Here is a 243,793-nt window from a genome sequence, read left to right as displayed (position 1 = left end):
ATCCTTGTTTTATAACAGTTTAATTTGCACGCTGTTTGTAACATCCCTGGGGTCAACACCAGGGATGAATTTGATCCACTGTCTTTCAAAGAAATATTTAATGGATTATAGAGGTTGAAACTGTACCTGCCTTATTGGCCTGATCCTATGTCCACTGACTTTAAATAGCGCAAGATATTGTCCTGGGTATCTTTCTTTCTGGGTCACTCAAGATCTCAGTTAGATTGTTATTCTGAATTAGTGAGGTGGTATGTGAAGTCTTTTTTAGAACCTGACTTGCATAAAAACAAATTCCCATTGCCTTCTTTCTTTCTTTGCCCCAGTGTGGTTAAAAGTACCATTCGTTCTGAGTCTCTTAGAAGGAAGTATTTATATTGCAGTGAAGTTACAACAGCTTCTAGCTTGGCTGTCGATCACAATCTAGAGCCAATATGTAGAGCCCACTGCCCTACCTCCTCTGAAGAGCAGCCAATCAGAGAGAGTTCCCCCCAGGCAGGGCTGATATTAGCTGGAGGTTCTCCTAGCACTAGAGTGGCCTCTGCCCTGGCTGCACTGGTGTGACCTCCAGCTCTCTGCCCTGCCCTCTCTGCACCTCTGGCATCCAGGGTGGACTTCTCCTCCCCTCCCCTGCCAGGCCAAGCACTGCTGCATTGCCCCCTGCATCTTTGCCAGCTCACCCCACATGCAGCCCAAGTGTACTTCCTGGCCACCCCTTTGCATCCCTCTCCCCGTCACCTAGACTCTTCCTTCTATGCCTCCACACCACCCCCTGCCTGAAACAGTCTCTCTCTCTCTCTCTCTCTCTCTCTTTTCCCAGGTGTCATGTGACTACCTGCTCTTCCTTCTCATCCCTCCCCAGAGCTCACTCCACCCAGCAGAGACCACTGTGAGGTCCTTGCACAGCCCCCGGTGTGCTTGTGAGTCTGAACTGCTCCCACTTGGTCTAGACTGTGGAGTATCAGCTCCTTGGGGCAGGGACAACAGCTTCCTTAGTGCAGTTCTGCACTGTTCATGCAAACCTCTCAGACTCTGAAACTGAAATCACATTGCTTCCGTAGGCCAAGCTGTACAGCCAGCCACTGAGAGAGAGCAGAGTATTAAGCTGCTGCCCGTCATGTGTGGCCAGCACAGGGGATATTAAAGAGATTCCTCTGCCTACAGCACCAAATGAGCACTCTGAAAATAATGCATATCACAGTAGTGCTGAGGGCCGCAATCTTAGAGCAGGGCAGCATTGTGCTAAGCACTGTACAAACATCTATCCAAAGAGACAATCCTTGCCCAGAGGAGCTTGCAATCTACACAGAAAGCACAATATAAACAAATTTCACACTAGGTTAAGAATATGTGCAAATATATTCCATCAAAAGGCATTGCTCTCATTACCTATTGCAGCCAAGTGGGGCATGTTTTTCACCTGTGACAATAAACGCAAGGATTCTATATTCATCTCAGGCAATATGAACACGTCAATGCTAATGCATTCAGACTCTTGTAAATGTCAACCTATGATGAATAAATCAGATCATATACTTTGCACCTGAATGTAAAGAAAGAAATAACTGGAGATATACCTTTCTCCTAGAACTGGAAGGGACCTTGAAAGGTCATTGAGTCCAGTCCCCTGCTTTTACTAGCAGGACCAAGTACTAATTTTTGCTCCAGATCCCTAAGTGGCCCCCTCAAGGATTGAGCTCACAACCCTGGGTTTAGCAGGCCAATGCTCAAACCACTGAGCTGTCCTTTTCCCCTCATACAGCTATGTGGGAATAAAAGATCTGACTATTCTAACAACAGACATACATCTGCCTCATTAAGTATGCTTTGGGGATACCTAGGTACAGACTTTTGGTTATTGGTAGACACTGAGTGGGGATAAACAAACAAGTTAAAATGATGTATTTTTAAATAATGAATACACTTCAGCTTTCTTTTTCAAGTGTTTGAATGGGGTTAAGCACATAAACATCAGCAAAACTGATAACTCAGGGACAAGAGACAAGAGACAGTAAGAAGTTATTCAACAATTTTGTAATGCAAAGATAACTAGTGTCTTAGTTGGGGGTCTGCAGGGCTTTCCAGATGGACATTGCCTATTGTTTTCAATCAGTAATGGAGTGGTCTTTACTGGCGATTGCTCTAGGCACAGCTTGGCAGTTCAGTTTTTCCCACCCACATTCAGATATCATCGGAGTCCACGTGCCTGTGATAAATTATACTATTCAACAACTGTCTGAAGAGAGAGAGAAAACTCCTCAGCTTCTGAGTGTGAGCTTATTACCTTGTGATAACAGCCTCATTCTCACAGTATTTGATTAAACACTAATAAAACAGAGACTCTCCTTTCATGGGTATATTTACCATGAGGGCAGTGCACTCTGCTGCTCAATGGTACTGAATGGCTGGGTATTTCTGGAGCCCTAGGTAAGCCAATCTTGCTTGGCTTAAGTGACCATCTTAATTCCCAAGCACAGTTGGCTGAGCGTTCTCCACCCCCTTGTAACTCCCTTATGTTCCAGGAAGGAGAGCGCAAGCCCTTGCCACACTTTTCACATAGCTTTCAACAGCTCCAATGTCATCACCTAGGCGACCAGGACGCTACTTGCTTGTAGTGCAGCAAATAACGTAGATTCACAATACCAGGCCGCCCCTGTCTGCTGAAGACCTCCGGGGGAACTCAAAACTTTCAGGGCTACAGAGCAGGTAGGGGGCCTTTTTGTGTGTGTGTGTGTGTGTGTGATTTATTTAGCACAGTCTCTCTCTGGATTTCTCAGTATGGCATCTGGAGGATGATTTGTGGCTGCTTTGCTCCCTAGAGTAGTTATATGACATTAAACATCTTGGATACTTTGATCCAATGTGTCTTTGATCCAAAGTTAAGGCTCTGGTGGAGAAAAATAACAATAAAGACTCAGATAAAAATCCTGTGCTGTGGGTAGATAGATGCCTGGTGCCATGTCACCTACATGGTGACAGAGGGAAGTTGTGTCATGCCTGAGCAACAACAGTAGACTTCAGTGGAGTCACATTTATGCTCAGAGGTGGAATTTAGCTGCCAGACCTAAGGAAGGAGAGTTACTTTAATTTAGTTTGCTCTCCCATCACAAAACTCCTGGAGATTCATTCTCTTTCTGCTTCTCTATATACTAGTCTATCTTCCCATTTCACCTATCTAATCTCATTTGTGGATTCAACTGTGGTGGCTGTTTTCTGAATAATTTGGGCTACTTTAATTTCTTCTGTTCTCCCATCACAAGAGGAATAATTCTTCCTCTGTAGGAGGCATCATGGGTTAGCCAGTGCTCAGTGCCTGAAAGAGGAACATCATCTACTCCCTTATGATACTGCATGGCTGGCCTGTTTGACAATTGTTATAAATTGGACACAGCACAGGATCCATAAAGTACAGTATGTATCGTGCCTGTCTTAGGAGGTGGCCGTGGATGAGTAAAATCTGAGAACAGCACGCCAAGGAACAGCATTACCTCCGGCTGAGGAGACATCTAGAAAAAACATGAAAAAGGCCCTATGGTTCATGGTAGCTAGGCACACTGACAGGCAAATTGCTTCTGTCCTCCTGGGCACTAACAGAGAATTTGAGACCCAAGTGTGCTTTGGCGAAGCTTAGTATCTCTTGTCAATTCATACAAGCTCCATGTTCCAGATATGAATTGAATAGCATATGATTAGTTATAATAGTCATGAATTATCACCTGAGGATCTCAAAGCACTTTGCCAATGTTAATTCATTCTCTCAGCCACCCCTGGTTCAGGTGAGCATCATTGTTCCCATTTACAGATGGGGAGAGAGAGGTACAAAGAGATTCACATGACATCAAGGCCACACAGCGGGTCGGTGGGAGAGCTGGAAATAGAACCCAGGCGTCCGGACCGCAATCCTCTGTTCTAACCACTAGACAGACAGCACTCCCTTTTCAGAAACATGGCTGCCCAATGATCTCTTACTGGTTGCCCCAGTGGTGCTGATATACCTAGAGCATACAGCCTGTTTGTGCATCGGCATTTCCTCTCAGGGCATGCCTGAAGGCTGTTGGGCAATGGGAATTGAATGTACCCCCCTGTGGCTTCCACCTTGCACAGTCGTTTCCACCAGTGCACAACGGGTGTAGAATGTCACCGGATCAGAATGGTAGCATTTCGTATTCATTGTGCACTCACCTGGCACTGTTACAAATGACAGAGCAGGGTGGTGGAGAGCCAAGTCTCCGTGAGGTCTCAGCAGCATGCTGTTTTAGAATGCTGATAGCAGTGGAGTTTTCTCATTACACATAAAAAGCAAGTCTGTGTGGAACAAGGATATATGTGGTGGTAAAATGGAAGGTTCCCTTTGCACAGAAGGTTAATGGAGGAGTTAGAACACTACGTCAAATATCTCTGAGAGACACCTACTATGGCCTGGCCCTTGGGTAGCGTTGTAGTATGAACAGATGCCAGAATAACTCCATTGCTTTGGTATTAGATCTGAACCAGACCTAGATCCAAAATCATACCAACAGGAGAGAACATTATCCTTTACGTACTGTACATGGTTAAACAAAGGAATTGAACATTTTTAACAATAGCAACTACAAAAAGATGCTCAGCGATTATGCTGTTGGGTACAACACACAGGTTCTGCTAACAATAAGGTGCTGAAAATTAAGACTGCCTCTCCATCATGCTGGCAGAGGGAAGTGTGCACAGAGTATCAGCCCTAGTTCAGAACTGCATGGTTTCATTGGTTGAAGTCATCCTCTAAGTAAAATCTGTTTTTAAATTTGAATTAATCATGGCTGGGGCTTTGCAGTTTTTGCTGTTGTATTTTCCTGGGGTATCACTTCTTTCCCCTCCAAAGACATCAGTGACTCCGGTGGCATGTTGTTGATTCACATTCTTCAGGCTACACTGGCACATGAGAGGTCATTTCGGTGGAAAATATTAATCAGATTTACTTGGAATGTACAATACAACCAAAGTTACACCAGAGCAGGTTCTTCAAGGAGACTGTTTCTAAACATGGCTAAAGGACTTCTTTAGAAACCATTTGTGCACGCAATTCACATGGATGATAAATCCACAGAACAAATCAAGCCAATTGGAAAAAACCAAAGTCTTTCCACAAACGTTAAAGTCCAAAAGGCCAGTGCCTCCGCGTGAGAAGGGCAGCCCTGGGTATTTACCTGTCAGGGGACCATGTTGAAGTGAGAAACCCTAAAGCAAGATTTGCTTTTGCTCCATCTATTTCTAATCTTCTTGACTCTGGGAATTTCCTATAAGGCATTGACTAGCGTCAGAGGAAAGCAGCAGCAGCTGCAGGGGTGGGGTTAGTTTGAGAAGAGGAGTTCTGGTGTGGAAGCCTCCATTTTGAATGAAAACACAAGCACAAATGTGCCAGTAACCTTGGGTTAAAGCAGCCAAAGAACCCAAACATGCATGTTAAATTCTGTGCCCTTTTAAATGCCTGAGACAAATTTGCCATGTGCCCTGCTCTGCAGAATATCTCCCATCCCCCACAGTGTGCAGAGGGGACTCTGCAGCCAGCAATGTCCGTTCATCAGCCACAGTTAGCTGGTAGATAGTTAAGGACGTTCAAATCAGTTATATGTCTAGTAAAACTCTTCACTTTCCCTGCAATTTGCATGGTGCACAGACATGCAGAAGGCAAAGGATCCCCTGCTGCAGCATTCCCCGGGCAAAGATATGTTCGTTATTGGGCTTTCAAAGGCACAGTTTAGCTCTGGCTTTAAATTCCACCTAAATTCAGGGGTCTTCAGTTTGGTTTTTTTTTTGCCAGAGGGCTCTCCCTTGCAGAAAGCTTCCCGGTACTGGCCATCCAAACACCAGCCCTACCTAGAGACTTTATCCTTAGCTGACAAAGTAACTTCAGTGCTGCTAACAAGTGCTGGGCTGATGGCTTTGGTGATTTGGTCTATGGTGTTTAGTCATAGATCATGCACAGCAGGGGGCAGAGGTAATCTGAGGGTTCTTCTGCCGTGAAACCTCAGTCCTAATCAAGAGGGACAATGTTAAGGAACAAGAGAGGAGTTTAATCTCCAGGGCTTATTTGGTGTCTTTTGAGATTGTCAGCAAAGGGCCAGTTGCATGGTACTTTCCTGATGTGGACATTAACTGGACAGGGATGGACAAGGTAGCCCACCAGCCAGCCATCAAATGGTAACAATGTTTGGCCATTACTGCCCAGTGGACTCAACCCAGTGAATTAGGCATGAAAATCTCTACAGCCCATAATCAGTCCTCTGGCTTCATCTGACACCGAAAACTCCAGAGAGGATCAACCAGTGAATCTAGAGACCTGGTTTCAGTGAAATCCTAAATAAAACATGTAAATAGCGAGATGTCTATTGTCAATGAACACTAACCCGCCCCCCACCACTATATTACTACCCAGCCTCAGACTTAGCTGTGTTAACAGAGCCACTGATATCTGCTCCCTTCCCTATCATTGAGTATCAAGTGCATTATCATACTGCAGCAGTGTTTATACAGTGTCAGGAGAAAAAACACATCAACTTCATTATGTAATCCCAGGTATCGTGTGAACTAATGACTAGGGCACAGGACTGGGAGTCAGGATAATTGTGTTCTGTTTCTTGCTCTGACAATGACTGTGTGTGTAGCCTTGGTTTAGTCACTTCTTGCCTCACAGCTTCATCTGGGAAATGGGGATACTACTCCTTATTCCCCACCTCACAGTGCTGTAACCATAGCGGTCCAGAACAAAGGGAGGAAAATGACCTGTTAGATTATCTAGCCCATTCCTCTCTAGCAATACAGGATTATTCTCTAGGGCTCTTCTCAGTTCACTTTTAATTAACTTAAGTGATAGAGCATCCACAATTTGCATTGGGACACTTTCCTCTTCCAATGGATCTCACTGCAAGGCCATGTTTATATCTTGCTGTTACAGACATTCCCCCAAGCCTAAATAATTTTGTCATTAATTAGAAATAATGATGTAAAATCATATCTCATTTTACAGCAGCGTTTCTCATACTGGAGAGTCCTCACCCAAAAGGGGGTCACAACCCTATTGTAGGGGGGGTCATGGTATTGCCACCCTTACTTCTGCGCTCTTTTAGAGCTGGGAGGCTGGAGAGCAGCGAATGGACACCCAGCTCTGAAGGCAGCGCTGCCGCCAACAGCAGTGCAGAAGTAAGGGTGGCATGGTATGGGGAGTGGGGTCATCACTTTTTTGCGGGGAATCATCACATATTTTCAAAGGGGTCCCAACAAAAAAAGTTTGAGACCCCCTGTTTTAGAGGATGCTGTACTGCCATTAATATTGCTGAAGACTTCTGGAGTTACTAGCAGTTTGACAGCACTTTGCAGTTCTCTGCCTTTCATTCCAGGCTGTCAAAGTAGTATTATTACTACTCAGCCACACTCTCTCCTGGTTTCTACCACTTCCTTTACTGCAAATGAACTGGCAAATGCACCGACTAGTGTAGTAACAATATTAGTAGCCCAAGCCTCTATTTGTACCACAGAGTTTATACCACAGAGTTTTAGTGGGAGCTCTTAGCTGTAAAGAGACACTAGCCTGGCTTTGCAAACACAGATCAGGCTTCTGAACTCCAAAAACGCCCTTAAAATATTCAGATTTTTTTTCATCTGAAAATGACTCGAATCACGTGGTTAGAAACCGTGTCACCCATCATGACCACATTGTAGTGGGTGCTGGTGCTGTGCTCTCTCTGCTGAAAGAGAACGTGCAGCTCATACCTGAGATTGCTCATTCCTGGGACGGAGAAAGGCAGCATGGAGCCAGGGTAAGGTTGCTAACAAAAGCCTCACAGCAGCTCAGAATGGTTCTAAGCTTCCTCTTAAAGTTGCAGCCCATGTTCTTTTCTTGCACAACGTTTCTTTCTCTTATGAAAATGGAGCTGGGGGATATGGGACTTCAACAAATAGAATCCTACTGTGGCTAAATTCGTAGCAAAAGACTCCACTGTTGCTTTGGAAAAGCCCTCCGGATAATAATTTATGGACATTATATTCCACAGACAAGACACAAAGGTAATAGAACCCCGGGGTCTAGGATCAGCTGAAAGAGAATACTCGGGCTGCTTTCATTTTTAACTTACAATGTGATATTTTCAGTCATTTTTTTAATCCTTTAAATTTCAAGTTGACTCAGGGCACTCACAGAGAGAAAGGGGATGACCAGAGGAATCCCTGAGCCAGAAGGGGTACCTCTGTACTAAGAACAATAGCTCACTTGGTTAGAAAGCTGCTGCTTCCACATTCTGCAGTTTGAGATCGAAAAGCAGGGAGTTTTTAGGTTCTTAGTCCTAGATGGCAATACGAAGGTGCTGTAAGGTGGTAATACTGGCCTTCTGCCTGAAAGAGGTTACCCAAAGTTCCTGGAATGGGGATACAAATGGGGTCCAGTGTCCGTGGAGGAGAAAGGCAAGGAAGTGAAACTGAGTGATTCTGCAGCATGGCTCCATGCAGTGTAAGGCAGCAGAGAGTCCAAGATGGCTGCAGCCTGGTGGCTCCAGGAAATGCTGGCGTCTTTTTCATGGATTTAAGGGAAATTAATCCATGGGGCACAGTGATCAGTTCTGTGCTCCCTGAACATTTATGTCTGGATTTGGAAATGGCCATGAAAATATAGATTTACAGGGTGTGACATTGGATCACTACCCCCTGCTCACAGAATGAGAGAGACTTATCTTTGCCCACCGCGGGAAATCCTTCCAACTCCGCCAGCCGTTGGCAGCACGAGTGCTCTGCTCCAGGCTCTGCGAGCCCCACTCATTCCCACTGCAGGGTAGCAATTCGCATACACACCACCTTGTTACACTCAAGTGCCCAGTCCTTCATTTTCTGGACACCTGCAAGGCACTAGGGCGACCAGATAGCAAGTGTGAAAAATCGGGACAGGAGGTGGGAGGTAATAGGAGTCTATATAAGAAAAAGACCCAAAAATCAGGACTATCCCTATAAAATTGGGACATCTGGTCACCCTACAAGACACACAGATTCATCACCTCTTTGGAAGCAGTGCACCGCTGTCCACCAGCCTCCCCTCAGTTTAGTGCTCTCTTCAGCGCAAGGCACTGGGTTGTGTCCACAGTAAAACCAGACAGAAGTTTATTTAGCACAGCTTAAGATAAAGATCCAAAATGGATGCAAGTAAAAGGACTGGAACCACCAGGTTACAGTGTTACATAAAATATAAAATGCAGTCGAGAGCCTGTACTTATTAACCAAGTTCCTGTTCATTCTAATGAAGTATTTCTCATCCAATGGACAATCCTTACAGCACTAGTCCAGTCCAGAGAGGTGGGATCCACTTTTCATGGGATGCTCACGCTGGCAGAGCATCACCTCCATGACGAATAATGTCTTGTGCCCTTTCTTCTTCTTTCTTTTTCTTCTTCTATGCAGCCCCAGACTTTTTGTCTCTTTTCATAATCAGGGCCTTTCATTAACTTCAGCTCAGCTCTGAGGGCCCCTAGTCAGTGTCTTTTCTTGGGTTTTCTTTGTCTTCGTCAATGCTCAGGCTTGCATCTGGTCCAGGCTGTAAACTCAGGGCTGGGCTGAGTTGAAAGATATTGATTGTTCTCACTCATTGAGTCAGCTGAGACCCACCTTGCCTTTGGTGACAGGCATCATCTCCAACAATTTTGAAATATAATATTCTACACAGCTCTTAATATATTACCCATACAAACCTCTCACAGTAACCATGATGATTAGCTATTCTTAGCTTTTGCCAGAGAGCACACACCACTCTCACTTTGGTGAAGTCTCGAGGACCTGGTCAGACATCGGTGTAATAAGCCTGCCTGGACATGTCTGGGCAGGTTTAGGCATGCCTACCTCACATAGCGGCTCGTGGTGACTTGCAGCAAATCCAAGCCTGCTGTCAAAGGCTACCGTTGGAATCATGCCAGGCCCCACCAGAGCTGAGTCTTTCTACTCTCCAATCAGGATTGCCAGAGTTCTGGCAGCTGATGCCCTGGCTGACAATCAGGATTGCCAGAGTTCTGGCAGCTGATGCCCAACATGTAGTCAAAAGTGATCCAATGTTGAAACTAATAAGGAAGATCTCTTTGATGGATTGCCTACTTTCTAATAGCATCCCTTTGTCTGAAACCGTTGAGATTTGCCTCTATGCTCACAGATCTCTAGTTTGCACAGCAGGGCCTAATTTTTCACTGTAAGGTCTGTGAAAGCACATGGGAAAATCTAACTGTATGTGCACAATGAGAACTGCACACTCTGATACTTGTGCAGGTGTGTATTTATTTTGCATTCACAAATGTGCATTTTTATGTGCACATTTACCAGTCACTGCATGTGTGCACAGAATCTCCAGGTGAAGATTGAGCCCCTTGTTTGAAAATTTGGTACAAATTATCTAAGTATTTAATCAAGATCAGTTTAGATGTTTTTAATCTGCAGGCATTTTGGTGGGTGCTGGGTATTATGGACATGGGGAGTGAGGGAGTTACTTCAGACTGATCACCATATTTTGTTAAACTACAAAGAAAACCACAGTGTAAAATAAATCTTTACACTTAATTTCAGCTCCATTTTTTGGCCATACAATGAGACTGTTAGTGGTGTTAGGATAGTTTTTTCTCAACCCAGTAAACCCTGCTGTGTTTTGTCTGTTTTACCTCTGGGCATGTCTACATGGTGCTTTAATCCACACCAGAGGGGTGTAAATTTTTGTCCACACTAGCATGTCTCACACTAACTGGTCCACGTGAACCCTACGTGATTACATTAAAAGCACTAGGGACTTTTAGTGCATGCCAGTAGACTACACGTGGGCCTGTTAGTGTGTGACATGCTAGTGCAGACTAAAATTTACACTGGTGAGGACTAAAGCACTGTATCGACACGTCCTCTTTCTCTTCCTGAGCCATTACTTTATGCTTCCTTTCAGCCCTATAAACTGGTTGTCTTTCCTTTGCAGAAGGCTTTCGAATCCTCTGCTTTGGTAGAGAACTCTAGGGGCATATTGAGTCCATCACTTCCATGAGGGCAGCTGAAGGAAAATACCAGTGTGCCTCCTGGTTTCATTTTGTTCCCTTTTAAGATTGCTGACCTTGCAATGTTGCCTAGGAGTCTCCTACTTGGCACTAGTTTCCATGTAAGCCTCTAGGCTTTACACAAACTGATTCTGGGTCATGGTCCTTTCCTAAGCGGACACTAGTCCCACAGTAAGAACATGACTTCGACGATCCTTGCAGAGGATAGTGTGAGGCCGCTGGTAGTCACCTTCTGCTTTCTGGACACGCTGGAAAACATAGGGTTGATAAATACACCTGCCCGACACATCCCACAAATGGGCGGCTTAGAAGATGAGGTCCGTCAACAACAACCTGCAAGAAAATGTTCTTTGGAGAAGTGAGCAAGGTGCTCAGCCTGAGAATGGTTTTTGTTGTTATGGCACTGGGCTGGGATTCCAATGACAAGTCCTGGATCTTCCACAAACTTCCTGCGTGTGGCCCTGGGCAGGTCATGTGATCTCTCTGTGCATTAGCTCCCCATCTGTAAAGTAGAGATAAGAATACTCACACGGAGGTTATAACGTGATACATTTATTCATATTTGTGAGGTTCATAGGTGTTGGGTGGGAGAAGCATAGAAATACCTTGACAAATAAAACTCCAGACATCTGCATTCTGTCTTTACCACTCGCATATATTGTGAGTGTACTAGAGTTATTTTTTCTCTGTGCCTCAGTTTTCCCATCTGTATATTGGGCACAATAAACTTTACCTTCTTGACAGGAGAGTTATGAGGCTAAATTAATACTGGCAGAACACTTTGTAATCCCGAGTGAGTGGTGCTATAGAAGGATTAATATTAATGGAGAAAAGGTTTATAAAAGTGCTTTCTAAGAATGTTTTTATTATAGCTTATTGCTGTTGAACAGTGTCTAATAAAGAACAATACGTTCTGCTCCTGCTAGTTAAGGTTAATAACAATCTGATACAAGTTTGGAGATGTTCCTTTGAATGAGCACCTTAGTATTAGAATTGCAAGAGCATTTGGAGATCAAATTGCTTTTGATAATATTTTTGGCTTAACACGTGTTAACTTTTTTAGAGGGCTGCATGAGGACAGGACTGGCTTTCAAAGTGATATTAATATTCTCTTGTTACATTTGCTATGACTCATGGGTAGTAACTCCCATAGTCATATATACAAAATATTGTCTAATCTAAGGAGAGCTTTGTAAACTCTGGACTCCTGTGGTTACCCCCAAACCCAGATATGTGACGGTGGGGTCAGAGCCTATGTTCAAACCAGGGAGCCCAGATTCAAAGAGCTGTGATGTGAGATTGTGTCTGATTCCATTGTGTTTTATTGCACTTGCTGATCAGTGCAAAATTTCTTAATTAATGTTTGTTTGAATTTGAAAGGAAAATTTGAAGGCAATGACATTTGTGACTCAGACTGGATAAATAATAATTATGAGAAAAATGCAACAAATATTCAGTGAATATGTTTGCAAATGATATTCCCAACTGTAAGTGGTCTTTAATGGAAATGAGTAGTCAAATGGTTAGGGCTGAGGTGAATATTAGGAATCATTGTCTACAGAGCACACCATTGGCTAAAGAGGGCTGCCTGCAGCAACAGTTGACACTTTAATAAAGTTTATTGTAACCTTCTCAAATGGGAGTCACGGAGCCAGTATTTATTAGAGATGGGTTGGCTCCAAGCACCCACTGTACATCAGGCCCTTCCAAGTTTTCGGTATATTTAGAAGCACACTGAATGGGAATGACATCTCTGGAAATACAGACCAGCTGGGAAAGCCCCAGCAGCCAGAGGGCTGCCGAAGGAACATTTCCGCTGTTTCACTGCTTGCTCACTCTCTCTCTAAAACCGGAAGTTGATTTTGTGCTCATGAAAGGAGACAAACTGACAACCCGGGAGACTGGCGATCTCTTTCTCTAGAGATCAGGTATGGCATGGGCAGAGGTAGAGCAACCTCCCCGTCATATCTTCACCACAGAGCCTCAACCCTGCTCTGGACCAGCCATGGGTAAGGCAGTCAGGGTCTGACCCAGAGCCCATTGAGATCAGTGGGAGTTTTTCCATTGATTTCAGTTGACTTTGGATCAGGCCCTCAGTCTTGCTGGCTCATTCAGTCCTTGGCTTCTCTGTTGAGACTGTCAGTGAGGGAGCCAATTAGTGTCAATGATGATGACTTCACCGGGAACGCTACTATGGCCTCGGTTTATTTCCTACTGTAGGCCGCTGAAGGGCTAGCTGATGGTAACTAATTATATTAATTTCTAGTCGCAGCATAGGGCCCCCATGCATGGAATCTCTCATATAAACACTTTGGAGAGTCCCTGTCTGTAAATTACTGGCTGGGTTTTGTTATCATTTTCAAAACCAAAACCAGCAAAACACATTTGATTCATCAGTTAAGCTGAGCTTTTCAGAGTTGTTTGTTTGTTTCTTAAAGTGACAGTAAAATTGGTTTATATGGAATCATTGACACAGTTCATCCTTTCCTTTCTATTGCTGGTAATGGTCGATTCTGTTCTTCTCTGGTTCTTATGCTGTGCCTATCACTGGTATCTATGGGCTTTGGTATTCTACTGAGAGAAAGCAGGGCATTGCTGATTGCAACTCATTGTCCTAGTAGAGTGGAACCTGCCTAAAAATATACAATTATGGTACAACTCTTTGAGATCTGGCACATCTATATGACTGACCATGTGCGGCATTAGTTTAAAAACATGAAGATAGTTTCAAGCAGAGGTTTGAGAATAGCATATCATCAGCATGGTTTCACATTTCATGCCCTAATGCTATTTATTTTAGCTTTATCAGAAAGCCCCATTGAAGGGCATAGCTCCATGAATCAGCTTAGCTCCACTGAGTTCAGTGAAGCTATCTCGATTTACACTAGCTGAGGATCTAGCTCCAAGAAGAGAAAGAATTTCCTTTCCTTTAGAATTTCCAGCCCCTCGCTCCTGGGGGGGTTGAATGTCTTGGCTCTTTGAAATGACATCTAGATGAATGAAAGGTTCACAGACACAGAGCCAGATTTTGCTCTCAGACTTTACTAGCAGTCATTTAGGAGAGGGGATACCATCTTTCTCAGGTTGAGATGGAACACTGCATGCTGGGACCTGTAGTCTTTGCTCGCCATACTTCACTATTCCGCAGGAAGGTGGATGCAATCTCCTCTTTCCTGTGCAAACTGCCTCTGGATTATAGCAAGACAGCCCTCAGATGGGTAAAGTTTGGGTACCCCCATTGCAAGCAATTCATTATCTCCGGCCAGTGCTGTAGCCAAGTCCTGCTGCCTTGTACTCAAGTGCTAAATCATAACAAAGCAGCATTTCCTGTGACAGAGCCGCCTCAGGTCGGTACCACTGTGGAGTGCGTAGTGAAACCTTCCATTCACAAACCTCCTGGGAGTCTCACATGATCCTGCTGAATAAGGACCCAAAGGCTGGATGAAGTGACAGATTGCTTCTCCCTCCTCCCCCTGTCTCTTGGTGACCCATACTGAACAGGCCTGGGCTTGCAGGGCTTGGCGGTGCCAAACAAATGAGAAAGGCAGCTACTAATTCTTTCTTTCACACGCTGACGACCTCTAGAGGCCTGAGCTCTGCCAGATTTGGGACTAGATTACAATGCTGACAGGAGAGGAAGTGGCAACATTTCAGTGTAATGAGTCCTATGGAGCTCTGGTTTCAAGTGCGACGTCACTGGGGAGCTACATGCGAGCTCCCCGGGCGCGTCTGAGAGTGCTGTACTCCACCAGGGGCTGGGGCAGAGCAAAACTGGGAGCCAGTGAGAAAACCGAGGGGAGGAGATTTTTAGCAATGGGTTATATCCAGGGGGATCCTCCATTTCCCCCCCTAAAATTAGTGCCCACTGTTATCCACATGCTGTGATGCAATGGCTCAATATGGGACTTTCAATCTACTTTATCTTAAACTGAGTTTACTGAATCTTGATTTTATTATACATGAGATTCACTTTGCAGGCCCTGGAAATAAAGAAATGGAAAAGAACCATTTGATCGTCTATTCCACCCCCCTGCATACTCAGAGCACCTCCCTGTATATGCACTTTGTAAAGCACTTGGAGAACCTGTGTCTGAAAGGTGCTGTGTAAGTACAGGCTGTTATGATTATATGCATTGTGGAAACACTAATGATGCTGTTTTTCTTTGGGCTCAGAGTGATTTATCCTCTGTCAGACTCCTCCTCTGTGAAGATGTCCCAGTCTTCTCCAGCTGATGAAGGAACGACGTTTGAACATCTCTGGAGCACACTGTAAGTGCTACTTGACCGTTGTGCGAAAACTCATTCTGGGAAATAATTGGTCCATCATTGTTTAATCCTTAGTAACTCATATTGTTGAGGAGGACTTAAAAGGGAAACGTTTCTATAGGTACCTCTACCCAGTCTTTAAGCTGCAAGCCCAGTTTTGCATATCCATGTTTTCATGCATGAATTTTTCATGTTCAGATTTTTGCTTGCAAAATAGCTCAGATTTGTCTGCTCAGACTACTTTTTACAAACCCAATCTCCTTGCATCAGTGGAGGTCCTGATGTAAGACAACTCAGTGAGAGCAGAGATCGTGGAATGATCTTGAACAAGAAACCACGCATCACCTCACAGGATCTGGTCCATAACTTGCACATGCAAAAACCTGGGCACCCAAAATTTGGCTTCCTGTTTTAGAGGCTGCTTTTGAACCTACCTCCACCTTCCCCCCCAGTGCTAATGCTCTATATCTGCACCACAAATGCAAGGATGCATTTCAAAATGCTGCAAAAAAACTACAGCAAAGCTTGAATTTGATGTCCTCCTTGCTGATTGAAGGTCAGCACCCAGGCATTTCCTCTTGCTGTAGCAAACATTACTGTTTGGAGGGGACTATTTGGAAGTGCTCATTGAAAGTCAAAAGAAAGTAGGAAGATGTGACAGCCAAAGGGACTTAAGTTCTGCTGAGATGGAAGCAGCCAAGCTTGTGCCCAGCTTTGTTCTCCTGCCTGCCTCAATTCATCAAGTCTTACCAGCCTGTTTCAGCACTTTGTAGGTTTCACACACACTCCATTGACCCACGTACTGGACTGCAGAGAATTAAAGCAAGGCTGGTTCATACCGTGGTGCCATGGGAAGCTGGCATAGGCTAGTTTGGGTTGTTCAAGCTGACGTGGCTGCTTGGAGAGTTTGCCAGTCTTCACAAGGGATTGTGCTCTCTACACATGGCTCCCCCCGGCTCCGGTGGGGCAGGTAGCTCAGCTCTCTCTGTGGCATTGTCCCTCCACTCAAGACCCTGGGGTCCCCCCTGTGTGGTGCACACTCCACATTGGGGCAAGTGGGTAGAGACTGGCAGGGCAAGAGGGATACACATTGTCTGCCTCTAGCCCCACACAGGTTAGTCAGACAAGAGTGTCCAGTCCTGGGCTGCATTATCTTCCCTTCATAGCCCCACGTGGGGGCCCTAGGTGCAGCTGCTGCCGTGAGGCGTCCCCGTTCATGTGGCTCCAATGGAGTCGTGTTGCCACAGCGCCCTGGACGGTACTGCACAGGGATCCAATGGCAATGGGAGGGTTTTCCATTGGCGTTAATGGGCGTTGGATCTGGCCCCTGCTTAGTGGGAGAGGTGGATGTGACGGACAGGCCTGTGTGGATGTGCCCTCTGCTGGATGGATCAGGTAAGACCCACTCCTAATGTGGTTCTCTTTCTGGCCTGACCTCCTTACACCACTCAGGGTCTGCCCGATTAAGAAACAAGCATTCCAAAGTTAAATACACAGCATTTTCTTATGGCACCATGGCTTTTGCATCCTCTCTGGCTGCTGTACTTAGCATCCTGATCAAATAGGGAAGGAGGACTGTGTTCCATTTCATTTTCTCCTCCAAGCTATTCTATAACTTAAAGCCATTTCTGGAAGGAAGAAATGCTCTGCCTGGCTAATCGATGGCTGTTGAGTGATAACTTCTAAGTCCTCTGAGTCTTATGCTTTGTTTGTCCACCAGTTTGTCTAAGTGAAATGTGCTCAATCGGGCTTCCCTGTCTTGGGAAAACAAAAGGCTGACGTTCAAGGGAAAGCCAACCTATTGGGTGGGATTAATGAAAGCTGCATGGGGAAACTGAAGACATGTCATCTCCTTTTCTCAGGGAACCAGACAGCACCTATTTTGATCTCCCTCCATCCAGTCATTCAGGAAGCAGTGAGGTGTCTAACCAAACTGAGGTGGCAATGGATGTCTTCCAGATGAGGAGTATGAATGAATCAGTCATGGTGAGTGCATTCAGGTTACAAGGAAGATAGTAATTTTAAATAAGAGGTTGTTTCCCTCCTGGGGGACTGGATGGGTCAAGGGGCTGCTAGCAGGATATGGCGTTTATTTCTGTGTTACTGGCTCATAAACCAAACAGAGTCAGTGCTGGCCAAAAGCCATGTATGGGTGAATGGAATAAGCAGGGCTCCTCCATATTAATTGTACTACATTATGCAGCCACCTCATACAAAGGCCAGGAAAATAGCAGTCCCTTATTAATAAGTTTCACTGTATTGTCCAACAAGGTGCCTGTTCCAGAACAGCACATGGGTTAGTGTCCTGGTAAGACATGGAGTAGGGATCACCTCAGTACAGCTTCTGTTGCTTGACCATGGGGTGGCTCTCTTTTGTGTCACCTGGCAGAGGTGCTTTCCACAGACCATAGTGGTCCCTGTTTGATTCTTGTCTGTAGAAACGTCCGGCTAAAACACAGAGCAACTCTGGCCACTTGATGAAGGACTCCCCACATCCATATACTCAGCAGGAGCAGCTATTGTTATTGACCCATGTCCCAAAGCATCCCACATGGGAGCAGCATGCTAAAATCAAACCCCTGAGATAAGAAGGCAGTGGAGTACAGCGGGAGGTGCTATTGGAGTTGGAATAGTTTAAAGCGCTCCAGTTGTAGTAGCTGCATTGAGACACTTGCTTCATGCCTCCGCTTGCTTGAACTCGCAAGACACAGGCTTCCGGATATAATGAAGGTGGAGAACTGTGCAAGTACCATTTAACAACATAAATAACCTATAATTGTTCAAGTATAAACACGCTGCATGGTAAAAGTCATTTCTAAGATATTCTAAAGGCGTAACTCAGTGAGGGCCCGCTCCTGCTCCCACTGCAGTCAAGAGGAGCTTTGCCATGGCTCTGAGTGGAAGTAAGATTGGATTCTTAGTATTTCTGGGGTCTCCCTGCATAGTCTCTTGGTTAGAACTAGGAACAGAGATGCCGCATCCATCAAGGAGAAAGGGTTTTAAACACTTATTGGACGTGATTGATTCTAAATGGGGAGAGAGCAAAATAAAACAGAAACTCCCTAGACTGAGGTGGGCTTTGCTCTCTGATTTTCTTGCTGTTTCTGACAATGGCAGTTTGCAGGGAATTTTTCCATGCTCACCAAAATTAAGGCCCAAGACGACGTATCTTTACTCATGTGAGCTCAGCCTAACTCATGCGAGTAGGTGGTGAAGTTATTCAGGTGAGTAAGGTTTTTGTAAGATCAGACCCTTCATTTTGTTATTAGGAACCTTCACAACAATGGCTAAAATAAAGTAAATTCATTTGTTGAGCAGAGGTTCAAAAAGCACCAACTCTGTATTCTCGGCAAGTTCCTCTCATAAAGTTGCCAGCATTACTGATCCATAATATGCTATTTTTTTTATGTTCCTCTTTTACAAAATGCACCAGAGCCAGCTGTCCTAGTACATGCAGTGAATGCCTGCCCTGGGCCTCAGACTCTCTCCAGATCATACTTCTTGGACTAATGCAGACACAGAGGCTTGTGCACTCCAGTTTATCTTGTGATTGAAAACTTGTCTGGGCAATGTGTTCTTTTTAGCATTTGGATCCACTGCCTTGATATTGATCGCTCCATAGGTCTGTTTTCCTCCACACTGTCCATTGATCCACGTACTGATCTGCAGCGAATGAAAGCAGGGCTGGTTCGGGCAAACCTGCACTCACAAGCCCCCCAGTAATGTTAATGAGATGGTCACATGTTCCGCTGCTGCAGGAAGTTAACATGAGCTACTTCCCGCTGCCTGAGCACTCCAGAGGGATCAGAATGTTTCCCTCTTTATTGTCATGGCCCTCGCTGGGACACATCGCAGGCTCTCCTGCCCTCCTCTGGAACAGGAGCCTCCTCCCACTATTCCCATAACTCTTTGCACAGACAGTGAGACACACACACAGTTCTGGATACTTTACTTATGCTCTTTGCACCTCAGCCCTGCTTTAGGAGGAGAGGAGATCTGGGTCCTGTGCATGTCCTTGACCAAGTCACTTCCCCTCTCTGTGCCTGAGTCCCTGCGTCTGTCAGCCTGAATGGCAGGCTCCCCCATGTCCTCACAGAAGTGTTGAGAAGTGCAAAGCATTATTGTGCATAAGAAAACACACAGAGAATAGCTCTGACCTGTCTAGATTAGAACTGTTTGCTCCATATGTCTTTGCCGCTCTGATGTGCGGTTTGCAGAGATTAGGGTGTCAAAACTTTCCTGTCAAACAGGTTTGGTCTCCTGGGAACGTCCCTTCTTTAACGTTACGCACACAGACAAGTGCTCAGAACTCCTGCCCATTTATTAAATTTCCCTCCTCAAACCTCCTGCTTCCCTCCTAAAAGTCCTGAGAGTCTCCTTCCGTCTGCACTTTTCCCTCCTCTGTGGGCCTCTTTCCCTCTTCTCTGCAGCCTGTGTCTGCCTGGCAGACGGATCAGGTGGACAGTGAAATGCTAATTGTGGTGCTGCCCCAGCCTTTTGGTCACGGCCTCCCTTCTCGTTATTCCTGCTGTAACATAAGCCGGGCAAGTGTGAATTCCAGAAAGCTGTTATTGCTGCTGGGGGGGAGCATCCTACCGCCCACATCGTACTGCAGGACATATGCCATGGGCTGATGAGCATGCAGGATTCCTAACATCCTGGCTTAGAACAGGGGAGCATGTGCAGAGGTTGTAGCTAACTGCCAGTGCATATTAGCACTAGTTTGATATAATGAGCTGTTAGTAAACATTTATACTGGCCCAGCTTTGGTACTGTACATTATATTGCTTAGCTCAGGATGAGATGAGTCCAGCTGGTACTATCAGTCACCACTAAAATGTGTAGCAGGCTCACAAGTATAAAAATAAATGCACAGACACATGATCCTGTTGGCCTGAAATAAAGGTGGCATATGTGTGGAGAAAAGGAGGTGACCGTTAGTTCTTTCTTTTTTTTTTTTTTTTTTTGAGGCAAAGTGCTCGTGAGGTTTAGAGACATTTCTAAGGGAAGCGGTATAGTTTTGTGGTTACAGGATTCCAGGGTTGTACGCCCAGCTCTGCCACTGATTTGCTTAAACTCTCTGTGCCCTGGCCTAAGCATCTGCAAAAGAGGGATAATGGTGCTTCTTTACTCCATGACCTGGGGGCTGTGCTGCTCAGTTTACCAGTCTTCGTAAAGCATTGCAAGCTCCTCCGGTGGAAGGCGCTGTTGTTAGAGATGTGACATGAATTCTAGCCCAGTGGTTCTCAAACTTGGGCAGCCGCTTGTTCAGGGAAAGCCCATGGTGAGCCGGGCCAGTTTATTTACCTGCTGTGTCCACAGGTTCAGCCGATCGAGGCTCCCACTGGCCGCGGTTCGCTGCTCCAGGCCAATGGGGGCTGCGGGAAGGGCGGCCAGCACATTCATAGATTCATAGATTCTAGGACTGGAAGGGACCTCGAGAGGTCATCAAGTCCAGTCCCCTGCCCTCATGGCAGGACCAAATACTGTCTAGACCATCCCTGATAGACATTTATCTAACCTACTCTTAAATATCTCCAGAGATGGAGATTCCACAACCTCCCTAGGCAATTTATTCCAGTGTTTAACTACTCTGACAGTTAGGAACTTTTTCCTAATGTTCAGTCTAAATCTCCCTTGCTGCAGTTTAAGCCCATTGCTTCTTGTTCTGTCCTTAGAGGCTAAGGTGAACAAGTTTTCTCCCTCCTCCTGATGACACCCTTTTAGATACCTGAAAACTGCTATCATGTCCCCTCTTAGTCTTCTCTTTTCCAAACTAAATAAACCCAATTCTTTCCGCCTTCCTTCATAGGTCATGTTCTCAAGACCTTTAATCATTCTTGTTGCTCTTCTCTGGACCCTCTCCAATTTCTCCACATCTTTCTTGAAATGCAGTGCCTAGAACTGGACACAATACTCCAGCTGAGGCCTAACCAGCGCAGAGTAGAGCAGAAGAATGACTTCTCGTGTCTTGTTTACGGCATACCTGTTAATGCATCCCAGAATCACGTTTGCTTTTTTTGCAGAAGTATCACACTGTTGACTCATATTTAGCTTGTGATCCACTATGACCCCTAGATCTCTTTCTGCCATAGTCCTTCCTAGACATTCTCTTCCCATTCTGTATGTGTGAAACTGATTGTTCCTTCCTAAGTGGAGCACTTTGCATTTGTCTTTATTGAACTTCATCCTGTTTACCTCAGACCATTTCTCCAATTTGTCCAGATCATTTTGAATTTTGACCCTGTCCTCCAAAGCAGTTGCAATTCCTTGGCCTGCATCGCTTCCTGCAGCCCCCATTGGCCTGGAGCAGGCAAGCCCCCTTGGTGCCCACAGAAACTGGCAGATGCAAACCCAGGGGCTTATTTCAAATATAAAATATTGAGCCATGTTTTCGATTGAGCCTGTGGTCAAGGCATAGCAAAATACTTGTACTGTGCACTATTTTTCTGCAATAGTCCATAATGGTGTATGGAAACAGCAGCTTTCATATTGAGATCAGGTCATTGCACATGCAAGGGCAGTTACAACAGGAGAACCGTTCTCCGATCGGTGCAGACACATACACACCCACTAGGGTTTTGGAGATGCACTCATTGTGCCAGCTTTTGAAAATATGACCCACTGTGTATTAAAAATTCCTATCCATTCAGAAAACCGCACAAAACAATCTGTCTCAAACCAAGGGACAACTCCACTGATGCTGGGCTTATGGGCTGTGGCTTTCTTTCTAACCCGTGTTCCTGATGGAATTGAGAAGCCTCCAAGGATATTGAGATATAGCTCCATTATGAAGTCTAGTCAGGCGTAAAGTGCATCTCATGAAGTTGTCTCCTGGGCAGCTGGCTCAGAGTGCCAGGCACTTCCGTCTCTCAGGAGGACAGCAGGCTAATTCTGGAGCTACTATATATCTAAAAATGATCCTGTAAGCGGGTATTTGTGGCAGACCTGCCAGTGACTAGCTTTCCAGTGTTTAATTGTATGCACAGCAATGATTTCTTGCAATTTATGACATTGTTAGACTTTTGGTTTGTGCACAGGTTTGCAAAAGGATAGACAGAGCTACTTAATACACCAAAGATTTTTGAATATGAAATTAAGAAATACTAAACAAATTAGGAAATGTTCTGTATTTTCCTGATTTGTACAACTACTGCAATGCATGGCTCATATACAGTAAAACTCTAAAGGCTTGAAAGTTGAGTCTGCATAAGCCTCAAAGCATTTGGATATTTCTCTGCTTTTCTGTGGTCTAGAAATGTCCTAGGAACAGGCATGTCAGGAAATTTCTCACATCCTGGGTGCAGGCAAATCAGAAGTGCCTTTCCCATACGGATGTGCTGTTTCTGATTCCAGTCCTGACTGAAGTGAGGACCTGCGGCAGGGTTGTGTTGTTGAGGGAGGGGAGTTATCCGCCATTCTTCAACTCTGCACACAGATTTGGTTCAGGTTTGTTTCTAGTATTGGATGAAGTTTCTGGTCAAGTTCTCACTTTATCCAAACCAATTTGTCTCACCCTGGGCTGTCACTGACACTCCTGGAACCTGCACAGTTCCCCTGACTTTGATGATGTTCCACCCAGAAGCAGTTTTTAGCATCCAGGATTCCTGCAGAACCTCTCTCGAATTCTGCCAGTGCTCAGCGTTGTACTGCTTAGCACTGTGCACTTGGATCTCTAGCGTAGACGTTATTCAGGTGCCAGCAGGTGGGAAAAAGCAGGTTTTCTTCGCGATCACAGCAATATTATTGTGTGTTTAAATCACTCAAAGCTGATGTCACAGTTATCGTTAGCTAGCAGTAAAAGAAATGAATTACTGGATGAAAACAGAAAAGAAATGGGGCCTCTTTGGCCACAGCATTGATTTCCTGCAATTATTCAGAGCTGTTGGGTGAATTTTGCTCTGCCACAATACCTGGGTGTGTGTGAGGCTGATAGTACACCTGGGATTGCTGGTTAATAATAGCACTTGTTTTTAAAGGTGGAGATTCATGTTTAAAAAGTCCTTGAGAGACCACGCAAAAGATACAAATCTTCTTAGTGTGAAGAGATGCCTGATTAGGCCACGTGAGTGGTGTGGCATAGAGTTAAATGCTAGAGCTGGATTATGAGTTGGACAATATTATGACCTATGTACATCTGTGGCTGTACATGCTAAGAGACAGGTCATCGGATCTCACGCTTCAGGCTGTAAGCTGATCACCTGGGCCCCACGGGCAGAATTGCCAAATATACTGTGAGTATTTCACCTCTTTCTGAAGTATCAGGTAGAGGTCACTGCTGCAGGCAGGATGCCAGAGCTGATGGACCAGTGATCCAATGTGGTACATCAAATCCTATTCACCTGACAAGTGGCTTTCACAGTGGAGAACGGACCTTCACCTTCCTTCAAGGGAGGTACATTCAGGGAACATTAAAGAAGCTTATCTCTGTCTCCCAAATGTAATGTTTGCCGAGATAGTGGAGCAGGAACCACTACTATTCAAGGAACCAGCACCATCATTCTGCACTCTGCTGGGGTCACTAATCAGACTCTGACATCCTTGCTGTGGACACTTATACTATCCGTCTGCTTGTGTCTACTTCCACTTTCCTCCTATCCAGCCAATAATCCCCCACACTCCTGCCATTTGCTTCTGTGTTACTGGCCTGGCTCTGATGAGCTGTTCGCGGACCATCCTGGCAATTGAATTCTCTTGATCCAGACCTAACAGCACCTCTGAAGCCCCTCACCACCAACAGGGATTTTCATCAGTCCCCAGAAATTGGAAACTCCAGAGTCACAACCCCAAGGTAGGTAGAGATCTGTCAGATCCAAAACATGGCTCAGATAGTGAATGTCACTGAATTTGCCTTCAGCCAAATAGCTGTTTGTGCCTAAGATTATTTTTTAAATGTTATTTTTTTGAGAGGTTGTTAGGTGAGACTGTTGTCATCATGATCATTCACAAGCTGCATTTGATGTGAAGGAATCTTATAGTCTGATTTCATGTTGGAAGAGGATTGATTAACAGTGTTGCAATATAGCTGAGTAAAGGGAAGTCTTAGTGTTTTTCAGGCTTGTTAAGAATAGGTAGATCATCTCTTCTTGAAAAGAGGCAACCCAATGACATGAGAACATTGAATGAGATAAGAATGACATTAGTTATTGGTGGGGAAAAAAACCAGGAAATCAGCCACCCATCAACTAGCTCTTCTGTAGCTCTGAACTGTCAGGAACTTCCCAACTAGTGAATCATGTGTTCACTTTTCCTCTCAATATTTTCTTGTAGTTTACTGTTTGGTTAGTGGATCATGAGTTGCTAGTTAGCTTGGATTGTGTGACTACACTCTGGGAACTTCTCTACTCATTCACTAAAGGCAATCTGCTCTTTTATCTGCAAGAGATAATGATGTCATCCCACTTTATTCCTTCAGCGAGAGACATGGTGAACAGTAACCCTGTGAGCTGAGCGTGCGTCTTTCTGCATTGTACTTGTTATCAACTCCAGTTCTTCAGGAGCAAAAGAAGGAGACCTTGTTGATGTCATATGGATAACAGACCTTAGGAGGAAACTAAAAACAACCCTGCCATATATCTGAATCATGGGCTGGATAGATAGATAGATAGAATGAATGAATAAAGGCCAGTGTCTACATTTGCCCAGCTCCAGAAACACGGTGTTTGAGTTATCCCAAAGTCACTTCATGCTCTCATCAGTGCAAATCTAGTTGCCTTATTCTACTGATAAAAGGTGCAGTTCAAATGGCTTTTAGCTCCATTGATCCTCTCTACAAGCAGCTTTTTGGAATTAAATCCAGCTGAATTTAATTATGGAGAAGGACCCTCAGACTCTCCCTTGGTAGGGACATTTGGTACAGTCCAATACATCATTGGGCAAGCCTCAGCCTGCCCTGTGTTTTAATGAATAGTCATGAGGGAGAGAAAGGGGTGGGCCTGAGTTTTGTTGTTAGATGCAGATGACAGAACTAAGGGAGATGGAAAAAGCGAGAAAGCCAACAAACTGCAGACAGGTAGCCAGCCCAGCATCCCCGGCGCTGCCTCTCCCTAGTCGTTTGCCCTTGTCTTTATGTTCCATTATCGGATGTCGATTAATACCCTCTTTATTTTTTCCATCCTCCCCTGACCCCATGACTTCTGTGGCGGGAAAGTTCCTAGTTGTTTTTAAATACCAAGAAGACTAAAATGCTGTATATTAGCGACCCAATGCAGCATTACACCACGGTAGGTGCTACCTTTTCTGAACAGTATTTGATTTATTTTTTTTCCTCCAAAGGGAATGTTCAAATGGAAAGTCCCCAAGGCAAAAGGCTCTGCAGAATATTGCGCTCTCATTCTGTTTTCTTGACTTTTGCACCTATTGCTATATGAGAAATGCCACGCGTGAGATTCAGTCCTCATTCAGGCAGGGTGCCCCAGTGCAAGAAGGGGCTGATGTAGAACGGAAGTTGGATGGATGCTTGCTTATGTGCTGTTTTGCACATGCAACAGATCATGTTGTTTTAGCACCAGGAGGCACTCATCTGTTCTGAGCATCAGGCAGGTTGCAACTTTATGTGCAACTCCAGAATGTTGCAAAAGGAAATCTCGCCAGATTCTACTTCAGGATGAGGTGGTTAAAATATTGTCTACTTAGTTGGCATGTCTCTGGTGCACTCTCTGTATATCTAAGATGTGTATTGTGCTTTGCAGTCTTCAATGTGATTTAAATTTCTGGCTGAGGTAGCTGTTTGAAGCTCCTGAGTCCCACATGAATACATCTGTACAAGCCTCTATACCTTGTATTGTGGTTTCTCCCGTATCTTTAACTAACTGCAGCTCTGAGCTACAGTTTAAAGAAACAGTCGGTCTTCAAACTTCTTAGCTGCTCAGCAGCACCAAGGCGCTGGTGCATCCTTCATTTGGGACTTGCTCATTTGCAGAAACCACGGGAACACTTGCATCTCTGTAATGCTGTGTGTGTGTGTGCGCGCGCGCGTGTGTTTGTGTCCCCAAATAGGTTTCCTCCTGCAGATTAAAGGCGCTGGGAGATTATGACAATTAGCATTGGACATAGATTCTCATATATACATTTTCAGCATGGTCTATAAACAATGTGATGCTGTTTTAGTCTACAGATTTTATTTTTGCTGTTCTGGTATTCAGGATATATGAGGCAAGAGTGTCCTTAATGAATATACAAGGTGAAAGAAAGACATCTATCCCCAAATGCATTTCCTTTTTAAATAACAAAGAATTTTTTTCTCAGGGCAGTTTTCTTTTTGTATTTATTGATGAATAATTATACATATAGAGTGAAACAGTGTTGCAATTCTTGGTTGAAATTATTGAATTGCTTGTTTCTATTTCCCCATGTGGTGGCTTGGTTTTGCATTGTAATTCTGTTACTCTGTGTGCCATTATTACAGTGATATTTGTATGTAATGTTTACTTGTGAATTTTTCTTTTAAAGGGACAGCACCAACTTGCGATCTAATCATTCTCAAAAAAGGATTTAAAGTCATTTTGGGTACGACAGCTGCCCCTGAAGCCCACTGCTGACATTTGGGGATTTACAACCACAGTTTCCTATTTTTAAAAATAATCTTGTTTTTTTCTCCTGTTGCTTTGTGACAAGTTCACACACTCGCCAGGGGAAACCAACTATATTGGTAAACAGGGAAACTGACCATACCCAAAGTGCCTTTAAACGCACAGAGAAAACATAGTGGGAGGAAAAGGGGATCAGAGAAATACTTTTGACTAATCTCTATGGACTATGTTTTGGCACCTTTGCTCACTCTGTGTGTATTTTGACTTTGTATTGATTTAATTTATTTAATTTACTTATGTCAGCTTATAGGAGTGTTAAAGAGAACCCATCTCTATGCTTTATTCACCCTGGACAGAAATTAAAAATATAGCCTAAATGCATCAATTTCAAATAGTTTACCACGATCCTCATCTCTCAAACAATTCCCCGCCCAAACAATTACAACTGTATATAGTTTCACAAATTAGAGGCAGAATCCAGCCCTTTGTTCTATAATCTGTGATGTTTCTGTAACAATTATAGGGAACACATTTTTGGGTAGAAATGTGAATTTTAAATGGATGGTGTGTCCTGTTCAATGTACCGATGATCATTTAGGTTGCTAGACACAAAGTTCTTGTTTTCACAAATAGAATGATTTACTTTTATCAGAGGTTGTCATCTTTTGAAAAGAAGAGTGTCTCTCACACTCTGAGCATCCGTGCTTGTGGCAGTGGCTCACTTCTGATTTATCTGCACGTTGTACATTCTTCTTGCACACAGGCACTGCACATGCTGGGACAGCTGGCTGGAGTGGATGTTGTACTGTAAATAGTTGCATGTTATTGTTAACAGTTGCATATAATGAACCTAAAGGGGCAGCAAACATCCTTCTGAAAGCACTTATAGAGCATACAGAGCAGGTGCTTTTGAAGTTCAATATCTTACCCCTCGTTGTGGGGTATTTTGAAACACCAACAGTAATTTTGTTGCGTATCTATCTCCTGCAAAATGTCATGGCCTGAGAAAAGCTCATTGTAGGCCAGGAAGCCTCTGTTTCATTGTGCTCTTATTTAGAACCGATCACACCTACTACACTAAAATTGTGTGGGAACATTCACACTGGTAGGTGCTGGGTCCTTTCTCCTGGCAACGATTTGTGCAAGGGACTTGTGTTTAGCTCTAAGTGCTACCGGTCAATGGTTTGCACACTGATGGGAGTGTAGCTTGCCTGCAGTTAGTGACTGACTCAGAGAGTACTTACGCTGACATTGTGAACTCCATGGTGAAGGGACTTTTTGCCATGTGTTTGTGACCAATGAGGCATATGACTGGTCTTAGAACTATGGAAAGGCAAAGAATAAATAATAATAATAAGAACACAAATAAAATATTGCCCAATGGAAAAATGATTCCCGAGAGCATGGTGTATGGCCCAAAGCTGAAAGCCTTTATTCAGATACTACTGTGATGGGGATGGATGGCTAGAAAGGATTCCTTCTCCTATGCATTTCATTCCAATAGCTCGTAAATCCTCTGGGGAGTAGGGAACCTGGTGCTGGAGTGGCAGCCTTCGTAGAAGCAAGATGGGCAGTATCTTTGAGAGAGAGGGAGCAGAATGTGAGGCCCCTCCTTACAGGAGCAGTCCTGAGAGTAGAGAGGGGAGGTATAAGGTTGTCTTTTCTCTTCCTCCACCCTCACTCCCTCACCTGCTGGAAGTGTTTCAGGAGGGATGCTCAGGAAGTTGGTCCAAAGTCACCCCCTGCACAGGACAGGTCAGGTCAGCTGGCTATGTCCAGGGTGGGTGAAAGGTGTACTTGGCTTTCCCCGTGGAGAACATATGGGTTGGGGGAGCTATAGGCTGTGGTAGCTTGCTGCTGCTCCTCCATTCCCATTACTGGACCTTTTACTTACGGGTAAAGTGAGGATCAGTAAGGCCATGTCACACAATCACATGGCGAATCAGTGGTAGGGCTGGATATCCTCAGCCCAGGGGTCCTGACTCTAACCAAGGTAAACTTGCAACATTGTTTAAAAACTCTTCCTAGTTTTGTAGAATTTTGCAGCAGACATTTCCAACAGACCTCTGGTTTCTGGATTTCTGCAGTCTGCAGAGCTCTTGACTCCACGGAAATAGAAATTGCCGAGACGGGAAATGTTTCATGTTTATTTCCCATTATTCAGGATATAACTACTGAACCAACACACACTTTATTCTTTAACCCTGACGATCAGAACACACATTGCTATTATTTTTGAAGGCTGAATATTTATGTACAGAATGAGAACCCGAAAAATCAGTATGTTGGTTCATCAGTGTAAACCAGTTACTTTCCATTTGTTCCTGAGAATATAGATTTGATTTTCTTATTTGATGATAAATGTTTTTGGCAGGATGTTATCCTGGAGTTCATTTTATTACTCCAAGAGTAGTAAGAAAACAGCAGCTCTGTGCTTATCTGGCTGAACATGCCATCATGGGCTCTGTGGACTGTTTTCCAGATATATTTTGATATCAGTTTAGATGAAGTTTTTGTGGTTATTTCTGGAATTACGGATAGTTCATGAGGTTCTTATTTATCTTAGGCAAACTATACAGCAGGAGAAACAGACAGAGGGTTTAATACACATATTTAAGGGGAGAAGAGAGATGTATTTGCAAACACAAGTTAGATCTTGTTTGACATTCCACCAGTTAGTCACAGAATCCTGACGATCTTGTGGGAGATGTGGAGAACTGGAGGTCTTACTTGGAAAAGCTTGTTGAGTTTTTTTTTTTTAAGCGATTATGCTGTAAACCAGTAACTTTCCTTTGGGTGAGGTTAGGCTCCCAAGTTAAAACATGTCTCTTGAGTCTGAAATCTGGTTAGTTGCAAGCATTTCAGACTGACTTCGTTTGGGGGGAGGAGGAGTGTGAAGAGCTGTGCCTGTTTGTCATGAGAAATCATGCTTTTAAAAACAATACATTTAACAACTTGTCATTTAACATATGCACATTTCCAAGTGCATATGTTAAATGAGCCATGATGTGTGACAGCAGCAGGGCCAGCTCCAGGCCCCAGCGCGCCAAGCACATGCTTGGGGCAGCGTGCTGCGGGGGGCTCTCTGCCGATTGCCGGGAGGGAGGCAGGCGGCTCCGGTGGACATCCCGCAGGCATCCCTGCGGAGGGTCCGCTGGTCCTGCGGCTCCGGTGGAACATCCGCAGGCACGCCTACGGGAGGTCCACCGGAGCCACGGGACCGGCGAGTGGCAGAGCGCCCCCAGCGGCGTGCCGCCATGCTTGGGGCAGCTAAATGACTAGAGCCGGCCCTGGACAGCAGGGACAGTCCTTCCGCCCAGAGCAAAGGGGTTGGTTTGAGAACAGCTCACAATGGCCTCAGCAAAGGAAGACTGGGTGGGTCAGGGTAAAGACAAATGATGATTTTCACATCTTGATCACTGGGTCAGGTCCAGATGCGGCTGGGCGTGAGTGACAATAGTTATTTGCCTGAGGGCAGTTTGGTGGCCTCTGTGTTCTGAGTTCAGATATCAGCAGCCTGCCTGAGCAGAAATACCGAGGGATGGATGGTCGAGGAAACGGACTTGGCCGGGACTGGGTGAAAGGAGTGAATGTATGGAGACTGAAATAGTAGTCTGTTCCCTGGACGTGGTTTCCTCAGAGGTGTCTTGGAACACCTGTGCAGGATGTTATCTGGCGGAGGTTTGCCAGGGCCGGCTCTAGGCACCAGCAAAGCAAGCACATGCTTGAGGTGGCACATTTGCGGGGGCGGCATTTCGGGCACCTTTCTTTTTTTTTGGAAAAATCCATCCACCAATGTATGGAAAAAAATTAATACATGAAGATCAAAAAACCTCCAGTAACGGTTATTGATTAATTAAATCAGGAATCACGATTACTTGTGTGCACTGTGCCGCCCTATAGGTGCCATTCGTGCCAATCTCCATGTCGCGTCAGTGCCGTGGTTACTGAATTATTAAAAGACTACGCAAGTATAAAAACCAGAAAAATTCAGTTCAGATAAATTATTTTAATTTATGAAAAACTGGGCACACTGGAAGACACTAAGGTTTTTCATTACAGTGTATAGTTGAACCCAAATTGTTTGTAATTGTGATTTTGTTAAAATTAAAAGAGTACACTAGTAGGAAATTGTTTTATTTCACTAACTACAAATTCTCTGTTTTCACTTTTTAAAAATTTTAAACCGTCAAAAAAACCCACCCACCCCCAAAAAATTTGCAAAGTGCAAGCATGTAAAAGACAAAAAAAAGGGAGGAGGCAGCCAAAATTTTTAGCTCAGGCTTTGCAGTCCCACAGTAGACACATTTTGGATCATTATATTCACCTAAAAGAGACCCTGTGAAAGTGAACAAGGCCCCAAGGCTGGTAGGAGTTATTACAAATATGCTCTTGTCTGTTCATGGTCTTAGTACAGTTGACAAGAATATGTGAGATATTGCCATAAGAGAACACATGAAAAAGCCTATAGAATAATGGGTAAAAAATCTATAACTCTTTCTATTAAACATCACAGAGGGGAAATGGAGGGAAAATTCCGTAAAGATTCTTCATGAGCAAATCTCAGAGGAATTGAGTGCTTTAATTCAATGAATGTGTCTCATGGCCACTTTGCTAGAGTGTTCAGCCATAGAGTGCGAAAGTCCTCAGCTTCTCCAAATGTAATAAATCTTCTACATGTAGTAGATCAAGCTTCTCTCAGATCAAAATGATAATCTCATGAGAGCAGGCTTTTTCATTTGTGAGATTTCCAGCATGTTCTGACTGCATCTGAATAGAAAATACCAGAGGAGCAATGCTTGAGGTAGAGAATTGAGGTATTTCTGCTCTGATCCCAGAAAATATGCTAAATGTTTAAAAAAAAAGTTCACATTTTTGGAGTTAGTTTTTTTCAACCTCAGAAAAAGGCTGGATTTTGGTCTGAGTTTTGGATGTAGGATTAGGTCAGTTATTGTTTTCCCCGGAGTGGTTCTGCTACACTTACATGATATTTAAGGCCATAGGATTTACCAGATAGAGGAGAACAAATTCCATCTTGTGCCATTGTAACACAGGCATGCCCAAACATGTCCTAACATGCCCAGGCAGGCATTACACCTATGTCTGACCAGCTTCATGATACTTCACCAAAGTGGGGGAAAACTAAGAACTAGCTGATCGCCATGGTTGTTGTGAGAGGTTTGCACAGCTATGGTTTTAAGAGCTATGTAAAATGTAGAATACTGTGGTCTCAAACTGTTGGAGATGAAATGTCACCTGAGATGGGGAGGGTTTCAGGTAACTCAGTCAAGAGTGAGAATAATCAACATCTCTGGACCCAGCCCAGCCTGGGAGATGACATTCTGCCAGTGTGAGCATCCCAAGAAAAATGGATCCCACCTCTCTGGACTGGCCTAGTGCTGTTAGGTGAAAAATACTTTATTTGATTGGAAGGGAACTGGTTAATAAGTACAGGCTCTCGACTGCATTTTATATTTAATGTAACACTGTAACCTGGTGGTTCCAGTCCTTTTACTTGCATCCATTTTGGATCTTAAGCTGTGCTAAATAAACTTCTGTCTGGTTTTACAGTGGACGCGACCCAGCGCCTTGTGCTGAAGAGAGCACTGAACTGAGAGGAGGCTGGTGGATGGGAGTGCACTGCTTCCATGGAGGCAGCAGATCAGTGTACATTGAGGGTGTCCAGAAGATGAGGGACTAGGCACTGGAGTGTAACAAGGTGGCACATGCTAATTGCTAGCCTGCAGTGGGAGCGAGTGGGGCTTGCAGAGCTGGGAGCAGAGCACGAGAGGATTTTCCCCTTTGGGCACAGATAAGGCTCTCTCATGCTGTGAAGAGGTGATAGTGATTCACACTGGACCCCTTGGTAATCGCAGAAGTGTCACAGACATCAGCTGTTAATGGAAATATTTGACAAGGGAAATTCAGAACAGATGCCAAAAACCAGCTTTATAAGAAGGCAGGACCTGGCCCAGTACATACAAAACAAGCCGGGGTAAATCTGGCCAATTATCTTATTTTCACTCTGCATCAAAGCTGTGCATTTGAGTGTCTCCCAAACCATGGACTGTATTATTGCAAACTGCTAAAAAACAACATCACTTGTGTAAAATGAATTGTACAGCCTGCCTCTGAAAGATGATTGCAATGTTAATCCACCCTCACAAACCTAAATGGGGAAACTGGGTAGGTGTGTGCATGAGTGGGTGTGAAGGGGTGAACGGATGGATATGGGTGTGCATGTGTAAAGTGAGAAATAGACCCTATTTGCAACAATGCTATCATCTTATCGGCGGGTATGTTAGTGACTTCGGGAGCCGGGGGGGGATGGAGTTGCTCTGTGGGCTGTATGTACCAAGTTCACCACCAAGTAATTCAGGTGCTGATTGTAGTATTCAAGACATCCCATGCAGGAGAATATTTGCTTGCTCCAGATTGGAGATCTCAAGCATTCATTTACAGAGTCTGGCAGTACCACTTTGTATGGACAGAGGGCACTCTAATTACTCTTATGAGTATCTCGAACAAACTTTGCCACTGTGTCCCTAAGTAAATTGCAACTTTTACCAGATAAAATTCCAAACCTTCCCAGGGTGTCAGTCTCATAACTTCCTACAACATTTGCCTTGGAGGAAATGCCACTATAGCCCCAAAGCAAACAGCACTTTGTAACTGAAAAGCAGCCTTAAGTCCATGAAAAATCAGACAGAGGAACAAAAAATGGCTGTGAGACGGGGATTGCTCCATGGTTTAACCAGTGGGCTGGTGGGGCAGGCGTGGGGTGTTTTCCCCAGCCACCCTCCCCCTTGATATTTTTATATTTAGGAGTATTACTTTCTTTTTCAGTGTGATCCCACAAATAGAGCCAGTGCATCCACCTTCTCCCTGATTCTGAGGGTTTCCTGTCCCATGGAGGCATGCATGCATCTCCTAACAGACACAGAGAAAGAGGAGATCTCATTTAAGAGAAGGCTACTTTGTCCTGTTCCGGTGTGAAATATTGTGCAACTCTCCTCTTTCTCATCCCTGTGAAATCAACAGGAGTTTGCCACTGACTTCAGGAGCAGGGTCTATTGATATATCTACTGACACAGCCCCTTCTGCATAGTTTCTGAGCACCTGAGGGCTGTGATGAGGTTTGGTTGGTGACATCTGAGCCATAAAGCCCATTTGGAGGTCTGGATTGGCAGAAGTAACAGTTGTATTCTGCCCTGATTTCCTGGTCCTTGTTCTTTGGACAGTCAGACCTAGATTTCTCCAGTTTGCAGCTCTAACCCATTCAGAATCATTTAGGCTTTAGTGTATGTTTCTGGGAGATAGCAGAGGGAGCTGCTTTTCAGACAATCAGTGGGAAAGGATCTCTCCTGCTAAACTCGATTACATGACCCGAAAGCTTTGTATGAGCGCAGGGTAGATAAAGAATTTCTGTTTGTCATTAAGTCCAAAATTTTCAACAGGGACCAGTGATTTTGAGTCCTCACGTTGAGACATCTTAAAGGGCCTGATTTCCAGAAAGTGCTAAGCAAGCATCCCCCTCTGAAAATCAGGTCCCTTTAACTCAGGCATCCACAATCAGTAGTCGCTTTGAAAATAATATGTGAGGTGAAAGTTAAATCAGGAGGCAAACTGGTGTCTGTGGTGTCCCTTCAATGGGAGTTAGTCCAAAAACTGAGAAGTGAAATGTCACTCTGGGGCCTGGGAGTGAGCATCACTGACATAATGGGGTCATGACAGGCCAAGAGTGAGGTTAATTACCAAAGAGGGAGAATGTGTGTGTGCATGTGTCCATCTCTGTGTGTCCATCTGGTTTAACAAGCAGCATCAGACCCACATTTTCACAAGCTCAAAAGTGCCCCTAAGCAAGACACTTAGTAATTTCTGTTAGCAAATGATTATTAAATGTCATGTTTAACAAAGGGACCTCATCTAGCAGCTGGTCCATTGAGAGAATGACTGAACTACAGCTTTCAGCTAGAGTCCTTTAGAACAAGTGGTAGATATGGTGCTGGAGGTCCCCAGTTCAGTCCCCAAAGATGATTCACAACAGTGCCCGCTGCGAATGAACCTCCAGCAAACCCCACCTTTGTTTCACTGCTATGCTGAGGCCTTGCCACTGGCCAGAAAATGCATCTTTGTGCAGAAAGTCCCACCTACCAGTCTGGGTTGTTTTGTCCAATATATTTGATTTGGTTGGCCTTATGGAACTGAATGCAGCAGCCAATTGCATCCTTCCCCCCCTCCGCCCCAGTGTCATGGAGGGCAGACAGGACATGGTGCAAGATGCCTAGGAAAGGTGCGCCAGTAGGCGCAGCACTTTGAAAGGTCAGACAATAGGTGCCCAAAGGCCAAGTGGCTGGGAAACTGGTGCTTAGAAGTCCGCCTCCCCCTGGTGCTTAGAAGTCCCAGAGCTGTCCATGCAATATATCACTACTCGGTGCGTTCTCCACCAGGGAAATGCATTCTGTCCCGCTTTGGAACAGTGGTGAACTTTGCTCCAGCCTACCCTTGACTTTGTTATTGGGCTGGCTGCCAAGGTTTCCCTGGGCTGAGCCCAGAAGCTGTGTTTTGCAGCATGTGTGTACATGTACACACGTCGCTGTCTGGTTCTGGGCACGCCGCAGTTACCAGGAGATAGAGACTTTTCAAAGTTATTTTCTCCTAAATTTCTTACAGCTCCCGAGTGGTCTTTGTTTCTTTGGGGCAGCAGAATCATGGTTGTGGGTTTCACCCACAGGTTGTTCCAAAGGGACTACAGTCAGAGTTTGATGATTCTTTATGAGCTGCTGCGACCCCTCAGTATCGTCTGTGTGGGCTACGGCTGGGCTCTTGGCATTAAATGCTGTCAGTGGTGTCAGACTAACTGAGGAAGCACAATCAGCCTGCGATGTGATGGCAAGTGGAGGAAAGAGACACATGAGGAGAGTTGGTCTAATCGGTGTCACTTTCCTGATGGGAAGAATTTGGAACAGCTAGAAAAAAATGAGGAAAATTAAATAAATCTGGGAGTGGAAATGAAGAAGGAAAAGTGCCCGAAGGAGGAGTAAAACTGGAAGAGAAAGGAGGGAATGAAAGAAGAAATAAGGTGCATTCCAGTAGTTTGGATAATGATATAAACTGAACATAGCCACAATTGCTAACCAAGTAGATGTGACAGGTGAGATACGTGTAACTAACAGGCTGGCCCCACGGCAGCTTATTTGTTGATGTGTCTATGTTCAGCATAGCCCAGCACAGCTAGTTTATGGACAGGAATCAAGCCCCGGAGTCCTGACTCCAACCCTGTACCCTGGTCACCAGACCATCCTACTTCCCTCTGTTATCACTTCGATATGTCTCCACAGTGCATCTGCATAGATAGCAGATTGCCACAGCCCAGCCTTGCTTCCCAGAGCTGATAACAATGAAACCACTTTTTGGGTCATAGCTTGAAGGCCGCTCTTTGCAGCAGAGTGGATCCTTTTAAAACCCTGTGCTGGCTGCGTGTAGTACCATTGCTAACGGAGTGCATGGAGACTGGAGCCATGGGCTCCGTACTCACATTCCAGCCACCAGAGTAATTCATTCAAGCTGACTCTTCTGAAGTGAAGTGGGGAGCAGGGAGTGTTTTACTCCACACACGTGAGTGTTTTGTTCCTGAGTACTGGGCATGCATGTGTTTTAAGGACTCTTCTCACTCTTCCAGCCTGGCTCCGTCTCCTGATGGAGTCTGCAGTGAAGGCACAATCCTGCACTTGTGGCATCTCACTGCTTTGCTATGGGAATAAAGTCACCTATGCACAGGCATCACAGTGGGATCCGATGGGAGGGTAGATGGGTAGTGACTGGGGGATGCCTGTTTTTACACATAGGCATCTCAGGCAATGAACAAACGCTGGGAAGAAAGATAATCAGAAAGGCTGGAAGGTAAATTCAAAGCTTCAGCATCAGTCTCTCTTCAGAACTGATTATTTTGTTTTCAGTTTACTAACAGATCTTTCTTTCTTCTATGAAATAGTGTAAAGTCTGGCTACTGCTGAGCTTCTGGGATGGGGCTTCTCTACAGCTAAGGTGGGCTCAACCTACAAAAGAGATCTAGAGTTCAAACCCCACAAAACTTAGGGTGGCTGGAATCTGGGGGTTTGGTTCAGCCCTTTAGAAAGATAGGAGCCATTTGCAACGTTCCTGGCCTGGGTTCCTGTGTGAAGTTTGGGAGTGTTTGGTTCGGGCTTGGGGGTTGGTTTAGTCCCACATGAACTGAAAGTTCTGAGATTTGAAATGGAAGTGAATGAGCCCTTACAGAAAGTTCCCTGATGGAATTAACGGGGATCTATAGAAATCCCTCTGAACATCTCCAGAACTTAACAGAGGATGAGAGCCTTTCCATCACATGTGTTCAGGAATCCTATGGAGTTCTGTAGTATTGGTGGATTCTGTAGAGTGAGCTCTAAGATTATTATAATTTTCTAGTCCATAGGCCAGCCCCATAAGGGGAGTAGCAGAAAACAACAAATGTATGTCTCTTCCTAGCTAAGCGATGATTTCCCTGCTAGCGAAAGAGGTGGTTTTACACTGTTAAATGTACTGGGAATCCAGGAATCTTGGCACCTGGCTGCCTCCATTATGGATGAAGCTGACAAAAGGGGGTGATGTCAATGTATCAGGTTTTATTCCTTTCACAAGTGGTGACCTGTTTTAAAAACAAACTAACCCAGAGGAGGTATTTCAGCTAACGTTCCAGTGTGCTGGCCCTTTAAGGAGGCTGTAACAGGACACCTGAAGTCCTGGAGAAGTATAGCTGAGATTTCATTGTCTCTAAACTGGCTGGTGTTTTCTTTCCCCCCCCCCTCCCCTTTTCCCTTCCTCCAGTCCCAGTTTAATTTGCTGAACAGCAGCATGGATCAGAGCATCGGCAGCAGAGCAGCTTCCACCAGCCCTTACAACTCTGAGCACCCCTCCAATGTCCCAACGCATTCTCCCTACTCGCAGCCCAGCTCTACCTTTGATGCCATGTCCCCAGCTCCTGTCATCCCCTCCAACGCTGACTACCCTGGGCCCCACCACTTTGAGGTGACTTTCCAGCAATCCAGCACAGCCAAGTCTGCCACTTGGACAGTAAGTTGCATGAGTTCTTCTTGACTTCAGTAGAGAGATGCGCGTGTGTCTGTAGAAATGTTTGCAATGAATCTGCATCAAACCTTTTACTGTCTCTATATCATTTCACAGAAGGATACACAGTGCATGTTTATATACCGCGGACATTGCAATGTCAGCTGCAAAATGTATGGTTGTTCGATAGTCAACAGAGGGTATTTTGGCTGCCACCTTTAGAGGCAGCAAATACAACTCAAGCTTGACAAGCAAAACTTTGGGAAATAGTTGGGTTTATTTTCAGGATTTATTTCCAGACACAGTAGAACCCTAAATTTTTCATATTTTTTTATTTCTGTTGATTTGTAATAGCAAATGAATTATTCACGCTCTAGGAGCCCTGATGAGAAATAAACTTGCAGCCACAAAAATATCATTCAGCAACATCACACAATAAGAAAAATGAACAGGGCAGACAGTAGATAACACAGTTGCATAGATTCATCCCTACAAGTACCCCAAAAGCCAGCCGCTCAGCTCTGTCAAAGAGATGGCTTTCACAGCACTGAGGTCTATGAAAAGCGTCATCTCAGCAGAACAAGAGACATGGAAATTACTGAGAGAAGAAGGGTGCTGTTTTTCTCATCAGCGGTTAGGTCCTAAATTCATGTCATAGGGGCTTTTGCATAAACATGGCCCATAAAGAAAAAAAAATTTACACTTATTTATTTTTAAAACATTTCTGTCCTAGACCTTTCTCTGGAAACAATGTATTCACAGAAAAACTCCCAGTGCAACTAAAGCACCCACTCAGATCCCACCCACCAAGAAACGCCTGGGAAAATAGAGGCATCTTATAGACAGAATTCCTTTCCCTGGGGGAATGCCTGCCAGGGTATAAAGACTGAGGTGAGACAGATGACATAGAAAGGGAGCAAAGTGGTTTCCTGAAGGGTTATGGTTTGACCGTGCTACCAAACCAGCAGAGCAGATCATGAGCAACATGTATCAGCCCTACGTGTGATAATGACGTTTTTTTGGAAGCCAATGTGATTAATTACTGTGAAAGGCCTTTTAATGATGGACAAAAAGTAATCTTCTGGCTGCTAAATGTATAGGCTAAGAGCGTTGAAACCCCAAATAGCTGCAGCTCCTATTCTGTTCCTGTCAGTCCAGTACGTGCCACCCCTCTAGCTGTTGCGTGTGGGAATGGAAAGTGCATACAGAATATTGCCTAGCAGGAGCGTGGCGGAGAAGGGGTTAAAAAGGTGATTTATAACAGCTGTCTCCCAGCAGTTTGTTTTGTAATTCTAGACAGCCAAGCTGCTCCATGAAAATGAATAGGGAGAGCAGTGAGGGGTCACCTCTGCGGGGCTCCCAGGTGAGCAGGCAAGAGAGATGAAGGGGACTGCTGAATTCTAAGCATGCCCAGCACAGCACTGATGTAGGGAACTCCCAACCCAGTGCCCGTAGCACTGGCAGCCCTCAGCACACAACGAGCTCTCTCCTGAATGATCTCCTGGCAATTCTACGCCAAAATATGTGGGTCCTGGTATCGGCAAAGAATAAGGAGCCATTGTGGTGTAAAATAAAGCAAACGCAAAGTAAATCCGTACAGCGTTGCACTGACCACTCAGTCTTCAGCAGCTGCTCTAAGACAGCAACAGAGCTTCTAAAGCAAACCAAAAATAAAGCTGGTTTTCAAGGGATCATCGCTTACTTCATGGCTTGGCGTAAAGGGCCAGATGCTCTGGTGTAAATAGCATAGCTCCACTGAGCCGAGGAGCCCGCCAAAACAATTTATGGGGAATCTGTTCTTGGCCAGCATTCTAGTTAAGAGGACAGGGTGTCTGGATGGCAGGGTATCCCCTGCCCCTCTCTGGGTCTGTGAAGTATAGATTAACAACAGGATATCTCTCTGGGTTAGGTCTGGGATTAACACTAGGCCTTGAGGGTAAGAAACAACCCTAGCTTGTTCCTCTTCCCTTGGGGGGAAAGCTTCCTCAGTGAAGTGTGAAGGTTAGTAGGAATTGCGCAGGTAGCAGAGGGACTCAGGACTGTGATAGGAGCCAGATAAGAACCTAGGTAAATCGGTAGGGCCAGATTTGGATGAAAGATGGAATTTCTGCCCAAACCCTGGTTCTTTGATGGGGATGTTCAAAAGGAAGGGATGCCAAATGGAAAACAAATATAGGCTACTGTGATGGGGCTCATCTCTGAGATTCCTCCCTCCTTGGTCACTCCCGTGAGCTGGGAGCCACCCCATGGATCGGGGGTAGCATGGTGGTCATCGAGCATGGTTTGGTCAGATACAAAAGGCAGGGCTGCTTCAATTGTGAGCCCTGCAGTTTGACATCCCATCCCCTGACAGTGCGGGTGAGATACTAATAATCAGCCTGGCGGCAAACAGCAAAGAAAATGAACTCAGCATTTCCCAGGTGGATTCAGTAGCCTACTTGGTCTGGTATTTCCCATCAGTGTTGCAAGCGGAGTGTATCAGCTACAAACTCTTGAAAGACAATGAAAATCAGAGATGGTGCAGCCTGTGCTAGCCAGCTGGATTCACTGGGACAGGGACGGATCCCGGATATCAGAGAATGCCCTCCTGGATTCTTACAATACTCCTGACATTAATACACACAGGAGCTGTTCAGTACATGTGAATCAAGGGAAAACACCTGCTGAAGGAGCACCCACTTATCACAGTTGAATGAACCATTAGGAAAATGCCCTTTTCCTGCTCTCAAATGCTCACTTATCATAGGATTTGTGCCTGGAATACACACACTGTATATATACTCAATGCCACATCATTCCCACAATAGCAGCAGCTACGGTGACCAGATGGCTCGATTTTATAGGGAGTGTCCTGATTTTGGGTCTTTTTCTTATATAGGCTCCTGTTACCCCACCCCCATCCCGATTTTTCAAACTTGCTGTCTGGTCACACTAGCAGCAGGAACAGTTAAGGATAGAGCAGCACAGAAACAAGTGCTTTGGGCTCGTCCCATACGGCGCGCAGCCACTGACTGCATCACATCCCTCGTTCTGTTTCCGTGCCATTTTTCTATTGATATCAACTTTGTTGCTGACTATTGTGTCCCAGGTTAGTGGAAACTCTGTTTCTGGGACTGGTGATCGTGTTCTCTATCACTAGAGATCTGGGCACGTTCAGCTTCATTGATGATGTCTCCGCTGTTTGGGCATCCACACAGCACTGTTTATACTACCAGAGTTCTCTGCCGTCATGCACTGGGCTCCACATAAAAGCTAGGGTGGATTCTTTTGCGAGATATTCAGTTCTACAGTTATTACAGAGCCCTGCTCAAGAAGCTGGGATCTTCCCAGGACCTTGCACTAACGCAGGACAAATGATGTAAATCAGAATATTCTTATTGCACGGGAAGCACCATGGAAACTGCTTGCATTTCATTCAGATTCAGTAGAATTGCGCTTAGAATGAAAGTCCCAGACCTTCAGCATAGCACACTGTGTTGGCTGCAACCCTGGTTTATTGTATCCTTACACTTGGAATGAAGCTGATCTGTGCTGGGTGGAGGAAATGACTAACACGAGAGGCTAGTTTTCATGTTTGGAACCCCAAATTATCATCCCCAGCCATGCATTCAAGTGCCCAAATCAGCTTTAACACCTGAACGAAGCATGTAAGTCCACATGGCTCAAATACACATTTGAAAATTAGCCTCCAGGAAGTTGTAGGTACTTTGATACCACAGTGAAAGAATGAATATGTGGAATGAATGTGCGAGATAAATAAAATCTTATTCTGCTCTCATATACTCCACTGTAAGTCAATTTGGAGTAACTCCACTAAAGTTTGTTTAGTTACATGTAAAACCTGTGAGAGATCAGAATCAGGCCTATCATTTCCCTGTATTTTGGACAGTCAAAATTGTGGCAGGGGCTTGGTTCTAAACATCAGCTGTGTTGCTGGAGGGAGCATAAGTTCCCATGTGACTCTGCAGTGACCATTATAAAGTCTTCTCTTTAAACAAATACTGGTCATGCTGGATTGGAAGCGAAATTCATCCCAGACTGCACCATTGTCTGATTGACAAAGTGTCTGAATTTTGTAATTTTGTATTTTCTGTTAAAAGAAAGAGATTATTTTCCAGGTCTGTTTTATCTCCACTAGACTGCATGCTTTATTTCCCCACTGGATACAAGACTGGAGAATGAGTATTTGTGCAAAGAAAATGATTACAATTGAATCAAATGATCACAGTCTTATTTCACTTGCTATATGCAAACAGCAGATAGTCTTGACCAAAGAAGTACTAGTCAACAGTTAGGAAATGCAGACAATTGATAAGGAAAGTGAAAGGTATCAATGAAAACTCTATGGCCAGTGGGGTTGAGGACAGCATGAAAGATTTCTTTAAATATATCAGGAACAAATGAAATCCTAGGTCTGCTATAATTCTGATACTAAACAAAGATGGCAAAATTATTAATCATGATGCAGAAAGTAGTAGTCAACAAATATTTCTGTTCTCTATTCAGAAAGAAGCAAGATGTTTTCATATCTTATAGAGATAATAAATGTTTTCTATTCCATCAGTACTAGGAAGGATTGTAAACAACAACTATTAAAGTTAAACATTTTAAAATCAACAGGACCATATAAATTGTTCCCAGAGCCTTAAAAGAATTGGCCAAAGAGCTCTCTGAACCACTAGTGTTAATTTTTAATAAATCTTGGAGCACTGGACTGGAGAGAAAAAAGAAAAAGCCAATGAATGATCAGAGACCCTGTTGGCCAGTTAGCCTGACAATGATCCAGGGCATAATCATGGGTAGGCTGATATGGGGATACAATCGGTTAAGAATTAAAAGGGATGAGCGTAATGAATACCAGTCAATATGGATTTATGGAAAATAGGTCTTGTCAATAGGTCTTCGATGTAGTGTTTTGATGAGAACGCAGGTTTGGTTGATAAAGGTAACTGTGTTGACATAATATACTTAAACTTCTGTAAGGCATTTGACTGAGAGCATCTCTACACAGAGGAATAGTGCCCAGCAAGTCTGCGTTTAAATCTGCAGTGACCAGCTTGCCATGCACTCAGTGGCCATGTGGATCCTGGTACCACACACTAAAAGTTGCATAGTGTGCTTTGACATACTGCTATTTCAAGTACTTCCGTGGGAGAAGTTTTCTGGTAGTATGGGGTTCTTTAGTCTAGAATTAAAAGGCATAATGCGATCCAGTGCTTGGAAGCTGAAGCTAGACAATTCAGACTAGAAATAAGGTGCAAATCTTTAACAGTGAGAATAACTAACCGTAAGAACAACTTACCAAAGGTTGGGTTTCCCCAACACTTGAAGCATCCCAGCTGAGGCTGGATATCTTTCTAAAGATAAGCTCTAGCTCAAGCATAAATGATGGGCTCAGCGCAAGAATTACTGGCAAGGTTCCCTGCCTGTGCTATGAGGGAGGTCAGACAAAATCGTAATTCAGCCCTTAAAATCTGTGAATTTATGAATCTCTGAAAGGGAATAACGGAGAAGGGGACCAAGGCTTCAGTTACAAATTGAAGGCTTATGTGGGTCAGAAAATGTTTCTTTAGGGCTTCTCCATGGGAATCTCCTGCAGAAGATACATGTGACCTGAGAGTGCCTGTCCTGTGTGCTGATTGTCAGACCAAACCTGCCTCTTAGCAAAGCATCAGTGGTTTCTGTCTCTTAGCACAATCCTTTTGAAATAAAGCCATTGTTGTATTTTATGCAAAACCTTGGAGCCAGGTTGTTTTTTATAACAATCTCTTTGTCAGCAGAGGACCATGAGGTGGGCCAGACCCTGAAAATGAGATTTTTTTCTGTGCCTTGGAAGGCCCCTCTGGTAGCTTGTTTCCTGGGGTGGGAGGAAGGGAGTGGATCTGTAGTAGTACAAGACAGGGCATGCAGGGCACCTACCTGCTTGTTGGAAGCTGTCAGGACTCTCCGTTGCCTGGAGCTGCCTGTACATGCTAGAGCTGGGAGTCCATCTCGGCTGTTTTCTCACATTCAGCCCCCTTGCTACGCCAGCCAGCTGGTAACTGATAGATAATTAGTATTTTTCTCAAGTACAATTTCAGACTGACTGCTGCTTCCTTCCCCTCTAAAAACATTATCGCCCTCACCAAAGCCAGCAGAACCGTTAATAGGGTCTTTGGCCTCCCACAGCCTCACTAAAAGAGAGTCCTAGGAATCAAGCTACCCTCCTCCTTCAGATCAGAACTTGTCCCTGCATTCCCTGATGACCCAGAACAGATGAAGGGTCCATCCAGTCCAGCATTGTGGGCCTGCTTCTCCATTGCCTGGCCTTGCTAATGGTTTACACCAGCACTTTGCACTCTCTTCGCGCAGGTGTATGTGACTGCACATGGTGCAGGCAATAGAGAATCAGACCCCAGCTCTGGCACAGGAGGTGTAACTCTCCATCATGGTCCTGGGGAGGATGTTGTTATTGGAGGAAGGAGACAATGTTCACCCCAGACCTCAGCTGCTGACCAAGCTGGCACTCTGAAGCTAGAAACTGGATAGCCCTCAAACTGAAGTGGAGCAGTGCTGGACTGAAATCTTGACATAGGCCTGGGGTGGATTTACTGCCCAGTTCACTTACATTGGTGCAACCACAATCCAGGGAATGGAACCAAGCTACTAAGGGAGACTGTGACCGTCTCCATGACTGGAGAGATTCAAGGCTGGGACTAGCTATCAGACTGTCAGGGATATGAATATTTCTGGCCCAGGTGACCCAATCCAAACCAGGTCCAACCCCAGAGCTAAGTCAGTTAGATACTACAGTGATGGGCATGTTATAGGAGCCTAATTAGATTGATTCTCCAATTTCACAGCTTGATTACTTACTGCATAAATGTTATGGCCAGGGCTGGGATGGGGAGAGCAGGGAAGGGAGAGGATGACAGAAAAGTTTTGGTGTCCCAAAAGTTGGTTGCGCCTGCTATAGTCATCATCTAAAATACCCTGTAAACAAAGGCAAAAATCTGTCTCCCTCTAGCAGCAGCAGTAGGAAATAACTAACTCCTGGCACCGCTCCTTAATGATGTGGAACTCTCAACAGTCTGCTGAATGTCCCCTAACGAAGGCCATGGCCGTGAGACAGATCACACCCTGCCTCTGAGCTCTGAACACTTCAGCTTGTCTCCAAGCAGCTGAAAAGAAATCCGAACGGTGAAAGAGCTGGAATGGCAGAAACAGGAAAGCATCCGCAGCGGGGGTCTGATCCAGAGTCCACTGACGTCAATGGGAGTCTTTCCATTGGCTCCAGCTGGGCACGGCTCCCGCTCCGTAAGTCCCAGATACGGTGGGTTTGCGGAGAAAGGCAATGTCTGTGAGAGCTGCTTTCGGCAGGCCCTGGGAAGACGCTGGAGCAGTCGGCTCTTCCAACGTGACTGTGGTATCGGTCGCATTATCTCAGACGTTTATGGAACACACTGATTGAGGTGAGGCCTTTTGCTCTTTAGCATGAGGAGAGACCTCTCCCTCCTTGGTGCTGCCAGCAGAGCCCAGTTAGACAGTTAGGGCTGCTGTAAATTAGCAGCACTGCATCAAAATATTCCTGGGCCTCTGCAAGCGCCATTCCCCCTGCGTTACACCTCTGAGGTCCTCAGAAGTCACTGAGGCCCAGCTGATTGACGTCAGCGGAGGGACTGGACCTTGTTACGTGTGTGGTAACAACAGAAAGTCCCATGTGGTGAGAATCAATCTCCTTCAGGAGCCATGGGCAGTGTCACGGAAAGCATTCTTTCAAGCCTAATTTCCCTGGCTCTGAGTATGCACTTACATGCACCGAAATGCAAGAGCAATTTGCATGCTTAGTAGGTGCACGTTTTCCATGCACATTTTGGTGCTCGTGAAAATCTCTCCCTGTGTTTCTGTCTCTGAATCAATGGAAAATAGACCCGAGCCTGGGGACTGGGTGAAGAGGGAGCCTGATGCCAGACCTGGTAGCTACTGGCATCCAGTCTGAGTTTGGTGAGCTGTGTGAGGAGTGCGTGGCTCTGATGCCTACGTGTGCCCAGGCGTGAACCTCACACAATATTTTGAGGGGGGCGGAGGGTTCTTGCCATTTTAAACACGTTTATAATTACAAATTTTAAAAAGGCACGTTTTGTGTTCACCATGGGAAGCCAGTGCTGCCCTGCACTAAGGACAGATGCTCCCCACCCCCCCACCCCCTGTATGGTCAGAGGCCACTCAAGGCAACCTGCTGCCCAAGGCAACACTTGAGTATGCTGCCCCCGACCTCTCAGATTTTGCTTACCCACCTGTCGTGTCATGACAGAAGGGCAGTTGGGCCAAGTTTAAGCAGGTGGCGTTGAAACCTGGCTCCTGTGGGAGTCGCAGGTTTGGCCCTATCCATGGTCATGACGGAGGGCTGGCGAGGCCAAATCTGCTGCCTTAGGCAGCTCCCAGAAATCTGCCACCCTGAGAAGGTACCTAGCTTGCTGATGGCTATAACAGCTGCTGTATATGGTACTGATCCTGGCCCAAGAGTGACTCTACCGATTTCGCCAGTGTGAGTCATGGGCACCGTATTGCTCTTTTCACCTCTCTAGCCCCGTCTGCTCCTCTTTTCACACTGTCCTCTGCGTGGACCAGGAGCCCAATAATGGCCAAACCTCAGCCACACTTTCACACTCCCAGTGTTTGAGTGGGGCTGAAGACTGACTGGCTTTGTTACACAGATCACAAGAGCTGCAGCACCGTTGGGGCTAACTGCCCCCGGCTGGCTATCTTTCCCAAGAGCCCTTGGACTGCATGGGCTGTGAAAGGTGAATTTCCTTCTCCTCCCATCCTCTGGGCTCTCCCGGATGAAGTGCCCAGCTGCAGAGCTTGCACCAATGCAGCCTACACGGCATCTATTCTGTGCATAAAGAAAGGCCTTGCTTCTCCCAGGTTGTCAGTCGGGCACCTCTCACAACTAGCTGATTCACTTGAAAAGAGGAAAACGGAATGCTGAGCCCTTTACAGAATCGCTACCAGGCACTGCTGAGCTTGGGGGAGGGAAGTCAGACAGCCCACCCAATTGTAACAGTCCTCGTTCAGCAAGGTTTGTTCTCTAAAGAGGGGCATGTTGATCTCATCTGGAAGGCTGTTTGCCTGCTGTATTTTCTCTTGCTACGTGGGGAGGATCAGGTTTTTTCCTCTTCTGTATTAGAGCATTATTCTGTATTAGTGACATTTTCATACCCTCCAGTGGATTCTAGTGACAGATTCAGGGGTGGGAGCAATGTACCTGTGCGTTGCCATTCTCAGCAGCTTGGAGAGAAGATGGTCTTGTGGTTAAGAGACTGAGATCTGAGCCAGTTCCCAGCTCTGCCACAGACTCCCTGTGTGCCCTTGGGCATGCCACTTGTCTTTCTGGGTCTCAGTTCCCCATCTGTAGAATGGGGATAAAAATCACTTATTTTTCTGCCATTTGTCTGTCTTGTCTATTTAAATTGTAAGCTCTTTGAGGGCAGGGACTGTATCTTACTATGTGTTGACCCACATACTTAGGGGGCCTGTGGCAGGAAGCTGACATCTGCTATGTAAATGGTTGAATGCCTGCTCCCAATGTTTTACTTGCCAAAGCAAAATCATATTAAATCTTGTTTATTAACTAGGCTGCTTGGATTTACACCTTCTTCCAGTGATTGAAATGCAGGAATTTTCTGGGCCATTCGCTCACCTCTGTCTCTTTTCTATATCAGCCAATTCATTTAGGGCCTGACCCTGACTTCAAACACAAACTTCAGATAGATTCCAGTGGTGTCAGACTGAGCCCTCTTTATTTACATGGCAGCCTGCAGCTCATCAGCCTCTCTCCCACACTCCAAATTCTGCAGCATTATCAAGCAGCAGAGAAGTTCAGGGACACCTGTTTCCTGCTGAGGTTTGAAACCACCTGGAGAGTCAGGCAGGAAGATACAATAGGAAGCTGTCAGATGTCAGAAGCTGCAGAGGGGATGTCTCTGGCTCCAACAATGGTGAGCAGGGACACAGAGGAGGCCAACGTTGTATATGCAGCGGGAGAAGGAGGCTGGTATGTGTATGCTCCAGTTATCATTGTCTTGGTGTTAGGGATTTGGGGTTCTTGTTGCTGATAGGAAGCCTGTACCTATAAATTGAGAGTTTGGTGCAATTACAAAAAGAACAAAAAGTACCTTGGACATAGTATCCAAATTTACAAAGTACAACTCAGAGGAAAAGCCACCTAACTTCTCAAATCAGCAGCACAACGCTGGTGTGCCTGAGCCTTTCCCTAATCCCAGCTGTGCTACAGAGCAGAGCAAAACAGCACTCACAAGAGTCATCTCCCCGACTGGCCAATGTTTGCTCCATGCACACAGTCTGCTGTGCCCTGTAAGCTTGAGATGTATTGTGACTCCTTTATGGTTCCTGAATAGCCTGAGCAAGTAAAGATAAATACACAGCCTGGAATTCAGTAATAACACCTATGTGTCCAGTATAGGATAATGCAAGAGCACGTGATCTCATGTTTAGAAACGTAGGATGCACCGTCCTGGATCAGAACGTCGATCCATTAGCTCCAGTGGGGACCCATATCTGAGTCTATGCTGGGGGGCAAACAAAATGGACCATAGTGCACCTGCCCCTTTGTGCAATACTGTTAGGGGAATACTCCTTCCTGACCCCTGGAGTGGTCAGCGGATATCCCGAACCATGAGCTTGGATGCCTTTTTTTAAGCCAGCATAGGTGCAAATCCAGCCTTGTATAAAGTCAACTACAGCATCTCCAGCAGCAAGTTCCACAGTTTGAATACATGCTGTGTGAAGAAATGTTTCCTTCCATTGGTCCTGAATGTACCGGCCATTACTATCACTTAGTGTGTCACTGCCAGGCAGATCTTGGGGGAGAGGTGTACCAGAGGGCTGGAGAATTGGTCTTGCTCAGCAAATAGCTCCAATCTCAATGTTTTGCAAGCCAGAATTTCATTTCAGAACGGTTGCTCTGTACTCAGCCTGTAGACTTCTCTTGTGCATGAGGAACAAGGAAACTCCTTGTGAATGATTCTAGATGGGGGGGGGACATTACTTGAACCCAGAAGTTTCGTTCTTAACTAAAAGGACATGTCACAATAACTCTCTCTATGGCTTTCAAGTGCCTTTCTGAATCCGAACTGGAAAATACCAAGTGCTCATGGAAACCACCATGCAATGGAGATGGGGGCACTTCCCAGCGATGCAGGAAATGAGCTGAAGCCCTGATTGCCCACTCAGGCTCTTTCACCACTGTGGAGCCTCACAGCTTGAGAACAACAGGAAGGTGATGTCAGTGCTGAGCTAACAGTGTCAGAATGCACCAAGGAGAGCTGGTCTGAGTTCCCAGCTCTGCCACAGACTGCCTGGGAACCTTGGGAAAATCTCTCTGCACCTTAGTTTCCCCATCAGTAAAATGCGGTAATAAATTATAATAATAATAATACTACTTCCTCCTGTATCTGTTTAGATTGTAAGGTTGTTGGGGCAAAGGCTCTCTGTGACAATGCACTGCGGCCCCCAGTCTCTGTTCAGGGAGTGCTAGCTGCTAAAGATTCATTAGGATCCAACTCCCAGGTCAGATTCTATTGCCCTGTGTTTTGCACCAGCGTGTTCAGCTAGATTCCCCCAACCATATCTCTTCACTCTTTATCCCCATGAGTTCCCCGGCACATCCCAAAACAACTGCATTGCTGGGTTTTCTGCTTGCTTCTTAGTGGCATTTGGCCTGTGTGCAGACTTGGTCATGTGGTCAAAGTAGCCAGAGAGAGAGAGCGAGTCAGACGTACTGGAAAGATTTGAAAAGAACTAAGTACGCGTGGCTTGGCCAGCAATGAGTAAGAGAGGATGTGAACCCAGTCAACAGGTATTTAAAAGGTGTAAAATGTCAGAGAGGGAGGGAAATCAATTAGGGTGAACTATGGGACTGTAATTAGGAGTAATAGCAGGATAGTAAGCACAGAAAAATGCAGGCTGAAGAACAAGAAACCTATTCATTTGTGGGCCTGCTAATAGATCTGGGGTGCAGCAGGTGGGTGCAGCCTTGGGGAGTCTCTGGTAACAGCCCTGTGAGAGCTGGGTTTGGCGGTCACAGGTCCTCCTGCAGATCCCCCAGGTGTGGAGTGAGCCCTTGGGCAGAGCAAAGCCCACCCTCTGAGGGGATGAGGTGAGGTGATCTCGGCATGGGAATCCTTGCGACATCTCCCTGCTCCTCTTGTGTTTGTTCAGAGCAGAGCCCTTTTCTGCGGGAAGAGATTTTGGCTAGGCAAACAACTGCAGTATACATAGAGGAGACCCTGGGTCCTGCCGCTTTGGGAAGAGCCCACAGGGGGCCTTTCAAAGCTAGGATGCTCCGCACACCTTTGTGTCTCTGTGTCCATGAAGCCTTCCGGGTGAAGAGGCAATTTTATGACAATCTGTTTATTGCGAGAGCTACGTTACGTTAGAGTTAAAGGTGAGGCTAGCAATGCACACAGCTGGGTGGAACCTGTACCCACTGTATAGGTGCAGCCAGGGGAGATTTTGGGAAGACGTATGATCCTAAGGAGTCCTGGATTCTACTCTTGGCTCTGCTGGGTGGCCTTGGGGCAAGTCACTGCCCTTCTTTATGCCTCACTTTCCCCATTCCATAAAATGGGGATAATGCTACTGACCTCCTTTTGTACAGAGCTCTGAGCCTATGGAGGAAAATACTGTATAGGAGCTAGGTATTGTTACATTCCCTTTATATTCCCAACCTTTTACTGTCCTGCTCGTTTAAACATTCACTTGCAGCCATCCTGTGATCACCAGTGTCCAGAACCAAGCAGCTCAGTGTGAAAGACCTGAGATTGTTCTCTTCAAATTGATCATTAACGGCCACTAACTCTACTTCTTTTCTTCTGGAGGGATGGACAGAGTGGATGGGAAGTGGGGTCAGATAGGACTGGGACTTTCTAGTTTTATAGACAGTCCTTGTAAGTCTTGTATCAGAGGGGTAGCCGTGTTACTCTGGATCTGTAAAAGCAGCAAAGAGTCCTGTGGCACCTTATAGACTAACAGACGTTTTGGAGCATGAGCTTTCGTGGGTGAATACCCACTTCGTCAGATGCATGTAGTGGAAATTTCCAGGGGCAGGTATATATATGCAAGCAAGCTAGAGATAATGAGGTTAGTTCAATCAGGGAGGATGAGGCCCTGTTCTAGCAGTTGAGGTGTGAAAACCAAGAGAGGAGAAACTGGTTCTGTAGTTGGCAAGCCATTCACAGTCTTTGTTTAATCCTGAGCTGATGGTGTCAAATTTGCAGATGAACTGGAGCTCAGCAGTTTCTCTTTGAAGTCTGGTCCTGAAGTTTTTTTGCTGCAGGATGGCCACCTTAAGATCTGCTATAGTGTGGCCAGGGAGGTTGAAGTGTTCTCCTACAGGTTTTTGTATATTGCCATTCCTAATGTCTGATTTGTGTCCGTTTAACCTTTTCCGTAGCGACTGTCCAGTTTGGCCGATGTACATAGCAGAGGGGCATTGCTGGCATATGATGGCATATATTACATTGGTGGACGTGCAGGTGAATGAACCGGTGATGGTATGGCTGATCTGGTTAGGTCCTGTGATGGTGTCGCTGGTGTAGATATGTGGGCAGAGTTGGCATCGAACTGTAAGTGTAAGTCTTGTGTACATCTCCCGATACAGTGCACACGATGCCCTGGACACATCCACATCCTTGCTCATGCTAAAAGGGAAACAAAGTAACTTGTGATGGGAATTTCCAGCTCAGTGAGAAATTATAAAGACCAGTGATTAAAAAATGGTTATTAAAAAAATTAGAAAGAAAAAAGCCCTGCAGTCAGCATGTCTTCCAGGATCTGTTGTAACAGATTCGTCCGAGCCAGTTAACGGTATTTGCGGTTTGCAAGATCCTACATGTCTGAGTAAAATGACAGACACGTTATTATCACCTCTCTGCTGTGATCTGTCCAAACCTGTCCTGGGATGCAGCTCCACAGCTGCTTGTTAGGGAGTACAAGGAAATTAGCAGCCTGCGGCAGCACATTTCTTCTCTCTCTCCCTCTTGCCAGTCTAGTGGCTTTATTGGGATCCATTGACTGCAATCCCCGACACGTCTTGAGTAGGACTAATGAGGAGACTGGAATGTAAGGAGGAGGAGGGGGTTGCAGGGGGAGATAGTGGGGAAAAAGTAATTGTTGGGCAAATCATTTCCTTCAAGAAAGAAAGAAGCAGCACTCGGATCCAAGCCTCCTGAAGTAGGCAAGTCTAGACCCTTCTGTGTCAACAGCAGAAGATAAATAAGATTTTTATCAGTTCAAAATCTGTTGGGACACATCCGCCTAGCGGTTCTGCAGAACAGGGAGAACTAGGGGGAAGGGATGTTTCCATTAGGCCTTTTCACATAGAATATTTAGATTAGATTTTGGTTTTAGGCTTTCAAAGTGCTATGGGAAAATGCTTCTCTTTTCTCCCGTCCCCGTCACAGGAAGCAGCGCCAGTAGATAGAAGCAATGAAGTAGCTTCATCCTTAGTGGGGTTTGGAATTCGGTGGCCCTGCTCAGGATGCAGGGCAGTAAGCGGTAAAGCTCGGTGCAGTCTGACACTGCAGACAAGCTCAGACTTCACTGAGTTGTGTGGAGTATTCGAATGGGATTTCGACCCCTGTTTCTATAAAACCCTTCCTTGGACTTAAGCCATAGATGATAAATATCAGCCTCGGGATGGATGTTATTGAAGAGTCTTATCACAAGAGCAGATTACATCCCCAGGAGTGTTTTTATTTTCTGTCACTGGTGCACAATGGCTGCTCTGTCCCACCCCAGAAATGGCTGCATTTCAGAAGATAGGGGAAGTGACCTCTATCCCATTACACTCTGGGATTCTTAGGTGTGAAAGGCACTGGAAAAATGCATGGGATTAGCTCAGAGATGTGCTTGAATAGTGAAAGGCTGTCAGTGTTTCACAATTTTGGCTCCTTCAGTAAGTCCTACAACTCTGGAATTTACTTGGACTTAAAGAAAGGAAGTTGCAGTAGCAGAGAAGAAACATCTAAGCAGGTTGAGGTCTGATTTTCATTGCAACAAATGAAAAAATTCTGGCATTAGAAATAGCATCAATAGGGCAAAAATTGGATTACAAGATATTTCAGATAGAACAGGCTCAGTTTACATCAGATTGGTGCTACTACCATTATTTGCTATTAATTATCACAGTAGCTCCTAGAAGCCTCAGCTAGGCTGAGGCCCTATTGTGCTCATTCCTATACAAAAACAGTGTAAGACAGTCTCTGCCTTTGTTCAGTGAGGGAAATGACATTAATAATAAAGCTAGTGGGAAGGAAGATGCTAAAGGTCTATAAATAGCCAAAGGGTACAGTAGGGACCGAAAATAAAGGGAAGGAATAATACAGAGGTGACGGAACAGGGAACACATTTAAGATCTAGTCTATATTAGAAACGGAATCCTAAGAGGGAGGTCTCTCTGGTGATAGATTAATCCACCTTGGGAATTTAGAAAAGGGAGTAGAACCCAGGTGTCCTGGGAGCTAGTCCCCTGATGAAGCCACTAGATAAGCATGCTGAGTAAAGACAAACATCTACATTTAGTTTGACTATGTTCCACCTAGACCAGGGACAGCTCCTTTGGAAAAGGTCCAAGACGTTTTTCAAAATGCTTGTTCAACAGCTCCTTTCAGGAAGCCATTGTTGTCTTTCTTTCTTTCCAGTTCTCACCCGAATGGGAACAGCAAATTTTTACAAGAAAGAGCAGAGTCACAATTTCTCCAAACTGAGACAAGAACCTTGAAAATAGGAGGTCAGACTAGATGATCACAATGGTCCCTTCTGGCTTTGGAATCTATGAATCTATGAAAACATAGTACAATCACTCGGACTGAAGATGTATCTGAGGATTATTGATATATATGGAGTGCAAGCAATGCAACCAGGAGCAAATGTCACTTTGCACTACGGGATGATCTTAATGAATGCTTGTCAAGTGCTTTGGTATCTTAAAGGTGCTAAGTACTATGGGTCCATTTTTTCAAAAGTCCAGAAGCCCAGGACTATGGACAGAAATGCAAGTGCAATAGATTATTAGCTCATACAAATCACCACTTTGATGTCTAACTTTGGCATCTGAACTAGATATGAAATTTCACGTGCATTATGGTGAGTGCAAAATATTTTGGGCTTCTTCCTTTTGAAAATCAGGCTGTGTACATGCAAAGTATAATTCAGTTTTTAAAATAGATGGTTCTGGTGCATAGCGGCCGTGAACAGGCTAATTCAGAAAGAAATATCTACTCTTTTCAAAGGAATAACTCTAAGAGGCAAGGAACTGGTCACTCCCACCAGAATCCTACTGAAGGCAAAGGGCTTGCAAATGGGAGATGCATAAACTGAGTGGACATTGACTGGTAGGTGATAGGACATCTGTGGTAAAGAAAAGAGCGTGTATTGAATGCAGCATTGAAATGGGATATAAAACAGACTACTGCTCTCCCTGAGTTATCAGCACACAGTTCCTTAAAAGAATAGCTTGTTATTGTTGAAGGATCTTTGAAGACAATCCTGGAGCTGTTAAGACACGATAAGGTTATCAGTGGAGGCATGTCTGTGTTCGGCTGCAGCTCTTTTGCCTGCGGGGCAATCGTTTTTGCTATTTAACAGAGATTTATCCATGTCATAACATGGTATAATGAGAGCATGTGTTACCGAAGAACTTACCATAATGCACCTCTACTCTTCCAGAAAAATGTTATTTCCCAGGCATGTTGGGGACTGCCCGGGAATGTCTACATGAAAGGATCCTTTGACAGGAATTGTCAGTATGTTAACACCTGGCCAGGAAGAACCCCCCAAATAACCCTGGTTTTGCCATGCTGCCTGCTGAAAATGAATGTGTCAGATCACAATCACACAGAGTATGTAGGTTACATGGGCGAAAGCAAAGTGGTCAGGCTTGTCTGTTCTGTGCTCACAAATTTCAGCTTTGTACATGTTTCAGGAGAGACTATTTAAATCTAATCTAAAGTAAATGCAAAGCCTGGTTTAGATGCTGAATGGTATCACATCTAAGAAACTGACTTCAGTATGTCATCAAAATGTAGTCAGATCCTGCACCCTTCATTAAGCTAAGATCTGGGCATGTCACAAAGAGGCATGTTCATGGTGTCACACAGAACTCTACTGCTTTTATAACAGGAAGCTGACCTGTCCTAGGTATAATCAGACAGTGGCACATCTGTGCGACTCAGGCCAGGAGAATCCTTACTGCCAAATTCACCCTCATGTCGTATATACAAATTATTATCCATCCGCCCCACCCCTTCTTCAAACACCTCTTCTATTTCAGGAGCTAGATCCAAACTGCCCCTCTTTGTGTTTAAAACCCTCCATAGACATGATTCCAGCCGACTCCCTGGCTCTCTTCCCTGATACCTTCACTTACTCCCTGGCCCTTTGCACAATCTCACCCCTGCTGGTCAGAGAACTGTCTCCTTTGCAGCTCCTGCCATCTGGGACAGTGTTAAACCCTCTCTGTGTTGCTTCATGGCTCTCAGCTGAAAAGGTCCCTGTCATTCCTCGTTTCTCTCTCCTAACTTCTCTCCCCTTTGGCTAGTATTTCACCTGATAGCTGCTTTATTTTGAGTTGCAGTTGACAGGAGAGAAACCAAAGAGAAGTTGCACTGGTCTGTCAGTGGAGAATAGACATTCATGGCATTTGCTCAGGCCTGGGTTCCACAGCAGAATTTCCTAGAAGAATGTATCCACACACATGCCCCCACAACACAAAGACCTACCTAAAAGGCAGCTTCTGAATGTAGCTGCTAATATTTACTGGAAGTCGTATGTTATATAAATCCATCGGTCCACCCCTCATCTGGGTTGACCAGCAATCTTGATAGGAACTGATAAGTGCAGAGCTGTAGGTCAGCAGAGACCTTGAGACAGCTGCATGCTGTGTGCAGGCACGATGAAGATAACATGCCTTGAGACAGGAACAAAAATCACATCCAATTCACGCTGCCTTTTTAGTGTACAAAACTCAAACCAAAGGGGGCAAGTTTGCCAGAAAGGTCAGCTGCCAGGCACTCAGCTTTAGATTCCAGGGGTTAGACCGATTTTTGTTGGATGTGTCTGGGTGGTGGTGGATCTTGCTGAGTCACAGCTTACACTAACACAGCAGGAAGGATCTCCAAAATACTTTAAAAACTGCCATAGAGAGCTACTAACCCAGTGACATCTGGCCTGGTAGAGCAGCCCACGGCACAGCAAAGAATAATCAGAGAAAGGGCAATTTTCATTATAAACTCCAAGCGAAACCTTACTCTGGGATCATAAACATCCATACAGGGCAGACAGGATCTCAGAATGTCAGCTGTCTTCCAAAAGCCCCACCCCATGCACAGTGAATGCATGGAACTCCATTATCTGCACTGGAAGGATGAAGGGCCGAGTCAACCCAGCCACAATTCAAACCTATGGTTCCAAGGAGTCTAGCGATTGCAAATCTGATGTGCAGGCCACTCAGCTATTCTCTGTCTCATATGTACGGTGTCTCTATACATTTTAATGTGTGTGACTACAAATGCTTCACAGTACTTTGTATCACCACAAACATATTGCCAGCCTCTGTATCAGCTAAGCATGCATGTGCACATGATTAACTCAGATCACGGGATAAGGAAAGCCAGTGATCTCTGATCTGCACTAATACAGATTGCTAAGTTAGCAACAATAGTAGCATTTCCTGGGTGGTTAGCACCAGTTGCCCTTTGGCCCTCTGCCTTGGAAAGACAGGCTATAATCACCTAGAAATGCACTGGCCATGGGGTCCTGTTCTTCAACTGACTGGAACCACAAAAACAGCATCATCATCTGAAAAACTCAAAGGTACTCGCAACAATCCTAGGAGGATGTAGCAGCAGCCCCGTCTCTTATAAGCATGAAACTAGCCTGGGAGTAAACCCCTGGGTGCACCAAGTGACTAGGGATAAAAATGACCTCAGTATAAGGAAAAAGTTAAGGCTGGCTGGAGGCATGCTAGAATCACGTGGCCAGTGCAATGGAACAAGAGCACCAGTGCTGCCAAAGCATTTCACTGCAGCCAAGTCAGCTTGTCTCCAGTCAGAACCCTCCACTCTCATGTACACGCATTGCCCAGGAAGCTGCAGGACTCCTGCTGTCTCACAATTTGGCTTTTGCTCTGTGTGTTTTGATGGCTTGGGACAAGCTTTACCAACCCTGCAGGTGTCCCGTGTGGTGGTCTCTTTTGGCACAAGGTGCACGTTGTCGGGGATTAGATACAGGCTCTGAACAGGCGCGTGCCCTGCCGTGCAGGAACTAGCGCTTGGCTTGCACTGTAGGTGTGTGCAGGAGAAGAGAGGAGGTCTCAACAAAAACAAAAACTCTTTCTTAGCTGCAAAGCCGCTTGTGGGGAGGTGGAATGGAAAGGGGACTCGTTGATGTACTGACAGAGCGAGGGGAGCCACATGCTTAACTGAAATGGAAGAAAGGGATGTTGCACCAGGTAGCTCTCTCTCCTTTCTTCTCTCCCGTCCCTGGCTTTAAATGTTCCATAACATCCCATAGACTCAGTCGTCTGTTGTGTATTTTGCTGTAGCTGTATGAAAACTTGTGACATGTCACCAGCTCTGGGACCTCAGTGTGGCTTTTTCCTACCAAGTGGCAAAGCAGTGGACTGTTTCACAAGCATTCTCCATGCCCCACCAAGGCAGGACATGTGACACTGAGACCCTATGCTTTGTGCTCCACCCCATGTGGGAAAATCCCCTCATGCCGAGCCATACAGGGGGCTGTAGGAATGCCCACACACACTATCAGGCCCAGAGGTGACCTCAGAGGCATGTCACGCATTCGCACTGTTTAGCAGTCTACAGAAAGCTAGGATGTGACTGCGACAGTACGAGGAGCCCAAATCACTTGACAGAGCTTAATGAACCAAGCCTTGTAACTGTCACCCCTGCGAGCTGGGTAACAATATTATCCCCACTGCTAAGGTGTGGAAACTGAGTCACAGAGAGGGGAGCTGACTTGCCCAAGGTCATGTAGCAAGTCAGTGGCAGAGCTGATAATGTTACCCAGTTGTCCCAAACCCCAGCCTCATTCTGTCGAAACTAGACCTCTCTGCAGCTTCCTTAGTGCAGATCAGTCACTGGCACTCCCTAGTCACTGGAGCAACCCTTGGCAGCTCAGCATCTGGGTGTTGCTGGGGTGAGGAATACATAACAGGTTTTGCTGACCACCCTGCCAAGGTGCCTCTGGAAACCCTCCATCTAGATGCATTTCCAGTGCAGCAGAGTGAGTAACAAGGCTCCTAGTTCCATGCCCTGTCTGTGGAGCTCCCTGCCCTTGGAAAGCTCTTTCCTGGCTTTTCAGAGTAGGCTGCCATCCTTTTCACCACTTCCTCCTGCTGCCTCATTTACAGCCCTTTGCACTGTGCCCTACGCTGTCCCTACCCATAGCTGGCTGCACCCCAGAACCAACACACATTCCCAGGACAGGAAACAAAACAGCTACCCACTGATCTGTGGAGCAACTATGCAAAGAGCATCTCTACCCACAGCAAGGCCTAATGACTGCTCCAGCTCAGCCCCTAACCATAAGGGGAAAGCGCTAGCCCTCAGATCACGCCTCTCATAAGCTCAGCTCCTGGAGCAATTCACCCCAGCTGAGCCCACCCTGCTCTGGGAATTGCTGCAGTGAGAGCAAACACCTGTGGATGGGGTATTCCCATCCCTGCCAGATTCCATGCTCAGTTTTTATCTATTGGCGGATGTGGTACTTTATTTGGCAGTGATTACCATGAAAGTGCTTTTGTACTTGCAGGGTAACTGCACAGGTCTGACTTGGTGGGGTACATGCTGTGGTAATTACATGCTCAGGGAGATTAGCTGGTAGGTCCTACGCTAATTGCTGTGTAACCTGTACTCTGATTTAAGCCTGGTAGATACCTGACCATGAAATTGGATTTACATGAGAAAGTTTGGTTAGTCAAAGGGAACTAGATAGATTATTGTGAGCTCTGGGGCAAGTCTCTGTGCCTCAGTTTCCCCTCTAGAAAACGTGCCTAATAGTACGTGCTGATGCTGGGCAATGGCTTTTCAATCCTCCTATGAAAAGCACCATCCAAATGCAAAGTATCATTACAATGCTAATTAGTGATTCTCCAATGGAGGCAAATAGCACACCCACGAAACCTGTGCACTTGAAACACCAGGGTTTGCCTTTCTTAATGGCAGCTCCCAACTAGCAGGAATTTGCTTCTCTTTCACATGATCAAGCACATCCTATAATAGCCTTATGGAGAATATTTCAATGGTAAAAATAAAATTGTTTTCTAGATACAACCAACCACTCCGGGCACGTCTCAGACTGCCTGCGGGGCTATAGCACCACTCTGTCTGACTGTCTCTCTCTCTCTCCTACAGTATATCTCCCTCGCAATTGACATTTTTTAGTACAGTGTCTTCAGTCTCCGCTACAGTAATATTGAGGTTAGACTGGCTGATCAGACTGGACCCTTCTGGCTATTCTCTGCTCTGGAGTCTGGTAGGAAGCCGTACAAAACTGAACACTAGCGGCATAACAAGTTCTGAGAGACTTTAGGTACAGGGAAACTGAGGCACTAAGCTGTTTGGAAAATCACTCCCACAGTGCCCCAAAGTGGGCCCAAGTATTCAGGTGTGTGTGACTTACATGGGTCCTGGATACTCTGGTAGTGTTGTGTAATGCACATGTATTAGGATCTATACAGATACTTCCAACTCAGGCCAGAGATTGTGGCAGGACAATGCGGAATTACTTCAAAGAACAATCTGTGGAAATGCATTCACCACTGATGATGTGTTACAGAAACCCCACGCAGTGCACACAACAGCAGCTTGTCATGTAGCCTGATGTGAGAAAGGCAACGTGAGGAAGACGTGATATATTAAATAACTTCAAAGGAATACCTGTGTTTCTCAAGCGATGCCCTTTGCCAGCAGACAAAGAATCTTTACATTGGCACAATAACCTCAAAGTGATTAGGACACAAAAGGCAAAAATTGGCTCTTTAACAAGTAATTATTTCAATTCTTTGCTTTCCTGCCATGTTGGCACTTGGGTTGAAATGCACAGAAAGCAGAGAGGGGGAGGAGCAGAAAAGCCAGAGGAAAATAAATGTCCATTTTCTTCACCCGCTGTAGGGTGCAGAGTGCTAAGCTTGAGCACTTCTAAACTTCTGTTTGACAACAAGAGCCTTTAGAGCTCAAAGTGTCCAGAAAAATAAAGATCTTTTGGGTACCAAAGTGATGGAGAATGCCAGGCTGCAGCAACTCCTCCTGAGAATACGCCAGCAAAAAAAAAATACATTTCTTATTTCCATGTGTACGTTCAGTGGGCAGTGGGCATGCTTCAGTACTTGGCTAATAGAGTTAGAAATGGAAAAGACTAGGCCTAGTAGAACAGAAGCCACAACGCACATCAGCACAAGGCTGGTTCCTATTGTATTGCTTTGTGCAGCGCAGCTTTAAAAACCAAATCAGTGGGGCTTCCACAATGGCCCCGGGGCGGTCTTCCTACGTGGCTCTCAGCTACAAAGCGTTTAGTGAGACTTACTCTTAAATGTTGTTTTTTTCACTTTCAGTGCAAGGACGGCCTTGTGAGCTGGGTTCAGCTCCTAGCTTATGGTGCCTCTCCTCTCCTCCTGTGTGCAAGGGAGAGAAGGTGATCCTCCTTGTTCATTTAGAGTGTACCTTCTTCCGGGCAGGTCTGCCTCTCCTGTATCTGGGCAGCACCCAGGACAATGGGGCCCCGATCTGGGGCCAGGCTTTCAGCTCTGCTGTAACATAAGTGGAATCCCATGGCTCTGACTGACAGAGTGAGAGAGTGTGTGTGTTGTGTGTGTGTGTGTCCACTATGGTGTAATTTTGTAGCCAAGACATACAAATGTAGCTTTGTTAATCAGTCCTCAAACGTCAGTCCCTGATCAGCTTTGTTGCTTTCCCTGAACTCTCTCAAAGTGGCAATATCATTCTGGTACCGTGCTGCCTGGCACTGAACGCTGTGTGTTAGGTGCAGGTACAACTGGGCTGTGTAAATCCGGCAGGGGCGCTTGCCACCCCGATCCATTCCGCTGTCAGTTGGGTCAGTTTAGTTCCAGCTCCCGTTTGTTACAGGGAGGTCAGCTGCTCCTTGATGCCATTTAAGCACTGAATAGTAACCCTGGTTTTTCAGAATTGCTGCCAATAAGTCCCCTCAATACTCCAGTCTTGGTCATTTCCATATTGGAATAGCAAAAGGACGTGGGTGCAGGTTTTTCCTGGGGAATGGGTGCCCTACTGGGGGCGGTCACACAGCTTCCCTCACACCCTCCATCCAAAGGATGTTAATGTGTTGCATAGACACTGCTTATCCCTGTAACTTTCCCAGGCTCATGCAGTGAGAATCCAGGAGACCCTGCTTCAAAGCCAACCCTAACCATGTCATAGGGTTGTGCCTGTGATCCCTGGACCTCTCCCTTCCCTGCTGGCACAGCTGCAGGCTACAGAAAAGCTACCAGAAATACACCGCAGAGTAAGCACTTGTGTGTGGAGGTGCCTCCCTCTCTGGAGCTGGATTCAGAGCGTGCCCCTCAACTCATCTGAGGCCATCAGGGGTTCAGCAACTGATTTTTGGCTACCACCCTCCAGTAAGAACTCTTGGCCTCTGAGGCCAGGGCTTTATGCAGAATTAGCCCCGATTTCAGCCAGCCGGGGAGCAGCTCTGATGTAGCAAAGGAAAGCTAGGATCTGTGCCAGTGATACTCAGCCTGGCTGCAGGGAGGGCAACTGCTGGCTTCACCATCTGTACTAAAGATCTGTAGTGGGGCAGCTACACCCAGGGGTGAAATCAGGCTAATTCCAAGTGTATAGACGGTCCAAGAGAAGCACAGACCTCAGATGCTGTAAAGTTAGCACCCCACAGCAGCTCAGGCCCAAGGCTGTGGGAATTCGTATCCTGAAAAGGGAGAGATTTAGTCTTCAGAAATCAAGAACAATAATAAGCTGATTTCCCACCCACACTGCCACTGCCAAAATCTGCTGATTGGGGGCTGAAAACTCACTGAGTGCGTAAGTCTTTTTGCCAAGCGACAGCTCTCCTTCTCAGAGCTACCGGGCAGTGAAGAGGGAATTGTGTCTTGACGAGAAAAGCTCTTTATGGGTTTGCCCCTGTTTGTTTTAGCTAGGTTTTTAGAAGTTTGTTGTGTGTATGTGTGTGGGGGGGTGATTGGTTCCCCCCATTTGAAGGGGAGTGGATCGGACACTGTAAAGGGGGCTCTTCCCTCCATTCCTACCCTCTGCATCCAGTTCATCCCGACTTGTTACAGCATGTCTGTGCAGGGAGCCAATGGTGCAGAACAGCTCCTCTAGCTCCTGGGGAATTTTTGGGATCCCTGAGCAAACCTGCCTGTTCCAGCATGTTGGAATAAGCCTCCCTCCCCTCCCCCACCAACAAAAAAATCCCCAGATCTTCACTGAGGAGAGTCTTAGCCCAGGTTGATGAGGGTAGGGCTCAGGGAGCTGATCAGGTATCCCTGCTGAGCTATGCGCATAGGGGAGGGTCATACAGGCATCTGGCAGATACCAGGGATGGGCAGGGGGTGAGTTTTTGTCTCCTAACTCCCTAACCCAATATGAATGCAAGCCCTGGGTTTATCGTCTAGGCATGGCACATAACGCTCCTGTCCCACACGCCGGCACAGACCCCTGTGCAGCCAGGCTGCATTTAGTCAGGTTGCTTTTCCCTCCGTGGAGGGGGCAGGGAGCCATCAGCCAGCGGGCAGCTGTCTCTGCAGTCTCAGAAGAAAGTTCCGCCCTCTGCCTCATACCTGTGCAGCCCCAGTGACTTGCTGGACCCAGCCCTGAGGACTGTCAGGTTGCAGGCGTATAAGTTATGAAGGCAGAATGTGGCTTTTGGCCATTGCTCTCCCCAGGGTGAGTGTGTGTGTGTGTGTGGGGGAGGGCAGTACCCTTCCTCCTTTACATGCTTATCATTTTCATTGAGATGCCACCAAACATTTCCCCCTAGCAAACCCTGCCACATTCAGCATGAAAACCAGGTGTGCCGGCCAGAGGCACATGCATGGCCTGGCTCTCTGGTGCAGCCAGGGTGCAGAAAGGCAGATGAAGATGGGGGCAGTGGAGGAACAGGGCTGCAGACCAGGAGTGACATACCTGATGCCACGATCCATTCCATCCCCAACCGCCCTTTGCCCGCGCCAAGGGATGTGCCCTTAAGCCCAGCTCTCCTTGCTCTTTTCCAGTACTCGCCGCTGCTGAAGAAGCTCTACTGTCAGATCGCCAAGACATGCCCCATCCAGATCAAAGTGTCCACGCCACCCCCGCCAGGCACCGTCATCCGGGCCATGCCCGTCTACAAGAAGGCAGAGCATGTGACAGAGGTGGTGAAGCGCTGCCCCAACCATGAGCTGGGACGCGACTTTAATGATGGTGAGAACTGGTCTCCTCCCCTCAAATAGCGGGTCGGTGTCTCCGTCCTCTGCTTCCTCCGTCTTCTCCGTCCCAGGTGGGGACAATGATTCTGGTTGAACCCGTCTCATGCTGATAACCTGTATCCCAGAGCTTCCCCATAACCAAGACTTGCACTAGACAATGAACAGGGCCACGTGACACCTGACAGGTGGGCTTCAAGACCCTCCTTTTTCACTCCTGTATACAGGAGCCTTTCCCTCCACTCCCCTTTCACTCTGAGAACCAAACAGCTGCCTGTGAAGCTCAGCTGAAACCACCATGTTTTGCCTGATGTGTGCTGGGAACCATCGCTCCTGGCAGCCCCAGGACTGAACTGCTGGCAGGTGAGACAGCTCAGGCAGTGCTTCCAGGGCTTGTTAGCGCTGCCTCTGCTCAGACCTGGTCTAATTGCTCCATCCACTCTGTGCCAGGACAGCACCATCCTTTTACCTTACCTCTCCCTGTGCTGTCTGTCCTCTTGGAGCTCTCTGCCGGGGAAGCCAGGGCAAGTGCCCTAGGCAAATTATTTCGAGGGCTGAGCTGCTTGCCTGTTAGAGATTTTTCACCTTCTAGCTAAGCTACAAGTTCCTTAAGTTGCTGCTTGTAACACTTGGATAGAATTTTCAAAAGTGCCCAAGTTCCAAATCCCCAAAGGTATTTAGGCACCTAGTGTCCATTGATTTCACTGGAAGAAAGGAGCCTAAATACCTTTGAGCATCTGGACCTAAGTGACTTGGGAGCCTAAGTCCCCTGTACATCAATGGAGCAGAGCTACTTAAGTGCTTTTGAAAATGTTGCCCACTGATCTCATCTCCCTTAAAGACGTTCAGAGGAAGAAAGGCAGGGAGCCTGGACTCAGTTTGGCTCCAGCCAGTACCCTGAGCTCCTCACTAGACTCCACCTAGAGAAGACAAAAGGATCAGAGCCCGAAGTGTTGCAGGAGATTCCTGCTGTTACAATGTTCTGCTCCCAGCAGAACCCTTTGCCTGCTGAAAATGCAGCCTAGCACAGTCAAATGCAGCAGGAAAGAATGGGGCTAGGGTTTTTTTTTCTAAAGGGGTTAGGTAGTTAGGGAGTCCCCGCCTCTCACTGCAGGACTGTTTTATAATCACCCCGTGCAATGTTCTCAGGTTTGCAAGCCCACGAGAAGGGTTTTTTCTCTAACCCTCCCTTCTGCCTCTGCAGGCCAGTCCGCTCCAGCCAGCCACTTGATTCGGGTTGAAGGCAACAATCTCTCTCAGTACGTGGACGACCCGGTCACGGGAAGGCAGAGTGTAATGGTGCCATATGAGCCACCACAGGTATTCTCTTTGCTTGAAGAGGATTAGAGGTGCTGGGGGGAGGGTGAAAATAAGGATAATAGTTTTCTTAAATAAATTTATAGCTGCCTCACTAGCTCCAACGCTGCAGTGACTCCAGTGGCACCAGAGTGGCTGAAAGCAGCATCCACCCTGTGGGATTTAGATCCCTGCCAAGGCTCGTGATGGCACTGCAGTGTCTGGAGAGTAATCGCCCTCTTGCTACAGCCCGGAGAGCAAATACCTTGTGCCTGTCTCCTTCCCTTTCTGGATTTGCCAAAGCATCTCCCTTTAAAGGGGAATCTTGCTTCAGACCCACCGGGCTCGCAGAGCATTGTGCAGGTTAACAGAACCTTCGGCCCAGTTAGTCACTGCTCAGGGGCAGAAAAGGCCAATAATGAAATAAAATAAAAATGGTGAGTGGCAAGCTTAGCACGCCCCCTAGGGCACCATGAAATTAGTGCAGTTGTGGTGCTGATTTCCAGCTGCAATGTCACACGCCCAGGTCAATGAATGAAATATCTAGCGATAAGGTCCCACAAAACCAGGCTGATGTGAAAGTAACATAGGCGCTATGCAGTTACAGTGGCTACATAATCCCCCTTCGAGGGGATATTTCTTTAGAGCAAGGGTCAGAAATTCATCTTCCCTGCCTTCCTCCATGAATATTCCCCCAACACACACAATCCCCCCACTGGTTTGCGAGCTGAGACATGCTCTTTGCACCTGTCTGTCTGCAGCCCTTTGCAGCAGTGACTGAGGTCTGCCACCATCTCCTCATGGCTTTTAACACCCCCTCCTCCGACACACTAATCCCCCCCCCATGATGTCATTTACTCTCTTTTGGGCAGGTTGGGACTGAGTTCACCACCATTCTGTACAATTTCATGTGCAACAGCAGCTGTGTGGGAGGGATGAACAGGCGACCCATCCTCATCATTATAACCCTGGAGACAAGAGAGTGAGTCATTCTTATGGTACCTGTGCTGCCAAGGACAGACATCCCCCCCACCACCACCACTTCGCACTCCTGAGCCTGGCTCTCCTGGGGCCTCCTGGACAAGGTTACGAGCTGAACTTCAGCTGCGTAAATAGCTAGAGGGAGCCTCACCCACTTCACATCTGGGGCTGGGGAGAGCCTCAGCAGTGAAACAGAGGAGTTGGCAAAACCCCCGAGATTGATTTGCAAGAGCCCTAGAGGAGAAGACTGAAGCTGCAGCCCAAGGCAAACTCCTGGCCAAGCATCTTTGGCATGGAGAGTCCTAAGCACAGTGAAGAGGGGGGAAGTGGCATTCCCTGATGGGGACGTTAGTGACTATGAAGAGCCTCAGAGGGTGGGTGTGTGGGGAAGGTGGGTGTGCACAGGGCCTGAGCTTCTCCCCCTGCACATCTTTCACAGCCTGAAAAAACTCTTGCTCCCTCCCGTCTCCCAGGGTGTAACTGTATTAGCCCTTTGCCAATTGGAGATGAAGTCCACTGGGGAGAAATTCACCCCCAGCCAAAGGACCCTGCACAAGAGCCTGTGCATCATCTTGAGACCTTACATGGAACACAGCACCTTGTGTGCTGCATCAGGCCTAGTGTATATGTACAGCAGCCTTGGCCTTCTGAGCTCAGCAAATTCCTGCAGAGAGCCCTTGTAAAGTGCCCACCGCAGGGGAATTCCTTATCCTGAACTCTTCAGGGGCGGGGCGTAGGGGGCTGTCATCTTTTTAGTATTTTCTGGAGTGTTTAAAAGCTTTTTGAATAATTGATCAACACAAAGTCAAGAGACAGAAACCCAGCCCCATAGAGAGTGAGGTTTAGTCTGATTAGTTCCAAAAAAAAATAAATACTTTTGGGTTTTTACTCTGCTCCCCAGTGGCCAGGTACTGGGGAGAAGATCCTTTGAAGGGCGGATCTGCGCCTGTCCCGGTCGAGATCGGAAAGCCGATGAAGATCATTACCGAGAGCAACAAGCCCTGAATGAAAATGCAGCTAAAAATGGCAACATCAACAAGCGCAGTGAGTCCTCCTCTCAGGAACGGGGGACCCTCGATTCCGAGTGAGCCCCCCAGCTCCGCACTGCCTAGCACTGCTGAGCGGCTGCTGCCCACGGCGTGGCCCATGCTTCCAGGGGCAGCAGCAACCAACACTAGGAACTTGGGTGGTGAAGTTTAGCTGAAGAGCAATACTCTGATCCAAACTTCATTGCTCAAATCCAGCTGTCGTCAGATATAAACCTTGCAGCCAGAAAAACAGAGTGGCATTATTAGTGCGGGTGCTTCACTGGCCAGATCTATTTGTTCATCATCATCATCATCATCATTATTAAAGGAAAGTGTTGGTTAGTGCTAAGATAGTTAACCTAACATGGTCCATAAGCTTTAAGCTTATTTTCTGCAGGCATCAGAAAGGAATTCTTTGCCCCCTCTCTTCCCATCCAGCATTGGCCAGTTACTTACAGGGGAGTTTTTGCTGCACTCTGAAGCCTTGCTCCTCCCAGAGATAGGTTAGCAGCAGACAAAACCTCTGTTGAGTGTAGGGCAGGGGGCTGAAGTGGGAGGCGGAGGAAAAGCATATTGTATTTCATCACTAATCCTCCCCCCCTCCAATAAAGTGGGCACATGCTGAGCTAAGCTTTCTCAGGGCAGTTATTTAACTGTTTGCAGTAAAATCTTACAGAAGGATCCTGGCGATTTATCTGCTCGTGCTCAAGAGCTTCTCACTCGCCTTCTATCACAAGGGTGATAACTCATCTTTTAGTCACCTGTCAAGTGGGTGAATTTAATGATCTGTATTGATCTTCCTCAGCTTTAACAAAGCAATCACCGCGAAGCGCCTGGGGCCATGCAGCAATGCCCTCTTTGTCCCCTTGGGAGCTGGAGTCATAGTTAGGTTTGTGCAGTAAGGTTTGCATTGTCCAGCAATGGACTGGAGTTCCCCTTGTTGCTAGTCAGGGAAGCCTTGTGCTTCTCTGCTCCTGGGTTCTGGCTTTCGTTCAGCAGGGCCCGTTAGCAGCTGCCTGCCCTGCTAGGAGCTAGTGCCTTTATTCTAACACAGTTCCCATTCTAATGTTATGGAAGTACTAGGGAGTGGCCGCTTAGATGATCACATTTAACTTGATTTTCCCATAATACTGTTTCCCGTCTCCTTCCTCAGCTTTCAAACAGAGCCCCCAGGGGATTCCAGCACTAGGGGCTGGTGTCAAGAAAAGGCGACACGGGGAAGAGGAAATGTATTATGTCCCAGTAAGTATCAGATCTGCTGCTGCATGTCGTGTCTGCGCCCTGTTCTGGGAATGCAGTGGCGCTGGCCCCTGGATAGGATATGGGGGAGCAGCTCCCAGAATTCAAAGGGAAACGAAGGGATATTTTACCTAGCTGAAGGACTGGCATTCCCAGCAGTACACAGCACTGAAGTGCTTTGCTTTGGGTGGCTGGCGCTTACAGGCCTGATGAGTCCTTACAGAGGGCAGACAGGGTGCAAGGAGCAAGACCCATGGGGCTAAGATGGGGCACAGTGAAGAACGGGGTGGGAGCAAGTCTGCAATGAACACTGACCACCAAGCAGCAGGAGTGGAGAGCAAGAATCATGCACTGGAATTGCTTTGCAATCCCGGGGCAAAATAGCCTGCTCCAAAACAAGGCTGCAAGTCACCTTCCTCCCTGATCCCACTGTGGCAACAGGGAATTTGGCCTTGTGTGCCTTCAGCACCACTCCCACGGCCAGGACTTGGCTACTCCATCTTCCTGCTGCTAAGGGAGGGGACATGTTATCAGACCCCCACTCTGCTCCTGCAGGAAGGGGACTAGAGGGGACCATAAGTCGCAACTGAATTTCTTGAGGCTGGCTCTGCTAGAAGCATGGGACCCCAGGCAGCTGCTTGCCTTGCTTGTGCTTAAGGCTGTCTTCACATTGTCCCTTGAGGGGGCCGGATAAAGGATGGGGAAGGTGGGACTGGCTGTGTGACAAGTACAGGCTGCCTTGGTCCCTCATTCAGGTTCGTGGCCGGGAGAACTTTGAGATCCTCATGAAGATAAAGGAGAGTCTGGAGCTCGTGGAGTTAGTCCCGCAGCAGCTAGTCGACTCCTATCGGCAACAGCAGCAGCAGCTCCTGCAAAGGCAGTAAGTACCATGACCACATTGTCCACTGTCGCCACTCGGGGTCTCCAGAGATGCATCAATTTAACGGCAGGACGAAACAGGGATCCAGGAAGCTGGCCTGACCACCCTTAGGGTTCACACAGGGCAGTGGAGAGGGAAGCTGTGTAAATGCTATGTATTAGAATGCCCTTAAGAGCCCTGCTAGGGTATCTGTCCTAAGGTGAAGCCAGCTGTTCTGCATCCCATGCACATTCCAGACAGGTACAGAAGTCGGTTTCCCCAATAGGGGTGCAGCACGATTTGCACCAGTGCAATGTAACCAACCTTAAATCAGTGTCAGTCATGTCTGGAGCAGGGTTTTGCACTGGTGCAGCTATGCAGTTGGCTAAAATCTCAGTTCGGACAAGGACGAGGTGAGAATCTGGTGACACCCGGGAGGGAGTCCCTAGAGAGGTTTGATTTGCTCAGTCTCCACTAGGGTCTAACTGACTGTGCCACTCTTCCCGAGCAGGAGTCACCTGCAGTCCCCTTCCTCCTACGGGCCTGTCCTTTCACCAATGAACAAAGTACATGGAGGAGGGATCAACAAACTGCCATCTGTCAACCAGCTGGTGGGGCAGCCACCGCAGCACAACTCCAGCTCCGGGCCCAACCTGGGCCCAATGGGTAAGGCACCCGCACTGCCACTTGACACAGGCTCTGCAATCACCAAGGGCCAAGAAGCCAGGCAGACAGCAGCCTCGCTCAGCTAAACAATACGTAAAGCAGTGCAAAGCTCCCTACGCTGAGCTCCACATTCCTCCTCCTCCCCCTCGCACATGCCAAGCAGAGGAGGTTACCGTGGGCTTGGTCATTAGTCACTTATACAGCTATATTGCTCGGAACAACTCACCATGCCAATAGCTGAGAGAGCCCTGCCCAAGCCAGGCTGCCTGGATCCACGTTGTAGCCGCTGTCTGCAAAGGTTGCCCCTGAATCTGTGGCTTGTCGGGGTGGAATCTCCAGCTTCTTCACCCCTCCTCCACCCGATTGGTGAATTCTGGTCCCTGAAGTGGGTTACTCCTGCAGACTGGAGAATGGGGCTCTGTGCTTGGGAAAGGACAGTTGTAGCTTCTTGGAGTTAAATTAAATCAAAAACTTTTGAATGGTTCTCCCCTGTATGCTCTGGGCACAGTCCATGAGATGGAAACTCTTTTGCTTTTTCTTGTGCTCAGGACCTGGAATGTTGAACAGCCACCCCATGCAATCCAATGGAGATATGAACGGAGGCCACTCCTCCCAGTCCATGGTCTCAGGTTCACACTGCACTCCTCCTCCACCCTACAACCCTGACCCCAGCCTCGTCAGGTAGGGACGTCACTGGACCTGTGCTGTGTTGTCCATTGTTGTTTCATGCTCTTTTCCTTTACTCTAACCTTCAAAAATATGTGTAGCAACTGGTCAACTGGTCACTAGTTCCAACTGAGAAATCACTGCTCATGAAACCAGAAATTGTCCTCGCCAGCCACTTGCTGGTTAGAAACACAAATCACCTGCAAAGAGCTTTGGCTTATTCACTTTCACTAAGTTCATTCAAAACTTGATCCCTTTAGCAGACTGATACGAAAACGCACCTTGGCCTGCAGGTCAAACACTGGCATAGAACTTTGCAGATCTTCCTTCTTCCCCTTTTTGGACCAATGGTGACTGGACACTGCAGTAGAGGATTTATATCCATACATTAACAGGTCTGTAGTCCGTGATTTGATGTCCTCCTTAAAGAACTGATACATCAGATGTTTTCCTAGATGGACTACCAGAATCACGGAGTAGCACAATCAGTGCTAGCATTTTGTAGCTGCAGCCAAGCGCGCTACATAAAATATTCCAGCACCAAATGTTATATTGCCAAGATTAATTATTGCTGACCAAATAACTTAGGGCCAAATTCCACAACCCTTCCTCAGTCAAGTTGCTCAGAGGGGAAAATTAATCCCTGGAGTAATTCCATATAAGTCATTTAACTGAGACCATTGAAGACTGCTGAAGCCAGTGGAATTATGTTAGGATGAATGTGGTCCCATGAGCTTTACCTCTCCAACGTTAATGCCAAATTAGTTCACACTTTTCAGCCCCAGAAAACTCTGACCTGGAGTTTTGAGGATCCCTGAAATGGGTTCTTGCTACACTTCCAATTTCTTGCATCCCATAATACCATAGTAGCATGAGAAGAGTTGCCAAGCCTTCAAATGAAAGAAATGAGTCCACTAAAATGTCCCCATACCCTCACGTGAATTCAAAAGTGCTTTGCCACAATGGTGACACTTGAGAACACAGCATATATACCTGACAAGTTAATGCCACTTTATTTTCAAATTCTTTCTGCAGTTTTTTAACAGGCTTGGGGTGTCCAAACTGCATCGACTATTTCACCTCACAAGGGTTACAGAATATTTACCACCTGCAGAATCTAACCATAGAGGTAAATGCTTTGGGAAGATCTCTTCTTATCACTTGTTTCTACCCACTGTTGATCTTAAAAACAAGGACAACCAAATAAAGGAAATAAATGTGCATCTATCATACAGGCTTTATAGTCCTCATGTTTTGTGTTTCCCAATTATGCATTCTTTCTAGGCCTATAGATTTCAAACAATAGTGCAATCCTTAAAAGAAACTGTAATATTCTCTACTGTTGATTTTTCCAGGCTGTAGGATGCAAGGCCTAGCAGAAATCTGAATTAAGAAAGAAATGCAGACAAAAACAAAAATGAAAAAGAATTCAGGTTCAATCGTTCTCCACATGTGCACATCTAAAATAAAGCCAAAGATACAGAAATCAGATTTTGAATTGATTGTCTCTAAATATGTCTACTGAAATGAATCTCAGCACTCAGGGACTCACCCTAAGCCCATTGAGCAATGGAAAGATTCCCATTTGACTTTGATGAGCTTTAGCTCAGATCCGCAGGCCCCAACTTCCTCCCTTGCAAATCAGGAGTAACCACACTGGCCAAATGGAGTCACATTAGCAAAAAAACAGAACAAACAAGGTCAGAATCAGGCCTTTTGTATTTAGCAATTTTTTGTTTCAGCCCCAGGACTTGATATTGTGGGCTGGCTGGTCAAGAGCTGCAGTTTTCTGTTTTTTTTTTAATTGATATGTTACATGGGAAATGCTCTAATTTGTGTCTAAACCCCTTGCCTCTGGGCGTGGTGACTTTTATTGTAGCTGTTTCTTGGCTGAAGGACAATCTCTTGGGAGAGGAGAAGTCAACTTTGCATGAAATTCATCTGCCTTTGGTGCTGATGAAAATTATATGGTCATCCAGTCAGTCTGGACATCAATGAGGCAAGGGGCTCCCTGCGTCCAGTAATGTAACCAGCATACACATAATTCATTAACACTTTTCATCTATGACAGACCCAAAAAAATGCCAGACTCAGTATTTTGACCAGGATAAAGCTCTTATCCTAATCCCATCTCATTCTTAAGATATTTGCTATATGCCCTCCTAGTCTGGCAGCTAGGAACCAATCAAGAACACAGATGGTATAATTATTGAACACACAATGATTTTTCATTGGTAGCTGGGGCCAGTTGCATAGTCTTAGATTAGTTCTGAAACATTTTAATAACTAACCCTGTAAGTGATTTTTTTTTAATCTGCCAAAAAGCACATGTATGGCATGGTCAAAACTGATTGCTGGGTTGTGTGCCTGAGTTGACATTTTTAACCCCTAATTACATACTTACTTCCTATGGAATTAATGCTCACGAGTGAGTCTGTGTGTTTGGAGTTAATGTGGACCTCTAGCAGCAATTCAGTAAGTCTGAAATACAAACCACGTGTATTTGTTCTGATGCAGCCTCCGGCATGCATGATACAGTCCTGAAGTTTTCATGCTTCTGGTTAACATTATGACCATAACACTTAATGTCTGTGATGAATAACATCAGTTAGTGCATATGATGGCATAGGTTAATACACAAGAATCCCGTGACACTTCATATTGGTAGAGCAGAGAAACAGCAGCCAACCAGAGCCAATCATGCTCCCCAAGGCAACCTTTGCCCATCCTGTCAGCATTTGTGACCTGGCGTTTTAGTACAAGGCTTAATCCAGGTTATGAGGGGAGAGAGAAATGATTGCAGGCAAACTGGGATGATGGTTTCCTCTTTATTTCAGTAAATGAAATGACTCGACACCTCACATGGTGCACTGCAACTGCAGTGAAGGGAGTCAGCCTCACACTGTCCGTTCTGTTAACTAAATTCATTTAAAGCAAAGGAATTCTCTTTTCCTTACAAAATGATATGGGGTATGACCCAAAGCCGGGATCATCTCATGGGTTGACTCTGTGGCTATACTCACACATTGATCAACACATTTAATGGTCCATGGGTTTGCTCTATCTTGACTGTGCTATTTAGCAAATAGTTATTGTTCAAGAGACCAACCTTAGGATGATGTTGTTCTAGGATCTCGGAGCACTGAAGATCCCAGAACAGTACAGGATGATTATCTGGAGAGGCCTTCAGGAACTCAAACAGAGCCATGACTATGGAGCCCAGCAGCTTATCCGCTCCAGCAGCAATGCCTCCACCATTTCCATTGGCAGTTCTGGGGAGCTGCAACGGCAGCGCGTCATGGAGGCGGTGCATTTCCGCGTGCGTCACACCATCACTATCCCTAACCGCAGCGGGGCTGATGAGTGGGCAGACTTTGGCTTTGACCTCCCAGACTGCAAATCCCGCAAACAGTCCATAAAAGAAGAGTTCACAGAGGGCGAGATCAACTGAAGGTCTCCAGCAGAGTGGCAGCAAGAGTCCAGACACACAGATTTAAAGGAATAGGGAAAAATATAGAATCCCAGCATGAAAAATGGCAAAACATTTCCAGCTTTGAGTGTCTGGAGAAATATTTTTTTAACATGGCTTTACTCAAGAGATGGGAACTCAGAGCTGTGTGAGGACATGGGTCTGGGACATTCCCCAGGAGGAAAATTCCAATGGTTTTATGACAGGGGTCAAGGGGAGGAAAAAGGGCAGCTGACAAATCTCTCAATGGGCTGTAGAGTTTTTTTTTAGCCTTGTGTGGCAGGGGAATATTCACTTGCCAATGTACAGTGCAACTTTACAATTTGCTGGACCATTTTTGCATCAAACTCTATTGCAATGTAAAAGCAAAACACACACATTTGTCTTTGATTCACTCTAGCCTGCCCCACATTCCACCTATCCTTGCTCTGTCTGCTAAGGGATGGCTGAATAATAAAGACCTTTGTCTTGTGAAAAAGTGGTTTAACCCTCAACTGTTCCACTTTCTTTAGGGATATCTGCCATTGACTGATACCCACGAACAAAAGGATTTGCCTTCCTGATGGACTGCCAAAAAGTATTTGTTTCTTTTGTTTTTTTTTTGTAGAGCAGAAAAGCAACTTATTTGCTGATTCCAGACTGTGTGCATGTATCTAAATGATATTTGTGTATATAGACACATGCTGTATATACAGTATATTCACTGTGCTGTAAGGATAGAGAGATTTATTTTCATGTACCTTTATGCTACAAAAATATTGATAATTTCCCCTAAATAGGACACTACTGTGTCATAATTAAATTAACTTCATGCTCTAGCATGTAAACATACAAAAACCTGATACATTTCAAGCCTTACTTGTAAAAAAAATCATTTTTTCCCCATGTGGATTTTTAATACAATTCTGGAGAGACAAATCCATGGACCCCACTGTTAGGAATTAGAGGATTCTATATAATTAATTACAATTATTCACCCAAATCTTGCTCAAAGTTCCTGATATTGCCAGAACTCAGCCTTTTTGGAGCACACCATTAATTTTGCCTGAACCATTAACCTGTACGTGTTAAAAAAAAAAATTGGCTTTCCCAGACTGTTGATAATCATCCCCATCTGGTAAAATGGTTATATTTTCCACATTGGTGAGTGGAAATGGTTTCTTCCTTCCCTACAGTTCCTGTGGATAGGTGTTTTGTTAATTTTCCTCAAGCCTTTTGTTCGTCTGCTGATTGAACTTAAAAACTCAGCAGGAAAGTCAAGCATGCAGATGTATTCATCTCCGGGACTTGTGCAAGTCAGCTGGAAACTCTGGGTGAGATTCTGTGAGACACCTCTAAGAGGTACAGCACAGAATTCACAGTTCAGGCAGAGAAGGGGCTATGGCAGCTTTAAGCCAACTTTGTCCCCTCCCAGTCCTGGGCTACTATACAGCCCCATAGTTTAGACAGCCCTGCAGACCTAATTATAGCAGCTTGGGGCTTTCACACTGTGTGGAATCTCCACAACACTGCAGTCCTGCCTTTGGCATACTCCCTACAGTGGGGCTTGCAAGGGGGTCCTTGAAAGAGAGCCTTATGGCTATATTCCACTGTGCTTGCACTGGGGGATTCCTCCCCTGGCCTGATGTGAGATTTTTAGAGTTCCTTTATGCTGCTCAGGGCCTTTTACCGGGCATAAAGGGGTCAGAGGTAGGATTTCACCTCTGAGCAAGTACAGTGTTCACCTCATAAGATCTACCTTCTCCTCTCAAGCAGGATGGTCACTGTCCTCAGTCTTAGCAGAGGGAGTGCCGCAGAAAAATTGAGCTGTACCTCTGCAAGTGCCAGCACAGTAGCACAAGTGTACTTGTCCCTTCCCACTTCTACGCAGATTCCCCGTTCTCCACTGGCAGCTCAGGAGCTTGGGAAGGCAGGAAACCACTGCTCTGCTCCTTGTGATTACCAGCTCAGTTTCCACTGGCTTTTACCCCAGTTCACCGACGTAAGTGGGTGGAAGCAGCCAGCCCACCATATTTGAAAGCTGTACACTTGTGCACACTGTACTCTTTAGGGATTAGCACTTCAGGGTGTTGCTGAGCTGTGAACATGCGCTTTCTAAGTAGTAGCAAATTAAAGCACTTTAATGCTTTAAGATTTTTAAAATAATCATTCATGTTTTCAATGTTAACTAATGCTTTTTCCAGCAGTATTACTGGATATATTCCAATTCTATTAATTGTATTTTTTGTACTGTTATCTTTTGGAAAATGTGTTATTTTTATAGCTGTGGTTTGTTTTGGTTTTTTTTGTAACACAATAAAACAGACGTCTGAAAGACAGTGGCTCTGACAGAAAAGCAACTCCTGACCAGATGGCCCAGGAGGTGATCTGATAGTACTAATGTCCTGATCTACAACTTGGAGAATTACCCTCTGCCTTTCAGAACTGGCCTGAAGTTTGAGCAGGAAATGTGAAGCTCAGTGAGTAGTGTGAAGATAAAAATGAGCAAAGGACAAAAGTACTTACCCAAGCCAAAGTAAAATTAAGATAGGCTTTGAGTGCACTGAGCAAATTGCTTGCAGGACTCCATGTAATTCAAAACCAGACATGGTCTTCATCTGTAACTGGGGTGCAGCTGTGAATTAATCTTGGTCAGTGCGCACAAAAAGCCTACCTCATTTCTAAAAGCTTTTAGCACAATGCTGCTACTTTCTGCAACATATAAGCAGAGACAATCTGAGATCATACTTAAGGATGTTACATTTTGGAAAGTTTTAGAAGAACTATGGCTGAATCAAACATTTACATCAAAAAGAAAAAATCCCAAGGAAAACCATTTGCTTTCATTTAATAAGTGGCTATCTTGGTTTAATGGAATTTGGGGGAGAGGGTTATATATAAACTATCTTTCAATAAATGGCCAGAAAATATACCACAAATCTGACAGTAACGTTTATCATTAATACACAGATTTCTTTGGGTTTCAAAAAAAATGACACTATTAAAAAACCATTTCCACAAGAGAACTGGAAAATGTGACATATATAGTTGTTCACACATTCAATGCAAGAATGTTATTTTAATACAATTTAAAAAAAAAACTTTTTTAAAATCTTGAAAACCAGGATATGAGAAATACAAACAAGAATAAAAAAGTCAAATATATAAATTTCAATATGCTCAACATAAGAATAAAAAGTTACAAATAACCTGGTTTAAAACAGACTTGCCTGTTATGGAAGGCACTCTCTTTTTCTGTGATGTGTAATCCAAATCTGGCGGACTGTAAAAAGCATGTATATCATATTCCCTTCCCCCACTCAGGGAAAACAGGTATTATTTAATTTCCCTATTGAAGGGACATTGAAACATGAATTTGGATTCAAGCAAAGAAAACAAAAAACTGCTGATAGATCGTGCACTCTGTTGCATCCAGCTGACATGTTTCTTCGTAACAGACATTATACAATGCTACTGTATAGAGATTCACAATTTTGTTCTAAAAGAAACCTTTATTTTTTTTAACACTGATGCAGTGTTCATATAGAAATGCCCAAGTGCATGGTTTGCTCTGTGAAACAGTCCAATTTATAGCATGCCTTCCAAGTTTCTTTCATTACACTCTAGAGTCAGGTTGGTAAGAAGTCTCCCTGCCTGCTCATTTTCAAAAAGTTAGATGCTCACAACTCCTCAGCTATGTTATTTCAAATCCACAGCAATGAATTAAGAACAACATGGACAGTTCTATAGATGGGGGACTCAGAAGAGGGGTATTTAGTAGACAAATCACATTCCTGCATATACTAATGAGATGTATAGTATGGATCAAATGGATGCTCTCATTTTGAATACCATGATTGCACCTCATTTTCAAGCTGCCATTCAAGATGTTCATTGCACAGTCTTCACTACAACAGCAGGTTGTCAGTACGTCATTATCTTATCATGATTAGTGTCTGGGAAATCCACTATCAGGAAAACAGTATTTCAGAACCTGAAACTAACTCCTTCAGAAAGGAAATGCCACTGTAGACAAAGCCTCCCATAATTTCTTCTCCGAGTCCTGAATGATGTCCCAAGAATCATCGGGAACACTAGTACTGAACACTCCTGTAGTTCTAAAAGGTATCTGAGTTATAGGTGTTTCCAGTGAAAATATAAAAAAAAATAAAAAAATAGAAAAGGTTGTTTAGTTTTGTATTAAGTCAACAGTGGAAACCTCACTAGATGAAGAGACTTCACTCCCTTTAGCAGAGCTCAGGGAATAGCCTTCACTTCAAACAGCAGTGTGTGTCACATTATTTCAGTCTTGATTAGAGACACGTCTATTGCTTCGTTGCGCAAGTCAACAGCAGATCCGTTCCTCCAAGACTGCTCAGCAGCTGCAGCTACCTGAATCGTCCAGAGAAACTGCTCTTTGGTGATAACAGGGGGTTCTTTGCCTGTAAAAGTAAGAATATGTTACTACAGGCAATGAGGTATAGTGGATAAGGCTTTGGACTCTGAATCAGGAGTCCTGGGGTCTATTCCTAGCTCTGCTACTGACATACATGTGATCATGAACAAGTCATTTCACCTATGTTTCCCTTTCCACCCTTTGTCTGTTTAGACTATAAATTCTCCAGGGCAGGGACTACCTCTTCCTATCTTTATGTACAGAGCCTACGCACAATGGGGCCCCTATCTCACTTGGATCCTGCAAGAGCTACTGTAATACAAATAATAATGTTCTGTATAAAAATATGGTTCATCAGTGTATCTCATTGTCTGGTAATAACCAAGTGTCTGTAGAGCTAACTTAACTCACATAAGCAGGCCCAAATTAAGAGAAGACAAGCTTGAACAAGTAATTGCTGAAACAACTAACTATTTGAATATGTCTATGGTAAATAAGGGAGAAAGAAAATAACTAAACTAATTACTGTGGGTACTTCTATAGTAAGCAAAGTAGGCAAGAACACCCTGAAGCTTGCCTTATGCAATCTCCAAAGCGACTGGTCCTTTATATGCTAAAAGTAGGGCTGTCACACAATTAAAAAAATTAATAACGATTAATTGCATGGTTAAACAATAAAGAATACCATTATTTAAATATTTTGGATGTTTTCTACAATTTCAAATACACTGATTTCAATTACAACACAGACTACAAAGTATACAATGCTCATTTTATATTTATTTCTGATTACAAACATTTGCACTGTAAAAAACAAAAGAAATAGTATTTTTCAATTCACCTAATACAAGTACTGTAGTGCAATCTCTGTCATGAAACTTAAACGTACAAATGTAGAATTATGTACAAAAAATAACTGGATTCAAAAACAAAACTATGTAAAATTTTAGAGCCTACAATCCACTCAGTCCTATTTCTTGTTCAGCCAATCGCTCAGACAAATAAGTTTGTTTACATTTGCAGGAGATAATTCTGCCCACTTCTTGTTCATGTCACCTGAAAGTGACAACAGGTGTTCTGACAGCATTGTTGTAGCTGGCATCACAAGGTATTTTACATGCCAGATGTGCTAACAATTCCTACGTCCCTTTCTTCTTCAACCACCATTCCAGAAGACATGCGTCCATGCTGATGACAGCTTCTGCTAGATAACTGTCCAAAGCAGTGTGGAACAATGCATGTTCATTTTCATCCTCTGAGTCAGATGTCACCAGCAGAAGGTTGATTCTCTTTTTTGGCAGTTCGGGTTCTGTAGTTTCCGCATTGGAGTGCTGCTCTTTTAAGACTTCTGAAAGCATATTCCACACCTCGTCCCTCTCAAATTTTGGAAGGCACTTCAGATTCTTAAACCCTGGATTGAGAAATCTCGCATCGGTACCTTCTTTGCGTTTTGTCAAATCTGCAGCAAAAGTGTTCTTAAAACGAACAACATGCTGAGTCATCATCCAAGACTGCTATAACATGAAATATATGGCAGAATGCAGGTAAAACAGAACCGGAGGCATAATTCTTCTCCAAGGAGTTCAGTCACAAATTTAATTAACACATTATTTTTTTAAGGAGCATCAGCAGCATGGGTGCATGTCCTCTGGAATGGCGGCTGTAGCATGAAGGGGCATACGAATGTTTAGCATATCTGGCATGTAAATACCTTGCAATGTTGGCTACAAAAGTCCCATACAAACGCCTGTTCTCACTTTCTGGTGACATTGTAAATAAGAAGTGGGCAGCATTATCTCCCATAAATGTATACAAACTTATTTGCCTTAGTGATTGGCTGAACAAGGACGAGGACTGAGTGAACTTGTAGGCTCTAAAGTTTTGCATTGTAGGAGGATATTGCACCCATTTTGCTCAACACAGCATGAAAATTTTTAAAGGAAAGAAGCACTTCTCTCAGGGGAGATGGGGGGAAATATTAGATATATTTTAAAGATTTCTTCAATTTAGCTACTTTTTTGGATCCTGGTATTAATAGCAGCTTGTTTAAAATGTGGCATTTTATACTGCACTTATTACATGAACTTGAGAGCCATGATCAGAGGCAGCTATCAGGAGAATTTCAGAGGGAACGGAGTGAGAGAACCTTCCAGGTTCAGTTCTACAAGTGATTTCAAAATGGCCAGTGATAGAAGCATGGTGGTGACCTGCAACAGATGTGCCATGTTTTCTTTCCTGCCTAAAACTAGAAGCAACGTCCTGTGCATGAAGTGCAGGCCAGTAACTGTGCTGAAGTAGAAAATTCTTGGACAAGAGGGGGAAATAGACACATTACTGAGAATAAGAAAAACTGAGGCGTTCCCTAGACAGCCAGGTTCAGGAAACATCAGTACTCCAGCTTCAAGGAAGAAAGGAGACGGCCACCAAGGAGTGGGAGAAAGAGGAAGTCAGAGTGGAGGCCTGGCAGTTCGTAACCACAAGAGGCAAGACGTTATGTTGGCATTCTATGGGCCTAGTGATAGCCAAGAGCAGGCAGACTGACTACACAGAGAAAAGGACCTAGAGGAATTCCACACTAGACAATTCCAATCGATACCAATTCCTCAGAGTGGAAACTGTGGAAGAGACTTCTCAAAATCCAGCTGGTCCAAGGAAACGGAGAGATGTATGGGATACAGCCATGGATGGCAAGTTGGCCCAATCTGTAAGAAAATCAAGCTTTCCCACAAAGTTCTACAACCATCCAAGGAAGACAGAGAATCTAGAACTCAGAAGAATCGAAAGAACATTCTACAAGGGACAGACAGACAACACCTTGGTGTGCTACCTTCCCTGAGCCAAGACTTGAGATGTCACTCTAAAGCTGGATAGGCTTCTGAAGTCTATGGGAAAGGATCCTATAAAGGCACTAATGACAGTGTCGCAGGACATACTGCAAACAGTAGATGGCTTTAGGGAACATGAAGCATGCTGTAAAATATAGCATGTCCAAGCTATCTTCTCTGAGTTCCTTCTTGCCCCACAAGCAAAGGAAGATAGAAGATTCTAGAACTGCTGGCTAAGTAAGTGGTGTAGGATGGTGGGTTTTGCTTCTGTGGAGTGAAGGGGCTGTATAGTTTGGATGGCCTTCAGTAAAAGGGGGGCTAATCTTCTCAGGGACAGGCTGGCTAGAGTAGTCAAGGGTGTTAAACTAATAAACAGAGAGGATAAAAAGAGGGAAGATAGGCGTACTCAGCTCAAAATGGAGATTTCGAGAGCAAAATTAATCAAGGAACTGAAGGACAAGAAGGGAAGAAATTCCTTAGTTTCCTCTATACCAATCCTAGGAGTCAGGTAACAAACTTCATACAAGAGTTTTCAAATAGCTGTCTGAGGAGCTCACGGACTGTTAATTATAGAATCATAGAACTGGAAGGGACCTTGAGAGGTCATCTAGGCCAGTCCCCTGCACCCATGGCAGGATTAAGTATTATCTTCAGACCATAATGCTGATCTTCAGTAAATCTTGGAGAACTGGGGAAGTTCCAGAAGACTGGAGGAAAGCTAATGTTGTGCCAAATTTTCAAAAGGGTAAACAGGATGACCCTGGTAGTTATAGGCCTGTCAGCCTGACAATGATCCCAGGCAAGATAATGGAGCAGCTGATACAGGACTCGATTAATAAAGAATTAAAGGAGGGCAATATAATTAATGCTATTCAACATGGGTTTACAGAAAATAGAGCCTGTCAAACTAACTTGATATCTTATTTTGATGTGACTACAAGTTTGGTTGATAAAGGTAAGGCTGTTGAAGTAATATACTTAGATACGTGTAAGGTGTTTGACTTGATACCACCTGACATTTTGATTAAAAAAAACTAGAATGATATAGTTAATATGGCATGCATTAAATGGATAAAAGCTACCTAATAGATTTCATAAACATAATGTAAGCAGGGAATTATCACCGATAATTTTAATGGAGTGCCACAAGGATCACTTCTTGGCCCTATTTTTATTAATGACCTGAAAGAAAATCACTGACAAAGTTTTTAGATGACATAAAAACTGGAGAAGTGGCAAATAATGAAGAGGACAGGTCACTGATACAGAGTGATCCAAACCCCTTGGTAAGCAGGACGCAAGCAAATAATATGCATTTTAAACATGGCAAAATATGATTGTACCCAACTAGGAACAAAGAATGTAGGCTATACTTGCACAATGGGGAACTCTATCCTGGGAAGCAGCGAATTTGAAAAAAGATTTGTGGCTTGCAGCGGATAATCAGCTGAACATGAGCTCCCAGTGAAAAGACTAATGTGATCTCTGGATGCAGAAACAAGAGAATCACAAGTAGAAGTAAAAGCAGCAAAGAATCCTGTGGCACCTTATAGACTAACAGACGTTTTGGAGCATGAGCTTTCGTGGGTGAATACCCACTTCCTCAGATGCATGTAGTGGAAATTTCCAGGGGCAGGTATATATATGCTAGCAAGCAAGCTAGAGATAACGAGGTCAGTTCCATCAGGGAGGATGAGGCCCTGTTCTAGCAGTTGAGGTGTGAAAACCAAGAGAGGAGAAACATAATTCTGGTTCTGTAATTGGCAAGTAGAAGTAGAGAAGTTATTTTTCCTCTATACTTAGCACTGGTGTGACCACTGCTGGAATATTATGTCCAGTTCTGGTGCCCACAATTCAAGAAGGATGTTGATAAATTAGAGAGTTCAGAAATGAGCCATGAGAATGAGTAAAGGGTTAGAAAAATGTCTTGTGGTCACGGACTCAAAGAGCTCAATCTGTTTAGTATAACAAAGAGACAGTTAAGGGGTGACTTGATTACAGTGTATGAGTACCTATCATGGGGAACTAATATTTAACAATGGACTTTTCAATCCAGTAGAGAAAGGTATTTCATGATCCAATGGCTGGAAGCTGAAGCTACACAAATTCAGACTGAAAATAAAGCATAAATGTTTAACAGTGAGAGTAATTAGCCATTGGAACTGGATTCTCCATCGCTGACAATTTTTAAATCAAGATTGGATTATTAATTATTATTTTTTTAAAAGCTCTGCTCTAGGAATTATTTTGGGAAATTCTCTGGCCCCCGTTATACAGGAGGTCAGACTAGATGATCACAACGATCCCTTCTGGACTTCAAATCTATGAAAACTGTACTGTCAGCAAATTTCCAGCTTATGGCTGCTGCTTTAAACCACCAGCAAACCTTAAACAAGTTAAACACTAAGCATTAAACATTGAAAATCTACTCTCTTTTTCTAGGTCTGACAGCTTTAGGGCAAACTTCTGTATTCAGATATACATGTGACACGGTGGGACATCCAAAGGCAGAACTAGACCCATTCATTGGGTTCCCATACTTTTCAGTGTCATCAATTAGCATTTTATTTGGCTGCCACCAGAAATGTCAATTCTAATATTAAAAACAACCATCTAGATTTCAAAGTTATTTAAGGGCAACAAGGTTTTACTTTTCAAACTGCTCAGACTGGCTGGTGTTTAGAGTTCATATGAACACCAGTTTCTTCATTTTCTCTCCTTGTGGAGACCGAGATTCCAAGAATAAATGAACCCCTAATTGACATTGCTTTTGGAACAATTTTCAAGACTTTTTGTTTTTTAAAAGCAAATCCAAAAGTGAAATTAAGATTACTCTTACAAATAAATGGACATTGCATATGTTTGCAATTTTTTCTAACCTTTGAGGGTTCTGAGAAAGTGTCTAAAGAGTTCTCTGTATGCTTCTTTGTACCGATCAGCCTGGGTTTGTGAATATATGGACACAGACGTTCCATGTTCTGTAATTCCCAAGGGATTCTGATTATCTACCCGTAATGTTCCTTGAGAACCATGAACCTAGGAGAAAGGGGTGGTGGAGGGGGAAGAAACCAAAAATACACATAAACGTATGCCTAAATTAACATGCATTTGGCCTTAAAACCATCTATAAACCATGGGCTTGTACCACTTGAGGAGTAACTCCTCCAGCGGGTAGAATTACTTGTTCAGTCACTACAGAGGACACAAGCACATGCTGTACTAGCCTGGGTTACAGTTGCACAGTATATCCACTCTCCCTTTGTTATGAAACAAGCTGCTTTTATTTTAAGGCTTAAACATTTCCCTCCACCAAATCCAGCTTAAAGAACTCTAATATAAAACCAACATGAACTTAGACAGAAAAGATTTGCTCTAATAATGACAGATCTGTACCTTCCCCCGCCCCCCCTTGATACTTTTTATATCTGTGAGACTCTGATTTACCTCTTGGCTTGTTGTGTCCACAATAAAAACATTACGGGGAAAAAAAGGGATAGGTTGTCTACAAAGTTTAAGCCTCAAGGCACCTGAAACAGCTGAGAAACTATCAGGGCCAAATTTTGCTCTTGCGTGACCATATGAAGCTCACAGTAATTCCAAAAAATGACCATGTGCACATCCACTGGCAGAATTTGACTAACAAAACAGGTGGTTTATTTTAAATTGAGAGCATGACAGTCAATTAATTGTTACTTCTACTGCAATAGTAGTGTTGTGTGTAGTGTGTGTACACCTATAGTATCATGACAGACTCATTTGAAAAAACCCACCTCTAGTCTCTGATCACAGCTTTTAGTACAGTGCTGACTGACATCCAAAGTAACAATTGCTCCACTAGGAAATTTCATGCTGACTGCTACAGTGTCTGCATCCTTCAAGTAGGCCATATCTGAGTGACAAGAGAGACACTAACTCAGACTAGGAAATTAAGAAAACCAGCAAGTCTCTTGTACGAAATAAGAGCAGTTTTGTGTAAGAGGTGTTATGGTGAAAAGAACATCTTTAAACAGTAAAATAGAAAGCATAGTAAATATTGAACATGTTTATGGCCACCTACACTAATCAGAGTACAGTCCACCCCACCACTCTTCAGCACTGCTAAACTCTAGAAGCATCTCCACTGTACTTACTGGGGGTTGAACTATCCAGGATAAGCAGCATGACCTACGTTAGAGAGAACCTTTTGCCTTTGAAACATACTTGCCTTTGTCGTTACAATACAGAAACATCAGGCAGCCTTCAGTATGTGGCCTACATATTCCATTATATGGTCACTTATTGGTTTTATTCCTGGCAATTCAATGCCCTACCATACATTAAGATGATCTATACTGCAGCTTGTAGCAATGGCAGCCCATTGCTGGCAGAAACCAATATTACATTAAAAAGAGTTAGGCTCTGATTAATAGTTTAACAGGCTGATGTAAACCAGGTCCATAAAGGGGTCTGAAGTATTAAAAGGGAAATAATCAACTTTATCTAGGTCAAGTTTAACCAAAGAACTGAAAAAATGGTATTTTTAAGCACAAAGCTTTGTTTGAAACCCTTTACAAATCACCAATGTTCACAGTAATTGGCATTACTGATATTCCTGCAATAATAGTTTTGAAGCACTGAGAAATTCACAGAATTCAGTGAAGTTTTTTAAGTGTTTGTAAATCTAGCCCAACATTCTAGAAATTGTTCTGTATTTCAATTTTCAAACAGATCCATCAGAGAACAGCTACATTAGTTGCCCCTTAACATATTTTCAAATTTCTAGCACTGAAATATGCAATGACTAGGAAACTAACAACACATCCAACACAATGTCACCAATCCATGTAGTTTTACCTGCACAGAATGCATGTCCCAGTGAAAATATTGTATCTGGTGCACTTTCTCCCAGCAACAAACTGATAATATCAATATCATGTACAGCAGCATTATAGAAAATCCCACCTGGAAGTAAGAGGGAAAAAATGGGCACTACAAGATTTAGCATTTAATTCCTATAAAACCTGTGAGCAAACCTAGATAGCTATACTGCATGGAAACCAATGTAAGAGCACCAGCAATATTATTTCCAAGAACATACAGATATACTCACTCGTCAAAAATCAATGTTAGGGCCAAAGGGAATATTCCCTGCTGTAAGGAACACAATAATGCATTTTAGGGGCACGCGCGCGCGCGCACACACACACACACACACACACACACACAAATAAATATGTGGCAAGATAAATTGCTATCCTTTCACAGAACCAACCTCTTCTTCTATAAGAAAGCTACTCAGTACCTGACTTTTTTAGGAAGCTAAGAGATGCTGCTGGATATATGCTGCTAACTGTCGAAATCCGATGAATCCTCCCCAGTGCCTGGCTGTCATGGACTTTTTTATACAAGAACTGCAGGGCTGGATCAAAACGCCTACAGAGAGACAGCCAATGTGGAACAGTGAGTGTTCAGTAGAGAACAGGTCATCTACACCACTGACATGCAGTCAGATGTTTGACGGTGGCAGAAAAAAGTCTGGAGTTGAGACAACTTACAACTTAGACAAGAGTCAAAGTCCAATTTTTCTGATGAGATCAATTGCTCAGCAAATTATGAGACTTTCAAAAACTTATAATAAGTTCTCATAGGCAATAAGCAGAATGAGTATTTGCCCTTAAAGCTCTTTACTAACAATATAAACTAAGATATTAAGCCACTATGAATAAAGTGATGGGAAATGTCCAGGAAGTTATATATAGCTTAAAAAGACACCTTTACGGTTTTATATTCAATTAGGTCTTAACAAAAAAACCCTTCCACTCTAGAGAAGTTCAGATCCAACCTTGTGGCTTGGGCTCAACTTCCTCTATAGCACTCAAACCAAAATGCAATATATATTGTGTTTGAGTATATTTCCATATATATATATATATATATATATATATATAATTTGCATACAGATAATTTTTTCTTAAAATGAAATTAACAGTTTTCAACAACAACAACAAAAAACGTAAGTGGTCAAGGCTGAGGGGAAGGCAGAGAGGGTAATAATCCACAGTTACTAAACATATTGGGTCAAATTCTGGGTGTAAACTCAGAGCCACTTTCCTTGACTTACTGAGTTTACAGAACTGTAACAAAGCAGAAGTACATTAGAATTAACCTTCTTTCCCCATATTTACACTGATTTAGGGTTAGTCTACACTAGAAGTGCTACAGCAGTGCTTTAACGCAGCGTGTCTGGTGAAGACACTCTATGCCATGTGCGTTTGATGAAGTGGGTATTTACCCAGGAAAGCTTATGCTCCAATACCTCTGTTAGTCTATAAGGTGCCACAGGAGTCTGTCGCTTTTTACAGATCCAGACTAACATGGCTACCCCTCTGATACTATGCCAATGACAGGCAGCTGTATCGTCGGCATAATAAAATCACCTCTGCGAGAGGCAGTAGCTATGTCGGCGGGGGAAGCTCTCCCGCCAACACAGTGCTGTCCATACCAGCGCTTAGGTTGGTGTAACTTATGTCACCACATGGGGTGGCTTACTGACACTCCTGAGACCCATAAATTATGCCGACATAACCTGTAGTGTAGACAACCCCTAAGATCCATATATACAACCATAAGGAGAAATAACACTTTTTAATATTTACTACATGTACTCCTATTAAATGGCCCAACCATTCTGAAAACATGCAGGACTTTCATTTTGGTGTCCATTATGCAACCCTAGAATGTACAAAAACTACTTCTTCCAAAAGGTGTTATAAGGAATAACGAGCTAAATTCACCTGTATACAGAAGGTCGGCCTAAGATATTCAAAATAGGGCTTACGTTACATTTAAATAATACATATGTACTATACTGGCTATATGCATAGAGGTGAATTTCACCAAATTACAGTGGCTTAATTACATCAGTAGTAGCTCAGAGTTTTTGTTATATACGTTCTTTACAAAGAACATTATAACCTCAGAGCCTACTCTATTACTTACACCCTATAATTATGTATGGTCCACTGAAGAAGGGCTAGCATATTTCAGTCAGGAAAAGATTTAGGATACAGCTAGAAAGTTAGTAACAAATATTAAAAGACAATCAAAATAAAGGTAAGTTTTCAAAATATATAAAATCTCTTTGGCATGATTTTTATAGAAAATTATGCTGTGATATTTTAAAAAACAGAACCTATTTACTTCTTTCTTCTCATTTTATTTTTCAATTGCTGCAACAGAATTGTTGTTATTAAAAAAAAACCAGCCAAACAAATAAGGTCTGCAAATTTCTAAGGTTTGAAAGAAAACAAGTGCAATACACATAAGCAGAAATTGTCTGAGAGGCGGCATTGTACTTTGTGACAAGGCTTAATGTTGTAGTGTTTTTTTTACTGGACTCGACATTTCTGCAAAGCATTTAGTTTTGCAACTGAGAACAGCCAAATGCAGATCTCAAGTAGTCTAACTTTTATCAAAACTCATGTCTGCTGAATTAGATGACTGTATACACATACAAAAAATCTTCCCACTTTGTTTTTTTTCTGAAACCACAGGCCAACAAAGTTGATCCATAGTATGGCTCAGTAATTCTAGTTACCAGACATTTTCCCCACCTCCAAAGAAGATCTGGCATAAAATTTTCAAGAACACATAAGTGATACTGAGGCTCCTTCAGTCACTCCTGAACATGCTTAGATGCTTTTGAAAATCTTACCCTAGGTACCTGTAATGCAAATTCTGTTAGCACCCAATCCAGTGTAGATGAATAATTTAATTTTAATCCTATGCCAATTATGAAACGATTTGACTGTCATCTCTATGAAGCGTGAACAATGAATTTTGAAGCAGCAAGTCAACCGAGCTCTCTGTTTAGCTACTTTCTAAGCAAAATTTCTCTAAAACAAGAATTAAGTAGCTAGAAAAATTTAGGAAGATTTCATCAAATATAAACATTTTACATTTATGCTTCTTGTTGAAAACAAAAAAATGCTGGTCTTACTTGTAGAATCCACAGACCAATGGTCTTCCACATCTGTCAGCTTCATCAAAACAAGCCTCTGCTGTCTGCCTATCTAAACTGGGTAGCTTCTCGCAAAACACGCCTTTCCCTATGTAAATGTCATAGAATACAAAATTGAAGCAGGACATAACCCACACTGAACATTATATATTCTGTAGTGTTCTATACATGTCAACACATCCCAGAGGCAAGGTTTCAGAAAACTGAAAAAATTGTTTTAGTTGAATGATTTTCTATACCTACAGCAGCTACCGTTTACTATTTACAAACCTCAAGAAGTGATTGTTTTTAGAGAGAATGAAACTCGAATCTTCTTGGCTTTTCTTTTATTCCTAGCTGTGTTTCTCTGAACAGACATTTCAGTTACCTGTAGTCAGAACAACACAGTACAAGCTCCGTTGACATTACAAGTCATTAGGGTCAGTGTCTTCAGTGGACTAAGTTCTCCCTAATTATGCAATTAGACACTCAGCATATGCCTCAAGGGAAGCTGCAAGGTACAAAGAGGCAGACTGCAAGTGATTTTAATCACTGGAGAGGAATAATAATCCTGATATAAATGCTGATGGGAGGACCTTATTGAATTAAGACAAAGAATTTACAAATAAAACTGAAGTCAGTCCTGTCCAGAGGGCATTAATATAGATACATCATCACTAACCAGGAAGCTCCATTTGTGTCTAGAGATGTACAGTTCACAGGCCACCAGAGGAAAATGATTTCCACAGATAAAAATGTTGAGACATTTTAGCAGAACGATAAGAGAGGCAACTTGTTTTGAGCACCACTGCACTAGACCACTATGGACCACCCCTGACCAACAGAGCAATTGGTGGCAGTCCATGGAGAGCCGGCCTATTACATGGTGCTGGTGCTCTTCTCCATTGACAGTTGATTAAATGCATTAATATTTTCCTAATGTTACTTTACCATGTATGCCCCTGCTGTACTTGCCACAACTACGCCATGAGACAGCAAATGGGAACAGAGATGTCCAAAAGATAATCACTCCACTCAGATGGATTGATACTATAAAAGAATGTGTGGATCCCCACTCTAGCGGACTGAGTGTAGGGCTGAGATTGACAATGGGGTCCAGAAACTTCTCAATTCCAGCTCTGACACGTGACAAAGTGATCATAAGTGCAAAGTTTTGCTGGGGCAGATATACTTTAATCATCATATGTAAAAGACACAAAAGGATTTCATTCTTGGAACAATTTTCATTTGAACAAGCATTCAGAACAAATATACGGCTGATCTTTAGCTGGAGAAATACAGAAAAACCGGAAAATTAGCAGTTTGGGATGTTTTTAATGTTATAACTATTTTTAAAATAGCCCATTAAGTATTTAAACTGGGCCTGATCCTGCTTCCATTAAGTCAATAGCAGTTTTGCCACTGACTTCAGGAGCATAAAATTGGTCCCTAATAGCATGTCTTAGATCAATTCTCCAATAAGGAGATCCAGGAGATTTCAGAAGCCAATCATTTTTTAGTACACTGTCAGTTTTTGGGTTCACTGTGTCTCTATCCAAATGGTAGCTTTATAAATATAGTGGGCTCGATTCAGTGGGACAACGTGGTATATATGAAAGCAGAATTTGCTGCAGATCTACTTCAGTCCCCCTTACCTGCTCGTAAAGCATCTATCACAATTTCAGAGGCTGCTTCAGGTGGTGAACAGACAATGGCGCCAGAGACACTGCAGAAATTAAGAGAAAAATACTGAGGAGACAAAACTTCTGCTGAAACAAACAAGGGTCAAAATTAAGGAGAGAAAAAGATTCTTGAACATTACAAAAGCGCCTCACATCAGGAAGAGGGTGGGGAAAGAAACCAGCAACTCCCAGGCGACAATACTACTATGAGCAGGGAAAGTTATTTATTTAAGAACAGCAAGAACAATCTCTGGGGCAACAGTACCAGGAACAGATTGGATTACTACATTTAGTAAAGTTTTTAAATGGAACGCTGACTTAATTCATGGTCCGTAGCCTCACTAGATTTTTTTTTAAACGGTGTAGTTATAAAGAGCATGTGTTCACAGCTTAATAGAAAAAGCTTTGGAATGGTTTCTTTCAAAACCTGTTTGAACCCTGTAGGCTATCAAAACATATGAGGAAATGCTTAAAAAACAAATTTACACAGCAAATTTCAGGAAAATGTACAGTGAGTACAATTTAACCCCATTTTTAACTTTTGAATTTCTACTGCAAAGTAACATCTTTCAGAGTCACTGTTCCCTTTTAAGATTTGTGTGAAATCTGAAATATTGCCTTCATTTGAAAGTTGACAGGAACTCTATTTAGCCACCGTGTTTTTATTGTATTAATCTAGATCAGCATTCCAGGATGTTCAGTAAAGCGATATAAACACAACATAATATTGCACATTTCCACTGTACCCGTCATCTTGAAGGATTCTGGAGTGCTTTATGAACTTTACACATTCACCTCCACTGAAATAAGCCAGGCACTCTGCGGTGGAAGGGTGGCAGCCAGCAGGGAAACTGACAGACAACATGCAACATGACAGCATGAGGAAGGGGATTTGGCCAAAGGCATCATCCCTGACAAAACTATCTGCGGAAACGAGACAGATCGTTTGTTTCTATGGCTACATCCAGAAGCCCTATATACAGAATTAAACGAAGCTTCCCGGCGAGATCCTAGCAGGTGCTATCCTCAGGATTTCTAGTAAAGTAATTCAACTAGACCTATAGCTGCCACCTGCTGTTGAAAGGAATACAGCATTCCAATCTTATAATGTAATATTGAGGGTACTGAGGTCAGAGAAGCAGGATTCCCCAAGTGTGTCCTAACTTCAGTAAAATTTTCCAAAGAGAGAGTAAGAACGCTGATTGATTGTGCTACCTATCCCTTAAAGTCTTAATTACTTAATAAGGAAACATGCATGGAAGTTATTGGCGGACTGTACCGTTGATCATTGAGCACTATGTCGGCATCCTGTTGCCGTAGCACCCTGGTGTTGGCCAGGAATTCTGTATTGAAGGCACGTTCCACATCTGGCAACTGATCCTCCACAATGTAAAGCAAACAGCAGCCATTTTCTTCCATTAAACTTTGAAACAATGCTTTGTTACCAAGCCCCACGCCGAAGAGAGCAAGACCAATATTGCTTCCTGAAGTCCCACTACTGCTGTACCGTCCCACTGACCCTCCAGAAGCCACACTGTTGGATGCCTCAGAAATAACAAGTCTTTGGGTGCTCTGTTTTGAGGGAACAGGCGCATTTCTCACATGGAGGGCAGCGAATGCCGAAGGGTGACTGGTGGAGGTAGAGGGTGTTTGGTCTTCTCTGGCAGACACGACACTGGTTGTGGAGCTGATGGTGCTGGGGTGAACAGGGATCAAGGACTTGTGGTAAGAAGGTGGAGATGGTACCATGCTATAGCTGGTGCCGGTGCTGGTGATGCTGGGGTTGGTTGAGAGAATAAATGAAGGCTGAGAAAGCAGGGAAGGAGTGTCAAGTTGCATGGAAAGGCTGGTACCAAGGTCTGAACCTGCAGATCTAGATAAAAGGGGACAAAAAAGTCTTAAGGAAGCCACTATAATTCAGGATTATTCAAATACAAAGATTTTGTTTCAACAAGAGAAAACTGAGGAAGTTTTACTGAGCTTCAGATGTCTCTAGGTGTGTGATCATAAATTTATTAAAGTTTTACTCCATCATTTGACTGACATGCTATCTGGCAATTAAATTTAGTTAGCTATACACAAAGAAAATAGTCTCTCTCATCTTCTTAAAGATGTAATAGTAGGTTCTTCACGGTGAGCTATTAGCTACACTTTGATAAAATATACAAAGTGCACATACTAGTATTCTATGAACTAACCTAAATCATTATATTTAAACAACAGTCATCAAAATAAATGGATGAAGTTCATTCTAATGACTTAAAGTTGCTTTTGTTTTACTTTCCTCTTAACCTATAAAACCAATTTGCAAGGTTTCCCAGTCAGTGTACTTTAAATAAGGCAGGCAACATACACATCTTAAAATGCACACTACCAACTGTGAAAAAGTGCGTCACCTGTAACTACACTACTTTGAATTAACAGTGTGGTTTGTTTGTTTTTTTTAAACAGTTTACTTTTGAGTGTATTTTTGTACTCTTTGGCTTTGATAATGAAAATCAATTAGGTCATTTTCACTTCCAAGTTCTTAGTACTGCAATATTTGGGTTTCAAAGCCTGCAAAGGAATATTTAATAAACAATTACCTTCTTAGTGGTAAAAATATTTCTATAGATCTTGGGTTTTATAAAACCCGTTTTTTGTTTTTGTTTTTTTTTGTTTTAAACAAATTATGCCAAATTGAAATTGACAAACACAAGGCTATCAGTAGGCCCTTGCTGGCTGGAAATCGGATACAGTTTGCCATCTGTTTACCCGCAGCAGGAGTGGTGTGTCATTAGCAGGAAGGACTCAGGAAGTTTTGGCACCACTAGAAAGAAAAGCATGCCAGCCGTTTCTGATGAAGAATAACGCTCCCTGCTGTTACAGGAGGAAAACACGAAGCTGAGGGAGGTGCAGCGTGACAAGCCCCCGTGTAAGCGCTGGGGTTTGGCCATGGAGCCCGAGGCGGGGCGCGGCCCCCCCCGGGCGGACTCACATGAGGATGGGCGTGCGGAGGCCGTGCTGCTTGACCAGCCGGCGGTTGCGGTAGTGGCGGCCGGAGGAGAGGTGCTCCAGGATGCGGTCCCGCCGCACCCGCATGGGCAGCTCGCAGGATTTGCAGTAGAGGGTCTCCACCACCGAGCTCTCCCCGGAGCCGCCGTGCTCGATCAGGTGCCGCTTGACGCCCAGGTCGCTGAACTCGGCCGCGTAGTCGTGCAGCGTCTTCTTCTTGCGCCCCATGGCCGGGCCCCCGGGGCCTCGGGCGCCTGCGGCAGCCGGGCGCGCTCCCTTCCGCGGCCGGCACAGGGGGCCGCCTCTCATCCAGGCGGGCCCCGGCCGCCCCCAGCAGCGACGGGGCTCGCGGCCCCGGGGGGGTCCCTCCCTAACGGGCGCGAGGCCGGGCCCGCGCGGGGCTGGCGGGGGGCCCGCCCGGCCGCGGGAGGAGGAGGCGCCCCCGGGCCGCTCCGCTTCCCATTCCCCGGGGCCCCGTCCCCGCTCTGCCTCCGCCGCAGCGCCCGGCCCCTCTGACCCGCTCCCGGCGGCCCCGGAACCGGAAGCCCCGACCTGCCCTCAGAGTCGGGAGGCCGCGGCGGCCACGCGTGGGGGAGGGGCCTCCCCGCCCCCCCCCCCCAGACCGTCCGTGTTGGGGGCGGGGCAGAGAGAGGCCCCCTGCCGAATGGGGAGGGGACACCGCATGGAGATCCCCGGGATCCCCCCGGCACCCCCGTCCTATGTGCTGCTGCCCCCCCCACACTGCGCCCCCGACCTCCCTCGGGTATTGCCCCTCCCCCCAGCACAGCCCCCCGGCTGTTGCTGCGCCCCCGACACCCCTCGGTGCCTCCGTCATCCCCCCTCCCATGTACTGCTGCTCCCCGCGACACCCTCCTCCCGTGTGCCGCTGCCCTCCCCTGGACACCCCCACACGGGTCCCCCGATCGCCCCCCCGCTACTGCTGCCCCCCACACTCCCCTCGTTCCCCCCACTACTGCTGCCCCCCAACACTCCCTCAGTACTGCTTCCCTCCTGTCCTGTCCCCTCACACTCCCCCTGTCCCCCCCCTACTGCTGCCCCCCAACACTCCCTCAGTACTGCTTCCCTCCTGTCCTGTCCCCTCACACTCCCCCTGTCCCCCCCCTACTGCTGCCCCCCAACACTCCCTCAGTACTGCTTCCCTCCTGTCCTGTTACCCCCACTGCTCCGCCCCGCTACTGCTGCCCCCCACACTCCCCCTGTCCCCCCCGCTACTGCTGCCCCCCACACTCCCTCAGTACTGCTTCCCTCCTGTCCTGTCCCCCCCACTGCTCTGCCCCCCCGCTACTGCTGCCCCCCCGACACTCCCTCAGTACTGCTTCCCTCCTGTCCTGTTACCCCCACTGCTCCGCCAGTCCCCTGGACACCCCCCCCCCGGCACAGTTCCCCTGCTCCCCCCCATCAACACTGCTCCCCCAGTCTCTTAGACACTCCTGCCTCACAGCTCCCCCAATCTCCCCCAGCTACTGCTGCTCCCCCCATCAGCCCCCTCCCATGCACTGCTGTCCCTTCCGACACACACACTCCTAGGCACTGTGCCCCTGGACCCCCTGCATAACTGCCCCCGGGGCCTCCCAGACCCTGCTTTCCTGACCTCCCTCAGGTATTGTCCCCCCTCCGCCCCCCCCCCCCCCCACGCCACTCACACGCCTCCTCTTCCTCCATGGGATTTATAACCAGGGCTGGTATACAGCCAGATTTTGTACTGATGGCTCTCTCAGAGAGGGTGGTAGCAGAGGGTGTTATACTGATACTGGTGTAGCCCCCTAGGGTAGCCACACTCTTGCTGGTATGAAGGTGCCTGTCAGGGAGCTCATGGCGATGTATTTGCCTGAATTAACTAATATAAATCCCTTTGGTACCAGTGTCACTACATTCACCCTGCAAGTCTTCATTTTGTGCTGGGCTTTTATTCTTCTCTAGGAGAGTCATGAACAACATGGGCCTTAGCATTCAGTACACTGCACTGGTTCCAACACCAATAATGTGTGTTTTCCGATAAGTATCATGACTTTAAGTTTTCTATTGAGGCAGGTTTCTTTTGGAACTTTTCAGTACAGCTGGGCTTTTAAAAGGCATAGAAGTGAGTTAGAGGCCAGTGAATTTCAACAGTTTTTCAGCACACTAACTTCTTTAGACTGATTACTGGATCAGTTTCCCAGGTATAATGGATTCAGATGGTCGCTTCAAATATTTGCAAAAGTCCTCCTGCAAATAAAACAGATAAAAAGATGGACTGTGTGGCAAGGATTGAATTTCTAATACAGTATTCTTAGCATGCAGTGAAAGAAACATTTAGAAGGTAAACATTATCAGGTCACATTCTCCTTTAATATGTGGAGTTGGTCATCTTGAAATGTCTACATCTGAAACTTTAATTGACATCAATGCAATTTCCACTAGCAAAACAAGCATAATGTAGGCAACCAAGAGCCATAGTGTGAGTAATTCTGCCCTTTATGAGTAACTGAAGTAAAAATTAGATGTTAACCAGTCATTTTTTAAAAATGTGAGGTTAAATCAAAAAAACCCAACATGCATAGAGTTCTATTGAAATGTGTTATAAAGCAGAATTCTAGAAATTTCATTATCTTGTTTGCTTATATTAAGACTCGACAGTTCCAAAAAACCCTTATAAAAGGCCTGTTTCTGAGCAGTCCTGAACAGCAACAATTCCCTTTGGCTTCAACAAAAGAATATCTCAAGATCATGTTGATAGTGAGCTGCTGGGATACTGTCAGAACAACTTTAACCTTTTGGGGGGACTTCTCCCATCATTCCTATTAATCGTTGAAGGTACTCTCCCATTCTTCTAATTCAAACCCATTTTGTCCATTTCAATAAGCATCTGAACTCTGGATGCTCCTCTGAACCTACTGAAAGTTCTACCATCAGTGATAATAGATCCCCGTTTTCTTTCAGAGAGGAATATTCTAAAATCCATTATCATACAGATCTATGACTTACTGGAAATCCACAAGAACCTTCCTCATATCTGTGTCCAGTGCAATTCTTTCCCCCATGCTCTGGGGCAGGATTATTGCATCGTCGAGATCGGCTCACCACACCTAGGCCGCAAGAGATGGGGCAGGGAGTCCAGGATGCCCATGGAGACCACATCCCATCAACTGAGACAAAGAAAAAACAAGCATGACCAGTGCTTATCTACTTCATTTCTTTTTAATTTCAACACATTTCAGGCATTTATGTTCAGGAAAGATAACTTCAGATGGGCTGTTGCAAATCTGGTCTTTTCATGCAAGCCACTGGCCACTTTTTCATCTGGCAGCATCACTGTTATTCATAAAGTTCTGAAAGGGTACATCACAGTTTACAAAACATGAAAAAGGCAGTAACCATGCCCTGAAGAACTTACAGTCCAATTTGGACAAACACATGGATCAGCAGTTCGCATGCAAGAAGCCACAGAAACTTGAACAGTGAGGGGAGCATGAACTAAAGTCTTCACAGAAAAGAGGTTTTAATGAGGGACTTAAAGGAGTAAATGGAGATTTGATATGCAGGAAAAGATGGCTGTTCTAAGCATCAAGGCATAAGGAAGATGTACACCTACTGATGGGAGGAGGACAAAGGGAGCAGTTAGGAGTGGGAGGAAGGGTAGAGTAAAATGGGAGCAGAGGTGTGGTGGGAAGCAGAGCTCTGGGGACACTCCAATCTGGTACTGAAGTACCTTTGACATGACTTATGCAACAGAATCTCTTTCTCAGTCTCACCTGCATCTGATATTTTGGTGAAATGTTACAGAATTCAGAATCACTACTGTACCTGGGCATTTGTTGTTGTTGCACACCGTGACTTCCTCCTTTAACCCAGCACAGGGCAAACCTCCTCTGGAAGGAGCAGGGCTATTGCAAATCCGGATTCTTTTCTTGATTCCTGAACAGGTGTCAGAACACATTGACCAGGGTGACCATTCTGACCACTGGCCATTCACTGGAGAAATGAAACAAAAGCATTCTCACCTCTCTGAGCAAGGTGGCAGAGCCACATTGATTCAGACTATTAGCAGCTATTTGTGTTGAAGTGTATCCTCATGGAATGTGACAAGATTCACTGAAAGGGTTTCACATCATTGAGGATAATGGAAAATAATCATTAGAACAAGGATGTTGTCACAGAATAAATAGCACTCTCTCTCTCTCTCTCTCTCAGAAGAAATGTCTCTGCTTTACCTTATGGATATATTTTTAGTGAATCCCTGAACTCAGCTTTTACCTTTACATACTGCAATGGGGTGTAGAGAGACCATTGTTCTAGAAGCAATGGGGCCACTGGCTGTGCTTGGAGATAAAAACTCGCAGGATGTTAAAACATACCAAAATATCACCGTCATGATCACATGTTGATACCTGTCATGGCTCAGCACAGCTCATTTTGCTGGGCAAGCTTCTCCAAGTGACAGTCCTAATTGTGACAGTTCATGCTGTCCTGTGACCACCTTCTACTCCATTAACATGATCTCTTCCTTCAAATGCAGGAGATGAAATGTTATTTGATAGGTGCTGTCACAGGCTGGCTGGTCCTTTAAATTTCAGCCTGTGACCTAGCAACTAGCCCCCACCTGATGGTGATGTAAAAATAAATAACGATAATTACTGACCCCTGCTGGGAAAAGGTTATGGGGGAAGGCCTAGGAGAGAGGAGCAAAGAAGTCAGGCTGGAAGGCCCACTAAGGGAAGCTACCAGAGTCCCCAGGAAGAGGAAGCAGTGGGGGGATCCTGTGACAAAGCAGCAGCAAAGGAGGAACTGTGCAAGAGCAAGTTGGGATCCTGTTGGGGAGGCCCCCAGAGAGGGTCTATAAGAGAACTTCTGTAGAGCCCTAGAGGGATGGAAGAGTTACTGTTTATAGATTTCATTTGGACCCGAGGCACCAGGCGGCGCTATCAGTGATAAGTGTACCCCATTACAGGTGCCAACTAAGGGCCCAGTTCACATTTTTCCTGAACCTCAGGTAGCTGTTTTCACCAATGCAAACTGCTGCCATTCTCGTTTGGTAATATTTTATGCCCACTTTGCAGTAATGGAAATGATTACACAAGAGCAGGTCATCAGCAGATCAAACCCTCAGAATTTCTTTAACTTATGGTCAACTAAAGAAGGATATAATACAAGGGATTGTCAGTGAGATAGCTTCTGTTACAGCCTGTCTTTTTATGGCTCCACTGCTGGAGAGAATGGCAAACTAGTTTTGAACAGGTTGAGTCCCTACCCCCATCCTCAACACAGCAAGCAGTTCCTGAGTTAGTATCCAATCACCTGCTTCCTGGGCTTGGCTTTAGTGGAAATTCAAAAGCAATAATATAACCTCAATCTAAACTTTCCAAGCCTAGATGTTCTTTGGGCTTCCTTCCTCTGTACTAGTCCATTATGGCCAGAGACACCCTTTGAACCCCTTTATACACTGGTTGGAGTTTACTGCACCCACCTGCCAGTATGACTTAATAGTAATTACCTTGAACCTTAAGACAGGGTTTTATGAGCTGCACCTAAGGGAACTCAACGAGTCCTACATTCCCGCACAAGGTCTTGAGATCAGCCATCCTGTTACACCAACACAACTGATCATCATTTTGTGATGACTCATGCTCTAGGGGATAGAGAACTAAAAAGAAGCAGAGCTGCTGAGAGCAATGAGATTCTTACTTAGCCTGTTTTGTAGCAGGACATCCCAATTTCTGTTTCCCATGCCAAACTGGCAGAGTTTAGTTGACAAGTGTTGCATAGGGAATAGAAATCATACAGCAATCTATGAATGTAACTGTGGATATATCCATACTCTAAGATAAATGAATGGAGTTTGGACTCACTTGGGCACGGTTCTAGATTGGGACAAAGCTTGAGATCAGTAGAAGGTCCCTCACAACGCATCCCACTCTCTGGATGAGTGCACAAGCGGATCCGCATTTGGTTCCGGTATCCACAAGTGACAGTACAGACAGACCACGGAGACCATGGGGACCATATGCTTTTTGCTGCCATAAGGAGGACAAAGATGAAAACATCAGAATGAGAAACAAATCCACTCCTCACTTCCTCCCAATCACGTGTAAGTAACCAACAGGTAATTTCATTTCCTTACCTTTACAGTGAATGCCATCACCAATAAACCCACTCTGACACACACAGAAATAGGAGCCAAGAGTATTCAGACAAGTAGCATCCTGATTACAGTTATGGATACCTCCTGCACACTCATCTATATCTAGAATGGAGATAAAAACCTACACTAATTTTTCCATTTAAATTCAGTTATACAGAATTCATGTAAATTACAGGTTTCTACAGCATCTTTACTCAGGATCATCGACATGAGGAAACAATCACAGATATTGTTTTGAGTCCGTCTTGACCAAGACTCCCTGGTACGAATGGGACTTGATTTCCCTAGGTCTTCATCATTCCAAGCCATCTTGATAGGCCAGAAAAGGGCCAGGCAGTGGGCCCTATCAAGAAGCTATTTCTGCACATTGCTTTGGTCCCTGTAAATCACAACCACAGCCTTTGAAAAATGAACTTCAGAATGTATTAGCTGACAAGCTAACTCAGTTAAAAAAAAAACAACCCTCAAGTCTCAGAGCTCACATTTCCTTTACCTACACAGCTGTACAGTCCATCTCCTTTGAATCCACGTGGGCAACGACAAAAGTACGATCCATATCTATTGATGCATTCAGCCTCGGGCAGGCACTTCATGGGCATTCCGTCCACACACTCATCTATATCTTCAAGCAGAAAGAAGTGAATGTGCCTAAGTTTTAACAGCACATTTAACTAGTTCTAACCGAGTCACAGTTTTCGACTGTGGGCACAAAGGATACACACCTGCAACAGTGTGTGTGAACCCACTAGGCCCACACAAATCCACATTTGTGTGCACAAATCGACATTTGCAGCTGCACTGTTATGTGAATTGTGCACTCAAATGCTGATCCTGTGCACAAAGGTGGGCCTTTGCTGGCCAAGCAGGACACTGGAACAGTTTGTTGAGCAATCAAAGAATGCAGCACATGGCTTGGTGTCTGTTCGTGAAACATTGGGGAGAGTGGGGTATTCACTTGATTGTCATAGTTTTAATGCTGCCTCAGCAGTCGACTATTCAATAACTTGAATAATGGTCCCTGACCATTCTGTCTGTTGCTCGTGTGACCAGCTCTTTTGTGGGCACTAAAGAGATCCAACTGCCCTTGTATGGAATTCCTGCAAATTGCTCTCTACAAAACACAGAAGAGTTATCACATCAGATTACTTGTCCAGCGTCCCATCTCCCTGCCATTGGTTTACCAAGTCTAGCATGCTGTAACCAATGCTTGGGCATTTTCTTTTGCCATTACCGTAAAATGCAAACTTGCACATGAGGGAAAATCTTGCTTTGCCTCCACAAATAGTCAGAAGATGCCCAGAAGCATGGCCTGCTTACTTCTCTATCTTAAGTTATATGATTGAAAAAAGTATTATTGGACCAAAATGTGTCTTGTCCTTTTAAAAACTTCAGCCACTACCATTAACAGCATGACAGAGAGGTGCTTTCTCATAGTGCATCTCACTATTACACTGTCATGCAAACATTGCAGGTGCAAAAAAGGATATCAGACACTTTAAAAATCACAATAAAACTGAATTCGAGCCAGCCATGAAAGGGAATGTTGACTAAACCCAACCTTTCTGGAATTAACTTTGGATTTCCTTCACAAGCTGCATGGCACAGCATAAAGATATTTTTAACAAAACTCATTGTTATATCTAATGAGTGATTAATCTTATTCTGACCTTCACCTTGAAGTAATCCTTTAGAAAGGCTACACTGTTTTTACAATAGCAGTTTAAAACACTAGCAAATCATTAAAATGTGCAATTTTAGTGTCATTACTGAAGAATTCTGTTATTTTTATAACATATTCTGAAATGGATGCCTGAGACTTGACACCCTCCTCCCCCATCTTTTATTCTTTTCAATGAGGCAAGCAGCATTTTGATGTCACATGGGAATCCTTTACATGGATATATGTTGTTCATAAGGCATTGAATGGCTGCAGCAGGATCATGAACGCTTCAATATCTTCTATGTTATGTTAACTTTATGAGAAAATGCTCCAGGAAGCAAAGTGCATGAATATTTACCAATACAGTGTACGCCATTTCCCTCAAATCCCGGGTTACAGTGGCAATTCTTTTCATTCCGAATTCCATTGCACATTTTGCTAATATCTGGGAGGGAAAAATGCACATGTGATACAAATAAACAGGTGCCCGGCCAAAGTAAAGTAATTGATCCATTTAATCATTTCATTTTATTCAAGTCAAAAAAACATAGTTGCTCTTTATAGTAAACGCAATGGGTGTTGGTTCATTCACAGACTAAGATTTTAAGGCCAGAAGGGACGATTAGATCATCTAAACTGACTTCTTGTCTAGCACAGGCCATAGAATTTTACCCAGTTACACTTGCATTGAGCCCAATAACGTGTGCTTAACTAAAGTCTAAAGCAAATCTCCCAGAACGGCATCCGGTCTTGAGGTAAAGTCATTAAGAAATAGAGAATTCACCACTTTTCTTGGTAGTTTGTGCCAATGGTTAATCACCCTCACTGTTAAAAATTTGTCCCTTGTTTCTAATTTCAATTTATCAGGCCTTTAACTTCCAGCCATTGGCTTTTCTTATGCGTTTCTCTGCTAGGCTAAAGAGCTAGTGCTTTTCCCTTGTAAAAGTATGTGTATACTGCAGCGAAGTAACCTCTCAATCTTCTTGATGAAAAACTAAACAGATCATGTTATTAAATCTCTAATTGTAAGGAATCTACTCCAGCCCTCAGATTATTTTTGTGACTCTTTTTCTGCACCCTCTCCAATGTTTCAGCATCCTTTTGAAAATGTGGAAAACCTCATTCATTAAAAGCTTTGGTGAACAGTTAATTTCACTCATATGTTAAAAGGGCACTGTCAAGCAGAAGTGACCTATATATATTTGCAAATAAAATAATGATTTAAATAAAAAAGTGGTCTTACCAAAGCTAATATTAATAGAATGTTTAATGATTTTTTTAAAATATTGCATTGGCTGATTTGGTGGCACTGAATATCTAAATAAAAAGGTAGAGATGACATGGAAGTCAAATCCCGATGACTATAGGATACCATACTAAGGATAATGCACCATAAATTTAAAAACACTCAGTACCCTTCTTTATGAAGAAGAGCCTCTGGGCTACCATAACCCTTCCAGGAACATCAGGGGTGAAATCATAGACAAGAGCTCGGATGTAACCAAATTCACTATTCCTGAGAGAAGGTAAAACAGAAAGGAAATGAGAATCCTTGATTTCCCACTCCGGTTTTCTACTGAAGGTTGCTTTACAGTACTCAGACTTCACTCTGGGGAGAGGTTTCCTGCTAGATGAGCAGGGAAAGAGATTAGAACTCAGACATTTTGTTGATTTTTGTCTCCCCTCAGACCACAGGCAACTGGAGGGTAGCTTAGGAAGAGAAGGGGGAGAATACTTAAGAGGAAAGAAATAGAAGGAAAGAGGAAGTAGAGGTGATAGGAGATGAGGGGATTAAAATGCAGAGATCCACTCTGTTTTATGACAGCTGCAGAACCCCTTGTTGGCTATTTTTCTTATGGACTCAGTTCACAGTTGCTTAGTATTTCTTCTCCTTCTCTAGATCTGTTTCTATTCCTAATCATTTAAGAAATAATATTTTTACAGCAAAGTATTAAGAGCACCACTATGTGATGATAATTCCATCAGTCCATTTGCCTTATTCTCTGCTCCTTGTGGATGCTAATCCCCTATTGGTGTGCATATGGGGCGGGAGGAATGTGATAGAGGTTATAAAATCAGGAATGGTGTGGAGAAAGTGAATAAGGTAGTGCTATTTATCCTTTCACATAACACACAAACCAGGGGTCACGCAAGGAAGTACTTCTTCACACAATGCACAGGCAACCTGTGGAACTCATTGCCAGGGAATGTTATGAAGGCAAAAATATAGGTGGTTCAAAAGAGAATTAGAGAAGTTCAGGGAGGATAGGTCCATCAATGACTATTCGCCAAGATGATCAGGGATGCAATCCTACGCTCTGGATGTGCCTGAACCTCTGACTGCTAGAAGCTAGGACTGGAATGGATCACTCAGATTGCCCTGTTCTGTTCATTCCTTCTGAAGCATCTGGCATGAGCCACTGTCAGAAGACAGGATACTGGGTCTAGATGGACCATTGGTCTGACCCAGGATGGTCATTCTTATGAAGATGCATTACTCCTGGGCACTGAGAAGGAAACAGGAGTTTACAGGCTGAAAGTACAGCAGATTACAATCATACTTTACTCCTTTGATCTCAATCCCCTCAGTCCCATTGGCCAGCACAACAGCATTGGTGTCAAACAGCGTCATGAGCGAAGGCTCCTTGGTCCACTTCACAAAGCTGGAAGGAGACACCTGAAGATACTGGGGCAGCTGGATGGTAATAGTGTCTCCTTCTAAAAACTGTCCAAGCTCTAAAAAGACAAATACAAAACCAGAGAACAAGATCAATAAACGTTCATGATGGCTCCTAAAAAAACTCCAAGCTTTCATTGGTTCTAAAAGCATTCTAACATATAAATAATGTCAAGTATGCCTCAAGGAAAGTAACAGTCAACTGAATGAAATGTTTTGGATTTATGCTCCAGTCAAAGTGTGATATATATCTCCATGAGGCTGGAGATAAAGATATGCAAAGATCCTAGACACAGTATTATGTCAGACTTCACTGGCAGATTCCTTGTGTGCCAGCTGTACTTTGATCTTTAATGATCAGTAACATACAAGCATCTAAACAGAGTGTTATGGAGGAAGCCAACTTTTTTTATAATGTGTCCTTGCACCAACACTCGGGGCTGTAAAGAGAATTAGAATATAATCATATTCATAAGCAGCATGAAATTAACATTATATAATGCAATATAAAAGCAAAACCACATGCTGTAAATGTAAATCAGACTTCAACTCATCCCTCCAGTATCAGGTCTTGCTGGATATGAAAGTCTAAAATCAAAATTGAATGAAGAATACAACAGAATAAATGGGGATACCTAGAGATGGGGTGCTACCTTTGCAGAAAGAGGTACAGTTTACTATTTCTTTATAGATGAGAAACAGTCCTACAGACATCCTCTGTAGGTGATTACAGAAGAAAAAAAAGTTTGTTCATTTACTAAAAAAAGAAAGTCTTATGAAATGTAGGAAAGCTGGCAATCCCAAACTCAGATGGCTTAGCTCAGGAACACGCCACCCTTTATAAATTTATTGGCTAGTGTTAGTACAGGTCAGCTGTTTCTGATAAAATTGGTCCTGATATGGATGAATGCCCATGGGCCCATCCATTCTCATTTAAGAAGAGGATGTTTACAGATATAATGATCACTGCAAAGCACCATGCATGTTTCTGTTTTTACAAAAATGATTACACCCAGCTTTGTCTTATCTGACAAAGATTTGCACACTGACCCTTACAGCATGGCAGCATTCTCTAAATGTTAATAGTGGTAACAGTTTCCATTTCTTACCTATTGGCATTCTTTCTAGGACGAAAAAGTATCTCAAGTGAGAAGGGTTTAACATCTGAAAGTCTGTGAAATCATAGGCTTCAATTTTTGGCTGTTTATCAGGTAAGGCTTTTGCTTGGATTTCAGCCCAGAACATGTTTGGGTAAAAATCATCCTCATCAATGGAAAACAGCTTCAGAGCCAGACTGCTGTTGGCCAAAGTCATCTTTGGGGACAGGTTAGCAGCTGGTGTCAATCTCCTTCGATAACTGCAAAGAAAGAGTTCTTGTAACCAAATGGGATTTTTTGGCTAAGATCAATTGTAGGATCAGTGTAATACTGGATACACTCTGTATTTGAGGGCGACTATCTTCTACCGAGGCTGAGAGGAACAGAAATGGTGACTGGTCTTTTCCAGGTCTTTGCCAAGCCATATACTACCCTCAGTGTTTGTCACATCTCATTGACACCAATGGAAACCACTCGCATAGAATGCAAGTAATGCATTTAGAATGCATGTGGGTTAGATCCTCTGTACTATACGGTAGAGAAATACTGTTTGCCAATGTGGCAGAGGGCAGACCAGGTGTAACTGGGGGTAGGCCATGGCTACATCATGAACATGGGGGAGTGAAGAAGTGTAACATGGTCTGGTGAACCTGGCCAGCAGAGAGGCTTCTTGGGGACATTCTTCACTGATGTAACTTAACTATCTAACTTGTGCTGGAGGACAATTGCCCCTATCCTCAATATCATTGGAGGGTAAAGGTGGTATGAAGCTATCTGTGTGTTTCTCCCTCACCACCACATGCAAAAAAGTCCTATTCCACCATGCCTGGAGACTTGGCCATGTATATATAAAAGTGTATGAGTAATAAGTCCTCCCACAAACACATTTCTACAGTGATCAGTAATGGTGCTCCGAACAAATGGCTGGCCACCCTACATGATAACTGAGACTCAAAAATTGACTGCAGATAAACACTCTTTAAAAAAAAAATCTCTAAACTTATACGCAAGAACTTCAAATACAGGATTGTTATGCACTAGCTGTTCTCAGCCTCACTCACTACATAAACTAACTACTCACACCAACAACTGATAGCAATTTAAGTGAGACAAGGTGGGTGAGCTAATATCTTTAATTATTACCTCATCCAGCCAGTCTCTAATATCCTGGGACCCACAGGGCTACAATACTTCATGCACCAATTTAAATAACACTCAAGTGCCCTTTAGTGTCTAAAGTGGTATTGCAATGGGATTAAAAATCAGTCAATCAGAATTCAAGGTGAAATTCTCTCCTATGCAGAGGGCCAACCCAAGCAAGGCCTAGGCACCATCTAAATCCCACATAAGACCAGTTTGGAGAATTTACAGGAGATTTAAGGGGCTTGTAGATTTTATGGTGGTCTTCTATGCAGGCGTTAATTTCCCCCTGTGTTATCAAGAGGAAATTCAGTTCAAGCTTTGCCAAGGTTCAGGCAAATGGTTACAAAAATTGCTAAACTTAGCGTCCTGAATCTGCTTGTTAAGCAATCCACAGTGCAGTACTGCAACCTCCAGCTAACAGTGTGACAACAGGGGTATAGCTAATGGGGACTGAGGAAGAAACAAAATGTTATAAGGCCATCCTCCCAAAAAAATATGTTCCAGAGGGTTCCCCTAATTATTATGCCATTTGTCACATTCACGCAATGCTTCCAGGCTTCACTGCAGAAATCTTCCTCTTAGGGAAGCTGCTAATTCTGTTCTGACATGTGGACCATGAGGAGAAGAACTCAAGGTGTTGGAGAGCAGAAGCTCACTAATTCTGAAATGAACCAGGTGCCAGCAGACTCACCAATTCAGTTTTCCTTCCCACTTCTTTTAAAAAAAAAAGAAAGAAAAAAACGTTTATATCTAGTGCTCAAAGAGGAAAACTATATTCCTTGGGTCATTTGCAACCCAAGATTTTGAAAGTCCTGCTCAGCTACTTCAGCCATGATCTGGAGCATGGAATTAACTATAAGTTAAGATCTGAAATAGGTTTCCAAGGGAGGTTGTGGAATCCCTATCATTTTTAATAACAGGTTAGACAAACCCTTGCCAGGGATCACAGATGCCGACTTTACCAAGTGCTGTGTGTGTGTGTGCGTGCGTGCGCACACTCAACCCCTGGCTCTGTCCCAGGCTCCGCCCCCACTCCACCCCTTCCCCCAAGGCCCTATCCCCGCCCTGCCTCTTCCCACCCCTGGTCCACCCCCACCCTGCCTCTTCCCGCCCACTCCCCCGAGCATGCTGGGTCCTCCCTCCTTGCCTCCTGCATTCTGCAAAACAGCTGTTCACAGTGGATGGGAGGCCCTGATCTGCAGAGCCTGCCAGTGGGCAGGAGGCACTAAGAATTTCGGGGGAGCTGATGGGCTGGTACCCACCATTTCCCCCCCCATGGGTAATCCAGCCCCAGAGCACCCACAGAGTCGGCACCTATACCAGGGATGGTCTAGGTTTACTTGGTCCTGCCACAGCACAAGGGGCTGGATTAAATAATCTCTCAAGGTCCCTTCCAGCCCTGCATTGCTGTGATTGTTTTTTATTTTATCCAAACTGGTCCCCAGCATACCTAACAATGACATCACCACCTGTAAAAATAGATAATTTCCTATAATAAGCACTATCTGATGCATTCTATTACACATATAGGCTTGTAACATCCATAATGGTGCATACCTGTGGAACTGGGGTCCTTGGGCAGAGTAGAATTTGTACCATTTTATCATAGACGGCTGGTGGTTGCCAGAGATAGAGACTCTGAAAGTGACTGTTCTTCCAGTAATTACTTTGATAAGACAAACCTGCTCTCCAAAGCCATCACAATCAGAGTTATTGAAAACAGTTATGCTCACAGCAGGCTCTAGAAAAGGATAAACAAAGATCTTTGTCTGTCTTTAGAATCATGGCAAGAAGCATTCTCCTTCTCTTGTTTATTACTGTTATCTAAGTGAATCAGTACTGGTAGAAGATGTCAAAAATCAATCTCCATTTCAGCCATATTGCCTGTGTAGTTCTGCTGCTGCTGCTGCTGCCTGGACACAGAAAATGATACACAGGAAGCTCCACAAATGTCTGACCAATTTCACTTTTACAGCATAAACAGCTACCTCAAGGCACAGGTAGCCCATAGAGGGCAGCTGTTCATATTTGGATGGACATGGACTGGTCTGTCCTTGCTTCTAAGGCTTGTCCTATTCTACATTTTATAGTACAGCACTTTGCTTACCTGCAATAATACCATAATACTTTGTGCATCTTTAGTCCTTTCCATGGAAGGATCTCAATGCATTTAAGTTAATTACTATATGACCCTTGTGAGATAAATAGGCATTATTATACCAGTATATAGCGAAGTTAACTGAGGCAATGTAACTTGCTCAAGGTGAGTCACTGGCAAAGCAGAGAAAACAATCCAGGAGTCCTGACTCCTGATCCACACTTCCTCCTGCTGAAAGGAGGTCCCCTAAACATGCTGTCAGAATTAGCTTAAGATGTCACTTGCCTTGACAGAAATTAGTGCCATCACCCTCATATCCTGGCAGACATTGGCAATAGAAATAGGTTGTCACTTCATCCAGCTGACAAATTGCATTTGGATGACACTGGATTCCCCTTGTATTGCATTCCTGCTTGTATAGATCTGGAAAGAAAGACTTTACAACATGTAGAATCAAAAATGTAGGGCTGGATGGGACCTTAAGAGGTCATTCAGTCCACCTTTCCCCTCCCCCAACCCATCCCTGCTCATCAGTAGTATGCAAAGCAGATAGAATGATAGAAACAAAAAGTCCCAGAAGGCCTGATCCATTGACATTAAAGGAGAAACTCCAACTGCCTTGCATGGGTTTTGGATGAAGCCAATCAATAATGCTTGGGAGAGGCACAGATCCAAGTCTGGAAACAGAATCTCCAGCACAAATTGGTAATTTAATTTTCTTTTAAATAGAGTTAATCCAGAAAATACATTTTTTGTTTCTTTCAAATTACTTTAATTTTTGCAAACTGAACAAAATCTAGATTCCTGATGAAAAACAGATTGCATGTGAATTAATATGGATCAGCATTTCCCATGTGTGTGTGTGAAATCTTCATATAAGGCTGTGTTATCACAGGACATATTTTAACAGCCTTTGGACAAAGATTTTCACACTTTGGAAATCTAGCAGTTCAGCAGGAGCTTTCACACAGCTTAGTAGTAAAATGCCACCATCCAATTCTAATTTAGCATTCATGGAACATCAATAATTGCTGAAATAGAACAGATTTTTAAGGAATGTTTAAAGCATATTTTTGACTCTAGGCTTCTAGATTCACCCAGGATTATGATTTAACTCGGAGTACTAAAGGCCCTGACCGTTATCCAGGGTGGTAGCTGAGAATTTATGTTTAACTTCCACTGCTAATTAGTAACTCACCCTGGGTTTTGCTCTGAATTTGGGTTGTTAATAATGACAGGAGGAGGAGGAGGATCCACTTGTCCAGCATTTTCAGTTAAATCTCTTGCTTGGTCTAAATCTCACATCTCGCTGCTTCTGGTGGAATTAGAAGATCTCCAGGAGCAAGCCTCTAAGTCCGTGGGAGAGAGCAGCCCAGAGAGCCATCTGGGCCCTTGCTGGGGTCTGAAAAGTGCAGCTCCCAGAGCCAGCGGCTGCCCTGTAGCTCTGGCGCAGGGAGGGTCTGTTTCCGTTCAAAGTGTTCCGAGGGTTCTGATTCGAAGAAGCAAGGAGCTGTATCCGAGCAGCCCATTCAAAGCCAGGCCGCGCAGATTGGAGAGCCCTGCAAAGAGCTGTCCTCACGCTGGGGTGCTGAATCGCCCCCTCTGCAGCGGGCGGCCCGCTGACTCGGCCCGTGTTGCTTGCAAGGAGGCATTGCGGTTTCGAAGGAGACGCATGTGAAACGCACCGACCTACTCCCCTCCGCATGCACTGTCCCCGGCGAGCTCCCTGATGCTGCCCGGCCCCGGGGCCTGCTGCTTTCCGAGTCTGACTTTCAAACACACACTGCCACGCTAGGGAGCATGAAGGCACCGCTGGTCCTGGGGGCTGCTCCCAGGCCCGGCGTGGGACCTGCCTCCGCCGGCGCTGCTCCTAGGGCGCATTAGCGGGCGGACAGAGGGTCCCGCAGGGAAGGTGCGGTGTGCTGGCCGGGGCGGCTGCCCACTCGCGGCAGTTCAGCGCGGAGCGCAGAGAGCGCGACACGGCGCACACGTGGCCTCAGGAAGCCACTGGCAGTGGGAGACCCAGGGACCGCCCCGTCTCTGCCCGAGGGGAGCTGGGCTAAGGGCTCTGCCCAGCGGGCTCCGACCGCGGGGCTGCGCGCCCGGCACCTCCCCGCCCGCGCTCGTGCAGCCGAGGTGCCGCCTAGCCTGGGGCAGAGCAGGGAGCCTGCATTGCCCGCGCTGCCCGCCAGGGGCGCTGCCGCTCAAGCGCTCTCAGAGGCTGGTTTCGCCCGCCCCCCGCTCTCAGACAGTTGCTTAGCAACAGCCGTCCACAACCGGGCGCCTCCCCGCCCGCTGCTCGCCGTTCCCTCAGCTCATTGGTCACCTCCCCTGTCCGTCCCGCCACGGGCCTTGTCAGGCTCCCGCAGGCCGAGCGGCTGGGCTGAGGCTGGTTGAGACGCCACCGTCGGGTGCAGGGGTCGCAGCAGGTGAGGAGCCCCGCCCCCAGCCAGCCCCCCCGACAGCCCCGCCCCCAGTCAGCCCCCTGCTCCTCCCCTCCCGGCTCCACCCCCCAGCCAGCCCCCTGCTCCTCCCCTCCAGGCTCCACCCCCCCAGTCAGCCCCCTGCTCCTCCCCTCCCGGCCCCGCCCCCAGCCAGCCCCCCCGACAGCCCCGCCCCCAGTCAGCCCCCTGCTCCGCCCCTCCCGGCCCCGCCCCCGACAGCCCCCCCGACAACCCCGCCCCCAGCCAGCCCCCTGCTCCTCCCCTCCCCCGACAGCCCCGCCCCCCAGCCAGCCCCCTGCTCCTCCCCACCCGGACCTGCCCTGCCTCACCCCACCCCACCCTCAACCGCTTTCATCTCTGCCCCCACCAAACCTCTGCTCCCCCCACCTATCAGCTCCCAGCCCCTAAGCCAGCTCCTCCCACCCCTCAACCAGCCCCCCTAGCCACCAACTCCCTGCTCCCCCAGCCAGCCCCCCTCCAGTCCCTGGCCCCCCAGCCCCTAAACCAGCTCCCTGCTCCCCCAATCCCTCATCCAGCCCCCTTCCTGCTCCCCTAGCCCCCTCCACTCCCTGGCCCCAGTCCCCTGCTTCCCTTGGCCCCCCAACCCCTAAACCACCCCCTTCTCCCTCTAATCCCTCAGCCAGCCCCCCTCTTGCTCCCTAGCCGCCTGCCCCCAGCACCCTCAACCTCCCTCCAGTCCCTTGCCCCAGCCCCTAAACCAGCCCCCTGCTCCCCCCAATCCCTCAGCCAGCTCCCCCTCCTGCTCCCCTAGCCCCCAACCCCCTCCACTCCCTGCCCCCCCAATCACTCAGCTATCTCCCCCTCCTGCTCCCTCAGCCTCCCTCCACTCCCTGCACCCCACCCCCTAAGCCAGATCCCTGCTCCTCCCCCCAACAGCCCTGCCCCCAGTCACCTTCAATCCCTGCCCCCACAACCCCCTGCTTCCCCCCAATCCCTGAGCCAGCCCCCCTCCCTCCTGCTCCCCACAGCCAAGATCCTCAACCACACTGGGCTGGTGTCCCCCTGAAAGTTCCTCTCTGCCCCCTCTCCGGGGGGCAGGCCCCACAGTTTGCAAACCTCTGATTGAGACTTATCAGGAACACAAATGAGGAAATGTGATTTGTAAAATTATAGGCCTTTTAACCCCACAGGCTCCTGTTAATTCTCCCCCTCTCCATTTTGTGAAAGGCTGAGATTGGCGAAATACCATTAGAGAGATGAACTTGATGACAAAGGGTTTCAGTGAGCTCCAAGAATTAAGCAGCCGAAGGCAACAGACCCCAGTATGGAAACTTCCCAGCGGTAGATCCACGCTGAGTAAATCAGCTCAAGCAGTCAGACGCTACTATGAGAACCAAGTATTTAATATGCTACTATTTTAATCACGTTTTAGACATGATAAAATGGGATTTGATTTGGGAAGCAAAGGGTCAAAAGGGGCTGCCTTGCTAACACTATACACCTTCTGAGAAGTACTGAGCACCTTACAGGTTGGCATTTTGGGCAGCAGCTTCTTCCAGGTTTGAGCTCCAAAGAAAGGAAAATCCCATCGAGTAGAATGGATTCTGCACACCACATTAGCCAATCATATGCCATTTGCTTACCCACAAAATACTGGGGCCTCTCAAGGGAAGTGCAGCAAAGGCCAGCTTTAATATGCAGATAATGGCAAGAAGTGGATTTTCATCTCTCCTATGCAATTGCAATGCTTTGTTTATCAGCAACATCATAATCCCGCCCCCAGGATTAATGCTGGAAATTCCAAAGGGGGTTAGGCACACAGTTGCAATGGGATTTGGGCATTTAACTCCCTTGAAAAATCTTAGTTGAAAGAAAGTGGGAGAAAGCCTTCATCAAATGCTAAAAATTCCTTTCTTCATGAGAGTCTGATCCTGCAGTGAACTCAGTGCCTCCTCTGACATGCTGAGCCCCCTCTACTCCCTCCAACTTCAGAATGGAGTTGAGGATACTCAGCACTTTTCAGATCAGGCCCTGACCTTGATCAGCCTATCATTGCTGGTTGTCACATCACAGAATGGATTTACACCTACCTTCCTGCCAACCTACAGTTAAAGAGCACTTTTTGAATAAGACACATCCAGTTAATGGTCTAATGTCCTCCTCTTTGCCAGGCTGATATCAAACCTGCTGGCTTCTCTGAGTCAGAGTATGAGCCCCAGGTGAAGGAATTACAGAGATCTTTTCTAATGCGCCCTGGATGTCCTAGATTTAGTAACAGAGCAACTTCAACATCCCAGCTTGGTAAGGCTCACAAGAGAGATCAGCAAACCCCCAATACTCTTTCCTGTGATATATTAAGCTATTTCTCCCACATGATAGCCCTTATTTCCTCAGTACTTCCATTTAAGTCCTACAAATTGTTTCCCCATTCATTCATCAAATTGCAGATAGCTAGAGTACTGATGATTCCCTCAGCACAACTTTAACACATAACACGAATCTTGCACTTGACTAGTATGTATTATTTGCTAGTAGGAGCTTTCGACAGTATCATTTATTTAGCATTTCCTCAATGCTACCACAAAAAGTTAAAAAAGAAAAGCCTAGCTGGTAGCAAGTGAAAAACCCAAAGGCAAATGTACATAATCCAAGAAAGAGGTCAAGACCACCTAAACAAAAACCATCCTGCCTTCAGAGGGCCTCCAGAGTTCCAGCTTCTCCTATTGTTCTAGGAGGCGGGCAAGCTGTCTCCCTTTCCTTAGACAGCAGGTCAGGGAAGGAACAATTTAATTAAGTTCATAAGGCTCTTATCTCCAAGGCTTGAGTCAGCATAACCAAGCATACAATCAGAAAACAAAGTCTCTAAGCCTAGGTCAGGCTGGTGACCGATGGGCCATTGTCACCAACACCACTTCTGGTTCCTTTCTCTCTCACTCAGCTTCCTTTCCCTGTTTATGTATAGCCCCAGGGCGGGGCAGGGGGCTTCTTGATTGCACCCAGGCTGTTTAGGCTATAAACTCCATATGTCTCTTGAAGGAGTAGTCGCAGAGTAGAGTAGTCCTACTGAGAGGAGTTTTTCCCTATATCCTGAACACCAGCCCCATTTTTCAGGCTAAGGAACCTTTGGGCTTATGCTGGTCTGTGACAGTTTCATGCTGAATGGAGTTTCAGAACTAGTTTCTGGATGCTCTGGTGGTCCCTTTTAGCCTGCTCTGTGACTGAAGACAGATTTTTCCTTATTCAGAAGGGCGAAGTGACTCAGATCTCAGCCCCTTTCATTCTGTCATAAGTTTGTGTTACCGTGACCAGGTAAATCTACCTGGATATTAAAAGTGATAGGTTCCTCACATATCTGAACTAGAAATTCAGTATAAATGCATAATATTTAAATCAGTCCATCTCATTTTGCATAAAACCCACATTCTCTTCACTTCTCTGAAACTGGTAAGAGTTTCAACCCTTTTTTGTGACAGAAGGTATAAGCCAGAGTGCTGAGAATCTGGAATACGTCAAAATAGATATTTTTCTTGCCAAAAACAAAAAAGAAAAACCACCTAGAAGTAACTAGGATATTTGTTTCAAACACAGAAAGTACTTTATCAGATGTCCCTGATTTGTCCTTTAATTTGAGTACCATCAGTCTGTCCTCCCAACTCAACTTTGAAGAGTGGAATGCTGCCTTTCAGAACACATATCCATCAGAATTGGCCACCAAAGGTAAGGGTAAGGGGATGACTGTGAAGATTGTATGCGTGTGTGTTTTCCCAGAAGGGTGTGAAATCGGTGCTTTTGCAAGGCAGCACATTACGTTGCTATAGGAAAAACCATTGGGCTTGCCTTGGTTATTCTTTTTAACCAGTTGGTGGTGTGGCATGACATGATCTCCGAGCTATATACTCCATAGAGCAACCTGCACCGGGTGGTAAAAGTGCTGCCTATAGTCCTTCATGGTCCTTGTTCCAGTCTACGTGTGGTAATATGCAGGACATGGCACATACAAGTCCAGTCACGAGTTGGAGGATTTTGCTGATTAAGGTACAAGCCAGCAGGCAGTTTGAACAAGACAACTCCTTTTGAAGCCTATCCATTGCAGGCTGGGTCACTGTTTTTAATTCAATATGGTAAATCTTTTCTGAGGAGTTTTTTAAATGGTACAGTAAGTGGAACCCAAAAAGTTGAGGCTAGTAATAGAGATTTGTTGCCAGAAGAAATAAGTTTGACAGAACAAATACGTTTTTCCAGTCTCTGGGTGATATTTAGATGAATGTTCTTTCCACTATTTCTCCCCCCGCCGCCAGCAGCTGGCCAGCTCCTACCCACTAAAAGTTTCACTGGTCTCTCGAAATGGAAGAGTTTCACAGAAGGAATAGTTCCAGCTGAACAACAAAGAGGACCTATAGAGAGTAAAATCCCATGGTATATTGATGTAATCCGTGAGAAGGTAAGAAAATGTTGCTATAATACTTCAAAAAGAAGAGTAGACCATGCACATAGTTAATTGCAAAGTGATCCATCTAGAAAATTCACTTTCTAAGGGTGTGATGTAAATTAAGTTAATTATAGAATTTTATTTGAATAAATGGATTCATCAAAGGATCTCAAAGTTCTTTTTCTAAACAACGTGAAGTGCAGGAAAGAAGGGAAAGCAAATAGAGAGGAGAATGGCAGTAAGTCCACGTCAAAATAAGAAAGAGAACCTAGGAGTCCTGGGTTCTAGTCCCTTAGACTAGATACCATACAGTAAGTCATCCACTCGTATGCCACACATCCATCTTTTTCCTGCCTACCAATATCCCATCAAACCTCAGATGCATTGTTTGAGTGAACGCTATGCCTATTTCTGTTCCCAGGAACGATGCTTGTTGATGATGGGAGAAGAGATTAGTCGTCTTTCAAGATGTAAAGCAGAATGTGCAAGGAAGGATGATGTAATCTCTATCCTTAGGGAGGAGATGGAGAATCTGAAGAAGCATCTGGAGCTGCTCAGGAGGGAAAGTGTCATCACAAAGGAGGTGACTTACACTCATTTTCTCTGCATGAAATGAAGCACGCATTTAAAATAGCCATTTTGTCTCTCACTATGAAGTCTATCAGCAGTGGCCATCACTAGTGGAAAAGCTGATAATGATGACCCTTGTGGTCACTTCTGAACCTATGATTCTATGATGTAAGCAGACAAGGGATTTCCTCAAACAGGGGCACACACACAAAAAACAACCAGACTTAGGAAGTGAGGTTCAAAATAAAAGCTATTTAAGGCCCTCCTTGTGCCCTGAATTCACAAGTAACACAGTGAGAGTGAAGAGCATTCTGGGTAATTATATGCAAATGAGACCCCTCCAGCAGTCCCACTTTGTGCATCATTTTCTAAACACGTTATCAAATGAGCACTCTCAGCATTCCATTCTGCTTCAGATTGCCTCCGACTGACACAGTCACGGTCAGTAGCTTTATTATATCCCCTATGAGGATCATAATCAACTTCCCCAGAACCATTGTGGAGGCCTAGAACTAAGAATTCACTGACAAGGTGAGGTATAATTGCAGTTACTGCACCAAGCTCTTTCCTTTATGCGCTGCAAGCTAAGAGTGTGGAAAGCAGCTTCCTATTTTTAGCTTCCTAGGTAGTTTTCCTCATACTAAATTTTCCCTTGCAGAAAGATGCAGCCTCAGAACCTGTAGCTGATGACAGCAAGACAAAGATGCCTAGGCTAAGAAGTTCAGTGCAGGATGGCTTAGGAGAAAGTGGCACTAAAGAAGATTTGAGAGAGGAGGTGGCATGCTTAAAATTAAAACTAAGCTACTCTGATAAAATGCTGGACTCTAAGATTGCTAGCCTGTCTGAGTCCTTGATGAAAGACCAGGAGGAACTATGGCAACTGGAAAAGGAGGTGAAAGAGGATCTGCACTAGTTCAGATATGGCAAAAGAAACTGACAGTAGAATGAGAGGAGTCTGTGCTATTATGTTATTTTCACACTGCTGCTAAAGGTGTCCTTTAGTGACTGCATCCTCTAGATCAGCATTTCTCAAATGCGACTACCAGGGGCTTTTCTTGCAGCCACAGCCTCTTGGGCAGTGATTCGGACCCAGGGGGCAGCAAGGAGGGGTTGGGTCCTGCCCCCATCTTGAGCCACAAACATCAGCGGAGCAGACAGCTGGTGTGAGTTCGCCACCTTCCCGGGGGCGGTGAGACTCAGGCTTCTGGCTTTAGCCCTGGTGTGGCGGGTGGCAGGCTCTGGCCACAGGCTCTGACCATGGGGCATTGGGCTCTGGACTCCGGCAGCTGGGCTTCAGACTCACACCCCACGGGATTGCCCCCATGGCGCTGTGAGCCACGCGCCACTCTCAGTAGTGGCTGGCACCAATTCCCTGTGGCCCCTGGATTGGGGGGCAGAGGGCTCTGTGCATTGCCCTTGCCTCCAGGCACTGCCCCCCACAGCTTCCATTGGCCTGGAATGGGGAACCGAGGCCAATGGGAGCTTCAGGGGAGGTACCTGGAGGCGCGGCAAGGGCAGTGCACGTGGCGCCCTCTGCCCCCACCCCTCCTCCAGGGGCCGCAACACTTCCTGGAGTGGCACAGGGCCAGGGCCAGGGCCAGGGCCAGGGCAGGCATGCAGGGAGTCTGCCCTGGCCCTAGTGCATGCTGCTGCCACCCCAGAGCCACTTTAGGTAAGCGGCGCCAGGCCGGAGCCAAACCCCACCTGCAGCCTGCCCCCCCAACTCCCTGCCCTAAGCCCTCTACCTGCACCTTGCACCCCAACTCCTTGTCCTGATCCCCCTTGTATAGCCCACACCCCTCCTGCACCCCAACCCCCTGCCACACCCTTCCTGCACCCCAACCCCCTGCCCGAGACCCCTCCCGCAGTCCTCACCCCTCCTGCACCCTTGTCCAGAGCCTCCTCCTGCACTCCACACTCCTGCACCACAACCCCCTTCCCTCAGGCCCCTCATACACCATGCACCCCTCCTCTGCCCCAATCCCTTGCCCTGAGCCGATTCCTGCACACTGCACCCCCTCCCATACTCCGTCCCTCGGCTCTGCATACAATTTCTCCACCCAGATGTGGCCCGCAGCCCGAAAAGTTTGCCCACCCCATCTAGACATTGTGAGGTCCCCAGATGCTCCAGTGCTGGACACAATAGACACTTTTAGATAAAGAAAAACAGGAAGCACAGTTTTCCTGCGTTTGGACTAGAACTCGAGAGTTTAAAAGGGAACCAGTAATTAAGCTGCAGCAGTTACTGAATCATTTTCTTAACCCGTGTCAATGTTTCACCACACATTACATTATTCCATTTGTAAGGTCTCTGGCTCAGGGTTAGCGAGGTGCCCTAAATGCAACTCCGGAACTAGACTCCCGCCCCTCCAAACATTCAGCTCCAGAAATGGAGCCTTATATGACTAAAGCCAGTCTCTACCTAACGCTGCATTTTGCTTCAACTTTCAAAATTCTTCCTGTCCTTTTGTCCTTACAGTACTCAGAAATGCAGCAAAAGGGCTTGAGACAAGAGGACATGGAAAAAGAGCTTCTTAGTGGTACAGAGATTGAAGTGGCTTCTGAAGAGGAGGGAGAGAATGAGGCAGAGGCAGAAGAGAAAGCATCCCTGATCAAGCTCAGAGAATTCCAGCAAATGAACCAAGAACTCTGTAAAGAACTGGAGAAAGCAAAAACGGACTATGACATGGCCACAGGTACCAGGACTGGCATACGGGGAACACAAAAGACCAGAGAGTATCTGAAATTTTAGTGGCTAGATCCCAAACTCTTCCCCTATTTTGTAAACAATTTGTATGGTGGTTATGGGGAGCAAGAGAAAGTCATTATTGTGGCTCAGTTCTCTTTGTCTAGGAAGGATCTACATTAGATCTTCACTGAGAGGCTGCAGCTTCTATTCCCTGTGCAGTTTAAAGGTAGCTTCCCAACAACAGCAGCTACTTTTGAATTATGTTCCCTTACAGCTTGCCTGGTAAAGATGCCCATTACCAACTGTCATAAACAGATAGCTAAGGGTTAATGTCTCTTTCACCTGAAGCACCTGACCAGAGGACCAATCAGGAAACCGGATTTTTTCAACTTTGGGTGGAGGGATTTGAGTGTCTTTGTCTTTGTTTTCTGCCTGCCTGCTTTCTCTGAGCTTTGGAGAAGTAGTTCTACTTTCTAGTCTTCTGTTTCCAAGTGTAAGGACAAAGAGATCAGATAGTAAGTTATATGGTTTCTTTTCTTTGGTATTTGCATGAATATAAGTGCTGGAGTGCTTTGATTTGGATTCTTTTTGAATAAGGCTGTTTATTCAATATTCTTTTAAGCAATTGACCCTGTGTTGTATCATCTTAATACAGAGAGAACATTTGTACTTATTTTTCTTTCTTTTTATATAAAGCTTTCCTTTAAGACCTGTTGGAGTTTTTCTTTACTTCAGGGAAATTGAGTCTGTACTCACCAGGGAATTGGTGGGAGGAAGAAATCAAGGGGAGATTTGTGTGTTGGATTGCTAGCCTGACTTTGCATTCCCTCTGGGGGAATAGGAAAGTACTTTTTGTTTCCAGGATTGGGAACAGAGAGGGAGATTCACTCTGTTTGGATTCACAGAACTTGTGTCTGTGTATCTCTCCAGGAGCACCTGGAGGGGGGAAGGGAAAAAGGATTATTTCCCTTTGTTGTGAGACTCAAGGGATTTGGGTCTTGGGGTCCCCAGGAAAGGTTTTTCAGGGGGACCAGAGTGCCCCAAAACACTCTAATTTTTTGGGTGGTGGCAGCAGGTACCAGGTCCAAGCTGGTAACTAAGCTTGGAGGTTTTCATGCTAACCCCCATATTTTGGACGCTAAGGTCCAAATCTGGGACTAAGGTTATTACATGAGTGGCAGCTGGTGGGAGATAGACAGAACCCAGAAGCCAGTAGAAATATTATATTTTTCTTTTCTCTGCTAAGGGCTTTTTAGCAGAGAGAAGCAGTTGGTTTTAAAAGGGAACCAGAGAGAATTTTTTTTTCTGCTCTCTCTCGCAGTTTGTGGCTTGCATGTTAAGGGTCTTTTGTCATGCAATAGCCCTCCCATTAGGAGGCAAGTACCGGCACTTATATGCATGCAAATAAAGTGGTTTTTCTGGTTTCCCTTCATTGAACATTAGCTAGAGAGAGAAAAGGAAAATTAACTAAAGGCACTGTTGCTAGGCAGACTTCAGGAGGCAACAGAGAACCTGCAGTTCAGAAGATAAACACCGGAGGGCACCCCAACACAAGAAAACAGGAACCATGACTTCTAAGGCAAAAATTGACGCCGAAGAACAAATCAAAGAAGCTGAACACAGGCGACAACTGGAAATAAAACAAAAAGAGATGGAGATGAAAGAAAGAGAAGAACAGATCAAAGAGGCAGCACACAAAAGAAAACTAGAAGAAGAAGAGATGGCCTACCGAAGGAAACAAGCAGAAGATGAGTTGGCCCACAGAAGGAAGCAAGAAGAAGAGGAGGCGGCCCACCACCGAGAAATGGAAAAACAACAAAAAGAGAATGAAGAGAAGGAAAAACAGAGAAAACATGAACTGGAGTTGGCAAAAGCTGGGCTGCCTGTGCCAGCCAACCCTAACAACCCGGCACCAAATATTGCTCCACAGCACAGAAAATTTCCCACCTACAAGGCAGGTGATGACACCAAGGCCTTCTTGGAAAATTTTGAAAGAGCCTGTCTTGGGTACAGCATTCCCGAAGACCAGTACATGGTAGAATTGAGGTCACAGCTCAGTGGACCTTTAGCAGAGGTGGCAGCTGAAATGCCTAAGCACCAAATGAATGACTATAAACTTTTCCTAACCAAGGCCAGATACAGGATGGGGATAACCCCAGATCATGCCCGTCGGCGCTTCAGAACCCAAAAGTGGAAACCAGAGGTGTCATTTCCCAAACACGCCTACTACATTGCAAAAAACTATGAGGCCTGGCTAACAGGAAACAACATTCAAACCTTGGAAGAACTGAACCTCCTCATACAAATGGAGCAGTTCTTGGATGGTGTTCCTGAAGACATCACACGGTACATACAAGATGGAAACCCCAAGAATATCGCTGAGGCGGGGGAGATTGGAGCCAAATGGATGGAACTGGCAGAAAGCAAGAAAGCTACTGTCAAGGGGAACGATTACCCCAGGGGGCACACAGACCATAAACCCTACAACCGAGGACAGCCAAAGACCCCACATACCACCCAAGTAAAGCCACAGATACCCTACCCTTCAACCTCACCAGTCTCCAGTAACTCACCTCGGCCCAGTGACCCATCAGATGGAAGATGCTTTAAGTGTAATGAACTGGGACATATCAAGGCCAAGTGTCCCAAGAACACCATGCGAGTGCAATTCATTACACCACCATCACACCAAAGATCCCCAGGCCCGGATGCCTCTCAAATACCCTTGGAGCGAAGGGAAAATTTGAGAGTGGGTGGAAAGAAGGTTACTGCGTGGAGAGACACGGGGGCACAAGTGTCAGCTATCCACCAATCCTTCGTTGACCCCAAATTCATCAACCCAAAGGCCAAAGTTACAATTTACCCCTTCATGTCACAAGCTGTAGACTTGCCTACAGCTCAACTGCCTGTCCAGTACAAAGGCTGGTCAGGAATGTGGACTTTTGCAGTCTATGACAATTATCCTATCCCCATGCTACTGGGGGAAGACTTGGCCAACCAGGTGAGGCGGGCCAAGAGAGTGGGAATGGTTACACGTAGCCAAACCAGGCAAGCTTCCAGACCCATTCCTGTTCCTGAACCGTCCACAGAGGCCCCGTCTGTGTTACCAGAGACCCAGACAGAGGTAGTGGACCCAGATTCCATGCCTACCACTGAAACAGCCACAGCATCTCCAGTCCCAGGCCCGGAACTGGAACAGCAACCAGCACCAGCAAGTGCAACCCCATCTTCAAACTCAACGCCAGAGGGCGCCAGCGAGCCAGAACTGGCAGAAGCAAAAGACAACCATACCCAAAAGGCTCAGCCAGAGCCTAAAATACCCTCAGGTGCACCAGCGGAGAGCGGTTCACCAGCAACGGAAACAACCCCATCACCTACATCGCTTCCAGAGGGACCAAGCCCAAGTCCACAGTCTGAGGAAGAACTGGTGACCCCAGCCTCAAGGGAACAGTTCCAGACTGAGCAGGAAGCAGATGACAGCCTTCAGAAAGCTTGGGCGGTGGCCCGGAGCACCCCACCGCCTCTCAGCTCTTCTAATCGATCCCGGTTTGTTATAGACCAAGGACTTTTATACAAGGAAATTCTTTCTGGTGGACACCGGGAAGAATGGCAGCCGCAAAAACAGTTGGTGGTTCCAACTAAGTACCGGGAGAAGCTCTTAAGCTTAGCCCATGATCATCCCAGTGGCCATGCTGGGGTGAACAGAACCAAAGACCGGTTGGGGAAGTCCTTCCACTGGGAGGGGATGGGCAAGGATGTTGCCAAGTATGTCCGGTCTTGTGAGGTATGCCAAAGAGTGGGAAAGCCTCAAGACCAGGTCAAGGCCCCTCTCCAGCCACTCCCCATAATTGAGGTCCCATTTCAGCAAGTAGCTGTGGATATTCTGGGCCCTTTCCCAAAAAAGACGCCCAAAGGAAAGCAGTACGTACTGACTTTAGTGGACTTTGCTACCCGATGGCCGGAAGCAGTAGCTCTAGGCAACACCAGGGCTAACACTGTGTGCCTGGCCCTAACAGACATCTTTGCCAGGGTAGGTTGGCCCTCCGACATCCTTACAGATTCAGGGTCTAATTTCCTGGCAGGAACCATGGAAAAACTGTGGGAAACTCATGGGGTGAATCACTTGGTTGCCACCCCGTACCACCATCAAACCAATGGCCTGGTGGAAAGGTTCAATGGAACTTTGGGGGCCATGATACGAAAATTCATCAACGAATTCTCCAATAATTGGGACCTAGTGTTGCAGCAGTTGCTGTTTGCCTACAGGGCTGTACCACATCCCAGTTTAGGGTTTTCACCATTTGAACTTGTGTATGGTCACGAGGTTAAGGGGCCATTACAGTTGGTGAAGCAGCAATGGGAGGGGTTTACGCCTTCTCCAGGAACTAACATTCTGGACTTTGTAAGCAACCTACAAAGCACCCTCCGACACTCTTTAGCCCTTGCTAGAGAGAACCTAAAGAATGCTCAGGAAGAGCAAAAGGCCTGGTATGACAGACATGCCAGAGAACGTTCCTTCAAGGTAGGAGACCAGGTTATGGTCTTGAAGGCGCAACAGGCCCATAAGATGGAAGCATCATGGGAAGGGCCATTCACGGTCCAAGAGCGCCTGGGAGCTGTAAACTACCTCATAGCATTTCCCAATTCCTCACTAAAGCCTAAAGTGTACCATGTTAATTCTCTCAAGCCTTTCTATTCCAGAGATTTACAGGTTTGTCAGTTTACAGTCCAGGGAGATGATGCTGAGTGGCCTGACGGTGTCTACTACGACGGGAAAAAAGACGGTGGCGTGGAAGAGGTGAACCTCTCAACCACCCTGGAACGTCTGCAGCGGCAACAAATCAAGGAGCTGTGCACTAGCTTCGCCCCATTGTTCTCAGCCACCCCAGGACGGACTGAACGGGCATACCACTCCATTAATACAGGTAATGCTCACCCAATCAGAACCCCACCCTACCGAGTGTCTCCTCATGCCCAAGCTGCTATAGAACGGGAGATCCAGAACATGCTACAGATGGGTATAATCCGCTCATCTACTAGTGCATGGGCATCTCCAGTGGTTCTGGTACCCAAACCAGATGGGGAAATACGCTTTTGCGTGGACTACCGTAAGCTAAATGCTGTAACTCGTCCGGACAACTATCCAATGCCACGTACCGATGAGCTATTGGAGAAGTTGGGACGTGCCCAGTTCATCTCTACAATAGACTTAATCAAGGGGTACTGGCAAGTACCGCTAGATGAACCTGCCAAGGAGAGGTCAGCATTCGTCACCCATGCGGGGGTGTATGAATTCAATGTCCTTCCTTTCGGCCTTCGAAATGCACCCGCCACCTTCCAGAGGCTGGTAGATGGTCTACTAGCTGGACTGGGAGAATTTGCAGTTGCCTACCTCGATGATGTGGCCATTTTTTCAGACTCCTGGCCCGAACACCTACTACACCTGGAAAAGGTCTTTGAGCGCATCAGGCAGGCAGGACTAACTGTTAAGGCCAAAAAGTGTCAAATAGGCCAAAACAGAGTGACTTACCTGGGGCACCAGGTGGGTCGAGGAACCATAAACCCCCTACAGGCCAAGGTAGATGCTATCCAAAAGTGGCCTGTCCCAAGGTCAAAGAAACAGGTCCAATCCTTCTTAGGCTTGGCCGGATACTACAGGCGATTTGTACCACACTACAGCCAAATCGCTGCCCCACTGACCGACCTGACCAAAAAGACCCAGCCAAATGCAGTTAAGTGGACTAATTAGTGTCAAAAGGCCTTTACCCAACTTAAGGCAACGCTCATGTCTGACCCTGTGCTCAGGGCCCCGGATTTTGACAAGCCATTCCTAGTAACCACAGATGCATCTGAGCGTGGTATAGGAGCAGTGCTCATGCAGGAAGCAACAGATCGCAACTTCCATCCTGTCGTGTTTCTCAGCAAGAAACTGTCTGAGAGGGAAAGTCACTGGTCAGTCAGTGAAAAGGAATGCTATGCCATTGTGTACGCCCTGGAAAAGCTACGCCCATATGTTTGGGGACGGCGGTTCCAACTACAAACTGACCATGCTGCACTAAAGTGGCTTCATACTGCCAAGGGGAACAACAAGAAACTTCTTCGTTGGAGTTTAGCTCTCCAAGATTTTGATTTTAAAATTCAACACATCACAGGAGCTTCTAATAAAGTTGCTGATGCACTCTCCCGTGAGAGTTTCCCAGAATTCAGTAGTTAAAAAGTGTTCTTAAAATGTAGAAGTCTGTTAGTTATATACTTAGGAGTATATGTAAAGGTGTATGTGTTGTATTAATCTGTTTATTTTCAAGTTCTAGAAGAAAATTGCCGCCAGTGAGCTTCCCCACTGTCTGCAATTTGGGGGGCGTGTCATAAACAGATAGCTAAGGGTTAATGTCTCTTTCACCTGAAGCACCTGACCAGAGGACCAATCAGGAAACCGGATTTTTTCAACTTTGGGTGGAGGGATTTGAGTGTCTTTGTCTTTGTTTTCTGCCTGCCTGCTTTCTCTGAGCTTTGGAGAAGTAGTTCTACTTTCTAGTCTTCTGTTTCCAAGTGTAAGGACAAAGAGATCAGATAGTAAGTTATATGGTTTCTTTTCTTTGGTATTTGCATGAATATAAGTGCTGGAGTGCTTTGATTTGGATTCTTTTTGAATAAGGCTGTTTATTCAATATTCTTTTAAGCAATTGACCCTGTGTTGTATCATCTTAATACAGAGAGAACATTTGTACTTATTTTTCTTTCTTTTTATATAAAGCTTTCCTTTAAGACCTGTTGGAGTTTTTCTTTACTTCAGGGAAATTGAGTCTGTACTCACCAGGGAATTGGTGGGAGGAAGAAATCAAGGGGAGATTTGTGTGTTGGATTGCTAGCCTGACTTTGCATTCCCTCTGGGGGAATAGGAAAGTACTTTTTGTTTCCAGGATTGGGAACAGAGAGGGAGATTCACTCTGTTTGGATTCACAGAACTTGTGTCTGTGTATCTCTCCAGGAGCACCTGGAGGGGGGAAGGGAAAAAGGATTATTTCCCTTTGTTGTGAGACTCAAGGGATTTGGGTCTTGGGGTCCCCAGGAAAGGTTTTTCAGGGGGACCAGAGTGCCCCAAAACACTCTAATTTTTTGGGTGGTGGCAGCAGGTACCAGGTCCAAGCTGGTAACTAAGCTTGGAGGTTTTCATGCTAACCCCCATATTTTGGACGCTAAGGTCCAAATCTGGGACTAAGGTTATTACACCAACCAAGGGCAGATTCTACTTAAAAGTGCTTGGTAAGGTTTGGACTGCTAATCAAGAGCAGCTTTTGAACAAAGAGGAGCAGCTCTGTATAGCTAGCAGCACCTCTGTGACATGTCCAGCTTCTGTCACTAGCCTGGAGGGAGCTTCTGCATATCAAACTATTTCTAAGTATTTTGACTCTTGCACAAGATGAATTTGGCTGGTATTAAGAAATGGACACTTGAATTCAGTGATGCGATAAAGTATCATGCAGCTGAAGTGTACTTCTGTAGTGACTGTAGTTCTAAGATAACTTATGTCCACAGCCAGATGACTTTTGGATGATGGAATAAAATGACTGGCCCCTTTTTCCATCACCTAGGGGAGGTTTCTTGGGGGCTTTAACAGGGACCCAGTTGGTTCAGAACTCTACTCTGATTGTACAGGTGCCATCACTTCCTTGCAAAGGCAGCTGGCTTTCCAGGAGTCACAGCTACGGAGAGCGGAGTCTGAAAAGGAAATGCTACAGAAGGAGCTTCGAGAGCGGGGAAATCAACTACAAGCCATGTCTGCCAAGGTACAGTCACTCAGAGCACAACACAGACCATTGGCCACCACTGTGTAGTGTGGAGGAAACTGGGAATTTATTCTTTGTGAGACTTTTTATTCCTTTTTAACAAATCAGGAACTCATCATTCTGCGACCTGTAGTAATGGGGCTGATGTGTTAACTGGAGCCTTTTCTTTCAGTTTTCCAGCCTTCGAGAAGAACGGAAGCGTGAAGAAATGATGGGAATAATAGAGAGAGAAAATTACAAACTCCGACAGGTGACTCATCAGTGCAAACTCCTGTGCTCAGTTACAGCAGCCAACACCCTAATTCTCCCTGCTGTGCCCCAATTAGGCCTGGGCCTGTATAAATTAAACAAAACAATCCCATTTGGTGAGCACCTTGTTCTCCTTTAGGTTCTTTCCTGGTCTCTCTCCAAATCCTGCACTGATGTGCTGTGTCTTTCACTCTAGTTACTCTCAACACTAAACCCATCCATGTCCTCCCTAGTTTTGCAGGGGAGTCTGTCCCATGAAAAGCAGAGATGGGATAGCCCTGGCCTGTTTTGTTTCTCAATACACTTTATTGCTCAGTTTAATTTTTCTAACAAGCCTGAATTGGTGAAGACGGGAACAAACCTGTTTTAATGGCTCTTAATTAGAATTATTAAATACTATAGGTAAACCTGGCGGGGACAAAAAGTCCCAAACCAGTAACATTACTGGGCTACTGCTGCCTTCTGGGAAGTTTAGGAAGGGTTTGGAATAGCAGGGCAAAATCTCTAGTGAGGCATGTTTGAGTTAGGCAGCTTTCTTCTCCACTCCTTCTGAACTGTGTTTCTCCTCAGGACATTGTGGAACAAGAATCCAAACTGGCCGAGAAAAACAAACTGATTGATGATTTGCAGAGCAAGATCAACCAGCTCCAGGCAGAGGTTATGGTAGCCCAGCACCACATGCAGAAGCAGCTGTGTGACCAAAGTGAGATGCAGAACCAAGTCGAGGCCTTGAAGCACGCTGAGCAGCAGGCCAAAGTTGCACTGGAGTGCATCAGTGCCAGGGTAAAGGTGGCCTCTTTCCTCCTTCACTGCGGGCCTCTCCCCTGAGGGAGGGCTCCTGCTAACAAGAACAAAAGCCCCAGTTTAGTCAGGGCCCAGACACAATCATTGGGTGGACTGCATGGGGCTCCCTTTGGAACCGGAGGGGCTGGCAGTTAACAGTCCACTTGTTCCTCAACCTTTCCCTGGAGGCTTGGGCTCCTGCGCTTGCCAGGGGCCTTTGTTTAAGTTATGGGTCTTATGGGGTACCAAGAAAAAGAGACCCCGAGGTTTCAGACCAGAATAGTTACAACACCAAACTTCTTTCTGAATTTTATCCCACATCCTCCCAGCCCTTCTGGGGATCCCCCTCTCTCAAATACAGCAACAGACTAAACAGCCATCATGGGAAGACATTTCTCCATATTTATTCCTACAGAGACATATTCAGACCTGCTGCAAGCAGGTGCAATGCCATCCAACATCAGATCAGATTTGCTTAGGTTGCTAATTCAGAGACACATGCTGCCACTAGGTGTCTGTGTGGGGCTTCTGGTGACGCCATCTGGTAATTGCACATACTCAGGCCAGGGCAGAATTTCACAGAATTTCAGTTCTGCCCCTCGCTGGTAGCCTGGGGACATTCAGAGACACAAGAACCTGTCAGAAATGCCAGCTGTCATTCCAACCCTCTTGTTGGCATAACTTAAAAGCAAGGGTTAGTTTAAATTCTTCCTCTAGTGAGAGAAGGTCTTTGCTTGCGTCAGACAGCATCCTTCTTTAATTGGAGGAAACCTGGTTAGTTCCTGGTTAAACAAATTAAAGTCATTTTTTTCCTCCTTTTTTAAATCAAAGTTTGAAAGATTTCGAAGCAAAATAATTCAGGCCACATACAGCGCTGCAGGTGCCAAATCCCCCCAAGCTGAAATTAGTGATGAGGAGGCACTGGAGGCTATGCAGGTATGTGATTCAGTGTGGAATGATGCTTCTACTTGGACCCCTGAGCTGAGGACCAGCGGAGAGGTGAGAGAACGAAAAGCTTTATGATCCTATCACCTCCGTGGCTAATGCTGGATTCTTCTGTGAATATGTCTGATTTCCAGAGAATAATTAGCGAGCGGCTGGATTTTCATCAGATGCTGAAACAAAAGGGTGTGAAGGTCCCGTCTCTCTTCAGCACTGAGCCAGCAAATTTGTCCTCTCCTAATTCTAAGACCACCAAAAAGAGTCCTGTGAAATAGGGTATTGTACGCTGAGAGCTGATTCCTGCAGCTGAGTCACAGAGTCAGAAAGGCACTTTCTCCTGAGGCTCTTTCCTGGTTGCATTTTGGTTTGTTCTCTGATGTTTTGTTTTTTATTGACAAATTAAACAATTAAATTTGACTTCAACTGCTTTCTGTTAAGCCAGCTGATCTCTAATTAGTCTACACTGTTGCCTCATAATTGGAATTGGGGACTGGAATCAGGGCTCAATTTGCCGTAAATCACTTATTCTCTCAGATTTTCCATCTGTAGAATAATCTCCGCCTCTCACAGGAGTTATGAGAGTTAATGTGAGTTTGCAAAGTGCTTTGGGAGTTCTTGGATAAGAGGTGCTAGAAAGTGAAAATGATTCCCTCTGTGTTGCACACCACTTGCTTTGGCCAGGTTATCTCATTGCTGCTCGTCATGCTCCTTTTAAACACAGTGTGCAGGCATAATCATTGGATCACCAAGCTTTTCTGACCTGAAATGAGCAGGCCTTTCAAACTTGCCAGATTCTAGCAATCCCATCCAGGTCATCTCTGAGCATATCCTACAACAGGATGGTTCCTAACCACTGCTAGATATCACTAGTGCTGGCAATCTAAGCTTTAGTAATCAGTCTTCCCGTTCCCAATCTTAATGATAAACCACTGGGCCAGGCTCTCATACAATGTCACTGCCAACCTCCCATTCAGCTGTGCACCCTTGAACCCACCATAGAGTTTGGACCTGGATTCTGCTTTGGCTCATGCACCCTTATCAGAATTATTCATTGAGTTCCCATTGCAAAATCTTTTTCATTGGCAATGCGTGAACCAGAGACAACCTGCTTGATTTTCAGATACCAAGATCAAGTTTGCAGGCCTGGCAATTAGAAAAATAAAATCTTTTGGATTGCAAAGTGAGCATAACTGAGCAACAAACACAGAACCCCACTCTGTCATTTTTACAGTCACTTCTCAACTGTACCTTATTGCCATTAATAACAGCAAGCTAGAAACCTGCCTTTGTGACCAAAATTTGTAACCAGTTCCATAATCAATGATGATCACCTCCTTGACATGCACACAGTTATTCCTTCTAACTAACAGAACAGGGCAAATACCCTAATATCTACTTCCCAGCAGACTTCCCCACATGCCAATTCCGTGCTGTCAGCAGGTAGCTCCAAAGCCAGTTACAAATCCAAATTGCATGTTCGTGTTTTACCCCTAACCAAGAGCCACACTTAGGAATTTCCCATTGGGCAAAGTTATTCCAAATGCATAAAACAGCCTCCTCATCTGTAAGAGATTTCTGGCTGAATTATGTCACAGTAAATAAAAAGATCTGGTTCTCCAGGGCCTGGACCTAGTGACCTCATCTACACCAGTGTAAAGTGGTGATGAAATGCTGCCAAATCAGGATTCTCCACTCACTTGTACCATTTCATGCCTACTTTGCAAAAGGGCACAGGGTAACAAGAGATTCAAACCCAAAGCCCTTAGGAAGGCTAAGGATACCAACCTCTCTGCCACCGAACAGAATGATAGGTTCGCAACTCAGATGGTTGCCTCATGGTTATTTAGAAATGAAATCCATCCCCATGTGGCGTCCCAGCCCTTTGCCTGGAGTTCTATAACTTGCATCCTGACATCTATTACAAAAGTCAACCAGGCTAAAGGACATTTTCCTCTTCAGCTTAGCTCAAGGCTGAATCTTCATGATGAACATCTGCCATTGCCCTCTTTGGTCTGAGCTTTGCATTTTTCTAGGTGGCATCTTCACACAGCTGAATGTCTCTTGGAAAACACCATTGCAAATGGTTAGTGAGGGATGTGCCATTGCTTTTCTCTTCAGTTTTAATATTTCTAATACAACCAAACACAAAATCAACTTCCCTTTTGCATTTCCTTGTGAACTGATGTGAGATGCTGGACTAAGGGTCCTACATAAGCAAGCTCCGTAGGACCCTGACATTGGGCCTCCACTCCGGCATGGAGTGGACCGTCTCTGGGAGCAAGACAGGAGTTAATTCCTTAGGCCCCTTGAAGCTGTGCCCTCTCTGCTGAGATGGATGATCTAGCTGCCAGTTATAAAGGTGATTTTGGGATGCTGACACCTGCCCACTCAGTACTGAACTGGGGCTACTGCCTCATTTCAGACAGGGCACCAGACGCCTTCAGTTGGAAACAATGGACCAGAGCTGCACTGCAGCCAGCAATCTGGCATGTGAAAGGCTCTGTATCCCATCAGTAACCTTCCCCCGAGCTGTCCAGTTCCCTAATCTGCACCATTAAAGACAGAAGTAGAAGTGAAGGATTTTGCTTCAGACTGATAATGCTGACTAGATCTCTGGTGCACTGTACCTAGTCTGATCTCACAACACCGATGTAAAGCTGAAGTAACTACATCACATCAATGGAGGACAGAATGAGATGCTCTGGATCTAGCCCAGGAGGAGTAAGGGCTGTGAGAGTCAGGGCTGCGGGCAGAATTTATGGGATTACAGAATATTTAAGAGTCTCCCCTGCTTACTGTCCAGCTTCCCCCAGGGCCATGCACTCCTTTCACTGGAATCTCAATGCTGTCATGGCACTGAGGTCAGAATGTTGAAATAAAGGAAGGGCCAGGTCCAATGGTCAATGTTTCTGGTGGTAACCCTTATACTCCTGCCTCAAATCAAGTCTTTGGCATGCATTCTCCATTGCATGCATCTCATTTGCCTTCAGACGGAGTGAGGTTAAAGAATGTGCATGTGGGAACTGTGGAAGTTTTGCCCCAGCAATTTCTCTGGGTAGGTCAGAACGTATGGAGTCAGCCAGCTGTAGCCGGCACCTGTGTTTTTGGCTGAAAGGGACTGAACTGGTGGACCCCGCCTCCTTCCCCGCTCCTCCTCTAATCTTGGTTTAACACAACAGCACACACAGCTGTTAAAAGCTCACAATCAACGCAGAAAGAAAAGAGCTAAAGGCAAAGGTTATTTTTCATCAAGAAACAGCTCGGAGCGGAGTCAGAGAGGGACTTTGATCCTCAGGTGAGAGCACGCTGCAGTTTTAAACACTCTTTGGCAAACTCGCTTTTCTCTTCTGACTTTTTTTCCACTTTTCCACCCTATTTTCAGGGGTAGAATTGCTGAAGCCCAGCTCTGCGCAGACGTTAGGAGGAGAGGAGGAGTATAAAATCCAAGCCCATCCAGTGGTAAACTACTTTTTACAGGTTGGTTTGGGGGAAGTGAAGAGAGACAATATGGCTTCATTTAAAAAATCTCTCAGCCAGAAGTAATGTGTCTGCTCTAGCCAACTGGTCAATATGTTGTTTGAATACACTGATCACTGGAGAGGATAGGAGACCTTTGGATCTGGAATCATACAGAAGGCAGCTAGGGAGGCACCTGAAAAGAGCAGCTCCTCAACATCCCAAAGTGCAAGGATTCCCATTGTGCTGGGTCCTTCCCTGGGACCCTAAAGGAGAGTAGGTGCCTTGTGCCACCCCTGTACACTGTCAGATTGAAAAAGGGGGCCAGATTCCCAGCTGGGCTGCAGCTGTAGAGTACTGCTCCACCAGCACAAAGCAGCCATATAACCCAGCAAAGTCAGGCAGTGGAATGTCCCCTGATGTGGAGGAATCCTCTTGTGGCACAGAGTGCCTCTTGCCCTGCACAACTCCCCCTTCCCCAGCACAGGAGGTGCAGCCTAGCAAAGAGGAGGCTTGGCCAGGACACGGTTATGTCTGGCTGATAGTCTGGGATAGTCTCATGTGGCCTCTGGAGATGAGTGTAAGTTAGAACAGCCTACAGGCTGCTCTAACCCACTTTCCACCGGCCCCAAGATTGGACAAATGCTAAAGTGAATTAAAGCCACGTTTGCCCCAATCTGATCCGGCACCATACTGATCAAAAAGGGGCATCTTAAAAATGTAAAGATCTTTTTAAAAAATCCCTCACAATATGCCAGGCTCATGCTAAGTTGCAGATAATAGAAAACATTTCTAAAGACCTGCAATGTGCTACAGAGATATGCACAAAGAGGCATTTAGATTGCAGAGCCAAAACTCTGAAGGGAGCTGCTGGGTCTAATCTCTAACATGGTACGTCAGCAAACACCAGTGCGATTGCTGGCACTAGCAGCCTTAGAATTTAGACCTTAATCAGGGACATTGTTATGTCAGCAAGCCAAGAATGTAAAGTCCCCTATTTACAAAACATAGGCTAGGATCCAAGTGGAAATAATCACACTTAAAAGGGCAAATTGCAAATATGCCCCAGGCAGCATAATCCCTCCCAGTCCTGCCCCATCTCTTTCCCAGGTCCCTTCTTTCCCAGACACACCTCAACTAGCTGCATTTCTAGTTTTCTTTGTGCTGCTTCCTATAGGGCCAACCTTTCTTCTAGTCCCCTTCTGCTAGGCACAGCTGTCTGGCAGCACTGGGTGCCTCGAGCCGAGCCGTGTCTCAGGAGTGGGAGGGCTGGGTCAAAAAGGAGGTGGCAACAAGGGGAGAATTTTAAAATTACTGCAAATTAGCAGTTGTAAAGCATGATCTGTTAGGTGTCGATGGTGTGTTCTCTACAAGACACAGATGTGGTACTCCCAGTCTGGAAGAGCTTATGATGTGGGAAACAGATAGACAAGCTGCATTGCAGGACCTAGAGTAAGGAGTAACTAGATAACTCAGCCTTGGCCAGAATTTTAGATAGGCTTCATAAAATAAAATTTTACATTTCTGTAGGGGGACCTTTCACCATGAGAATCCCAGTACGCTTCAAAAACCACGAGACATATGTACATCTCCTTACTGAAGTGCAGACATATGTACATCTCCTTACTGAAGTGCACACACCTTTGGGGTGTGGAAGACAGCAACTAGGCAGTCCTTACTCTGCAGGGAGAAAGCTCTTCAGCATTCCAAAGATTTGTGAGTGTCTGGAATCTGGACCCAAGTCAGATGCATATAAAAGATTGGATGACTCGATGGAGTCTTTCACCCCAGATTGTAGGTTTATTTGCCTGGGTGAATTGGTTTGATAGTCTCAGTCTAATTCCCAGTGAACAGGTGTTTACATGTCAAAAATTATCATCAGCTCGATTGATGTATTTGGATCTATAAATGAAATCTCAGGAGTGACTTCAGAGTCACCCATCCACTTTTTTTAATCTTGATCAAAGTTCCCATTCAAAGTCCTGTCAGACTCTTCAGGGGGATTCCGTTTTAATCCTGATAGTAATTGGTACATATAGCTGTCTCACTACTTCGTGCCTGTACTTCTCGTTATTCTTGACAGCTATTGATCTGGGGTCAGTAAGAGAGAGTGTAACCGCACATGGGCATGCCTGGTGCCACATCACTGACTATAATTGTCACTTTCAGAAGGAATAAAGGAGAACAAACAAAAGTTAGGAAACTGCATTAAGTTTTTCCTCTTGTCAAGGCATCAGCTTAACTTGTATTTGCCTTTGCCTCCTTCCTAGAGTCTTTTTCCTTCAACCTTTTCCTTGGAAGGATGCAGCCTCAAGACACAGGTGTTCAGTACAACAGGTGGAACAACAGTAGTTGTGATGAAGTCAGTGTGAACACATCCACTGCCGAGGTGTCAGGATGTAAAAGGTGAGACCCCTGTGACTCAGCTGTCTGACTGGTGTAGACTCAACAGCACACACAAGAAGAACAGCTGTCCAGAACCTATTCCTCTTCCCAAGGTGTTCCTCCTGAGCTATGGAGGATCCCTGCAGGCCCTCCTGCCCTTCTCCTTAGCCTTAGAGAGTCTGTCAACCTTTTATCCTTCTGTGCTGGAATTAAAGAAACCCACATGGTTTGACTGCCAATGGTCAGCCAGCAGAGTAGCCCTTCATCCACCATACATGGTCCTAGAACCAGACACACTTCCCCAAGATCTACCAAGAGCATTTCTGCAAGGCCAACACAGATCACCTTCTGGAAGATAATTGAGTCAGATCTTCCAGGATTGTCTCTCTCAGTTTAACGAGCAGTGCAGGAACCCACAAAGATTCCAATTGTACAATGCCACGGATGTCAGTGAGATAGTGCCTCAGTATTGATTTCAGGAATGGGAACCAAATTTGGAATTTTTAAAGCAGACAAATTGGTCTCTATTCACAATCTAACTGAAGTTACAGATACAGTTGGCTGCCATGTTACTATTCTAAAAGCTAAGCTGTCCGTACACAATTTTAAAGAATTCCCTTTCTCTAGCAAATTGCAAACAGTGAACTGAGTGGCTTAGAGCATCGTGATTCTTTCCCCCCACTCACCCTCACTCATGGAAAGGAAGAGAAATACGGTCTCTCTCTCTCCCCCCGTGTAGACTCTGTAACAACAATAGTAACATTTATTTCTCTAACACTATTCACCCTAACATGTTTTACAATAAACTAGAATCATTTCACTTGCCACTAAAACCAGCCATATCTGGCCGGAACACAGCAACGCTACACAGCAGTTCAGGGTGTGCAGTGAAAAATGTTGTGTTGAACTGAAGCTTCAGGGAAGGTTGAGGGGGACAAAATTTAATTATTCCAGGTGTAATGTGTCCTGCATTAGGGCTAAGATTTCTATTCTGAGGAGAGATACTGTAGAATCTTCAGTGGAACCACAAGCAGAGAGACCCTGGGTTTTATACTTCATCCAAGAGATGGCACAGCCCTCACAGCCCCTTTCTGAGGGCAGCTGATCACTACTGAATCACCAGCACCACTTCTGGTACCATCCTGGAGTTCGACAGGTCTCCCAGTCAAATAGCAAACTGAGTCAGCTCTGCTAAGCCTGTTAATGCAGCCAGGATGTCAGCTGACTACAGCTGTTCTTTATCCATGTTTATCTCCCCAGAATCTACACGAAGCTGTGCACTGGGAAAATCGGCATTGCAGTTAAAGTGATTGGAGGAAACATCCTCTTCTGGATGGTTTTTGTCATTGGCTATGTGACAGGTTACTATGTGCACAAGTGCAAGTAGAAGTAACAGTGAAATTCACCGGCAGGACCCAGGCCTGGATTTCTCTGGTGAGGTAATCCCAAACCTCCCTGTCCAGTTCCCACCCCCAATCAGGCAAGTCAACAAGCATGCATGCAAGATGCAGGAATCTTCACTAAGTGTCGTATGAGCACACAAAGGGAGCCATCAGCATCAGGATTAGGGAGGTGCATAGAATGAGTGCTAGATGCAGCACTTCTTGCTGCCTAGGAGAGAACTGATTGTCCAATCTCAGCTGAAGGCACAACAAAGGCAAAAGAGGAACTAGAAATGGATGTGCTCTCCCTCATGAATCAGCAAAACGTGCTGTTTCCAAAATCTGTCACTGCTGCCAAAATGCCCTGTATTGCAATAAGAACAGCTTCTTGGTCCTGAGGTTTCCATCCCTGCCCCTTGTGACACACCCATCAGCAGGGGATCTGGGTACCGGTTTTGCCTGGGCATGTTTTCTATGAGCTTCTTAATGGCATCTGCGTATCTCCTGGCACATCTGTATGCATGTGAAAACACCTCTGTTTTGTGAGCACATAATGGGTAGTTGTGTGAGCAAACCCGTCACTGTGCACCCAACCCGTTTGTGCACCTGATTAAAGTCTCCTGCATGTGCAATCAGAATTCCTTAGCAGTCACTGGAGCCCTTTGTTGATCAGTGGGTCGACACACCCACTTCTATTTGACTATGACTTTTCAGGAGCAAGGTGCTCCTCCCTTACATTTGGGATCTTTGTCTTTTCAAGCCCTTATTTCTACCCTACACTTTACTAGGGGCTGTGAGTGCTGTGCCTGGATTCACAGGACTTGCTGAACTAACCTTTGAAACTTCCTTATGCTCCATCAGTCATGTCATCCAGGAAGATTAAAGGCTTTTGCACACAGCCCCTCTACCAACTCTTCAGGAAGGCTGCATGCCAGCTCCCAGTGTAGTTAGGTTCATTATAAACCAGTGTGATGGGAACCTTTATTTTAATCAGCACCTCACTGGCTTCCCCCTGCGAAGGAACCTGTTGCTCTTTGTAATCATGTTAATGTTTCCTTTAGAAAGCTCTTTTCAAGGCCTAGGGCTCTCACACAGCCTGTTTTATAGGATTTTCAAACTGTGCAGCAGGCATGTAAAGTTCTGTATATTTCTGCATCAGAGTCAAATTATTTTAAGCAATAAAAAGCAGATTTAAAGCCAACAGGCTGCTCACGTCTCTGATCAGTGCTGGAATATGTCTCTCAATGGAAAGGCATATACAGGGGAGACCACTGAAGTGTATCTTGCCATCTTAGACTCATTTCCTGTGACTGCAGTTTGAATAGGAAGTATCAGGGAAATATACTCTTGGAGCAGCCTGGAACTGTTCATTACATATTGAGGGTAATTGAAGTTCAAGGACCCCCCCTAAAAGAGTCTGGATGTGATCCAGATTCCAACTCCATCCCACCCAAGATGGAAAGATTTGAGCTCATACCTCTTCTAACCAATCCTGACAAGAATAATTCACCTCATCTGAGCACAGCCCCAATTCCAATTCCAATCCCAATCCCCCAGGCAGGCCCCGCTGGTACAGCTCATCTAAGATGTGCATTAATGCTTTCCCAGCCACATGTGGGACTGTTGCCATGCACACATGTGCAGCCTGTTCTGACACAGCCATGCAAAGGAGAGAGATTGATGCAGTTATTTCAGGGATTTAGTACACAAGCATTAGCCAGAGTTATGCAGATTGTTCTCTTCCCACTTGCACCCCTGGCTCACGGCTGTTTGCAGACAAAATGGCGGTAGGCCTTTGTTCTCTTCATATAATTTTCATCAGCATATCCCTCTCTTCTTCCCCAGGAGGCAGGGTTCCCTCAGGTACATGCTGCCTTTCCTAACTTCTGCTTTGACCCTCTCTTCTTCCCTCATTCCTCACTGGACCACAGCCCATGCAGTGGAGCCTTTCAACAGGATGCTTTTAAGAGCAAAGATGCTGAGACAACCCAGATCTGTGCTGTGGAAGGTCACACAAGGGAGAGGAAAAGCATTTGAGCAATCCTGTGAGTAGTGTTTGCAGCAGTATATATTGCTCTGGAGGGACTGGCCCAGGATGCGTCTGTGGGAGAGACAGGTCAGCCCCCAAATCTAACCATCAGAGAAGCTACATTCGATAGCACAAACTGCAAACTAAAGCAGCACAGAGTTTTTTATTTACCAAGGGGTCTGGGGTTTTTTTTTAAGTCACTGGTAAAGAATGAGAGCTGGGGGGCAGCAGATCAGGGCAGGAGCTCGGGAGACTTCAGGGTAACAAAAGGATGAGGGAAGGGAGGATTTTGGGTTTGATATTCATTGTACTCATTTCTCAACTTCCCCTGCTGCTACTACCCACAATTCATATATTGCCCTGAAATAGCTTCTGTATCTGTTCACTAGTGTCACTGATCCCTAGGCCACTCTTACATAGGGCTCAGAATCCTGATGATTGTGGGGCTCTCCGGAAGTTGTGGAGGGTAATGGCTGTTTAATAGGCATATTAAGCTCTGGGAGTGCTTTTCAGCCATGGATCTCCAAGCAGCTCATTCACAGGACTGCTTATTAGAGGAGAGTGACTCATCCCAGCTGGACTGTCTGGCAATCACTTCAGTGAGGGTAAACACCTGTGGGGTAGGTCTACCTTGGCAGAGTTGCCTCTTCTCCTGTTTACAATGGAATTGCTTAACTTTTCATGAGAGAAGAGTTCTTGGCTGTTAAAATAACTTTTCACCAGCTATCTCATGAGCAAAATACATTCCTGACCTAATCACCGTGAGATCATCTGACCGGAATGAAAGAAGCAAGCACAATTAAACCTGTCAGCCAGCAGAAAGAATATACAAAAGCTGACATTTCTCCTCTGGCAATAGCCTTTACTAACCTGACTTAATGCTAGTTTTCTTGTTTGTCCTCAAACCTGGTGCTGCTAAATGGGAGCTGTCTCTTTCCAAACACAGTCTGACACAGTTACTGGGGCCCTGAGTCGGTGCTTGTCCAAAGAGCTATCCCAAAGGGGCAGGAGCCTCGTGTCCTCTGAGCACAGGCAGCAGCAGTGCCAACTTCCCCACGCTGTGCAGCTGACACCCATCAGCCAGGGGTACTTGTGGGTCTCAGCAGAGTTCAGCCTCCAAATCAATCCTGTGCTCCCTCCACCAGACCACAAACAAGGATGCTCATTGGTGCTGGATGCAATGGTAGTTTTGTGATGTGATCACCTGTCCCTCTTGGAACTGGCCTCAGACCCACCCAATTGATTTCACACACAGGCTACCATGTGGTGGTAACTTTGGTTGCTGTTGACCTGGCTGAGATTTGAACCAAGCAATCTAGAGAAAAAAGGTTCTCAGTAGAGGAGTGATTGCGTTTTAAAACATTGTATGAGACCATACCAAATCTTTGGTGTTGGAGATCATCAGGAGATTAATGTGTGGCAAATTGAGCCAGTTTCTTATCTTACACCTACATAAACCCAGAGTAATTCCACTCCAGTATCTAGCTAAGTATTTATGCGTTGACCCCTATTGTATCTCATGCCTGACAGTAATGATGTGTGGAAGCAATTGTGAAATAGAGTTATCACTTAGCACACATTGGTCTCACTGATGTAACTTGTGCCAGTTTCTGGCACATTGCTAGGGGCTGAAGCAGTTTTGCAGAGGAGGGAATATCACAGGCCAAGGTTCTGATGCAACCTTAACACCTACCTCTTGGTACAGCATTTGCAGCTGTATCTTGATAACTGCTCTATTGCACATTTAGTCCTTTCCACAAATATTAAAGTGGCACAATCCCAAGGAACAAGACATACTGCTCAGGTGCTTTATTGCTTAAAAATCTAATGAGTCAGCAGTTTGGCCAAACTGGACTCTGATACCCACTTCCCCCACACCTTCTGAATGCTAAAGCTTGTAGTTCTTGTGTTTTAGGACACTTGTCAACCTGTTTCCCTGGTCCAGAAACTTGCTGTAACCTTTTAGGAAACATATCTCCTACATTTCAAACATTGATTTAAACAAAAAGGAAAAAAAAGCAAAAATCCCACCTGTGTGCCAGTGAGTGTGTTGCTAATAATGATGGCTACTGTTGTGTGACAGGCCCATTCTCGGTAAGGCCACACAGTCCTGCTGAAAGATCATCTTCAACTTTGATTTCCACTTACTGCAAGATATTTCCATCTAGATGCATATTTCTAGTGCACCAATCACTATGGTACGTTGGTCCCATTTCCTGAGCCCACTACACTATTGTGTTATCTGTTTCATTGTGGATACACTGGGCCAGCTCCTCATCTGGTACAGATTGGAGTAACTTTACTGACCTGAACAAAGCAATGCTGATTTCCTCCACACAAAGATGCCTCCCAAATCCTCCAGGTAGAGCTGAGGTGAATTATTTGTAATAAAATAACTGATAACTGAGTCTGCCTCAGCTTCTCTTTGTGAATTGTCTGCAAAGAAATGGTGAAATTTGGTACTTTTGGTATTTGAAATTACTTGTAAACTCTTGGAACTGTACATTATTGAACAGGTGTGGGTAGCTGTTTTCCAACACATTAGTCACATGGTGTTGATTCTGTTCTGATTGGATAATTTATTTAACCGGCATCACTATGTTGCGAGCACCTTGGAGTGGAAAATTCACCAATGGAAAAATCTGCAGGCTGGTCACTCTCACTGTTCAGAGCATGGGTCTGGGGAGGATCTAAGCTTTCCGCGCACCAGGCTAGAGTATTTTTGCACTGGGAATATAGCCGATTCCCAGCAAAGCTCCCACACCAGTGCACTATCGGGATGGTGGTGTCCTGCTCCGGTGTGGGGCTCCCCAGGGCAAAGCGGCTCTGGTTGACCTGCAGAAGCCAGTCCCAGATGTGCCACATGCTGTCAGGGTCCAGCTGCAGGCTGGGCAGATCCAGCTCCTTTGGGACAGCCCTGCTCAGCACTGCCTGGCTCCTTCTCTGGCCGGCAGGTGCAGGCAGTGCCCATGCCCTTCCTTCTGACCAGGCTCCACTGGCTCAGCCCCCATGTGCCCGGGCACCTCTCCTGGCCGGCCGCCCCCACTCCCTGCTGAGTCCTGCTGGCGAGGCTGTGCCATGGGACACCAGCCCCAGCTGGCGCTGGGAGTCCCCATTGCTTAGCAGGGACCTTCCTCCTCTGCTCCTGGGCCAGCCTGCCAGGACAGTTGTGCTTTCACTTACCAGCTGCTCCCATGATGGAGCCGATCCCGCTGCAAGGGGATGGGTTGAGGGCCACAGTTTACAGCAGGGGTACTGAAAGCCAGCTAATGAAACTGTAAACCATGTGTCTTCAAAAGCAATGTGAAAAAGTGCAATTCCCGCTCATACCACAGCTCCGGGCTTCTGAACAATTGTGAAATGCTGCTAGGTTCATTCTGACAGCACCAGCAAACTTTTCACAGCGCAACCTGGGGTGCTGCAGCACCTGCCATGCCCCTAGCTCCCACGCCCACGTGCCCTGCTCCTTCACTCAGCCGCCAGGCATGAGGAAATAGTTGCCATGTTCTTAAAGGAAACCACGCACCCCGCCGCAGTTAGCCTAGGCTGTGAGAGGCCACAAGCCTCAGCCCTCAGGGCACAGAAAGCAAACAGCAGGAATCCTGGCTCACTTTACAAGTGACCTGCACAAGCTTATTTTCCAAGCAGTAACAGAGCCCTGGCAGCAGTGCTTAATTTGTGCTGGAGTGTGCCCAGACTCCTCTAGGCTTGGCCCTTCATATTGCCATCAGTTATGAAAGTAAAACCATTGTTTGAGCCCTGGCACCTCTTTCATTACCCGTTAAGCACTGCCCTCCAGAGTCTGCAACCTCCTCTGCAGCGCAGCTGCCAGGCTGAGCCTGACTTGGAGTACAAGCGAGGGAGAGAGGGGGAGTCAAACTTCACCCTCTCTGTCCTTGCTACTTCGGTTTAGGAATGAAAAGGGCTTTGAGCAGCAGTAAAGTGCATGATCAATTTATGGAATTTTCCATGCCCTGTTTTAGAAGACGGTATTTTGTGAGGAAGGGGGTGGGTAGAACACCAAATTATCTTCTATAGAAAAACACTACATACCACATTCCCTAGATTAAACTAGGCACTTGCCCAGTCACAGAAACAGTTTCTGGAGGGTGGAGGTTAGAGCGCTACATGGATACAAAATTTATATCTGCATCCAATCCACAATCTGCAAAAATGATCCATGGCTATCCACAACCATGGATTTGCAGGGCTTTAGCTATAGAATTTGGATCCACATCTATCTGTGATCCACCAGAATGGTCTGCGGGTATCCACAGACTTGCAGGGCTCTAGTGGAGGTGCTTCTACAGTAAGGAAAAGGGAACAGAACTTGCCTGTATGCACATCTCTTCTCGCCCCGCCCCCCCCCCAGCAATATCTGCAGCTGTGGAAGTACGCATTTCTGAATTGCAGGAAGTGTTTCCTTAAGAACAGGGTAGTTTATAGTAGGGCGTGAGTATGACACAATAACTCCACACAGCTATTATTTATCTGTATTCTCCGTGTATCACTAGTGGTTTGAGTAGGATAGCTGTTCTCGGGCTGGACTGTGATTGGAGCGAGTACTGAGGTCCCTGAACTACATGTTCAAGAACTAGGAATGGAGAGAACTCTAGTGAGAATAAGCCGAGTTTTGTAAAGCACCGCCCTAGCCGAGGAAGTATTGAATAGAACCGTGCAGCAGTTCCTTCATGCTCTAGCAGGAACACTCGAAGCTATTTCAGATGACGCAGACCAATTCTTTGCAAAGCCTCTATTGTATTTTCATGGGGCATATACATGTAAAGAAAAAACTTCTAAGTAAACTGAAGGCAAGTTCAAACTGCTCTGAAAAAACCCGCAGAACCCCGTCTTTAACTAGAGGCTGGCTTACTGGAAGGATCTCCTCCACACAGCTGTTTACTACACAGTTGTACCTCTGGAAGGTTACGTGACTTGAACACAACAATGCTAAAGACAACACTGACATCTGATTACAGGCATCCCTACTTTCGTTTTTCCATCTGTTACGAAGATCTCAGCAAAATTCAATGTGTTTTATAGAAGACTGAGTGGTTCAACTATGTAGACACAGCCTGTCTCCACATGTCATGGAACCATTAGCATGTAGGCAGTTACTGAGTTAGTAGCTGGAATTAAGACCATCCCCCACACAAAGACTGCAAGGAATTTGTTAGTTTCTCCATTAACGTTACCTGGCTGTTCAAAAAAGCTTTTCATTACTTCACCTAGTGCATTCCTGCTAATGAGACATTCCAGCTGGTGAGTCACCCTTCAGCAGCAGCTCTCTCTGTGCTGCAGGGTTAAAGGAGAGTATGAGTGGTGCACAGCACAAGGGGGATTATCAATGCTTTTGCAAACAATAGACCTCAAACCACAGGAGCGTAGGATAAATTCTGAGCAAACTCAACAGGCAGCTAACGTAATGGTTATGGGAAGGTTCAACAGTGGCTGATACTTCAATGTGAATGGATTATAGCTTCAAAATGCAGCATGATAAACACCCCTTGAAGCGGCTTGCTGGTGCTTGGTGAGCAAGAGAAGCAGCATCATATCTATAGCAATATGTTGGAGTAACTATTACATGAAAGTTTCATTGCTGAAATTTAAAAAAAAAAAAAAAAAAGATTTGGCTGCAGTTAGATTGAAGAGTTTAAAAAAAAACCCAAAAGAGGCTACAGGGTTTGCAGTGATTCAGGTTTAGTCCCATATAAACACATTACAAAGTAGTGTTGCATCAAGAAAAAAGACTCAGATGATGATAATCAGCATTAGCTTTAACTCATCTTTTTATGGTATATTAGACAGCTGATTCAGTTTTTGCATAATGTCTAGTACCAGTAGATGGGATATATCCTTGATGATCAGTTTTTATGTTATCTATTAATTTACTCATTAAGTCACAAATAAGTTTCCACATTAATTCACACAAACAAACCAAAAAACAGGCTTATAAACAGACTGATTTTTGGGGAGCAGGCAATTTCATAAACTGGTATTTTGCTTCAAAGCTTCTTAGAACAGGTCAATGTTACTTCAAGTTCCAAGGTCACCATATCTATATATTACAACTAGATGGGATAAGAATGATCCTGAGCACAAAATATGTGAAATACTTAGATCCCAACGTTAAAAAACTGATTCAATCTCTAACCAGTTATAACATTGGGACTTTATTAATGAGACAGGAAAGAATGCAGTACTCCTTGCCACAGTTGGATCAAATCATCGGAGTTATGCATCCAAAAGGAGGGCACTTTACATGTTTTTGTAAAGACAGAGGGGTCTAAATAATTTAATTTTACCATATACAAACTCTGTATTTGTAAAATACGAAACAAAATTTGAAATCAAAGCATTTTACAAGAACCTTGATGGCTGTTAACGAATTATGGTTAAAAGAGATGAGACCAGAGTTAGGTCAGTTTTAGATGGATACAGTACTTTTAAGTTCCCATCCATGTCCACAACACGAACCTGCTCCACCGTTAATGGAGAAGTCTTTTGCTCTGCATTTTGGCTGGGATTTGAATTCACTCGTTCAGAAGTCACGTCTGATTCACCATCAGACACGGATTCTTCCTCCTTATTCTCTAAAGTGAATTTGTTGAGTTCTGCCATTTTCTGATTAGGAAACAAAAAGGAATCAAAGATTTCAATGTACAGGATAAATGCAGTAGATGGGCTGTGAATTGCTTAAAGAATTTCCAATAAGCAGGCCTGAGCTTTACATACTACTAAGGGACTGATACCATCAATGGAAACCTTCAGTAATCATTTAAGCATTTTTTTTTTTAAAGAAACTTACAGCTCTCTAGATAGGTTAGTGAATTCAATCTGAAATCCTCCTTATTTCCTCCTGCTACCCTTGTCCCCACATTCTACACAAACAGGTTTACAAATCAGGCTTTGCATCCCAGCCCTTTGATTCTAAATGAAAAGATCCTGCTCCAGTGTCACTATTAAGGACTCTGCTTTCAACATATTTTAAGTTGTACTCATTCCTGCCCTATATCAACTATGCATGTGGCATTGAACTTGGACTTCAGAACATGGTAATGACAGTTCATTAATGAAGTGTAGGAGGGGCGGAACCAGGGGGTAAAGCATACATGAGTTTCTCTTTCCAGTGCAGGAGGAAAGCATCCATCAGACACCCTGGACTGCGGGACCTTCACATGAACAAAACTGATGACAATTTGTTGTGATGAGTTGCAAAGAGGTTTAAGTGGGGAATCTCCCAGTCTTGAAAAATGAGGCAGACTGTATCTGGCCCGAGAGACCATTCGTGATGACTGGTGAAAGATCTGCTCAATCTTCCAGACTATTCTGGAGACCTGGATGGTGGGCGGCTTTGAAGTGAATTGGAAGATAGGCTGACAAGATCTAACTTCACATTTTTTGGATGAGATTACAAGTTTGGCTGATAAAGGTAATGTGTTGATGTAATATAATTACACTTCTGTAAGGCGTCTGACTTGGTACCACATGACATTTTGATTAAAAAAACTGGAATGATATAAAATGACCATAGCACACATTAAATGGATTAAAAACAAGGCTAACTGATAAGTCTCAAAACGTAACTGTAAATGGGAAATAGTCATTGAGAAGGTCTGTTTCCAGGAGAGTACTGCAGCGATCAGTAATTGGCCTTAAGCTATTTAACATTTTTATCAATGACCTGGAAGAAACTGTAAAATCATCACTGATAACATTTTCAGAGGATACAAAATTTGGGGAGTGGTAAACAATGAAGAGGACAGGTCACAGATTCAGAATGATCTGGACTGCTTGGTAAACTGGGCACAAGCATGATGCGTTTTGACAGAGCTAACTGTAAATGTATTCAGCAAGAAAATCAATGTAGGCCAAACTTCTAGAATGCGAAACTGTATTCTGGGAAGCAGTGACTCTGAAAAAGATTTGGGGGGTCACGGTGGATAATCAACTGAACATGAGCTCCCAGTCTAACTCTGTGGCCAAAAGAGCTAAGGCGATCCTGGGCTGCATAAAGAAGGGAATCTTGAGTAGGAGTAAAGAGATGATTTTACCTCTCTACTTGGCAGTGGTGTGACCACTGCAGGAACACTGTGGCCAGTTCTAGTGAGGGTTCAGAGAAGGGCCACAAGAACGATTAAAGGATCGGAAAACAGGCCTTCTAATGACACACTCTAAGAGCTCAATCTGTTTAGCTTAAAGAGATGGTTAAGGGGGAGCTAATTACAATCTAAGTACTTACATGGGAACAAATATTTAATAATGGGCTCTTCAACCCAGCAGGAAAAAGTGTAATATGATCCTATGGTGGGAATATGAGGCTAGACACATTCAGACTGGAAACAAGGTGGACAGTTTTCCCAGTGAGAGTAATTAACCACCGGAACAGCTTGCAAGGGCTGTGGTAGATTCTCCATCACTGACAATTTCAAAATCAAGACTGAATGTTTTTCTAAAAAGCTCTGCTGTGTGGATTATTTTGGAGGCGGTTCTCTGGCCCATGTTATACAGGAGGTCAGACTAGAGGATCATAATGGCTCCTTCTAGCCTTGGAGCCTATGAATCCATACAGAGGTGTGCATGTTCAACAGGCAGTAAATGCATCCGAAGTCCACTGACACTTCCCAATTAAGAAGTGGCACAGTCACATGCAATAAAGTTACCAATAACAAATGTTCACAGTAACATGCAATAAAAGACAAAATTATAAACAATAAAGGGAGAAATTAAGTTCCATGTACCTCTCTATTCCAACTTGGTTCTCTTATTCAGGGGCACACACAAAGAACAAGCTACACAGTCAGCTTATTGGAATACTTACTAGAATAAGGGTGTCCATGACATCTTTGCATATCTGGAGGCTGGTGCCACTCGTCACTTCCAGAAATAGCTCACGAGTGGTTTTTCTAATCTGAAAAGTATTGCAGATGGACTAAGAAAAGGGAAGGTTGAATTGTAATATAATGAAACAGAAACTAGTGCACACAGCTCCATAATCACATTGGTGCATTTGTTTTTCAAAGAATATTTCAGCTTTATTTGAAAAACACCCAAGTGCACAATTAACTACACGTGAATCTTGCTAACTTCATAAAGGAAGAACTGTATGTTTGCACCTATCTGGGCAGCTCAATAACCAGCTGTCTCAGGCCAAACCATTGTACCTTTGGAACGGCTTACTACAGAGCATGGTTTCTCAGCCTGTGGATTGCCATCCAAAGACCGGGTGGCCTGGATTGGTCAAAGGCTGTGTCTGTACTATGAGAAGGGCATGGTGCCCTTGTTTGCAAACACATACTCATGCTAGCTGTATCAACCCACTACAGCCATGCTGAGTACATACCTACTGGTTTCAGGGGGGTACATACTCAGCATGGCTTAGCTGTGCCTCTGCTGCCATTACCTGTACTATGATGGCTACACTCTTATTTATACTCCCGCTAGTTTGATGACAGCTAGTACAAGAATACGTACATGATCAAGGGAAATCACATCCCTAGCTCATGGCGTAGATGGAGCCAAACAGCTGAGTGGAAGGCATGGTCAGGTCCTGTCTTTGGGCAGATGGGAGGCCCTGGGGTGGGGCAGGAAAGGAAGGCTGCAGAGCCTGCCCCACACTCATCCCACAGCAATGACTCCTACAGCTCCAGTCCTGCAGGGCTGGCTGGGCTCGTATTACTACCTGCTGCATGGGGTCACAGCACTACTCCTCCATCATGACGACAAGCTGCTGGCTGGGCCAAATAAGAGTGAGTAACTCTATGACCCCAGAGGTTACAACACCCAGAGTAGGTAGCCAAGCCCAGCCAGCCCCACAAGACAGAAGCCCTGCTATGATATGCCCAGTGTTCTTTTTTTAGTACTTATGACAGTAGCAGGCATTATATAATCTAGATAAATATTTAGTAAGCCAGATTTTTTCTCTCTCCAGTGAAGTTATTCACTGGGTTGCTATAGGCCATCAAGGTTAAGCAGCACTGCTAAATAGCTTAACATAATTTGACATTCAGCATTGAAGTCAAACTGTGCATTTTTAAATTCATTTTTTAAAATCTAGCGCTTTTAGTATATAAACTTTAGACCTTAAAAGTTCAAATTCCAAACTCAGTCATGAATTTCAATGGAGACTTGAACATATGGCAAGATCAGGAGTATTTATTCCACAACACCTCTGAGTATCTCCTGACAAGGAAAGGATTGGAGTGATTTAATTTTGAAGCCTGGCCCATTTCCACTATCATTGAGACTCAGATATAAGTGGATTAAAACTTTTGTACCTTTGTTCTCTCACTGTTAGTGATTGGTGGGAAAGAAATCACAACACCCTCAGCATCTACTAGACAAGGATAGTTCTCTTTCCCATCCAGTAACTGAAGGTACCTGTCAAGGAAAAAAAGTGAAGATAATGGAAAGAGAACAATCAGGCAATAATAAATAAGACAGTTAAAAGAATGGGAAAATGGAGGTTATGCGTTTCTGATCCAACACACAGAAAAACATAACTACAGCATCATGACATCAACAACAGCATGGCCTGCACTGAAGGTGAGTAATGAAGTAATATCATGAAGCACTTTAAAGTTGAAGTAACATTCCGATTGCTGAAGTGATCAAACATGTTCTTAATGCTTTTATTGTGCCCAGTGCTCAAAATATAGCAACATTTTAGAGCTTCTTTTACTGACGCTTCGAGTTTGTAGGTTTAAATTTAAGTCTCATTACCTTTCTCCACCACATACAGAAATACGCAATCCCCACTGTTTACTGGTCAGTTTCCCCAAAATATGCATGACGACGGACATGTGAGATGATCCCAGTACAAATGGGATGGGAAGGGTGTCGCTTTCCTTCAAATCAGATATATGGTCACTTAAAAATTTCAGCTCCTTACAAGCTGTTCTATTGACAGAATTTTGGACATTTCACATAAGTAAACTAATTGTGCTTACATTTATATTCAGCTCCCCTCCACATTCCAGCCTCTCAAACATCCACTGTCTTTAGGCACAATTTATACTGTAGTAATGACAATTTCCAAATTAACTCTTGGTATAATAGGAGGCACAACCACCACCACACTTTTGTAAATCTTTCCCCCAACCCCTTTTTCCCTCTCTAGATTTTCAGCTCATGTTGAGTGTATATGCACCGTTACCATTACGTGTTGCCTTTCATAACTAAGCACAGAGGGCAAATCTGATGTTCTTTGCAGTTACGATACCGTGGCTTTTCACATGATCTTAAATTGGCCAAAATGTGTCTGATCAACCTGAAAAAAAGATGTGCATTAATACACTGACTTGTGCAATCCAGAAACATTCTGACGCTTCTTCTGTTTTCTTTGTTGCTCAGCCTCTAACTGCAACTGACAGACAAGATCCTTTGCCTTGATCTCCTTCCGACCCAGTGGCATTACCTGTATCAGAGAGAAAGGAAATACTTAAAAGCTAAGAGTCATTCACTGATGTCAGGACTAGTTCATAAGAGCTAAAGGGATAAAAAATGGAGAGATTATAATATTTAACTGAAAGTTCCTCAAAACTAATTCTTCTATTTCAATAAAGAGCTTGACCTGAGATACAGATCTTAGAACCATCGTTCGCCCAAGGACTTTCCAGTGCTTGGACTATTTTAGAAGAAAAAACTGAATAGTTTTAGTATTAACTCTTATGCCCTATAGGCCTAATTTGTGATGTGTATATCTCAGATTTTACTTTACTATAAAGAGCTGTAGAGCTTAATCGAGTCTGCACCCCCACCCCAATTAGTGCTGCTCAAGTCTCTTCTAGTTGTACTAGGTTTTATCAAGGGTGGCTGCCGTTACATGCTCAAGCAGTGATTATGGTCCCTCACTATTTGATCCGCTCTGCAATCCGCCTTCTCATTGGTGCTGCAAACAGACTGGAGCAAAGCAAGACTCAAAGGGAGCCGCACGATGGAAAACAGGGGTAGAAAAATCACCATTAAAAAAACAAAAACTTTTTATTTAACTTTACATGTTGCTAGTTCTTTGCCTTCTACTTCTCTTTAGTTTATTAATTGTAGAACTTCAGATTTTACAGAGAGATTTCTTTCCAAGAACCATCACTCTTCAAATGCTCATCTGTGTGGAAAAACGAGTCCAGAGCCTCCTAACATCCTTACTAGGAGAACACCCACAAACTCAAACACAAAATGGCTACGCAAATAGCCCATGTTATATTTACATCAGCCTCTCTGGCCACTCAGTAACAGATCTGAAGGTGGCAGTTTTGCAACAGAAAGACTTCGAAAACAAGACTCCAGTGAGAAACTGCTGAGCTTGAATTGATTTGCAAATTAGATACCATTAACTCTGCCTTGAATAGAGACTGGGAATGGCTGAGTCATTACACTGCTTGGATCTATTTCCTTATGATAACTATCCTTACACCTCCTGTCAACTGTCTGTAATTGACCATCTTGATTATCAATACAAAAGATTTTTCCTGATAACGGGTCATCTTAATTAATTAGCCTTTTAGAGCTGGTATGGCATCTTGTCTATATGTATATAGAGACTCTTCTTATATGTTCCATTCTATGCATCTGATGAAGTGGACTGTAGCCCATGAAAGCTTATGCTCAAATAAATTTGTTAGTCTCTAAGGTGCCACAAGTACTCCTGTTCTTTTTTCTGATAGATTGTACTTCCACAAGCCAAGAAAGCTGAAATGCTTCAAAACAGGCTATACTCCTAAATCACGGTTCAGCTTGAAGTCAATGGGACTTGCATTCCCATGTCACTCTGGTGATTTTGAAAACTCCACCCAGAGGTACTTACACAGTGGTTTTGGAGCCTAACTTTAGGCTCCTATGTTTTAGCCTGTACATATAAAGGCCACAATCATTTTATCATCATATTGAAAATCTAAACTTCTTGTGATTAACACTGAAGCAAGCCATTTAAAATGACAAAGATGATTATTCTGCTCAGAGAAAAATATTTAATAACAATACAATTTTAGCCCCAGCTGCTGCAAACACTTGATTTTAAGTGCACTGAAATCAATGGGGCTATTAGTGTGCCAAGTTATGCACCTACTTAAGTGTTTGCAGGATCAAGACCTTAGTTCTCAATGTGTTATTTTGCCTATAGCAGTTACATAAACCTAAAATAAAATATCCTAACAATAGTGCAATTAAAACAGACCCATCCTCATTTATAACCCAGCACAATTTTTTTCTCATCTAAAGTTGCAATGGACAAAATCTAAAATTCATTTCACAAAGCCTCAATGTGATTTGAAAAAGTTATTTGTATTTGTTTTAGATCAAGTAATTTAAATTATGACAATGATTTAGATGCCTTTATTTTAATCACTCCATGCTGGAAATACTCCTGCACAGCTGGGAGGAGAAGGTACGGAGGGGAGCAGTGTCCAACTGGGAAAACACACTATGGTTTGTTTCTAATACGCAAATAACCTCTGCTTCACCACTTTGCCTCCTCCCACCACCTTAGGAAAAAAAAAAGGGTTAGTCAATTGCTCTCCTGTTGTATTAATGGAATGAGAAAAACACTTTTTTAGGTGTATCTCATAGGCTATTCCCATAGTTTGGTCAGCAATTAACGATAACGGGCAGAAAAAATATAGCACTGGCTCATACTATGAAGAACTACCCCACAATTTGGATTCTGGTACCTTTAGAATCATGATGCTGTGGACAATTGAATTTGAAGATCCAACAAAATCTTTCCCTGGTGACCCAAGGAAATAATTGGACCAAAGTCTCCGGAAATGAAAGAAGTGTTCGTTAGCTTGCTGTATTCTGTGACTATCGACACAAAATAACATGTATTAAACATGTTTGCCCGATTGGCAAGCAAAGTCAGGTAGTTAGATGTCCACAGTCTAGTATTTGCGCCTGCAATTAAGGCCACAAAAGAAGCAATGAAGTTCAGGATTTATCTGAGATCTCTTGGCCAAAGTCCACACTTGCAACATTTTTTCTAATTTCAATTATATATGAAAGACTGGTTCCTGGATTCTACCGCTGGCTGGTATTGTTTGCTATGAGTTAAATATATTCTGTGGAGTGGGTTCTCAGAAAGCCTTGTTTGATTAGAGATTACTTTGTGGGCTGCATGGTTTAAATCACAGATGCTTGGCCATCTTGACTAGTAAAGTAAACAAAGAACCAAAAATTAGCAACATTTCATCAGGAAGTACAGTTAAAAGTGTTTTTGCCTTGGGCAACAGGTAGGTAAATTTACTACAGCCTGTCAGTTCCTTTGTAGCAAGAGACAAGTACTGGACTTGTTCCAAGTAATTTTTAGCTTCAATTGCCTCAGTCCATAAGAGGGTAACTGTTGGAGGCCTGAGCGCCATCTGTATATGATTAAATGCTTTAGACAAAACGCATTAACTACTAACATTTGCCTGCACTCCTATGGAGCTTGAAAAATGAACAGAAATGCATTGATGATTGCATTATTAGGGATGGAAACCAAGGCAGTCTGCATCTAAGAGTTCTAGCCAGTCAAAGTGAGGTCGTGGACCACGTTTCAGGACTCTATAGCTCCCAAACCTCAACCCCACCCATCCCCGACCTGGTTTGCAATCACAGCATCTAGAATTAAACAAGCTTTAGTGCCCTTGAAAATTTCTTCTGGCTGCTACTGTGCAGATGTGATGATTAAAGAGACCTACTTTTCTGTACATGACAACACACTGCCTACTATCAATACCAAGAGATGCACAAACACTGACTGAAGTGTGTGTGTTCAAAGAGTGCAGCTACTTCTGATAGAATATCCAAGTGTAATTCTGAGTTATGTTTTACATTAGCTTCTTTCCAGTGTTCACCTGAGTTTCCTGTCAGGAGGCTAGCTTGCTCATGATTAGTAAGAAGGAACCAAGAACTGGAGAGAGAGAATCTAGTTTTTAGTACTACAAATGAACCTGAACACTAGAGTGCGCATCTCTATTGGAACACAAATTGATGTGGACCAGATTAACACTGCATGCTTAGAGTAGAAGTCACTGTTTGAAATGGCTTATTACAGATGAGTTACTGCAGGAGCACCCAGAGCTTAGTTTTACATCCGAACTCTGGTGAGAACCTGCAGATTCACTAACTGGACACTATACTACCTTGGAGAAGAAACATTACTTTTGGCCCATGTAACAAATATTCTGAGAGAGCTTTTCAAGTGTACGACCTCGAACATAGCATGATTTTTCTATAGTAACAAGTAGCAGAAAACCACTTTTGCCAGATATATTCAGTCCTGAAACTTACTGTCTAACATGAAGTACTACCCTCTGTGGCAAAAGCTACCTTTGAAATGACTGGCACAACATCTAATTAATTTGAAAGCAGCAAGCGCATTAACCATCACAAAGACTGGTACAACCATCTTGCTATTATCATACACTGAATGAGGGTAACTACGGTATCACAGCAGAAGCCAAACTTGGGCAGCCCTGGGAAATGAAGTGAATAGTCCTGCTGATTAGACAGTGTGCAGAGAGAAGAAATGAACAATGCTGAGCTGCTCTCAAAATCCACACTACTCAGACTTCCCTGTTTAATTAGATCAACAATGAAGTTAATGAGTTTACTGACTTCCTCTTACAATGGCAAGTCACATAGGGGTTTCCTGAGCAGCATGTTAAAGTAACATTTTGTAACATGAGTTTAAGTCTCATATCAAGTTTAGCTTAAGAGCGTGGTATACTAATGAGTTGTAAATGATTACATTATCTGGGGGTGTGGCAACAGAAACTGCCAGAGAGAGAGAGAATTGGTGAACAGAGCCTGAATTTGGTTCAGCTGATTACCTTATAGATTGCTGCCGATCACTCCCGGTACATTCACGTGAATGAACACCTGCTATACTGCACAACACTCCAGGTATATCCTAACATTTCACGGATTTCCACTGAACATTAACTTGGCAACAGCTCAAGACAGATGAGAGGACCAGCAGTGAAACTGTTAACAGGGAAACACCAAGACCTCTGTCACCCTAAGCAAAGGTGCGTAACAAGCAACATCAAAATGCTCTTTATGGAGAAACACATTTTGGACTCCTTTACCAGTTTTAATTTTTAAGGTATTCAACTAGTGCGAGGGGTTCTATGACTACCAGTAAGTCAGATAATTTGATAAACGTGCACATTCTGAAGGATATTTGAACAATGAGGAGTTTTCTGAGCCTGATTTAGATAGGGATTGGTACAATGTTGGCACACTTTCTGAACTTAACCTCCTGGTTCCAGTTAAATTTTCTCATTTCTTTAGCATGCAAAACTGCATCTTTCCATTTCTGTACCATTCCAAAGTTTGATAAAGCAACAGGAAAAAGGTTATTTATTCTACCTTTAATTCGTTAGGTGGCTGAGCATCGTACAGCAGAGGCCCTTTGATGAGCTGCAGGTCATGCGTGGCAATGGTTGCTGCTGTTCGTTTCTCACAGATGTCATCATGAAGTTTGATCTAACAAAATGTGCAGGACACAGAAATATGAAGTTACCAGCCAATCTCCTTCAGCATTCCTGTACCATTACCAACTTCAACCTTACTCTAAGCTGTCTTATTAAACTAGTCCCTTAGTATCCAAACAATTTTTCCCCCTCCATCAATTTAATCTTTTTTCATTTGACAAGCCTTTGCTTCCCCCTCTGTTGGATGGGACTGAAAGCAATAGTTCTCTTTACTTTTTTACAAAACAGAGTAATTCACCATTGTCCACGTGGCACTGGAAAGAATGTTTGTTAATTTCCTGATTATAATTATGCTCTGTAGCACTCAGTTTACCAACATCTATCCATTTAAATTATTTCAACTGACATACTGAAATTGACAGGGAAGAAAATACTGATTAGTAACAGTCAGCGGGATCGAAGCCTCCACCTTGCACCTACAAGGACTGGGTGTCACCATCCCTGTGGCAGTGCAGGGAGCCCTCTGCAGCCCCTGCTCTCACCAGCTGAGTGTGCTGGGGGTCCCTGCTCTGCTATACCAGGATGACAGCATTCTTCACCCCTTCTGCCTGCAGGGATCCAATGTCACCACCCCAGGGAGCCCTCTGCAGCTCTGCTGTCACAGCCCCACCCACTCACCAGCCAGGAATGCGGAAGCCATCCCTGTGCAGGAATTGTTCAGCAGCAACCTGAGGCCAGGGCTCTGCCAGGCCAGGACCACAGTCTTCCCTGCACCTTGCACCCTTGGTCCATTCAGCCATTCAGGGAGTCTCCTGTATTATCCTACTGTCAGTGCTGCCCTAACCCCAAATCTAACTCCTGCTTAATTTCCAGACACTGTAAAAATTAAGGTTATATCTATATCGCAAAAGAAGCCTGACAGCAGCAAGTCTCAAAATCCATGTCAATGACTTGGGCTCATGCTACAGAACTATAAATAGCAGTGTAGACATTCCCGTTTGGCTGGAGCCTGGGCTTTGAAACCTGGCAAGGGGGGTGTATCTCAGAGACAGGACTCCAGCCCGAAGAAGAACATTGACACTGCTATTTTTATCCCCATATGCCAGCCTGGGTGAACTCAGACATGCTGTCATGGGTGGGGGTTTTTGCATTTTTTTTTTACCCTAAAAAAAATTGTTGAAATTGGAGAAAAAAATCAATTTCTGCCAAGCCTAATTATAATGCAGAGACAGAAGAGGAGTTCAGATTGTAATTAAGGGGCAGATAAAATGCTTCTATTTAGACATTTAATATATCAATTACACAGACACAAGAGGAAACTTCCCTCCAGTGTACAACTCTATGGTAGGTCTAATTTTGCCCCACACTACTTGTTTTTCTTCCAAAATAATCTTCCTCATCCTCCACACTCTCCTCCCCACCCCTAAATCCCATACTTAGTTTCCTTACTAGTATAGTTAATGAGTATTCGAAGATGCTTATTACCACATATGGCAAAGCTAGCAGATCCATGAAATGAAACTGATCCAATCTCAACAAGGTATTTTGGGGAAAACACTCCTTGCAGCCTGCAACTTTAAATGCAATTTTTATGCATAATATTTTGAAAGAATGTGCATTTGTAAGCATCAATTACTGTATGGGACAAAAGTTGGGCACTTACTTGAATGAACAAAAAGCACTCTGGATGATCTATACCACTAATTCATCATTTTCAATTAGGAAATGTATAGCAGAGCACAAGTCGACCAAGGTAGAAAAACTATAGATGCACAGGGACCTGTACATTTGAGAAGTGCTAGCCTCTGCCATCTAGTGGACAAGGTGACTAATGTACTAGTTTGGAAATTTTTTTCAAATACATATCACCTTCAAGTCTGAAACTAGAGTACAAACATGTGCTATTAGTATGGTTTAATACAGTTTTAAAGCCACATATGGTGTTAAAAATGAGACTGGACAAAGCATTGAAGAACAGATATAGGAACCTACCAGTTCAGCACCAGAGGAAAAAAACACTATGATCTAAATCAGTGATACCCAAACTAAGGCTCATAAGCTGTAATTGGCTCTTTAGTGTCTCCTGTGGTTATTTGCAGCACATATTAAAACATTGTGAGATTTAATTATTAACCAGTCTAAGTTCTTAACCAATCAGGATGCTTGTATTATGTTATTAACCAACTGTAGTTGATAAAATAATAATATAATTATATATTATATAGATATTCTCACAGCAATATATAAGCTAAATATTTCCTATCATACTGCTGAAATATGACTATATAGTACGATAGTGAATGAAACAATTAATTCACATTACTGTGGCTCTTTTGGGTAATGTTGATCGCTAATTTGGCTCCTGAACCACTGAGGTCTGAGTATTACTGACTGAAACAGTCTTTGCTGTATCCGATTTTAACACGGATTCACATTTATCCTTCGTTCCCAGTACATAATGTATATGGCAAAGCTACAAGGGGCTTTTAAACTGGTAGCAGAAATCAGTGTGTTTATGTGGCACCCTCCACAATAGTATCTGAGCTCCTAACACCTTTTTCATAAAGAAAGGTTTGAGTGATCTACTGCAAATTTCAGTTTAGTACAAATTGGGGCAGAAATCTGAAATTAAAGCAAATTGCACATTAAAAAATAGCTGCAAGTTGTTTTGTACTGTTATACTGCAGTCAATCTAAGAGTCTCCCAGAATTTAAAAACATCAATGTTCATCATAACAACTGATCAGTTACTTCCTTGGTTGGGAAATGTTCTCTCTCTAAAAAACTAAACTCATGTGCTTACAAAGAAGCAGTCCTTGAGGTTTATGCTTGTGTGCAATAGCTTCTTTAGTCACTCTATTTTCTCTTTAATGGAGTCTATACCAAAGAACACACTGTTCCCAATTCTGTTCATTTGCAATGGGAGTAAAATGATCACACTGAAAACGGATTCACAAAAGTTCTAATCTAATCCTTCAATAATTACCTGTGCAGAAAGAAATCTCTTCAAGGAATTCCCTTGATTCAAATTCATTCCCTTCACCACACAGCAAACAATGTATGGCCGAACTTCTTTGATATTTGGACTAACTTTAACTACCACTGGAGCTGGATTTTCTGCAATGTGCAGAATCTTGATCATCAGTTTATTCACCTCTTCCAGCTTGTCCAGTTCCCCATCTCCACTATCCTTTTTCTGGCGTTTATCCCTCTTTTTCTTCTTACTCTCTTCTTTATCAAAGTTATCTGGTTTCCCTTTTCCTTTGCCACCTCCTCGGCCTCCAACCCGCAAGTATTCCAGAATTGATTTTGCCTGGCAGCCATTGACCATTTTCTCCAGCCGCTTGTCTTTTAGTTTGTTTTCTCTTAAGTTGACCTCCTTTAATTTAGGGCAGTCTGCAAGCTCAGCAGGGATTTCTGATAACTCATTATTGGAAACATTCAGGATCTGAGGGAGGAAAAGCATTCACAAAGTTAGACTTGCTGCTTCTAAAAGGCTTGGGCCTAGCTCTGCCTTGGTCCACTGTTTGCTCAGAAGGCAGCTAGATGCCACACGGTAAGGCATAGCATAAAATGTCTACATGAATAGATTCCATAAGACCAAGTTGAAAATGCTTGAATTTAAATCAGTTACTCCTCCCCCCAACCTCCCCCAAAGATCATTTGTTTTACCTAACACTAGAGCCAAGATGTGTCATTCTGTCAATGCACCATTACATAGTTCACGAATTCTGCCAGTTCCTCTATACAACACCCACCGCTTTTAGAACTTGTAATTTAGCAGACTCCAGTGCAACCTTTTCTCCTGAAGGTCTAATCGCCACCCATGCTGACAACTCTTACAAGTCATGCAACATTTGTGACTTTCTTAAACCCCAGTAGCTGGGATCAATGAAGTGAGAAGCTCATCTTCCATTAAAAAAGTGTCTAGCCCTCTTGGCTGTGGAGAAAAGCTTGATAACATGAACCAAATGCATTCTAAAGGCTCAGAAACTAGAAAGCAAATAAAATGAAGCCCAAATGTGGTGTTAGTTCAAATTACAGTTTTTTTTTAAGTGCTTAACTTGTGCTATTGGTACACAGGGGTTGGCAAAACAGTCTCTCCCCCTTCCCACAGGGCTCCAGCATCACCCCGTTCCAACCTACAGGAAACCACCTGCAATCTCCCATGGGGTCCCAGCTCAAATTCTTCTCCACCCACCATATGAGGGGCCCAAAATCACCTCCCCCAGGGGCAGCCCGTCTCTTTGCCCAGCCCCTTCTCCCCCTCACCTTGAGGGCCGGCAGGTTGGCGATGGCAGAGCCCAGCTCCTGCAGCCCGTTGTTGGCTGCCTCCAGCTGGCTGAGCAGTGGGAAGAGGCCGGAGGCGCCCGGGGGCAGGAGGCCGCCGGGCAGGGCATTCAGGCGGTTCCCGGAGAGCAGCAGGGTCTGGAGCTGGGGGGCGGCCCGGGCCAAGCCCGGCCCCAGCTCCCGGAGCCGGTTCCCGGTGAGGTTCAAGCTCCGCAGCTGGGGGAAGGCGGGGGGCCCCCCAGCAGCGCAGGGCCCGGCCGGGTCCAGGGCTCCCCCCAGGGCCGCGGGCAGCGTCTCCAGCCCGTTCCCGGACAGGTCCAGCACCCGCAGGGCCGGCAGGGGGCCTCCGAGCCCCGGGCCCTCCGGAGCGCCCAGCCCCGCCGGGCCCAGCCCGTTCCCGCGCAGCACCAGGGTGCGCAGGGCCGGCAGCGCCGCCGCCAGCCCCGGGCCCAGCTCGCGCAGCGCCCCGCAGCCGCTCAGCTCCAGCACCTGCAGCAGCGGCAGGGCCAGGAGCCGCGGGGGCAGCCGGCCGCCCCCCGCCCGGATACGGGCCTCGACCGCCGCGCCGGGGAGAACCAGCTCCCGGCGCCGCTCCCGCTCCGCGGCCTCCAGCTCCGGCCAAGAGGCCGCGTCCGCCATGCTGCTTGCCAGCCTCCTCACTTCCGGGTCACAGCATTGCTTCCGGGGCGGGGCTGGCCTGGGGTTGGTCGCCTGACCATAGAGAGCGGCGCGGAAGGTGGGCTAGAGTGTACAGCGCCACACGCGGTACTGCCATAGAGAGCAGCACAAAGGGAGGCTAGAGTGTCGCACTAGCCTCCCCGTTATTGCCTACCTGCCTGGAGTCACCTTGCGGGGTGGGGGTCTCAGCCCAGCTCTGGGACAGCTGGTGCCTGTAACTGGGGGTGTGTCTACACTACAGCCACGGCAGCTGGGCCATTGTAGCACTAGGGTCGCCAGTTCTGGTGGGATGAATTCCTGGACGTTTCGTCACATGACATAACATTTAATTAGAGATTAATCTTTAATTCCTGGAGAATCCAGGACAATCCTGGCGGGTTGGCAACCCTATGTCGCACCGTAGCACAGACCCTACATCCATGGTTTTTCATTGATGTAGGTAACTCAAAGCAGCTAACCCGTCCCTCCTAGAGGCAATACAGGCGGCAGCTAGGTCAACTGGGGGTTAGATTGATCTACCTACATCATAGAGGGCATGGAATTGTTTACAGTCCTGAGTAGTGTGGCTAGGTCAAGCTCATTTTTAAGCGTAGAGCTGGCCTGTGTGTGCAAAGCCCAGGGCAGATTTTAGCCTGTGACTGTTGCCTGTCTGCACCATTTTGTCACAAGGTGGCAGTGCCTATAAGGGCTCATTTTTTCACCCCAAAGGATGGGAAGTACCTTCTTTCATTGACATAAATGAGACTAAATGTACATGAAATGAGTGTGGTTAAAGGACATTGAAAGGAGAGGGAGGGCTCGCTATCTCAGCCTAGTCAGGGGGAAATCATTCTCCTTTTCCCCATCTCTATTCTCCCAAAACTAAAAGTTTTGGTAAAACTTTTTGCAGCAAAAAGTTATGTTAAAAGATCATTAAGGTGCAAAGTCAATCACTCAAAACTTAGGAAATGCCTAGGCAGCCTTAATTCATCTCCCTTCTGCATATGGATTATGATACAGTCTTTACATAAGCACATACAATTTTTTTTCCAAAGGAATTTGGCCCTTTAACTCCACACACATTTGACCTTAATTATACAACATGTAACCTTTACGTGTGAAATAAAATGTGTTAAAAATAAAACAGGAACTGTTTAATATCCCAAACAATTTAGAAAATGTATTTTGGATACTTTGTGGACTTCCTGCAAATATGCATATTTGGATGCCCAATGATATATTTAAAAGATGAGCATTTAATTGCTTTATTATTATTATTAACAAGAGACAATAATTAATCAATCTCATTTACAAGACTCCCCTATGAAGGGACTTGGGGTTCTTCAAACAGTGAAAATGTAATAATTATAAACTAGAGCTATGCAAACTTTTTAGGAGGCACAATATAAAAGCCAAACACTTAAAAAAGCCAAACCAAGAAGGATAATTAAATATACTCTCTTTTGGTATCATAAAGAATCAGTTCACATTGTCCTATCATACTGAAAGAAACTTCAAACAAATATACACTTACGTTACAGAAGCATGGATACCAACAAAATCAAATGCTACCTGTGTCTTCAGAGTATGTTTCTAACTTCTAGTTGAAACACTAGGAGTGAATCTATTGCTCTGCCAACAGAGGGGGCATCTTGTCCACATATGTATATTACCAGAAATCAAGATGACTAGTGCCACATGTTGCTTAATTAGAGCAAGAAAATATTATAAAAGGGTGTTGTAGCGAGGAATATTAATACTCTCGGCTTGCCAATAGTTTTGCACTTGCTTAAATTTAAGTTAGTGATCTGATTGCTGGTCATTTACTGACACCCAACGAGCTTTCCAGTTTTCCTGTTCTACTTCCCTGAGAGTTGAGCAATAACGTGTGTTGTGATTATAGTAGATGTAAAATAATCTGTTTATTTGATAGAAAAAATCTTATTCCCAATTTTCACACTTCTGATTTTCTAACAGTCAGGGCTAACTCTCAGTTCTCATTGCCTGGCTTAAAAGACTCACACAGCAACTTCTTTGTCAAGGTGGGTGAGGTACTGTCTGTCATTGGACCAGCTCCTGTTAGTGAGAGAGACAAGCCTGGGGCTTAAACCAAGCTCTTCTTCAGGGGTATGTGTGTGTGGGCAGTGGGTCATTTTGGACAAGCTGCACTGAATATGCCTGCACAGCAAGAAATGGAGTCACTGGGGTCATATTAACATCCCAGCCGTCTAAGTTACTTGGCAAGTTTGTAGTGCTTTAAAACTCTGGCACTATCTTGAAAAGCCTGCTTTGATCTGTGCTCATGCTGCACTCTTATTCCAACACCCAGCCAGACCTTGCAGCCCCAGGCTTACCAGCAGAGCCCTGCTAAGGCTGCACCCCCTGCCTCTCCCCGTTATTGTTGGATGGGATCAACATGAGAAAGGCTGAACAATGCATTAAGTCAGGGAGGCCAGGAACTGCACTCCCTTCCCCCCAGCTTCTCCGCACAGAGGGCCATCCTGGTATCTGCAACTCGGGCATCAAGCCAAGCAGTTGTGGGCTCAAGTAGGGGCCGAGGGAGCCTGTTCTATCCTGGGAGGCCCGCCCTGGGGCGTGGCCCTGCAGTCAGCCCATGGCCAGGACACCAGAAGCACTCTGCACATCTCTTCATCTCTTGGGGTGGGCTAGCTCCAGGCTGGAGAAGTGGTAACCTGGAGCCAGACCTGCTGACGGTGCCCCCGGCAGACGGCGAGCACAGGGGCCCAGGCGGGGTGCATGGATGCCTAACTGCTGGCAGGGGTCTGCTGCCCAATATGGAAGGCAGCTGCTGGCTGCACATGGTGCTCAGGACTGGCCTGAGCATCTCCTGTGTCCTGGCCATGCTGCTCACCCTGCGCCAGCTGCAGCAACTGGAGCCAGGGTCCAGGGGCACTGCCCCCCCAATGATGGTTCCAGCTGGCCCATAGTAGCCTGAGCCCAGTCTCCTCTTGGGAGCTGCTGCACCCTTCCCTAAGGGGCAGGGCACTAAGCTGTGTGGTGCCGGGTGCCCCGGGCTGGCTTGGGCAGGTGGATGGACGATTCCACCCCTTCCTACTGTACCGCCACTGCAGTTACTCAGCCACCCGAGAAATGCTAGGGCAATCACGCTGCCCTGCTCTTCGCTGTCAAGTCAGGGCTGGAGCACTTTGAGTGTCAGGTGGCTGTGCGGGGCATGTGGGGCCACAAGCTGGAGGTGGCTGGGGCAGCTGGGTCCAGACCCTCTTCCTTATGGGCACCCTGCAGGAGGTCAACTTCCTGCGTTGGTTCCACTGGCACTGCCCACAGGTCGAGTTCATCTTCCAAGGCAGCGATGTCTTTGCTCACACGGGTAACATGCTGGATTTCCTGGATCCTGGCGCAGAGACCCCAACCTGCCCTGGCCCTTTGTTGGGGACATCAGCAGTGGAGACTTCCCCATGTGGAACAGGCACAGCAGGTACTACATCCCCAAGGGGCTCTGTGACAATCCCTACCCCCTGTGCCAGTGGGGGAGGCTTCCTCAAAGCCTCCACCTTGGCCAGAAGATTGTTCTTGGACTCTGAGACGATCCAGCTCTTCCCCATTGACAATGTGTTCCTGGGCATATGCCCAAGGCCCACTTTTGGGACTATCAGGTGCAGAAGCAGTGTTATGAACAGGGACTCTTGCTTCTACAAGGGCTTGGTGTTGGTGCACAGGATGACCCCAGAGGCATTACTAAGGATGTGGAAGCTTGTGCATGACAAGAGAATCAGCTGTGCTAGGACAGTTCATTTCACTTAACTCAAAAAGCTCTGGCCAGAATGGCCCGGTAGCATTAATGCCCTGGGGCCTTGCCATGAGCTGCTCTGCAGTGAAATCCTTTGCTTTGCAATGTGACTGGGCATTGCCTCACCAGATTTACATTTCCTGCCCGCTTCTACATTTATGCTGCTGCAGCTTTCCCAAAGAACAAAACCAAAGGCTAGATGGCAAATTTGTGAACCCAGAAAACAGCACCCTCTTGCCTCAGACACCAGTGATCAGTTTTAAACTAGGCCCCAAGAAAGGCTTGTTTTTATGAATAAATGAGACTTGTTGAGTCATCAATTAACTAGTTTTTTTTAACCTGGTTACAAGATACAAGGACAAATTCAGAGATCATGCAAGTTACATGGACGTCGGTGTACCCTAAGGCAGGAAGGCAGAGAGAGAGAGAGAGAGAGAGAGAGTCTGTGTGTGTGAGGGAGAGAGAGAGAGAGAGAGTAGGAGAAACAACCCACAGAGAGTAAGTTTACTATGATGGAAGATAAAGCATGGTTCTCCCCTTGGAGATGACATTACATATTTTTATTCAAGTTTACACATGTTGATTTACCTCTAACTTCTTGTTCCAGATTTTCTCAGGGCATATTTTCAGGGGAAAAAAAATCAGTGATTTGGGTGCCTTGTTTGAGAAGAGCAGCTAAAAATCTGCCTTTCCTGGGTTCCCTTTTAATGTTCCTGAAAGATGAGGTGCAGTCATACCAGTGAGCTGTGCCTGCAGCTTTAACTTCACCTGTGAAGGTTTTGTGTGGGATCTGAGTAAGTCAGACATCAAACCACCACGTTAGTGAGCTCAGCAGACAATTGCGCACACAGGACTGAGTGTGTCCGTCAAAAGCAGAGACACCATCAGTATTTGCTAAAATAGATGGAATTTTATTAAAATATAGCAATAAAATTTATTTCATCCAGGTGTTAGCTCACTACACATGATGGCTGAAGACCTCTAGGATCAGACCTGCTCTCCAGAAACAGATTGTTCTTATCAACCAAGGAAAATCATCACAACTGCTAAGTACTGAAAAATCAAGTAATTTGTTGTAGTGGAATTCCAAGCAGAGGCCTAGGAGACTCTCCAGCAGAGAGTGCATGCTGTATGCTCTTGAAGTCTCTGCTATTTAGATAGATGAAAATATTGGCAGATCGTCTCAGAGCCCAGTACATTGAAATGGAAAAGCCGCAGAATAGGAGCCGAAGTCTGTTCTCTCTTTAGAAGTGATGCTGCAATACTGCTGAGCTAGGAGTGCACATGATAAATCAGGTTTTTGGGGGGGGGGGCAGGGAATTCCTTTACCCCACAAGATGTGACCTTGCAAAATAGTTTTAGCTCCAGAATATTTCACTCCAGAACCCACAAAAGCCACTGGAAACATGTTTCTTCTTTCATAGCATAGGAATGTATCTCATCGTGTTTTTCACTCAGGAGTTTATTTTACCAAAGGATGGAAAACAGACTGCTTATTAAAAAGGAAGCAGCCCCATTAAATCATAACTTAAAAAATTATCTATAATTGTGTTACTTTGTTTATTAATAAAGGTGTTCTGAGGTCTCTGAAAATTTCCACTTATCCACCTCTAAACTGTTTCTAATTCTAGATAGTTTAATAAGATTAAACCTCTATTTTGGAATTGCAATTTTGACTTCATAGTACATGCTCTGATACATATAGACTATTACACACTCTAAAATCCTTATTAAAATGTGTACTTCCTAAAATGTTGCAAAAAACTTAAGCTACCTGGACTTAATTGAAAGAATTAAGGACTTAAAAAATGACAGGAGTTGCCATAGGGTACATATTTTTATTGTTATTTTAAATGCTGAGACAACAGGCTGCGTCCTCATTTCCTCCTGTGAATACATACTTTCCAATCCATAGTACGGTTTTGTAAAATAGTTGAGACAATGTGGAAAAAAATCATAAAAACTCTGTTCCTATGTTACTAAAACCTTAGGTATTACCCTACTATATTTACTTTGACAAACAGAATTTTAAACTTTTATTTTTCACCATTTACGCTTTGTTTACTTTTTGCACATCCGTCACTGGGGACAATGAAAACAGAACTGGTCTGTCTTGTCACTTTCACAAAGTTGTGTTTGGATCACAACCCTGAAGGGGAAAGTTTATATTTAAACAAAGTTTCCACTGAAAATTAAAACACACACACATACAAAAACATTTAAAAGCTTGAAAGAGTAACAGCATTCCTTTGGGAATGATCTATACTAGCAAACCTTATAGCCATAACCTAACCGCAGTGGAACTGCTGAAGGCAGGAGATGTTGAAGTTGTAGTGTGGGGCTCAGCTATTTTTGCGACTGTCTCATCTAACTTTGCTCAATAGCTGAGTGACATCAGCAAGGTGCACCTCCTTGATGCTAGCAATGGTATGCGCGGAACAGTGATAACCTGCCAGTGCTTTATGCCCTAAGGTGCATAGACCTGCAGAGAACAGAATTCGTGCTACACCAGGAGTGAGTTACAGCGATGATGTTTACCAGGGCAGATGCAGCCAACAGAAATTTGGATCCACTCTGCTCATCCCAGAAGCTTGGAATGTTAGAAGAGAAATAAAGTTATTTACAATATGTAATCCTGAGTTTATTCATGGAGAGAGTTGCTGCTTGCATTTTAGAATTTCATAGTGCTAGCCTGGAGGGAAAAAAAGAGTACCATTCTCCTTTACACAACTTGAAACACATGTGCAACATTCAAAAACTATCAGAATAATGTGAGAACGGCTTTAGTAGGTCAGACCAATGGTCCATCCAGCCCAGTATCATGTCTCTGACAGTGGCCAGTACCAGAGCTTCAGGGGGAGTGATCCACTGGTCTTCCCCTCCTGGCAGTCAGAAATTTAGGGTTGTCCAAGCATGTGGTTACATTCCTGACTATCTTGGCTAATAGCCATTGGTCAATCTATTCTCCATGAACTTAACTAGTTCTTTTTTTAATGAAGTTTATTTTTGGCCATCACAACATTCCATGGCAATGAGTTTCACAGGCTATTTATGCGCTGTGTGAAGTAGTACTTCCTCTTATTTGTATTAAACCTGCTGCCTGTTAATTTCATCAGGTGACCCCTGATTGTTGTATTGTGAGAAAGTGTAAACAACACTTCTCTATTCACTTTTTGCACACCACTCATGATTTTGTAGACTTCTATCATATCCCGCCCCCCTTAGTCACCTCTTTTCTAAGCTGCAGCACTAACATCCCTCTGTGTGGGAAAGCTGTTTCATACCCTGGATCATCTTTGATGCCTCTCTCTGAACCTTTTTGTATTTTATTTATGGAATCAAAATCCAGTAAGCAATGTCCTCAGTCCCAAGAATATTCAGAAGGGCTGAAGTTTGCCTTGGGTCTTTGTATTAGCAAGTATAAATACAAAAGCATTTAGCACTGACTGGTAGAATGTAAGTAAGCTGTGTAGTTATTGCACAGACAAGGAGCCTAGTTAAACTCTAGAAAGTTGCCTAAGATAGTAGGAAAGCAGTTCATAAACCTGGTGTGAAGCGCTGACACATGAAATAGGGAGATGCACATTTTAGACAGGTGACCTAAGCATCACGACTTTCAAACACCTTAGAGATGAGCAAGTCCTAGCCAAGGGAAGGATTGGAGATGCCAGAAAGAAATACTGAATTCCTGAAAACAATGCCAAGTTCAGCCCCAAATTTATTAGCTATTCAAAATGATGAGTAACAGAAAATATGGCCTTATTCTAATTCCTGGGCTTAACCAATAAATGACACAGTTATAAAAGTCTACTCCCTGGCCCTGTTTTCTGGACTGCCCCCTAGTCAAAATAAGAGACAGCGAGCATATCTGCTGCTTCAGTTATGTGAAGGATTTAACTAAATGCCTTTGTTTTAACTATTAATCGCCGGATTCAAAAGACACCACACTGTAAGAAGAGTCACAATTACCAACGAAATGCACCCCAGGAGGGCCCAATCCAGCAAATATTTACATGCACAAGAACCTTTCCAGACAGGAGTAGGTCCATTGAATTCCATGTATAAAAGATGACAGGTCTGGGCCATTCAAAGGTAAGCTGTACTCTGGGATCTTATCAACTGACCTTACAGTCACTACACAAGCTAAACTCTGAGCAAAGTCAACAGGACTTTTGCCTGCATTAAGGGACTCCATGATCAGGTTCTAAAATGGAGTAAGTTTAATTTCTAACAAATATGTGAAGGAGTGTTTAAAGGTTACATACAACAGCATTTCAAATGCAAGTGCTGCACTGTGCTTATAAAATTCATAGACATGTACAGAGCGCACAAGCTCTATAAAAACTGTACACTACAAATATAGTATTCTATATACAAAATACAATAAATACAGCAAATTCATTTCAATGTGGCAAAAGAAAAAATATTGCTTTCAGATTACTATAATCTCGTATTTCTGAATCCTGCTGCGGACAGTGGTGCAGAACAATTTAATCTCGGAAGGAAATGTCCTGAAATTTACAATGAATACAAGGTGTTTTAAGGTCTGTTCCAGGGAGTGCCTGAATTTTAACACACTACACCTCAGAACTAGTCTCAAGACTATACCCCTCCCCTGATGCTATCAGCAGTAGAGCTACACTGGTGGCAAATAATGGGTCAAAAATTTCCTAGAGAGACAACCTGTGGGGTGTATCACACTTTCCTTCTCATTCAGTCAGTGCTCCTGCTAATATCTAAGGAAGCTGCTTGTCCACACACACAGGGAAGGGCAGTTACACATTTTACTATACATGTATACTAGTGTTGTTAGTAACAATTTAACGAGCTGCAAATTCCTGTGGTTATACAATCTGTTCCCTTCTAAACAAGAAGTATTTTCTCCTGCAACAGACACTTCCCCCTCCCACTCTATAGCCTTTACTGGTAGCAGGTTTTTATTAGCCCACTCATACAATATCAAACAGTTCCTTTAGATAGAATCTTTTGTCATCCCCACAGACTACTGGGCAGTGGAGCAACAATCTTATTCAGCTCTTTGGGAGGAAAGGGATGCAGAAGTGCAGCATGTTATGTTAAAAGTTAAACAATAAATAGATTGGGTTACACTTCAAACAGCTGCTCACGAACACATAGCTGTAGAAAAAGCTAGACTGAAGTCAATAGCAAGACTTCTATTGAATTCAACAGGGCTAGGATTTCACCATGCGTTTTAATGAATAGGTTTGTCTCTTATTTGCAGTTCAGAATGTGTTACGTTGTCTGAGCAAATAGGATGGTGAAATCATTGACAGAGACTACATGGCTGTCAAAGAGGCTATTTAAATAGCAACTTTTCTGGCACTTTGGTGACTTAACAAAAATTAAAATGTATTGGGAACTTTTATTGTCTATCGGAGAAACACATTTTGGTATATGTACTGCACTAACTGTGCACAGCAAATGCATGTTGTAAAACCCACTGAAAAGTGTAGTAAAAGCCTTTGAACAGTAACTTCTCTCCTTCTAGAGAAACTATTTTTCAAAGCTACAATTCCTGGTAGCTTTTACTCAGAGACATGTATTGTTATAAGGGCTGATCCAAAACCCACTAAAGTCAATTGGAAACTTTCAGTTAAACTTCACTGGGAGTTGATTAGATCCTAAATGAAGTATAAATTATTGTTACAGAAAAATACTACGCACAATCTCAGTTTAGAAACATAGCAGTTTTGAGCTGAAGCACCCAAGAAAAATGACTAGCTTTTTACAGTTCTGTAAGTTAAATGACCAAAATTATTTTGTCCACTTTTGCTAAAATAAAATTTGCCCCCTCAATCGATAACCTGCCTCCCAGAATGATTAGAAACCCCTGAACAGATGAGATTGCTGTACACACATTGACGGTACTTTAATTAAGGCTCAGTCAATGGCTGTTGCTGAATTACTATCAAATCATGTTAGTATGTGGCATAATGGATAATTACAGTCTCCAGAGAATGGGATGATTTTTTGCTTTACAAGATGTTAGGGTGGATAACAGAGAACAAGACAGTTGACAAAAAACTTTTCAGATTCTTGTCCTGCTTATAAACTGGGCACCTTTTGGGTAGAGAGAAACTACAGGTTGGGTCTTGCAGGATTCAAAATATGTTCCTGGCCTGCACTGGTGACTCTCCAATGTTATTTCTGAATTAAGCAGCTCTGGTAGAGTTTTACTTTAGGGAAATTGCTATTTCACAAGTTCACTGCTCCAGGTGTGTATCTTGTTCACACGAGTCCGTCTAATCATATTTATAAAATAATTGTTTTGGAAGTACAATCTGCTTTTTTAAACATTACTTTAACTGACAGAATAATTTATGCTTATACTCTTGTTATAAATGTCTAACAGGTACTCTGTATAAACAGGTATATTTTTCTATGTATACATAGTTATATAATATAAAAGCTGCTACCTGAAATATTCATTATACTCATATCAAACATGGATCTGGAGGTAAGACAGCCTACCCAAATGAATGTAAGAGCTGTTAAAGTTTTTCTAGAAAGAGCATATTGTTTACCAACATCATTCTGTGGCTATGTAACATTGGCCAGCTAGAGAATTTCAAGGTGTCTAGTAAAGGAATACTTTTAGCTGCTCAAGACTTACTTTCTACTTTAATTTTTGTTAGCTGTACATTAGAACAGTTGGATTGTGACACTCCTATGACACAAACTTAACGACAGCAAGGCTACTGTGATCGCAATACAGCTACTGTGTTTGTAATATTCAGTGATGTGTTTCAAAGCCTAAATATGATAATTTCTCTGTAGATTGGTTTTGATTTGCTGGAGTGGTGCAGAAATACACATAGTAGACCTATACTGTAGGTAAGTGATACTATACTCTTATTGTAGTTCTATTTCTGTATAACTAGTACTTATTTCCCCTCAATCAGGTACGTAGTGACACAATTACTTTTACTGTGTCACACAACCAAGCAAGCTTTGGCAAAGAACAATTACCAACAAATTTTATAGTGACTTCATCAAACTGATACAATGATTGCATTCCCTAAACGTTTGGGGAGTATTTGTAAGCGAACATTAGCTTTGGTTCAAAGGAACAGATAGCTCAAAGCTTTGTTCTCAAAACCTGATTTAGTTTGAATCAGAAGGGCTAGAGTCTCAGCTATGCCCCGAGGAAGGGCCAAAAGAGAGCCAGTTGTGGCTTCCTGATCCTGGGGCCAGTTCCTTACTTGTCCTAGCATCCAGGATGCTCTTGTTACACTAGCTACCACCCTAGTCCCATGGGACAATACACTGACCACGGACAGCAGAAGCATGCTATATTTTGGCCCGGATCTCTACATTGGTTGCTGCTGCAGTGGATAGCACAGGATTTGGCTATGCTGGATTTATACTACTAGGGACTCCCCTCAGGCTGAGAGAAGCCTCATCAGGGAAGGTTCAGCTGCTTTCTGCTCCCTCCATGCTATTGGGGAAATGCCAAAGGAGTGCAGGAGGCCAGAGGCTCTGTCCCCAAAAGACTGCTCATCACTAAAAGTGAGATGCAGGTTTTTGGGATAATTACACACAACACTGTACAGAGAGAACCAATATATAAGTGTTAACTATTGGGTAAATGAAGCAGTCAAACACTATTTGTGGTTGATAAACAGCAGTGTGTAGTTCAGGTGAAATGGATGACCGTGGGGCTCCTATCACTTGTAAACAAATCTTGGAAATGTTGTGCATCACATAAAACTTGCTCAGTTATGGAGACAAAGGAAACAAGTACTTCTCATGTCATCGCTTTGCATATGTTCTGCCAGTGCTTTTATTCAGGCCCCCTTTTGGGGTAGGGATCTTGCTTCCTACAGAGGGGGATCGAACCTTTGTTGCTGTAGGACCTGATTTGTTTATGGTTAATCCTGCTGCTTTGCCTGGGAAAAGAACATACAGATTATCAATCACAATCATCTCTTGCATTTCAAGTACATGACTTAGCTACAACATTGACAGAAATAATAAGATTGACTTTGAAGTGACAGGATTATTCACAGACGTGGTAATAGGAGATGGATCATAAATTTGAATCCAGGCTAGGGAGTAAACACTAACATCTGACATCAACATACCGTCAGCTTGTTCAGAGATCCACCATATGTGACATGAGTCCATGCTCAGAGTTCAGTTCCCATCAACCTACCTGCCTCAGGCATTTGTATGATGCTTATCAACCCAGTGTCTTAATTTCTCGTTCTCTACAGGACAGATAAAAGACTACCTATCCACTTCACTCCGTCCCATAGTTAGGATTAGATTAGCATCTCCAACTGGCTCCTCTCAGGCCTGAGGCACATTGACAGTATAGCATTTAAGCGGCTCTCTGTGCGCTACTGTATCTGTCTGGTTCATAGCGTAACGTAGGATATAAGAGGGCAACTACAGCAAGATGAGTCTTTGGGGTATGCTGGTCCATAAAACGAGACAAACAATAAAACAAAATTAAAAATGATGCAACTTCTCCATTCCATTACAACAGCGCATCTGTGCTAAAGTCATTGAGATTGACTGGAGTATCAGAGGGTGATTTGCCCTCTGTGTGTGCTATTCTATACCAACATATTTAGAAATACAGTCAGCATATACAAATACTTGAATAATGCATTCAACTGTTATTGACTAAGAATCAACTTGCTTTCTAGAATAGAGCCTTCTGCTTAAATAGGTAAACAAAGTGAAAAGCATAGTAATCACAAGGAAATCCATACCAGGCTGCATCAGCAGAGTTTTATTTAGTGTATGCGCCCTCCGCAGATTCATTTTACAGCCATCTTTGCCCATTAAGTGAGATTTCCAGGCCTATGATAAATTAAGAAACAAGCGGTGTTACAAAAGCAGAGAAATAGCAGGTCTTTCATATGAATGCTATTTCTGTATCTACACATGTGCAGGCGTGCGCATGCACAAGCACGTTTTACAGCATCAAAGGAAAAATGAAATGCTAGGTGTTATTTTACTGAGAAAAGCAAGCAGATTTCAATAGTTTTGGCCCGCACTGAGGACAAAATCAGGAACATCTCACAGACAGCTTGGGTTTAAGATGACACGCTGTCTCATTCTTTTGCCTATTAACTACTGTCTTGATCAGATTTATAAGAGACCTCTGAATGAAAGCCAAACATGGATAATCAATTCCTGCTGTAACCTGAACAAGCCTAAATGTAACTCCATCAGATCACTTAGCAAAGCAAATTAAGATGGCGGGAGAATTAGAGGCACCACTTTCTGCTCCAAGAGCTGATCTCAAAAGAAGTAAGATGGCCATAAAATCCTGTTTAGCACAGCCTTTGAAAGTAGCTTGCTACCAGTTTGCATTTACTATCATTGTTCTAGAATCTGAAGCCACAGGCAGAGACTCCAGGCACTTTTTGACATGGTTATGTTCAGGCAATGTAGGTAATTTCAGTGTTAAAGGACAAATTATTGAAGTCTTAGTGACAAGACTAGCAAGACCAATTTGACATTACACTCATTTTCTCTTACCTCCTCTCCTGGGGCGAAGTTTTCATGGCACAATGGACAATGGTTTGCCACCTTTTCTGGTTTTGCAGCTGAAATGATTAGAAAGAGAAAAAAAAAAGTTACGCTATTGCCATGTGCTTTGCCAAATGCAAGAGGAACAGATTGATCTCTGCCAGTTTCTGTGAGCAAGAGATGGAACTGGCTGCTACTCTACCTTCTCCTGCCTAGTCAAGAAACCGATCTCATTATCAAGAGAAAAAAGGAAAAGTAAGAGAGAACAGCTAACATTGAAGTGCCTTCAGCTTGTTCTACAGTGATGAGGAGCAAGCTAAACTGTGGAGCAATCTTCAGGAGTTTTCTGTTCTTGCTCAGAAGACACTCCCACGTGCATTAATAGGAGCTAAGTGCAGGGAGCACTGAAAGGCAAAAACATTTAGGCCACAAATATTCAATCCTTAGCCTCACGTTAGGATTCCAAATTCATAGTTCAGCACCTAAATAGAAGTGGCCTGATTTTCCAAAGGTATTGAGTCCTTGCAGCTCCCCTGGCTTCATTTATTCCATTTGAAACTACTCACGATTGCAAGTCTTGCCCTTCACATGTTTGGGCAGTTCCTCTTTTGGAATGGCCTCGCTACAGCGCTGACATTTCCCAAAGCCATCTTTTTTATCACACTCAGTCAGCAAGTGCTCTGTCAGGCTTGCTATCTCCACCACCTGCAATAGGAAACCAGACAGGTAGCTGAGAATACAAAAGATACAGGAATAAACATGTACTGTGCTATGAAACTACGAATAATATTTTCAAAAGATCTCAAGTGACTTTAGAGCTCAAGTCTCATTTTTAAAAGTGACGAAGGCACTTACAAGCCTAAATGTCATTGAAAATCAATGAAACTTGGGCTCCTAATTCACCTTTGAAAATGGGGCTCAGGGTAAAATTTCAAAAATGCCTAAATCCGATAAAACTCTGCTTGTGTTTCTTACACATGTAACCTGCAAATTTAAAGTGAAAAGGTATCATTATAGGCTTAAAAATAAAACAAGGAAAGATAATTTAAAACTTGTTCCTATGTTTAACTCTATTCTTATCTTTAAATACAGTTGTTAGAAATGATTCCATGTATCCTACTGTGTATGAACATAGAAGTTGCTCATGCTGCATGTATGTACAAGCAGACACTGGGACAAAACAGGAACACATGCTTCTTTCTGGGATAATCTTTGCACAACATAGCTAGCAGCGTCTAGACAGATGCTTCAAAGCCACTTTGACTGCCAGTGGTTGAGTAAATCAATGAAAGATTCACATTAAACACCTCAGTAAGGGCTCCTAGGCCAAGTTAATCCTGAAATAAATCGATGTAACTCTCTTGGAAGTCCCGGGGCCAACAAGTGTTGTAAGCTGAACTTTAGGTAAAAGTTGGTCACAAAGCAGATGTAAATATTGAAGTAAATTTGGACTGATCTAAAAATCAGTGGGTGTACAAAATAATGGAGCTTACACACTAAAGAACAGAAAGGTAGAGGTGGGGGGGAGGAAGAGGAAAAGCAATTGAAATAAGCTATCCCAGGCCTCTCTCACTTTTTAGTGCTTGTTTTAATTGCTTCTCTTGCTACATCCCTCTTCTCCCCACCTAAGGTGTAAGTTAAATTTAAAGTGCAAAACAAATGTATGACAAATTGGAGCAAGTTACTCAACAAGTAACACTAGAATGTTAAAGTGCCCCCACAAATACATATCTGAAACAGGGCCGACACTAATCTGGTTAGTAGTCATATGGCATGCTGCCTTGTTCTCCAGAATCTCAGCACTTTTAAAAAGACAAAATCTAGTCTCTAGATGTGATAATTGTCGAGATAGCCTCAAAAAGGTGTATGGAGTGAAACTGATAAAGTGATGCCTGCCCACATTTGCAGGCCCTGAACTAACGGCACCGAATGTTATCAGCTGCCCGATTCATCTCAATGGGAGCTTAATGAGATGCCTAAAATGTTAATACAACAGATGGTCAGACTGTGTAAAAAAGGAGCGGGAGGGTTAGATTATGAAAATCTGCACATTCACAATCTACTGTGGATGACAGCTCCCTTTGGCACCTGCAGCAAATGTGTTTCGGAGACACTGCTACATTCCTCCCTCAATGAAGAAAGTGTTGAGCCCAGCAGAATCCGATTAAGGGGAACCAAGCTCAAGGAGCTCAGCAGAGCCAGAAGTGTATTAGGACCCAAGTGAGGGGAAAGGCGAGCCCAAGAGCGCATGTGTGATCATATTTTGAACATCTGCGCAATCAACTCTGACTACATGTCTTCTGTGGGCAGAGCTGATTTTGTGGGTGGAGTTTGGAAGAGTATCACTAACTTCTCCTCCCCCAATATGACATCTGGTCTGAAATGATTTAGAATTTCACACACAGCAGAGCTCTGATTTTCACACATGCATCTGCAGCTTATACTGCGTAGCAGTGATTCCCCTATAGATGCGACACTGCCTTTCCTTCCAAACAACACTATTTAAAAGGTATTTGTCCTAACCCAGAAGAGAGATCCCCTTCCTTTCCAGTTCCCTCATTCTAATGGTGCTGTTACATTTTAAATGGACAAGTATGTTGAGCAGATTTACTTCGGTTGTTGTTAATCTGGTTCCTTATACTGCTCCTCTCCTCCTGTTATTGTCCATGACAATGATTTTGCTACAAACGGATCTTTTTGTTAAACAGCAATTTTCACCTTTTGCAGCTTATCAATTGACAACAGACTAATTCACTGCTTGTGTCAGTTCTGGAATGTGTATGTTAGGTTGTATATAGGCTTCTGAGTCTAATGCCTGACCTGTTTGCAGTGCTCACATCTTGTCAACATAGGGCAATGTTTCCAGTAATGGAGATCCAAGCCTTCCTCTGTGAAAGATTCGTCCCTTTCACCACAAAAAATGCATAGGCTGGAGAAGACAGACAGAGGAAGAATAACAAATGCTATAGATTACTAAAAGAAACAGGCAGTCCAAGTCAAGGGGAAACATCCTTCCAGTTTAAAATAGTTCTGTGATATAGACAGTTTTTTTGTACAAAACATCTTCTCTACAGAATACCTGCCTCTGATTGGGCTCAGGCAGAGACTTATGTAAAGTTGTAGTGTAGCTTTAACTAAAAATGTTCACTCAAGGAGAGAGCTGTTATTACAAATAAATACTGGGAGAGCTCACTTGGACAGTTTACCCGATCCCAGAAAGCATTCTATATTCTCATCAAGCCCCTAAGTGTGACAATCTTAGTCTTAGCTTTGCCTCTGTTCCCGTAGCAGTGATACGCTGTTATATTGTGACAGTTTTCTAATCCATAGACAACTTCTCAAACACATGTACAAACCTCACACTGTACAAGTTGTGAAGGATATGTAATCCTGATTTGTCCGTTACTAATTATATTTATTTTGGAAGATAAAGAATAAGGAGGAAGAAATTAAAATATTCAAAATGGTCCCTATTAACACTTAACAATTTAAATCTTATTTAATGAACTGTCCACAAATGTCAGTATAGATATTTGCATTTGGATGATCACTAACTGCTCTTTAACAATTACTCTTTTAAAATGGTTAGAAGCTGCTGATTTTACTTACTTATCTAAATAATTTGCAACCGAGGAATGATCGTCTGGAATCTCTGTTGCCGTAAGCAGGGTGACTTTCTTTACCTGCTCACCTGTAACAAGGAATCTATTAAACTCAGTAGATGGTTCTTAGTTCTTTTTGGATAACTATTGTTTCTCAAGGTCTTAATGGTAACTGACTATTTGGAATGGTACACTCCTAAACATCGAAAAGTAACTAAAGCGTACGCAGTGCCAAGAGGAAACGGCTCCTGGATACAACAGGAAAATTGCTTGCCTTTTGGGTGTACTGCTATATTCAAAACAGCAGCCATAGACTGTTTGCACACAGTCACCACTTAAAATGCTGGTGAACATTTTGAAAATAAAGCAGCAGATGATTCTACCTCAGTGTGAGGAAAAATCCAAACTGGCTTCAATCGAAGCCAATCTGATTGAATCAAGCCAATCTGATCTGGTGCAAGAAATCACCCATCCAGCTGATGGCAACCAATGTTGGCACACTAAATGGTCAGCTCTCTGCTGAAGACTGAATGATTCTCTCTGTCAGATTGAGTCAATCAATCCAAAGCTCTAGGATCTGTGTGTTTCTGAACTCAGATGAGTCAGTGTGCATTATGTCACAGTCAGTCACCTATTGGTTGCCACATGTCCTAACTACTTCCCCATCCAAAACATTTCAAGGTTAATTTGGTTTCTGTGTTTCTTTGAATAGTTTTAAACTTTACCTACCTTGAGTCTTTGGCTTTTGAAAATCACTTTCTTTCTCCTGCCAAACAGAGAAGTAGATGTCAGTAACTCCCTTGGTGACTAAGGCACCAGCCAAGAAAGAATGATTTCTTGGTATTTCAAGAAAGAAGAGCAGATAAATCCAGAGAAAGTCCAGTCAGTGAACAAACAAGATGCACGGTCAAGGCAGCATAGGTTGTGGTGCAGACAGGCAACATTCCCAAAGAGGATGTCTCCTGTGTGCTGGGACACAACAGTGTTCCTTCAGTAGACATATTCCCTTCCCTGCCTTGGTACAGGCACGTATATTGCAGCAGAGTGGGCAACAGCCCTCTACCATGTCAGGGTGCAGTTATTAACCTTTTGAAGTCAAGTATGTTCAAATCCAATTGCTGACAATTATATAGTATAGCATCATTCTAAAGTAACCGACATGAGTTATTATGTATAGCGGGGTAGGCAACCTATGGCATGCGTACCAAAAGTGGTATGTGAGCTGATTTTCAGTGGCACTCACACTGCCTGGGTCCTGGCCACCGGTCTGGGAGGCTCTGCATTTTAATTTAATTTTAAATGAAGCTTCTTAAACATTTAAAAAACCTTATTTACTTTACATACAACAATAGTTTAGTATCAGAGGGGTAGCCGTGTCAGTCTGGATTTGTAAAAAGCAACAACGAGTCCTATGGCATCTTATAGACTAACAGATGTATTGGAACATAAGCTTTTGTGGGTGAATACCCACTTCGTCAGATGCATGTAATGGAAATTTCCAGAGGCAGCTATAAATATGCAGGCCAGAATCAGTTTGGAGATAACGAGGTTAGTTCAATCAGGGAGGATGAGGCTCTCTTTTAGCAGTTGAGGTGTGAACACCAAGGGAGGAGAAACTGCTTTTATAGTTGGCTAGCCATTCACAGTCTTTGTTTAATCCTGAGCTGATGGTGTCATATTTGCAAATGAACTGAAGCTCAGCAGTTTCTCTTTGAAGTCTGGTCCTGAAGTTTTTTTGCTGTAGGATGGCTACCTTAAAATCTGCTAGTGTGTGCAATAGTTTAGTTGTATGTTATAGACTTATAGAAAGAGACGTTAAAATGTATTACTGGCACACAAAACCTTAAATTAGAGTGAATAAATGAAGACTTGGCACACCACTTCTGAAAGGCTGCTGACCCCTGATGTATAGTATCCTTGCACTGCTCTAACAAGTACTTGGACATTTTAAAGTTTGTAGAAGGAGCCTCCAAATACCACATGATGGGTTAAACAATTCTACATGGATGCAATTTTTGTACCACTGTACCAAAAACAAAGCATAGAATTTTAATTTTGACTTCTCTTTCTGTTGTGAGTAAAGACCAGTCCCTTCATATATTTCAGTTAAAACTTCTTGTGGTTTAATATAGAACCAGAGTTATCACAAAGCAGCTTTCATCTCACAGAACATAGCAGCTTAATCTGTTTCCAGCATCCATCAGGAAAAAATAATAGGACCAGTAACTGTAATTACACCACCAGTACAAGATAATTTCAACCCAGGACATCAGATCAAAAATGATATTGACCTTTCCAACCTGAACTTCTGCTTGGATCTCCTTCAGTGCTGCTAGCTGCCCTTGCAGGACCTTAATCTCCTCTTTCTTCTGTTTTTCTGCTTCTTCTGTGGCCGCCTTTTTCTGTGCCTGTTAAGAAATACTCTTTCGGTTACAGTGGTTTTGTAATACTCTCTCATACGGGGAAGGATGCAAAAACACCATTTAATCTAGAACATAAAATTGTTTTCTTACTGTGTGTAAAACTAACAACTGGTCCATCACAATATAAACAAAAAAAGATATTCTATGCTAATTTTAAATACATGCATTATGATTTAGACATGTTTATCATATAAATACCCTACTGACAGATAATGAATAAATTAACACATCTTCCATTCATCCCACAGTCACAGAACGACTATACTGCCATTGAAACCTAGATTTTTACCTTAATGATGTGAAAATATTGCTACTGTTTCAGAAACAATCTGTGCTTTTTTCCATGTTTGATCCCTATCATAATAGTGATTATAAAAAGATTTATATAGTAAAGTGAGTGCGAGTCTGTTTTTTTACTATACAACCATGATATTTACAGTTATGAAATTCTGTCATAAGTGTTATAACAATTTTTTTATATGATTAGTGCAGCTAGAAATTCAATATATGGTTCCACCAAGACACTGCTGAAAATACAGTATCTTAACATAGCTGAATACTTTCCACAGTCTTATTACTTACCCTAAGCTCAGCCTCAGTAAGTCTACCATCTATTTTAGTAAATCCATCAAAGAGTGTTTTATAGAGAACATTCTTGCGTGTGTTGGCATCATCTGGAGGAAGATAGTCCAATATAATGGCCTGGTGCTGCCTGTACATGTCGAAGATAATCCGTAATGCTGTATCGCGTACCTCATACACTCTGTGCTCCAATGCCCCTGTTGCAAACTGAAAATATTGGTGAAAAAAAAAGTTATTCTAATTTTCTCCTGGAGTTAAACTGGGCTGGACTTTTCTCATCACACTGTTGGAAAAACAAAAGTAGCTTTAAACCACCTTCACCAGCCCCATTTCCACTGTGTGCTAAGCATAGCTCGGTTAGACCAAAGGATCTGTCCCTTAATCTGTAGTGACTGCCCACTACAATCAGAGCATTGTTATTATCTAGTTAGACAGACAGACATGTTTCTCCAACCAAGTATGCTTTATAGCTTTTCTTTTGCATTATGGATCTTCACAAAGTTGACTAATGCCACCTAGAGAAGCTCACTGGGCCCGGTTAACTGGTGTATGTGCCAGGCACTCTAACACAAAAACTAACATTCATCCAAGGAAAAGAGACTTAAAATACTGTAGTTTCAGACTCTTACCCTCATGACGTTGTCAATGGTAAACCCAGAGTTTTCTGTTCCCAGGTCTTTCAACAGCTGTTCTACCAAGTCCACCTGACTCATTGCCAGATGAGTAGGGGAATTTGGTTTCAATGGCTGGACCAGATGAACCGGAATGATTTGAAGAGGTTTAACTTCATTACATAGTGCCATTTCCTGTAGGGAAATACAGAGTTAACTCACACAGGAAAATGCTGAAACACAGGATGAAATGGTTTGCAAAGCCAACATTGTTCAGGACCTCATAACCAAGAATGTCCCGTGTTAGTTACAATGAGATAAGCCTTTCAGGAGAGGCAGATGGTCATTCACTATTTCAACACAGTCTGCTGTACACAGCATAAAGAGAAGAATATAAGTGTCAGTCTTGCTACTGACAACAGCTTTGTTGACAAAGAACATGCACATATTGCGTCTGCTGAGAACTACATATTTCACTGGGACCTTTCTTTAGAACAAGACCTGCAGAATTGGATATTAAGTTTTTTTTGTTTTTAAATAACTGAAGTAGCGAGGAAATCTACCACCTCACATTTTATTGATCTACTAAGGAAACTGCCTCACAGCTGAGTTCTGTTGTCGTAAGATGCTTGCTGTTCAGTCCTTTCAATGCTAGACAGTATCTATTCTAGCTGTGTGCGCAAAACTGATTTTTTTTTCTACAAATGTTAAAATTAAGTAACTTTCACTTAACATTTTAGTTTTATTAGGTTAGATTCTGATTTCAATAAGAAACCTGGATTAAATCCAACAGCTCCTGATCTACTGTGTAGCATAACAGATCAGAATCTGACCCACTGAGTAAATTTAACAAATAAAGCCAGTTACTTTTCCCTGTGAATAAATATTAATATGCATAAATCAATAAATGTTCCTTCCACTAATGAACAGTGAAGACTAGCATTTTCATATATTCTGTGCTTTTATGAAGGGTAAAGAAATGCATATTTCTAGGACAGTTCTCCATTCCTACATAAGTTCTAAATCCTAAAACATGGTCAATGCAATTGGAGTCTCACTTGTGTTCAAATTACACTAACTTTTGTGCCCATTTCATTTCTTCAGTGCCACAGCTTAAAGATAAGGTTTTGGTTTGTATTTTTTAACATTTCAAGTAATGTCTGTAATTTAGTTAATTGGTTTATTTTTACGTTCAGTGTGGTGCCAAGCATCACTATGGTCTTCAACACCAAAAAAAGTCATAACATTTAGTTAGTTGTGCTTTAAATTTGCTAAGGTCACATGAAAAAGGAGAAAAGTATATTTAAGCTAAGTTTTCCTGACTTGTCCAAAGAGCTACCAACAACAAGTAAATTCAAAGAAACACGCAAGTCAGTTGTGACAACAGAAGTATGGAAGCACAGGCAGCAGATCACGAGGCTATGAAGCCAGGTAGTATTCCCTTGAAATCACTGCTCTCTGTTCTCTTGTAAGCAAACCTGACAAACAGGGAACAATAGAGAAGGAGCCAGACATTAGTTCAGGTAGGTTGTACAGAAAGAAGAATCTGTTTTAACAGGTTTACTGCAACATAGCTCAGACCATAAGCCACTATTGGTCTTGCCAGCACAACTGACTGAATACTGGTGGCCAGTAGCTAGGAAAGAGAATAACAGTTTACAGGAAAAAAGCGAGACGTGAAGCAGCTTTGCACCAGGATCAAAAGAAAATGTAGTGGATGCACATGGAGGAAGAACACTGATCGGCAGGCACCCATTACACCGGGTAATTGATGAACCTTTCATTTGCGCTGTCTGCGTGGGGCCCTGTGCCAAAGGAGTAAGTGGCATTAGAGAAACAGCTTCTTTCATAAATTAGTTTGATTTTAAGCGATTACAGAGCAATGATTCATTTAAACTTAGTTCATATTTTTTAAAGGACACATGAATGATCTGCATTCACTTTTCAAGTAAGAGGCAAACCTACAGGAAAAGGTACTAAGTGTATATAGGAAAAGGGCTGTTTGACCATCTTTTATACCTCCTGTAGGGAAATGTCATACAAAAATCCTATGATAAGAAATATTTAGAGTGACAGTGTAATATTATGTTTTATTGTTTAGATTCTATTAAGATTTTTTTAATTTTCTGCTAGCAATAATACAGTAAGTACATCTTCCTTCTTTTTCAAGTAACAGTACTCTATGTCCTGGCTACAAAACTACACCACTAATGGCTTCCTCATTTCCTTTCGAGTATACAATTACAAATCTATTGTACATGAGCCAAGAGGTATTCATAAGCAAGCAAGCAAGAAGCCACTTTTGGCTTTAGAGTGACATACCAGAGCAGCGCTCACACTATCCCTATTAAAATCTGAGTCAAGTCTGCAATGAAAGAAAAACCTTTTCTCCCCATCTGGATGAATGCAATGATAAAATAAACCAGAGCCAGTGACTCACCTAGTACCCTCCCCTGGCACTATATTAACACATATACACACACAGAGAATTACCTTTCCTGCTTGCAAGTTCTACTGGAAAACAGAGTCTGTACTTCAACAGCTGTTCACAAATGCTCACTGCCACCACAGGAGGAATGGACTGTCAATTTTTAAATTGGCACCCCTTTTTTCTTTTGCTAAATCTGATATTTACATCATTTGTTTACTTCTAATTAAAAATTTCCCTTAGTTTTTATTTTAAAGACTCTATAAAATGACTCTAAAATTCAGTCACAGAACAGGTAAGTTTACTTATAATTTTACAATTAGTTTGAGTTTAAATATATTTTCTTTTGATCAAAAATTCTACCATATTACAAATAGGAGACAAGGACTATCTAGGTACTTTCATAGCTCTCATCACTGCAGTACCCCTCAAATTAATCATAATAAAAAAAGAATGGCAAACTAAACTGTGTGTCCATTCTGCTCTTGCAGGAGTAGACGGAAAGCTAGCAGATTATTCCACAATCAGTAGATTCGAGCAACCTGCTGAAAAAGTAATTGTGAGGAAGCTAAGTCAAACAAATGGAGTTAAGTTCCAACTACTGTGAGGTTCATGATCATTATTTCTTCTGTGCGTGAGTTCCACTGTTTAGGTCCAAATCCTGTGAGAGGTCTGTCTCCTGCATTCACAAGCAGTACAAGATGAATCTCAGGAATTCCAGTTCATGAGATAAACCATATTTCAAAATGTTGAACTAATTCCAATTCAGTACAATATTTTGAAATTTCTTATGAACTGGAAATCCTGAAAAATATTTTGCTTCTCATACACCAACACATTACATTTCCAAAAAAGAAACAGGCTTTCCAGAGGGCAGCTGTTGACTAAAATTGACTTTCTTGGCAGTTTAGCTACCACAATGAAACGGACAAGAATGTCAATTTCAGTCAGCAGGTGCTGGAGCTTCCAAATTTTGCAACTTTTGGGGTGGACCTTCTTGGGACTGGTGATGGAGGGTTTCCAGACCTGAGGGCGAGCTGGCTTCCACAGCTGCCTGCTTGGGAGCTGAGCAGCACAGGAGGCAGCCAGCCCAGGAGTCTGGAAGTCCTTGGTGGCCCTGAACAATCAGCATGAAAATATGATAGTGTAATCTGTAATGAAGTATTTACCAGAAACATCACATTCAAACCAAAAAGGGTAATTAACATTTAGCGTCAAAACAACCAACCATCATATGGAGTTTATCAGGTTAATCCAGCAGCAGTAAATGGATTACTATAGCACCGATATATCTTATTACATTTTCATATATTAACTTTATATTTGATTTTGGACAGATGTCATGCAGTCTGTGTCTTGGTGGCATTCTCAGTCTGTCGTATGTGTGGGTAAAACAGCTAAATGGTGTGTTAAAAGTCAATCTAATATGCATTTCCAGATGATATTCCTACCTGAATGAAGTTGGCAGCCACAATACGAAGACGGGTTGAGGAGTCTCCTGTTCTAGAAAGCAGATTTGGAAGCGTTCTTTCCACACAATGAGCTGTTTCCAGTTTACCTAGTTTATGCTTTGGAATATACTGAGTGATGATCATTTTCAAAAGTTTCAGGGAAGCTTGGAAAACCTGAGTTAAAAAGATTATTAAAACAAAAAATATTTTAAAATTTCCTACTTCCATGTAATACAGGTCATGGGCAGTAAACAAAAATTCATGGCCCATGAACCTGTCCATGACTTTTACTATGTATCCCTGACTAAAACTTGGGGAGGAGTCAGCTTGGGAGGGCACTATGGGTGCTCAGGGGGAGGGGGATGGTGGGGCTGGGGAGGATTTCCTACCCAGTTCCTGGGAAGTGGCGATCCCAGCACCTAGCTCCTCATGCTGCCTCTGCTCTGTCCCAAACCTTGGTTCTGCAGCTCCCATTGGCTGGAAACCATGGCCAATGGGAGCTGCGAGGGCGGTGCCTGCAGGCAGAAGGAGCACGTGGAGCTAGGAGATGAGGGAGGAGAGTTCCTGTCACCCTTCAGTGGAGCCCTCCCCCCCAACAGGTAAGCACTGCCCCACACCCTAACCCCCAGCCTGGAGCTCCCCTACACGCAAACTCCTGCTGCTAGGGGGCAGGAGGCCCTGAGACTGCCCCAGCAGAGGTCGGTGCGCCTGGCCCGGGAGCTGCCTGAGCTGCTCAGATGGCCCCTGGGCCAGACGCACTGGCCACTGCAGAAGTCACAGAAAGTCACAGAATCCGTAACTTCCATGACAAACACTGAGCCTTACCCATCAAATATATTATTTGCTAAATAGCCTAATAGACTCTTTCTACTATAGCATTTACGTTCTGTATAAAAGTTTCATAAAACTTATTTATTGAGCACTGTCACTATTCTTGGTGGTATGCAATATACAGACAACTCAACATGCTCACATTTTATAAACTATTAAAATATTTACCTCTCTATATTATGCAGTTCCTAAATTCTGCAGCAATTAAAAATCTGCATTAACTCACATTTTTGTAAAATTGCACCTATTATTCAAAGCCAAAATTAATATAAACAGCATTTCCTTTTAGAGTGTAGGCTATTCAGATATTTAATATTATTAAATTACAATTATTTTCTCAACTCAAAGCCTTCATTTACCAGGTCCTGATCCTGCAACTTGTTCCATGTGAGTATAGCCCTGCACAAGGCTGTGCAGGACTGGAGCTTCAATTAGGATATTTTTATAATGAAACAGTATTACTCACTGAAGACACTATGTCTTTTATGGCTCTTCTTATAAGAAAGACAGCAGCTCTAAGCATATTCTTTAAATCATCCTTAGATGTGCTGGCAGACATTTCCATCAGCTTTTTATAAATAGCAAGCAGTGCATCTTCTCGATATGACCAAGTCTTGGAATATGCTCCTGCAACCTGATACAGAGCAAGATTACTGTTAAAATGGCTAATACTGGCAACTCAATGCATAATTTAGTGTGACACAGGAAGAGATTTGCAAAGGCAAAATGGGAATTAGGAGCCCAAATCCCATTTACTTTCAGTGGGACTGAGGCATGTTACTTCTTTTTGCATACTTGAAAATCTCTTCCATAAGATTGCTTAAAGGAAAAATGAGACTTTATACCAAAAGAAAAAGGATTAATACCTTAAACTCAACAAACTATCCCAGATTTTGTCAATTACCTATCTACTGATAAAGCACCAATCACTGACACTAGCAGTGCAACTTCCATCAGAGGACAAATTCTAAAGCAGATAATTTGTAAACATCTTCTTATTTCGCTCCCGAAAATGGATGAACTGCATAAACTTATCTAGATATAATAGATTCCTCTGATAATATGTAATCAACTCATTAGCAACAGAAAGTTAGGTAGCCATGTAAATACTGAAAATAGGCACCTGATTTTAATACTAGTTATAGCAATACCAAACTTTAGATTTGCAGTTCTATTTAATCATTACATATCTGAAGCCATTATTTCATCATGCTTTTGTTCACAAAGTGAATTCTAAAATGACTCAAGATCTGGATTATAAATGTGAAGTTGTTTATTTTTCTGGTCTTTACCAAGGCCTCTCCGAAAACTTCAATGGCAGGGCTAGCCTCCCTCAGCGCTTTCTCAGTTAATGGTTCTGGTTCTCCAGTGATGCCACTTCTTGGAGTATCACTGATATCTTCTTCATTCATCTCTGGCTCAAGGTAAGCAAATCCATCCTCATGCTGCTTACGAATAGCTGGAAGAGGTCTCTCATCATATGGCAAAAATTCAACCTAATGGAGAAGACAAGCAAAGTAATTCTAATTGTGACTCAGATCCGATGGTGTTCCATCACTACTTTGATTCATTTCAACACAATCCATCCAGACTTTTCTATAGAGTTGTATCTCCTGCATTTTAAAAGCAGGTTTGGAAGTTTTCCTTTTCTTTTCCATCCTGTTACCATGGTAACAGTGCTTTCAGAATGGAAGTCAGTACAAAGGATATATTTTATATGACATTAAGCAGATAAGAAAAACATTATGGAATTCCATTTATAGCCACTCTCCAGAGATGAAGACAATGTAAACAATTCCATTATTTTACTCCAGTGTGCTGTAAAGAGATTATTGCTGCTCTTAGGGTCCAATCCAAGCCCTACTGAAGTCAATGGGAGTCTCCACTGGCTTCAGCGGAAGTTGGGCTGGCCTTATTGGTTATGTCTATACTGCAATTAGACACCTAGAGCTGGAGGGTGCATCTGACTTGGGCTTAGGCTAACAAGCTATTTAACTGCAGTGCAGATGTTCCAGCTCAGGCTGCAGCCTGTGCACAGGGGCCATCCCACCTCACAGGATCCTAGAGCCTGGCTCCAGCCTGAGCCTGGATGTCTATACTGCAATGAAACAGCCCTGCAGCCCCAGCCTTGTGAGCCCGAGTCAGCTGGCATGGGCCAACCATGGGTTTTTAATTGCAGCCTAGACATATGCTTAGTGTTTCTGGTTCCAAGAATTTTATTACGATTACAGCCTGGATTACTTTTCCTCGTGGTGCATGTGCCATCAAGCCATTACTATGTTCTTCAATCTCATTCCAGCATATTCTTTGCTGCTGTTTTGGCCATAAGCCTGGACTCACACATGATAATTCATAAAAGAGGAGTGTTATCAGATCATTAGAGGAACAGGCTGACTTGTAGCCCAGGTCTAAAGTGAATCAGCAGTGTGACCTTGGACTAATCACTTAACTTCTCTTTATGTCAATTTCCCTATTTGTAAATTGGGGATAATCTTACTTAACTCAGTCTGCATGAATGTTTGTAAAGGCTTTCAAGAGTCTCTCACAAGAGATGCTAAACATTATTATTACTAGATGAACACGGATTAACAGCAGAGAAAGCCAACCTCTGATGCCATATGAGACATCAGCATAACCAAATGATGATCAGATTTCTACAGGAAGCTGCATGTAATAAGAAAAACTTTTTCTCTGGTAGATTCCTATAGAAATGGCCAAGAAAGATGACTTTTGGTTGGACATGATTATATGATGATCTCTTGTAAATGTGGGAGGTCTTGAAGCAGAGAAGGCTTAGATAAACAAGATCACTTACATTTATCTTTGGAAAACCCTCTACAGAGACTGATGGCTGAGCAACAGGAGAAGTGGAGTGTTCAGGAACAGTGGGCTCAGGTGAAGTTGTTTTGGGTGGCTTTTCTTGTGGCAAAGGCTCGGTCTTCTGTGCTTCTGTTTTCTCATGATGAGGTGACTGCATGGGTTTCTTTTGCCGAGGGCTAACTGAATAAACCATAGGCTCAAGTGGCAATTCAGGAGGTCTTCGGATCTGAGAAAAGAAAGGGCAATTTTGTACAATAAGGTTTTAGTACACTGCTTCAAAATAAAATTCTGAAAGTGAAGCTCAGTTACCACTACTGCATCAGCTGTTTTCGAATAAACACTACAACTCCACTTATAAAAATTAGTGGAAATCATGGTTCTAAATGCAGGTGTCTGGCATAACAGCAAAGCAACACAAAGGAGAAGACAACAGATTATAAGCAGCCTCACCTAACTGGCAAATAATGCTTTCCAATAGCTTTCTAAGCTATAAATACACCTTAGGGTTGTGGTATGTCACTCATTTTGAACTCCTGTGGTTTGCAGTGATGCCACTAGAAGTCCTTTATGCATTTACGTTAGTAACAACAAGAGGTGCTTAGAAATATGAGAAAGCCACGTGCCTTGGTTACGTTTAGGTCAGACTAAGTGATCTAATGGTCTCTTTTATCCTTGAAAATCTGTGACAAAACACGTGAGCGTATCTAGTGTAACTGTGATATGTTAGTACCTTTTCATTATTATTTATAGACCATTAAGTGTATATACCTGGAAAAACTAAATGAATACAGGTCAACAGCAGAGAAAGCCAACCTCTGATGCTATATGAGCAACTAACAATCCAAGTAAAAAAAGATTTAACAAAAATACTCTATGACAATTATCTTATGAGTCCTATCCCATGAGTTTATTATTTTAGCTTCTCAGGCACATCTCTATTTATAATACAACTTGATAAAACCTTATGAGTCAAGCCACCATGTGTTTATTTTTATATTATGACTAGTGTTCCCTACCATCAGCTCTGGATCCAGAAGGTTGTGCAGCTCCAGTTGCTGATAGACCTTCAGGCGGTACTCTTCCATCTGCTGTTTCTTCTGTTTAGCAAGATCGTAATCTTCCTTCTCTACAGCACAGCGCTTTTCTACCTCATACCGCCCGAGTCGTTCCCCAACCTGAAAAATGGTGCTTTCATGTCATTAAGGTTGGAAAATCACATTCTTTTAAATGTACATAGATTCCAGCCTATAAAACTCAATTGTTCGACTCTTCATTTATTATTTTTTAAACACACCAGAGGGGTGACCTGCTGCCACCACAAATGTATTTTACTGCAAAGACTGAGGACCATCTTATGGACAAATGAAAAACTCATGGATTTGTGACATAACAGTCATTAAACAGTACCTTTTGCAAGTCAGCAATAGCCTGTTTGAGTTTCTTGGCATAGTCATAACGTTCATGATGGACAGCTTCATGCTTTTTCTCATCCAGTTTACGAATTATCTGAGCAACTTCTGGATCCTGGTACATATCAAAAGCCAAATCATCCAGCGGTGAAATAGAATCAGGTTTTCTGGAGAAAAATAAAAAAAAAGATATTTTTGAGGTTAATCTGAAGCACCAGCTACAATATATTCCTTCTCTTTTTGCTGTGAGAAGATTAATATATATTAAAAGATGACAATTATTTTTTCTCATTCTTCAGTATACTGTGGATCTCACTTATTTTAAATGGCTCATCAAAGTCACATTTTTCCTGTTTTACTTTGAAATACAAGTTTAGCTCTTGTAAGAGTTATTATTGAAACCAAAAGAATATTTAAGCAAATGTATATTTTCCATTTTACTCTACACTGAAGTTTAGTGGATATGCTATCTCCTAACTCAATGTTCTAGACCTACTACCACCGAGACTTTGATGTGATCTGTTGTTTTCAGTGACAGCTATATGATTAAATTATCACATTTCTATGTAAATGAAAGAGCTCCTCTGGTCATTGAGATTTTCTAAGGAAGAAGAGCAGATGTCTGTTATAATGTTTACATATGGCTCTGAAAATTTAAAGTACTAGGTAATAGCTAATTATTACACTCCTGTTATTTCCATCATTCACCAAATCCTCCTCCTCCCAGATCCACTCTGAGGTGCTTCTTCCACCAAATGAGATAAACTGGAGAATACTGCCTCTAGCGCTAGTCAATGTTGCTATGACTGCAGTGATTTTAGTAAGTAAACAATTAACCAATGTCCACAGAAAATTGCCTTTTATTCAAAAGAAAATATCTCCTACTTACAAGGGAAATTAACCACTAGAACAGCTTACTAAGGAACATGGTAGATTCTTCATCATTTAAGTCTTTAAATGACAATTGGATGTCCTTCTAAAAAATATATTCTCTAACCCAATCACAAGATAGGGGTTTGATAGCATTTCACCCAGTAATTTCTGTAAGGTCTGTGTTATACAGTTCAGACTAGAATCCTCGATGATCATAATGGTTCCTTCTGACCTTAAAAATATATGAATTTATCACTGAGAATAACAGTCTCTTCTTCTAAGTGAGAGCTAACATTTTTAAAATGAACAAAGAAAAAAAGATCCAGAAAAATAAGATTCCTGAAAACTAAAAGATTGTGTTATTCCGATTGAGTGTTTTTGTGTACCAGGCATGCTCTGAAATTTCCTCCAGTTGTCACAGATAATTCAATAATCTGCTGATTATTCTGATCAAATAATGCTAGAATTGGATCAATCTGATCAGAACAAGCAGGAAGTATTATAGGCCAAAATATCAAAATCCTATGCAATAGACACAGATTGTTCATACATCAACACCACTTGCAAAAACCAACATGTGTAAATCAAGTAACTGCACACTTATTGGCATACAAACTGAGTCAGTTACTTGATCTGCATGCCCAAAAGAGGGCTTCTGTAGGAACAATTTGTATGGCTTTTGTAGAGGTTTGAAAATGTGGGCCATATAATTATGCAGCCGAAAAAGCCTAGCTGAGAAACACAGGGCTGGCTGTTGGTGGTCTCTGACAGTTACATGGCTGTTTGCTATGACAATAATATCGGTAGGAGAGTAACTCAGCGATCTAGCTAGCTTCTGGAGAGTACAGGCTAGTCTGTTAGCCAAACTACTCTCCTCGTCTGTCAGCTGATAGAACTACCACACTGGCCAAATTTGCAGTGCTGCCACATTGGCTGAATCCCTAACTTGCCGGCATACACATTGTGATGGCAACCACACCGTAAATGTTAAAGAGGAAAATGGGATGAATGGTATTTAAAGTTGTGCTGGTTAACAAGATGCTAAGAAGAATAGCTAGTGCTATCAATTCTGTAACAACTGCTTGGGTTCAAATTTGGCATTTAAGGAATAACAATGTTTCTGAGAAATAAGACACAAGGGTGGCTGATGAAGAAATAAGACCCAACAGAATATGACTGCACACTGTTCATTCACTAGGCATGTAAGACATAATTAAGTTAATTAAATGCTGAAGGCCAACAATAATCAGCACAATTCACAACTTGTTCTTGACACAGTTCTGGCATCTAAATTGTTTTTAGTATAGCTCAAGATGTCACTAGTTTTATTAACTCCTCTGATCCAAATCTCAGCAGAGAAGTCTTACCCGAGGTATATTCCATCTAAGGCTAGGTCATCTGGATTGTTCCCAAGGTAATGGTCAATCAGCTTCTCTCTTGAAGGCTTTGGAAGAAAAAGATTAATGTAATGTCACCAACTTTTTTGTGAAGAGGATGGAAACTATAGATTCAAACAATTAAATGTGAGACATCATGTCATTCCTTTTCCTATACGCCTCTATAGTTAGACTTAAATAACTAAGTTGAATTAACAGTATCTTCAAACAAACTCACATATATAAAAAGGTCTCACAATGTTAGTAGAGTTTTTACTACAACTCTGACAAAATACTAGTTTTGTTTTGCACAACAGTAAAAGTAAACATGACAAAACTATTCTCTTACATGCAAATTACACAGTAATTTTGAAAATAAAACTAATTTATATTTACTGTACTATAAGAGAACAGCAGCATTTGCCTGAAACACCACACTTCATTATCAGGTGAGAATCTAGTAGGGTTAATGTTAACTAGGTTCTACTGGACAATCATTTCTGTGGATAAAGCTTATGCTCAAATAAATTTGTTAGTCTCTAAGGTGCCACAAGTTCTTCTGTTCTTTTTTTGGAGATGGAAGTAACTCTTAGGATAAAGAAACGAGGGTGCGGGTTGAGCAGTCCGATCTGAAGAATAAACCCAGTCTGATGAAAAGGCTGGACCTGAAATTTGCTACCCTGTTGTTGCTCTGTAAACTCCAAATCCAGGAAGGAGGACATTTTGCATTTTACATAGTAGACTGCATGTACACATGCATGTAAAATAACCTGTGCATTTCAAAAGGCTGAAAATACAAACATACTCAGTTCCATGTTGCTATTTTGATTTACTCCTTCCAAGGGAATTTCTTTTCAAAATTACATTAAAAAGAAACAACCAAACAAAAAACAGAAAATAAGAGCGTGACAGCTCTGTTTAAACAACACTAATGTAACAACAACAAGAAAAATCAAAAGGCACCCTTCATTAGGTGAAGCACATCATTATTAAGTACATGCAGCAACATTCAAAGGACAGTCTATGTTTGAGAGGGAAACTTTCTTCCATAATCATCTTTATATACTTACATTATTGCTGTCATTGCTGTAGTCTGCAGGTTCCCCAATTATATTTATTGCTACCAGAGCAACCTAAGATAGAATTAAAAAGAAATACGGATACACAAGACCATTATTACTTTACTTGTATTTATGAAGACTGGAACAATGATATAACATGCACTGAGCCACTACACAACTTGTGCTGGCACCTCTAAAATATTTTTATCACTTTCTGAAAATTATCCAGTAGTGAATTACTTAAATTCATACATTCTATGGGCCCTATGCACCCAAACATAGGTAGGCAAGAGCTTATTGTAAGCATAAGATACATATTTAACAATTTATTACTAAATTAGTTAAAGGTAACTTGGCTAGAAACAACATGGTGTAGTGGTCTGCTACTCCCCTTTCAGGGAGATAAGTCTGATTCATACACAGCATAACTATGCAAAGTTAGAGAGGCTGATTCTCAGTTTCTCTCATTTTGGATAGATGTGCAGTGTAACTACTTAATTCACTTACAAAAAAAAGTCAGATCCCAAAGCGCAGTATTGTGTTGTGCAAGATAGCAGCAGTATTCCATCTCAGAGAAAGCTGTTTGTCTTTGCTGTATTACACATTAAACACTCAGAGCTCAAAACGAAAAGAGGCATAGAAATGCACACTTGATTAATCTGTTCTGGACACACTGAATGCAGTGCTTGGATGAAAGTGTGCCAGACAAAAGCTCTCTTGATTATAACCAAATTTCTTAAGTGTAGTATAGAAACCTCTAGACCCCTATAAATTGAAGCTAATAATTTGCACATTAAAGAAAAGAGACACCAGACTTTTAATTGACATTTTTTCTGAGAATTACTCATTCACAACAACTTCCCACTGGCAATTTTAGTTTTATAAATCAAAGCAGCATTTTGCTTCGGCAGTCTTGGACAACTGCAATACTGTCTAGAGCATCAAGTCACCATTTTAATTCATCTTACCTGACTGTATAAGTTGTATCTATTGATGTAATTTTTATGGAAAGTGAGTTTTAGATACTGTCCTACTGCATCCACATAGACTGACTTCAGCTCCCGTGCTTTGTACCCGGTCTTCTCATTGTCTGAGAGAGAGACATAACTGTAGAAGGAAAATTGATTAAGCAGATGAAATGTGTAAAAACATGCGCAAATAGGTAAGATATATTTTGTTAATGTACAACAACCATTCAAATTAGTATTTTGATAAATTTTAAAATGGTATTGAGAACTGAAATAAGAACGCCATTTCTCTTTTTTAAAAAGCACTCTACGGACTTGATTCAAAGTGCGCAGAAATCAACAGGAGTTTTGACACTGACTTCCAAGGGCTTTGGATCAGTCCCTATATCACTTCAGTAGAATAAGCCCCATGGCCCTGAGCCCGCATTGAGAAAACGTGTGAGGGAACCCTTGGGGCTCTACTCTGGCAGCCACACATATGGACACAATTGCAGCACTGGGGCCTATGTATTAAAAGAGTTGATGTGTTAAATATGATCAACTATTAATAGAATACCAGAGAACAGAGATGCATAAAACCACCTGAAGTTATGGCAACCACCATCCCTTTAAAACTGCAATAAAAAGGACTTTTCTATCTGAAGATATTAAAATTGAAATTATGTATTTAGATTATAAGCTCTTTGGGACACGGATCATATTTTTGTTATGTGTTAGAGGCACCTAGCACAGTGAGGTTCATAACTGAGGCTTCTAAGTGCTACCACAATACAAATAAATAATAATGACACAATACTTAATACATATTGGGCTTTGATAGATTTTTCTCCTTTCAACAACTGTGCCTGTTCCACATGCATTATTTAAAAAGATGACATGTCAGCTTGTGTACTGAGAGAGACTGGTCGATAAGTCTAGTAAGATGTCTATATCCGTGTTTAATAAAAACACAGAAATGAATGCAGCTGTCATGTGTGTTCTGAAAGCCCAGAGAAAAATTCTGTCCTCAGTTGCACCCACAGAATTCTAGTGACTTCAACTTTATTACTGAGGCAACCCACAGATGCAGCTGGGGGACAGAACTTCCCTTCCCTATTTGCATAACATCACATCAACATTTTACCCATGATTAACGTACCACTCCCTTCCCAAATCTTACCTTTCTGATTAAAGTGACACTATCATTTGGCACCTTTTGACTTACCCCAGTCTGCGAAACCGCTCTGACTGATACGGTGCAAAGTACTCAGGCAGATTTTCACTAATGTAGAACTCAATTTTGCTTGAAATCATATACTGGTGAGCAAGTAATTGCAGCTTTCGAACTCGACATCTCTCCACCATCTGAAGGACGATTTCTTGTGGATACTGGCAGAGTCTGAAAGTAAAGAAAATGTTCACTAGCCATCTTCTTAAAGAGTTATCGTCAACTTGAATCACATTTTGTCTAAAAATTATCTCTCTCTTATTGCTACAAGTAACCCCTAACATTCAGAGCCATGCTGGGAAGGAAGTGGGGAGGAGGGACAGCTTGCTCAGGTCCCTTGTTTGAGAGGGCTCCTAAAACCAAGTGACATTGCCGCTTGGCATGCAGGGTCATAGTGCCATCACAACAGAGGGTCAGCCAGACCAAACCTCAGTGGCTCTGCAACTCCACATTGCAGGTTGGAAAGCCCAGGCCAGAGAACCAGTCCCAGCCCTGTGAGACAGGAGCCAAGCTCCTACTGCGGGCTGAATGTAGTGTGGGCTCACTCTACAATTCCCCCTGCCTTCCCTCAGTGGTAATTTTTTTAGCAGGGTGGGGGCCCTCAGTTTCAGATTTTTCCCCGGGCACCCCAAAATGTGCAGCCTTGCTAACATCACTATATAGCAAGTTCGGATTTTTTTTGCAGGGGGGAGGGAGGCTCTTTTTTCAATTGACTTTGTATATTTAACAGCAGTGTGTATAGACAGGTCCCACTGCTGGCTGCATGGGCCTGTAACACAATAGAAATGGAGAGAAAAACATTAAAAAAATTAGAGATGGCAAGTGATTGTAAACCCACAAAAATTGGCAGGGGGACTCAGAGGCAGATGTAGCGCCTAAAATCACTTTTTTTTTTAATTGACTTGTTTCAAGTTAATGGTATCCCTTTTAAGAACACTCTGGAGTTTTGGGAGACAAGGGCTGCGTGAGATGAAAGACAACTGCAGAACTTGGTCCATAGTTCTCACAGCCAGTGAGGTTCTTCACCCTGCAATCTGCTTTGGGCAGCCAGAACCAGGCAGCTGACTTGATGGGATCTCACGTGGACACAGGAGTCTGCCTGGAGCAGTTCACAGGACTGGGGCTGGATTTTGTCAAACTCTTTGTGATCTCGAATGAGAGGCAACTATGCAAAATCCTGATTTTCTATCTTAGATTTCTTATTTTTTGATGTAATCAGATACCCAGAGTAGAATTATTTCCCTGTGAATTCCTTATCTCTCATATTTTAGAGACACTTCAATGCTTCCTTAATATAAATAACTCTTTCACTTATAGTACCTTGGTGATCTCCATCCATTGACTGTTGGTGCATGAACCATCAGTTCTTTTGCACTGAAGCCATCTTCATGTCCTGATGAACTGATAACTACGAATCCAATTTTGTGTGGCATTCTGCACAGTTGAGCTGATCAAAACAATGACTTTTTAAAATCAAGTTAATCCATTTTATAAAAGCTACAACTAAATAAGTACAACCCACGCCTGCAGTCTCTACTTAGACAAAATGTTCACTTTCATGGGAACTTTATTGAATAAATACTAGCACATCAGATTCTTAATCTAAATCCTATCAAATTTATCAAAATATTAAAGGTATTAGTTTTAGCTAACTTTACAAGCATTGTTTAATAAAGCCAATGAAAACTTCCAAACTCAGAGGAAACTTTGTACAATTTGCACAATTTCAGAATTTCCACTTTAGTAACATTGTTTTCTGTGCAGTTCCAGCTGGATTTCAGTGACCAAGTTTCCATATCCACCTGTCTGTGACAGCCCAAAAAGTTTCAGGACCAATTTAGTGAAAACATGATTTTAAGAATTCAAAGCATTTTAACCAACAGGCTTAAATGTAAAGGAAATGAGAACCAGACATTCAGAAAGCCTTTGGCGAGGTCCCTCACCAAATGCTCTTAAGTAACAAAGAGTCATGATATAAGAGGGAACGTTCTCTCATGGATCAGCCACTGGTTAAAAGAGAAAACAAAGGGTAGAAATAAATGGTCAGTTTTCACAGTGAACAACAGTAAACAGCAGGGTCCCCTAAGGATCTGTACTGGGACCAGTGCTGTTCAACATCTTCAGAAATGATCTGGGAAAAATGGAAACAATAAGGTGACAAAGTTTGTATATGATACAAAATTAGTCAAGATAGCTAAGTCCAAAGCCGACTTTGAAGAGTTCCAAAAGGATCTCACAAAACTGGGTGACCGGGCAAGAATGAAAATCAGTGCTGATAAATTCAAAATAATGCACATTGGCAAACAATCTCCAACTATACACACAAAATGATGGGGTCTAAATTTGTTATTACCAGTCAAGAAGAGATCTTGGAATCATTGCGGGTAGTTCTCTGAAAACATCTGCTAGGTGTGCAGGCAGTAAAAAAAAAGGATATTACCAACATAAGGAAAAAGGATAAATAATAAAACTGAAAATATCATAATGCCACTATATAAATCCATGGTACATCCATACCTTGAATACTGCATGCAGTTCTGGTCACCTCATCTCAAAAAAAGATATATTAGAATTGGAAAAAGTACAGAGCAGTGTAACAAAAATGACTAGAGGTATTGAACAGCTTCTATATGGAGAGAGACTAAAAAGACTTGGGACTGTTCCAATTGGAAAAGAGATAATTAAGGGGGGCATATAATAGAGATCTATAAAATCATGAATGGTGTGGAGAAAGTGATAAGGAAATGTTATTTACTCTTTCACATAAAACAAACCAGTGACCAGGCAGGGGTCACCCAATTAAATTAACAGGCAGTATATTTCAAACAAACAAAAGGAAGTACTTCTTCACACAATGCACAGTCAACCTGAGAACTCATTGCCAGGGGATGTTCTGAAGCCAAAAGTATAAGAGGGCTTAAAAAATAATTAGATAAGTTCCTGGAGGATAGCTCTATCAATGGCTATTAGCCAAGATGGTCAGGAATGCAACCCCATGCTTTGATGACCCTAAACTCTGACTGCTAGAAGCTGGGACTGGACAACAAGGGATGGTTCACTCAATAAATTCCCCTATTCTGACCATTCCCTCTAAAGCATCTGGCACTGGCTACTGTCAGAAGACAGGACACTGGACTTGACTGACCATTGGTCTGACTCAGTGTGGCCATTCTTACGTAATGAAAGGAACTGGTAAGTGAGAAAAGTAAAGGTTTACCGAAATACCTCTGATATCACAGACACTCCACATAACTCAGTACTCAGTTGTTCATGAGGCAAAAGCAGAAAAAAGTGCATAGATCCCTCTGATCAAAGAGCAGCCTTCTGATCAGTGATCTTATAAAACTGAATTCATTTCACAGTGAAAAGGATACAGAGCTAACAAGTAATACGTGCTTTCCTATAACGTCTGTAAAACATATGAATCATTTCAACATGTAGAGTGATCTGCAAACAGGTTACTTGGCAACAAAATAACTTATCAGTAATGCATTAAGTTATCTTTGAAAATTGAACACATTGTAGTTTCACACAAAAAGTAGGCGTCAGGAAGGGATGGCAAGATCCCTTCTCCTGTAAAAGTTCATGAACTCTGTAAAAGAAATGCTCCCTCCTAGAGTACTCTTGTGTTGCTTACAAAAAGGTCTAAAGTAGAATATCTTCAGTTCTCATCAGCATCTGTCTCAGAATTCACCACCTGTTTTAAACTCTCACAAGCTGGTTTGTCATGAGTTGCACTCTGTTTTGAAAACTAACATAAATGGTCTATAACATCTGACAAAAAAACATGTATCATGATTAGATTAAAACCAGATATATGCAGAATCCTCGGAGTCTGTGAACCTACCACAAAAAATATTAAATAGAGTTCAACCTGACCACTTGCACTGGTGACTGGTGCAGGCTTTAATGCCACAGAACATGTTCTCTTGTTGGCTGCCCTGTGTTACTGTGGTCCACTTTCATGTGATAAGATGGCTCTCCTGGGGGGAAATTCAGTTTTGCTAAACTTCTAGGCCACCTCACCAGGCTTCATCCATGGAAAACAGGGTCCAGCATTAACACAGCACATGCACTTTCCCATTTCTCACATTCTCTGTGTCAAGTATCAGAGGGGTAGCCATGTTAGTCTGGATCTGTAAAAGCAGCAAAAAATCCTGTGGCACCTTATAGACTAACAGACGTTTTGGAGCATGAGCTTTTATGGGTGAATACCCACTTCGTCAGATGCATGTAGTGGAAATTTCCAAGGGCAGGTATATATATGCAAGCAAGCTACAGATAATGAGGTTAGTTCAATCAGGGAGGATGAGGCCCTGTTCTAGCAGTTGAGGTGTGAAAACCAAGGGAGGAGAAACTGGTTCTGTAGCTGGCAAGCCATTCACAGTCTTTGTTTAATCCTGAGCTGATGGTGTCAAATTTGCAGATGAACTGAAACTCAGCAGTTTCTCTTTGAAGTCTGGTGCTGAAGTTTTTTTGCTGCAGGATGGCCACCTTAAGGTCTGCTATAGTGTGGCCAGGGAGGTTGAAGTGTTCTCCTACAGGTTTTTGTATATTGCCATTCCTAATGTCTGATTTGTGTCCATTTATCCTTTTCCGTAGAGACTGTCCAGTTTGGCCGATGTACATAGCAGAGGGGCATTGCTGGCATATGATGGCGTATATTACATTGGTGGACGAGCACATGCTCCAGCCCTCCTCTGCCCCCCGCCCCCCCAATTGGCGCCCTTGTGGGGGAGGAGAGCTTGCTGAGCCGCCTGCACAGCGCAGCTAAACAGAGAAGGGGGGGGGTCTCTCCAGGCTGGTCAAAGGGGAAGGGTCGGGGGGGGGCAGGCCCCAAACGCTTGTAAAGCAAGAACTCGGTACAGATTCCGGCGGGGACGTCACAGACAAACGCAACCCGCCGCGGCGCCTCCCCCCGCCCAGCAAGGCGAGGCCAGCAGGGAAGCGCCCGCTGCCAGGGCCGCTGAGGTAGCAGGGGCTCGGCCAGAGGCCCCAGGCCCGAGCGCGGGGTGCTGGGGTGGGGGGGGGGCAGGATGCAGCGCGGGGTGGGGGGCGGGGATGGGTCCCCATAGGACGGGGGAGTCGGACAAGGACAGACGTTACCGCTCACCTCGAGCATGACAGGACCCCGAGCGGGGCAACGATCCCCAGCCGCAGCCCTCGCCCTCACCTACTTCACTCCGGCTCCATCGCCAGGGCCACCGCTCTCATGGCAACCAGCCTAGTACTCGCCCCCTGCGCATGCGCGGCGGCCGGGCCACATCTGCGCATGCGCCAGGCCTGCTGATTCTGGGGGGACTGCTTCCGCCTCGGTAACTCCCGTGGCGCCCGGAGGCGGGTGGGTGTCTGTGAGCATGCGCAAACCGAATGGGAGCGGCGCTAGGGCCCGGAAGCTGCTGATGGCAGAGGCTCGGGCCCCGGTCTCGGCTGGGCCATGGCCCCGCGGCCCAAGGCCTTCAAGATCCGCAGCCTGCGCGGCCCCCAGAAGTACGGGGTGGCGGGGAGGAGCCTGCCGGAGCTGCTGCGCAAGGGGGCCAAGCTGCTGCAGGTGCGGCCTGAGCCCGCCGGCCCGGGGACATCGGCGGGCCCCGCGCCTTACGGGGGAGCTGGGGTGACCGCGGCCCTGCCAGGGCCGCCTCCGCCTAAGAACCCCCCCCCCGGCAATTGGCGGGGGCCCGGCCCCTTCGTGTCTCTCGGGCTGTCTGTGGCGCCGCCACCCTGAGCGCCGCTGACAGACAGCGGCAAGGGGCAGGCAGCCCGTGGTGCCGAAGGCGGCAGTGGCCCTGGCACTGCCCGGCTCCTGGCCACCAGCCCGGGGGCTCTGCGTTTAATGCTGAGTGAAGCTTCTTAAAGGTTTTACAAACCTTGTTTACTGTACATACAACAATCGTTTAGTGACCGGTATATAGTATAGACCGGGGGAGGCAACCTCTGGCACGCAGCTCGCCAGGGGAAGCCCCCTGGTGGGCCCGGTGATTTGTTTACCTGCCGCGTCGGCCGGTTCGGTGGATCGCAGCTCCAGGCCAGTGGGGGCAGCGGGAAGCGGCCCAGGCCAAGGGATGTGTTGGCCGTGGCTTCCTGCTGCCCCTTTTGGCCTGGAGCCGTGAACCACGGCCAGCGGGAGCCACAATCCCCTGAACCTGCTGACACGGCAGGTAAACAAACCGGCCCAGCCCGCCAGGGTGCTTACCCTGGTGAGCCACGTGCCAGAGCTTGCCAGCCTGTTATAGACTTATAGAAAGAGACCTTCTAAAAAGATTAAAATGTATTACTGGCACGCGAAACCTTAAATTAGAGTGAATAAATGACGACTTGGCACAGGGAGGGTTTGAGCATTGGCCTACTAAACCCATGGTTGTGAGTACAGTCCTTGAGGGGGCCATTTAGGCATTTGGGGATTGGTCCTGCTTTGAGCAGGGGGTTGGACTAGATGATCTCCTGAGGTCTCTTCCAACCCTAATAATCTATGATTTATAAAATCAGAAGATCACTTCCTTGAAAGGTTGCCGACCCCTGCAGTAGTGTCTGAGCGTGGGGGGTAAGGGGCACATAACCACATTGAGCAGGAGCAGGGATTATCCAGCAGCACTGATAATATCTCCCCGGAGAATCTCACACACTCTGCTTTTTGGGAGTGGAAGATCATGGTGCCAATGCACCTTCACCCTGTCTCAGAGTGCAAAGATGCTAGCTCTGTAACAGCCAAGGCACCTGTAGGTGCTGGTAGAATCTGTATTTTTGCATTTTCAGTTAAATCTGTTAAAAGAAATAAAGTAACTTTTAAAGTTTTCTGTGTGTCCATTTTCAAACTAACTTTATTAAAGTGCAGATGTGTGCCTGTGTGTTTTCTTTTTGTGAACAGCTTGCTTTTCCTGACTGCCGGCTCTGTTTGTATGAGGATGGCACAGAACTGACTGAAGGTTACTTCCACAGCATTCCAGATAATACAGACCTTATACTACTAGCCCCAGGGGAGACCTGGCAGGGTTGTAAGTGGGAAACATTTATCAGTTTATCTTGCAACTTAAACAGTTTCACATTTAAAAACCCCAAATGGGAAGGAGTCAGAATTTGGGATTTTATCTCCATTTTTGCAACTGTTGCTCAATATGACCTTGTAAAGGCCTCTTTGTGCCTCAGTTTACCAATATGTCAAAGGAGTGTGATACCATACTAAAACTTCATTACAACCTCCTACTGTGCATTTACTAATCTGAACGACTAAAACTAAAGCTAATCTACAGCTTTCATCTTAAAGTACACTTGGATGCCTTATCATTGGGTTTTTGTTCACACCCTTATTTTAAAAACATGTGCAATTGGCAGGGGCGGTTCCAGGCACCAGCATGCCAAGCACGTGCCTGGGATGGCAAGCCACGGGGGGCGCATTGCCGGTCGCTGCGAGGGCAGCAGGTAGGTTGCCTTCGGCGGCATGCCTGTGGAGGGTATGCTGGTCCCGCGGCTTCGGCGGACCTCCCGCAGACGTGCTGCCGAATCCGCGGGACCGGAGACCTCCTGCAGGCAAGCCACCAAAGGCAGCCTGCTTGCCATGCTTGGGGCAGCAAAATACCTAGAGCCGCCTCTGGCAATGGGCCACCCACTTTTTAGTGATGTGTTACTGTATTACTTAGGTAGTACTGTAAAAAGTAAACTGGAAGAAATTTCCCTCATTTTTCAGAGTTGATCACTTGGGTGGAGAAAAGCCTGGTAGGTTTTTGAACAGGTGCAGAATAAAAGTAAAGATGCCTTTTACTCACCAGGTAGTCATGTTGAAGTCAGTGGGGCTACTCAGAGCAAGGTGCTATTCAACATGAATAAGGTGCTGGGAATTTGGCCCTTTGCTCCCAGATTTCCTATGAAACACTAGAAAGTCAATACTGCAGTCTTGGATTTACTTTTCTTTAAGATATAAATGTTGAAAAATAGCATGATACTCTTAAAATGTTCTTTATACAGTCCCAGACAAACTTTTTATGGAACACACCAAAATCCTAGCTGAAAGCACAGTTCAGACTACATAAGTTTGCCTCTCACTAGTTTAATTTTTTCTTCATTTAAAACTACAGTTGTCAGTGACATAGATCACTTCCTAAATACATTTTACACACAAAAAGATGACATTGTTGAGGCTGCACAAAAGCTGCTATCAGATGAGCAGGCTCCCAAGATACAGAAGCTTCTAGTGGATCTTATTCAAAACCTAAGTGAAAACATTTTGGCGGAAAGCAGAGAGGAAGACAGAAAGTGGTTTGAAGGTAAGTTCTGTATCAGTATGGCAGTTAAACCTCTCAGCGGCGTGATAGTTGAGATAGTTTAAAATCGTTTCCATCTTTAATTTCTGTGATTTGATCACAACATATGGTCTATGTCCTCAACTCCTCTATATTTATCAACTCTTAATTCTAAAATGACCGAACTGAAAAGGATCCTGCCATTTTCCTGGAAACACTATTGCACAGTTCAGTAGATCTGTCAGATATTCCTCTTACTTTCCTCCCATTTCTTCTACACGTACAGTCTCTGGGCAACTCTTTCGTGTTTAGTTATTTTTGATTTATATTCCTCTTTATGTTTAGATATCTATTCCCTTTAGATGTCACTCAATGAAAGACCCAAATAGATATAGCTTAACTATCTCCTTTTAAGCCCATCCATCTGGTACTCCAATAATTGTGGTGTTCCTTTCTGAACACCCTTCAGTTTGTCATCTTTCTGATACAGAAGTGCCTGGCACTAAACACAGTATTTCAGGTATGGGCCATCAAGGAGTATCATTAAGAGCAATGATTGATATATGATTTATTAAGTGCAAACAACATGCTGAGCCCTATGTAAAGCCAAAATAGTAAGGCATTCTTGGTGTCCAGGGTCCTTACGCTATGAACAGGGAAGCAAAGCAAATAAACAACCATACTCATTTCATTTCATAAAGGAGCCAGAGGTCCAACGAAGTAAAACAACGACTTGAGAGTTTTTGTACAAGCAGCAAGTCATAAAATATTTTTTATTTCTTTTAGGTGTAGAGTCTCGCTTTAAGAATAAATCAAGTTATATGAGATACAGTTGTGAAAGCAGAATACGAAGTTATATGAAAGAGGTAAAAATTGCTGTTTTGAATGTAGCTTGGTTTCAAGCTGTTGTTTAAAATAAATCTTTACATTACACCTGCACAGCTTGTTTGTTTTCCCATAAACAGCCATGGAACTATAAGTTTTAAATTTAAATCTATCGGATTTATTAAATAGATTCAGGGTGCAATAGGCACTATCTGAGCTGACATAGTGCCTTCTGTTTTCTTAAAGGTTAGCAGTTATACTTCAGCTGTTCATCCAGCAGCACAAGCAGAATATAAAAGAATAACTGACTTTATGTTGGATAAACTGAAGTCTGTTAAATATAATGGCTGTTACTTTGACAGAAGAGAGGAGGCAGTGGTCCGCCTCTGCACTACTGAGGGATGGTTCTCCTGTCAAGTAAGAAACTATTTATAAGATAAATAAGTGTGTGTAAGATATTTTATGTGCTATGCTCATGAAAATAAATTGTAGTGGGAGTTAGCATTTAAAGGCAGAATAAGCCTCAGCACTGCAAACTATTAAACCGAAGAGAAACAACTTACCTACCTACAGTGACTGAAGGACGCTGCCAGCGTAATTTGTTCTCAGATAAAATTCTTCGGGGGTTTTACAAAATTTAAATGACTTAAAACACACAACTGTTTGTTTTGTTTTTTGGAGTGAAATTTTAAACATTGCAGCACTGAGCGTGAAACTGACTAATTACTTTGAGCATCCAACTTTTAAGAAGCATAAATTGTGGCAAATTACCTCTTTTAATAATCAAGGGTGTGGGTAACAACTAACTTATTTACAACATTTTGAAGTTGACAGTGTCCCAAAACAGCTGATTATCATACTGCTGAACAAATTCAGGCCTTACTAGGGGAGGGGCGGGGCTTTCCAGGATTCTGTTTTTATTTAAGTAAAATGTCTGATTTAGGCTGACATTTCAGTTAGGTTTTCAGCAGGACATGGTGCCAACTGTTGTGTAAACAATCACACAGCTTTAAAAGAGGACTTGTTTCTTGCCCTTTATAAGCTAAAAATTGGATTTCACATCTGCTATTCTGAACCACTGATCCACAAATTGTTGTAAAACAGCAGCGGTATCAGGGGCCTCAGTACTGGCTTTCCAATCATTGTTAAAAGTTCCACCATGCTAAGAGCTGCCCCCTATTCACCTCTTACATAAGCACACATTTCACAGTCATTTCTTAGCCAGAGTTCTCGACTGCAGCAAGTGCTGGCATGCTCTACAGCAGTGGTGGGCAACCTGGGTCCATTAGGGTAATCTGCTGGCAGGCTGCAAGACAGTGTTTACATTGACCACCCTTAGGCACTGCCGCCCGCAGCTCCCAGTGGTCGCAGTTCACTGTTGGAATGTCTACGATGATGGAATTTGAGGAAAGAGAGAACTACTTAGATACCCAATTAAATACAAGCACAAGTTAGCGTACTGATATTGATTGCTTATCTGTGCAGGGAAGAACTATTAAAATTTTATCCTGTATTTCCAAAGGGAGGTTTTATCAGTGGATGGCCTTGATTCTTTCCATATCTTTTCCTATGCAACAAGTTGAATACATTTTGCTGGGTGGATACCATCCCACTGACTTTATCTTTTGACAGGGTCCTTTTGACAGGGATTACTGCCTGTGTAAACATTCCATCAATCCTTACAGTAACAGGGAAAGCAGAATCCTCTTCAGTACATGGAATCTTGATCATATGTACGTATGAAACATTTAACCAAACATACCTGTTACACACTGTCCACCTTCAGTGTCAAACAAGTTACCACCCAGCTTGTTTTCATCTTACAGGGAAGTCTGATGGTTGGTCTGCTCATTTTATCCTAAGTCCACTGAGATGGAAGGTACTCAGATATTGCAGCAATGGGTGGCAGGATAGAGCTCTACAGTAGATACTACATTCTAGTACACACATCATTAGCTGCTCTTTCCTTACCCCTAACTTCTCTGTGTATTACAAACATACCCCCACTAGGCTCCTCAGGTGACTGTTCTCTTTAATTTCTGCCCCCACCCAAAGCTATTTCAGGTGTCATGCACTTAGAAATTACATAGGATTCTCGGGTCTATATTATTCATGCTAAGGTCCTTTCTTTAGAATTTAAAAACCATCACACCATCACACACATCCTAATATCAATGCAGAAAATTCTTACATGTGACTGAAAGGTTAGCTCCCATCACTCCTTTAGGGAATACATACATGGTTTGTTAAAAAAAAAAAAAAAGTTTGTTACTGTCAATAATGGGAAATGCGCCTTTCATTTTATATTGCAGAATAGAGAAGAAACGTACTATTGTCCCAACACTGGCGGAAGCTGTCAAAGAACAAGATGGAAGGGAAGTGGCCTGGGAATACTTCTATCAGTTGCTGTTTACTCTGGAAAATTTAAAACTAGTGCATATTGCTTGCCATAAGAAAACCAGCCATAATCTTACCTGTGACAAAACTAAAATATACAGAAAAAGAAAGCGTATGCGGAAGGTCTCAAAGTGACTTCCCTGAAGGTGGCTCTTCGCTGGGGTTTTCTAAACTATTTCAAAGGACACCATTTTTAATATTTCTAAAATTCGTAGTGAAAGAACATTATAGATTGATCTCTTCTTGCTAAATTCCGTAATATAGATGTGGCTGCAATCAAACCTAGTTCAAACATTTGTCTTTCCACCTTTCATACACTTGGTTCCTGGGGCCCTAGTTCATTTTCCAAGCAACTTGCATAGTTTATAGAATGTGAAATGTAGTTTATATAACAGACCTTTTATACCAAGTGTCCTGGCCCTTGTACCTAGCCATAGGTACAACCTAGGCAGTTGAAGTCTCTCCCAAACCCAATCATGTTGGCTTTTTTGTCTCACATGAAGCCAGACAGGAGTGCTGCCTGGAAATAAAGTTCAGTCTCTACAACTGATTCAATCCTGGCCAGTTTTGTAGGCATGCCAAAAATGGGAAAAGTTGTACTAACGTGGACCCCACTAAATGACTTTGAGGGAGATTTTCAAAGGGTACCTAAGTCAGCCAGCAGCATAGATCCCCTTAAAATTCATTAGGGCCTGTACTTAAACATTTAGACATTTTAGAAAATTTCCCCCTCAACTGACCACAAACTGCCAGAAGGGTAAAGACTTAACATGTTCAGAGCTAGATCTGATTGAGAGATGAAAGGCTTAGTATCCCATTACCAATCCAGGCTCTGATCTCTTTCTTACATTAGAAGTGCAGGTCCAAGAAGCAAGCTCCAGCAAAGTTGAGCTATTTCTGCAAATCATTAATTTCCGAGTGCTCTGGAACAACAATGCACTTAGCTATTGCTTTCAACATTAAGTCTGTGAGGTAGTTAAGTTGGTTTACAGCTGGGCAAACAATCCCTGTGCCTCAGATTTACCAAAGGCCACCACGCACTCAGTAGCAGAGCTACTCCCAGTCCTGTGTCCCAGGGATCTCTGCTCTAATCTACTAATGACTCCCATTTTTAACCTATACTATTATTTTGTGTACATATTTTCTAAAGAAACTCTATCAGTGGTGCTAGATTCTGTCTTTTTTTTTTGGCTCATGTTCTGATTTTGTTTTTTTAAATACCATCTTTCAACTTCCTTGGCTGCTTGACTTTTCTTGCAGTGTTGCACAGTACTACATATGAAGGATATTATAGGAAAAGATATTGTATGTTCAATATCTTTGATAATTGTCTGTTCAGCTGTGCTCCCCTCTACCTCTTAATTATGTAGTAAAATGTGAATGATTTTTTTTTTTTTAAAGACCATCTGAAATCAACTGAATTCTCAGGAACTATGTAAATGTAAAACTTCAATGTATTTTTATATATTTGTTTAATAAAGATCTTTCAGGCATCTTTTGCCTTGTAAGTAAGTATAAAGGAAAAACAAGGTGTACACAAGCAACTAGTGCAAAATCAAATGAACTAAGACTCACTTCTGATACAGTGAAGTATAAATTGGTCAGGCTAGAATAATGTCTTTGTGGCACAGAGCTGTGTTTTTACATTTGGTGAAACACTACTCACAACATGCATTTCTTCTCTTCTCTCTAGAGAGGTCTCTTTTTTTCATGTACTTCTCTCTCTCTTCCACTACAAACGCTGCTCCAAGTAGCATTAGGTTATTAGTACAAAAGTACCATCTTATTGTTCAAAGTGGGGAAGCTTTACTATATACAAAATAAAGTGAGTAACAAACTCAGAAAATAAGCATTCAGCATTGCTGCTATACAATGAGCGGGTGCATTTTTAAAGCAGGGCTAGGGCAGTCCCAATAGGTACCTGTCCCCGTTAATTTTTAAACATATACTTCTTCACACAATCAAAACAATTGAGCAGTAATCTGTAACTGTTTTAATACCTGTCAATAAGAAATCTACACACTCACTCCAGGATATGATTTTTGGAGATGTCACAACAAATGAAGATCCTGTTCTTGCCCTGCTGACAAATGTAATGTGGTCTATACAGTATGTTCCCTAAATAATTTAACATCACCCTTCAAGATGCTATTAAAAATAAATGTTATTCCACCTGAATAGGCACTTATGAGGGAAAGTGGTTCACAAATAAATCCCCAAAAGCCTGAAGGACAAAGGTATAGTGATTACAGCAAGATTTAGTTGTTAAAAATCATAACCACACTATTTAAAAAAGTTGAATGCCTTTATATTACTGCATTAGAAAAGAGGAAAAGTAGTAAGACATTGCTAACAGCAATTGCATATCAGATGAAATGAAAATAAGGGAATGAACATACCCTATACAATTTGTTAAGCTTTTATGTGGATGCTTAATAGGCAATAGCTGTAGAAAGGAATATTTATGTAAGCCATCTGCTGATAGATTTCCTACTTTTCTAGAAATATAGAGAGCAAGTTCTTAAAGTTTCCAAAAATATAGCTCTGGAAGCTTATTGCCTAATAACCACTTCCAATTAAGTGTTACCAACGTTAGATGACTAATAATTTTCATGAAGTCATTTGAAGGTGCTCATTTCCCAAAACCACCACAACCTTGGAAAATCAGGCAGACCGACCTTATTCCATACTTCCAACGCCATTCATCTAGTAATAAACTGTTGGAGAGGGCTCAGAGATTCGTTTTTATTCCTTGAGCATCAACAGAATTATTTACTGAGCTCCTATCAGTAAGAGCTGTGTAAACCAACTGAAGAAAACAGTAAGGTTACATAGGTATAAGTGAGGGCAATATTTATTCTGCAGTATCTTTACTGCTGGTAATATATATGAAAGAAAGAAACCCCAGCTTATATCTCAGATGGCAGGTGGAGTTTGTTGAACAGGCAGAGAGTAAAGCTCCCATACTTGTTTGTAAAATAAGCACATCTGGTCATTTGGAGACAAATCATAGAACCCACACTAATATTTGTACAGGGCCAGTTTTCCCAACAGAACTGCAATTTAAAGGTTTGTAAGTAGAATTGATTAGTTTCAGAAGTGAACAAATGGTATAACACTAAACATAAGAATTACAGGATGGACTCCCTCTTAGGTACTGGGTACCAGCAGTTTACTTACTAGGCACCTATGAAGAACACCATACAATAATAACACAAATGTGTTAGTCACATTTTGCTTTTAAGATTTTTCTGCTTTTTAAGAAAATAACTGTTAGCCCCATGGTGACCTGTGTTGTATGCGCTCAAATTTACATAATACTCTTGTTAGCTGTTCCTCTTCACAACAAAGAGATAAAGTAAAATTGCTTAGTTTATTAAAACAACCAGTCCCTTAATTCTGTTAAATTGTTTAATTCTGTTAAATCAGTAGCTGTGGTTTCTAAATCCTGCAGACTTCATACTTCCACATTCACTAGTAAAGGCACTCTTCCACACTCAACTTTGGAGTTTTGTCTAGGATTCCTATAGAAATAGACAGTTTCTCTCTAGGAAAGGCACTTGCAGAAAGATGTCATGCCAGTGAAATGTGATGGATAGGATAGCTAATTATAATAGGATCACTAATTATTTTAACAGACTTGTAGAAAAATAAACAATTTAACAACTTTAAAAAGTTATCTTTTTTTGCATTCTGTGCTTAAAGTGCATCATCGTCGTCGTCATCTTCCTTTGCAATGAAGTGCAGCTTTCTAAATTCCCGCCTGCTCATTGTGGTGCACGTGACTGCAGCTGCTGGGAGGTCCTTTAAAAAAAGAGAATTTATTAACATAAGCCAGCTGCTGTAGCAACCAAATAGCCCTCCCATACAGACATTTCACATTACCATATACAGGTTCCACAGCTGGTATATGCTAGACATTAACATCTCTCTACTACAGCTGACTGTGTTCACATAGATCTTAAGTAAAAGCATACGCAGTCTGAAGTGAGCCTACTCAAACTATTCATGTGAGCCCATGCTAAGAGCAAAAAATATCTGCCTTAGTGTGTGGTGCTTGCTTTCTTTTTTAATACTTGGGGAAAAAATTATTGGGCTAAGTGCTCTACAAACAAATCCACACATTACTCCTGTATGATGGTTAAGTATTATTCCTCATTAAACTGCTGGGGAAAAAGATTAGATCTTGTGCAAAATTACAATGTGTCAGTGGTGGATCTGGGAACAGAACTCAAAATCCTGTCCCAAAGTCAAAATCCTGTCCCATACTCAATCCATTAGTAGAGCTGGTGGGAAATTTCTGTTCTGTGGAAAAATTCTCAAAAATCCTGATTCAGAAACATTCTTTTGCTAAGGTAAAAATGTTTAGTTTTGGTTGTTACATTAGAATATGAAAGATGATCTTATATTATTATACTATTAAAATATAGCAAGTCAAAAATTTGACATTATTGAAATGAAATATTTTACCTTATCAAAACAAAATGATAAAGCTGAAAAAAACATTTAGATATTTTCCTTTCAAAATCAAAGTTCCTGTGAAATGTTTCAATGTAGATGAAACTGCTTTTTTTTTTTTTTTTTTTAAACAGCAAACTGTTCAGTTGAAAGATTTTCAGCCAGCTGTATCCAATAGCTCAGGATGCTTCTCTAATAGACTGTCAATATTCGTCAAGTTTTGGCACCACTCTAACATTCTTTGAACATATAGACTAAAAGCTAGAAAGGACTTCATAAGAGCAAAATTAAAACAAAACAACAACAACAAAACACTTCAAAGTTTTATTCTTCTAACCTGCATGAACTCCATGTTTCCAAAGAATCGGTCCACTGGCATTGGCTGGTTACTGTCCTCATCTAAGAAAGCACTATTATCCAATTGTATTGGTTTCTTCTGGAGATCAATGGTCTCCAGCCCAGACTCATCTGAAAACGCAGTTCCACAGCTGCTCTCCTCTTCCACATTTGGGATATGGTTTTGCAAGAAAGTTTCATCTTCCTCTTTCTTTGGTGGACAGCTATTTCCCTTCAGTGCAGATGGTTTTATGGAAACATTATCATCATTCCCCTGTATCTCTTCATTAATCTTTGGAGCACTTTTGCTTTTACTCTGTAAAGGCTTCATATTGGGGTCAACTGAATCTCCCAAATGTTGATCCTCATCAGATGTTTCAGTTGGTTCTTTCAGAAGAGGAACACTTCCATTTCCAGATACAAGTTCTTGTAACTCCAGTTTCACTAGACTGTTTTTTTCACATTTTAGCCTCTTTGAAGGGCGTCTGTCAGTTGCTTTGTGTGAAGAAGCCTATCACAAAGAAAGAAGATTTAAGGTCTACTTCAAACAAACTTCACTAGACAACATTAGTGACAGGCTGGATATGAAGCTGAACAGCTTAATGAAGTGAGCACTGCCTAAGGAAAGTTGAGTTTATGATAAACAGTGGGTTTAAAATTTGACTCAATTACATTTCACAAAACTACAAACAAACAAACAATCACCATTTGGAATCCTCTTCCCATGGAAAGCACAGAACTAAAATAGCATGTGGATAACCACCCATCATATTTTTCACAATCTTCTTGATAGTTACCATAACAGAATGAACTTTATACACTTTAAATTACAAGACAGCTATTATATAGGAATTCATAAGACAGTACATACACACATGGTTTACCACAGTGCACTTTATGCTGTGAACAACTAATCTGGAAAACTGATTCCACAGTGTATAAACTGTTCCCTTGATTGTGTTTTTTTGCATGGCCATATAATCAAATAACGTAAATATAGCGAATATGAAAAAAAGTTTTTTTAACAAATTCTCAAGTTAAATCTATCGCACCGGTGGCTCATTTTGTAGCTGTTTATAATTAGATGCAAAAAACCCCCTCAGTTGCAGTGTTTAAACAGATTTTAAACCTCAAAAGAACTGTGGTTCCCACAGCAGCCATAAGTAGGCCACATTGCACATATATTAATGTTAAAACCCTATACAGAAAGTAAGTGATAATGATTGCTGGGGAGGACACATTATTTCCTAGTAATTAGTGACTTGCTGAAGGAATGGAGTCATTAACCTCCCAGTCATCAACCGACCAGAAAATGCCTTAACTATTCATTATTGCCATTATTAACCATGAAACTATAAGTTTAAGGAAAAATAAATTACCACTTTATAAACTGCAAGATAAAATTGCATATTACTATAGAGTACCCTTTTTTTTTTTCTTTTGACAGAACAGGTTAAATGCTAGTACAGTAGCCAACAGGAAGACAGGATTTCACTTTCAGTGTGTTCCACTATAGTATGCTGTTTTTCCTTAGAACCATTTCCAAGGTTTTATGATACAAAACTTGGACAATTCAACCTTAGTAGAGACTTAATATGCAGAAAAATTTCTTTTAGAGCGAAAAGAAAAAGGTGCCAGTGCATTTATTTGCATGTATGCACTACTGGTTGCATGTATGCACCACCGCCACCCTGATATCCTGAAGTAACTTGAGGAATCAGAATTAGTTTTTTCTGATCTGGAGTACCTCAAATTACTGACACATCCACATTAACAAGCAGAAATGAATGTTCCATATGTCAATATATTAAATGTTCATCGTTATATTTATTTATATAGCTAATACAAGGCATGTATGTTATGCATGTTTATTTCCATCTCCCTAGCTCTCTGGATAATCATGTGTACATTAATTAAAGTTCAGCTGTAGACATGTCAGTCCCAGGATGCTGAAGAGACAAGGTGGGTGAGGTAATATCTTTTACTGGACCAATTTCTGTTGAATGGTCCCTTAGCATTTAGCTGTGACACTCCAGAGCAGAGGTCCCCAACGCGGTGCCCGCGGGCGCCATGCCCATGTGTCCTGTCTGGCGGTCAAGCATCCGATGAAATGCTGCCGAAATTCAGTGGCATCACCTCTGGATGACGCTGCTTGTCGGCGGCAAGCGGTGTCATCCAGAGGCGTCGCTGCCAAAATGCCACCAAATTTCAGCAGCATTTCAGCAGATGCTCGACTGCCGCCATGGTCCTTTGTCTGGCGCCTGCCAGACGGAAAGGTTGGGGACCACTGCTCTAGAGCAGTGCTTCTTAAAGTTGGGCCGCCGCTTGTTCAGGGAAAGCCCCTGGCTGGTTTGTTTACCTGCCGCGTCCGCAGATTCGGCCGATCATGGCTCCCACTGTCCGCTGTTCGCCGTCCCAAGCTAATGGGGGCTGTGGGAAGTGGTGCAGGCCGAGGGACGTGCTGGCTGCCCTTCCTGCAGCCCCCATTGACCTGGTGCAGCAAACCATGGCCAGCGGGAGCCGCGATCGGCCGAACCTGCTGATGCGGCAGATAAACAAAATGGCCCGGCCCGCCAGGGGCTTATCCTGGCGGGCCATGTGCCAAAGGTTGCCGATCCCTGCTCTAGAGTACCTTGCCCAGACCTGACGAAGAGCTCTGCGGGGCTCAAAAGCTAGTCCCTCTCACTAACAGAAGTTGGTCCAATAAAAGATACTATTACAAAGTGGGCGAAGCAACTAAAAACATTTTGCACAACATATTATTTTCATGGCCTTACTACTAAAAGTCAAAACATCCCTTACATCATATTCCAAAATGAACAGCTCATTGCAAAATGAATTTACATAACATTTTAAAAACATTTCAGAAAAAGTGAAAGTCACAGGTTTTTCCTACCAGACACACTGTTTTAGTAGATTTGCAAAGATCAACCTCTTGATGAGATGAAGACTGGGTTGCTGCGTTGTTTCCAGCCTTCTGGCGTGTTGAATATGGCACTCCATCTGCAAGCTAAACCAGATGCAATTTTACAATGCAGAAAGGATGTGGGGGTTTTGTTAAATCCTGAGTGGTAGAAGCATCCATTCGAGCAACAAGGACTCTCCGAAAGTATCACGGAAACGATCGTGACACAGATCCCACAGGAATGCAGGGCAGACCGCTTAGGCAGAATCCGCTCCCCATTTACGTTAGGCAGGAGGTTCGACTCTTTATCACCTGGGAGAAGTCCGCACCGGAGCCTGAAAGTGATTAGGGTTAGCACCAGAGATCTGGACAGGAACAAGGCGGCTTCTGCGATGAGGGAGGCAGAGAGGCCACAGAATCGCAGTGCCACAGACCAGCTTTAACCTCTGCCCAGCAACCCCAGCAGCTGCTCCCAGCAGGGCAGGATGTGGGGATGCTCTGGGGGGCACTGAGGCGGGGCGTTGGTTGGGGGGCAGTGTGGGGGAGGCGCTGGTTGGGGGGCGCTGGTTGGGGGATGAAGGGAGCACTGGGGGGCGCTGGTTGGGGGGCGCTGTGGGGGGATGAAGGGAGCACTGGGGGGGCGTGTTTGGGGGCGCGCTGTGGGGGAGGTGCTGGTTGGGGCAGTCTGGGGGGATAAATGGGGCACTGTGGGGGGCAATGGGAGGGCGAAGGACGCACTGTGGGGGGATGAAGGGAGCACTGGGGGGGCGCTGGTTGGGGGGAGCTGTGGGGGAGGTGCTGGTTGGGGCAGTCTGGGGGGATAAATGGCGCACTGTGGGGGGCAATGGGAGGGCGAAGGACGCACTGTGGGGGGATGAAGGGAGCACTGGGGGGGCGCTGGTTGGGGGGCGCTGTGGGGGAGGCACTGGTTGGGGCAGTCTGGGGGGATAAATGGCGCACTGTGGGGGGCAATGGGAGGGCGAAGGACGCACTGTGGGGGGATGAAGGGAGCACCGGGGGGCGCTGGTTGGGGGGCGCTGTGGGGGAGGCGCTGGTTGGGGGGCGCTGGTTGGGGGATGAAGGGAGCACTGGGGGGCGCTGGTTGGGGGGCGCTGTGGGGGGATGAAGGGAGCACTGGGGGGGCGCTGGTTGGGGGGCGCTGTGGGGGAGGCGCTGGTTGGGGCAGTCTGGGGGGATAAATGGGGCACTGTGGGGGGCAATGGGAGGGTGAAGGACGCACTGTGGGGGGATGAAGGGAGCACTGGGGGGGCGCTGGTTGGGGGGCGCTGGGGGGGAGGCACTGGTTGGGGCAGTCTGGGGGGATAAATGGGGCACTGTGGGGGGCAATGGGAGGGCGAAGGACGCACTGTGGGGGGATGAAGGGAGCACTGGAGGGCGCTGGTTTGGGGGCGCTGTGGGGGGAGGCACTGGTTGGAGCAGTCTGAGGGGATAAATGGGGCACTGTGGGGGGCAATGGGAGGGCGAAGGACGCACTGTGGGGGGATGAAGGGAGCACTGGGGGGTGCTGGTTGGGGGGCGCTGTGGGGAAAGGCGCTGGTTGGGGCAGTCTAGGGGGATACATGGCGCACTGTGGGGGGATGAAGGGAGCACTGGGGGGCGCTGGTTGAGGGGCACTGTGGGGGAGGCGCTGGTTGGGGCAGTCTGGGGGGATAAATGGGGCACTGGGGGGCAATGGGAGGGCGAAGGATGCACTGTGGGGGGATGAAGGGAGCACTGGGGGGCGCTGGTTGGGGGGCGCTGTGGGGCAGGCGCTGGTTGGGGGGCGCTGTGGGGGGATGAAGGGAGCACTGGGGGGGCGCTGGTTGGGGGGCGCTGTGGAGGAAGGCGCTGGTTGGGGCAGTCTGGGGGGATAAATGGGGCACTGTGGGGGGCAATGGGAGGGCGAAGGACGCACTGTGGGGGGATGAAGGGGGCACTGGTTGGGGGGCAGTCTGGGAGGGGAGGCGCTGGTTGGGGCGCACTGTGGGGGGATGAAGGGAGTACTGGGGGGGTGCTGGTTGGGGGGCGCTGTGGGGGAGGCGCTGATAGGGGGCAGTCTGGGGGGGCAGTGCTGGTTGGGAGGCAGTCTGGGAGGGGAGGCGCTGGTTGGGGGGCACTGTGGGGGGATGAAAGGGGCGCTGGTTGGGGGGCGCTGTGGGGAAAGGCGCTGGTTGGGGCAGTCTGGGGGGATAAATGGGGCACTGTGGGGGACAATGGGAGGGCGAAGGATGCACTGTGGGGGGATGAAGGGAGCACTGGGGGGCGCTGGTTGGAGGGCGCTGTGGGGCAGGCGCTGGTTGGGGGGCGCTGTGGGGGGATGAAGGGAGCACTGGGGGGGCGCTGGTTGGGGGGCGCTGTGGGGGGAGGCGCTGGTTGGGGCAGTCTAGGGGGATAAATGGGGCACTGTGGGGGGCAATGGGAGGGCGAAGGACGCACTGTGGGGGGATGAAGGGGGCACTGGTTGGGGGGCAGTCTGGGAGGGGAGGCGCTGGTTGGGGCGCACTGTGGGGGGATGAAGGGAGTACTGGGGGGGCGCTGGTTGGGGGGCGCTGTGGGGGGATGAAGGGAGCACTGTGGGGGAGGCGCTGGTTGGGGCAGTCCGGGGGGATAAATGGGGCACTGTGGGGGGCAATGGGAGGGCGAAGGACGCACTGTGGGGGGATGAAGGGAGCACTGGGGGGGCGCTGGTTGGGGGGATGAAGGGAGCACTGGGGGGCGCTGAAGGGGGCGCTGGTTGGGGGGCGCTGTGGGGCAGGCGCTGGTTGGGGCAGTCCGGGGGGATACATGGCGCACTGGGGGGCGCTGAAGGGGGAGCTGGTTGGGGGGCACTGTGGGGGAGGCGCTGGTTGGGGCAGTCTGGGGGGATACATGGCGCACTGTGGGGGGCAATGGGAGGGCGAAGGACGCGCTGTGGGGGGGTGAAGGGAGCACTGGGGGGCGCTGTGGGGCAGGCGCTGGTTGGGGCAGTCCGGGGGGATACAAGGACGCACTGTGGGGAGGGGTGGGGCGCTCGGCGGAGGCTTTGACCGTGTAGCCCCCACCCCAGGGGAGCGTGACCGGCGCGGCCAGAGCAGCTCCACTGCGGGTCGGGCCCGGACCCTTCTCACCTTTCGGGTCCTCATAAGCCGCCCCAGCTCCCGCCGCCTTTCCCTCCCCAGCCAGCGCCGCGCTGCTTCCGGGACGAGCTCGGACGTCACCTACCGTCGCGCACACGCCACTACACCACGGACGGAGCGGACGCCATCTTTGTGATGGGCATTCTGAACATGGTGGGGGAAAGGGACACAGACAGGGCGCCATCTTTGTGAGGGGCGCTTAGCGCATGGGGAGGGGGAAGAGTTCGGACGCCATCTTTCTGAGGGGCATGAATAGGGGCGGGGCGAACACAACCGCCATGTTTATGAGGGGCACAGCCCCTTTGAGTGCGTGGGAGCTTTGCATAATAAGCAGGCTTGGCAGAATGCAAAGTTTATTCGGGGGGTGGGGGTTCGTGTTGCTGTTCAGTTTAAAGCATTTTCTTTTATATTGATTCAGGTTTTCACAGTTGCATAAAATTGTGGGGTTTCCAATTCCTATAGATTTGTCAGTTGTGGGAAAGTGGGAGCAGATGCCAGAGAATATTCAATACAGTCCAGGCTGAGATTCAAGAAATCAACGCTTTATAGCCTTAAACAGAAATTGTCAACACACCACATGTCAAAATATGCAAAGTAAATGGCCTTAAATCAAACTCCCTTAAGTTCTCAAGCAGCATTTTTCTGACTTTGACTATCTGCACATTTCCATTATTATTGATGGGAATATTTTTCACCAGTTTCTCTGCGGATGGTGAAAAAAATGTTTACCAATATTTATCCATAAAATCCATTTTTCTAACCCTAATTATGTGCAATTTGATGGGGGAATTCCTCTCCACAGAAGTTCCTATGGCTAGGAGGAGCAATCAGGTGACACAGAGAGATTAAATCACTATTGCCAATCACAAGCTTTAAGAACTCATGAGGCAGCCTCGCCCACCGCAAAATAGTCACAAGGTTGGCTTAAAAATCATGAGATATAAAATATAATGATTTTGCAGTTTGACATGATATTTGATACCACGCTTTTGCTGCCTTGTGTTGCCATCTGGTGGGAGTCTTGCAATGACTAGTGTTTTTTATGAAGCTCCAGTTCTTGGAGTCATGGGAGTATGTGGGAATCTCAGCTTTAATTTAAAATACAGTAAATTTCTAGTTCCTCGTGGTTGTGAACAAAAGCTTGGAAATGGGACCCTTAAAAAAGCTCAAAGCCTAGAAAGCAAAAAGAACCCCACATTTATTGTTTTAGAAAAAGTCATGATTTTATACTAATCTCATGATTTCTGTGGCCTCACTCATGCTGTTTGAATGCTTGATGTTGCAATATTATGGCTAATGTTTCGCATTTCTGGGATGAGGGCAACAGGGGTATATATGAGGGAAAGTCACTTCGCCTTGCTCTGACCTTTGCTTTCTCAGAAATGTGGGACATCTGCAGACCCATGGCACTCACATGGCCCTCATCACAAAGGAACATCACTCATTTTAGTGTTAAAGTTACTTATACCCCTCTCCCTTATTGTGACAAACTTTTATTATGGACAATTATTTTACATCAGAAATAAAGAATCTGGAAACTTGAGCTATCTAAAGACTGATTACACAATACGATGGAATCCTGCAGCATTTGAAATTGCCTGAATTAATAATTTTAGTGTGTTCTGCATTTTGGGTCTGTGTCACATGACATTTGGGCCCTGGCATGGCGAGTTTGGAAGAGATGGAGGAAGGAACACATGCATCTTGAATTCATTCCTTCACTGTTCTCTCCTTTAACTTCCTGTACATTTATGATCTTTTCTGTAATGGTTGTTTTCGTCAAAAAAACATTGTGGGAATCACACAGAATCCCCTTTCTGAAAGGATGGAGAACAAAGAAGAGCCATTCCTCTCACCAAAAGGTTGCAAACAAACAAAAAGGTTATATTTTGGGAGATAACAGGGCATAAAAAGAGTTTTAAAGTGGATATAATAGCAAAGGGGAAAAATTCTCCTTTGCATGCTGGGTCTCTAGTGCACATTTTGAATGTGGAATAGCAATTGATGCTAATTATGGATAGAACATTCACTGGAGGCTGGCAGTGAAGCTGGGAGAAGAGAATTTTACCCACAGACAGGACTATGTTAAAATCACTTTTTTACAAAAATGAAGAATCTTGCTTCAAGTTGCCCCCAATGGGCTGACGTTTGGAAAAACACAAATTTTGCCTTATCTCTCTCACAGTTATAAACATTACAGATCCTTTTCCTTCCCACTGCATTTCCTTTCTGTAACTGTAGTTTGCTTTATAATATGTTCAGTTAAGGACTTATTCAGATTTGCCTCTCAGTTCATTTTTGCAAGCCACAGGGAACAAAGTACGTTAGTAACTCAAATCTCTGTTTAACTTCAAGGATTCCAGTGACATCAATGATAATAGATGAATTTATGTGAAGCAAGGAATGAGACACCTGCATTTAAATATGTAGTTATTTTGTTTAATAAGGATTATTTAGTATTTTATCATTTCAAGTAATTATTGGTATCTGTGGTCTATAACTGATCATGTTACAATACCCAGAGCACATGTGTTGGGAAAGAGTTGGAGCCCTATCCAAAGTCCATTTAAATCAATGGAAGCTACTGACTTCAGTGGGTTCTGGATTCAGGCCTTGGTGCATGCACATCTGTGAGTGTCACACTAAATTGCACATCTGCTTTTTGTTGGTTTAATGAATCAAGAATAATATGGAAACTTTTATTGCTATGTCACCAGTTGAATAACTGTGCAGTAAAATACCACAACTGTGACTCTGAAGTGACAAGTGACCAGATTAAAGGTCTGAATTCTTCACAGGAAATTTGCAGATTTCAAAACCATACAAACATTCATCAGTGGTTTGATATTGTTACCCACTGTTCTTCTCCAAGTCCCTATTGCTCAGGGAACAACTCTTGTCCACACCTCTCGGCCTTAAAAAAATGAACAACTAATGTCTTAGAAACAAATGGCAACAGTTTAATGTTTTACCTATGAGAAAATTCAAATGAGACATTTTTCTCAGCAGCATTAAGTTCTCACAGTTAAACTGAGGTTGAGAGACATGCCTGCTATGTTGTTCTGCAATTTCATGCGCTGCTCAAGGGTCCTTCTGTGTTTTGGTCTGTAGCTGAAGTGTAATTCATATCCTCCTCCAAAAGCATCCTAATGTTCTCTATTCCCTTATAGAATTGTCGCTTGCAGCCAAGCAATACAGACGATTGTTTTTACTATATAGTGAAAATGTATACCCTGCTTTGTAAACACATCAGGACCAATATTCAGCTTTGCTTTAGCTTGGCCAGTCTTGGCCAATACTTGAAATTAACAACTCTTCCTTTTCAGAAAAATCTAATCTAACACATTGCGCTGCCTGAGCTTTTCTCCTCTGAAGATCTGAAAGCATGTTCTGAACAGGGGTCAAAGTCATTTAAGAGACTTACCCGTATGTAGGGCCAGGGTCCTCAACCGGAAGGGGTGGGGCCTTAACTGGAAGGGGTGGGGACTTTAAATCCCTGGGCCAGGGGGTCTGGCCCTTTTAGATTGCTACCTGGGGAAGCTGCGCCCTGCCGGTACGGTTGGCTGTGTACCAGCTCTTGCCAGTTCACCATACCAGACCATACCGGTTTACTTTTACCTCTGGTTCTAAACAATTATATCTCACATAATCCATTAAAGTTGGGAGGTGGGTATTGTCATTATGGGGGAAATGAGATGCTCAGTGGCAAAGGTACTTGCTCAGGGTCATACAGGTAGTCGGAGGCTGGTGTGGGAAGATAACCTAGATGTCCTGCTTCCAGCTCCTAATACTGTTCCTTTCAAATACTCCACCCTGTAACTGCTGACACGATAAAGCACACCAGAAACTGAGTGGCTTCATATTCTCTCTAAATGAGGTTCTTTCCCTCTCCTCCCTAAACACGTTGCACTCAGTGGCCATGGATATTGTATAAGAATGTAGGACTTGCCATGCTGACTCAGACCAACATTCCATAGCAATACGATATGATAATTCTGTTCTTTATTGTAGTTTCTACCAGTTTGCCTGATACCGGCCTGTAATTGCTAGAATCAACTCTGGAGCCCTTTTTAAAAATTGGCACTACATTAACTACTTTCCAGTCATCTGGTACAGAGGCTGATTTAAGTGATTGGTTATATACTGCAGTTAGTTCTGCATTTTAATATTTGAGTTTCTTCAGAACTCTTGGTGAATACTTTCTGGTCTTGTGGACTTATTACTTTTTAGTTTATCAGTTTGTTCTAAAACCTCTTCTACTGACACATCAGTTTGGGACAGTACTTTGGATTTATTGACCAAAAAGAATAGCTCTGATGTGGATATCTCCCCAACATCGTCTGCAGTGAAGACCAATGCAAAAATTCATGGAAGTTCTGAATTCTTGCAGCTGAAGATCTGGGAGCTTTTCTAAAGTAGCCCTGATACCATACAGAGTAAATATCCATAGTGTGACACAGAAAGTGCACCATGAAATGAGAGCTGTTATGGAGATCCCCTTTGAGACTAGTCTAGACTTCTTCAGGGGACAAGTGACTTGAGAAATTGCAATGTGACTAGTAACCACCAAGGGGATCAGATTGCATAAAAGAGGTTGTATTTTCAATTAGATTAAAAAGTGTCTTTTTTAACCTTTGGGCTGACAGGCAGGAGAAAAAAAGAGATGAAAAGTGCTGTATTGAGAGCTCTCTTGCCTTTAAGCAAAGGGGGTCTGTGGTGGGGGAACCAGCCTATAATCTTATTAAACATTCAGTGAGGTACAAGCTGTGAAACGGAATGTGTAAATTAGTCTGTTGCAGCACATTTCTCTTTGCCTACCACACTCATCAGTGTCTCCATTTTTTTAATAACCTTCTGGGCTCATTTGGCTGAGCATTAGGAACATGATAGGGACAGCAGTCAAAGGAATGAATTTTGCCTGTAAGTGTAATGGCTATTAACTGTTGGATGTTCCCCACACCCCCTAAGCCAAGTAATTATTAAACAGAGACACTTGGCGATGCTTTCCTGAATCAGAAAGTAGCCATCTTGAGCTAAGGTGTCCAAATTCCTCTTTGTTAAGAAAACCTGGGGAACTGAGAGTGAGAGAGCATGAAGGCTAGGGAACTGTCTACGAATCAGCATGATGCTTCTGCCCAGAGTGCGCTACACATCCCTTCCTGTGTCTGAGAAAAGATGTCAATTGGTAACAGTCCCAGCTGCATGAGTTAATCTTTAGCACAAGCTGTCTAGACTTGCTTTCACTCCAGAGTTCTCTGGTTCAATCCATAGTCTTAACCAAGATGGCAGTTGTCATGCAAGCTCAGTTAATACATTAGACCGTCTACTCCCAGGTGCGGTGTGTCCTCATGTCATTTCACCTCAGTTCAAATAAAATAGATCTTATATGGGCTCCCGAAACATTCTAAGGTGCCCAGCCCAGCATGAATAGCAGAGAGTACCGCTCCATAACCTAACTCTCAAGTGTCCCAAAGTCGCACCATACAAATCTAGAGTGCCTTTATATCACTGAAAATTATTCACATCAGAAATAAAGACTCCAGAAGCAGAGATTATAGCCAAAGTTATTTACATTAAAAGAAGTAATCCTATGGCATTTTAGGTTTCCTGCATGTAGAGATTTTTTGTGTCCTGCTCTATGGATCTTTCTCACACACTGCATCCTTCATGAGAGCATTGGCAGGGTGAGAGGTGTGGTCAGAAGGGTTAGAATTAAGCAAGTTCCGCAGTAAGGAGCAGCTAAGAGAATTTATGACATGCCTGACCTTAGCCAAAAACCTTAAGGGAAGGAAACAGGGAATCAGAAATCTCATGGTCAGATGGGAATGTTATTTGCCAGAATATACAGTTATCTCTTGCAGGCCTCTGAATGTTTCTGATATTACAAAAGATACTGGCCCCTGGCCTGTGTTCCCTGTTGTTGGCAGTATAATCCATTTGACAGGTCCCAGTATTCAGCACAATTACTCAGTGATAGTAACTGTCCTTAGCCCTGATGTGTGCTACTCATTGTCAAAGCAGTTTACAAACCTTAACTCATGAGTGAATGGCTTTGAAATGAGTCTGCCTCAGTTCTATACCCCTTGCAATGCTTAAGCTTTGTACAATGCTTATTTTCAAAGAATTTAATCAAATATAAGTAAATCTCTCCCAGCACAAATATCCCACTGAGCATCTAAGAGTATGTCTACACTGCAATTAGACACCCGCGGCTGGCCCATGCCAGCTGACTTGGGCTTGCAAGACTCGGGTGAAGGGGCTGTTTAATTGCAGGGTAGAATTCTGGCTAAGGCTGCAACCCACGCTCTGGAATCCTTCCCCTTACAGGGTCCTAGTGCCTGAGCAATAGCCCAAACTAGAACATTTACACTGCAATGAAACAGCCCTTTAGCCCGAACCCTGTAGCCTGAGTGAGCTGGCACAAGCCAGTCACCGGCGTCTAACTGCGGTATAGACATACCCTTAGACTCGCAACCATTGCTGCCCACATATCTACACCAGTGACACCATCACAGGACCTAACCAGATCAGCCACACCGTCAGCAGTTTATTCAACTGCACATCCACCAAAGTAATATATGCCATTATATGCCAGCAATGCCCCTCTGCTATGTACATCGGCCAAACTGGATAGTCTCTATGGAAAAGGATAAATGGACACAAATCAGATATTAGGAATGGCAATATGCAAAAACCTGTAGGAGAACACTTCAACCTCCCTGGCCATACTATAGCAGACCTTAAGGTGGCCATCCTGCAGCAAAAAAACTTCAGGACCAGACTTCAAAGAGAAGCTGCTGAGCTTCAGTTCATCTGCAAATTTGACACCATCAGCTCAGGATTAAACAAAGACTGTGAATGGCTTGCCAACGACAAAACCAGTTTCTCCTCCCTTGGGTTTCACATCTCAACTTCTAGAACAGGGCTTCATCTTCCCTGATTGAACTAACCTCATTATCTCTAGCTTGCTTGCATATATATACCTGCCCCTGGAAATTTCCACTACATGCATCTGACAAAGTGGTTATTCACCCACGAATGCTCATGCTCCAAAACATCTGTTAGTCTATAAGGTGCCACAGGATTCTTTGCTGCTTTTACCATTGCTTCAGGAGCCCATCTGAGCCTTTAGAGCAGGGCTGAAGGAATGAGCATTATCCTGAGGAAGCAACAGAAATCAGGGACTTACAGAACTTTTGTTCTGAGTTAATTTAACAGTTGGTTTAACTATGGGTAAGTTAACCAAGCCAAGGTAACACCAACAGAGCCCAGTCATCAGCGAGCGGGATCGAACCTCAGACCTCTGGACCTCAATGCATGAGCCTCTACTACATGACGTAAAAGCCATATGGCTCTGAGTTAAGGCTGTAGAGCAGACTCATTAATCTCTCTCTGAGTGGTCTCAGTGCTACTAGATGGGACAGAACACCACAACCAGGGGGTATGTGGGTTACACCAACACCCACTATTTAACCATTTTCCATTTCCTTCCCAAATCTTAGTTCTATGGGTTTATGGGTGAAATTTCATCAAGCTCTGAATGTTTCTACCCACCTAGTTACTTATATGGTCCCCTCACTGGAGTATTTGAGTATCCTCACGATCATTAGTGAATATCTCTCACAGCCCCCACACTCTCCTTTTGTGTATAGAGAAAGAGGAACCGAGGCACAGACAGATTAAATGACCTGGTCTAGTTTACATAGAAAACAGGTGGAAGAGGTGGGAAATGAAGCCAAATCTCTTGACTCTGCATCCAGTGCAAACCTCACAAGCTTCACTGGGTGGGGGGTGAACCAGGATTAATTTGCAGCAGCAGCTACTTGTTTTTAGTCCTTCGGTGCAAATTACTTGTCAGCGGTTTGTCTGTCTGTCTGTCTTGGTGCCTCTCCCCTTGGTGTTGTAAAGGCTAAACAGGTCATTTAGTAAGCGCTGGGTTGGAAGCTCATTTTGTTTAAACCTCCCAGCTTCCAAACACTTGGGGTCAGTATTAGATAGGAAATTAACTACACAGACAAGGAAGCAGGCAGCAAAGGCAGCTCGCTGCCATGTGGTCATAGTGGTTCTAGACCCTGGCTATTCCTATGTGGGGGAGGGGAGGAAAGTTCCAGGTGTGGGGCACGGAATGGGACTGACAAAACAGAGGGAGCAAGCAGCACATCTTTTGGCTGCCAGGGTTGTCAGAGTCCAAGGGGAGTGCAGCCTGAAGCTACAGCACGGCTGGGGAAAATGTTGATTTTCCATTTCTCCATTTGCGGACTACCTCTCAGCACTCTTGAGACAAAAAGGGAATGAGCAGGAAATATTAAAAATGTATTAATGGGTGAAGAGCAGCTGTTCTCTGGTGCAGAGCTGATTATCATGAAAGGAACTTACCTACTGTGTCAAGCCATTTAGCTCTCTTGTGGGTGGCCAGAACGCTCAGTTCCAAGCACGATTCCCTTGCTGCGGAGCCCATGGGGATTCACAGCGCCAGAGCTGTTATTTTATTTAATAGCCCTGACAATCTGCTATTCCCAGCCAGTGTGACACTTAGCATCAAACAGTTTCACTCTTGTTTCCATCAGTCTACTGTCGCTGTTTCCATTTGCTGACTGGGTGCAGGTAAGCAGTCTGGGCTGGGGTCCCCACCACTCTTGAATTTCAGCTGACAATCCAGCTTTACTCCTGCAAGCCTAAACTCGGGGAATCCTTAAAAGTCCACAGTTCCTCTCAGGCAACTCACACACATCCACTCCCTCACACACACATGCTTGGCACATCAAGCTGGGTTCCATCCTCCATGAAATCTCTTAGCCAGGATTCCAGAAAGCAGCCTATGGAATTGATTAAAATCATTTTTTTTTATGCTTGAGGTTGCAAAATGAAGTCCAGGTAGAGGAAGGGCAAATTCTGGCTTTGCCTGGCATCTCTCTCACCTTAGAGCAATTCCAGGGCAAGGCCTTACATGTGTGGCTCAGAATTGTTCCCGCCTTGCTCTGAACCACCCCCTATGCTGGACTGTGCAGGAGGTTGAGACTAGTGAAGGAACCCCTGTATATAACATTATATTCCTTTACAATGCTTTTGTGCTCACATCTGTCCTCTCCAGCTGTGAGACCTGGACACCATACCAATGGTGTATCAAATAGCGAGAGGCCTTCCATATGCGGTCTCTGCATGCCATTATGGGGATCTGCTGGCAGCAGGGCCGGCTCCAGCTTTTTTGCGGCCCCAAGTGGCGAAGCCAAAAAAAAAAAAGATAAAGGTGGAGTCGGCGGCACTTAGGTGGCAGCTCTACCGTGCCGCTTCATTCTTTGGTGGCAATTCAGCGGCAGGTCCTTCCCCCTGAGAGGGACCGAGGGACCTGCCACCGAAGACCCGGACGTGCCGCCCCTTTCCATTGGCTGTCCCAAGCACTTGTTTCTTTTGCTGGTGCCTGGAGCTGGCCCTGGCTGGCAGGACAAAATTACCAGCCTGGAGGTTCTCCAAAAGTCAAATGCCACAAGCATCGAGGCCATGCTGATAAAAGCCCAACTACACTGGGTTGGACACATCATTAAGATGCCTGAACATTGACTCCCCAGAAAAATTCCCTTTGGAGAATTGGCACAAGAACACTGGAATCCAGGCCAGCCCAGAAAGTACTATAAGGACAGCATCAAGAACAGCAGACGCTTTGGTGCAATAAAACTGGATGATCTCAAGAAGGCTGTGTCAAATAGATCACCTTGGTGACACTCAGCACCCAGAGTTTTCCAAGCCTTTCAAGAGGACAGAAATAATCAACTATTAGCTGCAAAGAGAAAGCATCAGACCACTGCTATAGCTACCAAGATGCTCACCCATGACATTGTCTGCCTGATCTGCTCACAGTGTGCACGTCATGCTTTGGACTTCAAAGTCATTCCAGAATCCACAAAAAGAGATAGCATGGAAACATCATCGTCGAACCATTGGACTATACTAGAGAGATTTCTCAGAAGGGTCATTTCACCTCCTTTATGCCTCCAGAACAGTAAAAAGGGGCTGCCGTGGGAGATAGAAATAAGCATCATTCATGTCTAAGGCCCTCCCAGTTTTGGACTTACCTGTCCCTCTCTGCTACTGGCCCTTGGGAGAGGCCTGCTGTCTCTTTCTCTTTCATGTCTGTGCTGGGCCATTTTCGCTCTGACTCTGCTAGCTCCCAGATTTGGTTTGTGTTTGATCTATCATTGCTGGACTTTCTGCAACCCACTGGTCCTCAGAGTAATCTGATTGCCAAGCAGTTGCGGTTCCACCTGGAGAGAAGGCTCCTTACCCCCTCCCTTCTTAGATTTCCCCTTAATTACCAGGCTTTCTGTACTGACCAGATTCCTGCAGAGCATTCTTACAGCTCTGTCATCCTGTGTGATACACCTAACAGTTTGGACTCTCCCTTTGTTCCACGTTAACGCTTGCTCCCAATATCTGCCTCTTTCAAAAAGCCCGTGAGTGCTTTGCCAGCTCATCAGGACTCTGACAATATTGGCCTAAGGCCTGAAAAAATTCACTGCAGGACAGCTTTTTGTTTTGAGAGATTTCAGGCATTATCCTCAGGGCCGGCTCCAGGGGTTTTGCCGCCCCAAGCAGCCAAAAAAACAAAAAAAAACCCAACCCCCCACCCCCCGTGATCTGCGCCTTTTCAGCGTGAGGTCCTTTGCTCCGACCGGGAGTGAGGGACCCTCCGCCGAATTGCTGCTGAATAGCTGGACCTGCCACCCCTCTCCAGAGTGGCCACCCCAAGTACCTAGGCTGGTGCCTGGATCAGGCCTTGATTATCCTCCTCACTGCCACTGGAACTAGCTGTTGTTGGCTCTGGCTAATGAGCTGTGCTCAGTCATGCCTCCATTTGTCCATTGGTCTTTCAGAGAGGTTTTCTTCTAGGGAAGGTCTTCCTTTCTCCTTCCTGTCTTGTGGCTTCCTCGTTCCCTGCTGATTCCTCTCTGCCCATCACATGCTCTCACCCTTGGGTGTCTGTCCTTATTAGAGAGTGACATAAGGCACTTCTTCTCCAGAGACAGAGCATGTCCCTTTCGAGGAGCGTGAGCCTGAGGTCACTGGAACTGCAATTCTGCCACTAGCTTACAGGACCAGCCCCCGATAATTATTCTCTGTTTCTACTAATATAGGCTAATAATTCTCTGTGGTTTGGGCTGCTGCCCTCTGACCCACGCTGTGAGAACCAAATGCCTCATTCAGTAACTCTGGGTTTGAAGTTCCGCACAACACTGAAGGGTCAAGGTTCTGTTGCTCAGAAGATTGCCTGTTATGTGGGGAGGGGTTTTAGTGGAGAGGGTCCCCAGCTAGATTGCTACTCTCTTGCTCCCTAGGCTTTGGGGAAATCCTGTTCGACTTTGATTCCAGGTCTATACTTGGTGGCTTAAGCCCATCTCTAGTTCATAGACATCCTTGAAAGTCAGGGACGCACGACACATAAAAGCAGACCTTTGTGTTATGAACTGGGGGACAGAAAGGTGGTACTGCCTTACCTCACTCAGTTCTAAAGCTTCTTGTGGAGACTGGATGTAGGAGGTCTGAAGCAAAGTTGGACAACCTGGTGTGCTCATTTGTCCCGCCTCCCTCCCATCTCCAGTTATTTTGTAGCAGACTTTGTGTCTGATCTCTGACAACAAATTGAAAGGCATAGTGTGTTGCACTGAGATCCTGTCTCTGCAGTTTGCAAGCATGTAGTGTAGGAAGCTATACCCCATGTACCTCCACACATCTCTTCCAAGGGAAGTGCTGGACATCTTATTGCCTGAAGCTTTGAACACTAGCCTGGATAAAGCAAAGGAGAATTTTCTATAGACTAGATGCTGTCTCCAGCGTCTGTAAATAATCAACTATTGGGATACTAATTCAAACATTAGGTGCAGTAAACATGGCTGTAGGCTTTAACTGCTCAGGTCACCCTGTGACAAAGCTTCCCGTGGAACATATTTCAGAGGAAATAGCAAGAGAATGCAAGATGCATCCATCCTACACTCTAATGAATATCAGCCTTAACTGCATCCAGATTTTCCTTCAGTAACAGGAAACATTTTAGTAAATGTTCTGCATTATTTAGCATTGTTTCTTTGGGGAGATTAAAATTGCTTTGTGTAAATGTAGCTCTCTGCCACACACACCTGACAATGACAGAGGAGCCTGCTTTACAATGACAGAGGAGCCTGCTGTTGATTTCAGCAGCTTAAATTACTTGAGCCAGTGTAATGGGATAAATATTTGATGTTGAAGTTTTATTAAATTTCCATCAATAATATGTTGTTGCTAAATATGTGGAGGGCTATTTAAAAGCGGCTTGGTGGTCTAGGCAGGGAGATTTTTTAAAACCCATCTCAAAGCTCCCCGCTGATTGCTTTTGGGCTGGTAATGAACTACATTCTTCCTGTTATCAGCTGCAGGTAATAGCAAATAATTTCTGATGCCATCAGACCACAAAATATCCTGGGTCAGATCCTCAGCTGGGGTAAATTGGCTTAATCCCATTGAAATCATTGATGATTTACATCAGCTGAGGATCTAACCCACTCTAGCCCTGTCTTTAAGCAGTGGGTAATTTCTAGGCATCCCATTGAAAAGTGAAGGCACATTCTGTTGTGCTGCAGTGGAAGGCTGAGTTGTGGGAGTGCATGTTTAGGGATGTTCTACTGTTTAAACTGTCTGTTTGCACAGTATCTTTTATTGTCACCTTCTTGGACTCCCCCCCTATTGCTGTGCACTTGGCCACAGGAAATGGATTGAAGTGAGAGGCCGATGGGGAGGAGAGGCAGAGCTGAGGGCAGGACATGCTGCATTAAAGAGAGAAAACCCAGTGAAGCTTGAAAGAGAACCATCTGACATAAATGATGCATGTTCCTGAAGTCCAGCTCCTAATCGGGCAAAAAGTGGCATTCACAGAAGGTTACTGTAGAGATGAAGTCAGACAAGGAGCCTGAGAAACTGCTGAGCCAGCAACCTCCTCTCCTGGGAAGGTGGGACTGGGAAGGGAGTCTCTCTTAAGAGGCTTGTGTGACAGATGTGACAGATACAGGAAGTGGTGCTGACAGGCCCTGGAGGGAGTCTTACCATTCCTTAAAAAGAACAGGAGTACTTGTGGCACCTTAGAGACTAATAAATGTATTTGAGCATAAGCTTAAGTGGGCTACAGTCCACTTCTTCGGCTGTAGCCAATGAAAGCTTATGCTCAAATAAATTTGTTAGTCTCTAAAGTGCCACAAGTACTCCTGTTATTTTTGCAGATACAGACTGCTCTGAAACTTACCATATCTTATCAATCACAAAGAGGATCCTTTGTGAGGAGCAGAGTGTCAGGTCAAATGGGAAATCCCAGATGATCTCCCTGCTCCCACAGATCCAAGTATTTTTTATTGCTAAACCATAACAAAGAGGTTGTTTGCAGTGTGTTAGTTCCCCGAGTGATTTGGGCTCCATTCCGCACTCCTTGCTGAGGCAAAGCTCCCTCAGAAGCTAATGGGACTTTTGCCTGAGTCAGTAGTGCTATAAAGTCCAGTGCATTCCAAAGGGCTGAGGCAGCCACCTTGGGGCCATATGTAATAAAGGCTTGTGTTTTCCAGGCCACTGCCCCAATTATTTAAGCTGAGAATTGCTGCTTCCCAAAGCTGCTGGGCTCTGCAGAATGGGGGAAGGAGGTGGGTGCTTCACTCCTTTTAGCTCTGGAAAAGCAGTAAAGGGTAGTTGCGATGCAGGTGACATCTTCTCCTAATCCTCGAAGTGCAGAGAGGGAGTTAGGAAAAAGGGTCTGGCTTTGATTCATTTCTAACTTCTAACCTGCAGTCTCCTCTGCCTGGAAGCTGACTGACATGAAGGTCCCAACCTCCTAAAAATTACCACAAACCACATCTTTCCCTTTTATTTTGAGTTTCCTTAAAATGCACTTGGGTGTCCAGTTGCTACTTCTTGTGCCTAGTGACTGAGGTGTTTGTGTTTTGCTTATTCAGGTAAGAACAGTGCTTAAAAGGACAGCGTGATTTCAAATTAATCGGCGTCTGTCCGTCCATCTGACAGGGTACATGGCACATTAGCTCTCTGAGTGGAACCGGGATTAAGAGCAGGTGAAGAAGGCCAGCCTGAAGGATGGGAGGCAAAATGGAGGTGGCATCACTGGAGTCTGAGATGAATATTTAGCTCCAGCTACATATATTAAAAAATAAAAATCCAAACAGTCCCTTAAAGAGACCTTTTCCCAGGGGTGCACCAAATTCTGACCCATAAATGACACTATTTGGCTATGAATAAAGATAGGACTTATCCTGCCTTTGTCAAAATAGACTGAGTAACACCATGAATCTCTTCCCCAAAAAACATTGTATAACACTGATGAGGGAACTGGGGAAGACACTAGGTCTAGTTCTACAGCCCTTACTAAGAGGAGTAGTCTCATAGACTCCAGCAGTATTACCAACCCCAAGTGTCCAAAAATCACGAGAGTGGCTGAAAAATCATGAGACTTAAAGTAATGCATGTGATGTTCTTTTTATTTGTCTGCTGGTGTTCTTGTTCTCCACCTTTTCTTCATAACCATGAGGCATAGAAACATATGGTTTTATAATAACATGAATCCAGGAACTGGGATTTAAAAAAAAAACAAAACCCACTAAAATGTTGCGAGACTCTAGAATTGTGAGAGTTGGCAACATCACTTTAATAGTACCTGGATTCCATCTACATACAGTGTTTCATACAAACACTGTATGTAGACGGGCTAGTCTGAGCGAGAGCTGCAAGATTTGACGCTTAATTTGTATTTGTATTGATAACAAGTATATCGTAGCAATGTAATTGGCATTCACTGGCAGTGAGCAGTAGCCATGTGGAAACTTATCAAGATGGATAGAAACTAGAAGGTTGCATGACTAGATTCTGTGCTGAGGTGTCTTTCAATTAATGGTCATTGGGACCGGCTGAGGAGGAACCACAAGATTTTCCATGGTCAGATAGTTTGGTCGCACCATTTTGTTTCATTTTTTGGGGAAAAAAATTCTTTAACAAATTCTACCATGAAGATAAAGTGTTTCCACTTTGATTTAATTTCATTGAAATCTAGACCTTCCTCTTCAGTATCTGCATCCCAAACACAACAACCTTTGCTGGTGCAGGAGAATCCGGAAGCGAAACACACATGCACCCAACTGCTTGAGCACAAATCACTTAGCACAACCCACACAACAACACAATCAGCCTACCTAACCCCAAACACACAGTCCCTCACCACTGCACCCCCCATTGGCCACTCACACAAAACTACACAACTTTGCCAGCACAAATACACAACCATCACACAGAATAACCCCAGACACATATAGCCCCTCACTGCAGCATACATCCCTCATTCACCACCTGCACAAATCAATACAAATCTCCCAGTACAATGCCTCTACACAAATCAACACAACCACCTACATCTCAACACAATCAGCATGTACAACCTCCTACGCACAGTTCCTCCCCACAGGACTCCCCCTCCCCGCAGTCACCACCAGCAGAAATCCACACAACTCTCCCAGCACAACACAACCCACCCACAAACCTACAGAACCACTCACAAGAACAACAAATCCAGAACACACAATAACTCCAAACATCACTCAGAAGCCTAGAACATCTGTTGAGTCAGTGTGAAGTATAGAAACAGTTGCAAGTATCACTGAGAACTTTTTGTTTAGAATATCACCAGGTGGAATCATCACAGGGATTCATGAATTGTTACTGCCAGTTTTAAGTTCTCGGGCATTTTTGGCTTTTTTATGCATATGGCTTTATGAATTATTCCCTTGCGACAGCATGGGTTTTCATCTACTAGTGTGCAAATATCCCCCCACACGTCCTCCTACCAACCACCAAAGGGACCATTACATCACTGATTCATTAAAAGCACTTTTTGCAAGTGCAGGAGTGGTTGCCTGGGTGTCCTGGCCAGATTCGGACCTTCTGCAGTTTCAGCTGGGTATAATGTAATTCACACCATAGCTTCCCTTGTTGGGTGTAACCATACAGAGTCTCTGCAATCAGTTATTCCATGACAGGTGGTAAGCTCTTCCAGGCTTCTTCTGTGCACACTAATAGTGCTCAGTGCATGATGCGGAATCACTCAGAAACAGAATTAAATAATAAAACCTTTGGATGAAAAGTGCTGTCAAAATGCACGCTCCTGGCTGGAAATCTACCTGGTGTCTCCTGCCTGCCCTTAATATACTATATCTCTTTAAAACCAATCCTCTGGGACTCCTGGGAATGCAAACAGCTTTTTATACTTGGAGAGTTTTTGATTTGAGTGACAGATCTGGGCTTGAGACTGTTAGGCCAGGTCATTTGTGCTGAGTCATGAATGGTCACTGAAAGAAGTGCCCTGTAAGCGTGTGTTTGCAGAGTGTGGGGTGGCTTTGCTTTGAGGATATAAACACAGATTGTCACTTCCCATATTCGTCTGTCCGGATGGCTGAGATGCAGCAAGATAAATAACAGGCTTTACAGTTCCAAGGCATCTGTGTTTTCAGTCCATTTGCACACTGACTCTGGTTGAGGTTTGTGTAATACAACCCTGCGTCTGTTGAAGAGGGGCAGGTTTCTGCTTATTCTGTGGGCACACTGATTTCTGCTCTTTGGAAATACTAACATGCTGCTTTTTTGCCACTGCTTTCATGGCTGTAAAAGATGTCAAGAGCTTACTGCTGTCTTAGAGCAGCTAAAGTAATAAAGCCTAATTGGTTATAAAGTCAGGGCACGTACAATACCACACAGGAATCATCCACCCTGGCCAAATTCACTTTTGGGAGAACTCCACTGGCTCCATTAACCAGATATAGAGATTTTTGTGATTTTTTTTTTTGAAAGGACACTTTCCATCTTTTATGAGTGCAATTTGAGCCTGTAAAATTTGAACTCTCATTTTCTGTCCACAAATCAGGGATGCAAATCAGGTCATTAGAGGTGCAAGCACTCAAAGCTGTGCACATGGTTCATTTGCAGATGCCAGCATTGCAGATGGGACTTGTGCCCCCAAAAAGGGAAACTGGGCCTTCGCCAGGCTTGATACATGACCCAGAGTTTGTAAAGAGCTTGGGATCTTTGAGGACAAAAGGTTCTAGACATACATGTGAGATAACAATGACAGTTATACTTGTTAGCATACATACAGGATCTTTCTTACCAGATTTTCTTAGCCAATCCCCGCTGGTGATTTCTTTTCAGCCACAGAGTCAGTCCTTCAAATGCCATCTTAAAGGGATGGAGGTTGTGTGCTGTGGCATTTTGACATTTTGTGACATGATGTCTGCCAACATGAGAGACTTCATAAAAGAATAAACTATTTCCTGCTTCCCATCCTCCTGTGTGATTTTAAATAGAAAACAAAGCATGTAGCTCTTGGCACTGTTGGGGAATTGGAGCTTGGGCATGAAGGACAATTTCCCCAAGGGAGCAAGCATAAGAGAACAAAGTAATGGACTGCAAGGAGCAGACTGGCCTCCTGTGGCCAGTGAGATCAGAAGGAAGCACTTGAATGGATCTTTTAATCCTGTGCCTGGGTGGAGGGTGGAAAATGGTTTTAGCCGAGTTAACATAGGAAGGATCTAACCTTGGTCAGTCTGCATGATAAATGAGCTCAAGTATTAGTAGGGTTAAAGTAAAATTAAGTCAGTGTTGTTATCTCTATTATGCTACAAATGAGTAATATGGATGGCCCAAATAACGGTATTTGCCACACAGAGCTAACAATATAAAGGTACAAATGGATCAAATACAGAATGCCTAGACAGCAGTCATTCTAGATGTGGGCTCTGTCATTCTGGGGCTCTGGAAACAGGTAATTTTCTATCGAAGTTGTTCAGAGATGCAGTTAATAAGCTGATTTTCCACACAATTAGTGGGGCTGCCTTCCCCTTTGTGAGTCATAGATTGTGTATGAGATGAGAGGAGTATTCTTGATGAAGGCTATTTGGGTCAAAAGTAATGGGGGAGAGAGAGAGCAAATGCTACTGAGAGTGACTTGAAAACCTGCTAGCTAGGACATTGACCTGGATCATTGAAAATCCAAGTTTAAATCCCTACACTTTGCTGGACTCAGAACAGAGTTTGCTATCCCCAGTCCTGCTGAATCAATAACAGAATGAAAACAAATTTCTAAACTTTGAAAGTTACCATGAAACACAATTGCTGTCCTCTGAAGGGCTCTAGTCCTCTATGTTTCCCCTAGGTCCTGAATTTTTAGGGCCACATGTGTCTCAACTGGTGTTTAAGCTAAAGTTGCTACATAGGTTTACATCGGGGTGTTGATCTGGTTCTTTGCCATCTCACATCTGTGTCAGTGGGGACCTACATTATTGCTCAGGGAGCGCATTGTGTTGTTTACTGTCATATGAGTTGTCCACAGGATTGTGCCGTGGCCAAGCATACAGAGTATAGGTCCCCCAGCTGCTTACCTATGGCAGTTTAAAGGCAATGCATTCTAATGTAGGATATATGTCCCACTTTGTTTTGTGCTTTGGGTCACAAGCTCTTGCTACAGTTGTGTGCTTTCTCCTGTTTTGTTTCTACAGTATATAATCAGGGAAGGGAAGAAAAACCCCAAGACTCATTCGTGTTGCATCTTTGGTAAAATGTAAAGAAATGGATCTCCATAAATATTTCATGATGGAGTTTATTAAACTACTAAAATGATGATTGCTGCATTAAATATGTCCGAGGCTCCTGTGGAGGGAAGCAGTCTGCTTCCTTCTAATGGAGTATTTTTTAAAAACAATCCCAAAAGTTCCTGCTGTGCTCACTATCTTCAGAGTAAAGATACCTGGCCTGAAGGGGTGAATGGGGCCTGCACAGCCAGCGGGGACTTTTACTTCAAGTGGTGGTTTGTTCCTCTCCTCTGAAATTAAAATAAGGCACGAAGATGTGTTTTGTTGTTTCGTGGATCCTTGGGAAGATGTTTGCAATACATGGGCTTCATTAATTCTGCTGCAATTAAACTGTGAGCCTGATTATAACAATAACAATACCTAGACCTTCATCAATAGATCTAAACGTGCTTTACAAAGGAGGTTAGTATCATTATCCTCATTTCACAGATGGGGAAACTGAGGCACAAAGTGACTTGCCCCAGGTCACCCAGCAGGCCTGTGTCAGAGCCAGGAATAAACCCCAGGTCTCCTAAGACTCCATATAGTGCTCTGTCCAGTAGGTCACCCTACCTTCTAGGGTGCTGCACAGGACCTACCCTTTATAGAAAATCAAAATCTATAGTTTTGAGAAGAAAGTAAAACGTGGTGGTGAACTATTAGATACTTTACCTAGTGGATGGAGCAGAGGGCAGAGACTGAGGAGTCCTGGGATCTCTTGCTGGCAGAGAGAGGAGTATTTAGGGCAACTAACTGAAAACTGGTGCTCTTGAGTTCTGTTTCCAGCTCTGTGTGGGGTTGGGAAGTGTGGTCTAGTGGTTGGAGTGGGAATCAGGAGTTCACATTTCTATTCTTGGATCTGTTTTTCACTCACTACAGAGATATGATGAAAAGGACTATAGAATCGCAAAGCATTATTACTGGTATAAGATGCAGCACTCCCCATACACTGTGTATGTATTAGGGAAAAAAACCAGATCTGGAATAGGTTTTATCCTTACCAATCAGACATCCTGACTGGCAGGTCTAAAAGCTGATATTGTCCAGCCTAGGGATGTCTATTCCAGGTCTTTAGTTTGTGATTTCAAAGGGAAAAATTCAATCTGAGCATATTCATAAGAGTGACAGCAAGGACTGTAACATCCTGTCAGTGCATAGGATCATCTTTGATATGTTTGCAGATCCCACTGTTAATACTAAGGGATGTTTCCTGCACAAATCTCCTTTCTCCCCAAACAGAGAGGAAAATATGCCTCATTCATTTAGGATGGATTTTGAGTCTCTCTAACTGTGAAAGGGATGTTGCTCCTTAAATATTTAAGATTGTCAGTGTGAAACACAGGAGACAGCTGTAATGTTCATTTTGCTGTTTGTGCTGGTATCTTCACCAAATCCCAAAAGGACTGGAGAGATAACTCCATTTTCTTTGTGATGGTAACAACTCTGACAACTGTTACTGCAATTACAGGAGGGCTTGAATTTAGGATTTGTCTGGAATCACAAGCACTCATTGGTCGCAAGTTCTTTGCCCAGGCAGCAGAATGACAGGGATGTGCAGCTGGGCCCAAAATACCATGGGGAAATAGTAATGCTGCTGAGTTTGCTGTTGGATCAGGTGAACTCTCTTTTCCCATCGTTTCAGCTCTTCTCCCATCAGCTTCAAATGGGAAACTTGATAAAGGATCAGAGCTAATGTGGGCAGCCTCAAAATGGCACCTCACTTAAAGGAAGGTTTTGTTTTTGAAGTGTGGTTTTGTTTGCAAAAGTGACTATGTAAAAATGATGTCACTCCATAGGTCTACTGAGTCTTTAGTCCAGCTAGCTCACTTTATTGTCTAGAACAAGCTGTACTGCTCTTTACCTAGCTTAGATTCTTCTGCAGCATCCATCATTCCCATATCTATGAGCTCTCAAATCCATTAGTCCTGCAGGGCTAACACTGCTAAGAGAGCGAGTGTGCTGGATTCTACCCTACCTGTGTGTCAGCAACAGAACTGCTTGCTACATTTCTATCACTTGCACCTGTCAAACTTGCTGGCAACAGTGCAGCTGCATGGGTGTCAGCAAGGGCCTCATTTGACCTGTGGAGACTTTACTGGTGGCAATGAGCAAGGGAAAGAGTCCAGGTTGGCTCTCCAATCCCAGGTTGAGTTTGTAGGGATGAAAGTTAGAGAGAAAAGCCGCTGTTTTATTAATAAACTGAATGGATTTGGCTAGGAGTCCCTGAGAGACAATGAAACCCCTGCAAAGCCATTTTGCAGTCATGTTTCCAAGCAGAAATGCACGTTAACTGACATGCAGGTTCTGGAAAGACTGAAACTTCCCCTCTTTTGAAGCTCCATTCCTTGAGACCCAAGGACTGCGCTGTTCTGCAGGCTCTTCTATGAATGACTTGAAGGCAGCGTTTGACAAATGCTGTTGGGAGATGCATCCAGCCACCCATCCCAGCCACAAGGAAGGTCAGCTTGACACAACAGGGAGCAGAGAAAGACAACTTGGGGCAATTTTTTGCCTAGAATGGCTGGTGAAATTGTCCTTCTACTCTCCCTGCTGTCTCTAGGGCTGCTCTAAATGCTGGACAGTGACACACATGCAGGGCCGATGAGAGGTGCGGGGAAGCCGGTACAAATTACCAGGGCCCGGTGGTCCAGAAGGGGCCTGGGGCCCAACTTCCCCTGCTTTGTTGGCCCTTGCTGGGAGGCCTGAAAATTTTTTTTCACTGGGGCCTGAACCCACTCTCGGCGGCCTTGCACATGTGATGGGTGCCTGGTCTCAATCGGGTTCCCTGAGATCAGGTGCCCACATCACCCCAAACACCCTGGAGCCGCTAGCTCTCCACTCAGCAGGGAGTTTAAGGAATAAGTGTACCAACCTCCACTCTCACGGTTGGGAACCGCAGGGCAGTGGTGAGACGCATTAAGCAGGGGTCCACTTGGGTGTGTTTTCACTGCTGTCCCTGATCTGTGAATAGATGTAGGATCTCATTGTCCAGGATGATAGTCTGACCCCTTTCAGCAGTGCTACATCCAAGTGCAGGATAGATTTTTTAGAAAAAGCAGCAGACTCTCTAGGGATTTCTTCTCTTCTTAATTAGGTAAAATGCATTCGCCTAATGCGATCTTGTTGCTTAAATCCCAATTCTAGCCTCCTGAGATTAATTACCTTCCCCCTGTATTGGCAGCCCGCCTTTTGCAGTTACATTCAAATCAGTTTAAGAGATTATGTGGTCTTGGAAGTAGAACTCCCCGTCACTAACAGGCAAAACAACTTCTCGAGAAGTGGCTTAGAAGGGAGCCAAGGGAAGGTGCATGTGGTGAGTGCTGCCCCGCCTGAGTTACAGTCACTGTGAAGAGAGAAATCACACTCGCCCCTTTGGGGAGCTGGCACTTCACAGCGCTAGTTACACAGGCCTCTGGACCTAGCTCTGCCTTTTGCACTTCCACAAAAAATTCTGTGCCTCAAACACAACCACAGCAAGGGATGTGCAATGGTACAGCAGCACCTAGCGCTGAGGGAGGTTCTCAGGTCAGCATCAGCTGATGCTTCAAATGCTGCCAATGGCCCCTCTTCCTATTTGAACCTGGGAGCTGCTAGCTCTTGTAAGTGCTTGAAGTAAGTATATATGGAGATATACCTATCTCATAGAACTGGAAGGGACCTTGAAAGGTCATCAAGTCCAGTCCCCTGCCTTCACTAGCAGGACCAAGTGCTGTCCCTGACTATGGATTGTTGTTTTTTTTTGCTCCCGATCCCTAAATGGCCCCCTCAAGGACTGAGCTCACAATCCTGGGTTTAGCAGGCCAGTGCGCAAACCACTGAATGATCCCTCATCCATGACACTAATGTGGCAGACATATTTCTGTCCCCTGGAAGTACAGTCTTGCGGAATGCTGTGCCGCACATTACAACCTGCAAGGGGCACACACACGAGCTAGCAGTTCCCAAGTTTGAATGGAGGGAGGCACTGGTGCTGGCTTCTGTTCAGTGAGGGGCCATCGATATTGCAACTTACTCGCCTGCCTCAGTCTATCAGAGCTTGGATGCATCAATTTTCAAGGCATGCTGCAAGATCTATGCATTCTACCTGGCTGTTCCTGACAGGATAGCTTAAATGGGGCATGGATGGAAGATAAATGCACAGTGAATGAAATTTCTGGTGGAAGGACCGTGTTTGAATCTTTGCCGACAATCTTGAAATAGCCGATATTAACTTAGATTGATCAAGTATCCTTTTGTTACTAAGTCCATTTCCCTCCTTCTTTCCTTAGGTTTTTATGGTGCTGGATACAGAGTAAAGATGAAAGGATCAAACCCTAACTAAAGAGGAACGACAGCATACACACACAATCAAACACTCATAGGTGCACTCCCCCTGGACACAAATGCCTAACTCCCATTCCATTGACATTTGCCCAAGCACTGCTTTGTGTTGCAAGGGCAATTCTTTGCCAATAGCCAGTCCTCCTCTTGGCTGCCCATTGCTTTGAAATCCTGAACTCATTTCCCACCCCAAATCACCAGCCGCAGCTGCATTCTGCTAACTGGGCATGTATGTTCCAAATCCAACACTCTAACAACCCCATGGAAATGCAGATAAAAGTGAGATTATGATATTTTACGTAAATAAGCAATGTAGCAACTCCAATCTGGTTCAGGCTGTCAGTGGAATTCACTGGAGAGATATTAACACTGAAATATTTGAGCATGTTCTCATGGAACATTTATTGTGTAACTCTGGGCTCCAATAAAGCTTTTCTATAAATTATTCATGATGGAATTCAGATGAAAGGCCAAAAATCCCTCCCATCAAGAGACTGTTTTGTTTATTACTACGAAAATCTAGTCTTAGTTAGCAACTAAGCTATTAAATTGGCATGCAAGGTAATTAGGAGGAGAAAATGAACAGTTATATCATTGCATCACTGATCATACAGTCACCCTTCAAATATGCTGGACATTCCCAAATAACGTTTTTCTTAGCTAAAACACAAAGTTTCTGTTTATCAAAGAATATCAGCATCTACCTACTCTGCTTCTCCTTCTGGCATCTGGAAAGGGCCAAGTACATATTTTGCACAGAGGGAACTATAGGGGTCTGTGAGCAGTGCAAAATTACCTAGCACACTGCCCTGCTGTTGCTCTTACTGTATCTGTTCTGGGAACAAACATGACTCAGGCTGGTCTATGCTCCTGTAGTAAGTTGACCTAAGTTATGCTACTTCAGTTACGCGTATAACATAATTGAAGTCAAGTATCAGAGGGGTAGCCATGTTAGTCTGGATCTGTAAAAAGTGACAAAGAGTCCTGTGGCACCTTATAGACTAGCAGACGTATCGGAGCATAAGCTTTCGTGGGTGAATAACCACTTCGTCAGATGCAATTGAAGTCGATGTAGCTCAGGTTGACTTGCTGTGGTGTTGACACCGTGCTGTGTCGACGGGAGACATCCTCACAATGACTCTTCTGGGGGAGCTGGAGTCGATGGGAGAGCACCTCAAATCACATCACCTCCCTAAACCAGGTGATGCAAGGCCTCGATGATACAAAGGCTTAGGAGGTAGCAGAGGAGGTTTGGCTGAGTCTCTTGAGAGTAAATTCCTGTGGCTCCCATCCCAAAAACTGAGACCCCACCAAGAAGGATGTTGGAACTGGTCAAGGGATGTATCTTTAGCAAAGGTACGGGGAGCTGGGTGGAGCTGCACTGAGTGCTACCTTAGATGCCAGCACATTAGTGAACAGCTTTGAAGGCAGAGCAGTCAGTCCTACATCAACTAGGCAAGACTTCAGAGTGTAATACAACACACACAAACACTGCTGATAAATAATGGATCGAACCTGCTGCCTTCCAAAATCTGCTCAGGGTGAGAGTCCACAGGCTGGGCTTCACTAGAAGATGGTGCCAGCTGGCAAACAGTTCCATTTAGTGATTTAACTGGCCTAGTGGGCACTTCTCTTCTTCTCTCAATTCCTTCCGCTGCAATTAATGTTGATCGGATGCAAGAAGCCAGCACAGTCCTGGGGGAGGGGTTAGGCAGACCGGCTGGCAGCATTGCAGTTTTGCTGTGACTCCGTCACACACAAAGTCCCATTTTCTACACATTGAACAGAGGAAAGTTAATGCCCTGTGCAGACCTTGTGAGAAAGGCTACAGACTTCCTAATCCGAGGCTGGCTTTCCATCTTCCTTTGTGCTGTGCCCTGGGTGGATACCAATCCTCTAGGAAAGTTTCTTGGCTTTTTTAAACAATCACTCCTAGCTTGCAAGTTCCTTGGGGGCAGAGGCAGCATTGCAGAAATAAGCAATTATGTTCTGAATCTCAGCATGTCCGTTTAAAAACTCCTTGGCAAGCTCCTAAGCCTCCATTCTCAAGGTTCCCCCCTTTAAATTGTAATAAAGACTGTGTTCTCATCAGGCTTTCTGTCCCCATTTCTAGCACTGGTCAGGTCCTCCTGCTGGCAGCAGCAGAGGACGCCCTAGTGTAGACCAGCTCCTGGCATAATTCCTGTGCCACTGAGACCTGCTCTGGAAGTCACCACATTGCTTAAAATACTGCTGACCAGCTGGCCTCTGCTGTCCTGGCTGATGTTTCCATGTCTCCAGTGCCTCACGAGGGTGATTGTCACAAGAGTGCAATGCATCCTGGGAGATTACGGGATTTTGGAGAGTAAAGTGGTTATATAAGGAACTGATGACTAGGAGCAAAAGAGCTTCCAAAGGAGACAACTGCCAGTTTGCTTGGAAATAAGATTCTGCCTTTCAAGGAGGAGCGTAACCATCTGTGTTATGGCTACACACACGCAGCATAAGTGTTTCCCTTTATGGTTGTGTGAAGGACCACAGTGTGGCAGTTGCCATGGCAACTCCCCTTTTGAACACTTCGTTGTTAAATAGTCACGTAAACTCCCCAGTAAGTGTTGCTGCAGCGCCCTGGGGCTCTGGCACTCTCTGGCTTTTCTCTTTTCACTCAAGGAGCCCGTCTTGCTTCAGATTACCGCTGTCCTGCAAAAGCCTGGACTCGTCAGCTGATTTCTACTGCCTAGAGGTGCTGTTGGATGCTGCTCATATGCTGACCATGAGAGGGTCCCTGACCCTCTGGGCTGCAGGCAGGGGGTAGGAAAAGGAAGGCCAAATGGAGCCCAGATCACCCAGAATCTTACATTTCTGTGAGAAGGCTCAGTCCCCTGACCTGTCCTTGGGCCTCTTGAGAATCCACTGGCCCGTTGAGAGCTTGCTCTCTTAGCCTTTTGGCTCAGCTCCTGCTGTCTTCAAATCCTTATGCAGTATCCCTCCTGGGCATGGCCACAAGGCCTAGGGGGTCCAGAGAATAGGAAAAGGTGCACTCATTTAGGCTGGTGGGATTTCCCCAGCTGTCTCACCCCAGTCCCCAGAGAACTTCAGGTTCTGCTCCCAAGGCAGCCTCCTGCTACTTGGCTGCTCAGGCAGGGTATTCCTCAGCCTCTCTAGCAGCCCCCCTCTCCTCGTGCAGCCCCTTATCCCAAGCATTACTGGGTAGCCAATTAGCTGCAGCTGGGGAGATGGTGATTGTGTCCCTTAACTCCTTAGTGGGTGTGGTAGAGTGGGGTTTATTCACCCCTCCACTATGCCCTCTACAGATACCTTCTCTTGGTCCTTTTCCTCTCCAGACTCCTGGGTGGATTCTTATTCCCTTCTGCTCCCGAGGGCCAGGTGTTCACTCACATTCACTCTAAGCCCCCAGAGCAGTGTAAGTAGGTCCAAAGAGAATCAGGCCCTGAGCCATAAGAACACAGGAGTGAACGGGCCCTCCTGGGGCATCAAGTCCAGGCTCCTGCTATAACAGGCAAATCCATTGTACAATTCCCGCCTCCCCTTTCTGTGCAGTGCCTATAGATGAAACTTTTCCCAATTTATTACAGCTGCTGCAGGTTTGTTTTCAAACTATTTATTTATTTAGGAAATTATACAGGTTTCCAAATTCTGGCCTATAATACCAGAGACAGAACCACCATCATTACAACAGAGAGCTTTTGTTTAGAGAAACATTGCACAGCAATCTAATCATTCGATCTCTCCAATATAATCCCTTTCTAATTTTCCTCTCATTGAAGGCTGCCTGCCCTTCCCCTAAGTGAAAGGCACAGTGAGTGTCACACAGAAATGAACACAAGCAATGAGGAGTCCTTGTGGCACCTTAGAGACTAACAAATTTATCTGGACATAAGCTAAAACCCACTTAAACATTTACCATGCTGGAAAGCCATGGATACCACCACGTGGGACCCTTCCAACAGGAGTCAGCCCCAAGACATGGTAGCTAATCCTCACTGCACATCCAGTATACAATGCCCCCAAGACATGGGAAATGCCATGGTACTAACAATACCATGGGAGAGTTGCTATTTACTTGTCGTTGGTGCCCAGGGTTCATCAGACTTTGATTAGAAGTGTTGATGGTGAAGTAGAGGTATCATTATCATGCCCAGAGGGTGCAGAACCAAAGGCAGAGTTGGCAGTAAGCCCAGGAGGCTGCGAGGAGGCTGAATTCCACAAGGATGTGATGTGAATAGCATCTCCCCAGGGGCATCATTAGGGCTCAAAAATATTAACAATGACATGGCAAAACCAAAGAAGAAAACAGCACTTAAAATCCATAGAGGCTGGAGCTTCCAGGGAATGGCTTGCCCAATGCCCATCGACGTTCAGTGGGATTTGGGTGCTTTAGCCTCCTTTGAAAGTTCCAGCCCATATGTTGATGATAATCCTATGGTGGATGTGATTGGGTGAAATGTAAGTTGAGCCCTTCCAAAATCCAAGGGAGCCCTGGTAACTATGGTGGGTCATGTTATTCTCACCACCTGGCTATCTACTCCCCTCTCTGGTCAATGTTGTTTGGTGATGATGTGTTATAACATGCTGCTGCAGTTCTGGGATAACAAATGGAATGTTTGCAGCAGAAGATTACTTTTTTCACTTTGAATGCAACAACGCTAACACTCCCGCAGCATAGCTGCACTTGCAATTAGTTATTTTGTGGGGTTTTTCCACATATATTGTTTTTTTCCATTTGTGACTCTTTCTCTTTAGTTTCAGTGTATGTTTCTTGAGGATGGTTTGGGCCTGCCCTCATGGAGGCAGGTGGATCAGACCCCAAACAGGGAGACTTTTGTTTCTTTACTGGTTTACAATGACTGTGCCACAGATACCCCTAAATTTAAACAAAACAAGTTGAAGTTAACAGCTCCTGCATTTGTACACACAAATGGACAAT

General features: G+C 44.3%; 9 protein-coding genes and 1 long non-coding RNA gene across 25 annotated transcripts; 4 read left to right on the top strand and 6 right to left on the bottom strand.

Moving 5' to 3' along the window:
* Positions 1–2,618: 2,618 nt before the first annotated feature.
* TP73 (tumor protein p73) lies at positions 2,619–74,759 on the top strand. 4 transcript variants are annotated; one of them, XM_050931690.1, is made up of 14 exons: positions 2,619–2,703; positions 15,204–15,299; positions 17,159–17,282; positions 37,673–37,918; positions 63,204–63,390; positions 64,597–64,712; positions 65,561–65,670; positions 66,571–66,713; positions 67,851–67,939; positions 68,692–68,816; positions 69,307–69,461; positions 70,010–70,142; positions 71,163–71,256; positions 73,258–74,759. In XM_050931690.1, exons 2-14 carry the CDS (start codon positions 15,241–15,243, stop codon positions 73,576–73,578), a joined length of 1,902 nt encoding a protein of 633 aa, XP_050787647.1. In that variant the 5' UTR covers positions 2,619–2,703; positions 15,204–15,240; the 3' UTR covers positions 73,579–74,759. The 4 variants fall into 4 exon arrangements, with proteins under 4 accessions (XP_050787647.1, XP_050787646.1, XP_050787649.1 ...); XM_050931689.1 differs by lacking the exon at positions 2,619–2,703 and adding an exon at positions 7,688–7,790; XM_050931692.1 differs by lacking the exons at positions 2,619–2,703; positions 71,163–71,256 and adding an exon at positions 7,688–7,790 and having other exon boundaries at positions 73,258–73,373.
* Positions 74,760–76,622: 1,863 nt separating this feature from the next.
* On the bottom strand, positions 76,623–93,803 carry LOC127038776 (uncharacterized). Of its 2 annotated transcripts, XM_050931702.1 has the most exons (9): positions 93,434–93,803; positions 91,736–92,329; positions 90,430–90,500; positions 88,775–88,883; positions 86,078–86,208; positions 85,630–85,737; positions 84,567–84,685; positions 83,676–83,832; positions 76,623–78,017 (listed from the first exon to the last, which is right to left on the bottom strand). In XM_050931702.1, the coding sequence occupies exons 1-9, from the start codon at positions 93,757–93,759 to the stop codon at positions 77,869–77,871; spliced, it is 1,764 nt and encodes a 587-aa protein (XP_050787659.1). In that variant the 5' UTR covers positions 93,760–93,803; the 3' UTR covers positions 76,623–77,868. The 2 variants fall into 2 exon arrangements, with proteins under 2 accessions (XP_050787659.1, XP_050787660.1); XM_050931703.1 differs by lacking the exons at positions 86,078–86,208; positions 88,775–88,883 and having other exon boundaries at positions 93,434–93,801.
* Positions 93,804–95,460: 1,657 nt separating this feature from the next.
* LOC127038781 (uncharacterized) lies at positions 95,461–97,341 on the bottom strand. The gene is made up of 3 exons (XR_007770800.1): positions 97,255–97,341; positions 96,436–96,596; positions 95,461–95,676 (listed from the first exon to the last, which is right to left on the bottom strand). It is a non-coding gene; the product is annotated as an uncharacterized LOC127038781 (long non-coding RNA).
* LOC127038876 (uncharacterized) lies at positions 95,611–142,974 on the bottom strand. Its single transcript, XM_050931948.1, has 13 exons — positions 142,566–142,974; positions 108,550–108,687; positions 107,724–107,907; positions 105,036–105,283; positions 103,811–103,985; positions 102,665–102,765; positions 101,608–101,694; positions 100,083–100,211; positions 99,569–99,691; positions 99,297–99,461; positions 97,255–97,422; positions 96,436–96,596; positions 95,611–95,676 (listed from the first exon to the last, which is right to left on the bottom strand). Exons 1-13 carry the CDS (start codon positions 142,588–142,590, stop codon positions 95,611–95,613), a joined length of 1,770 nt encoding a protein of 589 aa, XP_050787905.1. The 5' UTR covers positions 142,591–142,974.
* Positions 110,510–128,555, top strand: CCDC27 (coiled-coil domain containing 27). Of its 7 annotated transcripts, none has more exons than XM_050931697.1 (13): positions 110,510–110,693; positions 111,897–112,066; positions 112,841–112,970; positions 114,258–114,386; positions 114,968–115,110; positions 115,520–115,681; positions 116,327–116,560; positions 118,148–118,364; positions 126,014–126,144; positions 126,317–126,394; positions 127,024–127,176; positions 128,008–128,112; positions 128,256–128,555. In XM_050931697.1, exons 2-13 carry the CDS (start codon positions 111,926–111,928, stop codon positions 128,391–128,393), a joined length of 1,761 nt encoding a protein of 586 aa, XP_050787654.1. In that variant the 5' UTR covers positions 110,510–110,693; positions 111,897–111,925; the 3' UTR covers positions 128,394–128,555. The 7 variants fall into 7 exon arrangements, with proteins under 7 accessions (XP_050787654.1, XP_050787656.1, XP_050787655.1 ...); XM_050931698.1 differs by having other exon boundaries at positions 110,511–110,693; positions 111,897–111,991; positions 126,964–127,176; XM_050931696.1 differs by having other exon boundaries at positions 110,511–110,693; positions 114,971–115,110; positions 126,964–127,176.
* On the top strand, positions 130,917–136,542 carry SMIM1 (small integral membrane protein 1 (Vel blood group)). Its single transcript, XM_050931712.1, has 4 exons — positions 130,917–131,413; positions 131,501–131,595; positions 133,845–133,980; positions 135,220–136,542. Exons 3-4 carry the CDS (start codon positions 133,877–133,879, stop codon positions 135,344–135,346), a joined length of 231 nt encoding a protein of 76 aa, XP_050787669.1. The 5' UTR covers positions 130,917–131,413; positions 131,501–131,595; positions 133,845–133,876; the 3' UTR covers positions 135,347–136,542.
* Positions 142,975–143,053: 79 nt separating the features above from the next.
* LRRC47 (leucine rich repeat containing 47) lies at positions 143,054–158,731 on the bottom strand. Its single transcript, XM_050931701.1, has 7 exons — positions 158,054–158,731; positions 156,768–157,229; positions 153,718–153,834; positions 148,671–148,786; positions 147,648–147,750; positions 146,192–146,281; positions 143,054–143,994 (listed from the first exon to the last, which is right to left on the bottom strand). Exons 1-7 carry the CDS (start codon positions 158,708–158,710, stop codon positions 143,752–143,754), a joined length of 1,788 nt encoding a protein of 595 aa, XP_050787658.1. The 5' UTR covers positions 158,711–158,731; the 3' UTR covers positions 143,054–143,751.
* A 5,584-nt stretch (positions 158,732–164,315) lies between these two features.
* On the bottom strand, positions 164,316–198,879 carry CEP104 (centrosomal protein 104). Of its 2 annotated transcripts, XM_050931687.1 has the most exons (23): positions 198,760–198,879; positions 196,000–196,048; positions 194,967–195,093; positions 193,644–193,817; positions 192,440–192,578; positions 191,481–191,543; positions 190,402–190,478; positions 188,160–188,328; positions 187,769–187,927; positions 186,748–186,978; positions 185,225–185,428; positions 184,399–184,566; positions 183,102–183,275; positions 179,241–179,417; positions 178,612–178,818; positions 177,898–178,014; positions 176,336–176,372; positions 175,614–175,695; positions 174,825–174,933; positions 172,571–172,709; positions 172,014–172,081; positions 171,239–171,329; positions 164,316–170,407 (listed from the first exon to the last, which is right to left on the bottom strand). In XM_050931687.1, exons 3-23 carry the CDS (start codon positions 195,077–195,079, stop codon positions 170,271–170,273), a joined length of 2,835 nt encoding a protein of 944 aa, XP_050787644.1. In that variant the 5' UTR covers positions 195,080–195,093; positions 196,000–196,048; positions 198,760–198,879; the 3' UTR covers positions 164,316–170,270. The 2 variants fall into 2 exon arrangements, with proteins under 2 accessions (XP_050787644.1, XP_050787642.1); XM_050931685.1 differs by lacking the exon at positions 196,000–196,048.
* Positions 198,880–199,002: 123 nt separating this feature from the next.
* Positions 199,003–206,595, top strand: DFFB (DNA fragmentation factor subunit beta). Of its 5 annotated transcripts, XM_050931791.1 has the most exons (9): positions 199,003–199,197; positions 200,512–200,659; positions 200,808–200,811; positions 201,392–201,412; positions 201,687–201,904; positions 202,667–202,746; positions 202,952–203,122; positions 204,338–204,438; positions 205,018–206,595. In XM_050931791.1, the coding sequence occupies exons 1-9, from the start codon at positions 199,084–199,086 to the stop codon at positions 205,235–205,237; spliced, it is 1,077 nt and encodes a 358-aa protein (XP_050787748.1). In that variant the 5' UTR covers positions 199,003–199,083; the 3' UTR covers positions 205,238–206,595. The 5 variants fall into 5 exon arrangements, with proteins under 5 accessions (XP_050787748.1, XP_050787747.1, XP_050787745.1 ...); XM_050931790.1 differs by lacking the exons at positions 200,808–200,811; positions 201,392–201,412 and adding an exon at positions 204,532–204,584 and having other exon boundaries at positions 200,512–200,638; positions 201,716–201,904; positions 205,018–205,105; XM_050931788.1 differs by lacking the exons at positions 200,808–200,811; positions 201,392–201,412 and having other exon boundaries at positions 199,005–199,197; positions 200,512–200,569; positions 201,716–201,904.
* A 485-nt stretch (positions 206,596–207,080) lies between these two features.
* Positions 207,081–216,099, bottom strand: C21H1orf174 (chromosome 21 C1orf174 homolog). Its single transcript, XM_050931794.1, has 4 exons — positions 215,909–216,099; positions 212,793–212,906; positions 209,898–210,407; positions 207,081–208,906 (listed from the first exon to the last, which is right to left on the bottom strand). Exons 1-4 carry the CDS (start codon positions 215,921–215,923, stop codon positions 208,802–208,804), a joined length of 744 nt encoding a protein of 247 aa, XP_050787751.1. The 5' UTR covers positions 215,924–216,099; the 3' UTR covers positions 207,081–208,801.
* Positions 216,100–243,793: the final 27,694 nt, after the last annotated feature.

The sequence above is a fragment of the Gopherus flavomarginatus genome, chromosome 21 (assembly GCF_025201925.1).
Source record: "Gopherus flavomarginatus isolate rGopFla2 chromosome 21, rGopFla2.mat.asm, whole genome shotgun sequence".
Lineage (NCBI taxonomy): Eukaryota > Metazoa > Chordata > Testudines > Testudinidae > Gopherus > Gopherus flavomarginatus.
This window is presented reverse-complemented; position numbering and strand designations above follow the sequence as displayed.

Excerpts from the sequence above, each read along its gene's own strand:
- CCDC27 (XM_050931693.1), top strand. The coding sequence starts at position 111,926 with ATGAACTTGATGACAAAGGGTTTCAGTGAGCTCCAAGAATTAAGCAGC. Across the intron at positions 116,561-118,147 it reads TATGGCAACTGGAAAAGGAG|TACTCAGAAATGCAGCAAAA; the intron begins GTGAAAGAGGAT and ends TTGTCCTTACAG. Across the intron at positions 128,113-128,255 it reads AGGCACTGGAGGCTATGCAG|AGAATAATTAGCGAGCGGCT; the intron begins GTATGTGATTCA and ends TCTGATTTCCAG.
- TP73 (XM_050931689.1), top strand. Across the intron at positions 15,300-17,158 it reads GAACATCTCTGGAGCACACT|GGAACCAGACAGCACCTATT; the intron begins GTAAGTGCTACT and ends TCCTTTTCTCAG. Across the intron at positions 67,940-68,691 it reads AGGAAATGTATTATGTCCCA|GTTCGTGGCCGGGAGAACTT; the intron begins GTAAGTATCAGA and ends TCCCTCATTCAG.
- LOC127038776 (XM_050931702.1), bottom strand. The coding sequence starts at position 93,759 with ATGAGAGGCGGCCCCCTGTGCCGGCCGCGGAAGGGAGCGCGCCCGGCT. Across the intron at positions 85,738-86,077 it reads TAGCTTCCTAAAAAAGTCAG|GTGGGATTTTCTATAATGCT; the intron begins GTACTGAGTAGC and ends TCTTACTTCCAG. Across the intron at positions 84,686-85,629 it reads GGGACATGCATTCTGTGCAG|ATATGGCCTACTTGAAGGAT; the intron begins GTAAAACTACAT and ends CTTGTCACTCAG.
- C21H1orf174 (XM_050931794.1), bottom strand. Across the intron at positions 210,408-212,792 it reads CTACTAAAACAGTGTGTCTG|GCTTCTTCACACAAAGCAAC; the intron begins GTAGGAAAAACC and ends TCTTTGTGATAG. Across the intron at positions 208,907-209,897 it reads GAAACATGGAGTTCATGCAG|GACCTCCCAGCAGCTGCAGT; the intron begins GTTAGAAGAATA and ends CTTTTTTTAAAG.
- SMIM1 (XM_050931712.1), top strand. The coding sequence starts at position 133,877 with ATGCAGCCTCAAGACACAGGTGTTCAGTACAACAGGTGGAACAACAGT. Across the intron at positions 133,981-135,219 it reads GAGGTGTCAGGATGTAAAAG|AATCTACACGAAGCTGTGCA; the intron begins GTGAGACCCCTG and ends TTATCTCCCCAG.
- LOC127038876 (XM_050931948.1), bottom strand. The coding sequence starts at position 142,590 with ATGAAAAGCTTTTTTGAACAGCCAG. Across the intron at positions 108,688-142,565 it reads AAGCTTTTTTGAACAGCCAG|ATCTATACAAGCAGGAATGC; the intron begins GTAACGTTAATG and ends CTTTCTTTCCAG. Across the intron at positions 103,986-105,035 it reads CCTAGAAAGAATGCCAATAG|AGCTTGGACAGTTTTTAGAA; the intron begins GTAAGAAATGGA and ends TTGTCTTTTTAG.
- LRRC47 (XM_050931701.1), bottom strand. The coding sequence starts at position 158,710 with ATGGCGGACGCGGCCTCTTGGCCGGAGCTGGAGGCCGCGGAGCGGGAG. Across the intron at positions 157,230-158,053 it reads CCAACCTGCCGGCCCTCAAG|ATCCTGAATGTTTCCAATAA; the intron begins GTGAGGGGGAGA and ends TTCCTCCCTCAG. Across the intron at positions 147,751-148,670 it reads AATGTTTCTGGATTGCACAA|GTACCTTCAGTTACTGGATG; the intron begins GTCAGTGTATTA and ends TTTCCTTGACAG.
- DFFB (XM_050931791.1), top strand. The coding sequence starts at position 199,084 with ATGGCCCCGCGGCCCAAGGCCTTCAAGATCCGCAGCCTGCGCGGCCCC. Across the intron at positions 201,413-201,686 it reads TGCCTTTTACTCACCAGGTA|TTTAATTTTTTCTTCATTTA; the intron begins GTCATGTTGAAG and ends GCCTCTCACTAG. Across the intron at positions 201,905-202,666 it reads AGACAGAAAGTGGTTTGAAG|GTGTAGAGTCTCGCTTTAAG; the intron begins GTAAGTTCTGTA and ends TATTTCTTTTAG.
- CEP104 (XM_050931687.1), bottom strand. The coding sequence starts at position 195,079 with ATGCCACACAAAATTGGATTCGTAGTTATCAGTTCATCAGGACATGAA. Across the intron at positions 186,979-187,768 it reads TTCTGGATCCAGAGCTGATG|ATCCGAAGACCTCCTGAATT; the intron begins GTAGGGAACACT and ends TTCTTTTCTCAG. Across the intron at positions 178,015-178,611 it reads TTACTGAGGCTGAGCTTAGG|GCACAGAAAAAGGCGGCCAC; the intron begins GTAAGTAATAAG and ends ATTTCTTAACAG.